This window comes from Hermetia illucens, chromosome 3, assembly GCF_905115235.1.
Source record: "Hermetia illucens chromosome 3, iHerIll2.2.curated.20191125, whole genome shotgun sequence".
In the NCBI taxonomy this organism is placed as follows: Eukaryota; Metazoa; Arthropoda; class Insecta; order Diptera; family Stratiomyidae; genus Hermetia; species Hermetia illucens.
In genome coordinates, this window is record NC_051851.1 from 102,118,560 (window position 1) to 102,347,966 (window position 229,407).

The window sequence follows — 229,407 nt, forward strand, 5'->3', positions numbered from 1 at the left end:
TTTTTTTGAAAATTTCAATGTATATATACACATCCATATTCCCCTTAACGAATATCATATTACCCACCCCCGAAACATAAAGCGTGAAAATTACGCATGTGGAAGTGTTCAATTATCTGAAGTTCCCGTGACTGCAGTATTACTGAGAACCTGCTGGATTATATTGACGATAGGCTTCGTGAAGCTCCTCTTTCGAGCAAAAAATACTTTATGGAACGTCTTGGCAAATAATGGAGAAAAATTCCAGCCGAATATATCCAATGTTTGGTCAAATCCATGCCACTGGCCATACAGAGTATTAACTAGTCAGTTTTAAGGCTTTGTGTAAAACAAAACCTTATTAAAATCGGTTTACTGTTTGTCTGTCTGTCTGTTCGCCTGTTTGTATGTCTGTCAACGCATTTTTCTCGGAGACGGTTATAGCGATTGACACCAAATTTGGTGGATCTTTTACGTAGAATTTAAGGGGGGTCCCCATATATGTAAAAGCGGGTGTACATTTTCTTTTTTTCATCAAATATAGTCATGTGGGGTATCAAATGCTAGGCTAGTACTTTCCGAAGCTCGTCTTAATTTTGACATTCATTGGAAATTGGAGGGGTCGAAAATGATCATCTCTTTAACGGAGCCATTCTCAGAAAACATAAAACCTTTTATACCTAAAGCGTCTAGCTTTCGGTTTCCCGGCTTGTTTCAGTTTTTAATGTCATTATTACGATTTTTAAGGTTTTGTTTAAACGCACAACCTTATTAAAATCGGTTTACTCTCTGTCTCACTGTCCGTCCATCTGTCTGTCTGTCCGTCACACGCATTTTGCTCGGAGACGGTTATAGCGATTGACACCAAATTTGGTAGAAAGGTGGGAACTGTGAACACTCATACATACAGTGAGTTACATCCTCTTACGTTGAATTTAAGGGGGAAATTCATCCTAGCACCACGAAATTTTGTAGTGATGTAGGCTATAATGTAGAGCATGATCTTTTCTAGTTTGGTGGAAATAGTGCTGTTACTAACAAAGCAAGTTATAATACGTCAAAGTTGTTGCTTCTTTGAAAATTGAAAGTGGATACTCTCACATAATATATGCATATATTACGTGCTACGTACTAAGAAATTCACACAAAACCTTTCGTAGCTGAAGCGTCCAGCTTCCGGTTTCCCGACTTGGTTAGCTCTGTTCAGGTTTCAACTTTGCCTACGAAAATAGAGTTTTTTTTTTGTCTTTTGCCCCCAGTAAGGGTATTATTTTATCTTTTTTCATTAATTCCCGTTGCATTGCATTCAGCAGACTGTACGTTACGTTCTTGGAAAAAAAACACAGACTCCCCCTTTCTGAACCCAAATATTTCGTACTACCGTGTCCAGATTTCAATTGTACTCACTGTGTATGTATATAGATACTAAGTATACATTTAATTTGAAAAATTAATCGTCATTAGCCGATTTGAAAGATTAATTTAGTGTTGCGAATCTGTAGTGTGTGCTTTGTTTCTTGAGAAATTATATAATAATAAGTGGCAGGTAACACATTTACCTCAAATATGGGGTTACGAACAAGCAAACATACATATAACCTCTGACTTTTTCTTTAGCGTTTGTTCCGTGCGGCAGTGGGATTGGCTCGCCTGAATTTACATAACCTTTAAGTAATTATTTTCATACAGCGATAGTTTTTTACATATTTGTTTATGAGCAATAAAACCTGAATTTGACGAGTTGACAGTTATTATGAAATTGGAGGTTAAAAGGAATCGCAAATCTCTTGAAGACACAAGAAAGGAGAATCTTGCTCCAATGCAGCTCTGCTAATCATGCAAATACAGCTGTGTGAAGTGTGTATTCGCACAGCATTATTTAAATTAAAGGATAGTGAGTGGAACAAATCGAAAAAGAGGTAACCTTGATGGATCTTTTTTTAACGTCGAAGAGTGTGATTTGCAACTAGATTCCACATTGATCGCCAAAACATTACCTGCGCTGAGCAATATTACTCTACTGGTTGCACTAATGCATAAGAAAGTAAAAAAGAAGAGCTTTGGGAAAAAGTGCAGAATACATGAACAACCGCAGAAGTAATCATAAAAGAGGATAAACAACTCTCACACTTATGAAAAGTTTTAGGTGTTTGTTATGTGAAGAATTTTCGATATATCATCGTTCCAGGTTTAGTTTAAGGAAGAGTTCCAATACATGCGAGATAGAGTTGTAATTTTTGTTTTCAGCAAATATAGTCATGTGGGGTATCAAATGAAAAATCTCGATTTGCACTCTCCAAATCTTATGTTTGATGCAGAATGGGAGTCGGGGCTCGAAAATTAACATTTCTTCCAAGAACTCATTCTCAGAAACTACCCAACCGAAAAATATGGAAAAATCGCGAGGCTGTCAATATACATTGATTAGGCCTCAAAATATCCTCCGTACCGAGACCTGCTTAAATAAAGTTATTAGACTATTATTTTTTTTTTGAAATTGGCTGGAACCCTCTTTATCAACTGGTTTCCGACTTGTTTCTATTTTCGTCAATTATTTTGGAAGAAAACAACGTTCCCAAGGTGATTTTCGCAATTTATCGTTGATTTATCATGTGTAGGAAAACAATTGCCTGAGTAGCTGAAGCCCCTTACCGTTAAGGTGGTACACAAAGGCTCTTGTTAGGGAATAATTGCTAACAAATTTGGCGTCTTGCAGTCCGATGCTGGGACACGAACTCCGTTGCAAGAAAAAAGAACATGTATGACTGAGACTGACAACTGAGCCCAAGACGCGCCCGCTTGTCCGTATTGTTGGAGATCATGACAAGTACATGCAGTACGAAATATTTTGCGGGGAAATATAAATTTTGTTGTTATGTCTCATTTCTGTTAGATTACGCTGAGGCTTGCAAAACTCAATGCTTTCGGATCGTCCCGTTGGCGATGGTAGAAATTTTAACGGAGGATAACACTACTCGTTTGAGGAGACTTGTGTCAGAGAATCTTCTACCGTAACAGTTGTACCGTTTTTCGTGAATGGGGTCAAGCATTTAATCTCAGAGTTGACACCATTTTCGAAAACAACATGAAAACCATATTTTCTCCAATTTAATGATTAATATTCGTAAATTTCCGATGATTAAAAGCTAAGTTTACCAACTTGTCAGCTTAAAATACGTATACAATGATGTATTTCGAAGTTTAGATGAATAACCGATTTTGAAATTGCCTCGAGTGGCGTATATACTTTCTTACGGCAAATACCAATAGTAAACAAAGTATATTATTCGGTTCCTTTCACGTTCAACCCTAAGGATGTCATTTATAAAACTCGAATTTTCATTAGGCATCCATTCCCATACAGACATAAACCCGGGGAAGAAAAACAATCTTCAGTCTCTTAATTGAAGAAGAAACCGAACGACGTCCTCAATATGCATACAACAAGGAGTTGCATGATATAATGTCATAAAAATGAGGAAACTAAACGGCCCAGTAGGTAATCGAACATTGAGAGGGTCTGGCAAGAAAAGTGCTGTCTGGGCAAACCTATATTGAAAACTAAGGCTTGATGTGGACTAATATTTCATTGATGATCATCAATGATGCATCAAAAGAATGTATTAAAGTATCAACGCAGAAACAAAGATTCAGTTTAAATTTAATATGTTTCTGCCTTATTTCCTGTTTTGTGGACTTTCTCGTTTTCTGACATTCCCCGTAAGCTCCATAATTTCATCCGGTCCACTTATCTCTTCATCTTTAATTGAACATTAATCTCTAAAATACATACCATTTGCAACACAAATTCACTATACGTCAAATTATATTAATGTCTAATAGTATTCAATTAAAAAAAAAACTATCACTTCAATAGATGAAATTAACTCTTTAACAAATGAAAATGAAGCTTCAATAAGCGAAATAAATTTTTTAATAAATGAACTTTACGCTTTAGCAAGTAAAATTTACGCTTTAACAAACGAAATTAACGCAGTAAAAATAACTATATTTTAAAAATTAACTATTTTGCAAGACTGTCAAATGCCACGTTCTTGTATACTAACAACAATACTTTTCCAAATTCAAAGTTATTCCAGCGGGTAGTATTTACAAGAATATTAATCTCATTTATGTAATTGTTAATTATCATTTTAATAGTATTATTTTTATTTGACAGACCCTAAGTTTCATTCAGCATTTTAATTTTTTAAGGGTTAATTTAAGCAAATTGATTTGCTAAAGAGTTAGTATCGTTTGTGAAAGCATTAATCTCATTTATCGTTAGTTTGATATGTTTAAACGTGATTATTTATTTACTATTTTCCTAATAGTGAATTTATCTTGCAAAGGGTGTAAATTGGAATTTTGAAATCTTGGGGGGATGGGGGGATGGTTGATTGTGCCTTCAGAAGATATATGTGGAAAGTGTCAAATTTTGGTAAATACACACATATGACATTATTTCTGAGCTTAAGGGGGGGGGGGCAATACATGTGAAACAGGAGTACAACATTTTTGTTCATTTTTGTTCGTTCATATAGCCGCGTAGGTATCAAATGAAAGGGTTCAGTTAGATCACGTTTACAGAACCCATTCAACCAAAAAACCTGGAAAAATTAAAATGATGCATCTATATGAAATCTGGGCCTTAAAATACATCTAATTCTGAAAATCTGCTCAATAATGTCTTACAATCTTACAATATTTCAGAAGTTTACCGGGAAATCCCACTAGGTTCATCATAGATGTACAAAATTTAGCATCAGCGTAAGGAGTAAGAATGGTCATCATTCGTTTTTATATTCGATTCAATGTTTGTCAGTCCATCTGTCTGACTGTCACACCCGATTTACTCGAAAACGGCTGAATCAATTGTCGCCAAATTTAGTGAGAGGTGTGTGAATCCATTTGCACTCAGCAGGTGGCATCATCTTGCACAAGATTTGAGTGAAGAAGTATTGTTAGCATGTGTTCGGAATAGAAACTCTACAAGGTGTTAACCTTAAGATGGGAAAGCAGAATTCATGGAACATTTCCTATTGTGAAGGATCTGTCTATGGAAGCATCCGAGATTAGATTTGCGGTGCTGATACACAGCAGCTGCAGTGAGAAGCATTATATCAACTAACAGGAATTCTGCGATACATATGTAAACGAATCTGAGATATTCAGCTAGAAGGCCGCGTCAAATAAGGTGGGCCACTACGGCCTTTGCCTATTTCTTCCTGTTGTCCATGATTTACGTAGATGTTGAATTCACCACTATTGGATACCTAACCAAACATTACAACTGCTCATATTTCACAATTTATCACATGTTAATAAAATGTTTTGTAGGAGTTAACCCTCTAAAGCTACCTTCTTAAGTCAAACTAGAATGAAAATCAAATAATTTCACGATTGTCGCAATTGCTTCATTACTGAAGTTAATGGATTTCTGGGGCAATGAAACTTTAGAAAACTGCTGCTTCAAATAATTTTCGGCATCAGTGTTTAAGCAAGTAGGAGGACAGCATAAAGTAGCACTCAATGAAGGAAGTTGCCCACTTCAGTTTTATTATATAATCAATCTGAAAATATTATGAAACTTTCATAAGTAGTTTTCAAATTGTTTCCTCCATTTTGTATAATAATATCTAGAAAATGTGCTATATTAATGCAGTTAATTTATTAGCCAGATATGTCTTTATATTAGGTTTTCCCGGAAAGTTTCAATAAAACTTTATATATGATAGCAAATGAACTGAGAGAATCTATCTATATTCTAGGAAATAGGATGGTCTAAAAAAGTTCAATTTACACACATTTTTGTTAAAACCAAGTAAATCCATGCGCGGATTATCGAACGTTTGTATTAAAGAAGTTTCAAATTCTTTATGTATTTTAACCTATTTATTTCGCAATTAAATTTAATATCACTAATAAGCTTCTTTTGTTTAACTTTACTTTCTAATCATAATTGGTCGATTTATAATCATTTCAGATATATTCGAGTTAACCTAATAAAACTTTAGCAATCAACTATAATCATCTATATTATCTCTAGTTAACATTCCAATTTCATCATTATCAGTAACATATATATTTCGAATTAGTCGTTATCGTTTAAAGTATTTCTAATTCCTCCATATTCGCTTTATTTTTAGCACAGAAAATCAATTACATATATTATTAGCAAGGCATTCATAATAGTGTTTCGTCCTATGTTGATTTAATTCTATTTCAGAACATTGTTATATATGTAGCAGTGGTTGAATACATGCGACCTAATTTATTTTTATCTGTTTCCGTTTTCATCAATACACAACCCTGAAGATGTATCGGGCCTAACGATGTCTGCTGTACTTCCCCTAATTCACGAGATTTGTTCGGATATGCTGTGTTTACATTTGAAATAAAATATATTTGTGTTTCGCTTGTTTTCCATTAAAAACTCCACTACATCACAATCGAGTACTTTACCCTAAAGTATACATATATCTGAGTGCGCATCCGAGATTATTAGGCGGCGTGATCTGAAAAAAGAAAAATATGCATTACCAAAATATACTATATGAAGCAAACGTTCATATGTAAATAGGAAACTTCTGGTGCACCCGAATACACAGCGAATCGCTCAAAACAATTAATTTGCGATTAGATCTTGGATTGGATGCTTAATGACACGTTCTCCGCTGCTAGTAGTAATTTTCATTCGGCATATATCGATATGTCGGGTTTATACACCCTGTACTGCAGAAGGAAACAAGTTCTTCATGAAATATCGATATACGCCGAATAAAAATTACTGCTAGCAACGGAGACGGTGTTGAGTTTTAATTCCTAAAATCTTTTTGCTAGAAATACCGCGAACACTCGTTGGTTAATGCTTAATGTATGTATTCGCACTATGTATTTAAATAGTTTTCATACTAGCGAACGGAACACTTTATGTATCAAGGATATCTCGGGAAGCCTTTAGAGGTTTTGTACCGAGTATTTGGAGGAAATTGATGTTAAATACTTCCGTACAGCGCTCCTATAACATGTTGCTTCCCGAGCGTGGAACGGTTATTCTTGAAAACCATAGCGACATCTAAAGATTTATGCAGTCTGCACTCTGGGAACGACACCCCACGACAGGTTTGCTAACACCCACTGGGAACGACATGATGGGACACTGCAGAATATTAGCCTGGTGTGTTCGCAAGATATATGTATAGGTATTGAGAACACTCTTCTCTACTTATAGCTGGCATGGGCAAATATCTCTGGCTTTTCAGATAGCAGACAAAACTGCCTGTTTCAAATATCAGACAGACAAATATATATGTATGCGTCAGAAAAATACCAGTTTCAAATAAATGTCTGTTTTAGACAAACATCTATGATCATATCAGACAAATGTCTACTTCAGACCGACAAATTTCTGTGTCTTGTTCTAAACAAACCGTGTCTGACAAACATATATGCATGAGTCAGACAAATGACTGCCTCAGCTAAATGTGGGTTTCTCGTCTTCTTTTTCTACCATATATATTGCCCTTATAAACTTTGCGGGCTGGATCATCCTCGCCCATACGGATTAAGTGGCCCGCTCACCGTAACCTATTGAGCCGGATTTCATTCACAACTTGACGGTCATGGTATCGCTCATAGGTTTCGTCGTTATGTAGGCTATAGAATAGTCCATCCTTATGTAGAGGGTCAACAATTCTTCAGAGGATTCTTCTCTCGAACGCGGGCAAGAGCTCGGAATGCTCCTTGCTAAGAACCCAAGTCTCCGAGGAATACATGACAACTGGCAGATCATTGTCTCGTACAGTAACAGCTTTGGCCCCATGGTAAGATGTTTCGAGCCGAACAGTTTTTGTAAGGTGTAATAGGCTCTGTTCGCTGACAACAACCGTGCGTGGATTTCATAATCGTAGCTGTTATCGGTTGTGATTTTCGACCCTAGATAGGAGAAATTATCAACGATCTCAAAGTTGTATTCCCCTATCCTTATTTTTCCTGTTTGACCAGTGCGGTTTGATGTTGTTGGTTGGTTGGTTTTCGATGCTGACGTTGTCACCATATACTTTGTCTTGCCTTCATTGATGTGTGGTCCAAGATCTCGCGCCGCCTGATCGGTCTGGATGAAGGCAGTATATACGTCTCTGGTAGTTCTTCCCTTGATGTCGATCTCGTCAGCATAAGCCAGTAGTTGAGTGGACTTAAAGAGGATCGTATCTCTTACATTTATCTCAGCATCACGGATCACTCTCTAGAGGGCCAGGTTAAAGAGGACGCATGATAGTGCACCCCCTTGTCCTAGACCGTTGTTGATGGTTTTGAGAGTGATCCTGCTGCTTTTATCTGGCCTCGCACATTGGTCAGGGTCAGCCTAGTCAGTCTTATCAATTTCGTCGGAATACCGAATTCTCTCATGGCCGTGTACAGTTTTACCCTGACTATGCTATCAAAGGCGGCTTTAAAGTCGATGAACAGATGGTGCAACTGTTGTCCATATTCCAACAGTTTTTCCATCGCTTGCCGCAGAGAGAAAATCTCATCTGTTGCTGATTTGCCTGGAGTGAAGCCTCTTTGGTATGGGCCAATGATGTTCTGGGCGTATGGGGCTATCCGGCCTAGCAAGATAGTGGAGAATATCTTATAGATGGTACTCAGCAACGTGATATCTCTATAATTGCTGCACTGTGTGATATCTCCCTTTTTATGTATGAGACAGATAATGCCTCGTTGCCAATCGTCAGGCATTGATTCGCTGTCCCATACCTTGAGCACAAGTTGATGAACCACTTGGTGTAATTGGTCACCTCCATATTTAACAAATTCGGCTGTAATTCTATCGACTCGTGGCGACTTATGATTTTTAAGCCGATGAATTGCACGGACTGATTCTCCTAAACTTGGTGGTGGCAGTATTTGTCCGTCGTCTTCAGTTTGCGGGACCTCCAACTCACCGATGTTCCGGTTGTTCAGTAGCTCATCAAAGTACTCAAGCCATCACTCCAATATGCCCATTCTGTCGGAAATCAGATTTCCCTCTTTGTCTTGGCAGGATGAGCATCGAGGTGTATAAGGCTTCATCCTGCTGACTTGTTGGTAAAACTTCCGCGACTGGTGCGGTTGCTCCCTGTACTTTTCTAGTTCACAGACTTGTTGGTTCTCCCAGGCTTCCTTTTTCCGTCTGTAAAGTAAGTCGCTTCTCCGCTCGACGGAGTTCCTGATAAGTCTCCGCGCGTGCTCGCGTTCTTTGAGAATGCAACATTACTCCGTATGCGGCATTCTTCCGTTCCGTTGCTAGCTTACATTCATCGTCAAACCAGCCGTTCCGACTCCTTTTGCGTTTGGGACCAAGTATATTTGTGGCCGTATTTATGATAACGTTCTTCAGGTGATTGTGAAGATCATTTATTGATGCTTCATCTCCAGGTCCTCTGTTGACTGCAGTTATTGCGGCATCCATTTGTGTCGTGGATGTCTTTAGTGTTTACTCTCACCTGATTGTCAGAGGGGATTCTAGGTGGTATTGTTATTCAAGCTCGGAGCACCATGCCAACGAGATAGTGATCCGAATCTATATCGGCGCCCCTATATGTTCTGACATTCATGAAGGCTGAGAGGTGACGGCGTTCGATCAACACGTGGTCAATTTGATTGAAAGTGGTCCTGTCTAGGGAGGCCCATGTATGTTTGTGGACCGGTTTCCGCGTAAACCAGGTATATATCGGATGCAATGCTGTGGTGATCTGCCGTTCCCAGTGGGGGCTAGCCAGTCTGCCGTGTCGTGCCGTATCGTTTCCAGTGGGCATCAGCAAACTTGTCGTGTCGCTCCCAGTGGATGCACTGGTTTATCGATCGCTAAACTTTCAGGGCCTGATCATTCCCTATTCGAGTGTAAAGCTTGTCGTAAGAGAAATTTGGCTTTTCAACAATCAATATCTTATCAGATTAATCGCGTCGTAATCGGCATGCTTAGAGTGGCTCACAGTTTAGTTTAACCAACGCTTACTCAACAGTTTAAGTAATTATAACTTTTAAACAGAGAAATTAACAAAATTCAGACGCAGGCTTATTTCAATAACAAACATCGGTTGATATGAAAAACTAAAATATATTTCTTCTAATTCAAAGTTTAATGTGACTCTTCTCTCGATGACAGCTTTCAGCGGATTCAAGCAATTTCCAAGTAGATTGTTATCCTCAAGAGCGGAGATTCTTCACTAGCTGTGAAGTGCCGTCCCGTCTCTCCATCGGAAATTAATAGATCAGGCAGACATGCACGGCATCTGCCAGCCAGTAGAGTTGTTGGGAAGCGAGGCTCGCGACTTAAAACAACGAATTGTTTGAGCTTGCACTTGAAGAGCTGTCAAAACATCTCGTCATCATAGGGTCCGAATTACAAGTTTTTAGCCAAAGCATCTACTTTCAAGATTACGAGATTACGTGGTATGTGTTGTTTCACTGGCGAGATCGATTTGCTAGATTCACTTCTAACTCACATTAGTGAAGCTACTAAGGAATCCAAACAATTTGTACGGTGTATTCAGTAATGCTTTCAAATGGCATCCTTTGGAGTGACGAATATTGTAAAATATGGTAATTTCACACTGATATTCGAGTTTTAAGGACATGAAGGTCGAGGAAGTTTAACGTAAATAACTGTCGTGTAGGTTTAATTCACTGGTCCTCTTCAGACACAGATTGATTTGGAGATCACAAGAGTCACGCCAAGATTGGCATAGCAGTACTGGTTTATACGGAGTGCATGAGGGGTCTATTCAATACCTCTACCGCAACCTAATTGGACAGTGTAACTTTACACTAGAACTCAAAAGGAGCTCTGCTCGCGATATGGGCACAACCACCATGAAACTCCCACAACGAGATCAACCCGAAATAATCGGGCAGCACATTGCTCGAGAATTTTTCTGAAGCAGCTTCAGACGGTCATCCCAGTTCTGATGGTACCAGATACTCTCCGGTAAACTTCGTGGCAAGAGCCACTTCAGATGAGTCTCCTTGCAGATTTGGGTTTGATTGCCTTCCTCAAATGCGTGAGAATGAAATGCAAGGGCAAGTGTATCACCTAATTTGTTTACTTCTTCCATCATAGGAAGAAAATCCGCAATTTTCGCGGATATACGCAGCAAAACAACGACTGTCGGGTTCAGCTAGTAGTGTGCATAAGTTATATAAACTCGATGTCTCGTAGGGAGTTACAATTTAGCACGAAAGAGACAACTTTGATCTGCTATAACTTTGGTAAAAAATTTTCCAGTGTGATGCTAAACTTATATTACTGAAAAATTTTACAAAAGATTGATGAACTTAAGAGGGGCATGCAGTAAATTTCCTAATTATAATAATATACTATTATTAACTTTATTTGAGCAGATATCGTATCGTAACTCAGGGCATTTTTAGGCCTAGATACCATGTGCGTAGACCATTATATTTTTGTCAGATTTTTTTGGTTGAGCACTTTCTGAAAACCAGCCTTTAAAGCAATTGACCCCGCACTTATCCCCTTTGAATCAATGTCAGAACTAACAAATGTTTAGAAAAGTACTAAATGAAAAGTACGCTAAATGTTGGTACCTTAACTAGAAAGATCGAGGAACGCATTGATATCTGCGCTCTGCAAGAAAGCCGATGGTCTGGTGCCAAAAGCTGCGACATTGAACGCGAACGCGGTAAAAATGGTTATAAACTGGTGTTGGCATTGCCATCTCAGAAGGTTTCCGTGATGCCATGCAAGAAGTCGAACGATTTGATGATCGGCTCATGAAGCTCACCAATATGTCAGCTGATCGCACTATTCACTTTTTCACCGCGTACGCACCACAGACAGGTTGACCTGATGCCGAGAAAGATGCCTTCTGGCAACTTCTCTATGAAAAGACTTGTCACGTGCCTGCTAACGACTATATTATCATTGCCGGCGACCTTAATGGTCATGTGGGTGAAAAGGCAGACGGTAACAGTTGCCATGGGGGAAAGGGGTTCGGAGCGCGCAATAAGGGTGGCGAGCGTATAATCGATTTTGCGGACGCCCATGACCTTGTACTTATGAATACATGGTTCATTAAACAATTGTCTCATCCTCCTACATTTTGTAGTGGGAATAATAAAACGCAAATCGACTATATTCTCATAAGACGCCAACATTTTACCACTGTCACTGATTGCAGCAAATGGTGGCGATTTGGTGAGAAGAAAGAAGAAACGATCTCACTCATACGATTGCCGACCATTACGAATGTGGAAGAATCATGGAACCAAATGAAAGACACGATCCACAAAGCGGCCTCTGCAACGCTCGGGGTCACCAAGTCGGGTAAGCGGTACATCAATCCAGATACTTGGCTTTGGAATCATGATGTTGAAATGAAGGTCAGTGAAAATAAACACCTCTACCAAAAATTTCGCGACATAAAATGTCTGCTAATTGGCAAATTTATAAGAATGCTAACCGATATCGAACACTTCTGTTGCGTTAATGACAAGAACGGTACTTTGCTTACCAACAGTCGAGGCAGCAGATTTCAACTGAAGAACTTGCTCATCCTCAACTTCCACAATCATTGGTGCTCAGAGGTGGCGGTGAGGAAGACGGGGCGGCAACCCTGTCGGTCAAACCAAAACCAAGTGGCTGAGGAGAACCTCCATAGTGGTGGCACGGGGAGACGATATACTCACTTTGGTTTGCCGGCCGTGATGCAGTAGTCGCATGCTCCAAAGGCCTAATCAGGGCGATCAAACCCGAGTCTGTACCCGGACTCATCTCAAGTGGCAAATTGGTCACGAAACCTTACCAGCGGTATACTAGTACCATGGGAACCGGAACTCTCATACTTCGGGTGAACTTCCATTGTATGTGAATACAGCTCGGTTGTTTGCGGTTGGCCCCTATAGTGGGAGTTCAATGGTGATTGTGGTTGTGCTCAAGCGAGAACAGACCTTCAGGCCTCGGCGTGGTGTTGCGTTTCAACACGGGTGCTGTACTCCTTAGTTCGGTAGAGATTTAGGTAATTCTTCCATCCACCAGTATGAATGCTAAGCCATGCACTTCGTATAGACTGGCACCGTTGTTGCTTGTCTCAGCCGGGCTCTGATTGTGGTCACAAAATCAATTCGTGTCTGAAGTGGACCGTAGGATTAAGTCTGCACGACAGGTACCTACGTTAAACTCTCAAGGGTTTAACTGTCAGTGCAACTGAAGTCGAGGAGGCAATAAAACGAATGAAATCGGGGAAAGCCACAGGACCTGACGACATCGCATCTGAGCTCTGGAAAGCGAAGAGCTGGGACCCAACACTGTGGCTCAGTGAATTCTTTAATCGGGTTATTTAGGAAAGAAGAACACCATTTGACTAGCAAGAAAGTACCACTGTTCCAATATGGAAAAAGAAAGGTAATCCAGCAGAATGTTCAAATTACCGTCTGATCCGATTACTTTCCCATACCATGAAGATTTTTGAACGCATTCTTGATAACCGTATTCGCGAAATCATTGAAATAACCGTGATTCAAGACGGATTTGTCAAAAACTGTGGAACTACTGATGAAATACACGCTACGCGGTTACTCATGGAGAAACACCGTGAGAAGCATCGCATTGCCTTACTGGATCTAGAGAAAGCATTTGACCGTGTGCCACACGATTTCGTCCAAAAATGGAATGATCGCCTCATGGTACACGGTTTCAGATTGAATTTAAACAAAACTGAATTTTTGACAACCGATCCCCATGAAGCAGGCACAATCACTGTCACCGGCAGTGATCTGCCCAGAACTGAGCGATTTAAATACCTCGAGTCAACGCTATCAGCCAATGGAGAATTGCGTTATGAAATTGCTTCACTCATTAACGCAACCTGGATGAAGTGGCGTTCCACAACTGGTGTTCTTTGTGATTGACGTATCAACGAACGTCCCAAATCGAAAATTTACCGCAATGTCGTCCGTCCTGTCGCTCTTTATGGTTCTCAGTATTGGCCAACTATAAAAGACAATGAACGGCGTCTTGCGGTAGTGGAGACGAAGATGTTGGACTAGTGCATGATACGTTTTGATCACATCCGAAATGCGGATATCCGCAACTGTTATTTGGTTGCACCGATCGTGGAAAAATTGCGGGAGAGGCGTCTTCGATGGTATGGTCATGTAATTCGTGCTAACGAGAATTCACTTGCCAAGATTGGCCTGAACATCAAAGTCAATTGTAAACGACCAAAAGGCAGGTCGAAACAATGGTGGCTTAACACGCTGGATGGGGATTTAAAAGCCTCAATCTTGAACCCAGAGCAATCGATAAAGCGAGATGGCGAAACCGACCACGACGGGCCGACCCCGCTTGTGAACGGGACGAAGGCTGAAGAAAAAGAAGAATATAAATTATAATAGTTGCAAGATAAATAACTTGAGTTAAAAGATTTTTGTTTTTATTTTCTTGCTATAAAACTTTATTTTTCACTAAAAGGAGGAAAATTTTGTCGGGTTTTTGTTACCATTTGCCGGCAAGTTATTGTAAAATTAGATTATTTGTTATTATTGTTTTTCTTCGTTTATTAATTCAAGTTTGCAAGCTTTTATCAAAAAATGTTGGGGGAGGGGTGCTCAATGGCCATTAGATTTAGTTTATTTTCGTTGATTGTTTTTTGTACAATTTTTCAATCAATATATTGTTATGTATTGGTCGAAAATAAAACTATTCTAAAAAGGCAAAAGAAGAGCGCGCTGACTCGTGAATCCTTAGGAATCAGGTTCGCTTCTAAAAATAAACGTTTATTGCTCCATAAATAACTTTTAATCTGAGTTTCTATGCTCAAAGCACAAACAAGTTGGAATACAGCAAGCTGGCATTTAGGGGCATTTAGACAGAGGAATTTGATATCGTGACTGGATGTCGGATACCAATGAGTACCTGCGTTAAATCAGGGTAATAATCCCGGGCGAGCGCAATGCTGACCACATTGCCTCCCACAGTGTACTGTGGTGTACCGTTACGGTCTTAAAAGAAGTGCTCTAACACACTTCAAGGCCCTGATCCAATATGGATTGTTGCCCCAACGATTATTGTTATTATTATGTGAGAAACTTTGTATGCACATTTTTCTATTCGTATATGGCTAAAAACCCAAAATATTCCTTATTATTTTTTTCAAACTACAGGAAACATATATACGTCACAGACGTAGACGCTAAACATACATTGCCTATTACCGAATACTGTATTTTATATGCATGTATATAAACTGATCGTACAACTATTTCCGATTTACTTCGTGCATGCAAGTATACATATGTACATATAAAATACGTATATTGAATACCGCTTGTTCAATATATATCTACTTGAATGAGCCAAAGCTTCATTTACATACACATATTAAAAAACATACATACGGCTGTCTCGAGTAATTGATATTTATATATAAATGATTAAAAAAATAAAACGAAATGTTTCCCTCCGACCTATTAATCACGTGAACTCACTTTATTGTGGTAAAAGGATATGTTATGATGACGTCATACACATACACAAAATGGAAAAGTTTCACCTTTCACCTGAGTGAAATAGGAGTAAATTGGAAATTGGCTGAATGCTAAATTGGACATTCAAGGTGCTCACACTGAATGAAAGTAGAAAGTGTATAACTACAAATTAATTTTAATTTCGAACAAGTCGGAAAAGGTTTTGTGTATTTCCTAATACGTAGCACGTAATATATAATAATAATAATCGTTAGCGCAACAATCCATGTTGGATCAGGGAAGTGTGTTAGAGCACTTCATTCAAGACCGTAACGGTACACTAGGAGGCAATGTGGTCAGCATTGCGCTCGCCCGAGATTATTACCCTGATTTGACTCAGGTACTCATTCACAGCTGAGTCGACTGGTATCCGACGTCAAATCACGATACAAATTCCACTGCCACCAGCGAGATTTGAACCGCGACCTTCCGTACGATAGCCTTGCGCTCTAACCACTCAGCTATCCGGACACGTAATATATGCATATATTTTATGAGAATATGCACTTTCGGATGATATTATATTCATAGTCTTCAATTTGCAAAGAAGCAACAATTTTGACGTATTATACCTTTCTTGGTAATGGTGCGATTTCCACCAAACTTGGTGAGATCATGCTCTATGTTATACCCTATATTGTAGCGTTCGTGGGTGGTGCTACCATGAACTCAAGCGGAGTTTTGCAGCCAATTACTAAACATTGTAGTATTATACTATTATTAACTTTATTTGTACAGATATCCGTATGAGAGGTATTTCGGAGCCCAGGCACCATATAGTGGCAGCATCCTGATTTTTTCAAATATTTCGGTTTCGCAGTTTCTGAGAATAGCCCCCTTAAAAGAATGATCACTTTCAACCCCCCGCACTCGCCACCTTTCCAATAAATGTCAAAACTAAGACCGGCTTTGGAAAATACTAAATGAGACCTTTAATTTGATACCCCACATAACTATATTTGATGAAAAAAAATGTACACCCCCCTTTTGCATGTATGGGGACCACGCCTTAAATTTGTCGTAAACGGATGTAACTCACTGTCTGCGTGAGCGTTCAAGGTTCCCAGCTTTCTACCAAATTTGGTGTCAATCGCTGTAACTGTCTCCGAGAAAAATGCGTGTGACGGACGGACAGACAGACTGACAGAGGACGAAATCCAAAGGTAATAGGCGGTGACTATAATGCGTGGGCTATCGAGTGGGGCAGCAAAGAGACTAACGTAAGGGGGCGGTGCTTATTAGAAGCATTCTCCCAGTTGCATGTGGTTCTGGCCATCGAAGGTGATATCAACACTTATCGGAAAGGGGGAACTGATCCAATTGTAGATCTGACTTTTGTCAGCCCTGCGCTGGCACGTGGCATGTCCTGGCAAGTTAGCGAGGACTTCACGTACAGCGACCACCAGGCAATCACCTTTGAACTAAGGACGGAGCCACAAGGCAGGAGACCCGCACCCAGGAAGCCGAAATCCAAAAGAACAGCAGGATGGTCTGCAAAAGCGATGAATGAGCAAACATTCATGGAAGTGTGGTTAGACCTGCCTAGCAAAGCAGGCACCTCCATGGATAGAACTTTCCATGTTACACAAAGCATCTCTAAGGCATGTGACGTGTCGATGCCTAGGAGATGCTCATTCCCCACTAGAAGTCCCAATTATTGGTGGAATAGTGAACTTGCCAGCCTTCGGTCGATTTGCCACAGAGCCAGACAAATGGCTCAGAAGTCAGTCGATCAGCTGCCTAAGGGGCATGCCTATAGAGAAGCTCGCAAGAACCTCAAGCTCGCCATCCAGCGGAGTAAGAGGGAATGTTTTAAGGAGCTCTGTTCGGAAGCGGACATAAATCCGTGGGGTAGCGCCTATAAAATCGTAACAGGACAATTTACAAGCCGATCGTCTCCACAGATCACGTGCCCTATATTCTTGTTGAAAATAATCCAGGGGCTATTTCCCCAACAAGAGGGGGGTACTGCCACTATGGGGAAAATGTTGGAGCGAGTCATTTATAATAGATTACTTCCAGTGGTCGAGAGCCAAGGGGGGGCCTTTCAGATAGGCAGTATGGGTTCCGTAAAGCCAGATCAACCATTGATGCCATCAAAATGGTTACTGGTTTGGCCGAAAATGCAATTGACGGAAGGGGTTGTACCAGCAAATATTGCGTGGTGGTCACCCCAGATGTGAGGAATGCATTCAACTTGGCCAATTGGAACCTTATACGAAAGTCTCTGGTGACGATTGGTGTTCCCACCTACATCGCCGCTATTATCGATAGCTACTTGAAAGAGCGGACACTCTGGTATGACACCGATAATGGGCCCACAGAGTACGTTGTCTCCGCGGACGTCCCACAGGGCTCTGTACTGGGCACACTACTGTGGAACATCATGTATAATTATGTACTCAACCTTCCGGTTCCGGTGGAGTGGGTTACGCCGATGATATAGCACTGGTTGTGGTTGCAAAGCATCTCGAGGATGCTGAGTTGTACTCAAGCAAAGCAATCAGTGTTGTTCAGGCTTGGTTAGAGAGTGCTGGACTGGCACTGGCGGAGGAAAAGACGGAAGCGGTCCTCATCACTAAGCGCCGCAAAAGAAATTACGCCCGCATTAGAATCGGGAATCGTATCATCTTCCAAGCCGGCCATCAAATACTTGGATTTGATGATAGACGGAGGACTTAATTTTAAGCAGCACATAGAGCATACTTGTAAAAGAGCATCCACCACGAGTATAACTCTCGCAAGAATGATGCCGAACGTAGAAAGCCCGCGGCATACTTGCAGGCTGCTCATAACCAGGGTGGTAAGCTCTATCATGCTGTATGCAGTCCCAGTTTGGGGAAAAGCACTGCAGGTTTTAGGCAGTACACATAAACTGAGTACGGTTTACAGGAGAACATCCCTAAGGGTGTATTCTACCGTCAGGACCGTCTCAGACAATACAGCGTCCGTCTTCTCGGGAATGGTGCCGATTGACATCCGGACGCGCTGATAATAACAACAACATAACCAGCGTATGCGGAAATCTTACGCAAGGTTACAACAGATGTCTCCTTGACCGATCTGAGTGCAAATGTCACGAAAATAATTTAGGTATCACTAGGTGAAGCTGCGGCGGTAAAAATCCCGTGGTGACCGAATACAAGGTCGAAGTCACCACAAAGTCAGAGATCTGCGAAACCTTGCAGACCCAATTACGATTACAATCGGTGAGTGAGTCTAATGTATTACAACTTAAGAAAGCGTACGATGACACGCAGATAGCGTTGATAAGTTTTCCTATAGCAGTAGCGAAAAAGGCAATTGCAGTGTGTAAAGTACGTACTGGATGGGCGGTCTGTTGGATACGGGAACACAGTCCAGTGCAAAAATGCTGGCAGTTTAGTTACATAGCGAAAGGTTGCACTAGTTCGCAAGACAGATCGAATCTGCCCCGCAAATGTGGAGAACAAAGCCATTTTGCAAACGACGGCAACGGAATGCCCAATTGCGTATTCTGCGTGGAAGCAAACAATAGCGACGGCGCCAACATTGCAGGAAGCGGTAAATGCCCAATGTTCAAAAAGGGGCTCATGAATAAGGTTAAATGAATGAAGTGAAATGAATCTTAATCAGCGTCGAGCAACCCAAGCCCTACTTTCTTAAAGCGTATTCGAAAACAACGTAGACATAGCGGAGTACCTCAAAATACAAGTTAAAAATTGTTGATTAGCATATTTTAAAAATTTAGTTGGGAACACCCCTTCAATTCATGCTAGAACTACAAAATTTGGCAGTGGCAGAAGGGATAATATAAGGCATAACTTTGGGAAGAGAAGGGCACACAGGCTGCTAAAAGGATACAGAGAATAATTGACGCCTCGATGATACGCATCACTGTCCTCAAGAAAGGAATGTCTAACTTTTGGTGAAATGTCGAAATTGAAGTACTTCACAAAGTTTGCTTTAAGGGGGTCATCCCGTGTGAAGGCCGTTTTTTTTGCCTTTCTTTGAAAAATTGTTTTGGAGGACTGGATAAAGATAGAAACGTGATTTTTTCACCATATGTTTATTGATATCTCTAGTATATGTGATAAATTGCTTGAAATCCTAGCTAGTTTTCGGAATACGTGTCAATTTATGCGCCCATCCCCAAAAGAAGGTGTTTTTCTGCTGCCACGCTGGAGGGCGCTGTGTTCATCTGATGAAAAAAAACTAAACGGGATTTTATTGTGGACAATATTTCACGGTCCGCAAACTAGGATAATTAGAAAATATTAGAAGGTAAATTTTTGGTGGGCTTTTAAACTTAATTTTTTGGATTTTGCTGTTTTTTTACGGCTTTTTCTATGAAAAAAAAAACGACCCGTCCAATTGAAATTATCCTAGTTTGCGGACCGTAGAAATATGTACAAAAGAAGTCGTGAAAATTTCAAAGAATTTGGTTGGACAGATTTTGAGCTATGGTGGCAGCCGATTTTCAAGATGCAGTTTCGAGAAAAACGCATTTGAAAATTTAAATGTGATTATCAACAGTAAAATTTTAACTCACCATTAATCTGCTATACCTATTCCATAGAGAGCACTCTCCGTTTCTTCAAAAAAGTCTTGTAAGCCCGATTGTTGCTCTCTGGTTTCAATTTTGGCTCTTTTAGCGAGTTCAGTCGATCGTCGTTCGGACCGCCAAATTCGCGCTTCCTTACGGCGGTCGACATGAACCTGAGATATGTGACCAACTTGACATCCCATTGTCACTAGGATTTTGAGAATGCCAATGAATGCTTCATTGAAAATAATTACAGCCAGAAAAGTGGCTATTTCTACGACCTTGGCCCCAGAATGAAGGTGCTTAGGAGCGAAAGTCTAGATCAATGCATTTAACGACTCATTGTTATTCTGGGTCTCTGCTCCTAAACATCTGTTCAAGAAATCATCTGGTGACAAATCTTCGTAGATTGGTTTGATGACTGTTTGAACTTCTTCAGTCAAAGGTGCCTTCTCCTGGTGGAAACTATCCAGTTCACCTTTAGCTTCCGCTTTGCGCCATTTCCACCAACTGTCCTCGCCTGCTGGACAATTTTGATGCTGAGGATTTTCGTTTCTAGAACATTTATGGAAGAAAGTTGCCCAAATTTCTTGCTTCATTTCTTCCATCGAATTTGCGTGTCGACTATTAGCTAGCCCAAAAATGTAGTGAGGTCGTTAATAACCTTATCAGTAAGTTTTCCAGCCTCCTTTTCCACCAATGTCTTTGTGATTCTTCTTTGCATTTCTAAGCTGCGTTCCCATTCTTTTCTCGACATGCCCTACGCATTCCTTTTTTACTACTACGTATATTTTATTATTTGCAGAAATTTGCAGAAATACCGGAGAAAACTCCAGCAAAATCCAATATACAATATACAAAACTTGACGCAATTGGAACATCCATATTCACGCTTGCTAAAAGTTTCTTTGCTGATGTTGATGCAAAGTCCTTTTTCTTCTCTGATAAGTATCGATTCCCATGAAATACTCGTTTTCTAGCGCAAGCATGACGTTGAACGTTAAAGCGATCTCCCTTCGTACGATCAATTTACAAAAATCACTGAAGACACAAACAGCACAATACTTACAACAAAATATTATATAACTGAGTATAACTTGAACGCCTTTCAGTGCTCACTCTAGACTGGATTATCCTTTTTATTCCAAACAGCAAATAAGTTTAGACACTTGATTTGTTTTCCATCTTTTTATATTTATACCTGTGTTCGAATTTATAAGGCTCAGGTAAAAAACTAACAGGAAAAAAAAGATTCGACGCTCTTTCTCACCGAGTACTCTAGCCGCGGCTGCAAATTCCTTACTTGTTTAACACTGTAATTTCTGAACGACACAGAATATCGGAAAATCCCTTTGCCCACATATTCTCCACTATATATAGAAACAATTCATGCAAAAAAAAATCGAATTCTCCAACCCGACACACGGGATGACCCCCTTAAAACCAGGAGCCACAGACCACGTAGTTGGAACCGATATGAGTCTGAAAACGATACAGAAAGGCGAAGAAAGAACTGCAGGTTCATTTATTCTTCATTGGCGCTGCTAAGTTAAGAATATTATCAATGCATGGCAAATTACTCTCATAATAAGTAATATTTGGTAATGTCGGCTGTCGTAATTATGATGATATAACATCATATGTAGGTTAGGGTAATAAAAGACGATATTACTTTGCAATATCACGTTTTTCAAAAAGAAAGAATCATGATATCACGTTACCTACTAAGGTGATGTTTCGCGCTTCTCTACTTCTTAATGCGATCTGAATGAAAACTGGACAGTTCGTATGATACAACCTAATATTTCCCCAGAACTTTTCAGTATAACAACCCCTATCGTTGTGTATACCATTGCATTATTTATTATTTTATGATTCTAGGTCGAACTTACGGACACTTTCCGAAAAATTACCAAAATTCTGTCATTAACTTTATTTGAGGAAATGAGGAGATTTTGAGGTCCAGATATCCGCTGCAGGTTCTAACTAAAGTTCTTCAATCGCGACACGCGTGCGCGGATTTCATCGTCGTAGCTCTTATCGGTTGTGATTTTCGACCCTAGGAGAAATTATCCACGGTCTCAAAGTTGTAGTCTCCTATCTTTATTTTTCTCGTTTGACCAGTGCGGTTTGATGTTGGTTAGTTGGTTTTCGGTGCTGACGTTGCCACCATATATTTTGTCTTGCCTTCATTGGTGTGCAGCCCAAGATCTCGCGCCGCCTGCTCGATCTGCATGAAGGCAGTTTTTACGTCTCGGGTCGCTCTTCCCATGATGTCGATATCGTCAGCATAGGTCAGTAGTTGGGTGGACTTAGACAGGATCGTACCCCTTGCTTTTATCTCAGCATCACGGATCACTTTCTCGAGGGCCAGATTAAAGAGGACGCATGATAGTGCATCCCCTTGTCGTAGACCGTTGTTGATGGTTTTGAGAGTGATCCTGCTACTTTTATCTGGCCTCGCACATTGGTCAGGGTCAGCCTAGTCAGTCTTATCAATTTCGTCGGGATACCGAATTCTCTCATGGCCGTGTACAGTTTTACCCTGGAGTGAAGCCTCTTTGATATGGGCCAATGATGTTCTGAGTCTTGGTAGTCAGTAAACGTGATACCTCTATAATTGCTGCACTGTGTGATATGTCCGCTTTTATTTTATGAGACAGATAATGGCCCTATGCCAGTCGTCAGACATTAATTCGCTGTCCCACACCTTGAACACAAGTTGATGAACCACATGGTGTAATTGATCGCCTCCATATTTAACCAATTCGGCTGTAACTCCATCGGCTCCTGCCGACTTATGATTTTTAAGCCGATAAATTGCATGGGCTGTTTCTTCTCTACTTGGTGTTGGCATTATTTGTCCGTCGTCTTCAGTTGGCGGATTCTGGTTGTTAAGTAGTTCATCAAAATACTCAACCCATCGCTCCAATATGCCCATTCTGTCCGAAATCAGATTTCCCTCTTTGTCTCGGCAGGATGAACATCGAGGTGTGTAAGGCTTCATCCTCCTGACTTGTTGTTCCGCGCCTGGTGCGGTTGTACTTTTCCAGTTCACAGACCTGTTGGTTCTCCCAGGCTTCCTTTTTCCGTCTGTGAAGTCGCTTCTTCGCTCGCCGCAGTTCGTGATAGGTCTTTGCGCGTGCCTGCGTTCTTTGAGAATGCAACATAACTCGGTATGTGGTATTCTTCCGTTCCGTTGCTAGCTTACATTCATCGTCAAACCAGCCGTTCCGACTCCTTTTGCGACTGGGGCCAAATATGTTTGTGGTCGTATCCATGATAACGTTCGTGAGGTAATGGTGAAGATCGTTTGTGGATGCTTTATCTCCAGGATCTCTGTTGACTGCGGTTATTGCGGCATCCATTTCCCTCTTACAGGTGTTGCGGAGGGCTGTGTTGTGGATGGCTTCAGTGTTAACTCTCATCTGATTATCACAGGGGATTCTGGGTGGTGTTGTTATTCGAGCTCGGAACACCATGCCAACGAGATAGTGATCCGAGTCTACATTGACCCCCCTATATGACCTGATATTCATCCACCTTTCAGGCGGCGTTCGATCAACACGTGGACAATTTGGTTGAAAGTGGTCCCGTCTGGAGAGGCCTACGTATGTTTGTGAACCCCTTTCCCCGCAAACCAGGTACTACCAACAACCATTTCGTGTGACACTGCTAATTGAATGATCCGCAGTTCGTTATCATTATTATATTGATAATTATTAAAAAATAAAATTTGGAATTGTTCAAATGAAATCCTCTTTCTGTTGGGAAAGCTAACCGTTGCAAAAAATGTAAGAAAAGGGAAAATATTACTTATTATTGAATGCATTCTCTTCTAGATTGTCCTTGGAAAAGGGAGATCAAATACCGCTCATGTCGCTTAGCCCCAGACAATACACAGTCCACCTTCATTGAGAAAAATATGTTTTCTCCTATGAATAGGAAAGGCAGCGGATGGGAACCCTTGGCGAATAAAAATTCCAGCAGAAAATTGACATTTGCAAAGACAAACCCCCTCACGAATATCGAAGCTTATAACACATGGTTAGGAAACAGACGCATTCCTTACTTGAACTCGGATGCTTCGCCCTCAATAAATATATAGTTTTTTCTTGTCGATTTTTCATGACTCGTCCTCCCTAACGCCGGTTGAAAATTATGCAACTGTGACAGGGGGACTATTGAGCAGTATTGAATACACATCCGTCAAAACTCTATCTGCAATACTTTTAATCTAAACCTTATTATTATAATCAAGGAGTGCACTGCAGGATAGACTTAGGAGTAATGTAGCTCCCTGGGGCCAACCTATCTCTATCTGAGAGTGAGCTGTCACTCTTCTACCTTGATGTGTGGCTTTCCAAGGGTCAAACCTCCCGTCTACTAAGACCGTTAGCCACACCCTGTACGAGGTACCCTACTATTAACAAAACCCTACGGATCTAGACTGGGGAGTTGAAAAATACCTCCCCCAATCCAGGATGCCATGCGAACCGTGTCCATTGTATAGTTTTGCAGTCGGAGGTAACTAATTCTATTCGAACGGAGTCTCGTTGATAGCTGGTCGCCTCAATGAGTAAGTTTGACCTTACCGTGCTACGCGGGAGTCAAATGATAGGGATACAAATGAGGATACGTATTAAAACAAAGAAAACTACAACCAAACAAGCGGGACCCGCACCGCACCCAAACCGGTCACCAACTGTGAGAACAACAACCAACAAAGCCCACTGCTCAAAGCAAACGCACGTCTGAGATCAATATATCAGACGTCAGGAAGGAGACAGGTCCCAGTAGCTCAGGTGCTAAATCGTGCCTACGTTATCGGAATGAAGGCTTGAAACCAGAAGAGGCCCTTAAGAAGGCTCAGGACAGACCTAAACCATCTTTATCCGAGCCAGTAAACCCGCGGAGATTATAAAAATATAAGGCGAACTAGAAACTAAAAAAAAAAATACGGAAACTAGAGTAAGGTGAGCAGTGGGAACTTTTTAACCAAGGAAATGACCCGGGGGAGATAGCATCTTCCTAGCATTAATGCAGAGAGGCCTAGAGATCATTTCAGAGTCTCTTTTAAGGGTGCTAAGGGCAGCAACGCCTTGAGATATATACCAATCGCATAGATATCAGAACTAATGTTCTAATGGGTCATTCCCTACATCAGTGTCAACAAGCTTACTGGGCACTGTTCTGTACCAGCTGACGGATGTATTACGGGAACCATAGGATCAAAAGAAATAGCACTGTGTTCCTTTTTGGATATCGAACGAGCTTCAGTTACACATCCCACACAGGTATACAAGATGTCCTGATCGGCAAGGGATTAGGAAACTCCCTGGCTTTCTGGATGGGTAAAATGTTAGAGAGCAGACAAAAAGGAGTACCCACAGATACAAATTCTACTGTCATGAATACTACTCAAAGTTATGTGGAGTATAGTAGCGGATGAACTCTTGGACGAGCTAATAAATACTGGAATACAAGTCCAAGGTTACGCTGAAGACATTGTTTTAATCTGTAGAGGCAAATATGAGAATAGCCTATCCGATGAAATCCAAACTGTTTTAAGGGTTACTAGTGCCTGGCGCAAGAAAGCGGAGCAGCATATCAATCCAGCCAAAACCACCATAGTACACGAGGCCCATAATGTTACATGACATAGAGGTGAAACGAGAAATAAAGATCAAATATTTGGGAATTATGCTAGATCAAAAATTACTCTGGGGGACGCATGTCGGAAACATTTGTAGGAAAACTACAAGGGTTCTGATGACTTGCAGATCCATGGCAGAAAAAATGGGGTCGCACCCCGAAGATACATTGCAATAGTAAGCCCAATGATTACGTATGGGGCGGTAATCTGGGCGGGAAGAACTGAACTCAGCATACAAGCCAGGGAGTAACATAAACTCCAAAGACTGAATTGCATCTGTATCAGTGGGGCAATGACGACATGGCCAACGGCATATCTGGAGGTCCTTCTGGGATTAACCCCTCTGCATCTGCACATACAGATGCAGGCAAGGAAATCAATATTCAGGATGGCCGGTAGTATGAGTGAGGCGGGGAGCTGCCTACATCGAAGGAAGATTGATTTTCTTTCTAGGCGGTATCCTGAATTATTGATACCAAGAGATAACAGTTTCACTTCGATAGGAAGTCTTAAACACGTTGGAGTAACAAGGTAAACTGGGTATGGCTTAAATTAGCAATTGATTACTTGGTGTTGCAGACGAATCTCTCACAGCAGAGGGAGCCGATGGCGGGTCCATTGGTCCAAGGAAAATGTGCTTGGAGCAAGCACAGTAGCATATTCCAGGCAGAAATATACGCAATAGGTAGATGTGCCTCCTTTAATCTCGAAAGGAACTACAGGGGGGGAAAACATTGCTATTCTGACTGACAGCTAAGCGACAATCCCGACAGTCCCACGAGATGAACTCTAAAGTGGTATGGGAATGCTTTGAAAGACTGAATTCGCTTGGTCCGCTCAAAAAGGTCTGAATAACTGGCTAAAAAGGGGAGCAGGGACGCCTTTACACGGGTAGAACACTTCTATGGAATGAAGAGAAACAGCTAAGGGAACTATACTGGGCAAGCCTACCAGGAATGAAGCAGTCCAGGGTGCTTATTGGGGGATACGAAACCAAGCATAAAAAGGACTGTTTAAACCTCACTAAGAAGAACCTACGAATCATAGTGGGAATTGTCTCTGGTTACTGCCGACGAAACTATCATCTAGGGAAGCTAGGGATATCTACGGACACTGCCTGCAAGTTTTGTGCTGAGGGTCTGAAAGCCTCTATAACCTGAGACAGTGTCCGGAACTTGTGCAAAATAGGTCGAGGTACCTGGGAGAACACTTAATAACAGATGCAAAATTGAATGATTTAGAATTAGAGAATATACTAAAATTCCTAATGGCTAAAGGCTTCCTTGAGATACTATAGTCCATAGGTACACTATAACCAGTAAAAGGAGCACAATAGTTCTTTAAGGACGCAGTGCGGCTTCTCCTTAACAGAACAATAATAATCTAAACCTTACATTCCAATATGTCTTGGTAGCAAGCAACCAACCACAACAACAAACCAAGTCTTATGAAAAAGTGGCAATCGCAAAAGAGGGGATGGGGTGTTGGTTTTGCGGCTGGCGCCTGTAGGCGATCGGGCGCATCCCCACACTTGCCAAACCTCAAGGAATGATGTGAAATGCAATTTTTGAACGATACGCGAGATTAAAAAGCAATACTTTGTTTATTCGCTTTAAAAATGAAACTTATGTTTCTTTCTATAATATGCTCGTCAAATATAATATTTCGACTTACCCACAACATTGTTGTACTTAAAACTTTTATTCGTTTCACTGCCTTTTAGTAATATATGCATATATTATGTGAGAATATCCACCTTCAGGTGATATTGACATTCAAGGTCTTGAATTTGCAATGAAGCGATAAATTTTACCTATTATAACTTTGCTAGTAATAGTGCAATTTCCGCCAGCATGGTAGGATCATGGCCTATATTGCTGCAAAATTTCGCGGCGCTAGGATGAACTTAAGGGGGTTTTGCAATCAATTGCTGAAAATTATGGTTATATACTATTATTAACTTTATTTGCACAGATATCGATATGAAGGTTATTTCGTAACCTAGGCAACATATAGTGGCAACTTGCTGATTTTTTCAGATTTTTCGGTTCGGTAGTTTCTTAGAATGGATCCGTTAAAGGAATGATCACTATCAACCCCTCGCACAAATGTCAAAGACAAAACCGCTTCGGGAAGTATTAATCGAGACCTTTTATTTGATACCCCATACGCTATATTTGGTGAAAAAAAATGTACACCCCCCTTTGCATGTATGCCCCCCCCCCCTTAAATTCGAGGTAAAAGGATGTAATTCACTGAATGCGTGAGGGTTTACGGTGCCCACCTTTCCACCAAATTTGGTGTCAATCGCTATAACCTTCTCCTAGAAAAATGCGTGTGACAGACAGTAAAGCGATTTTAATTAGGTTTTGTTTTACACAAAACCTTAAAAGTGCTTATGCGCCTGTACTTTCACCAAGCTTCCTATAAAGGAATTTTGAAGCATCATTCGCTCACAAATTCCGTTATTATCAACTGACATTAATCCAAAACGAATCTTTAAGGAGCAGACCCCATGCAATTATTATAAATGCATCGTCCATGCACGGCAGAAGTTAGTATTATGCGTAGAGCTGGTAAAGGTAGAGACGAAGCATGCAGAGGGATTTTTCATGTTCTTGCTCATGCACACCAAAATGAGCAAAACTACCATAATAAAATCTTTTATAACCTCTAGAGTTCCCTAATCAATTTTTTTCCTGCAATTCAAATACCACCTCGTTAAATTCGTTACATTGGAGACCGTCAGAAGCCTATGTACTACATATGTACAAACACATAAAATTTGAAGGATGGGATCATTCGGATCCACCCGTACTCGCCGAGCAATGAAACGCCATAATAAGGCAAAATAGCTGGAACTTATGTAGTAAATTACGTTTGTTGCGTGCCGGGGTTACAACGTTGCACTTAACTAGGGGAGAGTTGAATTTCTCTTTCGATAGAAGCCACCGCGAGTAAGTAGTTCATTAGCCAAGTTGATATTCATTTTATTTCAAACATGGCCAGTGCAGCGTCCTCAATTTCACAAGTTGTGTTTACATGAATGCATATGTACACGGATACAGGGTGTTTATTATTCTAGAAAGCCCACATGTAATCAAGTGCATAGAGCATAGCGAGTTCCAACGTACATAGCAGTATGCATAAGAGCGTGCCATAATTTTAAATTCATCAACATTTTTATGAAGTTGTACGAATACGAGTGTGAACTACAGAAGGAATTTACATGTTGCAGTGCAAATTAACTGTGCTGTTTTAAAACGGAATGACTCCAAGCGAAACCACTCGGTAGCAAATGGTGTCAAATGTAAGTAATTGTAAGTCGGTTCTGCCTACCTTCATTGAATTCGTAATTTGTATGATTGAAAGGAGAAGTCACCTCAATTGCAGTTACTCTGACAGCGTCACCAATTCACTGCAATTCCTGAAATGCCTAAATGCATCTCCACCCCTAGGGGTGCGTTAACTGGCTTTTTCTTGAAAACGATCAAATTTTAAAATTTGCCAACAACTCACTGAGAATATCACAATAATTTTGCATTTTCGGTGCTTTTTGATTCCTCGTCTAGAGTCCGTCGAAATACCACAGTTTAGCCATATCGTATTTTTCCAAATATTTAAACTTCGTTAAATATTTATAAAACTTTTAAATACTTATAATTGAATATATGGTTTATAGTGCGTTGTTCTTGCTGTGAGTTTCTGGAAATATGTTTCTGTTTCATCCAGAACTTCCCCAGGAATTTGGATTCCTCTACAGTTTTATGCAACGGATACTGGATATGCAAAGCCGGCAATGGAGATGTCGCACTTTAATAATAAATAGCAGGAATACACACAGAAAACATTGGTACTGAACCATCTCACCAGAAACAAAGCGGTTAAGATATATTCATTGGCGGATGCCTTCAGTGACCTGATCACTGATGCAGATATGAAGCATGCGAAAACCCATCAAAGCATGATATGGTTAAACCCAATCACAACTTCTTTGTTTCTGACTCTGCACTCGAGCAATGACTAGGTAGTCAATAAACTCCTAACCGATGATCTTCAAGACCATTTTCTCCCGTCAAATTCCCGAGCAAATTTTTACCTGATTTTGTTACCACCCAGCCAAATCTACGTTGTTTACCACAAGGGTACCCGTAATAATATACCGTAATTCAAAATGAGTTCATAAATTAGACAGATATTGACCAAATTGTGGTTCACGAAGGTATTTAAGCTGAATAAAACAATATATAATGACTTTTGTATAATATTATTGAATTACAAATTGTGGTTTATAATCCTAAATCAGCTATAATACCAGTGTATCTTTTTAATTCAGGTCAGAACGCAAATAATTTAACAAACTGGCTTTCCCCTCTCGTGGCGAGTTCGAATAAGCGACGAAGAGCGCCGGCGGCGTCATCTATCCGTTCGCATTAACAACCTGCTGCGCCACATCACTCCGCCTCCAGATGAAACCTAGGGGTTTCACCGACTGAACCCGGAACTGCGTTCTCCACAATTCCGCGAAGCGAACGCGACGTTGGTCCGGTCCAGCATTAAGTTGATGTGGACTTAGGACCCCATCATTCTCAAAAAAAAAAAAAATATTTTCAGCTCTGGCCAAGCTCTGGTCAATAAGGCGGATTTGCACTCCATATAATTCGTAGCCATGTCGTGTTCTACAAATTATATAAAGGAGCATTCAACATCTGTGAGCCGCTACGGTCACGCTGCTCCCAGGGCAGAGGTGAGGCAGCGTCTGACGATTTGCCTCTGCCCTGGTAAGACACCGTAAAGCCGTCATCGCTTGACATTTTTAACCAAAGTATTGTTTTTTGACCCAGCGCAGTAAAAATGTTTTTGATTCATCCTTTTCCTGCTGGGAAACTCCAAGCTCCCAGAAACGTACGGTGTGAACTACAACTGTAATGTACCATGAGCAATCCACGTCGGCGAAGTGTTCGCACACTGCATTTCACATCGCTCCTTCTTCTCACCCACATGCACGCACAAACCCTTCGATCTTTGCCAAAAGCCCGACACTCGATCGGATCCGCGGCGAATGATAGCGAACGCATACATACCAAGCAAAACACCCTGTCCACACGTTTGCGTTACGACTGTTTGTTGAAACTTGGCAACTGTGGGGACGCGCCAGATCGCTAACAAGCGCAAGCAACCATGTCCACACACTTGCGCTTGAGATTTTTCGTCAAGGCTTGGCATAAATGGGACGGCACTTAATAATAATATAATATAATACCACTTTATCAGTCCGTACATCTGAGGGTGCTAATACCTCAGAGCCCATCCGTATACGGCGGGGCATCTTCCAGGGGGATTCATTGAGTCCCCTTTGGTTTTGTATGGCACTGAACCCCCTTTCATGGCTACTGAATGATGCTAGAGGGCATGGTTTTGCAATAAAGTATGGCCTACGTGCTAAGTGCGAACTGACACACTTGATGTACCTAGATGACATCAAGCTGTATGCTGGTACTGACAACCATCTTAGAAGTCTGTTGCGAATAATAGACATGTTCAGCCGTGATATTCGGATGGAGTTTGGATTAGACAAATGTCGAATCCAAGCCATCCGCAAAGGTCATCACGAGCCACATGTCGGACATAGCATTGGTGACCTCCACATCGAAGCTATGACCGAGACAGACTTCTACAAGTACCACGGAATTCTGCAAGGAACCCGTACTCGAGTTGGTGATCTGAAAAAAGCTCTGCTGTCCGAATTCCTGCGACGTGTAAAGCTGGTGCTGAAATCGCATCTCTCGGGGAAGAATAAAATAAGCGTGTTGAATGTATTCGCCAACCCTTCACTGGCTTACGCATTCGGAATATTACCGTGGACGAAGACCGATCTGGAAAACGTCCAGCGGCGGATACGGACAACTATGTCCAAATTCCGAATGCATCACCCAAAGTCTGCCGTGGAGCGGATGAACCTGCCTCGTGACATTGGAGGTAGAGACGTGGTTGACGTGGCAGCACATCATCGCCAAGTCGACTCGCTGCGCGGTTATCTTTACAGCAAAGAGCAGGCGAATCCCTTGCATGCGGCTGTCTGTAAGGCAGACTGTGGACTGACTCCACTCAACTTGAAGGATCGATCTTTCAATCCTCTGAGTGGGGTGAAGTCGGACCAAGAGCGGATCGATGAATGGAAGTCGAAGGCAATGCACGGTAAACACATGAATTGTCTTTGGCAGCCATTTGTCGATTTGCATTTGTCGAACAGATGGCTGTGTGCTGGGGAGCTCTTTGCTGAGACGGAGGGGTTCATGTGTGCCATTCAGGATGGCGTGGTCGCCACCCGAGCTTATAAAAAGCTCATCATGAAAGAACGGGTGGAGAACGACCAGTGCAGAATGTGTCGTTCGGCGTTAGAGACGTTGGACCATCTCATTTCTGGCTGTACTGTTATGGCACCGGTGGAATACATCACCAGGCATAATGTTGTATGTAAGGTTATCCATCAAAACCTTGCATATAAGCATGGGCTGATCACGGGAACATGTCCAGTTTACCGATATGAGCCGCAAGCAATACTTGATAGTTCTGCTTACAGCATGTATTGGGACCGGCAAGTTTTGACTGATCGCCATACCGCACACAATAAGCCTGACGTACTGTTAGTTGACAAGACGGGTCGCTCCGCGTATATTATTGATGTTGCTATCCCCCATAATAGCAACATTGAACGGAAATACGTGGAGAAGAAGGTGAACTGTGAGCCATTGGCTCGGGAAATCAAAGAAATTTGCCGTCTCGAGCGGGTGGTTGTAGTTCCCATAATATTGTCAGCTACAGGTATTGTACCTAAATTCCTGACGGCTTCCCTTGATGTCCTAGGACTTTCGCACAGTCTGTTTCAAACCATGCAGAAGTACACCATTCTGCATACGTGCTCGATGTTGCGGGGAGTACTCGACGGATTCTCCCACTGACCTACCACCGGCCGCCACCACCAGTGCCCCTTTTAGTTTTTAAGTAGGTAGGATCGTCCGAGCCTAAATGCTTGGCACTTAGTGCTAGTATTAGGTAAAATCCGGCATCTGCCGAGATTGTGATAACTCGGAAATAATAATAATCGTTGGCGCAACAATCCATATTGGATCAGGGCCTTGGAGTGTGTTAGAGCACTTCATTCAAGACCGTAACGGTACACTAGGAGGCAATGTGGTCAGCATTGCGCTCGCCCGAGATTATTACCCTGATTTGACTCAGGTACTCATTCACAGCTGAGTCGACTGGTATCCGACGTCAAATCACGATACAAATTCCACTGCCACCAGTGAGATTTGAACCGCGCCCTTCCGTACGACAGCCTTCCGCTCTAACCACTCAGCTATCCGGACAACGGACAACGGACGGCACTTAAGAGTGCGAAAAATTTACGTGAACAATTGGTTCAGCCGTTTCCGGACTCGGAAGATACATCCTGGCTGAAAATCCTCCTGACCGAAGTCTATGATTTGTTAATCCGTAATGGTGGAATAAATTTTAGCACCATTGTTTAGGAACATTATATGCACATTTAGGTTGCTTAGGATTTATTTTCAAGTAGTAACTTATATCTAAACAAAACAATTCTTGTACTAGCGTGCATTTAGCTCTAATCTGATGCAGGATCTTCAACCAATTGTTGCAAAGTCTTAGATCTATCCAGGGTCCTCTTGCTAGTATAGGAAAAATGGTCGCTAATTTTGTCAAAATATCACAGCGGACATAATGATGAGCCACAAGTGCAATTACATACCAATACAGAAGTGCATCTCGATTTACTGTCTGATGGTTTTGAGGATTTGTAGTGTAAATCGTAATCTCAAACAACTTACATGTGTAGGAAATATATACATTAGCAAACTGACTGAAGACACTCATTAGCAACGAACGTATAATACAGGCGAACGTATAATCATGGGCAAATTACGCAAAGCTAGATTAGTATATTTACATTACTAATCGATCTTCAGTTTTTGCTTCAAGTTCATAATAATAAAAATGTTCCACGTAACAGAGCATTACCAAGGGTTCTATGTAAAAATATTAAAATTACTAAATTAAAATATATATGCATGTGCAAGTACTTGCATTAACAAACCACTCAATATCAGCAACATCAATGATGTTTGAATCGAATCGAGTTAGATGAGTAGCATGCTCATCGTGCTTGTCGCTTTAATTGAAGCCGTTCGGCAACTTTTGTGGCGGTTCGCCTTTTTATGATGGGTCGCATGACTCACATGAAAGAACTGATTGGAACATTTGAGTCGATTCATTCACGAATCCCTCTAGCTTCAATATCAAATCGTTCTAATTCCTAGGCTTCGAAGAAAAATTCGTTCAGGTTAACAGAATTCTTGAAGAGTCAGTGGTTTAATTCCGTGCTAATGCCGAATCTTAAGGCTTTGTGTAAACCTTATTCAATCGATTTATTTTCAGGCTGTCTGTCAAACTCAATTCCGAGCTTATTGACATGTAATTTTGTGACAATATGCGGCCTGTAAACCTTTTTACATGAAATGAATAGCATAATTTTGGGTTGAGTTTAAGGGGGCTCTCCATACATGCAAAGAGACTTAGAATATAAGTATAGTTATATAGCCGCAACAGGCCGACCAACTCAAAGTCGTTACCAAGATGCTCATGCCATTTAAAAAGTCTCGGCAAAATGCTAGGGCGTCCACCTCAGTCGACGCGGTAGGACGGTCCTCTCGAAAAATCAGCAGTGATTTTGACGCTTAAACAAATGGATGCCTGCAGAACCCTCCTTAAGTTCATCCTAGCAACACGAAATTGCAGTCATGTAGGCTATAAAATAGAGCTTGATCCTACCAAGTTTGTTAGAAATCGCACTATTACTAACAAAGTTATAATAGATCAAAGTTTCACTCCTTTGGAAATTCAAGATTTTGAAAGTCAATATCACCCGAAAGGGCATATTCTCACATAATATACGTACTAATAGGACAAATTCATACTCAAATGTCGTTATAAAAGAAATATACAAAACCTTTCATACCTGAAGCGTCCAGCTTCCGGGGTCCCGACTTGTTTTTTTCTTAGGCGCCTGCCTTATTTAGAGGATGCCCCTCTTTTTCATGTACTCGTTTATTTCGCCGTAATTCGATGGTAGTACGGTTAGGCGTCACTTGGGTCGCTTGTGACACTGTTGGCACAGCGGGTCTCGGCGTAGCCTTAGTATTCGTTTCCTCCATCTGCGATCTATTATAGAGGATTCTAATAGGCCTGACCATATTCTTTATGACTTAGTGCACCTTGTGCTTGTCCTTGATAAACTCGGACAGCTCAACTATTTTTGCCCCATGCTGGGTGAAGGGTAATTCCTCCAGATCGGGCCTCTGCTCTCTATAAGCCCTTACAGGGTTACTCCTTTTATACGCTCCTCTTTTTTGTCGTTTATTGACCTTGCCTGTACTTTATCTGTAACCGTCTGTGGCATTGGTGGAGATCTCATAGTTGACGAGCTTCTTTTGAATGTATCCCTTTCTTGGTCCTGGAGTACCTGCTGCTGTCGCGCATCTTCAACATATTCAGTGGGTGTTATCAGGGTTTTTGTCGACCAACGATCTGTCTTCAGCTTATCTTTGTTTGGCCTTGATACTGGTGTTCTCGGTAAGGTCGTACTTCGCTTGAACACGTCCTTTTCCAGATCCAAATCACTTCACCACCATCAAGGCACTGCGGTTGAGTGATATCGACGACCCGGAGCCCGCTTGCCCACTCACAAAAGCCGCCGGTACTGGGGTTCTGAGCCTCTGCACCGTAAGTTTACTCTTTCTCTCATCTTCCATGGTGGTTTTATGTTCTGGGTATCCTTTCCATAGCCATTTTGGTCTAAGCACCAGAGATGAGCAAACACTAGCCCATGCGCAGTCAGAAAAGAAAGCACATGAACACACATTTACACATCAACAGGTATGCCCCTCCGTCAACTGGGGTCGCGCTTCATGGGAGATCTGGGAACTCCTCACAGGCTGTCTGTGCATCTATTTGTCTGCCTGTCTGTCTGTCCATCACACGCATTTTCCTCAGAGAAGTTTATAGCGATTGACACCAAATTTTGGTGGAAAGGTGGCAACTGTGAACACTCACGCATACAGTGAGTTATATTCTTTTATGTCAAATGTAAGGCGGGTTCCACGTACATGCAAAACGGGGGTGTAATTTTTTCTGCCCAAATCTCGTCACGCATCAAATGACAGGTCTCGATAAGCACTTTCAGAAGCCGATCTTAGTATTGACCTTTGTTGGAAAGGTTCTGAGTGCGGGGGGTCGAAAGTGATAATTTCTTTAACGGACCCATTCTCGGAAACTACCCCACCGAAAAATCTAAAAAAATCAACAGGCTGCCACTATCTGTTACCTAGGTTCCGAAATAATAGAGACCACCTACCAAGTTTCGTGGAAATCGCACTATTACTAACAAAGTTATAATAGGACAAAATTGTCACTTCTCTGCAAATTCAAGATTTTGAATGTCTTTATAAAAGAAATACACAAAACATTTCATACCCGGTTTTCCGACTTGTTTATTTTTTCTAATGAATTTTCTTATCTTTGAACACATTGAGCAAAGTTCGGTGGCAATACTTTTGCTGTTTGTTATTTTTTTTTAATGGTCATTTTTTTAACAAAGTGATAACGCTCTTTTTTATATACCTGAATGTATCAACACATCAATACATTAAGCAAAGGTGTCACTTTCACCGCGCAACGAGGGTCTCTCTAGAAGAACATCGTCCAGTACAGTCAAGAAGGAGTGCATGCTCTTGGAGGAGCCCTTAGGAAATTGAAACAGATTCGTTCGTAGGCATTTAACTTTTCAAATTTCACAATTTCACATTATCGAGGCTGCAGGATTTCATTCAACTAATTAGAATCATTAAAAAGCCACTTTCCCCATGAAAATTACTTCCATTCTTGTAACCCTTCCGGCAACGATAACACATCCACAAAAATAACCCTCGCCATACATGAATGGAAGTCTTTTTTTCGGGAATGTAAACAAATCGAAGAATTGAATGAAATTCGGTAATTTTGATACATGAAGCATTACTTCACCATGAATCCACTTGATCGCTAATATACCACTTGTCCACAGGAAATGTGATTGTAGAAGCACCAGGAAAGCATTGTCCATTGAAGGAAAATTAAAATTATTCATGAAATAGATTTGATTTGCTTTATGAAGTAAACGAATTACGAACGAAAAAGATAGCTTGATGAACGCACAGACTGGGTACGAATTGAATTTCCTTGAAAGGCATTAACTTCCAGCTAAATTTGCTCTACTGCTGCATCATGTCCTGTAGATAGATTTTTCTCGGATATTTGCATTGCTAATTTGACAAGAACAAGTCACCCTTATAGTCTGTTACCTTTTGTGTTCTACCCTAAATCTTGAAAAGGCGTGCTCATACTAACAAGTTGAATAGCACCTTTCATGGCAGATTCAGCTTCAAATAAAGGGACTTTGAATATTTCACTGGAAAGCCTATTGCAGAATTAATTTAAGCAATTAAATGATTTAGGAAAATTTTTGATGCTAGAATTCTGAAAACAAATTCTTTTAACCTGTGATTGAAATTCTGGTGTTCAAGCAAATCGAATATACATAAAGTAGCCACAGTTCACCTTTAGGTCATTTGAGAATACTAATTAAATTAGGCAGCTTTTTACATTTGGCGAAGCCAACGGCAGGTAAATGTGCACAAAGTTGGTTCCTTCCCAGAAGTCCAATTTTTCACCCCCGAGTATCACAGATGCTTTATTATAATATGGCAAAGAAAAATTAAATATTTCCAGAATGTTTTTGGTTGGTTTTCTTGAAGATGTTTTCTTTTCCCCCCTTAAGAACAGTGTAAAGTATTTTTATATGTATATTATATGATATATAATATAAGTGAGACAGTAAATGAAACAGTAATACATACAAAAGTCATGTAGACATGATCGCGAAATTTTTTACTAAGTAAGAATGCTTTCATTCTCGATTTTGTTACTGAAGAAATAGCATTTCAGAAATTCCAAGCTTGGCACTTCAGGACGTTTTCCATACATGTGAATGGAGGGTGCAAATTTTCTTTTTTAACAGAATGTGGCCATGTGGGGTATCAAATTAATTAGCACTTTTCGAAACTGGTTCCGTATTTGATATCGGGTGAAACATAGGGGAGGGGGCTCAAAATATGACATCAAAAAGTGTAACAGGTCTCATTCTCAGAATCTATCTAACCGAAAAATCTGGAAAACATCACAGTGGTGCATCTCTACGAAATCTAGGCCTCAAAATATATCCGGTTCCGATATCTACACAAATAAAGTTAATAATAGTATATTTCCACAGTTTAGAAATTTACCCAGCGAGTATATGCGTGCTAATAAAGTTTGCGGGTAGTGTCTAATTCAGATAGATATATTTATACATTAAACCAGCCGTATTTAATATACGTACTATATATGTACATATGTATGCTTTTCCGAACGAAGTAAATTGGAAATACGGGTACCATCAATTTATATACGTGCATATATATGTACAGTATTGGGAAATAGGCAGTTTGTTTGTTTAGAGTGAGCGTAATATCTATGGCTGTAATATGTACGTATGTCTCGTAGTTTGTAAAAATATGAAGGATTATGCTGGATTTGTAGCTATATACGGATAGAAAAATGTGCGCTGAAATTTCTTACATAAGATGAACACAAAATCTTTATACCCGAAGTGCGAGCTTACGGTATTTCAACTTAGATTTTTTGATTGAATTTGCGTTGAGAGAGTTATATATGAAACGAAACCGATTGTAAACATCCAGGAGATCATAGTATATCTCACCATGCGTTCTCGGCGATGCAGCAAATCAATTTGTGGGTCCATCGACCCTTTTCGCCTGTTTCCAATGTTGCGGCCACCTGCTTAAGGATTCCTTCCTTTCGGCATTTTTCATTTGCCGATCAGAGGAAGAATCGGGTCCATCATAAATAGGTGCCATCTCATCGGTCAAAATGTCCATCGGCATCATTCCGGCTACTGCATAGGCTGCTTCGTCCGAGATAGTTCTATAACCGCAGCACACTCTCAGGGCAGTCTTTCTAAACACCTCGTTCATCTTTCGAGCATTACATGCGGTATGCAATGCAGTTGACCAAATTGGCGTTGCGTACAGTAGTATTGAGCTCACCACTCCAACTATAAGCAGTCTACCAGTGTATCGCGGGCACTTAACATTTGGCATCATCCTTGCTGAATCAACACCAACAGCTCTATTACCAAACACTATCTCCACTTCCACGTGTTGACCGCTGGGAGCTCTTTCTTAACGAAAACCTGCAGACGGAGAAGGATGAAGGCGAGTCTCCCGTGCCTAAAGCAATACCACCCAGAATCCTCTCTGACAATCAGGTGAGCGTTAACACTGAAGCCATCCACAGCACAGCCCTCCGCAAGACATATCAGGGAGAAATGGATACCGCAATAACCGCAGCCAACAGAGGTCTTGGAGGTGAACCATCAGCAAATAATTTTCACAATCACCTGAAGAACGTTATCATAAATACGGCCAGAAACATACTTGGCCCCAGCCGCAAAAAGAGTCGGAACGGCTTGACGATGAATGTAAGCTAGCAACGGAACGGAAGAATGCTGCATTCTCAAAGAACGCGGGCACGCACGGAGACTTATTACGAACTCCGGCGAGCGGAGAAGCGACTTCAGAGACGGAAGAAGCCTAGGAGAACCAACAGGTCTGTGAATTCAAAAATTACAGGGAGCAACCGCACCAGGCGGAAGTTTTACCAACAAGTCAGCAGGATGAAGCCTTACACACCTCGATGTTCATCCTGCCGAGACAAAGAGGGAAATCTGATTTCCGATGAACTACTGAACAATCAGACCACCAACTTAAGACGACGGGAGCCGATGGAATTACAGCCGAATAGGTTAAAAATGGAGACGACCAATTACACCAAGTGATTCATCAACTTGTATTCAAGGTGTGGGACAGCGAATCAATGCCTGACGATTGGCAAAGAGCCATTATCTGTCCCATACATACAAAAGGGAGATAGCATGCAGTGTAGCAATTATAGAGGTATCACGTTGCTGAGTACCATCTATAAGATATTCTTCATCCAGAACATCATTAGCCTATACCAAAGAGGCTTCACTCCAGGCAAATCAGCTACAGATCAGAATTCCCCTTTGCGACAAGCGATGGAAACATTTTCGGAATATGCACATCAGTTGCACCATCTATTCACCGACTTTAAAGCCGCCTATGATAGCATAGCCAGGGTAAAACTGTACACGGCCATGAGAGAATTCGGTATCCCGACGAAATTGATAAGACTGACTAGGCTGACCCTGACCAATGTGCGAGGCCAGATAAAAGCAGCAGGATCACTCTCAAGACCATTTGACATCGACAAAGGTCTACGACAAGGGGATACCCTATCATGCGTCCTCTTTAACCTGGCCCTCGAGAAAGTGATCCGTAGTGAAAGGTAAATGCAAGAGGTACAATACGGATACCGGTTGTTGCGCCGTTAATGATGATCATCAACATCCTTGCTATGGCCATGCTAACATTGGACGCCTTGGTGCGAACATTTTGTAAGTTCTGCTTGAAATTCAACCTCGAATCTATCATCACTCCAAGGTATTTAATTGCTGACTTTGAAGTGATGATGTACTTCCCCATTCTGATACGGACGACGGTTTGCTTACGCCGCTTCGGGAGTGCGAGTGCAACACCTGCATCTTTCAGCCACTTCTTTATAGCAGTGATTGCTTCCGATGAATATAATTCCACATCCGCCCGATCTTTTCCAGCAACCATATGTTATCGGCGTAATCCACTACTGTGGCCTCGCTAACAACTTGGACGTGGATGATATCATTATATATGATGTTCCACAATGGCAGTTCCAGCCCGGAGCCCTGTGAAACACCGGCGGGGACAATGTATTCTTTGGTTCCATTGTCCGTGACGTACCAAATCCTTCTATCCGTGAAGTAACTGTCGACTAGCGCAATTGAGTAACTGGGTACACTAATCACCGCCAATGACCTCCTGATAAGGTTCCAACTGGCAGAGTTGAACAGATTTTGCGCGTTAAGGGTAATCATAGCACATACTTGCTAGTGCCACCCCTTCCATGCATCGCATTTTCAACTAAACTATGGGCGATTTAATGGCGTCGACCGTTGAACTGGCCATACGAAAACCGAATTTTCGGTCTGATAAGCCTCTCAGACTTTCTACAGCCGGAAGCAATCTGTTGTCGATTATTCTCTCCAACAGTTTCCCCATAGTGTCCAATAGACACATAAGCCTGTAGGAAGATGGTTCACCAGGGGGCATGCTAGGTTTAGGCAACAACACACAGCAGTCCCCCTTGCTTCATTGTATCGCCAGCTTCACGTTTCTTCGGGCTTCCTTGTAAGCTCATTGACGTTCCACAACATATCGTGAGCTAGTAAAGGACTAACAAAAGTCACAACGAAACCGGACTCCCCTTTTCGGTCAGTATTAACCTCACTATCGATAGCCATATTTAATTGCGCGAAAGTCTCCGAGTGACAATGGTCTCTTGCATTCGTTAGTAAACCTTCCCAATTTGTGGCCCATAGATTGAAATCACCGGCGATAAATTTTGGTTTCCATCCTTTTGCATTCAGAACCAATCTGTCCACCATGTCCTCGAATTCGGCCAACGCCAGACTTGGATATGCTTAGCAGCTGCGGACGTATTTGCCGTCTACATTCCTGTACGGCTTGGTACCCGCATGCAGACAAGGTTGGATTGGCTACCGATACATTATTGTTAGGGTTTCTATAGGACTCGCTTATTATAGCCATTTGCACTCTGATTCATGGGTGGTCTGCGAGAGCAGATCTTGCGCGACCCTAAAGTGATTGAAGTTGATTTAGACCGACCTTATTTTCTCGCTGCGCTTAGTGTCATTTTGAACTCGGAACACTTATCGCTTCAGGCAATATGACCGTTAAACAGGCCCTAATTTCCATCACAAAAAATGCATTTGGGATCCTTGTTACAATCCCAAGCAATGTGAACTGGTTCACCACAACATCTGGGTCGCCTAGAGCGTTCAACCTCATTTGTGCACACTCTCGCTAGATGTCCGCGACGTGCGCGTTTGCTATGGGTGTTCTAGGGAGCGGTGTGCTTCGTTTAAAAACCTCCATGTCTAAGCTGCTTGTAACATTAGATGCCACGGTGGCCAAGTTTCTACCACGGAGGCACTGCAGTCGAGTGATATCGGCAACCGGGAGCCTGCTTGCCCACTTCCAAAAGCTGTCGGTACTGGGGTTCCGAGCCGCTGCATCCTAAGTTTATACACCTTCCCGTCGTCCATATTGGTTTATTATTCTGGGTAACCTTCCCATAGCCATTTTTACCCAGGGGTGGGCGTTTTTCTCCCACCTACCTGACCTGCACATAAACATGCCCATGTACGCACACCTTCGAATGCGCACAAGTATATATTCATACGCATCCGCCGAGCATTCCCGTATTCACACGAAGGGATGCGCTTGATGGGAGATCTGCAACTCCTCTGTCTGCCCGTCTGTCACACCCGATTTATTCGGAAACGGCTGGACTGGTTGCCACGAAAATTGGTGGAAGCGTGTGCTCTGATGTCCCCTCAGAAACAGCAAGGGGCGCCATTTAAGGGTTAATGTTAAGGGGGGCTCCCCATACATGTGGATGGAGGGTGGAAACTTTTTTTCACGGAATCTAGTCTTGGTTCTATATTTGATATCCGTTAAAAAGTAGGAGAGCGAAGGCTCAAAAAATGACAGTTAAAAAGTGTAACAGGTCTCGTTCTCCAAACCGATCCAACCGAAAAATCTGAAAAAATGTATCCAAACGAAATCTAGGCCCCAAAATACATCGCGGTCCAATATCTACATAAATAAAGTCAACAATAAAATATTAGCATATTTTAAAAATTTAGCGGAAACCCCCCTTAAGTTGCTAGAACTACAAAATTTTGCATTTGCAATACAACTGTTATTAAGAAAGTTATAGAGGGTGAAACTTTGCAGTTTGTTATGAATTTCATGCATTCTTCAACGTGTATGGCGTCATCATCCACTATTAGTTCGCCAATACCACAACAAAATGAGCTCACATTAACAGGGGGTCACAAAGAAACATTTTATTTTAGGTTTGTTGGTTATTTGTATGTCAATATTAATTATTCTAGACAGGCATACGTGTATGTGAGTATATACACGTGCTAATGAAGTTTGCGGGTAGGTAATGCAGATAGATATATTTGTACATACATAGGTAACTCATCATCCAAGTTAAAACCGCCAGTAGTTTGACCCTAAGCTAGATCAGTTCGCTTCGAATCTTCGTAGCGAGCAGACCTGTGAGAGAGCATCCGCTAATTTATAGTGAACGTAAAACGTACGAAAACGTAAAAGTGGAAAGTAAAGTGAATTCGAGTGTGGAGAAAACATCCAAGGAAGTATCGTTCCGTTGCCATACAGTGCATCTCAAATTATTGAGACACTGTATACTATAGTGCTAGTAAATATAACGTATTTTTAAATTTCAATTTCAGTGAATTCGACACCAACCGAGGACGGGCTTGGGGACGATAATGTCCGCCAAGAGGACCAAGCTAGTGCTACCGGACGAAATTTCGTCCGAAGAGGAGGGAGCCACGGGCCCTGCAACAATGATGGAGGGGAACTCGAGCCTCCTCATGCGAATTGCGGAGCTGGAACAAGAAAAGGCCGACATGGCGCAGCAGTTGGAGTGCCAGATGGCATTCATCAAGGAGCTGCAGCAGCAGATGGCTGAATTAAAAGCAGCTAACATGGCCGCGAAGCAGCCGGTCCAACAGCAAGAAGTGCAACAGCAGCAGCTAATTAAGCAACAGCGACAACAACAACAGGAGCAGAGGAAGCAGCAGCGACAACAGCAGCAGCAGCAGCAACGACAGGAGCAGCAAAGCGAAGAAGATGACGGCATGTGCCCGGAGGTCATCATCGAGGAGGAGGAAGGAGACCCCTTCAACTTCGTCGTCCGAAAAAAGAAGACATCAAATAAGACTAAGGTTAGTGCTATCACTGTAAGTGCCCCACCAACCACCCCAAAATCCTCTCCCCAAGCGGCCACCCCTAAGAAACTCAAAATTCCCCCGATAACTGGGTACAGACTAAATGTACCGCAGTTCCTGAAACTTCTGAAGGAAAAAGGGTTGAAAGCAACCCTGAAGAACACGAGGGCCGATAAGACCCTCATCTTCGCCGAGACGGTAGAAGACCATGCTGCAATTTTCGCTCTCATAAGAGAGAAAGGGCTTCACGCCACCACCAGCACCCCACCGACCCTTAGAACAAAGTCGCTGGTTATTCGCGGTCTCCACAGGGAGACAGACCCAGCAGACATATTGCGGGAACTCAATGAAGATTACCCGCAATTAAAAGTGAAAACTGTGGCCAATCTAATTACGCGTGCAGATAAGCTTCTGCACAGCCAGAACCCGGCACTCCCGATGAGGTCTCAATCGGGACTTTTCATAGCCACCTTCGAGCCCTCCCAAGAGCTCAGTGAAGTACAAAAAATAAAGTATATACTTCACCAGAAGATTTCGCTTGAGAAAGTCAAGCCAATTGAAGAAGTGCAGTGCTACAACTGCCAGAACTTCGGGCACATTGCCCCTAACTGCTCCATTGTGCACAGGTGCGTGAAGTGCGCAAAGAAACACGTTCGCGGGGAATGCCCCACACCATCGGCGGAGGTGCCGCATTGCTGCAATTGCGGCCAGACCGGACATCCTGCCAACTACCGCGGATGCCCGGCATACAAAGATATGGTTGCCAGAAGGGAAGCTGGCAGGGCGCGAAAAAATGCAGAAACGGCGAGGACCAAGCAAACGGTGACACAGATGTCACAAAGCTTGTCCCGGCCAGGTGTATCATACGCCCAAGCAGCTAGGAATACTCTTCCTAGAGCTGCACCTCAAGCTCCACAAGGCAACAAACTGGCCTTCAAGAACTTGGTCGAAAGCCTCGCTTCCGCCCAAACAAATGAGCAGCGGCAGATTGCCGCAATCCAACTACTCATGAACTTATGGAGCTAAATATAGTCACATTTAACTCCGCGTCCCTGGTCTCACACGCCCAACGTGCCACTGCCCAAGCGTTGGTTGATACTCTGAAAGCAGACATATTCTGCGTTTCGGAGACCCACCTAAACCACAGACATAATGTCAATTTCACCGGATATACCACTATTCGGCATAACAGCAACACGGGCGCTGCCCTTCTAGTAAAAAAAGACTACCATTTTGAAGAAGTCGTCATCGAGGGCTTACTAGTCTGTTCCGCTGCAGCGGCAATAGTTAAAACTACCGATAATAAACGGATTTTGGTAGTTTCCGTTTATTTCAAATACAATTCCCCAAGTGAGCAACTGGGCCATGACTTAAAAGTCTTGGGCGATCTCCAGTTAAAATCAAAATATCTTATCTTCGGTGGCGACTTTAACTCACGGCACAAATCCTGGGGCGATAAGGCAGAAAATTTAAATGGGAAAACCCTGTATAACTGGATCCACGACCCTTTCACGCCAGCCAACCTTGAGGTGGTCTCGCCGGATTCGCCGACAAGACCCGCTAGTCAATCCATCATTGACTTTTTCCTGCTGTCTGATGAAACCAAGCAAAGTTTTCAGGTAACTTCCTGTAAAACCTTGCCAGGTATGTCCGACCATTTTGCAGTTGAACTCAAAATGGCCTCAACTTCACAACTGCAGAAGCGAGTTAAGATAACCATCAGGTCATTCGCCCACACTGATTGGGACAAATTCAAGTCAGATTTAGCACCAAGGCTGAACTTGAAGAAACTCGCTACAGATCGCAATCTGTCGGACAAAGAAATCGACGAAGCAATCATTTTGGCCACGGACGCCATCAATACTGCTACACGCAGAAATACCAGGCTTATCAAAGTCGATGAGTTTGTATACAACAAACTCCCGCATGATATCATGCTACATATGAAGGTCAGATAGATTTGGCGCAGGAACCTCAAGCGCAACTTCCATAAAAATGGAAATAAAGTTAATGGTGAATACAAAGCATTGCTCTCTCGGATTAATTGCCTGAGTACAATTATCCGGGAAATGGTGGCGCAATTCCGCAATAAAGAATTAACCCGTAATCTCGCAGATATTAAACCCGGGCCAGATATGTTTCAACATATAAATAGGCTAGCGGGGAAAAATAAGTCCCGTAATTTCGTTCTTACCAGGAACAAGGAACCAATCTGCGGAGACGCCAGAAAGGCGCAAGTCCTTGCGGAATCATTTGAGTCTCAGCTCAATACCCCTCCGCCTCAAAGTAACCCGGCAATAGTGTCGATGGTTGAAACAACTATCGCCGACTTTGTCTCTAGGCATTCAAATAGATTAGTAACATTCTCCCAAACGAACTCCTCGGTAAAACCAACGGATTCGCAACAATTTCTGAGTTTATCACAACTCACCGCCTTGACCTCAAACCTAAACGGTAAAAAATCAGCCGGACCTGACGAAATTCCTAATTACGTAATTAGGCAACTTCCCCGAGTCTCCATCAAATTTTTGCTGGCAGTATTTAATAACTGCATAAATAATGGCTATTTTCCCACCACCTGGAAAGTAGCTAAAATAATTGCGATCCGGAAAAAAGGCTTCTCTACTGAGCCTAACAACTTTAGACCCGTTTCATTATTATCCAATTTAGGCAAACTCTTTGAGAGAGCATGGACAATCGGGCTAGTCCAATATTGCAACCTCAAAGAGATTATACCGAACCATCAGTTCGGGTTCCGCAGCAAGCACGGAACTCAACATGCACTTAGCTACCTTCACGACACCGTCGTAGCAAGACTTAACGTCAATAATAAACCGACCGTAGCATGTGCATTAGACTTAGAAAAGGCCTTTGACTCCGTATGGGTAAACGGACTAATCTACAAACTGATAGATCTTGAGTTCCCAATTCCGATCATTAGAATTGCACTAAGCTTCTTCGAAGATAGGTATTTCTACGTCAGTGTGGGGAATGAATTCTCCGATCTCTTGTCGGTAACATCGGGAGTACCGCAAGGATCCATTTCTGGACCCACCTTTTATAACATCTTCACGGCTGACGTCCCAACTCCTGAGACCGGCACCGAACTCATTCAATATGCCGATGATACACTCATCTTCGCTTCAAGCCTCCACCCCAACAGGGCAGCCAAAGCGGTCGAGAGGTATTTGAAAGACCTTGGCAAATATTACCTGGCATGGGGCATTAAGATTAATGAGGCCAAAACGCAATTCTGCACCTTCCGGAGGAAAGCTAGATACCTAGGTTCTAGAGGAATCCATAGAAAAGCTACACGCTTGAAAATGAAGATCGGAAACACTATAGTGAGCAATTCCCAGACCATCAAGTACTTAGGAGTTAAACTTCACGAACTCCTTAAGTTCAAGCCACATCTTGAGCTCGCGATCGGTAAGGCACGCGGTGCATTCAGTAGGCTCTACTTTCTTCTTCGAAAGAAGGTAGGACTCAGCACCAAGGCCAAACTGACTCTCTACAAGACCCTGATCAGACCCATTATCTGCTATGGAGCGCCCACGTGGATCACTTGCTCCACCCGAACCATGTCCAAATGTGAGGCATTCGAACGCCGGATATTAAGATACTGCACTGGTCTTTCCTATAATTGGAAAACTAAGAAGGTTGGAAAAAACGCCGAGGTATATCGGCGTATGTGTGCGGTATGTGTGTCCGGATAGCTGAGTGGTTAGAGCACAAGGCTGTCGTACGGAAGGTCGCGGTTCAAATCTCGCTGGCGGTAGTGGGATTTGTATCGTGATTTAACGTCGGATACCAGTCGACTCAGCTGCGAATGAGTACCTGAGTCAAATCAGGGTAATAATCTCGGGCGAGCGTAATGCTGACCACATTGCCTCCTACAGTATACTGTAGTGTACCGTTACGGTCTAGAATGAAGTGCTCTAACACACTTCAAGGCCCTGATCCAATATGGATTGTTGCGCCAACGATTATTATTATTATATCGGCGCGCCAAGGTACAACCTCTTCGAGAATTCGTTCTCAACTTGGTGGAACGGTTCTTCGAAAGAACGGAGAACCATCCAAATCCACTAATCCGGCAACTCTACCAACAGGGTAGCACCTTCCCATTGGCCAACTACCTAAGGCCCTGCCAAATAGTGAGCGAAGCTCTTAAACCCGCCATCCTTTCCCTATATGATTCTCCCTGCCTGGTAGGGGTACATCGAGGCTAAGCACAAGATATGTAATGTGCTATTGTATATAGTAGGTTAAGTATTTATTGTTAAGAGTAAGTTAGATTAAGTTAGATTAAGTTTAGGCTTAGTTAATTTAAGTAAGTAAGTAATGCCTTCTGGCGCTTTTAGTGCAAGCGCAGTCTTGAAATAATTCAGATCAGTTGAAAATAAATGTGAAGATCCATGTATTAAATCAATACAATTAACGTAAGAATTACACAGAAGGTCGGGTAGGCCAAACAATTGTAATAGCCACCCATTGAAATAAAGTTAAGTTAGTTAAGCTTAATAAGCTAGAATTAATCTATCATGTATTAGCGTAAGACACTATCATCAATAAAAAACTTAAACTTAAAAACTAGACCCTAAGCTAGGCCAAAGTGACATCCTTGTTTAGGACATAAGGAATCATCATCATAAATGACGCAACAACCGGTATCTGGTCTAGGCCTACCTTAATAAGGAACTTCAGACATCCCGGTTTTGCGCCGAGGTCCATCAATTCAATATCCCTAAAGGCTGTCTCGCGTCCTGACTTATGTCATCGCTCCCTCTCAGGCAGGGTCTGCCTCGTCTTCTTTTTCTACCATAAATATTCCTGTTATAGACTTTCCGGGCTGGATCATCCGCATCTATACGAATTAAGTGGCACGCCCACCGCAACCTGTTGAATCGGATTTTATCCACAACCTGACGGTCATAGTATCGCTCATAGATTTCGTCGTTACGTAGGCTACGGAATCGTCCATCCTCATATAAGAGGCCAAAAATTCTTCAGACGGTTCTTCTCTCGAACGCTGCGAAGACTTCGCAGTTGTTTTTTTGCTAAGAACCCAAGTCTCCGGAGAATACATAAGAACTGACCCTATGGTGAGATGTTTCGAGCGGAACAGTTTTTGTAAACTGAAATAGGCTCTGTTGGCTGACAACAACCGTGCGCGGATTTCATCGTCGTAGCTATTATCGGTTGTGATTTTGAACCCCAAATAGGAGAAATTTTCAACGGTTTCAAAGTTGTAGTCTCTCATCTTTATTGTTTCCGTTTGACCTGTGCAATTCGATGCTGTTCGTTCTTTTGTTTTCGGCGCTGACCTTCAGTCTTACCTTCATTGATGTGCAGCCTGCTCGATCTGGATGAAGGTAGACTGTACATCTCGGGTTGTTTTTCCCATAATGTCGATATCGTTGGCGTTGGACAGTAGTTGGGTGGCCTTGAAGAGGATGGTGCCTCTCGCATTTACTTCTGCATCACGAATCATTTTCTCGAGGGCCAGGTTGAAGAGGACACACGATAGGGCATCCCCTTGCCTTAGAGAGTTGTTGAATGGTCTTGAGAGTGATTCTGTTGCTTTTATCTGTCCTCACACATTGGTGTTCTGAGGTGGCGGGAGGAAGACGGGGCGGCAACCCTGTCGGCTGAACCAAAACCAAGTGGCCGAAGAGAACCTCCACGCGATGGCACCGGGAACCGCTGCATCGCATTGGCTTGCCGGCCGTGATGCAGTAGACGAATGCTCCAAGGTCTAATTAGGGCGATCAGACCTGAGTCTGCACGGGGACTCATCTGAAGTGGCTTCGGTCACGAAACCTTACCAGAGGTATACTGGTACCATGGGAACCGGGTAGCCCCTGGACTCTTATACTTCGGGAGAATTCCTGTCGTTTATGAGTACAGCTCGGTTGTTTGCGGTTGGCCCCCTAGTGAGAGCTTCATGGGGGCAGTTGGTGATGCTCAAGCGAGAAGACACCTTCGGGCCTCGGCGTGGTGTTGCGTTTCAACACAGGTGCCGTACTCCTTAGTTCGGTAGAGATTTAGGTAAAATAGGTCTTGCATCCACCAGTATGAATGTTAAGCCATGTACTTGCATAGACTGGTACCGTTGTTGCTTGTCACAGCGGGGCTCTGATTGTGGTCCCAAAATCAATCCGTGTCTTAAGAACACCGTAGGATTAAGTCTCCACGACAGGTACCTACGTTAAAACCCAAGGACTTAACTGTCCTCACACATTGATCAGGGTCAGCCTAGTCAGTCTTATCAATTTTGTCGGGATACTGGCTATACTGTAACATAATAGGCGGCTTTAAAGTCGATGAAAAGATGATGCAACTGATAGCCATATTCCAACAGTTTCTATATCGCTTGTCGCAGATAGAAAATCTGATTTGAGGCTGATTTGCATGGAGTGAAACCTCTTTGGTATGGGGCCAATGTTCGTTGTTCTGGGTGTATGGGACTATCCAACCTAGCAAGATAGTGGAGAATATCTTATAGATGGTACTCAACAACGTGGTACCTCCATAATTGCTGAACTGCGTAATATTCCCCTTTTTATGTATGCGACAGATAATGTCTAATTACCAGTCGTCAGGCATTGATTCGCTGTCCCACACCTTGAGCATCACTTGGTGAACAACTTGGTGTAATTGGTCGCCTCCATATTTAACCAATTCGGCTGTAATTTTATCGAATCCTGGCAACTTATGGTTTTTACGCCGGTGGATTGCACGGGCTGTTTCTTCCATGCTTGGTGGTGGCAGCATTTTTCCGTCGCCTTTATTTGGCGGCAACTCCAACTCGCCGTTATTACCGTTGTTGAACAGTTCATCAAAATTCTCAACCAATCGCTCCAACATACCCATTCTATTGAAAATCAGATTTCCCTTTTTGTCTCGGCAGGATGAGCATCGAGACGTACAAGGCTTCATCCTTTAACTTGTAGGTAAAACTTCCACACCTTTTGCGCTTGCTCCCTGTGCTTTTCTAGTTCACAGATCTTTTGGCTCTGCCAGCCTTCATTTTTCCGTCTGTGAAATCGCTTCTCTGCTCGACGGAGCTGTTGGTAGGGCTTTGCGCGTGCCCGCGTTCTTTGAGAATGCAACATTACTCGGTATGGAGCATTCTTCCGTTCCGTTGCTAGTTTACATTTAATCGTCGAACCAGCCGTTCTGAATTCTCTTACGGCTGGGGCCAAGTATATTTGTGGCCGTATCAATGATTGCTCTCTTCAGGTGGTTGTGAAGATCATTTCATCTCCAGGAGATCTATTCGCTGCGGTTATTGCAACATCCATTTCCGCCTTATAGGTGTTGCGGAGGGCTGTGTTGTGGATGGCGTCAGTTTTAACTCTCACCTGATTGTCAGAGAGGATTCTGGGTGGTGTTGTTATTCGAGCTCGGAGCACCATGCCAATGAGATAGTGATCCGAGTCTATATTGGACCCCCTATATGCTCTGATATTCGTCAAGGCTGAGAGGTGGCGGCGTTCAATCAACATGTGGTCAATTCAGTTGAAAGTGGTTCCGCCAAACCAGGTACTTCCAACAACCATTTCGTGCGATAATGCTAACTGAATAATCCGCAGTCCGTCATTGTTATCCCCATGTAAGCTATGGGAGCCGACGTATCGTCTGAATACGAGCTCCGTCCCTACTTGACTGTAGGAATCCCCAAGTGTAATTTTCCTATCATACTTGGGACAGGCTTCAAGGGTCCGCTCCACTGCCTCGTAGAAGGTATCCTTCTCCGACTCTGCAATCTCCTCTGTAGGACCGTGAACGTTTATAAGGCTTATACTTCTAAATTTGCCTCGCAAACGCAGAGAACATAGCCTTTCGCTTATGTTTTCAAAGTCGATAACAGCTGGTTTCATTTTTTAGCTTACTAAGGAACCTACTCCGAGTACATTGTTTACTGGATGGCCGCTATAATATATGGTGTAGTGGCTCTTCTCCAATAAACCGGTTCCTGTATAGCGTATCTAGAGCAACGCTGTTGCATGAGCCCTATATTGGGCCAGGGTATCGGCTACCTGCTCAGCAACATTCGGTCTATATGGAGAGTGCAGGTTCCATGAGAAAATGCGCAAATCGTTATTCCGTGGTCGTTACCAGGTTCGTCGTTTTATACTCCATCCTGTCCGAGGCTCCTTCTGTGGCTTCGTAACTTGGGTCTTCCAACCCCCCGCCTGGAGGACCAGTTGGTACAATTTGTCCCGCCTTTAGACGCGGGAGACTCGCCTTCATCTTCTTCGTCTTCAGTTTTCCATTAAGAAACCATTCCCAGCGATCACCACGTGGAGGTGGAAATAGTGTTTGGTAGTAGAACTTTTGGTGCTGGTTCAGCAGGCGTTTCCCAGGTTTTATGCTTTATATGGGTACCAATCCACATTTCGCCCTGGGACCTATAGTATCCTTTGACCGAATACTGGAAGTTGGACGCATCGGGTATAAAGATTTTAGGTTCATCTTGTATGAAAAATTTCCTATTCACATTTTTCCATTCCTACATAGCAAAAAATTTAAAATATTTCTTCAAGTATTCAATTCCTCCGTCATAAACGTCTTATATTGCGATAAATTTACATGAAATACAAAATTTTGACCTTCTATAATATTTTTAATAATGGTTGGATTTTCTTCAAGCCTGCACTATACTATTACTTATAATGGTGCAAATTTCGCACTTCTAGGTTGAACTTAAGGGGGATTTTCGGGTGAATTTTTAAAATATGGTTATATGTTATTATTAACTTTATTTGAGCAGATATCGGAATGGGATATATTTCGGGACCTAGATTTTGTATAAATGCACCATTGTGAATGTTTTTAAGATTTTTCAGTTTTGTTTCACACCAAATTTTACAGGGCTGGGGAGAAGTAAATTCTTTATAAATAGGCCGTATTATGCGCGTGTCCGGATAACTGAGTGGTTAGAGCACAAGGCTGTCGTACGGAAGGTCGCGGTTCAAATCTCACTGGTGGCAGTAGAATTTGTATCGTAATTTGACGTCGGATACCAGTCGACTCAGCTGTGAATGAGTACCTGAGTCAAATCAGAGTTATAATTTCGGGCGAGCGCAATCCTGACCATATTGCCTCCTACAGTGTACTGTAGTGTACTGTTACGGTCTTGAATGAAGTGCTCTAACACACTTCAAGGCCCTTATCCAATATGGATTGTTGGCCCAATGATTATTATTATTTCCGAGTTATCACAATCTCGGCAGATGCCCGATTTTACCTAATACTAGCACTGGGTGCCAAGCATTTAGGCTCGGACGATCCTACCTACTTAAAAACTAAAGGGGCACTGGTGGTGGTGGCCGGTGGTAGGTCAGTGGGAGAATCCGTCGAATACTCCCCACAACATCGAGCACGTATGCAGAATGGTGTACTTCTGCATGGTTTGAACCAGACTGTGCGAAAGTCCCAGGACATCAAGGGAAGCCGTGAGGGATTTAGGTACAATACATGTAGCTGACAATATTATGGGAACTACAACCACCCGCTCGAGACGCCAAATTTCTTTGATTTCCCGAGCCAATGGCTCACAGTTCACCTTCTTCTCCACGTATTTTCGTTCAATGTTGCTATTATTGGGGATAGCAACACCAATAATATACGCGGAGCGACTCGTCTTGTTAACTAACAGTACGTCAGGCTTGTTGTGTGCGGTATGGCGTTCAGTCAGAACTTGCCGGTCCCAATACATGCTGTAAGCAGAACTATCAAGTACTGCTTCCGGCTCATATCGGTAAACCGGACATGCTCCCGTGATCAGCCCATGCTTATATGCAATGTTTTGATGGATAACCTTACATACAACATTATGCCTGGTGATGTATTGCACCGGTGCCATAACAGTACAGCCGGAAATGAGATGGTCCAACGTCTCTAGCGCCGAACCACACATTCTGCACTGGTCGTTCTCCACCCGTTCTTTCATGATGAGCTTTTTATAAGCTCGGGTGGCGACCACGCCATCCTGAATGGCACACATGAACCCCTCCGTCTCAGCAAAGAGCTCCCCAGCACACAGCCATCTGTTCGACAGATGCAAATCGACAAATGGCTGCCAAAGACAATTCACGTGTTTACCGTGCATTGCCTTCGACTTCCATTCATCGATCCGCTCTTGGTCCGACTTCACTCCACTCAGAGGATTGAAAGATCGATCCTTCAAGTTAAGTGGAGTCAGTCCACAGTCTGCCTTACAGACAGCCGCATGCAAGGGGCCCGTCTGCTCTTTACTGTAAAAATAAAAGCGCAGCGAGTCGACTTGGCGATGATGCTGTGCCGCCACGTCAACCACGCCCCTACCTCCGATGTCACGAGGCAGGTTCATCCGCTCCACGGCAGACTTTGGGTGATGCATTCGGAATTTGGACATAGTTGTCCGTATCCGCCGCTGGACGTTTTCCAGATCGGTCTTCGTCCACGGCAATATTCCGAATGCAAAAGCCAGTGAAGGGATAGCAAATAGATTCAACGCGCTTATTTTATTCTTCCCCGAGAGATGCGATTTCAGCACCAGCTTTACACGTCGCAGGAATTCGGACAGCAGAGCTTCCTTCAGATCACCAACTTGAGCATAGGTTCCTTGCAGAAGTCTGTCTCGGTTATAGCTTCGATGTGGAGGTCACCAATGCTATGTCCGGCATGAGGCTCGTGATGACCTTTGCGGATGGCTTGGATTCGACAATTGTCTAATCCAAACTCCATCCGAATATCACGGCTGAACATGTCTATTATTCGCAACAGACTTCTAAGATGGTTATCAGTACCAGCATACAGCTTGATGTCATCTAGGTGCATCAAGTGTGTCAGTTCGCACTTAGCACGTAGGCATAATTTATTGCAAAACCATGCCCTCTAGCATCATTCAGTAGCCATGAAAGGGGGTTCAGTGCCATACAAAACCGTATACGGATGGGCTCTGAAGTATTAGCACCCCCAGATGTACGCACCGATAAGGTGGTATGCCACCCTTCCATGACTGTCGCCAAAAACTTTATTAGTTTCCGATCAATGCGATATAGATGTAGGATATCGATTAGCCAAGTATGCAGAACGCTATCAAAAGCCTTGGCATAATCGATATAGCAACTGAAGAGGTTTCTTTGGCCTCTAGTTGCTTGTCCTACAACTACCGAGTCGATAATAAGTTGCTCTTTGGAACCCCTTGACCCAACTCGGCAGCCCTTCTGCTCCTCGGACAGAATGTTGTTGGTCTCGAGGTGCGCATTGATCCTTCTACTAATAATGGACGTGATGAATTTGTAGAGGGTTGGTAAGCAAGTGATCGGTCTTGTGTCTGCGGGGTCCTGCACCGTGTCCTTCTTAAGGATAAGGTAGGTAATCCCCGCAGTGAGGAAAGGTGGAAATTCCTCCGGCCGACTCATGACCTCATTTATACTGCGTGCCAACCGACTGTATACGCTGGTAAATTTCTTACACCAGAAATTCTGCACCCGATCTAGACCTGGGCCCCTCCAGTTCTTCGAGATGTTTATGGCTCGTCGAACTTCCTCTTCGGTAACATCCGCAAAATTCATGCCAGGTGTATTGGCATGGCGGATGCCTTCGGCTATGATCCACTCAGCGTGCTGAGCATGCTGGGCAAGTAATCCCCAAAGTCCACCCCAATACTCTTTCGCTTCCGTCACCGAGAACTGTATTGTCTGGGCGCTCTGTTGGGATTCGTTGAGAGATCTGAAAAAGCTCCGCTAGTTCCTCGCGTATGTTGCATTCTGGACACGTCTGCAATAACTTTCGCCATACAGTCGTAACCGACTGCATATGACAGAAAGTTTCTGTTTTAGTGTGTCCAGAATTTCAACTACGGGTGTCTCACAGGGGATGGCATAGTTCCGGTAAATCCTCTGCACTTTTTCTCACCCGTCGGCTGGCATTGCCAGTGCTGATCTGAATCAGTCTAGCAATGTCCTGCCTTAGTGAGTCCCGCCGGCGTTCCTCCTCCGGTATACGTAGGATTTCATAGTTTCCGCATGTCCACCAAATTTCGTTTGGATCGATTCAGCCGTTTTGGAGAAAAGTTCGTTAAGTTGGTTTTGATAAGATTTTGATTTAGAAAAAACCTTAAGAACCACAAATCAATATGTTGTGTAATTTCTGACAAATCACAATTTTACAAGCATTACTGAATGCGCTCTGAGTGTAAATAATGCCCTTAAAGCACAATATCTACACATGTTATTATAATTATCCATATTAATAACAAGGAGGAATTAACTGCCTTTTGTAGTTATCAGAACCCATTACCAATCCCATCGCAAGGCAATACGATAATTCGACTACATTGCAAAACATATATAAAATATAATTAAAAATCGAATACCAATTAAAGGTAAAGGCACCATTGGGAAAACTAAAGCCCGAATTTGTTAATATTGCGAATGCAATATCTATCATGAAACGTCACATTTGAATAGGCGTATACCGATATTGGTAGGGAGAGAAATATTATTTTCTGGTTAGGAATATTTTCTGATATGTTATTGGTAGTGTTACCCATATTGACATTTAATGTAATAATAGTAACACTGTCAGTCATATACTACTCATAATCATATATTTTTTATTTGGATTGCGAATAAATTTGCTTGACTGCGTGAGTTATATTACTTGGGTGTAATATATCGAAAAGAAAATTGGTTTAAAGTCTCTTTCGCGAAACTGGTCTTTTAAACAATTCAGTCCTTTTTGTAACACTTTATTTATTATTATAATTACACTTGTATAACTCCCTTAATTATTAATAACTTTAATAACTGAATAACTTGATTAATAGAATGATTTTGACCACAGAAGACGGTCAATACTGTTTCGTAGAAAGACGTAAAAGACTTCTATACTGTAAGACTGCTTGGTGAAAAAGACAGGCTCTCGAACTATCACTCTATATTTATATATTCTAAGGCAAAGGATGCAAAATGCTGATAATGCATTTTGCATATTCAGTAATTTGATATCCATGTTTAATTCTGCTGACTATGCAGTTTTGTTTATTCTTCTGATTGATTTGGATTGATAATTCATACTAAGTTTGAGATAAAGTGATGAGTCATTCTATAATCTTAGCTTTCTAGTTGGAGGATGTTTACATTAATATGGAGGATGTTTACATTTGTATTATGTTTCAAGGTGATTCTAATAGTCTATGATTTTGATGAATACTAATTATTTAATATCTGCATTGTATGCTCTGTTATCGTTATTAGGAATGTTAACTTGCTCAAGGTCAGTATTAATATTGGGTGTAACTTATGTATAGCATCCCAAAAATTAAAGAACTTTTTTAGTAAATAGTACATATACCATAACCACACCCATTAACGAGTCTTCGAACCCTAATACTTTTCAAAAATTGTTTTTTTTTTTTAATATTTCGAGCTTTTCTAAAGTGTCCTTTTCCTGCGGTTTTAACTTCGTAAAAGAAGTAAGGCAACGTAGATGGGCTAGATTGGGTAAAAATTAAATTTCCGCAAATTAGCTGTAAACCCGTTTTTCTCAACATAACATTTTTCCACGTTGCTTTGTGAATTTCTGTAAAGCTAATCAACCGATTCCCTCGACATTTTAATTATCTGCAATATCTATCCATCGAATTATGAAAGATGAACTTTTTTGGAAAAATTTACTATATCACTAGGTTTCTGTTTGTGAGGAAAACTTAAAATAGAGTAGGATGTTAAAGTAGAATGATAATGGTATTTGCCTATCAGTCGCTTCATTCGGTTAAAAGTCGTAATTTTTGTGGTTTTTCTCGGTAAAGAATAGTTATTTGCTGCTGTGCGCTTAACGATACACGTGAGCAAAAAAAATGATTTTATTTTGCATATACACCTCAGCAAACTAACAGAAAATGGGCAAAGAGTAGATAAAATAGAAGATTCAAGTTGTGCCCATTTTGAAAGAGGGAATATCAAGCTATGTTACGATTGCCTTAAATGTCGGCGTTTCCAAGTCGTCAGCTGAAGTAGCGAGAAAATTCAGTATTGCTCGGGATAAACCAGAGGTTTTTCAGAGTATTCGAAAAAACGAAAGCTTCAACAAGCTCGAACTGCCAGGGTATTCTGGATGACACTAGAGACGCTGGCGTTGAAATATACCATCATACTCTACGTAGACATTGTATGAAAACGAATTAAAATGGAGGAGAACAGCTAAAAGCCGAAGTTAACAGAAACGATGCGACAACAGCGACTTTCATGGGTCCGCTTACACGAATATTACGATTCGAACTAACGGAGAAAGATAAATTGACTAAAAATATTTTTTTCTTGGTTTTATTTCGGATTTCCAATTTTCCCTTTTAAGGGTTTTGTGTAAAACAAAATATTAAAATCAGTTTACTGTCTGTCTGTCCGTGACAGGCATTTTTTTCGGAGACGGTAATAGCGATTAACACCAACTTTGGTGGAAAGGTGGGAACTGTGAACGCTCGCGCATAGAGTGAGTTATATACTTTTACGTCGAATTTAAGGGGGGTCCCCATACATGCAAAAGAGGGGTGTAATTTTGTTTCATCAAATATAGTCATGTGGAGTATCAAATGAAAGGTCTCGATTAGCACTTTTCGAAGGCGGTTTAGTTTTTTTCATTTGTTGGAAATGTAGGGAGTGCCAGGGGTCGAAACTGATCATCTCTTTAACGGACCTATTCCCAGAAACTACCCAATCCAAAAATCTGAAAAAAAAATCAGGAGGCTGCCTCTAAATGGTGCCTAGGCTCTGAAATACCCTCAATATTGATATTTGTTCAAATAAAGTTAATAATAGTATATTACTATAATTTTTGACAATTGGCTGCAAAACCTCCCTTAAGTTCATTCTAGCGCCATGATTTTTGCAATAAAATTTTGCAGTAATATAGGCTACAACATAGAGAATAATCCTACCAAGTTTGGTGGCACTATTACCCGCTTCTTTGCAAATTTAAAACTTTGAATGTCAATATCACTTGAATATGAATATTTTCACCTAATATATGCATATATTGTGCGTGCTATACTAATGGGACAAATGAACACTCAAATGTATTTATAAAAGGAATACACAAAACCCTTCATACCTGAAGCGTCCATCTTCCGGCTTCCCGACTAGTTTAATTTTTTTTTAATTTAATTTTAATATCTAGCAACATTAGTGCATTCCTGAAAAAGGCGCTGATACAACACAATTTGCTGAAGATACATAACGATGTGGACAGTGCATTAACCTAATACAAAGGCCTTTGTATCATATATCAACAATCTGCAGCTTCTGTGTACAGAATATGCGTTCATGCAGGATGTCAGACCTTGCCATACATCCATAACTAAAATGAATTATCTAAATTCACTGGATCTGGGTCCACTGCCTTAGACCCCACCCAAGAAAAAATTGTTCTGATTATCTGAAACCCATGGTAAATCAGCGCAGAAACACCACGCTTACAAATTTTGAAGAAAACATTATGGATATGTATGTTGTATAATGTCGTTGATTTAAAAACAATGATTAGAAATTGTATTAGCAGTACCTGATCGCGTGAAAGATGCAATTAAATATGAGAGCCGGATTACAAAGTATTAAATGCAAGGTGATGTTAAGCTTCAACAATATTACACACATAAGTCACTTAAATAATAAAGGCATGTTTTGTTAATGTAAATTGAAAACCTTGGTTTTTAACGCTGCTTAAAGTTGAAACTTTGTATATTTTCTTAGCCTTCATAATCGAATGCACAGATACTGTATATATGTGTAGTTATCGTCCTTACCCCAATCAAGTTAAGTTTGCATAAAAAAGTTTGACGGAAGGACAATAGCCACTTGTTTACTGATCATAAATCTTTTTGCTTTCTTTAGTTTTACATCATTGGAACTGGAGAGTTTCACAACGCAACTTTTGTTTTCAAGCATTTTTTTATAACATTATAATTAATTATTTACAGTGTAAAACTAATTGAAAATTTTCTTTTACTATATTTTATGAGTGTATTTATGTTACTCCAAAAGGAACTAAATCATTATATGCAATACAATTTCCTAAAAACAAAATTACAAAGATAAGCGTATTTTTCAGACCAGGGTGGGAAAATCTTATAATATTTTCCTCAAGTGGGCCAACATTACTTTTTTTCTAATGTATCAAAACGAAAGGTTTCATTTGGTACTTTCTTGAGCAGATTTGAAATTCGACGTGAATTGCAAAATAGAAAAGGAGGGGTAAAAATGTGAAAACTTAAAGTGAAGCAGCACTCATTATCCGAAACTATCCAACTCGAAAATCTGGTTTTAATATGGAGCATCATCTATCAGTGGCCGCTCCGAGGAGCCCAATTAGCGCTTCGGTGCGCCGTTTTGATGCCGCAAACTCCTAAAGCCGTGACTGTTGTTATGGGAGCAGGGAGGCAGAGTACAGCCGGCTCGGATCTTCAGAGCCAGCCCGTACCATTCACGAAGGAAAGCAGCTCTCCCACCCTGCAGCTGGAAATTTCTCTGAGGTCCCCAAGGAATGGTTTACCCAGTGTCCGCAGCCTGACTCTAGTCAAAGCTGGGCAATGCAGAGAAAGTGCATGAGGGTTTCCCTTCCTTCTCCACAGCTTCGGCAATGCGAATTGTAGGGTAAGCCGAGCCTAGCGGCATGGTCCCCTATGGGTCAGTGCCCCGTGCAGACCGCCGTAATCTTGAATGCATTTGCGCGAGTCTGGCACAGGAGCTCCCGTGATCGGGCTATGTTATAAGCGGGCCAAATTCTGCTTAACTTGGCACAGCTCGTAAACCTTCGCCATCTCAGGCCCGCGGCTGCTAGGTAGTGCGAGTAGACTCGGCTCCCGACAGCCGCCAGCGGAACACCGAATGTATTCACCGAGGGACTGCCAAGAGCAGAGCCTTGCCTAGCCAATTCGTCAGCCCGCTCATTCCCCTCTATGTTCCTACGCAGAGGAGAGTGACTTTAAGCGTGCCGCATACATAGTCCTGTAGAACTGGAAATATATGAGGGAATATTCTGAATTTTTAGAATGTAGATATGAATATGAAAACGTGCATAAAAAGTTTCTCACAAAAGATGAAACTAATAGGTTCCGGTATTCAGACTTGTTTGTATTTGTTTTAGATGAACTTATTCAGACTTACTAATAGTGTTGAATTTCTAGGGTGAGGGTTATGAAGTTGACCATTATCGATACAGTCTTTTCCAGCACCAATTTTTTGTAAACATGGCCCTTGAAAAATCCCCACCAAATATAGAGATGTGGGATATGAAATGAAAGGTCTTAATTACCACCTTCAGAAGCAGAAAATGTTCCATTGATCCCGCTTCATCATCACAGGATGGATAAATATATTGAAGAATGCCTATTCTGAATATATGTCCAGCTAGTGAATTATGGCCAGTCAGAATGCTCACAATATTATTGCATGCCTTCCTGCTTTTGACAGGATAAATTTTGCAGTATGTTTGTTTGGTTCTGATAGGAAAAGTTTGGTGTGTTTAGCAACATTAAGGCTCTGTGACCTACCATTATGGGAAGTTTGCTCTCAGTTTTTGATTGCAGCATTAGCCAATGCTTCTGAACCCTCTTTTGCCATAACGCCCGAGATTCCATTTTCCTCTACACCACAATGACCAGGTGACCAGAGCAGTTCCACCGTATTGAATTTAAAAATGGATTCAATCGGTTTTTTACATTTCTGAACGATTTGAAGTGATCAAAGGACTACTCGCCCGCCGTTCAACCACTCGTCAGTTACACAAATGTCCACCCTTAGCATCGCATGCACTTCAGCCTTAAAGATCGTTGTATATTGTCCTAAAGGAAAATCCCATTTCTCATTTGTTTTCGAGAGGTGGACTCCTGCTCCAGGATCCTCTTCTGTTTTTGAGTCATTGGTGTAGAAGACGTCAACGTCTTACAACGAACTCTTCTGGTTTGTTTTCTCTACGTTTCATGATAGCTTCATACCAGTCTATGGGCGGCCCCCATTGCAGTGCTCTAAATAAAACAATTCAAGGGCTGTAAATTGACTAATGCATTTATAACTGGCCGGATATCGTGCTCATGGCACCAGCAATACCCAGGCACACAGTTCTTTTCAGTGTGGCAAGTTTACAGTGAAAACATTTTTGTCTCACCTCAACCCACCACACTACGGTTAAATAAGCGAACATGGGCCTAACGATAGCATCTGTATACACATTACTACTTGAAGCGTAAGTTCGCATGTCGAAGCAAAGGTCGGCCTACACAGCCAGTAAGCTGTGAGAGTCGGTTGCATCTTTACCTCTACATATTTGTTCTAAAGAAGCTTCTTGTCAATAACTCAACTCAATAACTCAAAGATATTTCACTTCTTCGGAGAATTGAAAGGTTATACCCCTAATCTGGAAGGCGCAAACTAGTCAGTTTCCTCCTTTTTGCACTGGGGTTTTATTTAGATTTACTAAAATTCCATGCCTGAGGCATCAACTATCAATCAAATCAACGGCTCGGTTATATTACTACACACCAAGATCTCAACCAACAACTACAAGAGCCACGTTATCAGCATAAGCTTGAGCAAGACACATAGTAGTCGATCAACATACTCCACCGAAGCGCTGGTAACACACCTTCTTGGAAGTAGCCTTCCGTCACTTCTGCTATTAGGTAGCGATCAGCGAAAATGATGTTAATCTGATTTGTCCGAAGTTCTTTGAATTTTAAAAATCATCTTTCCCAACCCTAGCTTAACCTTCTGCCAAGAGGCAGGCACGTAGCTCAAAGCAAAAAATATCTCTTTGAAATTGCTCTAAATGCTCTATACCATCCTTTAGCTTCGCTGGGCAGATGCGATCCACGCTAGGTTCTTTGAAGTGTTCAAAGGATATTTTGGCAGCTCTCGCCGTTTCATTGGTAACAACTGCTCTCGCAGTATTCTAATTCCGCCTGAAAAACTTTCTTGTTATTCTCCCGGGTAGCGTACTTCCAAGAAATGTTTACAGACTCAATTCAGGAGTTCGTGAAAGTTACATCCGGCTTTCTAGGAGAGTCCAACTTGGTCGACTCATCCCTTTTAAGGGAGTTTAAGTTTGCCTTTCTCCTTCCAGTATGCTCTAAAAGATTCTCGCTTCGAATGTCTCACGAGCCTCTTATATTTACCCTGTGAGTTCCGAAAGTTTAACTGGTCTTCATTCTTTTTGCTTTTACAAGTACGATTCAGAAGTCGTTCATTCATTCATTTGGTTTATTTCCTCAGTCTTTGCAGTTCTCGGTTCCGTCGGCGGACCATATTTTGGCTTAGGCCTCGGGAAATAGGACAAGCCTCTCCAAATCACTTTAAAAGTGTGCTTCCTAGGGTTCCATTTTTTTATTATAGATTCTTCGCCTGCAATAGTGACACTAAATTCTATATAACGGTGATCTAATAGTGACACTTCATATAACACTTGTCAGTCTCTAATCAACTCTAGCAACTTTGTAATGCAAAAAAAAAAATTATAAGACAAACGGTTTCGCGTAGGGCAGAGGCAACTCGTCAGACGTTGCCTCACCTCTGCCCTGGAAGCAGCGTGACCGTGAGTGGCATCAAATGGAAAACGCTTCTTTATATATTTGGAATAACACGCCAAGGGTGCGAATTATATCCAATAGAAACCGAAAGTTTGAGCCTGAGCTGGCTAAAGCTAAATTAATTGTTTAGGATAAATGAAGGATCCTAAGTCCACAACCACTTATTGTTGGACTGGACCAAAAGGAGAGCAACTTTTTCCCACATCTCTTTCGTCCGCGCCCTGGACGAAACCGTTTGTCCTATAATTTTTTTTTGCATTACAAAGTTGCTAGGGTGTCATGCGCCAAACGAGGGATCCGCGGACCAAAGAGACGTGGGAGTAAGTTGCTCTCCATTTGGTCCGGTCCAACAACAAGTGGTTGTGAACTTAGGATCCCCTCACTTATTCTAAACCATTTGTAATGCATATTGTTAGGTCAATTACTTCACTTCTTCTTGTCCCATGGAACGGAGCGATACACCTTCGCGGTCATTAGAAGTGATAAAATTTGAAACCAAAGTGATAAAATCAAAGCTACTCTCCACTAGGGATAGCATTTGCCACTGCCCCAACAAATATGATGAGCGTTACGCATTACAACCTACTAATAGTTCAAGGCTACTTGATTCTGCATTCATTACCAGATCCCTTATTCCTTGCATCGGCGGAGGACATAAAAGGGGTAAGTAGGTGGAGGCAACTATGACGTTTCTTCTCTTGCCATTAACTTGGTATTGTAAGTTTCAATGGTCGATTGGAAGACGTCTAAAAGCTTACTGCCACATACGAAGCATGTTTGCTTGGAAATGTGACTATCATCATTATCATCATCAACGGCGAAACAACCGGTATCTGGTCTAGGCCTGTCTCAATAAAGAACTCCCCACCAATTCAATATTCCTAAAAGCTGTCTGGCGTCCTCACCTACTAAACAATTCCTCGTCATCAGAGAATTAGCCTGGAACCGTTTGACACATTACTTGGCCCTCTCGTTCTTCCGACTAGGAAACCTTCAAATCAGAAGATTCCTTCAATCAACGGGGGGGAGGGGGGGAGAATAAGTTGTTATTTCAAGGAACCCTTTGCCATCCGGTCGGGCTCAATCTTCTTCGCAACAAGAAGAACCCGAACGTAATGTAAAACACGGCTCCATCTTCCAGCGCTCCTCAGCATCCCTTTGGCAACGTTGTCTGGAGAGAACTCCACTTTGTGAAGTTGCAAACGAAAACCGCACCACCTTTCACAAGAAAAAAAGGTGTGTTCGGTGTCGTTCACAACTCCATTTCAGAACACACAATCAGGAGATCGTTCTTTTTTAATCTTGTGCAGGTAAGAATGGAAACCTCCATGCTCACTTAGAAGTTGGGTAAAGAATCCCACCATATTTTCGGTTCAGGTACGGATGGTGGATCACTTTGCCAAGAAATTTGACATTCTTCACGGTAAACCACATCCCTCAAATTAGATTAGATTAAATTATAGATGACTTTATGTTCCTTGCCTTTGTGAAAGGAAATGCTATAAAATTCTTTTGGTTGGTATTCAGTTTTGCGGCCCGGTAAAAGTAAATACAAAATTTTTGGGCTTGATAGAAATCAGTATGTCTGTCAGTAAACCAATTCGGAACTTAGAACCTGCGAGATACATGCAATCGTCAAGCATGGTGTGGGAAATCAGTTAGCTTGGGGCTTCATGGCGGCCAGAGTGAGTGGACTGATGTTTATTGATTAGAACATGAAAAAGAAGTCTACTTTCATTAATTTTACTTTAATTGTGTTTGGTTTCAAGCAGGACAACGACTCCAACTACAATTCTTTCTTCTTTTTGCATGAACCCAGATACGCTCATATTAAGGTAACATTTGGTACCTTTTTGTCACATTTTACGCTACCATAATTGTTTCACCTCCAACAACACTGCACCCGATTCACTTCCAATTCTGTGTGCTGTTTATTGTTCGTATAACCTCCTTTTCGGTAAGATCTGCAAAATGCATGCCCGCCATAGTAACATGGCGGATGCATTCGGAGACAATACGCTCAGCATGCTGATCGAATAATCCCCATTGTCCACCCCAATATTCTTTCCCTCCTGTTACCGATAGTTCCACTGTACGTCCACTGTCGTCAATGACCGTATACAACAGAAAGTTTCCACTTGAGCGGATCCAAAATTTTAACTACGGTTGCCCCGCTGGTGATGTCAGGGTCCCTGCACCTGGAGATGCATAGAGGTTGGTAATAGCTGGTCAATGCAAAGTATCTGCCTTCGAAAATCTTATACAAGCCTGTTGGAATACGTGCTGCACCTCATCGTAGGCTTCGGCCGGACGATGAAGAAGAGTGCTTCTGGGAGTACTGAAACTATTGCTTATAGTGCGGCTTGATGTTGTTAGTGCCGCCGCCTCTGCCCTCATCGTCTATTGATCACCAATCATAGTGGTTCCTAGACGTCAAACCGCCCCATGATTGGCGGTTTCGGTGCCTAGATGCCCATTACGGGTACTCGACCCAGTCACCACTCACTCCCGCCTTTATCCGTACCGTAACGAACATTTTTCTTCTACCCATTTTCGGTGGCGCATTTTATACCTAACTGCTTGGTGTGATGATAGCTTTCTCTGCAAGACCCGCAAAGTCCTTGCTCTTTCACCCCTTGGAGTGCTGCAGTGGCCTACAGCTATTTGGACTGAACCTTGGGAACGACTACGGATTCCCTTTTAATGTGCTATTTTTATTTATTATTTAAACTAAAAGTACAGAGAGGGCTGACACGCTAATTAGCAAACCCTGGTACGTGCGCCCGAAGAAGTCCAAAACAGTTTAAATATATGCAGCAAATATTTATTGATTTTGTTGAAAATTTGTACATTTTTAAGGTTTTGTGTAAAATAAAACCTTGTCGGTTTACTGTCTGTCTTTCTGTTTGTCCACAACACGCATGTTTCTCGGAGATGGTTGCAGCAATTCACACCAAATTTGGTAGAAAATTGGAAACTGTGAACGCTCACTTTAAGGGGGGGGGGGCGGCCGGATTGCAAGTAAATATCAATATCACACTCTGACATTAGTTCTGTACTCGAAAATACTCACAGAGGAAGCAAACAAAACCTTTCATACCTGAAGCGCCGAGCTTCCGGTTTCCTGTACAAATCGAGACTAATGATATGGTGCTTTGTCTTGCTGGACAGTTGCATTTGAATAAACCAACAACGGGACGTTTTCCAGGAATGGTAAATGATGCTCTAACTGCAAATTCCGGCAAGCTAAACCTTTAAGTTTCACTTGACCTTGACAATAAGCCCGGCTCTATCTTTGCGGAAACAACTCCACATCATACCACTAGCGCCACTAAATTTCACCGACTTCCTGGTGTCCCTAGTAACCAAAACCTTATTGGAACGAGGTCGCACATAAGTTCTGCTATCAGGACCGCATAAGTAAGACTTTGGTTCTTCATTGCAAATCACTGAATTCCGAAAGGAAAGAGGAGAGTCAATATGGCTCCTGACGAAGGCTAGCCGTTTTTTTCGGTTATCATTGGTAACTTTTGGTTTTTTCAGTCTTTGATATCCGCTGAGGTTGTTCTTCAAAAGTCGTTGTTTGATAGTTGTGGAAGAAATATTTTAAGCATGGCATCTTGCATTGTGGCTCTTATTTGCGTTGACGTAGCGAAAGGGTCGTATAATGATTGTCGAACAATTAGAGAATATTCACTTTCTTGAATTGGCAAAACTTTTATTTTCCTAGCTGTGTTTATTCGCGTTTAGAAACTTTTTTGCGCGAACACCATCTGGACCGAACAATTTTGTTAATGTTCCATATTATTCGCCTTTCATCATCACCTCTTCTTGCGTTGATGCGTTTTGATTCTTTTATATGACTTTTCACACAAATTATGTTTTTCTAACTTTCAATAAAAACAGAACACTTTTAAAACTTTCACACCCGGCAAAATTTTTACAATCAACAGGGTGTGCTAATTAAAATGCCAGACAAAAAGAGAGCTCATGCCGCTATTATTTCTTATCAAATAAACGAGAACCGAAAATGAGAAATTTTTTAGTGGTTGCAGCAACTTTGCTTAAGAGTGTGACTTCTGTATGTGTCGGCGCTGTATATTCCAATTTTAAAAGGAACTCAATGTCATAATTTTAAGTACTCGAGTTTATCAGTGATGCAGGATTTTTTCCATGACTTCTATCTGGATCTCCATACTCCACTTCCGCACCCACTACCAATATTATTCCTAATCGGCCTATATTAAAGCAATGAGTATAGAAGTGGTTTCTACTCTCGTATTTCTGTTGCACAGTGGAATAAAATAAAGTTTTAGACTCAAGAAAAAGTGACACCTAGAGTGCTTTTTGATGAAGACCGGCGCCTCACCGACGACGAAACTACTTCTTCAGTACAAAGTACATTCGATCATCAGACAGGAACTTGGATACGCAAAAAACTCAGCAGGATAGGTTCCTCGGTTTGTTTCTACTGAAAAAAAAATCGCCCGTTTCGAAATTTGCCAGAGGTTATTGGCCCATTATGTGGAAGAAGGAGGAGGTTTTCCCAGTCTTTAGTCCCCTATGATACCATATGAGTTCAGCACTAACTACATGCTTGAATTAAAACAGACTGTCATCTGTTTAGTCCGTTTGAAAAAGTTGTTGGGGACCAGCGGTTCAATCCCGATGGAAAGGTTAAACTTTTTGTGCACAAATGTTTAATAACTCAACTTTCTACTTTTTATGACGATGGAATTAGGAAACTTCCAGGGCCTTGGTAAAAAATAAATTTCAGTATAAGAACACTAAGTAGAAAAATAAAAACAAGTCGGGAAACCGGAAGCTGGACGCTTCAGGTACGAAAGGTTTTGTGTATTTCTTAATACGTAGCACGTAATATATCCATATATTATGTGAGAGTATCCACTTTCGGGTGATATTTACATTCATAGTCTTCAATTTTCAAAGAAGCAACAAATTTGAGATATTACAACTTTGTTAGTAATAGTGCAATTTCCACCAAACTTGATAAGATCATGCTCTATATTATAGCCTATATCACTGCGTCATGGTACTTGGATGAACTTAAGGGGGGTTTCTAACCAATTATAAAAAATTGCAGTAATATACTATTATTAACTTTATCTAAACAGATATCGGCATAGAAGGTATTTCGCAGCCCAGGCACCATATAGTGGCAGCGTCCTGACTTTTTTCAGATTTTTCGGTTTGGTAGTTTCTGAGGATGGTCCCCTTAAAGAAGTGATCACTTTCAACCACCCGCGCTCCACCCTTCCAACGAATGTCTAAACTAAGATCGGCTTTGAGAAGTACTAATCGAGGCCTTTAATTTGATACCCCACATGACTATATTTGATGAAAAAAAATTTTACACCCCCCTTTTGCATGTATGGGGACCCCCCCTTAAATTCGACGTAAAAGGATGTAATTAACTGTATGCGTGAGCGTTCACAGTTCCCACCTTTCTACCAAATTTGGTGCCAATCGCTATAACCGTCTCCGAGAAAAATGCGTGTGACGGACAGACAGACAGACAGACGGACAGGCAGACAGACATTCAGACAGACAGTAAACCGATTTTAATAAAAATGCTTTGAAGTTATTTGGTTTTCAGGAACATCATCAAAAAACACCCGTTTTGTATTTGCCTGAACGTCGTACATTGAATTAGACTGTCAATAATGCGAACAGAAACGAATTTATTTTTCCTTACTCGCAAAACAACATTAAGTCTTCATCCAAATACACTCTCTGTTGAGGCTTTCGAAAAGTCGCACGAAATCTCACACAGAAAGGTAAACGATCGATTATTTACAAGCCCATATCCCGTTACTGTATTCAAGAATTTTCTACTTATTATATTTAATATCCCAAAGTACCAGACCCCTTAAACTTGAAAACAAACTGCCTGGAATAATGTTGGCAGAGATATCACCGTTTCTGTTAAAAACTGCAATCAATAACCCTTTCCAAACAATAACAAAGTCTAACTCCATCACGCAGTCACCACTGGTAGCGTTTAGCTTCTGGTTTCCATCAACAAAGAAAAGATTTTACATTCTTTCTTCATATGCTTCCTTACAAAACCATGACATTGATTGTATATTATGTTACATACGTTGGTCAAATTTCATGTTAGTAAGTGCAGTCGTGTTTAATGAAAGTGTGTGGCAGACAGACAAACAGTAGAAAAATTCTGTTTTACACAAAACCTTAAAAAGTCACCCAAGAAAGTTTCCTGTAAATCAATGTTGACAATGCGCTTTCTTATTCAGGTTAGATTTATATGTTAAGTAATGCCTTTTTTAAAGTAATGATTGTTCGTTCACAAACTCCACAAACACAAAACATTTCAACTAGGGAATCCCCACTTCCGTGGTAAGCATTACACAAGACCAAACACTTCACAGGCAAAGGTGGGGGACTCTAAAAATTTCCTTGTGCTTCTGTTTCGTATGCTGAATTTTTAATGTCCATTTACAAACATGATGTAACGCTCTTTCTTGCGAGACCAGAATCTAGAATCGGGAAAATATTCCCCTGGACTGAAAAGAGACTCTGAAAGGAAGACTGAAAACACTTTGCTCATAGCCAAGGAATTACGGTGGAAATAACAGGCAGGTGCACAATCGTATAAGGCAAAATGGCTCACTGATGTGTCAAAGGATACAAAAGTACTCTCGATGCAAGTTGCTTACCGTACCCAATTGTTAATAATGTAAACATATAATTAACTCTTGGAGGAAATGTTGCTTGTCTATTCAACTAATCGCTGAAGAATGTTGTATATGAGCCACACCAAAAAATAAAGCACAGGGGGTCGGAGAACCTGAAAGCCCTTCGGAACGGCGCCATTTGTTCCATTTCGATTTTCTTCCCAAATCAAGCCATACATATATTCAAAGTAGAATTTCAAACTCTCAGAAGTTTCTTCGCAGATTTTTTATCGCTCCCCCTCCCTTTTGTTGTTTTCCTGTTTCATCGTCCTTCCAGTTTCTGATTCAGGACAATTTTATTCAATTCCTAATTCCGTTTGGTATTGGCTTTCCAAGTGAAAAGGGAAAAAGTTCTTTTCTGTGTTCACATCGAAGCTGCAACGAGATCGTAGAGAATTGCCAAGAAATGTAAAAGAAGGATATCCCCAGTCTACTTTGCGATCAACCCATATCGCACAATTGCCTCCCCGTGTTGAAGATTTACACGAGTCATTGTTCTGTAAGAGAACATGTTTGCCGAAGAGAATTCATTTAAACTTTAATGTAGGTTAAGGGGTGATGTAGTGGGTAATTGTTGCTTTTCCAATTTTATAGTATGTGTGTAGGTGAACATCGCAAGTTTCATGCGAATGTTTTTCTGCGAGCGGTATAATGTAAAACTCGTGTTCGTCCTTATTCTTCTACGAGGAGTCTCGAATGGGAATTCATGAGAAATTCTCACTTGTTATTAATTGGACAAATCAAAAAAGTTTTGATTAACGTAAGCAATAAATTTCAGTATATCTATATAGTATATACATCAGTAACAAAAGCAATGTAGGGTTTCTTAAGGTTTTGTTTGCAAAAGTGATGATTTCTTCAGCGAACCCATTCTCAGAAACTACCCAACCGAAAAATCTGAAAAAAAAAATGACGAAGCTGCCTCTATATCGATACATATCGATATCTGCCCAAATTAAGTTAATAATAGTATATTTCTATATTTTTGGAGAAATCGACTAGAAACTCCCCTTATGTTTACCCTAGGGTTATGAAAATTTGCAGCAATATAGATTATAGTATGAAGCGTATTTTGATCAAAGTCCCTTACTTGGTAAATTTACTGCAGCCTAAACTGCTAAATATAAATATCACACCAAAGTGAGTAGTCTGACATGTCACATCCATATACATTACGAGCTACGTACAAATGGGGTAGTTTTGCACGCAAACATACTCATACAAGAAACAAACAAAACCTTTCATACCCGAGCTTCCGGTTTTCCGGCTTGGCTTATGGGGGGCTTGAAAGGCACAAAATGTTTAAGGAAAGCGTCCCATGCCCGGCGACCGTCCGAATCGATGCCCAGGTGACCAAAGTGAAAAAGTTTTCGACTGTGACAGCCATTTAAATATCTCCAATATCAGTAACGAGACTGACCTTTCAGTCGAAACTGTCCACACCATTGTAACAGAGGATCTTGCGATGAGAAAAGTGTGCATGAAATCTTATACCACGGTGCGATTATTATGTGGCAGTTGCTGGCGAAATTCGGGGTGCCAACGTTGCCTCACCCCCCTAGAACCAAGAGGGGGGTACAATATCTTACCGCTCCTTCTTGCACCAGAGATTCGTCGAGCGTTTCTCCCAATTCGCGCCCGTCACTGTCCAGCGAGTCGCAAGCCAATACCGCTTTGTTACTCGCAGCGACAAATCCCGGCCATCATCAGGGAGCGTATTCGACTTGAGGTCATCGCGGAAACTATTGATCAAAAGTCGATGAGGACAGAGTCGACCGCGTCAACAACACCATGCCGCACTGCAACAGTTTCAGTACTCGCCGAAGCACTTTTCTCCACCATCCGACTGAAGTCTCCACTGAAATTCGGGGCGAATTTCAAAAAGCGTGTGTAGAATTCTCAGAAATGGATCCTTTGCATAGACCAGGTATTCCCAGGCTCTATGCATCTCAAGCAACTCTGAGAATTCTATCTCAAATCAATGATCAGACTGCATCTCAGCTGTGTGCTGATATGCTGACTTGTGTATTGTAGTGCAGTTATGGCTATCAGATTTCACGGTCAGGAGATCCATTTTCGTGTTATTGCAAAGTTCGTCTGGAACGTCGACGGGATTTACTAAGGCAGGACATTGCTAGGCTGATTCAAATCAGCGCTGACGTTCCCTGTAGACGGGTGATATATAAGGTGCAGAGGGTTTATCGAAACTGCCATCCCCAGTAAGACACCCGTACTTGGTATTCTGGAGACACTCAAGCAGAATCTTTCTGTCGTATGCAGCCGGTTACGACGGTATGGCGAAAATCACTTCAGACGTATCTAGAATGCAACATACGTGAGCAACCAGCGGAGTTTTTCAGATCTCCCAACGAATGCCAAGATAGCGTTCAGGCAGAACAGTTTTCGGTTATGGAAACAAAAGAGTATTGGGAATTTGGGGGCTACCCGCTCGTGATGCTGAGTGGATTATCGCCAAAGAGGCCTACCATGCCACTATGTCGGCCATGAATTTTGTGAATATTACCGAAGAGGAGGTTCGACGAACCATAAGCAGCTCGAAGGACTGTGGCCATGCTCTGGATCAGGGCTGAATTAATGCTATAAAAAGTTCACCAGTATATGTACATTGTCGGTTGGCACATAGCATAAGCCAGGTCAGTAATCGAGCGGAGAAATTTTCCCCCTTCCTCACAGCAGGAGTTACCTGCCTTGTCCCTAAAAAGAACACGGTTCATAACCAAACATATACAAGACCGATTATCTACTTACCAGCCCTCTACAGATCCGAAACTTCCGTTATTATTGGAAGACTCAGTGCATACCTGAAGCTTGACAACATTCTGCCCGAGAAGCAGGACGGCTGCCAAGTTGGATCAAGGAGCTGCAAAGAGCAACTGATTTTCGATTCGGTAGCTGTAGGGCGGTCAACTATAGGCCAAAGAGGTATCGCTGGTTGCTATATCGATTACCCCAAGGCTTTTCACTCACTTGTCAATGATGATGATGATGTCCTACATCTGTACCAGATTGACCCCAAAATTATAACGTTTTTTGGCAACAGTCGTGGAAAGGTGGCATACTACCTTGTCAATGCATTCATCCTAGGGTAACCATACCTCGGAGCCATTCTCGTGTTCTTCGGATGACTTTTCTCTCGAAAGCAAGCCAAGAGTTCGCAGTTCTTTTTATTAAGAACCCAGGTCTCCGAGGAATACATAAGGACTGACAATATCATAGCCTTGTACAGCTTTGAATCTTGGGTGAGATGTTTCGGGCGGAACATTTTTTTTAAGCTGAAATAGGCTCTCTTAGCAGCCAACAACCGTGCGCCGATTTCATCGTCAGAGCTATTATCGGTTGTGATTTTCGATCTTCGATAGGGAGACATTTTTAACGGTCACAAAGTTGATGCCACCTGCATTGTGAACCACTTTCTCCAGGACCAGGTTAAAGAGGACACTCGATAGGGCATCCTCTTATCTGCGACCGTCGTTGATGTTTAATGGTTTCGAGAGTGATCCTGTTGCTTTTATCTGGCCTCGCACATTGGTCAGGGTCAGCCTAGTCAGTCTCATCAATTTCGTCTGGATACCGAATTCTCTCATGGTCTTGTACAGTTTTACCCTGGCTATGCTGTCTTATGCGACCCTAAAGTTGACGAAAAGACGGTGGAACTGATGGCCATATTCAAGTAGTTTTTCTATCGCTTGTCGCACAGAGAAAATCTGATCTGTTGCTGATTTGCCTGGAGTGAAGCTTCTTTGGTATGAGATAATGATGTTCTGGGCGTATGGGGATATCTTACCTAGCAAGAGAGAGGAGAATATTTTATAGATGGTTCTCAGCAACCTGTGGACAGATAATGCCTGGTTACCAATCGTCAGGCATTGACTTGCTGTCCCACACCTTGAGCATCGGTTGATGAACCCCTTGGTGTAATTGATCGCCTCCATATTTAACCAATTCGGCTGTAATTCCATCGGCTCCTGGTGCTTTATGGTTTTTAAGCCAGTGGATTGCACGGACTGTTTCTTCTACGCTTTGTGGTGGTAGCATATGTCGGTTGTCTTCAATGGACGGGAACTCCAACTCGCCGATATTTCCATTGTTGAGCGGTTCATCAAAATACTCAACCCATCGCTCCAATATGCCCATTCTATCGGAAATCAGATTTACCTTTTTGTCTCGGCAGGATGACCATTGAAGTGAATAAGGTTTCATCCTGTTGTCTTGTTGGTAAAACTTCCGCGCCTGGGGCATTGCTCCCTGTACTTTTCGAGTTCACAGATCTTTTGATTCTCTCAGACTTCCTTTCTCCGTCTGTTTCTTCTCCGCTCGACGGAGTGCGTGATCAGTCTCTTCGCGTGCCGGCGTTCTTTGAGAATACTACATTACTCAGTATGCAGCATTCTTGCATTCCGTTGCTAGTTTAAATTCATCGTCGAATCAGCCGTTTCGACTTTTCTTTCGGCTGGGACCAAGTATGTTTGTGGCCGAATGAATGACAACGCTCTTCAAGTGGTTATGTAGATCAATTGTTGATGTGAATGCATCATCTATAATAAATTCAACCGTAGAGCAGATGAACCAGCCTCTTGATATCGGGGGGTTTATGTTGGAATAGAACTTCACCGCCAAGTTGACTCACTACGTGCTTTTCTTACAGTAAGGAGCACCTCAATCTCTTGCATGCGGTTGTTTGTAAAGCAAATTACATGTTGAATCCACATAACTTGAAGAATCAACCCTTAAATCCTCTGAACGGGGTAAAGCGGAAGGCAATGGACAGTCAACACGTGAATTATCTATGCTAGCCATTTGTCGAACAGATGGCTGTGTGCTGGGGAGCTCTTTGCTGAGACGGACGGTTTGTGTTATTCCGATAAACCATCTGAGTAACTTTTCTATCTTGTCGAGCTATTTCAAATGTTTAATTTCAGCTCAGAAAGCACTTAAGGTTCTTGTACATTTCGTACTTAATGTCTAAATAGCTATCATTTCTGACAACCGAGCCCCACCCTGAGTGTTGACCGACTAAAAAAAGGCAATGAACGGCATCCCGCAGTAATGAAGTCAGAGATGTTTCGTTAACCAAGTGACGTAACACGCCTTGGTCACATCAGGAAAGAGGACATCCGTGCTCGATAGGGAGGTGCATCGATCGTGGAAAAATTGCGAGAGAGCCGTCTTCGATGTTATGGACATATAATTGACGCCGCTGAAAATTGACTCGCAAAGATTGGTCGGAACATCGAAATGAATGCGAAACGACAAAAATGCGAGCGACTTGATACGCCAGATTCTCCTCCTTCCCATCCCGATCAGTTAAATGACGGACAAAATGACGCAATCGATGAAGGCAAGCCGGTTCAGCATCTGAACGGGAAAAAGGCTGAAGGGGAAGAACCTCATAGTTTTCAATAATATAATGAGTCGGGAAGAAAAGCTTTTCCCATTCTCCGATTTTTTTATTTTAATTTTAGAGCTACTTACCCTTTTCTTCCGTGCTTATTTTCTTAATTTTCTGTTAAAAGGAAAAGCTGCCTGTTTTTAAGGTTTTATGTAAAACCGAATTTTATTAAAATCGCTTCACAGTCCGTCTGTCCGTCTGTTGCAAGCACGGCTACACTATTTCAAACGAAATCCCACATATACAGTGAGTGACATAAATAGTCATGCTTGATACCGTGCAACGTCTTTTGTTTCGCACAGAACCTTAAAGAAAGTGTTGGGCGAAACATACAGTTTTTGGATCTCAAAGAATTCTCCCTTGTGCAATTTATAGAGAATATCTCGATATTACACCTTATTGAACGGTTGGGCGACATCGAGCAAAATTAGTGAGTACACCTTTTTCAATAAACATGTGGTCTTATATGTTATTTGGAACAAGTAATACGGAAACCTAAAGTTCGGTGCTTCAGATATGAACGGTTCTGTGTAAATATTTCGTTACACGCGGATTCCGTTTGCACGTAGCTAGAAGGCCATAGGATATATGGGCAGCCTTGTACGAAGTTGCATAATTAAGCAAACCCCCACACGACCTTCCCGCGGTAAAGGTTGAAAATTGTCTTTGGATGAGGCGAAATTGTGCAGGGTCGGGCTGAGTGTCGGTTCATCTAACCGAAGAAAATCTATCTGTCTGCCGTTCGTGTCTTCTGGGGCAAGCGGGCTTGGCGTAGAAAGAAAAAGACAGGGCCGACCTCCCTGTACTGAAAAAGTGTTAATAGGACTCCAAACCAAACCGAAATAGCATACACCGAGAGCTGCGTGTCTAAGGCGAAGCTTGGTCTCTAGTATACGGACTCAGCACTCCTTAAGGGGGTCATCCCGTGTGAAGGCCGTTTTTTTGCCTTTTTTGAAAAATTATTTTGAAGGACTGGATAAAGATAGAAACGTGATTTTTTCACCATATGTTTATTGATATCTCTAGTATATGTGATAAATTTTTCAGCTTGATTTCGTAGCTAATTTTCGGAATAGGTGTTAATTTATGCACCCATCTCCAAAAAAAAGGTGTTTTTCTGCTGCCACGCTGGAGGGCGCTGTGTTCATCTGAGGAAAAAAAGCTAAACGGCATTTTAATGTGGACAATATTCCACGGTCCGCAAACTAGGATAATTGGAAAATATTAAAAGGTAAATTTTTAGTGGGCTTTTAAACTTAATTTTTTGGATTTTTGTTTTTTTTTACGGTTTTTTTTTTTTGAACAAAAAAAAAAACGACCCGTCCGATTGCAATTATCCTAGTTTGCGGACCGTAGGAATATGTACTAAAGAAGCTGTGAAAATTTCAAAGAATTTGGTTAGATAGATTTTGAGCTATGGTGGCAGCCGATTTTCAAGATGCAGTTTCGAGAAAAACGCATTTGAAAATTTAAATGTGATTATCAACAGTAAAATTTTAGCCCACCATTAATCTGCTATACCTGGTCCATAGAGAGCACCCTCCGTTTCTTTAAAAAAGTTTTGTAAGGCCGATTGTTGCTCTCTGTCAATTGTGGCTCTGTTAGCGAGGTCAGTCGATGGTCGTTCGGGCCGCCAAATTCGCAATTCAGTACGGCGGTCGGCATAAACCTGACATATCTGATCAACTTGACATCCCATTGTCACTAGGATTTTGAGAATGTCATTGAATCCTTCATTGAAAATAATTACAACCAGAAAAGTGGCTATTTCTACGACCTTGGCCCCAGAATGAAGGTGTTTAGGAGCGAAAGTTCAGTTCAATGCATTTAACGGCTCATTGTTATTCTGGGTCTCTGCTCCTAAACATCTGTTCAAGAGATCATCTCGTGACAAATCCTCATAGATTGGTTTGATGACTGTTTGAACTCCTTCAGTCAAAGGTGCCTTCTCCTGGTGGAAACTATCCAGTTCACCTTTAGCTTCCGCTTTGCGCCATTTCCACCAACTGTCCTCGCCTGCTGGACAATTTTGATGCTGAGGATTTTCGTCTGTAGAACAATTATGGAAGAAAGTTTCCCAAATTTCTTGCTTCATTCCTTCTATCGAATTTGCGTGTCGACGAATAGCTAGCCCAGAAAATGTAGTGAGGTCCTTATCAGTAAGTTTTCCAGCCCCTATTCCACCAATGCCTTTGTGATTCTTTTTCGCATTTCTAAGCCGCGTTCCCATTCTTTTCTCGACATGTCTTACGTATTTCTTTTTTACTACTACGTACATTTAATTATTTGCAGAAATTTGCAGAAATACCGGAGACAACTGCAGTAAAATCCAATATACAATATACAAAACTTGTCGGAATTGGAACATCCATGTTCATGCTTGCTAAAAGTTTCTTTGCTGATGTTGATGCGAAGTCCTTTTTCTTCTCTGATAACTATCGATTCCCATGAAATACTCGTTTTTTAGTGCAAGCATGACGTTGAACGTTAAAGGGATCTCCCTTCGTACGATCCATTTAAAAAAATCACTGAACACAAAAACAGCACAATACTTACAACAAAATATAACTGAGTATAACTTGAACGCCTTTCAGTGCTCACTCTAGACTGGATTATCCTTTTTATTCCTAACAACAAATAAGTTTAGACAATTGATTGGTTTTTCATCTTTTTATATTTATACCTGTGTTCGAATTTATAAGGCTCAGGTAAAAAACTAACAGGTAAAAAAAGATTCGATGCTCTTTCTCATCGAGTACTCTAGCTGCGGCTGCAAACTCCTTACCTGTTTAACCCTGTAATTTCTGAAGGACTCGGAATATCGGAAAATCCCTTTGCCCACATATTCTCCACTATATATAGATACAATTCATGCAAAAAAAAAAATCGATTTCTCCAACCCGACACACGGGATGACCCCCTTAAACACCTTAAGTTTCAAGTGTAGTATTGATATAATTGTTTGTTGTCATCACTCAGAGGAGCAGCACTCGTAAGCGCTATGCAGACTTCAAGAGCAGCGTTAACCGCTCTATCAGTCTGACAGATTGCAGAAGATACCATAAACAATTGAGTTCAGATCAGAACTGACTATATTTTGGCAAGAAATATGTTGATCATACAAAATATGTAAAAATGGGGCAGATATCAATCCTTAAATTGATATCTAGTCAACAATCCTTAAATTGTTGATGGCTGCCGGGATAGGTGCAATAATCCTCAATATTGTGGTTTCACTTTACTTTGGCTAGTCGCCTGGTTTATTACTATCACTTCGTTTTTATAAAAGAAATCTTATAACTAAGCAATTTACAATTTACACACTTTTGTTTACATGACCTATTGAATTCGTTTCTGGCACAAGCGCATGTTCAGCATTTTTTCTTTGAACTGCTATTATGTTGACGTAATTACTCATGACTTGTGCGAAAGTAGACCAATGTGTCGATGCACTTATTAATTTTAGCTGAACTGCTATTATGTTATTTTGTATGATTCGAACAAAATACGTCAGTTTGTTCTAAACTTTTTCTCGTATCTTTTCCACATTTGAATTTACGTATTACGTGTTTATACAATTAATGTTTTTATAATGTGGCCTTCTTTTATACGATATAAACAAATACAACTTTTTTTGGGGAAAAGTAGTTTCATATAGTCTCATATTTGAGACTGGAATTTCATCCCTATGTGGTGTAGTTCCCATAATATTCTCAGCTACAGGTATTGTACCTAAATCGCTCACGACTTCCCTTGATGTCCTGGGACTTTCGCACAGTCTGGTTCAAACCATGCAGAAGTACACCATTCTGCATACGTGCTCGATGTTGCGGGGGGTACTCGACGGATTCTCCCACTGACCTACCACCGGCCACCACCACCAGTGCCCCTTTAGTTTTTAAGTAGGTAGGATCGTCCGAACCTAAATGCTTGGCACTTAGTGCTAGTATTAGGTAAAATCCGGCATCTGCCGAGATTGTGATAACTCGGAAATACATCCCTATGTCAATTATTTTCGTTTATTATTACGTCGGCATTTTATTTGCATAAGTTTGAACTATAATACTATAATTTGGCACTAATGGGTGGATTTCCACGAAATTTTACAGTATTATGCACCATACTATTCTCTATGCTCCTAGCACAACTACTACTACGATGATCTTAAGGGAGTTTTAATGTCAATTTCGGAAAGTATGAGCGCAACTCCTTTTTTCAGATTTTGTAATGTGTAGTTTCCGAAAATGAATCCTTTCTAACTTTAAGTTTGCGATTTACGTAGAAACTGAACCCTGGCTGCGAAAGTACTAACTAAAACGTTTCATTTGATACCATTCACGAATACAATAATAATAATCGTTGGCGAAACAATCCATGTTGGATCAGGGCCTTCAAGTGTGTTAGACCACTTCATTCAAGACCGTAACGGTACACTAGGAGGCAATGTGGTGAACATTGCGTTCGCCCGAGATTACTACCACGAATACAATAGGTGGGAAAAATTTTTACATCCCCCATTTGCATGTATGGGGAGCCCAACCCATTTTTAAATGTATTTCCATATGTCCAGCAAATTTGGTTTGAATCGGTGTAGCCGTTTTGGAGTAAAACGTGGGGGACAGACAGACAGACAGTAAACGGACTTTAATAAGGTGACTAGTAACTGAGCTTAGAAGGAGAAGAGGGTTTAATGCAAGGTGCAATGACGAGGCACGAGCTACTAGCATCCAGCCAGGAGACAATAGCGAAGAAGCGGAAGTCCGCAGGAGTTTTTCTCACGAGCCAATGCCCGAAGGTCATCCATATTCTGAGCAAGATTGCAAAGAATAAAGAGGCCAGAACTTTCGCCATTGATTCGCAATTGATCTCAGGGTAAGGTCGAATAAGAAAACAAAAGGAGCAGAGTGTGTATATGATCGAAACACACACTACGACACCCTTCAGGGATGTATCCAACCATCATTTGCCGTTGGCACTTGCAGATGGTCATTCCGTGGTCGGTGGGTACTGGCGTGTCCGTCATAGCATGTGAAGATCCCTTCTCGGGTTGTACAACGTATGTATATATGGGCTTCATCGTCTTGCTGCGTCTGGATCTGAGTTCCAACAACCAAACCGCGGAGCATGCGGAAGATTAACCCCGCCAGAGGAATTACAACATCAAACAGACACACACGGCCATGATTCTTCCTAACCTAAATTACGGTTTGTTTTTGGTGGCTGTTGAGCAAGGAATATGATAGAGCCAAGCTAAAGAGCGGCGTGTGTATGTACTATTGTGCTGTAGTTTCAACCGACGAATGCCCTCAATGTACTCCTGCCCCTCCTCTCCTGAACGTCCACATTAAGTACGCTGTAATGTGCAGTGCTGTCAGACTACGAGAATTCGGATGATGAACAGTGAAGTCCTTCGGGTATTGTAATACCCAAGACAAAATATCTCAGGAAGTCTGGGCATTCCCAAAGGATTACGCCACACACGTCTGTGGACTTTCCAATCAAGCAAAGTGGAAGTGCTACAATTTTCTCTGATAGGTACAGCGGAGGTGAGTCTCCTGAGGAGGTACTGAGGATACTGAAAACCTATCAATGACTGGTTCATGGGCTGCGTAAAGTCGAGGGAGATTTGGCCCTTCTAAAACAAGACCAGATTCATGAGAGCTTTTGAGCCTGACATATAGGATTATGTCGGTTTGGACGGTCTACTAACCTATAGCGGACCATGCTGCCTAAATATAACATACATATAGGAACTTTCGTCACTTTTAATTGAGAAGCTTTTGAAAACGAGTCCTATCTCACGTTAAGCTTGTGTTTTTTGCCCTTCCACTTCCCCCGTATGCAAACGTTTTATGAAGTATTAATCCAGCCGTTTCGTTTGACATCCTTTACGGTTGTATGGGGATTCTTCACCTAAACTCCACACATAGTTTTCATTCTAGAGAAAGATTCCTACCTTAAAGCATGTTTTCTTTTAAGTTTCATTACAAGAAAAAAGAATGTTACATGCTGTTGTAACATTGTTTGAATTGTTATCTAATAGGTTAAGTCTATTGTAGTTAAGTCTAAAATTGATAGACCAGTAGCTTTCTCCAAACTACAATTTTATTTTTATTTACACTATAAAATAAATTTGTAGTTTGGAGTAAGCTACTGGTATGTATTAGAATGTATGTATCAGAAGTGGCTCTGGCACCTTATTCCGTGAAGGCAAAATGACTTTGCCAGTGGAACAATACCAGGCATTTCTCACTAAAACTTCAAAACCCGACAATGAACATTCCAATGCATGCAATCTTCATTATAATTCATTGGCATCGATTCTCCGCCTTAATCAAGCGTGTTGTAAGCATTTTTTAAAGTAGATACTTCTGCTCGAAGGTTTGTAATTCGTACACCATACTGTTGAGATGTTTCGACAGCTCTTGATGTGGAAGCTCAAACTCCAAAGCGTGTTTCCCACTATTATGATATTTTAGCAGCTCTTGAAACATACGTTTTGATCCAGTCAAATTTTCGCCTGGGTTTTCCATGTTTCAGCAGCTTTTGAAGTAGAGCTGATTCGTTTTGTTTTCAGCCGCAAGTCTCGTTCTTCAGATATTTCCGCAGATCTACTGGCTGGCAGTTACTACGCATATCTGGGTGACCTTCCAATGTTCGACCTCTTGAGTAGCATTTTCAAAATTTAATGTCTCACCAATCACAATTATTATTTGCCATGCCAGATATATATATATGGCGTACCAGGTTTATCCTCACCTGAGTTGCAAACGCAGAGCTGCATGCGACCAGGCGCGTGTCATGGGTTGCGGATAATGACATGACCCACCGGGTCAGCTACGAATATCGCAAGTTAATCTTGTAAATAAGTAGCCGCGGACAAGCAGAACGTTTCCCTTTGTGTTCGTCCTCCCTTACCGATTCTTCCCGTTCAGGGGGAGTAAACCTCCTTAACAAATCCGTAATCCGGGGTGAAGGGATCGACGCGCCTATCGGATGAATTGCAGTGACATTACACTGTATTTCAGCGGCTCCCCTCCAAATACTTTCCCTACCTTTGGAGGTAACCATGGGGCATTGCAACATTGGGGCTCTGTTTCAGGGTTGACTTCTTCCCCAATACTCGTGGGAATAAAATTGGGGAAAACAATTTAAATTCTCTTAATGGGACCTCAGGGACACGAAGACAGTACCCAACACGGTTAAGGGTCGTTCAACAACATCAGAGCGGCTCTTCGCACTTGGATGTTTTGGCGGTTATGCCGTCAACCACCAGGGACGGGAGACCTAGGCGTCGTATGGTTTGGACGAACCAACTCAACGAATTTATCGTCCGCGCCTATTACCGTGTCACGGATTTGGAACGGAATCCATCAGGGTACAGACATCGACTACATGACGCGTTCATAACCCGATTTCCGGAGCTAAGTCATGTTCCGGAACAGAACGTCGTCAACCAGTACCGGGTGATAGTGAATAACAACCGAGTTGCCTTACCAACTAGGCAACAAATCTTCCAAGAGGTTTCACTTGAGCTCGGGCTGGAGTCATCAAATTACCGGACTAGTCAAAGGAGTAACACAAGTACTCCACTTGTAAGGCACTCCATGAATCCAGTAGTCAGGAGAAGCTTAGTAACTGGGGATGTCGACCCAATTTATAATGAGGCTTTGACCGCATTCCAGGTCGCATTCACAGAGTATGCTGAGATTCTCCCAGACGCTAGGCCAAAGATCCCAAAACTGAAGTTTACTTCGGCAACTACTAACATCATTGCTGCCGTTGACAGAATTTTGGCTGATCGTTTGGCTAGCGAGATTACTGTTATAGAGGTTCACAGCCTGATCTACGTTGCAGTTGCCACGGTTATTCGTCTCCATAACCAACACCTTAGAGCGAATAACATAAGTATGCGCAGAAGGACTTTAATGTTCTGGGTGTTTCGACTCAACAGAAGAGTCGAAAAATTGAGAAAGGAGATTGGTCGTGTGACGCAAGCACTCCTTGAAAATCTATCACCAAGAGTGCACAGATGCGTTGGAAACTACCATTTGTCCAATGATATGCCAATCGAAGAAATCCTCGAGGTGTTGAAGCAGAAACTTGCGGTATGCTCCAATCGCATCCGTAGGTATCAGAAAAGCTTTCAGCGAAGGACAGACAACACCTTGTTCTTCCAGAACCAACGGGGATTCTACAAAAATCTCACCAGCTCAGATAGGGAAAGTAACCTCAATCTGGATCAGGCAGAAGACTTCTGGAGAAGTGTTGGAAGCGAATCCAGTCGTTGCAATTTAGAAGCAGCGTGGCTCCCACACCTTATGCGTTCATGCGAGGCCCTCCCCGAAATGACCATGCCTCACGTAACTGAAGTCGATGTAGAAACAGCCCTTGACAAGCCAGGTAACTGGAAGGCGCCAGGAGTTGACAAGATTCACAACTTCTGGCTAAAGCGGTTCAAGAGCACTCACAGGATATTGGCAAATCAATTTAATCAGATGATTGCCGATCCTGATTTAGTTCCACCATTTTTCACCAAGGGGATAACTTTCCTCATCCCCAAGGAACAGGGTGTCTCTTGCCCTTCAAAATGTCGACCAATTACTTGTCTTCCCACCATCTACAAGGTCTTCACTTCAGTTCTGTGCGCGAACATCTCAAAACATCTTGATGTTCATAAATTGATAGCTGAGGAGCAAAAAGGATGCGCAAAAGGCTCCCGAGGCTGCAAAGAACAGCTTATAATCGATACGGTAGCTGTAAAGCAGGCTGTCCACCAAAAACGAAACATCTCGACAGCCTACATCGATTATAAATCAGCCTTTGACTCCATATCACATTCGTGGTTACTACAAGTGTTACGCTTGTATAAAATCAACCCGAATGTCGTTCTTCTACTGAGAACAGTAATGAAGAATTGGAGCACGAAGCTATCGGTGTCTTCGCAAACATCAGGAGAGATACCAATCACGCGTGGCATTTTCCAAGGCGACTCTCTAAGCCCACTGTGGTTTTGTTTGGCTTTGAATCCGCTATCCCATCTTTTGCATGAAAGCAAATACGGGTTCCAAGTCAAGCATGGCATATTGTCGAAATGTACATTAAGCCATTTGATGTACATTGACGACATCAAATTGTATGCCAAAGACGAGAACCAACTTCGCTCCTTGCTGGACATCACCATCCAGTTCAGCAGGGATATCGGAATGCAGTTGGGTTTGGAGAAATGTCGCATAAAAACAATTGTTCGGGGAAAACACACCGACAACGAAGGATACAGCCAAAATAACATCCGAATTGAGGGCATGGATTCGGTCGACGTCTACAAATACCTCGGCATATTGCAAGCAACAACACCTGCTGTGGCAATAATTAAATCTAAGTTGCTGGGGGAATTTGAGCGGCGTCTGGATCTTGTCCTTAAAACTGAGCTGTACGGGAAAAATAAAATCATGGCAATCAACACCTTTGCCATTTCCGTCCTTCTATACACTTTCGGTGTAATACAGTGGAGTAATACTGATTTAGAATCTGTCAATAGACGGGTAAGGGTAGTTCTTGCAAACAACAACATGCACAATAGAGCTGCCGAAAAATTGAGGATCACTATCCCACGTCATCAGGGAGGAAGGGGGGTACTTGATTTAAAAACGTTGCACTACAATCAAGTGCATTCTCTTCGTGAGATTTTCTATGAGAAACAATCCTCTAGCCAAATACATCAGGCTACCGTCATGGCAGATAATAAATTATCTCCTTTGAACTTGAGAAGCAGAGAATGAGATCCCATGTCGAATGTTATTATACTTCAGTTCAACAGAAGATCGACATGTGGAAAGAGAAACTCATTCACGGAGGTCATATAAAAAATTTGTTGTTGTCAGGCATTGACATCGAAGCCTCCAACAAATGGTTGACAAATGGTGTACTTTTCTATGAGACCGAAGCATTCCTAACTTCAATTCAGGATGCTTCGCTCCCAACAAAAAATTATAAACGGGACATTCTTCACGACTCCTCAATCACCAACTCCAGTTGTAGGTTATGCAACTGTGAAGAGGAGACCATCCAGCACATAACATCCGCGTGCAGGATGTTGAGCGGTACCGAGTACACCAATCGTCATAACTCCGTCTGCAAGATTCTCCATCAAAACCTTGCGTTGAAGTATAACTTAGTCGCACCCTACCATCCTTACCATAAGTATACTCCGCAGAGAATCTTGGAAAATGATCGGGTCAAACTACTGTGGGATCACACTATTGCCACCGACCACAGTGTTAATCATAACAGACCCGATCTAGTTCTGCTTCTGAAGGAAGAACGAGCGTGCTTTATAATCGATGTAGCCGTACCGTTGGACCGGAACACTGTTGAAAAACAGCACGAAAAAATCCGGAACTACGGCCCCTTGGCAGACGATATGAAGCAGACTTGGAGACTACAAAAGATCGAAGTAGTCCCAGTAATAATTTCAGCGACGGGATTAGTCCCGCAGAACTTACATAAAGCGCTGAAAACGCTCGATCTTAGGGTTGGACTATACATGGAGATGCTAAAAGCGGTTATCCTTGCAACCTGTGCTATAGTCCGAAGAGTCCTGTTCTGTAACAATCTGACCTAATGGGTTTCAGTCTTGATCCGCACTGTCTTCAATATAAGATCCATGTCTCTGTAGTGTAGAACCTCCGCGTCATTGGCTGAAGTGTTTGCGACAATCGGGATGTAGTAACACATTTTCGCATGGTCGCACACACTTTGCGTTAAAACGCATCATCGCTGTGATGCGGGCCTTTGGATGTTGCCTTCAGCCCATCCTTAGGTTGGTCGCCCCTCGGTCCGGTTGGGCGGGAAGAGGGTCCGTGGGCTTTTTGAACCATAAAAAAAAAAGTTAAAAAAAAAAAGCCCACGGACCCTCTTCCCGCCCAACCGGACTGAGGGGTGACCAACCTAAAGATGGGCTGAAGGCAACGTCCAAAGGCCCGCATCACAGCGATGATGCGTTTTAACGCAAAGTGTGTGCGACCATGCGAAAATGTATTCCTACATCCCGATTGTCGCAAACACTTCAGCCAATGACGCGGTGGTTCTACACTACAGAGACATGGATTTTAAATCGAAGACAGTGCGGATCAAGACTGAAACCCATTAGGTCAGATTGTTACCGGACAGGACTCTTCGGACTATAGCACAGGTTGCAAGGATAACCGCTTTTAGCATCTCCATGTATAGTTCAGCCCTAAGATCGAGCGTTTTCAGCGCTTTATGTTAGTTCTGCGGGATCCCGTCGCTGAAATTACTACTGGGACTACTTCGATCTTTTGTAGTATCCAAGTCTGCTTCATATCGTCTGCCAAGGGACCGTAGTTCCGGATTTTTTCGTGCTGTTTTTCAACAGTGTTCCGATCCAACGGTACGGCTACATCGATTATAAAGCACGCTCGTTCTTCCTTCAGAAGCAGAACTAAATCGGGTCTGTTATGATTAACACTGTGTTCGGTGGCAATAGTGTGATCCCACAGTAGTTTGACCCGATCATTTTCCAAGATTCTCTGCGGAGTATACTTATGGTAAGGACGGTAGGGTGCGACTAAGTTATAATTCAACGCAAGGTTTTGATGGAGAATCTGGCAGACGGAGTTATGACGATTGGTGTACTCGGTACTGCTCAGCATCCTGCACGCAGATGTTATGTGCTGGATCGTCTCCTCTTCGCAGTTGCATATATAGGTTGCCTGCGCTACGTTATTTGTGGTAATAAATAATACTTTCCAGAAAGGGGAAATCTGTAAATACACAGGTATTTATTTAACCAACGCCTTGGATGGAGAAAATGCTTGAAGTACCTAATCTGAGTAGCAAGTTACGGGACATCGTGCAAAGTATATAACTAAATTTTCCTGCCCCGAATTCATTACAAGCCCAAGATGAACTTGACGCAAATTAAAAAAGTGAGGAAACTGGAGGCTTTAAGTATGAAAGTTCAGACATTTGAGTATTCGTTTGTTCCATTAGCACGAAGCACGTAATATATGCATATATTATGTGGGAGTATCAACTTTCGGGTGATATTGATATTCATAGTCTTGAATTTGTAAAAAAACGACAATTTTGACCTATCGCAACCTTGTTAGTAATAGTATGATTTCCACCAAATATGTTATAGCCTACATTACTGAAATTTCGTGGTACTAGGATAAAATTAAAAGGAGTTATGCAGCTAATTACTGAAAATTATAGTAATATACTATTATTAACTTTATTTGAAGGGATATCGGTATGGAAGTTATTTCGAAGCCTAGGCACCATATAGTGACAGCTTCTTGATTTTTTCGGATTTTTCGGTTGGCCAGTTTCTGAGAATGGGTCCATTAAATAAATGATCACTTTCGACCCCCGCGCTCCCCACCTTTCCCATAAATGTCAAAACTAAGACCAGCTTCGGAAAGTATTAACCGAAACCTTTCATTTGATACCCCACATTGCTCCACAGTTGGTGCAAAAAAAAATACGCACCCCTTTTGCATGTAATGGGAACCCCCCTTAACTTTGACGTAAAAGGATGTAACTCACTGTATGCGTGAGCGTTCATAGTTTCCACCCTTCCACCAAATTTGGTGTCCATCGCTACAACCGTCTTCAAAAAAATGTGTGTTGTTTTACACAAAACCTTAAGAAAGACTCAGGAGAAAGTATAAAAACCCTGTCTGTGAAAATCACAAAAACTTGTAAGCTGTTCATATTTACAAACTAATATGTTAATTTTAGATTATTTTATGCTTGAAGTTATTTAAGTCTTGAAACAAAAAATAATGATTTGCTACTAGACAACGGGGTTTTACCCATAGAAAAGCAATTTTGGACAAATAAACATAATATAATACTAGACATAACATATCATAATAATACTAGATTAAAATATCAAATAACAATAAGGCAATCAGGTAGAAACCTGACAGGAGTCAGATTGGCCTCGAGGTGTGCTATTAGGGGTAGTAAAAACCTTTATGTATCGAGGGTTAATTTAAATGACATTGAACAAGCACAGTAGCCCGCTTAACCACCGGATTTATATCCAATTGAACATTTGTGGGTCATTTTAGATGTTAAAGTTTTATTTAGTTCTTGCGTGTACCTAAAATTTTTCCGGAGAAGCATGTAGGAAGGGTGGGTTACAACACCCAGAGATAACTGTGAAGACCGTTTTTTGCTTTTTGTGGATTTTTCTTTAAAGAACTCAATAAAGATATTAATGTGAATTTTTCGCCTTATATTTATTAATATTTTCACCATATGTAACAGTTTTTCATTCCAATATCATCGCCTGACGTACAGGGGCAACTTATCGACACATCTCTGAAAAAAAGTGTTTTCCGGGTGTCAGACTCTCTGCGCTTCTTAAAAAAAATAATCGGCATTTTAACCTGTGGAGTATATCACGGTTCACAAGTTAGGATTATTAACAAGTCGGGAAACCGGAAACTAGACGCTTCAGGTATGAAAGGTTTTGTGTATTTCTTTTATAAAGAGATTTGAGTGGGCATTTGTCCCATTAGTATGTAGCACCTAATATATGGATATATTATGTGAGAATATCCACTTGCAAGTGATATTACATTACTATTGCTACTAAAAATTATAGTAATGTACTATTATTAATTCTATTAGAACAGATATCAGTATGGACGGATGGAGCCTAGGCACCATATAGTGGCAGTCTCTCTTTCAGATTTTTCCGTTAAGTATTTTCTGAGAATGGGTCTCTTAAAGAAATGATCACTTTCAACTCCCCGCACCTTTCTAACAAATGTCAAAAGCTTCGAAAAGTACTAACCGAGACCTTTAATTTGGTACCCCACAAATATAGTCATTTGATGAAAACAAAATGTACACCTCCCTTTTGCATGCAAGAGACCCCCCTTAAATTCGACGTAAAAGGATGTAATTTACTATATGCGTGAGCGTTCACAATTCCCACCTTGCTACCAAATTTGGTACCAATCGCTACAGTCGTCTCCGAGAAAAATGCGTGTGACGGATAGACAGACAAACAGTAAACCGATTTTAATAAGGTTTCGTGTTTACACAAAACCTTAAAAAACGTGAACGAAAACTAAAATTTTGGTATCTATTTTACACATTATAGCTGACATTATTATTATAGAAACGTATTATCATTGTTTTTTGTTAATTCTAGTTAATTTTCGTAAATAATTAACCTAAAAACTTTTATCTGCCGTAAAATTCGTAATCCTCTGTGTTCAAATCTTCTTCTTTTACCTTCTTGACTCTATGACAGCTGAGAGAAGACTGAACAGGCCAGCCCAGCGACATAAACCTGACATATGACACCTTCTCTTCACGTTTCCTCTACGTGTCTGTATAATTAAACCTTTAAATGGAATCTTGAACTATACAAAAGGGTATTCTTTCACTTAATTTGCCATTAATTTATTTACATTTTTTATGATCAAAATAGACCCATTGAAAAGAGAATGACGTAACCCGGGGAGGCACAAAGCCTCCTCTGGAGGTGCGAATTAAAAAAATCTTTCTACTCTGTACACTTGCCCCAATATGTGAAAGCTCGAATATGTAAATTAAATGTCAAATAGTTAAGAAAAAATATTCATTATTATAAAATAGGTTATTTTTGAGATTACAGATGTCGGCATGTATAGAATAGATATAGAATAAGGGATTCAAATTTTTTGTTTTGCGAATGCTTCCCAGAAACTTTGAAAAGTAGTAAAACGCGTTCCAAGTCTTGACAATAGATTTTTCATGATTTCTCACTGATGAGTTCTTCCGAAATTCTTCCTAATATACTGCGTCAAGTTCTTATTTTCTAACAGAATATATTTTCACCAAATACCATACCATAGCCAGCTGACTAAAACCATATAGGGAGCTTCTGCCAACTAATTTCCATTCCAACTACGGCGCGTTCCATTCCTAAGTTATAACTTTAGAAATATTTGAAATTTCAATCTGAGATTTTGACAGTACATTGTCAATATGCTACACTTTCAACAAATGTAGCGAAAATCCGTTTTTTTTTTCAAACCGTCACACTGTAATACTATCTTCAAAAATTGAATAAACAATATCCCAAAAGGATTAGTAGAAGCGATAAAAAATTAGATGGCACGTACAAAATATGTGCGCAGCACCTCTCAATTTAGATCCATACAACCTTGGACTTCTGTTACACGTCAAAATCTGAAGATCCGATGATCATTGACGAAACGGGTACTCCCGAAAAAGGATTTAATCGAACAAGCTATTCAAAATCATTTGCAAAATATTTGCACAAAGAATGAACGACCTAGAATATATTTTTTGTGTATATCATTAAGGGAATTGGTTTTTGTTCTCATTGTTATTCAAATAGAATTTAAATGTATTTTTACGTTAAGAGAACAGACATAAATATAAGAAAAGAACGCAACAAGAGACGGCCCAGGACCATTTTCATTCTCCTCCGCTGTTTTTTTTTCTGCTCGTTTCTGCACTCGTGGCGCTCGCCTTTTTCCTCTTGTGGGTTGTTCCCTTCCGCTCGCGGTGTCCACCGGAATAGAGGCAAGTCCCTCGGTAACTGCCATTGCTACACGGGGGTCGTCGTTTTAGCGTAGGGGTTAGATCCACGTTCGACCCATGGTAGTAGGTGAGGTGTCTCGCGACAACTCAAGTCAGGTGGCTCAGCTGCAGCAGATAGTAATAGCATTACCAGCTCCCATCTCTGAGGCTGTCGGCGCTCTACGACAATACCTAGTACCAGAGAAACTTGTGCTCTGGGTTAAATTGAAACACTACGATCCGAAAAATAAAGTTCGAAGTGTTACGGATATATCAAAACCGCTTCGTGCCTCTTTTGGTTTTCGTCAAGAACGCACCTTTTCACAACTCCTCTTTGTTTTTGTTGTGGACACTGTCTAACGGGGCATCCAACGTGCAGCGCCATATACACTGCTTTAGGTAGATGATGATTTTCTAGCGTCAAATAGCAAAAAGGATCTCGAACAACAACAATGGAATGATCGCCTCATGCAACACGGTCTCAAATTGAATCTGAATAAAACCGAATTTTTGACGACTGAACCCCATGAAACAGGCACAATTACTGTCAGCGGCAGTGACCTGTCCAGAATGGAGACGAAGATGCTACGTTGAACTAGTAGCGTGACAAGCTTTGAACACATCCGAAATGAGGATATCCGTGTTCGATATGGGGTTGCGCTGATAGTGAAAAATTTTTTGGAGAGGCATCTTCAATGGTATGATCACATAATTCGCGCTAACAAAAATTCACTAGCAAATATTGGTCTAAACATCCATGATGGTAAGCGACCGAAAAGCCGGCCGAAACCACGGTGACTTGATACGCTGGATTGTGATTTGAGGGCTTCGCGATTGCATCCAGATGCAGGCCTTTGATAGAAAAAAATGGCACAATCGGTCATGATGAGCCGCCCCCGCTTGTGAACGAAAGAAAGACTAAAGAAAAAGATGTATTTCAGGAGATAATTACTCCCTTCCCGAAATACCTATACATGAAATAAATATTTATGTAGAGAGATAGGCTACGGTTTTTTATTAAAGTGAATCTTGTAGTAGAATGTAAGTAACAAGTAGACCTAAGCCTAAGGAACTAACTCACCAATTTAAAGTATTCCAGTTCAACCAAGTCAAAATCATTCATATTGATGATAATGGTCTGCAATAGTAGTGCTAGGTATTACAAAGGTCGTTCCTCACACTTCATCAACAATGTTACCAAGAGAAGCAGAAATATATGCTCATAAGGTTTTCCGGTGATATTTCAATTCTATATTCGCAACCGCAAGAATAGAATATCCTCTCCTGTGGGAATTTTTCGTTAGCATTTTCTCCCCCATGACTGTTAGACTCATTTTAACCTGAATATCCATTAAAGTCTGATTATACCTGGATAATATGTTTAGCAGCAACGGTTTAATGGCATAGCGGAGCCGAAGAAAACCCTAAATGACTTTCAAGTTGATAAAGTATCGGTTGCTGATGAAGCAATCAGCTATCACAAACATAGGATATACCGACACATCAACCATTAAATAGGTGAAATCAGTTGCAATGGATACAGCCTTAGTAGGGATAATTCCGACATTTCATCGGAGCATTACGTAAGGCAATAGCATAGCTCTTTATAATGGGTGCTTTCCACTGCAGCCGATTGCCTCCTAAAAAGAAACGCACCGTTACGCTCATCAAATCCCATAAAGCGCAACCCATTTACCTATTCAAATTCCAAATACTATAACCAGAAGAAGAACTAGCAATAAATCTCGAAAGGGTAACCTAATCGAACAACCCATTAAGCAAAACTGCTTCCGCCTTGTACGCGCCGATTCACCGGAACAGGAAGAGGATAACTGGAAAGGACTCTCATCGGGTGGAATATAGAGCAACTAACGAGCGATGCTCTTTTCACTTGAAAAATTGATGAAAACGTGCGTTGCTAACGCAGATAAATGGAAATAATCGTGAGAACAGGAAATTGATAGACAAGTAGCTTTCTCCAACCTATAATTTCTAGTTTTAAATGTAAATATATATTTCGGGAGCAACTTACCCCCCTTACAAAGCTACTAGCTTTGTACCGATGAAGGGAGTAAGTTGCTTCCGAAATATATATTTACATAGAAAACTAAAAATTGTAGTTTGGCGGAAACTACTTGTCTATCAATTTTAGGCTAGTCTATAAATAGTAGACAAAAATCTAATACCTTAGTGAGAACAGGGTTTTTGTTATACATATGTACGTATCGACATATGTATATAGAAAATAAGTTACAGCCTGTGTGATTCCTGAAGGCAAGCTAACACGAAACCAGTAACTTCTGGTGGAAATTGATCTAGACCGCTTTTAAAGTGCTTAAAAAGACCTCTAAAATAAGGTATAATAGAAGCCAGTTGGATAAATAATAACGGAGCTATGAATTTTTGATATAAAAATCAATAAAAACCAGGCACCACAAAGTGGCAGCCTCTTGATTCTTTTTCAGATTTTTCGGTTGGGTAGTTTCTGAGAATAGGTCTGTTAAAGAGATGATCACTTTCGATCTTCCCTAATTCAAACATGCGGGCATGTAAACGAAAGACATTGTTTTGGTAAGCGGCCATATCGGGATCAGTAGTAGATTTAGAAATTGTCTTCTGAATGTGTGTAAAAGAAAACGTCGTGCGCTGGGTTCAATTGTTCTACCACGATCCGAAAAAGTAAAATTCGAAGTGTGGCGGGTGTATCAAAACCGCTTCGTTTTTCTGTTGGTGTTCATCAAGGAAGCGCTCTCTCACAAATCCTCTTTGTTCTTGTTATAGATACTATTACAAGGGACATCCAACGTCCAGCGCCATATACACTGCTTTGTATAGATGATGTTTTCCTGGCGTGTTATAGCAAAAATGATCTCGAACAACTTGTCCAAAAATGAAATGATCGACTCATGCAACACGGTCTCAAATTAAAATTGAATAAAACCGAATTTTTGAAAATCGATCCACACGAAACAGGCACAATCTCTGCCAGCGACAGTGACCTGAGGGAATCGAACGATTTAAATGTCTCGGGTCAAGGCTCCTAGCCAATGGAGAACTGCGTTATAAAATTGCTTCACGCATTAACGCAACCTGGATGAAGTGGCGTTCCACAACTAGTATTCTTTGTGATCGACGTATCAACGAACGTCTCAAATCTGAAAGTCCGTCCTGTCGCTCTTTATGGTTCTAACTGTTGGCCGACTAAAAAACAATGAAGGGCGTCTTGCGGTAATAGAGACGAAGATGTTGCGTTGGACTAATGGCGTGACACGTTTTGATCACATTCGAAATGAGGATATCCACAATCGATATGGGGTTGCAGCGATAGTGGAAAAACTGTGAGAAAGGCTTTTTCGATGCTATGGTCACGTAATTCGCGTTAATGAGAATTCACTCATCAAGATTGGTTTGAACATCCAAGTCCATGGTAAACGACCAAATGGCCGGCTGATACTCAAGATGGCTGGCTTGATACAGTAGATGGGGATTTAAAAGCCTCGCGATTACATCCAGATCAGGCATTTGATAAATCTGGTCGGTTGAGTGTGGGTACTACTTATTAGATATACTGTGGACGAACCGATCGCGCTTATAAACGCGACACAGGTTGAAGTGTTCATTCAAATATTTTTATATAAGGAATACACAGAACTTTTCCACATTGATGTTAAAACGGCATAATAACATGAACTTTTGAGTTATAGCATTCACAAGCAATACCACCAAAAGTTCTTTTATCCTTCGGAGTAGGCCAGTTAATTACAGCGAGCGTTTTTTCCTCAGCTTCATCCACTTGCCAGTAGGGTATGGAACCATTCTGCATTCGGCAAAGTGTCCATGACGTCATAAATTGTTGGTAGTGGATAACTGTCATTTTTACTCACTTTATTTAATCGTGGGTGATCTGGTCTATCTTGTTGTTCATCGCCAATCCTTGTTACTGCAGAAATCGGTTCACAGTTTCCAATGTTACCCTTTTTACGCTCAAAATGCTCTCAGAAACATTGAGCACTCTTACCGGAATTTTGTACTTCCATTAATTTCCACTAGTAATCTAGTCAATATTAGTTTTCGTAATGCGAGTGTCGCCTCTGGTTCAAACAGGTAGAAACGGTGGTTCCCGGCATCGCCATCAAATTTTGCCCATATCAAATTTTTTGAGGATTTAGGGATATCAACCTCGTCGCACAGAACAACCCTTAGTTTGACTTGGGTTGGATTGGGAGTTACCTTAATAGAGATTTCGCCATATTAGCATTCGTGAACCTAGATCTAATTTGCAGTCATATGTAGCAAGGAAATCCATTCCAAGTATGAATTCATGGGTGACATCGGCAACTATTTTCGTGTACTATTTTGCCATACACTTTGGCTGTTTCCCCTGTCACTGTTCGGGCGGCATACCGTTACCTTCTACCAGGTTGCTGCTTAGTATCAATCTGGTCGCACCAGTATCATTTTTAAGGTTTTGTGTAAACACGAATTAAAATCGGTTTACTGTCTGTCTGTCTGTCTGTCCGTCACACGCATTTTTCTCGGAGACGGTTATAGCGAATGACACAAAATTTGGCAGGAACTGTGAACGCTCACGCATATAATGATTTACATCCTTTTACGTCAATTTACATGCAAAGAGTAGTGTAAATTTTTTTTCAGCAAATATAGTCATTTGGGGTATCAAATTAAAGGTCTCGGTTGGTACTTTTCGAAGCCGGTCTTGGTTTTGACATTTGTTGGTAAGGTGGGGAGTGCGGGGGGTTCAAAGTGATCATTTTTTTAACGAACCCATTCTCAGAAACTACCCAACCGAAAAATCTGAAAAGAAATCAGGGGGCTGCCACTATATGGTGCCTAGGCTCCGAAATACCCTCCATACCGATACCTCTTCAAATAAAGTTAATAATAGTACATTACTATAATTTTTAGTAATTGGCAGGAAACCCCCCTTAAGTTCACCCTACAATCACAATAATGTAGCCTACATCATGGAGCATAATCTTACCAAATTTTGTGAAAATCGAACTATTACTAACAAAGTTATAATAGGTCAAAGCTGTCGCTTCAGTGCAAATTCAAGACTTTGAATGTCAATATCACTTGAAAGTGGATATATGCATATATTACATACTACATACTAATGGGACAAATGCACACTCAAATCTCTATATAAAAGAAATACACAAAACTTTTCATACCGGTTTTCCGACTTGTTTATAATACAGTTCAATCCTTCACTAAGTCGGTTCATGCAAAGACCGTATTCGCCACGGTGAAGTCGAGAGACTGTAATAACGGTTCCGAAGCCGGCGATTTTACCAGCCAACTTTTGCCTCACGAAGTTAGCACTTACTCGTTTAGCACTCTTAAACGAGGTGCGGTGTTTCGAATCCTCACCTCTTCATTCCACATCTTTCCCCTCATATATTGGATAACGATTTCTTCTTACCTTCCTGCAGTCACATGTCAGATGTCCAGTTTGATCGCAAAGGCGCACATTCCTCGTCATTCATATTCGTCCGTTAGTTCTTGAACTCTAAAGTGGTTCCTTGGTGCGTATTTTTCGGCCTCGAATTGGACATTGTATGTGAAGGATTCCTTCAAAGTTTCCTTGTCAGTCAGTTTGAATGCCTGCTTGCAGAGTCTCCCCGCTCTTCTAAACTCTATTTCGAAGCCTCGTTTTGTAGATGTTCTTCATGTGTTCTCGAGGATCGAGCACTTGCAACAGTATAGTGGCATCACTCTGCTGTGTGCATGGTCGTCTACAATATCTCAGCTGCTGGTCCCCTTAGAGCCAAAATTAATGGAATGGTCCTTTGTTGCTGGCTCCATCCATTGCTTATCGTAGCGTTTTGTAAATATTCCAGGAAATTTTTCCATTAAACACTGATAGTTTTAGGTTTTTCTGACACACCATTTCCATTTTGATGATGCCGGTTGTTTTAAAATTACACAAGTCAATTTTTAAAAATTCGATTTCCTGGCTTTGTTTCTCAATTTTCTTGTAAACCTCCTTCACTTAACGATCCATTTTCAGATGGACATCTCTTATCTTCAAGTTAATTTCACTTGAAAGTTGTCTAAACTCACTTGCTTGTTGATTCATTTTGGTGTTAAGTCATAAGTCACAAGTCATCCTTCAGCTCACTTAGGTCACTTTTTAATCCACTTAGGTCAGTTTTAGCCCACTTGACTGATAATTTGAAATCTTTCTCATCATTTTCAATAACATATTTGGCATTCCACCAGCTTCCTCTGTCTCCCCAGGATCGCCTTCAAAGACTCACATGTCCGGATCGTCTTCCTCCACTTACATAGACTGTCTCAAACGGTTGACAAGCCCAGCCTTACCTCTGCCAGTTAATAGCGCTCTTTTCGCCAGGTCCGCCTTCATTTCTTCACATAACGCGTCATTTTCCAGGTTTCACGCTCTACATTCTCTGTCCTTACACTCGTCATAAATTTTTCATTTTTCACTTTCTTACATTTTACTTCTAACACCAACTGTTGTTGGGCAAGGAAAGTTCTTGAAAAACAAAACCAAAACTTGCACTCCTTTATGATATTCTATACCAGAACTTGATATATTTTGACATTCTCATCTAGGTTTACTTTGATCGTTGTTCTCCAATCAGGGGAAATTTGCGACAATATATGAATATACTCGATAGGTTGAATTCGACGTGGTACTGACATTTTATCTCCTAGGCAGCAGTAATTCGATGCGAAAAAGGTTACTTTGACCCACTATAACTTTGTTAATAATAGTAGGATATCCAACAAACTTTCCAGTATGCTGCTTCATGGAGCCGAAAGGCTCACAAAGTGACAATTTTTTGATTTTCTGGGTCAATGGTTCAAAACGCAAAGACAATGTAATGTATCAGTTAAAAGTTGCCGCCTTAAGGAAGCAAACCTATCGAGTATAACGGTTACCTTTCAGTAAAAGGTCCATCCATTAATTATACCGGGGTTACTGAAGTGCAGCCAAAGGTTGTATGATCTACCATTTTTAATGCCAAACCAATGCATAATAATAGCCTTTTCATAATAAATTTCCTATAAACGTCGAAAACGACGCACTGAATAGCATACATGAATCCTTTGGGATAAAACCATCTGATTGCATCATCAATGACGGCCGACAGAGACAATTCACATCCCTATTTTGCGTTAATTTCGACTTCGATTCATTGATTTATTTCTAATCAAACTTCATTCCAATCCAAAGATTAGTTACTTAGAGTGTGGTATTCCGCAAGAAACTCAACCGCCCCCTACCACTGCTGTCATGAGGTAAGTTTATCCGCCGTACTGAAGATGTTGATGCTAAATTCGAGATTTGTCCACGTTACCACTATTGTACATTACAATATACAAGTGACTGCTCCTGCCTCGATTGATGCTTAATCGTTGACTTTCTCGGTGATCTGAAATTCTATACACCGACTGGTAGGAGCCAGTATTGTATTGGGACAAGTGATAAAGCAATAATAGTCTGAAATATTCGGCAGACATTCCGGAAAAACAACGGCAGCCGAATTATATGTAGCAGTACGCAGCGATCGCACCGCTCCACAATTAGAAATTTCAAAGCCATTCAAAACGTTACGAAACTTTGACTTATTCTCTATAACATAAGATGGTGGTGTATTCTACCTACTGCCAAGTAAGACGTTAACTTTCTCAGTTATTGCAGCTAGACCCCATTCCTTCTAAAAAATTGTAATAATATTCACTCATTTAGAATGAAGTTACTTATCGTTATGTAAGGCAAAACCTTATTAAAATCGGTTTTTCTCTGAAACAGTTATAGCGATTGACATGAAATTTGGTGGAAAGGTAGGAACTGTGACCGCTCATGAATACAGTGAGTTACATCATTCGACGTCGAATTTTGTCTAATACACACAAAAGGGGAATATCCACCAAATAGGGTCATATGGGGTATCAAATGAACAGTCTCGGTTAGTACTTTCCGAAGCCGGTATTAGTTTTGACATTTGTTTGGTGGGAGTGGAGGTCGAAAGTGATCATTTTTTTCACGAACCCATTCTCAGAAACTACCCAACCGAAATATCTGAAAAAAATCAAGAGGTTGTCACTATATGGTGCCTAGGCTCCGCAATACCCTCCATACCGATATCTGTTCAAACAGAGTTAATAATAAAATATTACTATAATTTTCTATAATTGACAGCAAATCCGCCGCTTAAGTTCATCCTAGAAAAACGAAAGCAAGCAAGCTTATAGCATCTACCTAAATTCGGTGGAGATCACACTATTATTAACAAAGTGTAATACGTCAAAGTTGTCGCTTCAGTGCAAATTCAGGACTTTGAACGTCAGTATCACGCGAAAGTAAATATTCATACATAATATATGCAGATATTACGTGCTAGGTACAAATGGGACAAATGTCAAATTAAATGTTTTTGTAAAAAACATACACACAACTTTTCATACCTGAAACGCCCAGCTTCCGGCTTTAGGTCTTGTTATTTTTTATTGACTTATATCTGTTTTTTTCTTCTACTGCTTGCATTACAGGGAATTTATTTAACTGATTTTTTTTTAATGTAAGCACCGCACCCAATCTTTCGTAGGGGAAAGAATATCTCAAGTATTTTGTCTGAGATAGGCAAGGATAGATGAGCACCTCAAGTCCGCTCCTAATTTGATCCCAGAGGATAAATCTGTGAGGTATCAAATGAAATGCTTTGGTTTTCCCTTCTGGAAATGTGTTTGTTCTGTCATTAGTTGAAGAGGAGGGTGTGTAGCGATTTAAGGGTGTCTACCCTCATAGTTATACATTTGTTCTGATCTGAGGACGTGATCCGTTACAACCACACACCAATAAAATAGAGAAATTCGTTTGAAAAAGTACTAAGTCAAACTAGCGACTAGAAAAAGACATTTTCACTATTTCCACCATCTCAAACCACAACGCTCGCTACATGTTGAGAGCTTCCAATTCCACAGATCCCCACAAGATTTCGCCGCAATAGACAGCCGTTTCTGAAATTCCATTTAATATATAACTTCCATGTTACCTTTCATCCTAAAAATCCGTCATAATTTTTTTTAGTCTGCTTCAGTAGATTTTGTGACGACGATGTCAATCGACAGAAATTTAAAAACGCACACAACATGACTTCTTTCTCGAAAAAGTGTCACTACATACATAATAACACAAATGGCCTGGGAGGAAATATAGGTCAGCTTAGGTTGTAGTGATTCTTCAAGTTGAAATATCCATAAAAGTTCAAATTTCATTCTGACAGAAATAGGCAGTTCCTATGCAAATTAAAATTGCCTGGTGTCATGTGCTGCAAAATGTATTACGAAGCGTTTCGTATACATAATTGCACTTTATTATCCAACAAACATTCCTTTAGTAAATTAGTTCAAATTACAAAAATGTTCAAACTTCACTCCCTCGACCAACAGAATTAAATGTCGTGCGGCACTCTCCACCCAAATTGTTATAACCACACTTACCGACATGAGACAAATGTACATATATTTTCAATACAATAAATTCAGCGTGACACGCTTCCACTGAACAAGTTCAAGTGAACAGTTGTGAATGGTCATAGTGTGCCGTGTCAGCTCCCCACTGTTTTATAGCCAAAGCAAATTGGATGGGGGCGACCAAACCCAAGGCCCATGAAACCACCACATAACATTCACGTTGATTTAGGGAAAAGAAGGTGAATAAATTCGACCGCGACCTAATGCCACATACCCGGATTTCAGAATATCAAGTCATTACTGTCTGAAAATATTGAGTCACGGGACAGACCCTGTTCTGGAGCAGGCAAGTTTTATTAAATCCATTTCAGTGGCGCACACATCCTTTATTCATATATTACCTTCATGTAAACCACAAATATCTGCAAAGATACCCAGAGGAGGAGCCGAGTTGAATCTTTTCCTTGTCTCCTGTCAATGTTAGGCTTCCTTATTCAAAGCTCGAACAAGCAACATGAATGCGAAATGAGATATTTATTTATAGGACGAGGTCTCCTAAGCACGACATAATATCAAGAAGACGAACCGATTGTGTGGAGTGCGGCATTGCTATTATTTGATGGGTATTCCCTTATCCTTCACTTGGCCTAATCTTCCCAGCAGCGTAGGCTTTCTGACCTAAGCGATAGAAATTACCAAGGTTATTTCCTTACAAGCAAGTCTGTGTATATCCCGTCTTCCATTGTATCCTGCCAACACTCCCATTCCGTCTCCTCTTTGGCCTTGCCTATAATCTCCCAACAATCGATTATATACAGAAACAACAATTTTTCGATTTTTCCTGCATATTTCATGCTTTGCTATCGAACTGCGGGAAATGGGAGGATGAGAAAAATACAATACAACCGTAAGGGAATCAATCAGTCACATGGATTAGAATAATCGTAAGCATATAAACTGATAGCTTTGAGTAAGCCTCCACCTAGGTAGTATTTTCAGATTTGCATTTACCAAAAAAACACTTCAACAGTCCTTGATTTGATTTCGGCCAGTAGCGGTTTGACTATAACATATGGTCCTCATCCAAATCTTCGATTTCGACGGAACTAACCCATTTATTTTTTTTTAAAGTGAAGATATATTTTTACATGTGTCCAAATTGTCTCTAACTTCTTCTTTTGATCAGTTCTAATTAATAGATGAAAGCATCATCAGTCTACGAAATACGAAAACAAAATTTAGCCTTTTTCTTTTTAGTTTTTTCCCCCACTATAAAATAAGCCGAAACAGGTCGGGAAACCGGAAGCTGGACGCTTCAGATACGAAAGATTTTGTGTATTTTTTAGTACGTGGCACGTAACATATGCATATATTATGTGAGAGTATCCATTCACATTCATCGTCTTGAATTTGCAAAGAAGCAACCACTTTGACGTATTATAACTTTGTTAGTAGTAGTGCGATTTCCACCACACTTGGTAAGTTCATGCTCTACATTATAGCCTACATCATCATCATGCAAAATTTCGTGGTGCTAGGATGAACCCCACTTAATAGTTTCGCAGCCAATTACTAAAAATTATAGTAAAATACTATAATTATATGAGCAGATGTTGGTATGGAAGGTATTTCGGAGCTCAGGCACCATCCAGTGGCAGCCTCCTGATTTTTTTCAGATTTTTCGGTTGGATAGTTTCTGAGAATGGCCCCCTTAAAGAAATGATCACTTTCAAATCCCTGCGCCCCCCCCCCCCTTTCCAACAAAAGTCAAAACTAAGACCGGCTTCGAAAAGTACTAACCGGGACTTTTAATTTGATATCCCACATGACTATGTTTGATGAAAAAAAAAAATATTCACCCCCCTTTTGCATGTATGGGGACCCCCCTTAAAAAAGGGGACTTAAAAGAGTGTAACTCACTGTATGCGTGAGGGTTCACAGTTCCCACCTTTCTGCCAAATTTGGTGGCAATCGCTGTAACAGTCTCCGAGAAAAATGTGTGTGACGGACAAACGGACGGGCAGACAGACAGTAAACCGATTTTAATAAGGTTTTATTTTACACAAATCCTTAAAAATGACATACAACACAGACGATATTTCGTTCCGGATAGCACTATATCAAGAATAGTCCACATGTGCTGTTATCAGCCTTCACGGTGAGAATTGAGCATTACTTGCATTGCATTGCACCGTTCAACTCCGACCAAATTACCACACTTCGAATCATTTTCGAACAATGCACCGAGTTTAGATTACTCCTCAACCTTGTCTACCATTTTATGATGACGAGGTAGACTGTAGTTTACTAGTACACTAAAACTTTCCAAAATAATTTAAGGTAGAAACCACAGTAGATCTACTATAGGCAGTACCCTTACAAAAATGACCCCACTTGCAAATGTGCTTGCAGAAGCTTATCTGTACACATCAGAGACGCTAAACAAGGAAAAGGCATAATCTTCGTCAAATCGTATTGGTAAGAGAGAGATCGGTGAGCTTTTACTATTCTGGTACTACGGCGTGCTCACCCATATAGCAAAAAGTTGTTTCACGTATTCACTTATATGATACATAAGCAAAAACTTGCCAATCTCACCAATACATTGGCAAGTCCGGGCGGTATGTCAAACACAGCTGATCGCGTTTTCGGTACATCTCGCTCATGCTCAAGGGCAAAACAATTTGAAATCGTGTGTACTCGCACTGATTCCCCCCCTTGAGGGGCAAGGGGGAGTGAGGTAGCTGTCTAGTATCTAACTGTGGTAGAAACAACGCATTTTAACTTTCCAAGCGGTAAGAAGTCCCAGACTTCGAATCCACCCGTAACTTTCAGCAATCAAATAGCCACCGAGACACGAAACGTGGAGGCTTCGCCAGATTCACATTTCCTTACGGAGAAATCGGACAAATGCTCTCCAGTTTATTGGAAACCGTGCATTCAGTGTCGCCAACGCGATCAGTCAGAAAGGAGAGTATTAAATGTATATACAACGCGCCGTTGATTTGATGGACAACTGATGCCTCAGACATGGCTTTTCAGTAAATCGAAATAAAACCACAATGGCATTATTTTCAAAAACGAGGAAACTGAATGGTCTTTGCCTTTCAGACACGAGGGATACAACCCTTCAATTCTCCAATGAAGTGAAATATCTAGGAATTGATCTAGATAAGAAAGTTCTTTGGAATAGACATGTAGAGGTAAAGATGAAACGAGCATGCAGTACTGTGGATATCGATTCGTTTATTTATCCGCAGTGTGGTGGGTTAAAATGAAACAAAAATATTTTCACTGTAAGCTAGACTCACTACAGAGAAATACATATACATATATGTGTGGATATTACTATTCCCATGCGCACGACATCCGGTGCAGTTCTAATGCATTGTTTAATTTACAAGCCTGAGATTGATATATTCAGGGCACTGCAATGAGAGCAGCTTATAGCCTAATACGTTTAGATCTATAGGAAACTTACTTGACAGGCGAAGAGTATTGGTAGAGTTATTGGTTGAACTGAAACCAGTGTTTGTAATGCCTTCTGATTCTCAGATCCCCATATATGTTTGACAGATGAAGAAGATATGAAGTTAACCTGAAACGTAGAGGAAACTGGGGCGAAACTGAAGGATGCATGACAGGGTATGATAAAAATATAACACAGTTCTGGAGCAGGAATCTACTTTTGAGTAGTAACGTAAATTGCACTTTTTTTTCACGACAATATGCAAAGCTGTGTATGCGATCCTAACGGCAGTAACCAGGGTGATTAATAATAAGATCTTTGGCGCGAAAATCCAATTGGCTCTAGGCCTTGAAATATATTAGAGCACTTCTTTCAAGACCCTAACGGTACTCTACAGGATTACAGTGCTCTGTAGGAGGCCATATGGTCAGCACTGTCAGCACGTACTTATTCAAAGGCTGAGTAATCGACGTCGAGTCGCGATGCAATTCCACTACCGCCTGTGAGATTTCAACCGCGACCTTCCCTACGATAGACTATTGTAGTGCTCTAACCACTGCGCTATCTGAACTCCTTTTATGACTGCAAAAATCAGCTAGCGATTCTGTTTTTGAAAGAAGTGAAATCTCGGATACTTTAACGAAAGACGGTTCAATTTCCCCACGCCGGAACTGGATACAGGAATTGGAGTATCAATCCAATTAGCTAATGCTGCTATAAAAAAACTTGGAAAAAACTCCCCATAATGACAGGAGGCAAAGCCTTAATGTTGTTAGACATACCAAACATTTTTTGTCAGAAACAAAGTTCGTCAGAAGTATTTAGGAATTCTGGCTGGTCATAATTCACTAGCTGCACTTATATTTAGAATAATGGTTCCCCAAGATGATACGTATTCATTCTGTAATGAGGAAACAGAATCCACGGAGCTTTCTCCATGTGGGTCACCTGCCTATGTATGCATTAGACATCAGGATGCAACACATAAACAAATCCGGGATACTTCGTTAGACAGAGAATCAAATTTAGACATTATATTAGTCATGATTTGAGCAACTTTAGAAACAATTTGAGCTAAAAGTAACAAGGTTCGCGGCCTTAGCCGGCTGAAAATCATATCTAGAGTTTTCCAACTGCAAGACGTGTAGCGACTACAATTTTTATCTGAAAGCAAAAAGATTTTAATTTTGCATCTTCAGCTTATTCTTTAAGAGAACCTCAATGTAGGTGACAATAATCAAAATTAAAAATTTTGCAGCTGTTAAAAAATGAAATTTTTCGCATTTTTTCATTAATTTTGCAAACAAAACACCTCTGAAAATGTCATATCATTCCAAACTTTGGTAGATAACTGTTTATAATTTTATAAAAATTTATACCTCCAAATTTCATAATTATCGATCGATTCATTACTTTTTTAGTGAGAAATGCCGCAATTGTGAAACAAGTTGAGAAACCGGAAGCCGGACGCTTCAGGTATGAAAGGTTTTGTGTATTTCTTTTATAAAGACATTTGAGTGTGAATTTGTCCAATTAGCACGTAACACGTAATGTAATATACGCATATTTTATGTGATTTTATGTCTCCGGATAGCTGAGTGGTTCGAGCGCAAGGCTGTCGTACGGAGGGTCACGGTTCAAATCTCACTGGTGACAGTGGGATTTGTATCGTGATTTGCCGTCGGATACCAGTCGATTCAGCTGTGAATGAGTACCTGAGTCAAATCAGGGTAATAATCTCGGGCGAGCGCAATGCTGACCACATTGCCTCCTAGTATACCGTTACGGTCTTGAATGAAGTGCTCTAACACACTTCAAGGCCCTGATCCAACATGGATTGTTGCGCCAACGATTATTATTATTATTTATGTGAGAATATTCACTTTCGGGTGATATTAACATTCAAAATCTTCAATTTGCAAAGAAGTGACAACTTTGACCTATTATAACTTTGTTAGTAATATTGAGAAGAGAAGTAGAATCAAGCTCTATATTATAGCCTACATTGCTGCATTTCATGGTGGTAGGATGAACTTAAGGGGGGTCCTGCGGCCAATTACCGGAAATTATAGTAATATACTATTATTTACTTTATTTGAAGGGATGTCGGTATGGAAGATATTTCGGAGCCTAGTCGCCATATATTGGCAGCCTCTTGATTTTTATCAGATTTTTTTGGTGGGGCAGTTTCTGAGAATGGCCCCGTTAAATAAATGATCATTTTCGACCGACTCTCCGCCTTTCAAACAAATGTTAAAACTAAGACCGGCTTTGGAAAGAACTCACCGAGACCTTTCATTTGATACCCCACATGATTACATTTGGTGAAAAAACAAATTTACACCCCCCTTTTGGATATATGGGAACCCCCTCCCCCCTTAAATTCGATGTAAAAGAATATAACTATCTGTATGGGTGAGCCTTCACAGTTCCCACCTTTCCACCTAATTTAGTGTCAATCACTGTAAACGTCTCCGAGAAAAGCGCGTGTAACGGACAGACAGTCAGACAGTAAACCAATTTTAATAAAGTTTTGTTTTACACAAAAAAAAATTGTATTTCAAGTTAATAAAATTTTACATCCCACAAATACCTGAAACTTGGAAAACGTTTATGTCGAAAACATGTCTTTGAAAACTTCTCATTTTTTTCAGGAACTATTAGATCGATTTCAAACATTTTTTAATCAAAATGATCGCAGCACTCGTCATTATAGCCCGAACTAAAATTTCCGAGATTCGTTGACATTAAGTCCCTTTTTTCAATGATCAAGGTAAACAAGTCGAGAAATCGGACGCTTGACCCTTCAGGTATAAACGGTTTTGTGTTTTAGCATTGACTCGAGATATTTAGATCGCTCAGTTCTGTTGGCGGCAGTGACCTGTCCAGATATATCTCGGGTCAATACTATCAGCCAATGGAGAACTGCGTAATGAAATTGTTTCACGCATTAACCCAACCTGGATGAAGTAGCGTTCCACAACTGGTGTTCTTTGTGATCGACGTATCAGCGAACGTCTCAAATCTAAAATTTATCACAAAGTCGTCCGTTCTGTCGCTCTCTATGGTTCTGAGTGTTGGCGGACTATAAAAGACAATCAACAGCGTCTTGCGGTAATGGAGACGAAGATGTTCCGTGGGACTAGTGGCGTGACACGTTTTGATCACATCTGATACGAGGATATCCGCGATCGTTATGGGGTTCCACCGATCGTGGAAAAACTGCCAGAGATGCGTCTTCGATGGTATAGTCACGTAATTCGCGTTAACAAGAATTCACATGCCAAGGTTTGTCCGCACGTCAAAGTCCATGGGAAACAACCAAAAGGCCGGCCGAAACAACGGTGCTTTGATACGCTGGATGGGAATTTAAAAATCTCGCGATTACATCCAGATCAGGCAATTGATAAAATAAAATGGCAAAACCGATCACGAGGAGCCGACCTCGCTTGTGAACGAAACAAAGGCTGAAGAAAAAGATGTGAGGAGCGATGAGTACATGACAGTTCCGTGCGTACATAGTTAAAAATTCCATTGCCCTCTATTTTTTAGAAAGCTATTTAAATTAATACTTTAATGGAAAGCACTTTATTGATAATACCCAACCCCATACGCTTCAGACTCACAGTTTAATATTATTAGAAAAAGTGAACTTCAATTACAACAGATGCAACAAGTCGGGAAACCGGAAGCTTGCCGATTCAGGTATAAAAGGTTTTGTGTTTCCCTTTATGAGGAGCATACCGCAGTTCTCCATTGGCTGATAGCATTGACTCGAGATATTTAAATTGTTCAGCGCCGTCAGCTGCAGTAACCTGCCAGAACTAAGCAAATTAAATATCTCGGGGCATTTAAAAGCGTCGAAATTGTATCCAGATCAGGCATTTGATAAAAAAAAATGACGAAAGCGATCACGACGAGCCGACAAAGGCTGAAGAAAAACAACAGATGTGAGGAGCGACGAGCGCATGAGAGCTCCGTGTCACATAGTTAAAAATTCCATTGGCCTCGAGTTTTTAGAAAGCTATTTAAATAAATCATTTAATGAAAAGCCCTGTATTGATAATAGTCAACCTCATACGCTTCAGACTCTGAGTTTAATATTATTAGCAAATGCGAAGAATTTAACCTACAACAGATACAAACAAGTCGGAATACCGGAAGCTCGCGCTTCAGGTATAAGTTTAAGTTTAAGTTTTTTATTTACCATAGTGACTTACTTCTAATACATTATTAATTACTTTCTAGCTTAGATATTAAGCTTAACTAACTTAACTTTATTTCAATGGGTGGCTATTACAATTGTTTGGCCTACCCGACCTTCTGTGTAAATTATTACTTTACTTGTATTAATTTTAATACATATATCTTCACAATTATTTGTATTCAACTGAACTATTTAAAAGACTGCGCTTGCACTAAAAGCGCCAGAAGGCATTACTTACTTACTTAAAATACTTAAAACTAACTAAGTCTAAACTTAATCTAACTTAATCTAACAATAAATACTTAACCTACTATATACAATAGCACATTACATGTCTTGTGCTTAGCCTCGATGTACCCCTACCAGGCAGGGAGAATCATATAGGGAAAGGATGGCGGGTTTAAGAGCTTCGCTCACTATTTGGCAGGGCCTTAGGTAGTTGGCCAATGGGAAGGTGCTACCCTGTTGGTAGAGTTGCCGGATTAGTGGATTTGGATGGTTCTCCGTTCTTTCGAAGAACCGTTCCACCAAGTTGAGAACGAATTCTCGAAGAGGTTGTACCTTGGCGCGCCGATATACCTCGGCGTTTTTTCCAACCTTCTTAGTTTTCCAATTATAGGAAAGACCAGTGCAGTATCTTAATATCCGGCGTTCGAATGCCTCACATTTGGACATGGTTCGGGTGGAGCAAGTGATCCACGTGGGCGCTCCATAGCAGATAATGGGTCTGATCAGGGTCTTGTAGAGAGTCAGTTTGGCCTTGGTGCTGAGTCCTACCTTCTTTCGAAGAAGAAAGTAGATCCTACTGAATGCACCGCGTGCCTTACCGATAGCGAGCTCAAGATGTGGCTTGAACTTAAGGAGTTCGTGAAGTTTAACTCCTAAGTACTTGATGGTCTGGGAATTGCTCACTATAGTGTTTCCGATCTTCATTTTCAAGCGTGTAGCTTTTCTATGGATTCCTCTAGAACCTAGGTATCTAGCTTTCCTCCGGAAGGTGCAGAATTGCGTTTTGGCCTCATTAATCTTAATGCCCCATGTCAGGTAATATTTGCCAAGGTCTTTCAAATACCTCTCGACCGCTTTGGCTGCCCTATTGGGGTGGAGGCTTGAAGCGAAGATGAGTGTATCATCGGCATATTGAATGAGTTCGGTGCCGGTCTCAGGAGTTGGGACGTCAGCCGTGAAGATATTATAAAAGGTGGGTCCAGAAATGGATCCTTGCGGTACTCCCGATGTTACCGACAAGAGATCGGAGAATTCATTCCCCACACTGACGTAGAAATACCTATCTTCGAAGAAGCTTAGTGCAATTCTAATGATCGGAATTGGGAACTCAAGATCTATCAGTTTGTAGATTAGTCCGTTTACCCATACGGAGTCAAAGGCCTTTTCTAAGTCTAATGCACATGCTACGGTCGGTTTATTATTGACGTTAAGTCTTGCTACGACGGTGTCGTGAAGGTAGCTAAGTGCATGTTGAGTTCCGTGCTTGCTGCGGAACCCGAACTGATGGTTCGGTATAATCTCTTTGAGGTTGCAATATTGGACTAGCCCGATTGTCCATGCTCTCTCAAAGAGTTTGCCTAAATTGGATAATAATGAAACGGGTCTAAAGTTGTTAGGCTCAGTAGAGAAGCCTTTTTTCCGGATCGCAATTATTTTAGCTACTTTCCAGGTGGTGGGAAAATAGCCATTATTTATGCAGTTATTAAATACTGCCAGCAAAAATTTGATGGAGACTCGGGGAAGCTGCCTAATTACGTAATTAGGAATTTCATCAGGTCCGGCTGATTTTTTACCGTTTAGGTTTGAGGTCAAGGCGGTGAGCTGTGATAAACTCAGAAATTGTTGCGAATCCGTTGGTTTTACGGAGGAGTTCGTTTGGGAAAATGTTACTAATCTATTTGAATGCCTAGAGACAAAGTCGGCGATAGTTGTTTCAACCATCGACACTATTGCCGGGTTACTTTGAGGCGGAGGGGTATTGAGCTGAGACTCAAATGATTCCGCAAGGACTTGCGCCTTTCTGGCGTCTCCGCAGATTGGTTCCTTGTTCCTGGTAAGAACGAAATTACGGGACTTATTTTTCCCCGCTAGCCTATTTATATGTTGAAACATATCTGGCCCGGGTTTAATATCTGCGAGATTACGGGTTAATTCTTTATTGCGGAATTGCGCCACCATTTCCCGGATAATTGTACTCAGGCAATTAATCCGGGAGAGCAATGCTTTGTATTCAGCATTAACTTTATTTCCATTTTTATGGAAGTTGCGCTTGAGGTTCCTGCGCCAAATCTGTCTGACCTTCATATGTAGCATGATATCATGCGGGAGTTTGTTGTATACAAACTCATCGACTTTGATAAGCCTGGTATTTCTGCGTGTAGCAGTATTGATGGCGTCCGTGGCCAAAATGATTGCTTCGTCGATTTCTTTGTCCGACAGATTGCGATCTGTAGCGAGTTTCTTCAAGTTCAGCCTTGGTGCTAAATCTGACTTGAATTTGTCCCAATCGGTGTGGGCGAATGACCTGATGGTTATCTTAACTCGCTTCTGCAGTTGTGAAGTTGAGGCCATTTTGAGTTCAACTGCAAAATGGTCGGACATGCCTGGCAAGGTTTTACAGGAAGTTACCTGAAAACTTTGCTTGGTTTCATCAGACAGCAGGAAAAAGTCAATGATGGATTGACTAGCGGGTCTTGTCGGCGAATACGGCGAGACCACCTGAAGGTTGGCTGGCGTGAAGGGGTCGTGGATCCAGTTATACAGGGTTTTCCCATTTAAATTTTCTGCCTTATCGCCCCAGGATTTGTGCCGTGAGTTAAAGTCGCCACCGAAGATAAGATATTTGGATTTTAACTGGAGATCGCCCAAGACTTTTAAGTCATGGCCCAGTTGCTCACTTGGGGAATTGCATTTGAAATAAACGGAAACTACCAAAATCCGTTTATTATCGGTAGTTTTAACTATTGCCGCTGCAGCGGAACAGACTAGTAAGCCCTCGATGACGACTTCTTCAAAATGGTAGTCTTTTTTGACTAGAAGGGCAGCGCCCGTGTTGCTGTTATGCCGAATAGTGGTATATCCGGTGAAATTGACATTATGTCTGTGGTTTAGGTGGGTCTCCGAAACGCAGAATATGTCTGCTTTCAGAGTATCAACCAACGCTTGGGCAGTGGCACGTTGGGCGTGTGAGACCAGGGACGCGGAGTTAAATGTGACTATATTTAACTCCATAAGTTCATTAATAATTGGATTGCGGCAATCTGCCGTTGCTCATTCGTTTGGGCGGAAGCGAGGCTTTCGACCAAGTTCTTGAAGGCCAGTTTGTTGCCTTGTGGAGCTTGAGGTGCAGCTCTAGGAAGAGTATTCCTAGCTGCTTGGGCGTACGATACACCTGGCTGGGACAAGCTTTGTGACATCTGTGTCACCGTTTGCTTGGTCCTCGCCGTTTCAGCATTTTTTCGCGCCCTGCCAGCTTCCCTTCTGGCAACCATATCTTTGTATGCCGGGCATCCGCGGTAGTCAGGTATAAAGATTTTGTGTTCATCTTATGTAAGAAACTTCAACACACATTTTTCTATCCGTATATAGCTACAAATCCAACCTATTCCTTCATTGTTTAGGATAATTACGCTTAAGGTTTAGGATAATTTAGCTTTAGCTTAGCTTAGGCTCAAACTATTGGTGGTTTCACTTGGATATAAAATGCACCCTTGGCGTGTTCTTCCGAATATATAAAAGAGCGTTTTCCATCTGTTGCCACTCACGGTCACGCTGCTCCCAGGGCAGAGGTGAGGCAGTATCTGACGCGTTGCCTCTGCCCTGGAACGAACCGTTTTTCCTATATTTTTTTCTATTCCTTCATATTTTTCCAAACTACAAAGCATACGTACATATTACAGCCATAGATATTATACTCACCCTAAACAAACAAACTGCCAATTTCCGAATACTTCACGTATATAAACTCGTACCCATATTTCCGATTTACTCCCTGCACAAAAGCATACATACGTACATATATAGTACGTATATTAAATACGGTTGGTTTAATGTACAAACATCATCATCATCAACCGCGCAACAACCGGTATTTGGTCTAGGCCTGCCTTAATAAGGAACTCCAGACATCCGGTTTGGCGCCGAGGTCCACCAATTTGATATCCCTAAAACCGGTTTGGTGTCCTGGCTTACGCTATCGCTACATCTCAGGCAGGGTCTTCCTCATCTTCTTTTTCTATCATAGGTATTGTCCTTATAAACTTTTCGTGGTGGATCATCCTCATCCATACTGATTAAGTGGCCCGGGTACCGCAACCTATAGAGCCAGATTTTATCCACAACCGTCAACCGTCATGGTATCGCTCATAGATTTCGTCATTATGTAGGCTTCAGAATCGTCCACCCTCATGTAAGGGGCCAAAAATTCTTCGGAGGATTCTTCTCTCGAACGCGGCCAAGAGTTCGCAATTCTTCTTGCTAAGAACCCAAGTCTCCGAGGAATACATGAGGACTGGCAAGATCATTGTCTTGTACAGTAAGAGCTTTGACCCTATGGTGAGACGTTTCGGGCGGAACAGTTTACAGTATATCTATCTGAATTAGACACTACCCGCAAACTTCATTAGCACGCATATAATATATACCTATATACACACATGTGTGGTTGGAGTAATTGATACACAAATGACTAAAAAACTAAAACAAAATAATTCTTTGCGACCCCATTCGTAAGAACTCATTTCGTTGTGGTATTGATGAATTGATATGTGATGACGACGTCATACAGGTTGTAGAACGCACGAAATTCACAAAAAAATGTCGAAGTTTCACCCCCTATAACTTTGTTAATAATAGTTGCATCTTTTTCAAACCCAAATTGTGCATTGTGTTTTTCGCTACACCCATGCCAAATTTTGTACTTCTAGGATGAACATAAGGGGGGTTGCCAGGTAAATTTCTAAAATGTGGAAATATACTATTATTAACTCTATTTGTGCAGATATTGGAACCGGATATATTTTGAGGCCTAGATTTCGTAGGGATGCACCGCTGTGATTTTTTTCTGATTTTTCGGTTGGGTAGGCTCTGAGAACGAGACCTGTTACACTTTTTGTGGGTCATATTTTGAGCCGTCACTCCCCTATGTTTTACCCAATATCAAATATAGAACCAGTTTTGAAAAGTACAAATTGAGGCCTTTCATTTGATGCCCCACATAGTCACATTTTATGTTTTGTTTCATACAAAACCATAAAAAGGGCTAGGAAGAAGTAGATTCTTCATGAATGGAATTTTAGTATTTCATTCGAATGTCAATTATTCTCGTTAATTATGACGTCAGCATCTTATTTGTATGGCTTAGGATGCGATAATTTGCAGGAAATTGATAAGTTTGAATTGCTATAACTTTGACACTAATAGTCGGATTTCCATAAGATGTTGCATGTGAATGCACATCGGTGCAAAATTTAGTACTCCTAGGATGAACTTAAGGAGGTTTTTCAGTCAATTTCTAAAAGTTGGTAATATGCTACTACTAAGTTTATTTGAGCAGATATCGGAATGGGACATATTTTGAGGCCTAGATTTCATTCAAGGGCACCATCCAGATTTTTTTCATATTTTTGGGTTGGGAAAATGAATGCCGTCTCACCTTAAGTGCGTACATTTTGACTCCTTACTCGTGTACTTTCCAATTCACGCCAAAACTAATGTCAGTCAGTGTCAGTACTAATCGAGACGTTTCATTTGATACCCTACACGACCATATCCGATGAATTTTTTATTAAATCCTCCTTTGCATGTATGGGGGCCCCCTTTAAACTCCACCTAAATTTATGTCACTCACTGTATGCCTGGAATTTCATAGTTCCCATCTATCCATCAAATTTCGTTCGGCTTAGCCGTTTTGGAGAAAAGTGCCACAGACAGACAGACAGTGAACTGATTTTAATAAGGTTTTGTTTTTCACAAAACCTTAAAAAGGGAATTTCGACATCAAATACAACCCTGTGTTGTAGACACCGGATACATTTTTCATTTTGATTTCACTCTCTATCTTCAAAATTAAAAAAAAAGCCAATCAATATATAATATTATTTCATTTCTGAGAAATCACAACACACTATCTGTGCTCTGAATGTGAAAAGTTTCCTTAATAATCTGCTACAATGGACCTACGTGAAGAATTTTAATCAAATCCCTTCGTTAATTGGCACTTCGCTTTCTCTTCGCGCGAGACACAACACTTTTAAATTTATTTGCCAGTCTAACAGGCTCAGGATTACTAGTTGCTTAGTTATTTGATTTTTCATCGATTCATTTTGTGTATTTGAAATTGTGGATTGTAGGTATGTGGAGTCAAATTCGAAATATTTATCACTTGGCTATTATTTCGACGATACAATTTTATGCAAAAGTATTGAAAAGAGTTTTAGGAGCTCGTGTACATAATTAGAAAGCGCACCATATACATATGCATGTATGTAGTCTAATATTTGAGACAATTTCTACAAACTCCACTTAGAAGTCTGAGCTATACGTAACTGCCGCTCAAATAAGCAATTATTGGATACAAAATATCTCCCGAAAAGCTCTTCTAACATTCACTAAATCAGTAATATTATTACCTAAAACGGTAATATTCCAAAAGCAAGCAAAGCGGGAATGAAACCATTTTAATAAGCAAGTGCATTTTATCGCAAAAAGCAATCAAAGCTTGATTAAGTATCCTTAGGGGAACGACTGCAAACGTCAAGAAGCAGACTAGAAGCGAACTCCTCCAGGGAAGGGTTGTCTATGGTCATGACGCACAATTTCGATGATGTCACATCCTAAAAAACCAGAAATCCTAAGTAAAAATCCCGCTGCTTAACTAAAAGACTAAATTCCTGATCCAGGCAATCCGGAAATCTACCCCCACACACAAGCACTGGAACTTTCATCCAGTTTCCGATCGATAATCCAAACTCTCATATACTTGGACGACAACGCGACCAATTCCCATTCTCCTACGATTTTCCGGAGGGCTTGTTATTTTTCAGTCCGGCTCGTAATTATTTCCTACCAGACACGAATAACATACAAAAGCCTGACAGCATTTCAGCCGTGATTTCAAATTTTCCAGGAATTTTACCACTTTTAAGGTTTTGTAGGAAACTGTGAAATGATTTCACCTAGACATCAAGAGGGCTCCACATGTATTCTAAGTAGGATGTCGATTTTTTCTGTAAATGTACCCTTTGGGATATCATGTGAAAAGTCACAATTGTACTTTCTCAAACTCAAACTTGAATAGCCTCATTGTCAGAAAGAGTCCAATCCAACCTACCAAAAAGTTTGGAGTTCGGAAGGTTTATTATTTGAGCGCAGCTTGTAAATTGTGCCTGAGCGAAAAAAAATTCCGACGAAATTGATCAGACTGTTGATAACTTCCTTATAAACCTTATATATTCCTCGGAGACCTGAGGTCTTAGCAAGAAAAGAAAAAGGCTGCGTTCGAGAGAAGATCCTCGGAAGAATTTTTGGCCCCTTACATGAGGGTGGACGATTCCGAAGCCTACACAATGACGAAATCTATGAGCGATACCATGACCGTCTGGTTGCGGATAAAATCCGGCTCAATAGGTTGTGGTACCCGGGCCACTTAATCAGTATAGATCAGGATGATCCACTACGAAAAGTCTATAAGGACAATATCTATCGTAGAAAAAGAAGACGAGGTAGACCCTGCCTGCGATGTAGCGATAGCGTAAGCCAGGACGCCAAACAGTTTTTAGGGATATCGAATTGGTGGACCTCGGCGCAAAACCGGGATGTCTTGAGTTCCATATTAAGGTAGGCCTAGACCGGATATCGATTGTTGCGCTGTTCATGATGGTGGTGAAAAAAAAACAAGTGGGAATACTGGAAGCTGGACGCTTCGACTATGCAGTTTTTGTGTTCATCTTATATGAGAAACTCTCTATGCACCTTTTTCCATTGATATATAACTAAGAATACAAGAGATTTCGTCATATTTTGCCAAACTCCAAGATACACATATTAGATATCAATGACATAAATAATGTGTTCATCCTAAATAAACAAACATTGTCTTTTACCGCATTGACAAGTTGATCTAATGCATTTTCACGCATTTCCACTTTACTCCGTGCACAACAGCACGTACGTAAATTAAAAACCGCTGGAAACCAGGTACATACATGGCTATTATATTGACGTCTACCCGCAAGCTTTATTACACATGAATATTCATTTAGAAGTCTCCCTCCAGTAATTGACACTGATATGCAAATAACTAGTAACAAGTCGGGAAACCGGAAGCTGGACGCTTCAGATACGAAAGGGTTTGTGATATTTCTTAGTACGTAGCACGTAATATATCCATATATTATGTGAGAGTATCCACTTTCGGGTGATATTGACATTCATAGTCTTCAATTTTCAAAGAAGCAACAAATTTGAGGTATTATAACTTTGTTAGTAATAGTGCGATTTCAGCCAAACTTGGTAAGATCATGCTCTATATTATAGCCTATATCACTGCCATATTTCATGGTACTAAGATGAACTTAAGGGGGTTTCTAACCAATTACAGAAAATTGTAGTGATATACTATTATTAACTTTATTTAAACAGATATCGGCATGGAAGGTATTTCGGAGCCCAGACACCATATAGTGGCAGCCTCCTGATTTTTTTCAAATTTTTCGGTTTAGTAGTTTCTGAGAATGGCCCCCTTAAAGAAGTGATCAATTTCAACCCCCCGCGTTCCCCACCCTTCCAAAGAATGTCAAAACTAAGATCGACTTTGAAAAGTACTAATCGAGACCTTTAATTTGATACCCCACATGACAATATTTGATAAAAAAAAATGTACACCCCCCTTTTGCATGTATGAGGACCTCCCCTTAAATTCATGTATGCGTGAGCGTTCACAGTTCCCACCTTTCTATTAAATTTGGTGTCAATCGCTATAACCGTCTCCGAGAAAAATGCGTGTGAGGGACAGACAGACAGTAAACCGATTTTAATAGTAATAAAGCTTTGTGTAAACACAAAACCTGAAAAAGCAAAGAAAGAAAAACTAAAACGTCCCCATGGACCTGACCGTTCATATGAGTTCACTTTATATGATGATGACATCATACATATCTTAGGGTACAATAAATTTGCCTAAAATGCGATACTTTCCCCTTCTATAATTTTGTTAGTAATAGTTGGATTGCCTTCAAACTTTAGAATTACATCCTATGTTATCGCTTATGCGGATGCCAAATTTTGTACACCTGGGGTGAACTTAAGGGGGCTTTTCCGGTAAATTTCAAAAAGATCGTAATATACTATTATTAACTTTGTTTGTGCAAGGGGGGATGTATTTTGAGGCTTAGATTTCATATAGGCACATCACTTATATTTTTTCCAAATCTTTCGGTTGGATAGCTTCCCGGAAGGAGCCCTGTTTCACTTTTTGGGCCACACCTTTTAAACCATATTTCACCCAATATCGGAAATAAGATCAGTTCCAGAAAGTACTAGCCGATCCATTTCATTTGATACCCCGCATGTCCATATTCTATGAAAAAATGCACACCCCCGCCCCCTTTCGCATATCTGAAGAGCCTCCTTCAAACTGAAGACAAAATGGGGCACACAGGTCACATGTTCCCACTGAATTTCGTGACAATCGGTTCAGCCGTTTCAGAGTAAATCGGGTGTGACAGACGGACAAAGAGACATTGAACCGATTTTAATAAGATTTGAATCGCTGTAAGCCACCTCAGTGTCTCAGGGGGTAGGCGAGAAAAGTCCAGCAATTTTTTGGTCTTACAGGTTATTCAATGCGAAAGCTATCATCACACTACGCCACAATCTGTAGCGACATTTCCGCAGGTTCGGAAATGAACCTGTTTATCATCCGCTCCTACTATGAAATAACGGTGGGACAGGTACAACATCTTACAGCCTCTTGTTGCTCCAGAAATCCGTTTCCCGCAATACGTGCACGAAACTGCGCAGCGAATCGAGGACCAGTACCTCTTCATAACTCGCAGTGACACAATCTCTGCCATTATCAGGCAACGTGTTCGACTGGAGGACATCAATAACACCACGCCAACCTGCGGGCAACAGTTTTAGTACACGCCAATGCACTCTTCTTCACCGTCCAACTAAAGTCTCCGCTGAGGTTCGGGACGAATTCAAAAGAGCGTGTATGGGATTTTCGGAATAGAATCCTTTGCATAAATCAGGTATTCTCAGGGTCTACATATCTCCAGCAACTCTGAGATTGCGTCTCGACTGTGTGCTCATATGTCGCTGCTGCAACAGCAATCACTTATGTATTGTGGCGTAGTTACTGCTGCCAGTTTGTATAATCAGAAAATCCGCTTTCGATTTTGGTTTGAGTGACCGAAGAGATGGAAAATTTGTCTGGAACGTCAACGATACTAACCAAGACAGGGCATGATTCAAATCAGCATTGGCAATACCAGGAGACGGGTGAAAAATAAAGTGCATAGGGTTTACAGGAACACACGTTTACAACGATTACCAACAATGCGTCCAGACAATACAGTTTTCTGTGACGGAAATGAGAGAATATTGGTGTGAAGTTTGAGGAATGCTGAGTGGATCACCGCTGAAGGTACCCCCCATGTTACTACACCAGGCATGTCTTTTGCGTATGTTACCGAATAGGAAGTTCAACGAGCCATTAACAGCTCAAAAAACTCGGGGGTCCTGGTCTGGATCGGGTGCAGGATTTCTGGTATACAAAAATTACCAGTATACACAGTCGATTGGCACATAGCATGAATCAGGCCATTCATCTCCGAAAGAATTTCCACCATTCCTCAATGCGGAAATTACCTACTTTGTCCCTAAAAAGAACACTGTGGACCCCGCAAACTCAAGGCCGTGTATCGTGATTTGACGTCGGATACCAGTCGACTCAGCTGTGGATGAGTATCTGAGTCAAATCAGGGTAATAATCTCGGGCGAGCGCTGACCACATTGCCTCCTATAGTACTGTACTGTACCGTTATGGTCTTAAATGAAGTGCTCTAACACACTTCAAGGCCCTATTTCAACATGAATTGTTGCGATTATTATTATTATAAAATACATGAACGTAATTTCGTACATTAGTAGAAATTCCCAAGACGAGAGCCATTTATTTAAACTAATTTTGCCCACATAATGTATCTGTGATTCCAGTTCGGGTTGTCATTTTTGAGATCATCTTAAGTCATTCAATACATGGAGCAGTCATATGTCAAATTAAAAGCTTCGACGTGTACAAGTTATTATACGTCTGCCAAGTAAAAATTTGGCAACAAACTCCCGCCATCGCCTTATGAAAGGTTCTTTCTACTGGTCATCCTGATACATCGAATTCATCTATAACTTTTTTCTTCGCTGGGTTACAACGATAATTTTTTCTTTAACACGAAACCTGGAATGTACATTATTGAAAAAAAGATAATACCGCCTCTGCGTTCATCCCACCCGCAATAGGGTGGCACACCTCGACGGAATTTATCTTTTATTTTATTTTATTTTTCCCCGGGTCCTCCTCAGACAACGCACCGGCAAGTGGTTTCCCAAGCTGCATTGAAGCCGTTAATTCGTCCTTTGATCAATCTCAAAAATCATTCAGGAATGTAGAAACCGATTGTACTTTCGATGACGATGGTCAATGCCGTATAGAGAAAAAATAAAATCATGGACATCTTAGCTAAAGGGGATTCAATTTACCCCTTTCCGGGATTAAAATCAAATTTCGAGTCTCAGTAGCATTAGCTAATCCTGCTAGTAAAACCTAGAACAAACGTCCCCAAGGACAAAGGACAGAGCCTGAATGGTACCAGATATATCAAACTTTTGCTATCAAAACCAAACAAATATACTGCCAAATTAAACCTGTCAAAAAGAAGGAAAAAACGCAGAAGTATTGCTAGCATTATGTTTACAGTAGGAATTCTACCAAGTTACGTGTCCGTCCTGTAATAACGAAGCAAGTGAGAAGTAAACTCGTAACGTCCTTTACTAGACCGTTGAAAAATTTGCGACAACAGGCAAATTGCTGCTTCCCTGACTACCCCAATAGCATTTTTCCTTTTGTGATGACGCAGATTACGCTGAACTTCCCGGAATTTCGTTCGGTATCGAAGTTCCAGCGCATCACGCCCGCTACCACATCCAGCAGTGAATAGAACCTTCAAACGTGCCTTGAAAAGTGAAGCATGAGGAAAACATCCCAGAATAGCAACATCCAAACGACAGAAGAACAGAAGCGACAGAGTTTACTTCAAGAACTATATAACTGGAGAATGCAGGAATTGAAATAAAAAAACTGAAGGTACATCTTGGAGATCAAGGACCGTTTCGACAAATGGAGCATTTAAAGAACAAAAGAACCGACATTCATATATATGACGAGAGTATTCTTGCCAAATTAAACTGCAAGCATTCTTGAATCCTGTTCAAGTAAAAATATCAAAATTACCAAAAGTTGCACACATAAGTTAACATTACATTATAGTTTGTTTCATAATATTATGTTACATTAACATGGTATGTGCGCCTAAAGGCCATTACATCGCATAAAACCCTGTATATCTGAAGAGTGAAGTTCACGGTATTGACCTTGTGTAAAATGTTGTTGAGTCTTACTCAATACTCTATCAGAACCCGGCATGTAATTTACATAACATGCTAGTCCCAAGCCTAGAAAAAAAAATGTTTCATCATTCTTTGTACTACCTTCAAAAATAAAATGCTGAAAACAAATAAGTAGTGGGAGTTACTCCATCATGCTGAACCGCACCTGACCTTTATTGGCGACAGGTCCCACAACAAGCTCACCAAAAGTACGTATTCAATGTCGTTGAAAGCAAAGATGCTCGTGTTGAATTTAACAACTTAGAGAAGTGCTAGGGCGTTCACATCAGTCGCCGCAGCAGGACGGGCCCTGGTTCTATCGAGAAATCAGGGAAGATTCTTAACGCATGGACGGCGTCAGGACGTAAGTAAATTGGTTCGAACAAAAGAACGTACGCTAAATATTCGTATCCTCACTGGAAAAACAGAGAAACTCGCAAAAGCCTTCAGAAGAGCGGCCTCCTTGCGCTTTACAAGAAACACGATGGTGTAACGCCAAAGTTGTGACATAGATAGAGATGGGCAACTCATGAGTGACTCGATTGTGCTACTCAGTTCATTGATGTAATTGAGTCAACGGCATCGAACCGGCTCAATTGAAGCGACAGCACATCGACACAGTCTCAACGGCACAAATGAGCACGCTACATATCCGACTCAGCGAGATGCGAGTTGAATCAATTAGTGAGGCGATTTTGGATGGCTTGTTAATACGGTGTGGGTCCGTGTGTATAGTGGATACATTTCTGTTTTGCAACTGCCGCCAATATGAGTATTGTACGCATGTACGTAGGTAGGTATGTTTACAGAGCAATTTTGCACAATTTTAAGGTTTCGCGTAAAAACAGTTATAAAGTCAGAAAATGTGTACAAATTTCAAGATTGAAGAGTCACGAATGAAACAACTTGAATTCCGGAATTGAATCTGTTTTTATTCACGCTATGAGTGCAACTAATTACAATTTCGGGTGTTAATTAAAATGTTACCTTACAGCGGAAATGCACAGGTGTGAATTTAATTACTTCGTTTCTCAAATGAATGTTGGGTTTTGCCCTAGACATTATTCGATCGCCGGAAAAGATCTCTAGGCAAATTCACTTGAATTTTATAGTCTTTGGAATATGGATGGGATTGTATGTCGGTAGAATTGGAAAAAATATTCTGGGAATTAAAGACTGCGCTTCTTGAGTTTATGGTGCAAGTCGCAGGTAAGTGCCGACTTGAGGGCTGTTTTTAATTTGGGGCACAGATAGGAACGTGTTAACTTGTATATAACCCCAGCGCACCAGACTTTTGTATATTTATTCCAAGAATAAATCTAATGTTTTCCCAAATTTCTTTCTACTTTCTGAATGTCAAATACAAGGAAACATAAATCACAATATATTAGCCAAACTGTTTATTCTGAAATTAATAATGATGTGTTTTATTGTTTTAAGCTGATCTTTACGTTTTCGATACGAAATTTTCCTTATAGTGCTATAAGCGAAGCGACAATAATACTGACTCTTTTGAGTCTACTCAGATAAGTAAGTGAGTCGAAAAGGGTCGACTCAGCGAAAAGAGTCATATTTTCTATCATTAGGCATAGAACGGGAACGTGCTAAATTTTTCTAATTTGGTAGTCCACGCACTCAATATGGTCTTGTCATCCTGAGGATTTCTGTGATGATATTAAAGAAATTTACCAATAGAGCTCAACATTATACCAACAGACATAGACAGGTTGGCCACATGCCGAGAAAAATTCCTTCTGACAACTATTTCATACAGAGACCTGTTACGCTCCTACCGATGACTATATCGCAATTGCAGATGAACTTAATGGAACAACAGATGGAATGAGGGAATAGAGTTTGGAGCAGATAAGGAAGGTTTCGAGCGAACACTCACGACCTTATACCTGTGAATACATGGTTTATCTAACGATTGTCTGATCGTTCTACACTTTATAATGGGAATAGTAAAACGCAAATTTACGATCTCCTCATAAGGCGGCATTTTATTACCATCACTCACTGCAAAACGGTTTCCGATAAGATAATCACACCTCACCACCAGTAGTTGATTGCTGTCTTGCAAGACAAGCCACCGATGAAACAACGTGAGGAACACACTGATGCGCCGCGCATTAAATGGTAGCGATTTCGTGGAAAAAGAGAAGAAATGATCTAACTTAGGTGATTGCCAACTATTACATTACATGTCGAGGAGCGGCCTACGCAACCCTCGAAGTGGCCAAGCCTGGTAAGCGATTCATCAACTGAGACACTTGACTTAGGAATGACCAGGCACGGTTATATTCGGCTGGGATCCTAGTGGGAGTTTCGTGGGGATTGTGGTTACAGCCGCCTCACGGACAGAGCCCTTCGGGACCCAATCCTGGAATTGTGCTGTAGAACAAGGGTGCCATACTTCTTAGTTGGATGAAAACTTCAAGTAGGTCTCGCATCATCAGTATTTACTCTGAGCCTGTACCGGGCTTTGATTGTGCTCACGAAATCAATCCGTGTATTGAGAAGATCGTGAGGTTACGCCGACACCACCGGTACTCACTTTAAACCACCAGGATGTAACTGCCAGCGCCACTAAAGACGAGGAAGCAATAAAACGAATGAAATTTGGGGAAAGCAACGGGACAGGACGATATCGCATTTAGGTTCTGGAATAAGAGGTTAATGCGGAGCGTAGATCGCCATCTGACATTATGGGAAAAAAGTGGGTCTAGCAGAATGTTCAAATTACCGTTCGAACCGATTAGTTTTCCATATTATGAAAATTTCTGAATGCATTCTTGACAACCATATTCGCGAAATCGTTGAAATAACCGTAAATCAAGTCGGGTATGTTAAAAACTCCGGAACTACTGATGCAATGCACGCCGCGCGGTTACTCATGGAAGAACACCGTGAGAGCATCACCCCCTTTACGTTACCATTTCCGGATTTAGAGAAGGCGTTTGATCGTGTGCCACATAAATTCATCTAGCATGCTCTGTGCCAACACATAGTGCCAGAAAAACCCGTGCACTGGGTTAAATTGCTTTACTACGATCCATAAAGTAAAGTTAACAGTGTATCGGGTATGTCGAAGCCGCTTTGTGTCTCTTCCACTTTGTTCTTGTTAATGAACACTGTCACATGGGAAATCCAACGCTTTCCTGGCGTTTCGTAGCAAAGCTAATCTTGAGCAACTTGTTCAAAAATGAAATGGTTGTCTCATGCAACACGGTCTCAGACTGAATCTTATTAATATACCGATCCCAATGAAATGGGCACTAACGAACGTCTCAAATCCAAAATTTACCGCAGTGTCGTTTCCCTATCACCCTCTATGATTCTGGGTATTTTAGCGGACTATAAAAGACAATGAACGGAGCCTTGCGGTAATCAAGATGCAAATGTTGCATTGGACTGCCATGCGCAACACGTCATGATCACATCCAAAGTGGGGACATCAACGACGGATATGAAAACTAACTAGCCAAAATTGGTCTCGAAATTGAAGTCGATGATAAACGAAAAAAAGACCGAAAAAGGCCGAAATAACGCTGGATGGGTCTTTGAGAGTCTTGCGACTCCATTCAGATCAGGCCGATCAAGACGAGCCGACTCCAAAGGGAACTAAATAAAAAGAAGACTCAACATTTTATAAACCTACCGCAGCAGGACGAACACTACCACAGTGACAACACCACAAACAAGCCGAATGTGAACCCGAAATCATTAGCCTTAATTTAAACCAATCCAGGAATCACAGAACCAATTAGTTCTGTTTGTTTGAAATCCAAAGCAATAGTTTTCAATTTCATCATTTGATTATTTAAAACAAATGACGGAGGCTTGACATACAAATATATGTATAAATCGGGATGTAGGATATTTATGGTATTAGTTAACAGAAGAATATTTACACTAACTACGATGTGAGCCATCTTCGCAGTAAAACATAAAATGAGAGAACATTCAAACGACGGCCAGTGTACATCAGATAAATCAAATAAACAGAAATAACAAAATATGTATCAACTGCACGTAACAGGCCGAGAGCCATTATCCCTAATGGTCATATATGGTATATGACACACACATCAATTAACTACTGATTTCCAGTTGACTTCAATTCCCGTGGAAAAAGAGTCGGTTATAATTCACCCCAGCTTAGGTGGGATATAGTAAATAAGAAACTTATTGATACAGGAATCCCGCACCTACTATGGAAAATGGTTGAGCAATAACACAAGAAACTGTGGGTCTTGGGATTCGTTATAATATTTGATATAAGCAATTCCATTCCTCTAGATGGAGCACTACTAAGTCCATGAAAATCGAGAAAATCATCGGGAAGAATAGCTATTAAAGTGAGGAAACACACAACGGCAACTATTAGAAAGCACTCTGGCCGTCATTTCGCCTATGCTTCAAAAAGCTTTGAGTAAGTTTGCGCATATTTCAAATGATCTTTAAGGGAGTAACACCACCGTAGACGCTTAAAATGAAGAGAACACCATTATCATCTGATAATGTTATTGATAGGTTATTGTTAATATCTTAAATTAAACAATTTTTTATAGCTATGCCCTGAAGATTCTCCAGCGATGCGTTTACTAAGAGGTGCCTTCGGAACACAGTCACGATTAGCTACTATTGGATATACTGTGACACAGTTTAAATATATGCCTTGAAAAAACAACAAAATTTACAAAAAAAAAAGTTTAACAAGGCCCCGAAAATTTAGCTTTTACAATATTTTTTAATAATCCTAGTTTGGATATTGCGGTTAATTACGCACGTTAAAATGCCGTTTACATTTTTCCTTTAAGATGATCACAGCGCCCTCTAGCGTGGCAACAAAAAAACATCTTTTAGGAAATGGGTAAATAAGTTGCTCTCTTTTTCAATAATGAACAATGCTATCGGCTGGAAATATATACAATAAATACATGGTAAAAAGTTCGAATTTGTACCTTTATCCAGTTCTTCACAAAAAAATTCTAATTAAAGCGAAATCAAGTCGGAAAACCGGAAGCAGAACGCTTCAAATGCGAAAGGTTTTGTATATTTCTTAGTACGTAGCACGTAATATATGCATATATTATGTGAGAATATCCACTTTCGGGTGATATTAACATTCATAGTCTTCAATTTTCAAAAAAGCAACAACTTTGACGTACTATAACTTTGTTAGTAAGTTCCACCAAACTTGGTACATCATGCTCTATATTATAGCCTACATCACTGCAAAATTTCGTGATGCTAGGATGAACTTAAGGGGGGCTTTGCAGCGAATTACTAACAATTACAGTAATATAATATTATTAACTTTATTTGAACAAATATCGGTATGGAAGGTATTTCGGAGCCCAGGCACCATATAGTGGCAGCCTCCTGATTTTTCGGTTGGGTAGTTTCTGAGAATGGTCCCCTTAAAGAAATGATCACTTTCAACCCCCCGCACTCCCCACCTTTCCAACAAATGTCAAAACTAAGACCGGATTTGAAAAGTACTGACCGAGACCTTCAACTTGATACGTCACATGACTATATTTGATGAAAAAAAATGTACACCCCGCTTTTGCATGTACCTTAAATTCGACGAAACAGGATGTAACTCACTGGATGCGTGAGCGTTCACAGTTTCCACCTTTCTACCAAATTTGGTTGCAATCGCTATAACCGTCTCCGAAAAAAATGCGTGTGACGGGTAGACAAACAGTAAACCGATTTTAATAAGATTTTGTGTTTACACAAAAAAAAGCGGTCTTCGCACGGGATGACCCCTTTAAGTATAGTTAGGGAAATACAAAGGAGATTTGCATTTTTGTGGAGTTGACAATTATTTGAAAGAAACACATATAAGTTCGATTCCCCCATTGCCAGTTTTGTAGCCCTTAGGAACGTTCCGAGAACTTGCTTCGAGAAATTCTACATTTGAGTGGCGCATTTTAGAATAAGAGAAAACCAACCGGGAAATCGGGAGCTAAAGCTCCAGGTATGAAAGGTTTTGTGTATTCTTGTGAAAGGAACTTTTGGACCACAATAATTGACAGTTCCACTTTTAAAATAGTAATTAAAATTTCAATTGTACACCATCTTTTACAGAAGGTATTCGTTTTGGAAAGCACTGTACCGATAGTGAATGGCCCACTTTCAATATTTGGTACCGTTACAATACTTTGAACTTACAAACTTTTCTCCATATTAAGACCACGCCTTCTACCATTTAATAGGTCGTATTCCTAAATTTTGCATAATTACGCCCATTATTTTTACATGTCGTTTGAAAGCTAACATAATGAGGCAAGGTTTATCAACTTTGCAGGTTTGTAAGTTTAAAGTATCATTACAATAATGCGTATTGAAATTTAGATAAAAAATCGATTTTTAAATTTCTTTAAATTTAAACAGTTATATCTTCGAAGGGACTATGACTTCTGCAATTGGAAAAATACCTATTTATAAAAAATTTTATGTAGTGTCCAAAAATAGTATCAAATCTGCGATTAAATGATTAAGGGGGTGGGAAATTTTGGGTCGAGCTTTTCGACATTATTTACGAAAAACGCTATAACTCAACGGAAAAAGATAGAGTGCCCACTTCTTGGACTACTTTTCCTCAAGCAAGTGGTACTATCCACCACTAACATTTGTACTATCATAAACGGGACGGACAAACAGGCAGACAGTAAACTGATTTTAATAAAGTTGTCTTTTTCCATAAAACTTTAAAAAAGATTTTAAATCAACATAAAATAAATAAGTTTAACCTGCCAGAAAATTGTTCATAATAACAGGACTTCCATGAAACTATCCAGGACAAAACGCCATACTATTCTTTATGCTGCTGAAAATACTGCTTCGATGAATTTAGTGGTGGTTTTATGATCAAGTTAAAAAACAATCATTAATATGCAAAGCTTCAACTTTATCATTATCTTTTATTTTCTTGGCAGAAAGTCACTCCGACATAATTTCGTTACATACTCCAGTGCCAGAGAGTGTGAACATTCTAGACCTGGCAGCTGCACATGAAGGACAGGGGCATCTCCTCCTCCTCACATCATGACCACCCCTATTTTATTTCATATGGTTATTCAAAGAGCAGTACCTCGTTTTCACCCGTCAGAGTGAGAACCTTAATTTTGTTGGTTCTTATTTTCAGTCAAACTCCACCTGTCTCTTTTTCCAAATCCAGGGCCATTTGGCCAAGGTTCGTGACCTGGTGAGAGAACAAACAGATATCATCAACGGAAAGACGAAACTTCACCAGATATAACGTTCCACCTCTTCAGTTGTTCGTCATCGTCGGTGAGTAGTCCACTGTTAACGTCCCTTAGGAGATCATTGAAGGATTTATGACCACATTAACTTCTTTCGTAATGCAATACACAATTTTGAAATCATTGCGTGCTCGGCTCTTTGCCTCCTTCCTCGAGTACGTGAGAAAAACACCCTGACCAGAACAATAAAAAAATCACTTCATTCACCGTCCACACCACGTTGAACTTCTCCAAATTTCGAATGGATTCGGAGCTCGAGCGCTTCACGCTCGGCACCACACGCAGCGATCAATAGAGCCTTCCATTCCTTCCGCTAACGAATCCGCTCCCGCGATTCGGCAATCGATCAGATCAACCAGATGTGGTCTACGACCTGCGTAGTATCCGAGAAAAAAGTATTTTTGATGACGGCTGAATACCCCACATTATGCTCTTCTTTGAAGCTTTCTGAGCTTTTTGTAAAGGTTCCAGCCAACGGCTGATTCAGACTTTAGAGCTCGGTTGTGGAGTAGCTTTGTCGCTCTTCTCTGTTTTGCCAAATACGAATTCCAATGTGGTGTTTTACCCTCTATTTTGTACGTCACCGGATCGTCTATCTTCCTTAGATACCGAAATCGTTTAGTTGAAGATGGATCCATGCCCATTACGAAATCAACGCCTAAGATATTGTCCACTCTCCGACCAGAGCGGTAACTATAACACCGCCTCTGATTGGAATAGTTTAACCTTTCCTTGTAATCCAAGTTAAATGATTTTTTTAATTTTGTCAATACCACAACATGAAATGAAAGCTTGACGCTTCAGGTTTTAAAGGTTTTGAGTTTTCCTACTGGGGCTGAGGAGAATTAGATTCTTCTTGAATAGAATTTTAATATTTCACTCGAATGTCAATTATTCTCGTTAATTATGACGTCAGCATCTTATTTGTATGGCTTAGGATGTTGTTAATTCGCACGAAATTGATAAATTTGAACTGCTACAACTTTGACACTAATAGTTGGATTTTCATAAAACTATCGGTGCAAAAAATTAGTAACCCTGGAATGAGCTTAAGGGGGCTTTTTCAATAAATTTCTAAAAGTTGGTAATATACTATTACTAAGTTTATTTGAGCAGATATCGGAATAGGCCATCTCTCGAGGCTTAAATTTCACATAAGTTTTTTACACAAAACCTTAAAAAGGGCTGAGGAGAAGTAGATTCTTCATAAATGCGGCTTTAGTATTTCACGCGAATGTCAATTATTCTCGTTAATTATGACGTTAGCATCTTATTTGGCTGGCTTTGGAGACACTAAATTCGCGCGAAATTGTTGCTTGAACTTCACTCAGGCAAATCAGCAACAGATCAGATTTTCTCTGTGCGGCAAGCGATAGAAAAACTGTTGGAATATGGACAACAGTTACACCATCTGTTCATCGACTTTAAAGTCGCCTATGATAGCATAGCCAGAGTAAAACTGTACACGGCCATGGGAGAATTCGGTATCCCGACGAAATTAATAAGACTGACTAGGCTGACCCTGACCAATGTGCGAGGCCAGACAAAAGCAGCAGGATCACTCTCAAGACCATTCGACATCAACAACGGTCTACGACAAGGGGATGCGCTATCATGCGTCCTCTTTAACCTGGCCCTCGAGAAAGTGATCCGTGATGCCGAGGTAAATGCAGGAGGTACGATCCTCTTCAAGTCCACCCAACTACTGGCCTATGCTGACGATATCGACATCATGGGAAGGACCACCCGAGATGTACAAACTGCCTTCATCCAGATCGAGCAGGCGGCGTGAGATCTTGGGCTGCACATCAATGAAGACAAGACAAAATATATGGTGGCAACGTCAGCACCGAAGAAGAATCAACCAACAGCATCAAACTGCACTGGTCAAACACAAACACGAAGGAGAATAAGGATAGGAGAATACAACTTTGAGACCGTTGACAATTTCTCCTATCTAGAGTCGAAAATCACAACCGATAACAACTACGATGATGAAATCCGCGCACGGTTGTTGTCAGCCAACAGAGCCTATTTCAGCTTACAAAGACTGTTCCGCTCGAAACGTCTCACTATAGGGTCAAACCTCTTCCTGTACAAGACTATGATCTTGCCAGTCCTCATGTATTCCTCGGAAACTTGGGTTCTTAGCAATAAAAATTGCGAACTCTTGGCCGCGTTCAAGAGAAGAATTCTCTGAAGAATTTTTGGCCCCCTACATGAGGATGGACGATTCCGTAGCCTACACAATGACGAAATCTATGAGCGATACCATGACCGTCCGGTTGTGGATAAAATCCGGCTCAATAGGTTACGGTGGGCGGGTCACTTAATCCGTATGGATGAGGATGATCCCACCCGGAAAGTCTATAAGGGCAATATCTATGGTAGAAAAAGAAGACGAGGCAGACCCTGCCTAAGATGGAGCGATGGCGTGGGTCCGGACGCCAGACAGCTTTTAGGGATATCGAATTGGTGGACCTCGGCGCAAAACCGGGATGTCTGGAGTTCCTTATTAAGGCAGGCCTAGACCGGATACCGGTTGTTGCGCCGTTGATGATGATGATGATGATGTCAAATCCCCATCCAGCGTATTTGGCCGCTTACCATCGGCTTCGATGTCCACACTAATCATCGTAAGTGAATTCTCGTTGGCGCGAATTACGTGACCATAACATCGAAAGCGCCTCTGGTAGTTTTTCCACGATCGTTGCAACCCCATATCGCTCGCGGTTATCCTAATTTCGGATGTAATGGAAACGTGTCACGCCACTAGTCCAACGCAACATCATCGTCTTCATTACCGCAAGACGCCGTTCATTGTCTTTTATAGTCGGCCAACACGCGGTAAATTTTAGATTTGAGACGTTCGTATGTATAAAGTGAACTTATATGAACAGCGGAGACATTTTCGCTTTTCTTTTTTAGCTGTTTTTAGTTATTTGAATATCAATATTAATTATTGGAGAAATGTATGTGTGTATATACGTATATGCTAATGAAATTTGTGGGTAGTAAAGTAAAATGGAAATGCGTGAATATGCGGTAGATCAATTTTCCGCACAATATTTATGCCGTTAATTTGTATGTACATACATATATTTTGTTTGCCAATATATGATGGAATATGATGCTAGTTCACAAACTTATACCCCTTTCAGTCGCCTGAGACTCTCTCATCTTTTCGTGCTTTTTACCTCACTATGCAACAACAACTTTCCTTATGAATGATTTATTTCAATCGAAGTAGTAAATAACTCATATTCACATCATATCCTGCAGATGGACTTACCCTGTCATTATATTTGAAATATGCACACGTACATTGCCCTGTTGTTAATATTGTCCTATTTTAATTCTTTTTAATTTACCGCAAAATTCATTCTGTTTATGTGCAGTTTTCGGACTAGATTCTTTATAAAAACCGTGAAATTTGAATTAAATGTCCACAAATATCGATGATTTGCCACTGAAAGAAAGGATTGTTGAGGATGTTCATGTATATATCAGAGCATTTTATTTAATCGTTACATAACAAGACAGACTGCAGCTAGTTGCTAAAAATAAAGTTGCTGCAAATCGTTACACTTTCCGACACCAGGGTTAACAGTGATCAAGTTTCAATATTCCATTGAGTGAGAGCATGGGTGTAATGGTGACTCTGCTTATTTTAGAAATATTTGCCAAAATTAAGATATCCACACATTTATTGGACTAAAGGAAGTGAAAAGTTCAAGAGCATTAGTTGCTCGGCAAGAAAATCAGCAGTTTAATGAACAAATGTTTACCATTTGCCATTTGATGCAGTTGTATTAATTTTTCCCAGCTGTTATTCCAATCGGTGAATAACTTTCATTGAACAAGAAATTATTTTATGATATTTTCAAAACCGCATTATCACGGTTAAAAATAAGTGGACTATATCGTCATCACCGGTAACCCTTATGGTCATAAGGATAGAAAGCAGACAACAGCGGTTGCCATGGTGGAGGAGGGTTTGAATTACGCAAAGAGGGTGGCCATCATATTGACGACGTCATTCAGACAATGACACGTCCTTCATTGAACGGTTTTCTGAACGGTTTTTCTGACCAGTACAGCGCAAATCGGCTATATCTTCGTAAGACGCCATTATTTCACCATCAGTAACTGCGAGTGTATATCGACTTGTCAAGAGGCGATATCCACGCACACAGGATGTCCAATACTTATGTTGTGTTAAGGACAAAGCCGGTATTTTGCTTACCGACTGACGAGCCGCGACGGACAGATAATGCAAATATTTAGGCCACATTTCAACGGAACTTGCTCATCATCCACTTATACAAGCACTGCCGACATTTGGAGCTGTCCCTCGTATCAGCATTATAGAAGTTGAAGAGAGATTCAAACAAACAAAATCGAAGAAAGCAACAGAAACTGACAACATCCCATTTGAGCACTGGAAAGCAAAGAGGTGGGACCCAAAATTCAGGATTCATGAGGTCTTGCATTGCAGTATTGAAGAAGGAAGAACAACATCTGATGGGACGGACTTGTCTAGAACTGCAGAGCTAATAACGCAATACACGCTCTGGCAAGAAAGCCTAACCGTTCCAATATGGAAAAAGAAAGGCATTTCAACAGAATGTTCAAACTATTGTCCAATCTGGTTGTTAGCTCATACCATGAAGATTGAGAGAATACGCTAACTCTTAACAAGCGCAATCACGACATCGTTCAAATAAACGTGGACCAGGTCGAGTTCTTCATCAAAGGGGAACTACTCATACAATGTACGTTTCGCAGTTACACCGTGAGAAACATTGTATCATACAAACTAATCTGGTATGCTTTGCGGACACCTAGTCCTCAAGGAATTTGTGTGCTGGTTTAAATTGATCTACCGCGATCCAAACAGGAAAGTTCAAAATATGGCAGGTTTACTAAAACCACTTCGTGCCTCTATCAATCTTAATCAAGGAAGCGCCCACTCGCCACTCCACACTATCACACGAAATATCCAATGTCCTAGAGTCTCATAACAAAACTGATTTCGAACAACTTGTCCTAGGGTGGAATGACCGCCTCGTGCAACACGATCTGAGACTACTAGCGGTTTTTGTGGTCGACCCATAAACGAACATTTTAAATCCAAAATTTATTGTTTTGCATTTATGTCAAGAATTAAGGACCGTTATCCACTTCCAGAGAGATAATAACTTTCTTTAGATTTCTGTCTTCATATTTCTCTGCGATACAAATGTTTTTGAGTTTGTCGTTAAAACTCATTTTTTTTTTACTAGAATTTTATAGTTTATCTTCTTCAACACCCTTGAAGTACGCTGTATGTACTTCAAAAAGGTATTCGACATGTGACCACTGTTGCAAATATCCTACAAAATATTAACAAACCGGGAAACCGGAAGCTCGACGCTTCAGGTATGAAAGGTTTTATTTGCTTCTACTGTGAGTTTATTTGAGTGCAAAACTACCCCATTTGTACATAGCCCGTTATGTATATGCATTTAGCATGTCAGACTACTAAATTTAGTGTGATATTGATATTTACTTGCAGTAAATTTACACGATAAAGTCAACTTTGAGCTACTGTAAGTTTAACTTTTAACTTTAATAGTATGATTTTGATCAAACTTGTGGATAATATGCTACATATTATATTCTATACTACTACCACTACTACTTTTATAGCAGATATGGACACCATAGAGGCAGCTTCAGGATTTTTTAAAGATTTTTCGGTTGGGTAGTTTCTGAGAATGAGTCCGTTAAAGAAATCATCAGTTTCCGACCCTCCCACTCCCCGCCTTTCTAACAAATCTGAAAACTAAGACCAGCTTCGAAAAGTGCTAATCGAGATCTTTTATTTAATACCCAAAGTGAATATATTTGGTGAAAAAAATTTTAGACCCACCCCCTCTTTTTGCATGTATGGGGACCCCCCCCCCCTAAATCTCACCGTAGAAGGATATTCCTCACTGCATGTCTGGGTGTTCACAGTTCCCACCTTCTGACCAAATTTCGTGTCAATCAGTATGGCCGTTTCTGAGAAAAGTGCATGTGACGGACAGACAGACAGACGGACTGTGAGGGGTTGCCAGCTCTCCCATCAAACGCGACCCCAGTTGGCGGATAGGGGCATACCTATTGATGTGTAAATATGTGTTCAAGCACTTTTCTTTTCTGACTGTGCATGCAAAATGGCTATGGAAAGGTCACCCAAAAAATAAAACCAACATGGACGAATTGAGAAGGAGTAAACTTACGGTGCAGGGGCTCGGAACCCCAGTACCGGCGGCTTTTGGGAGTGAGTAAGCAGGCTCCCGGCCGTCGATATCCCTCGACCGCAGTGCCTCGGTGGTGGACAACTTGGCCACTTGGTGGTTTTGGATTTGGAGAAGGAGTTGTTTCAAAGCACAACTCTGTCAAGAACATCAACTGCAAAGGCAAAGAATGATGGGCTAAAAGGAGATAGCTGGCCAAAAAAGGCGATTTAGACACCCATCGGATCTGATCAAGAGGTACTCCAGCAGCAGCAAATAGATCCATTCAGGAGAAGCTCATCAATTTTACGATCTCCTCCAATACCAAAGCCGGCAAAAGAGAAAGCTCATGGAAGCTCAGTAATTGAAAAAGGCGAGGGAGTCAGTAAAAAGAGTAATCTGGCCAAGACTCACCGATAACAGAGCCCTGATCCAGAAGAACTAACTTTTATGCAGCTTGGGACTGAAATAGTTGAGCTGTAGGAATTCATCGAGGACAAGCACAACATGCACGAAGCCATTAAGAACATGGTGAAAGTCATCAGGGTGCTTCACCATAGATTCCAGGAAGAAGTAAGAAAGCTTAAGGAAAAGGTGGACATCCCAGCTCCAATAGTGTCACAGGCGACCCAAGTGACACCAAAGCACAAGGTCATCGATATTCGATCAGGTAAGTGAGGGCGAGATAAAGAAGGGGAAGCTCTGGGGAATCAACACGCATCAAAAAGGAAAAAAGGGGTCTTGACCAGTCCAACAAACGGAACTAAAAGTTCAGAAGTGCCTAAAATGCCCAAAGTAGAAATGCCGGCCAGCGAAGCGAAACCGAAAGAAAATAAGAGCGGTGGTTGGACTAAGGTCGTGAACAAAAAAGGAACAAGAAACCAAAGGTGCGAATTCGCTCGGAACCAGTTGTAATCTCCAGCAGAGGACATCTAATGTATAAAAGGGGGTCTTATGTTTGGGCTGAAAAGATCCAGCGTGACGGCTTTCGTAACTAAGTTTTAAACTCACTTGGGGAGAATGTCGCGGTTCGTTCCCAAAAACATGAGATCTATATCCAGTGCAAGGTAACATCCAGAGAAGAGATCTGCACTACCTTGCCAAGGAGTCCAATAGAGACCCTAAACGCATTTTGTGCGAAGGAAGGGAGGGATGGGATAACCGGAATATTGCCGGAAGTGGTTGATGCCTGGAATTTAGGAAGGCGTTTACTGCAGGGAAAAAATGAGGTTCTTCTTTTTCTTCAGCCTTTGTCGCGTTCACAAGCGGGGTCGGCTCGTCGTGATCGGTTTCGCCATTTGGCTCTATCGAATGCCTGATCTGGGTGCAATCTCGAGGCTTTCAAATCCCCATCCAGTGTATCAAGCCACCGTTGCTTAGGTCTGCCTTTTGGTCGTTTACCATCGATGTTCAGACCAATCTTTGCAAGTGAATTCTCGTTTGCACGAATTGCGTGACCATACCATCGAAGACGCCCCTCACGCAACTTTTCCACGATCGGTGCAACCCCATAACGATCGCGGATATCCTCATTTCGAACGTGATCTAAACGTGTGACGCCACTAGTCCAACGTAGCATCTTTTTTTTTTTTTTTGCAGGGAAAAAATGAGGTTAATACGAATAAACCTTAATCATTGCAGGGTCGCACAAGATTTGCTTGCGCAGACTACTTACGAATCCGCGATGGAGGATGGAGGATTAGTGAACTGTATAGAAATCTCTACGGTGGTGTATGGGTCATAGATTCGACTGGTGGAACGGCGATATGGGCGTGCAGTCGTCAAACCATACAATATAGCATAAGTCAAGCGACTAGTGTCTTTGTGTGGGCAAAAATAAGCGGTATATTCATATACAGCTGCTACGCTCCGCCAAGCCTCACACTCCCTGAGTATGAAAACCTGTTAGATGATCTTGTTCATGACGCAAGGTGATAGCCGGTCACTTTAATGCGTGGGCTATCGAGTGGGGCAGCAAAGAGACTAACGCAAGGTGATGTAAACACTTATCGGAAATTGGGAACTGGTTCAATTGTAGATCTGACTTATGTCAGCCCTGCACTAGCAAGTGGCATGTCCTGGCAAGTTAGCGAGGACTTCACGTACAGCGCCCACCAGGCAATCACCTTTGAACTAACGACGGAGACACAAGGCAATAGACCCGCACCCCGGAAGCCGAAAGCCAAAACAACACCAGGATGGTCTGCAAAAGCTAGGCCTGCCTAGCAAAGCAGGCACTCCATGGATAGAGCTCTTCATGTTACACAAAGCATCTCTAAAGCATGTGACGAGTCGATGCCTAGGATATGCTCATTCCCCACTAGAAGACCCAATTATTGGTGGAATAGGGAACTTGCCAGCCTTCGATCGATTTGCCACAGAGCCAGACGAACGGCTCACAGGGCAATAGGTAGGATCAATCAAGGGCCTCAGGAGCATGCCTATAGTGAAGCTCGCAGGAACCTCAAGCTCGCCATCCAGCGGATTAAGAGGGAATGTTTTAAAGAGCTCTGTTTGGAAGCGAACATAAATCCGTGGGATAGCGCCTGTAAAATCGTGACAGGACGATTCAGAGGCCGATCATCTTCGCAGATCACGTGCCCGATGCTCTTGTGGAAAATAATCCAGGGGTTATTTCCCCAACAAGAGGGGGTACTGACACCTTCCAGCGCCCTCTGAATATGACGCCGATTCCACCAGTTACCAGGGGCGAGCTACTGGAGATCTGCAATTGAATAGGCGACAACAAAGCCCTGGGTCTGGACGGCATATCGAAAAAGGGCCTTAAATGTAGACCGGATATGTTCGCGGAGCTGTTCGAAACGTGCATGTCCGAAGGTACCTTTCCTTCACCGCAGAAGCGGCAGGAGCTGATGCTGCTACCTAAAGTTGACAAACCACCAGGGGAACCGTCCTCCTATAGACCCATTTGTCTTCTAGACATTATGGGGAAAATATTGAAGCGGATTATTCATAATAGATTACTCTCAGTCGTTGAGAGCCAAGGGGGCCTTTCAGATAGGCAATATAGGTTCCGTAAAGCTAGATCAACCATTGATGCCATCAAAATGGTTACTGGTTTGGTGGAAAATGCAATTCACGGAAGGGGTTGTACCAACAAATATTGTGTGGTGGTGACCCTGGATGTGAGGAATGCATTCAACTCGACCAATTGGAATCTTAAACAAAAGTCTTAGTGGGTAAAAATCCCACACTTTGCCCAGGCAAGAGTCTTTTGAAGATTTCCACCTCCTTAAAAAAAAAGATAGACAGACAGACATTGAACCAATTTTAACAAGGTTTTGTTTGCAAACAAAACCTTAAAAACTAAATTCAACAAAGAAATAATGTTTGATGTTTTGATATTTTGAAACATAAAATACTTCAGTTTTTATTAAAACACTTTTTTTAATTACAAAAACAAAGTAAATTAACAAAAAGGAGCCATTTTTATCTTCATAGGCCATTTCAAAGCAAAAAAAGTATTCGACATAAAACAAAAGTACAATAATCTAATTCAATAAAAAAAAAATTAATATTTTGTTGCTCTTCCCTTACGACGAATAACTTCTCGCAATCGTCGTGGCATCGATTGCCCCAAACTTTTTGTCGTTTCTGCGTCGATTTTCAGTCACTCTTCCTTCAGAATCTCCTCCATCTAGTTAACATTAGTGAAGTGATAATCTCTTAGCCTTTTTTCAAAATACTCCATATATGCTCAATTGGGTTGAGATCGAGTTTTGGGCTGGTGTTTTAATGACATTTGGGCAATTGTAAAGAAGCCAAAGTTTTGTGTTGTAAGCAGTGTGCTTTGGGTCGATATCCTGATAAAATTTATAGCTTCGTTCCATTCCGAGTTTCATGTCACTGGCACGCAAATTTTCTTTGAAAATGTTAATATAGTATCGGTGGTCCATAGTGCCTTTCATTAGCACTATATTTCCCATCCCCGACGCCGCCAAACACCCCCAAACCATAAAACCACCTCTGCCATGCTTCACAGTGGAAACCATATTTCGCTCTTCCAACTCAGTGTATGGCTTTCTGTACACAACCACTCTTCCACCGCATGCAAAGAAGTTGTATTTTCTTTCGTCTGCAAAAATGATATCAAACCCTGCGGGCCTGTTTACGTATTCCCGAGCAATTGAACCCTATTCTTACGGCTCTTTTTGGATATATACATATGGCTTTTTTCGAGCTGACCTGGCTTCATAGCTATTTGAAAATAGATAATTTCTAATGGTTTGGGGTATAACCTCTATGTATAAATATTCCTTGGTAGCTTTTGCCAATTTTGCGGCATTCGTCTTTGGTCCTATTTTAATTTCCCCTAAACAGCCAACACTCTGCAGTCTCAGTCAATTTGCTTGATCGACCAGATCTGGGTTTGTTGCCAACTGAATTTCCTTGAAAAGAGGGACAAAGACGGCTGCGGCTTTGTACCAGGGCAGAGGAAACTCATCAGACGCTGCCTCACCTGTGCCCTGGGAACAACGTGATCGAAGCGGCTCGCAGCAAATGTTTGCGCTCCCTTTTATAATTCGTAAAACAAACAAGGGTACGAATTACATTCAGCGTAAATCCGTCCATAGTTCGGACTAAAGCTTGTCTCTCCAACATGAGCGAAACTCATGACTTTCCCACTCAAAATCTGATGTCACTGGGAAAGAATGCCACAGTGCCTACCCAAAAACGTGAGATCTATATGCAATGTAAGGATCTTTAGGAATCGACATCCAAAGGAGAAATTTACCCTATTTTGAAGGAATAATTCAAGTTGGACAAACTTGCGGAGGAATTTACTGCAAATTTGCGAAAAGCTTGTGTCCATATTCAAACGGCAACAATGCAGTGGGAGTAGCGCAGAAGTTGTTGGCGACCGCAAAAGTTCGGATTGGATAGGTATTTTACCGTTTAAGAAAACACGTCTCCCTAAAGAGATGCTTGAAATACCTCGTGTTTGAACAATTCGCGAAGGTATGCACTAGTGGGATTATCGTACTGATGCAGGTGTGAGAAGAAAAGCCATATTGTCAGGGAGTGCAATAGGAATCCCAATTCCTAGTGCATAAAGAAAAGGAGGAACGGGATAATCGGCTTATTGCGGTATGTGATGAATACCCCGAATTTAGGAATGGACTGACTACAATGGAAAAATTAAATTAATTCAAATTACCGTTAATCATTCTAACCGTCTCGATGACGTCTGGATCACACAATCGATTGGTGGAGCGGCGACATGGCCTCACGGTAACTAAGCCATACATTTTACCATGAGTCAGCTGCTATGCCCTCCAAGTTTGACAATCTTGTTATTTGCACAAGGAGACGAAATCAAAGGGTAATTGCTAGTACCTAGCCCCTAGAAGGGGACAGCAGAGGAGTAAATGCAAGGGGAGTCTGAGTAGGTTGTAGACGTGGCTTTTGTCAACCTTACATTGGTGCATGGTACGTTCTGGCGCGACATCGAGGACCATTTCTATGACGATCACCAGGCACTTTTCTTTGAACTATGGGAGAGGCACATGACTGGGAACCAGCATGTCCGTAACCAAGAAAGACTTTAAGCTGGTCTACAAAAGCTTCGAAAGAGCAGACTTAGAGATCAAATGACGGTAGGGAGGAGCGATCAAAGGCAAAGAAAGCACACCTATAAAGAAGCCCGTAAAAACCGCCTCGCCATCCTGCTCGGACAAGGGCGTAAATCTCGCCTTACTCTCTCTTGGAAATTATCGTTGGGTTTTTCGAAGCGTGCATATCCAAGAGGATATTTCTAGCAGAAGCTGGTACTGCTTACTAAGACTCATTTACCTCCAAGTCCTTGTGGACACTATGGCGAAAATGGCCGAGCAGTTAACTTAGGATGGCCAAAGACACAATTCCCGGAAAGAGTAGTTCCGGCGAATATTAGGTAGTAACGAGCCTGGACGTGAAATCAACATTTGTTTAAACTAGACTCCTCACCCGATTGTCCAAACTGCCATAGACTCCCAGAGAACCTGAAGCACGCCTTCTTATTCTGTCCAAGATTTATAAACGAAAGGAGGACCATAGATACAACGTTTAGTGGGGAAAAAACACACACGGACGTGTTCGAGCCAGTATCTTTTGAAGATCTCCACCCCCCTGAAAAAAAACAGACAAATAATCGATTTTAGTAACGTTTTGTTTTACACAAAACCTTAGAAGTTTGTATTGTCTTAAAGGATTGGGGAATGGATAAAAGACCATTCTAGCTGACCAAAGGTCACTAGAGGGCAGACCTATCTCAAAATTGGCCATCAAGGTTGCCCACAAATATTGAAATTGCACTCAAATGCCCAGTCTACAAAGGCTTGTGCGCCTCTATGTGCTTGTACGCATTTGAACATTCCCGTTTTACTCAAGGCGCCAAATGTTGGCAATAACGCACATGTATATCCACCTGAATTGGACATTACCCCCAAACCTCATTACCATATACATATACCTACATATATCTGTCTCGAGTAAACAGGAAGTTAGGTATGAAAGATTTTGTTGATTTTTTATATGAAAGTATTTGGCTACACGATAGTTCCACTCGCTGGTAATGACTATACAACGAATGTCCCCGATATTTAATTCGACTTAGTACTGACATTTTATTTCGTGGGGAGCAATAATTTGACGCGGAAGGGGCAACTTTGACCTAATATAACTTTGTTAATAATAGTAGTATTTCCACCAAACTTTCCAGTATGAAGCTGCCTATCAAAGTCTATCTTACTATAGGATGAAATTAAGGGGGATTTGTACATTTGTACACATTTGTGTAAATTTTCAAAATATAATAATATACTGGTATTAACTTAATGTTAGCAGATATCTTAAGGGGGAGTTTTTGAGGCCTAGATACCATGTGCGCGGATATAATATGATAATATGATAATTTGCCCTTTTTGGATCTCCGCACTTCTCACATGCTAGCTTCTAAAACATCTTGTGGGGCAGTGGAAAAACTAATGAAGGCAAACTACAATACACTAACGGAAGAGAAACTTCAGGGGAAGATGATAATTACCAATACGAGCCGCAGTTCTTAACTGATCTTACCACGTGAAGTAATACCAATGGGTTATGGAAGGGGAAGGTGATTTTAGTGAGAAAAAGTATCACATAACGGTATGGCAAGAGCAAACGGAAGGTTTTGAACCCTTTCACCTTCCAACGCCAAAAAGACTGACGGACAAAAAATAGTAAACCGATTTTAATAGGGTTTTGTTTTCAACAACAAAACAATGTCCCAGTCCCATAGAGAGCATAGAGAGTTTCTCACATAAGACGAACACAAAACCTTTAAACCAACTCTTCGCTTTCCAGGGTTCAGCGGCGATATTTTCAGGCCCTATTGCCTCCCACAATGTCATTCGTTTAGTTACTTCCTCGATTTTTGTGTCATTAGCAGATGGAATTGGTCCAAATGTCAGAAGCACAGGTAGATACCAGAAAGCTACCACACTCCCCTTGCCCCTCAAAGAATGGTAATGAGTGCGAGTACGCATGATTTCAAATTGCTCTGCCCTTGAACATAAAGGAGATACAACGAAAACCGGATCAGCTGTGTTTGACATGCCGCCCGGACTTGCTAATGTGTTGGTGAGATTGGTACGTTTTTGTCTATTTATAAGTGAATACGTGAAACTACTTTTGGCTAGATGGGTGAGCACGCATTAGTAACATGACTGACATATTCTTTTCATATCTCTCTTACCAATACGATTGGACGAAGGTTATCGTTTGTCCTTCTTTAGCGTCAATCATGTATATGGATAAGTTTCCGCAATACATTTGCAAGTCGGGACATTTTAGTGTGGGTACTGGCTAATATTCGCAGTATCTGTCCATCGGTAAGCAAGTTATCATTAATACAACAGAAATGCGTGCGTGCGTCGCAGCTTTTGACAAGGCAATACAAATCTTTCCTGCGTCCCCACTTTCTAGTTTATCATAAATCTCTCTGTATTGGACCGTTCGGGCAACAGCGATCGCTTTCTTTGTTTCCGGGTTCGCATTTTATTAAAATTTCTCAATTGTCCAGTGTTTTATCGACAATATGCTTGATTCCACGATTCTTCAATAGTCGTAATGAATGGCAAATGAGATCACTTCTAGTTTCTCGCTCCTCGTTCCTACATTGTTTTATCGGTGGCTTGATTGGTAAGATAGCAATCAACGGTCGACTTCGGGATGCGATATGCGGGAAGCGCAGCAAATTCGTACTTCGCTGCTTGCAACATGCGAGAGCTGTCAAATGAAGTTCATTACAAAATTGTATGCAGAAATGCACAATAATATAACGACCCTTGCCGATGTGGAGCGAACTTTGCCGACTTGAAATGTTCATTGCATAGTTAGATACTATACAGCTAACAAACTCCTCCTTGTCCCTTAAAAAAGGGAAATCAGTGAGAGTACACACGAATTCTAATTATTCTAACCTTGAGCATGAGCGGGATATAACGAAAACCGGAACAGCAGTATTTGATATGCCGCAAGGACTTGTCAATGAATTGGTAAGATTCGTAGGTTTTTGGCTATGGAAAAGTGAATACGTAAAGCTACTTTTGGCCATATGGGTGAGCACGGCATTAGTGCCAGAATAGCAGAAGCTCATCGATGGGTAAGTATTGTCAAAATGTCCGGTGTCAAATTGAAAGTACCATTATTTGGACGGTCCGGCATTTTCAATGAAATGAAGTGTATAGTAAATTAATTACATAATTAATTAATTAATTGATTCTATAAACTGCAAACTATCTATCTTAAATTGTTATCCAATTATATTCTGCACATCGGTTATAAATCTAGTAAAGGCATAAATGACTTCATTCAGTCGTCGATTGACTTTATACCTCATTTCCGGCAATGAACACTTTATTGGGAAATTGACGGATAGAGACGTTATGTATGAAAGTTTTTTTTTATTTCACTGACCATGATTATTGATACTAGCAGAATAGATTAACAATTACAAATTTTCAACATGGTACTTATTTCTTGTTCTATTTTTTTTTTATTTATGAAATTAAAATGATTGTATAAAGACAAAAATGAAAACCTTAATTTAATATGCTCTTACTGTTTTTACGAAAAGTTATTTTCCTCACTGTATCGTTGGGTTCTTTTTCCTACTATCGCCATCACTTTCAAGTAAAGGGGAAACTTTGATGGCAAACACATATAAATGATACATATCTGTTAGAATTCGAGCCATTACATTCAAACTTTGCCATAAAAACGCTTTTTATACACAAACTGATCCCATTTCTGTTAATTTTCCAATAAAAGCGCAATTACTTCAAGATAAACTAACCCTTTTCAAATAAAATTCCCACTTCCATTGCTTCTCAAAATTAACGTTTCCTTGTATTACCTTTGTTTACTTTTTATTTGCACTGGAGTAAACAACGAAAAGTACACTTTACATTTTCAACTTTTAGAATAAAATTCTCGCGGTGCATCCATTTCATGAATGAAACTATCACATCGGCAGCTTCCAAACAGAGTTCGCCTGAGACTATGCAAGATAGATGCCATTTAAATGCTTTTTTTCATTCAGAAATTTCTCTTTTTACGATTCAAAATACAAAATATACAAATTTGACAGCGGCCATGACACATAATTTTTCGTTCAATCAAATATGACTGACATGTTCTTTTAATCTCTCTCTTACCAGTACGATTTGACGAAGATTATGCTTTGTCTTTTTTAGGGCGAATCATGTGTACGGATAGACTTCCGCAATACATTTTCAAGTCGGGCCATTTTAGTGTGGGTACTGTCTATTAGATATACTGTGGTTCATTGTACATTGTATTGGTGCTACCTACAAATTGGAGGTTTCGTCGAGCGCATGCGCCCACACTATCGTTAGCTTTCTCGCAATAAGCTTATAGGGAGCGCAGTCAGTGATAGGGATAAAACGCCGACGATTTGTTAAGATATAGTCGACCTGCGTTTTACTGTTCTCACTATAAAATGTGGAAAGATGAGAGAATCATTTGATAAACCATGTGTTGACAAATACAAGGTCTTCAATGTCACCTATGCGATCACTACCCTCATTACGCCCTCCAAACGCTTTTCCCCACGGCACCTGTTGATTTTCGCATTTTCGCTCACATAACCATTAAGATCGCGCACAATGACGATGCATCTAGTCATTCGTCGAGCATGATACCGTTCTTTGCGTCAAGTATGTAGTTGCCAAAAGACGACTTTTGTCGACATCAGGCCCACTTGTCTGTGTTGCGTATGTGGTGAAGAAGTAAATGGTGCAATCAGCTGATATAATAGTGACCTGCATCAAGAGGTTTTCAAATCCCTGGACTTCCTAAATGGTGTCACGAAAATCCTGCTCCGAATTTTACAACCATTTTCACCGCGCCCGCGTTATATAATATGTCGCAGCTTTTGATACCGCACAATCGAGTTTCTCGTAAAACACAAATATCAGTTCAGAGTTCATCCATCTTTCCAGTGAGGGAACCAATATATATCACAGAAACATCGATTTGTTTGGCCCGAACTAATTTGCTGTCGTCCTGATTGCATCCATGCGTTAAGAATTCTTGCTCGTTTCTAAAAAAAACCGGTGCCCGTCCTTCCTTATCGACTTTGCTAAATGCCCTAGCATTTCTCGAGGCTTTTTATTCAATGCGATTATCTTTCAACGACACTGAATGCGTTTTCTTAGTGGATTTGTCGCGAGACGTGTCACCAAGTGAAATCAGGTTCTTTACTTTATATAACTCTTCATAGGATCTCAGCATTTTATTTTTACTGAGGTAAGCATAAAACAACCATTACGTCCGAGCAACAGGATCGAGTGGCTAACACCCAAGCCACTCGGTCACCGTCGTCGTTAAATCGCTTTAAAACAGCTACAATATAAAAGCTAAAATCTCTTCCATATTTTAACGAAGGAATATATATAAAAGCTAATTGATAATTGTCAGTTGTAAGTAATAACACATTCATAAAGAATAAACCCATACTTTTCTGCAAAAGTTTGATTAATACCTTTTTCACCAAAAATTATACTTTCAGGACAGTTATATGCTTTACTATCTCCATGCTTGATGACAACAAACCAAGTAAGTGATCGTCTGCCCCCTCTATTGTGTTCATAGAAAATAGATTTAATTAATTTTCCGATTTCTATCAAACCATGAAATTATTACTACTATCCATTCATGTAGGAAAATATCAAAATATTCTAGATGAACATAAATATAGTTACTGAGGTCCAAATGCCAGTGAAGCTATTATAATTAAATATGCCATTTAAACGGTATCAGATATACTCAAATTATACGCTTCGATCGAAATGATAATCGCAATTAGATTGAAAATGTTGAAATATCGAGTAGACCGCAGTAAAAAGGCAATTTTGAAAAAGCCATGACAAATTCCATCAACTTAAGATTTGGACATAGATATTTTGCCAGGCGAGATAGCCCTTCGCCACTAAATGGGACATAACGTGTCAACAACGCCCACGTGTCATGTGTATTGAATTTATTCATAGTATTTGGACGCGCTTCTTTTGATTGCAACTCTTATACGCTCAATGTTTGTAGGAGTACGCCCTGTCGCAGGTGTTCATATCGTCACTAAAAAAATCTATTCGTATCACTCAATCTTTCCAAAGTTCTAAAATCATTTTAGTCCCACAAACAAGCGACGCCGACGATGATTAACATCAAGAGCATGTGCCTCACATCGATTTTGAGATTCGACACTGTATTCCAGGACGAAAATCTAAGTAATGCGCATAGTAGCTGAGCGTAACGATTCTATAGGTCAGAAGCTGTGCCAAATGCCAAAGAAACCTCTTCACAAAATGATTAGAATCGTTTTCCATTCGAATCCTGCTAAAGTTACTTCTTTCCTTTCTAAACGATTCAGTAGATTTTCTCCAACTGACTTCCGATGCTTTTCGTATGGAATTAATTCAGAGAGTTACTAAGAGTTGCAAGTTTCATATTTCATTCTCGACAACTACTTACCTAAAAATTTGCGAGAAAAACGTCTTTGATGATAAGGACACGTACTTTACTAAGATTGGTCTATGCATTGAAATCCAAAGGGTCTACCGAAACAACGATGGCTTAATGCGCCAGATGCCTCTCAACTTCATCTAAATCAGGCCGCTGAATGAGGCTAATGTCGCAACAATAGAGACGAACTACAGCTACAACTACAGGAGTTATATGGAGGCCTATGGTTTAGACAATCTTCAAAGGCAACACCATTTGTAAATTAGGTGATTTAAAAATCATTGATTTTTTTTAACTACAACGATGTCGTCACAACCTTCATGGAAGAAACGTTAAAGCTTATAGGAAAATAACAAATTGTTTCTATGTAGGAAAAGGCTATACTGCTACACCATCCTAACGAATCCTTTAATGTTAATGATAAAAACAGTTTTTGTTTTCCTGGGACAAAAGATTGAACGTCACTTGACGAAATGCTGGTCAACCGCAGTTTTTGCAATTCCAGTGGATCTAAAGCTAAAAGCTGACGACCAAGATCCTCCTGTATTGACAACATCAACACCATCTAGATAATTTTCAAACAGTCTGTGGTCTCCGCATTCAGGGTTATTCCGAGGACACTAATAGTTACTATTAGAGTAACATATGATGCCCAAAATGTCACGTGCGGCACCACTCAAGCAAGAACCTGAAGTTCAAAGCAAAGTCCACAACGAGTGTACCTTGCAAGAGATATTATTTCCTCTAGTTATCGATTCGATTCTAAAGAGTGCGTTGTCCGGGGAACGTGGAGGGCTTTAATGGACTTTCCTCAAACACCTCATCTACGATAAAAACATCTACTTGCTCTCTCGCCGAATCATGGACCATGGTCGAATAGCTCTAGGTTTAGAGAAAGAGGCAAGAAGAGTAGCACTATAGATAAACACCAAAAAAACCCAAGTTCCGTCTGACTAGTTATCGCACTCGTCCTACATGTATGAATTGGTGAACATTGGAGGAGTTGATCAATATATATACCCCGGTAATGTTGTTTCTGTCGGTGGTAACACCGAGCTTACTGTCGCCCGGACAGCAGCGGCACTGAATTAGCCTTTGCTGTTTTGCTCCAAATCTAGAAATGCAATTATTTCAACACCAACATATATGGGAGTAGCACACGTAAAATGACTGCTATTATTATTCGGAAATTCCAATACTTCGTCAGCACTTGCCTGCGTTATATTATCGGAATACTGTAGCCTAACACATTTTCGAAGGAATAGCTTGATCGTTGTAAAAGCCAGATGCCAGTGGACGTGTTGACCAAAAGGCGGAAGTAGCAGTAGGTCACTCGTTGAGGAAGAGCCAGAGGGTCATCTCGAAGACCAATGGCGCAGAACAACGACAACGGCGTTGCATTTAGTGGCAAACATCTATGTATATAACTTGCTCAACAAATACAAATGAACGTTTGAACTAAGCACTGATTGAGAAGGAAAGTGGAAAACACAAACGTTTTATGTTATGATATATGACGGGCTTTCAGAAACAGCACTATTTTTTGTAGATAGGTGTTTAACCATGCAACTAACATATATCGAAACCAACCGAAAAAAATAGGATAATTATGCTAAAGAGTCCGCTACATATAAAGTAATATTATCAGAGACTGCATATTATGTAGATATATTACGCATTGCCATGTTCCGTTTATTAATCATCATCAAGTCCTGCCTTAATAAGGAACACCAGACATCCCGGTTTTGCGCCGAGGTCCACTAATTCGATATCCCTAAAAGCTGTCTGGCGTCCTGACCTACGTCATCGCTCCATATTAGGCAGGGTCTGCCTCGTTTTCTTTTTCTACCATTGATATTGCCCTTATAGACTTTCCGGGCTGTATAACCTATTGAGCCGAATTTTATCCACAACCTGACGGTCACAGTATCGCTCATAGATTTCATCGTTATGTAGGCTACGGAATCGTCCATCCTCATGTAGGGGGCCAAAAATTCTTCGGAGGATTCTTCTCTCGAAAGCGGCCAAGAGTTCGCAATTTTTTTGCTAAGAACCGAAATCTCCGAGGAATACATGAGGACCGGCAAGATCATAGTCTTGTACAGTAAGAGCTTTGAGACGTTTCGAGCGGAACAGTTTTTGTAAGCTGAAATAGGCTCTGTTGACTGACAACGGTGCGCGGATTTCATCATCGTAGCTGTTATCGGTTGTGATTTTCGACCCTAGATAGGAGAAATTATCAACGGTCTTAAAGTTGTATTCTCATTCTTCCCGTTTGACCAGTGCGTTTTGATGTTATTGGTTGGTTGGTTTTTGGTGCTGACGTTGCCACCATATACTTTGTCTTGCCTTCATTAATGTGCAGCCCAAGATCTCGCGCCGCCTGCTCGATCTGGATGAAGGCAGTTTGTACGTCTCGGGTGGTTCTTCCCATGATGTCGATATCGTCAGCATAGGTCAGTAGTTGGGTGGACTTAAAGAGGATCGTCCCTTTTGCATTTACCTTAGCATCACGGATCACTTTCTCGAGGGCCAGGTTAAAGAAGACGCATGATAGGACATTCCCTTGTCGTAGACCATTGTTGATGTCGTATCGTCTTGAGAGGGATCGTGATGCTTTTATCTGCATCGCACATTTGTTAGGGTCAGTCTAGTCAGTCTTACCAATTTCGTTGGAATACCGAATCCCCTCATGGCCGTGTACAGTTTACTCTGGCTATGCTATCCTAGTCGATTAAAAGATGGTGCAACTGTTGTCCATATTCCAATAGTTTTTCCATCGCTTGCCGCAAAAAGAAAATCTGATCTGTTGCTGATTTGCCTGGAGTGAAGCCTCTTTGGAATGGATCAATGATGTTCTGAGCGTATGGGGCTATCCAGCCTAGCAAGATAACGGAGAATATCTTATAGATGGTACTCAGCAACGTGACACCTCGATAATTACTGCACTGTATGATATCTCCCTTTTTATGTATGAGGCAGATAATGCAGTCCGTCGTCTTTAGTTGGCGGGACCTCCAACTCGCCGATGTTCTGGTTGTTCATCAAAGTACTCAACCCATCGCTCTAATATGCTCATTCTTTCGGAAAATCAGATTTCCCTCTTTGTATCTCCCAGGCTTCCTGTTTCCATCTGTGAAGTCGCTTCTCCGCTCGCCGGAGTTCGTGATAAGTCTCCGCGCGTGCCCGCGTCCTTTGAGAACGCAACATTACTCGGTATACAGCATCCCTCCGTTCCGTTGCTAGCTTACATTCATCGTCAAACCAGCGGTTCCGACTCTTTTTGCGGCTGGGGCCAAGTATGTGCTGCTCTGAAATTACAATAAGTTTGAATATTTCTGAGCTTAGAAATTCGTTTTCTGTTTTTACGGTATTTTTTATACAGGGTGCGGCAGCATAACTTCCTTTTTTAAAATGCGCGCCACTCAGTTAGTTGATGTCATAGCGGAGCGCTAGTGGTCTCGTTCAAGAAGGGATACTGTAAAGTTTTGTCCCGACATGGTTCAGTCGCCATCAGCCGTTGGAATAGTGAGGAGCGTGCCTTTGCCGTTGAGGTTTACTTTTCAAGCGGATGTTCGGTTATTGCAACACAGCGTGCATCGCGGAATCGCTTTAATTTAGCCCCGTTGGCTCCCGTCCCAGACCGCAAATCAATTGTTACATGGGTCATTACATTCAGACAAACTGCAAGTGCGACAAAAGGAAGAACTGGAGTCCCTCGGCCCGTTAGATCACCTGAGAACATTGAAGCAGTGAGAGCGTCAATGTTGCGATCGCCACGGCGTTCTGCGCGCAAACACGCATCTGCCCTTGGACTATCCGATCATTCTGTGAGAAGAATTCTTCGTGATGATCTTCATTTTCATCCCTATAAGATGGCGATAGTGCAGGAACTTTCAGAACGTGACTTCAATTCTCGGATGAACGCGTGTGAGCTTCTTCTTGATGTGTTCCCGAGAGTGCTATTGTTTTTTTTAGCGATCAAGCCCATTTTCATTTGTGTGGGTCGGTTAACAAACAAAACATGCGCTACTGGGCTGACACCAACCCTCGAGAATTGCATCAAAAGCCTTTGCATTCACCCAAAGTCACAGTGTGGTGTACAATTTCCTCAGCTGGAATTATTGGTCCCTGGTTTTTTGAGGAAAATGAGGTTACAGTGACAGTGAATTCGGACCGGTATGTAAACATGCTACAGAATTTTTTTTCCCACGGCTAGAAAATTTGGATTTGGGGGACACTTGGTTCCAACAAGACGTTGCAACAGCACGCACTTCAAGAGCATCGAAGGCTGTTTTGAGGGAACTCTTTCCAGAGCGCTTTATCTCAATTAGAGGCGATTTGGAATGGCCGGCGCGCTCTCCCGATTTGTCCCCTTGTGATTTTTTTCTATGGGGTTTTTTGAAACAAGAGTCATGACAAACGCCAGAAATCGGTTTACGCAATGTATGGAGAATGGGGGACGTCACCTAACAGATTTGATCTTCAAAACAATATAAATAAAAACTTTAGACATGTACCTACATTATAAAAAATAAATAAATATTTTCCGATGCATACAATAGTTTTTATTGAGTTTTGAAAAAAGGAAGTAATGATGCCGCACCCTGTATTTTACTCCTCCTTCCGACTGCGCTCCAAAGTGTTCTCCAGCGCGGCTCAGCTTGATCCGAGAACTTTGACACCGGCCGTAAGATAGCGTCAATCACTTTGGACGCCATGTATTGATTAACGTTCGCCGGGAAGTCTTCTAGAATTGACCACCCTTCATCGACGACATCAGTGAATCCGACGGAAAAGTTCTGTCGGGTATGCTGCCTTTGCAGTCTGGGCATCTGAACTTTGGTGTAGATCCAAAGCTTAAAACGACCTCCATTCCATAAGATTTCTTAAAATTTCTTGATCTACCTTAATGAGTTTTTTGAATGGCACAACAGACAACGTAAGGATCCCTGATTCTTGTAGGAAGGAACGGGAGCTCTGGTCGAAGAGTGGAATGACGACGTTATTGATAAAAGTTGAATTCAAGGACTGGTTGCAATTCTAAAGAGAATCAACTTTGCTAACGATCTGCTTAGCTGGACTAAGACTAATCAGCACCCGAAATCCATATGTATAATTAATTTTCTGTGAAATTTTTTTGAAATGTGATCGCGAACATCATGTTTATCATTATTAAAAACGCTTAATAATTATAGGAATTTAGAGTCGGAAAAAACTTTTTGTTTCTATTTTTTCGGGCTGTTATTGCAATACTGTCCTCCATAATTATCCTTTATGTTATACCTACATTTTGGTTCAAGTACAGTAAAACCTCTCTAAGTCGAATTCTCATTTAATAATAATAATTGTGGGCGCAGTAATCTGTATTGGATCAAGGCCTTGAAGTGTGTTGACCGTAACGGTACACCACAGAATTATTGTACCTTAAGGGGGGAATGTGGTCAGCATTGCGTTCGCCCGAATTTATTACCCGGATTTGACTCAGGTACTCATTCACAGCTGAGTCGACTGGTATCCGACGTCAAATCACGATATAAATCCCACTGCCACCAGTGCGATTTGAACCGCGACCTTCCCTACGACAGCCTTGTGCTCTAACCGACACCGAACACGAATTTTCATTTAACAGCGAATATTCTTCGAGTTGTAGAAATTAAAATTCGAAGCAAGTAGACTATACATAGGAGGTGAAACTTGTCAAAAAAAGGACAAAAAATGAATTATCCGGTTTGAGGTCGAATCGAGATCGCAGTGCACTTCTGTGTGTGCGAATTCATGTAACTAAGCAACCAGCTGTAAACAACCAATTATTACGAGTACATACATAAATACAATAGGAAATTGATAAAGTGTCATCCCAATATTATTCGGATCGCCGCCTGCTACGATTGGATTTGGCACCAAGCTAAAAAAATTTTATATCAAACCCGGCCAGATGCACTAACATCACCACACAAATTGGAATCAATATCAACAATGATGCGCGGAAGGGAACTGCGATCCTGACTGAAAAGCCCTAGCCATCGGACGCTATATTTTCTATCCCGCACAACTTCAAGGTTTGCCTACGCAGTTTCACCTCTCGTGTATAGTCTTCTTGATTCCAAATAAAAAATTAAAATTCACAACCACATCTACGAACTCCACATATATTTAGATGTATACATATTAATTATAGAAGCATCCCAAAACATTCAAATTTGCATCGACATAAAATTTAATTCGAAGACGTTCTCACTCGAAGAGTTAAATGAAACAAAACAAAACATTTATAAATAATGAAACAATTGTAATCATTAAGAAAATCTGTAAATTTTTAAGGTAATCTGTTATTTTTGCCTGAGCGGGTTGTTTCTGCCTTTTGGAAAAAAATGTCTATTCTATTCTAAAGAATATTGTACACCACCCAGTATATTAGGCATTGACAAAGTTGCTGCTGCAAATTAACAATTGTTTGGTTGATTTCTTCTCTATCGGGTATTTTTATTGTAACGTCATTATCATCATAACTATTCTCAACGTACACCCGTTTCTTGCAATTCTTCTAGAATTCGATGTTCAACAAGAATATCAGCAATTAGTGCATCGACGTCGATTTGGACATGGTCCAGCAGCTGTAGACAATCACCATATATAGTTTCTAAAAGACTGCCAAATTTCTCCTGCTCTATTGTCGTTGCTTTCTGCCAAGCATTTAAAAAACACAATGGCAAATAGTGGACTTCATCATCATCATCAACGGGGCAACAACCGGTATCCGGTCTAGGCCTTAATAAGGAACTCCAGACATCCCGGTTTTGCGCCGAGGTCTACCAATTTGGTATCCCTAAAAGCTGTCTGGCGTCCTGACCCACGCCATCGCTCCATGTTAGGCAGGGTTTGCCTCGTTTTCTTTTTCTACCATAGATATTGCCCTTATAGACTTTCCGGGTGGGATCATCCTCATCCATACGGATTAAGTGACCCGCCCACCGTAACCTATTGAGCCGGATTTTATCCACAACCGGACGGTCATGGTATCGCTCATAGATTTCGTCATTGTGTAGGCTACGGAATCGTCCATCCGCATGGAGTGGACTTCATTCCGCTTAAATTTCTGGAAGACTTCGAAACAATTCGGACTGAATTCTTTTTTATTTTCCGAAAGTAGCAGAACTTTTATTAAATTAGGTATCCAGTAATGCGTTTTGAAGTTCTGAATAATTCCCACCTCTCTTGGTTTAACTTTGCCCATCATATTCTTGTCCTCGTCGATCAACTACCGTAGAAATATCCCCAGTTACCCCCGCATGTTAATTAACTTAACTTGCTTAGCTCAACCGCGTTGGCATGAGCAACAAGGATACTCTTTCTTTGAAATTCTTTCTGGCTTTATTTAGCACTAAAGTGCCATTTGGTAAACACTTCTAAAAAATACGGCTTTCGTTTATATTTTCAAAAGCTGAATTATAGGATAACATTGAAGGAAGTCTTTCCGCTAATCATCCTCGGCTTTGTATATTGTTCTCTAATTTTTATCATAGAGCCCTATCTATTTATTAATTGGTGTAGCTAACCCTCACACTCTGAAAGTAGTACAATAGACTCCGCGCCTTATTTTCACTAATGACGGAAATAATTTCTATAGTGCAATCTAACAAAACTCTCAAAGACCGTTTTCGAAAAAATACTGTACTTCTTAAATTAGCAGAATTTTATATTTCAACTAAATTCAAACGAACTAAAAATCCCGCGCCATTGTGTGTGGCGTCACAAATTGCGCCAAGAAACTTCCGTAGACCGGCAACTAGCAGTTGCTCTGTTTTAGCTGTCCCGAAACGAAATATTCGTAAGAAGGGGTGAAGTCGGGTTAAAATTTTGGGGATCATTTCATTGTGAGTTAACATTTTTTAAACTTTAACTTAAATCTCAATTGATAACATATGATACGTTGGAATTTGTGCCACTATTATTCAAAATCAAATAAAGTCACTAGAGAAGAGATACCACATAATATTCAACCGGCCCAAGGTTCGAACCCACTCAGTGCAAATTTATTTTTTACGGCTTGTGAATCTTTCAGAAACGTACATTTTATCGCCGGTCAAGTAAAAATCTCAGAATTTGCTATATAGCTTGTTACTATTACTGCCGTAACGTAATTAAGGATTGTCCTTTCACACAACAATAACCCACTATTCTGTTAAAAACTGATTGATTACTTTAAAAATAAAAAATAACAAATTCAAATTGCTCGCTTCGTGACGTCACATGAAATGACAGCCAATCACCATGTTTTCTTTTCCGTCTTGCGGGAATTAAATTTTTAAACCATTATAATTAATTAATGAGCGTTCCGAACTGGTTTTTGCAACAGATATAGTAATTGGGCAGGTGAAACTACTATTTCGACATAAAAAAACATATAGTTATTTTCTAAGGCAGGGAATCTATTCAACATTTTGCTAATTCTAGTACCTTTCCCTCCAGTATTGGTCAGCTTATGGGGAGATTACTTTCTCTCGATAAACTGAACCGTTCGAAAACTGATTATTAGTCGATTTAGTGTGAGCAAGCTCTGTTCCTTTTAATACTTCATTAAAGCTAAAATTTAACAGTAACACCTTTCTCAATCCGTAGTATTCTGGTAGAAAATGCCAAAGTGTGTAAATCCGAAGAAACTAAAATGCCGATCGTGAATGTAGGTATTCTGGATGAACCACTCTCAATAGACACTTTATGTACAAATTTACATGCACATCGAAATCTGAGCCAGGGTTGAAAATCTAGCACAAAAACCCTAAGGTGTAAATTGTGCGGGCCCGACAATTACACTCATTTTCCGTTGAAATTTGTATGCCCTAATGTAGACTACATAATGAATATAGTTAAATATGTGATTTGTACCCTAGAATCTACCATTCCATTTTAACTTAAAAGAATCTATGAAATATTTCCCCAAAGTTGTAAGAAAATGTACGCAGCAAACGGTGATGATAGCCCATAAAGTTCGAGTTAGAGTAGCAAGATTCCATTTTTCTTATATCCCATATGAGCATATTACCTCCCCCTCCTCACCCTAGCCTTAAAATCATCACACTCGCTTCATTCAAATGGAATCAACGAGCACATGATCTTCCCTAATTTTATTACACTAGGTTCAACCATTTTGGAGTAAATCACTACTGACAGGCAGACTGACAGAGGGACAGATAGGCATTGAATCCAAATCATTAAGTTTTTGTTTAACAGAAAACCTTAAAAGGGCACTCCTGGAAAAAAATCGCCATTGTACACTTAAAAGTAAAAAATCACATAGTGCCATTGTTTACTTAAATTACACAAAATTCAAATTTGTTTTTCTCAGCTATTTTATTCTTCTTCCTCTTTTTCTTCAGCCTTTGTCCCGTTCACAAGCGGGGTCGGCTCGTCGTGATCGGTTTCGCCATTTGGCTCTATCGAATGCCTGATCTGGTTGCAATCTCGAGGCTTTTAAATCCCCATCTAGCGTATCAAGCCACCGTTGTTTAGGTTTGGGTTTTGGTCGTTTACCATCGACTTCGATGTTCAGACCAATCTTCGCAAGACAATTCTCGTTTGCACGAATTGCGTGACCGTACCATCGAAGACGCCTCTCTCGCAACTTTTCCACGATCGGTGCAACCCCATAACGATCGCGGATATCCTCATTTCGGATGTGATCTAAACGTGTGACGCCACTAGTCCAACGTAGCATCTTCGTCTCCATTACCGTAAGACGCTGTTGATTGTTTTTTATAGTCGGCCAACACTCAGAACCATAGAGAGCGACATAAATTTTAAATTTGGGACGTTCGCTGATACGTCGATCACAAAGAACACCAGTTGTGGAACGCCACTTCATCCAGGTTGCGTTAATGCGTGAAGCAATTTCATAACGCAGTTCTCCATTGGCTGATAGCGTTGACCCGAGGTATTTAAATCGCTCAGTTCTGAGCAGATCACTGCCACTGACAGTGATTGTGCCTGTTTCATGGGGATCGGTCGTCAAAAATTCAGTTTTGTTTAAATTCAATCTGAGACCGTGTTGCATGAGGCGTTCATTCCATTTTTAAACAAATTGCTCGAGATCATTTTTGCTGTCAGATGCTAGGAAAAAATTATCTGCATAAAGCATTGTGTAGGGCGCTGGACGTTGGATATCCCTTGTGACAGTGTCCATAACAAGAACAGAGAGGAGTGGTGAGAGGGCGCTTCCTTGATGAACACCAACAGAGACACGAAGCGGTTTTGATACACCCGCCATACTTCGAACTTTACTTTTCGGATCGTGGTAGAGCAATTTAATCCAGCGCACGAGTTCTTCAGGCACGAAGTGTTGTCGTAAAGCATACCAGATGAGTTCGTGTGGTACACGGTCAAATGCTTTCTCCAGATCCAGAAAGGCAATGTAAAGAGGGCGATGCTTCTCACGGTGTTTCTCCATGAGTAACCGCGCAGCGTATATTGCGTCAGTAGTTTCGCAGTTCTTGACAAATCCGGCTTGATTCACGGTTATTTCAACGATTTCGCGAATACGGTTGTCAAGAATGCGTTCAAAAATCTTCATGGTATGGGAAAGTAACCGGATCGGACGGTAATTTGAACATTCTGCTGGACTACCTTTCTTTTTCCATATTGGAACAGTGGTACTTCCTTGCCAGTCAGATGGTGTTCTTCCTTCCTGAATAACCCGGTTAAAGCCGATAAAATTCATTAGCACCAGTCGAGTGAATTCTGAGAATAACTCTCCGCAATTTGGAAAAAATGTGAATTCGAGAAAAACGCGTTTAAAGTTTTTCCACTACTTATTTACGTAATATTTACAAGCAGATAAGTTTTAACATTTTCAATTGATCAATTTGCTATCCCTGGATCATACAAAAGTACTCCTGAGTCGATATACTCCTGATCCTCTTATTGCTGCGCTACTTTTTTGGACGTACCCGCTTCTTTCGTAGTAGCTTTGTGGGCCATTGCGCACCTGCATCTTTTTGTACGGCGTATTCGAAGGATGTAAAGCCAAATGGGCAGGCTTTTCATCCTTCGAATAATCCATACAAAAAGATGCAGATGCAGAATACAGAATACATCTAGAACTTTTAACAGCGTTATCCATTTTTGATTGAACACGGCCAGTAAATGTTTGTTTAGGAATGATTGCCCAAAGCGTTTTGTTACAGCATCGCTGTTGTTTTGACTGTTCTTTCCCAAACAACAAGGTATGTCATTAGAAGCGAAAACGGACCTTGTCTTCATCACATTGCCATATAGCGGCCGCAAATCATCTAGAACTACTAACTAACACATTATGTCTTTTCCAAAAATCATCAATACAATTTTTGTTTTTATAGATGATAACGCAAAACCACATACCGCTGCTTTCGTAGGAGGTGAATCTACCGGTATTGCCATGGCCAGCTCGTCGCCCACACCTTAATCCAATCGAGCATTCACGAGTTGGAGAAAAGGGAATACGGGGTAGAAACACCACTCCCTCGAACGTATAGGAGTTGGAGGGAATTTCTTTTACAACAAATCGTAGTTTCCTCCATTTTCATACCCTAACTGGTTTACCTCGTGAGGCAATAACCAATGGACCAAAACTCAGAACTGCTGTCATGTCAGGAAAACAAAACGCTGCTTATATTAAACTACGGGATCCCGGCGAAAAATCGAAGTCAGATTAAGTAACATAGCTATTCTCACCGATAACCAAGCAGCGATCAAGGCACTTAGATCCAACCAGGTGAACTCTAAATTGGTGTGGGAATGCCTTGGAAGACTGAATACACTCGGCTCGTCCAACAAGGTCTGGATACTTTGGGTTCCAGGCCATGCTGGGTTGGAAGGCACCGAGGCAGCGAACGAACTAGCCAAGAAGACGCCTTTACACGGGCCAGAACGGTTTTATGGCTGTGACTCTAAGCAATGAAGAGGAACAGTTGAGGGAACCATACTGGGCGGGCCTACCAGGGACACTTCAAAAAAAGAACCTCCGAATCATAGCGAGAATTCTCACTGGTTATTGTCGGCTGAACTATCACCTAGAGAAGGTAAGGATATCTACGGACACTGCCTGCAGGTTTTATGAGTATGACGAAACCTCTATACATGTCCTGGGACAATGTCCGGCACTTACGCAAAGTAGGTCGAGGCATCTGGGAGAACACTTAATCCAGATGCAGATCGGAAGTAGAGAACATACTAATGTTCCTGACGCTTATAGGCCTGCTTGAGATACTATGATCAATAGGTACACTATAACCAGTAAAAGGGACACAATAGTTCTTTAAGGACCTTAACAGAATAATAATAATAAATTAACTTTTACCAGATTGTGTACTGATGGCACAACCAGGCGCCATGTCACGAAACGAGAAAAATTCGTTAAATGTAATGCTCTCGTCTAAGGCCTGCCGAAAGAGGGGTGAGGGTATTGCCCCCTTTTCGGTGTTTAGTCGGGCGGACCGGGGAAATATAATAATAGGAGACGCGCGTAGTTTTCACCCCAGAACCCTTGAATTCTTACGCCGGGCCCGTTTTTCCACATAATTGGGCCCGGATTTTCTCTCTGGGTCACGCCTAATTTCCAACTTGTAACAAACGAATCATTGAGCATACCTTCAATTACTTAGCAGCTCTCACGACACTTACCACGAATACATTATAGAACAACCTTATCCTGAAGACTGCAGAAAACATTCTTGCAGTAGAGTTTAAGCCACCAGATCTCGATCGTCGGTGAATGAAAAAAGGACGCACCATTACGAAAACATCCATTGCCGAATATCTACAACGATCAGCAGTGAAAAAAGGCAGAGGAGGAACAAAAGGAAATCATAAATGAAAGCACAATTTCAGAAAATGAAGTATATTTTTGATATCACTTCCCTCTCTTCTCGCATAGTTTCTTCACAAAAAGCGCTAAGCGAATTCTATGCAGAAATGCATGCACTTAACAGTAACATATTCTTGGAACTATTAAACAAGGTACAAGTTTCTTGAGGCTTACAGACTAGGGGGTGGATGATATGTTAGACAACTTACCACTACCACTCGTCCACTAACGACTACGAGCTGGGCGAGTCAGCCGGTGTTGCTATGTTATTATCCGACATCGAGAGTGGCCTACACAATCCGATCTTGGTTAATCCCAGAGGCATTCCTTTCAATATACTGACAGCTTCGTCCAACGTAAGCCCTTGCAAGTTGTGCTCAGCCACGGAAATTAGCCGATCTCCAGGGAATATCGCATTCGTCGCCTCCGCCGAACCAGCAGGTATGAGTCCTCGAATCACAATCACTGTTCCCTCCGGATCCAACGGGTCCTGATAATCGAGTATCGAGAAACCGAAGCCACGTTCGGTTTTTTCAATTTCTATATATATCACTTCCGAGCTCCAGAGCGCCAATCCCGACACTTGTTCCACCGACTTTGACCGCTGCTGGTCCGTTAATGTCGCTGTGCTGGACGTGTATAAAGAGCTCTCCGATTGCGCTTTGGTCAGAAGTCCTTTGAGGCACTCGTGGCCACCAGGAAGCAAACTACGCGATTCAAAGGCTTCCGGATCTTGAGAGGTGTTTATCACGGATGGCGGTTTGGGCCCGCGTGCACATACCAATTTCACTTGTGCTGGAAGTTCCTTGAGGATTTTAACAACCTCAGTGTGGGTCAGTCCTTGGAGCTTATGTTCATTGACCTGGAGGAGCTCGTCGCCGGGTTTCAATTTCCCATCCTTCCCCACAGGCCCATCTTCCAGGATAGATCGGATGAAGTGATGCGGTCGCTTCTCCACGCCGCATTCAACATCCACAGTGCCTTCCAAGCTGATCCCCAGCCCGGAGAGCTTGTTTATGTCAGTCATGATGATCTCGCTCTCCGGATACTCAGAACGCCACAGAGCGTTCGTGGAATTGACGCTGGGCGTCGGAGTTGGAGTATTTGGTTTCGAGCTATCGGGGCTCGCCAGGTTTTCGCTATCACAGTTAATTGACGCGCCGTCTTCACTCGCTTCTGCAGCGTCTGGATCTGAGTCATGCACTCCATTTCCGATTGGTACTCCGTTATCGTTGCTCCCATTGGGAGTACTATCTTCATCGTTTATATGATTGTTCTCGCAGTTGTCCAGGACCATAGACATATTCGAATCAAACGTGGCATGCGAGGCCAATTCGCACTCTATCTGGCATTCCGCTCCGTCTTCGGTATCAGCGGAATCTGCATCGGATTTCGGGGGCGCCCAAGACAGGGTCGCGATCGACGGAGAAGGCGGCAATGATGGCTGTGACTGGGTTTCACTTTTGATTTCAGTCAGTGCTACCTGCAAATGTTCGTATTTCCGCCCTCTCAAAAACCGCTCTAAAGTAAGGTTCACGATAATCCCCGTGTTTCGCAAGATTTCCACCGCTTGATGGTTCGTTACGCCCGCCAATGACTTCCCATCCACCGCCACTATCCGGTCGTTCACTTGCACTTTCTTGCTCATCTCGGCCGCACTGCCCTCGATGATGCTTTTTACAAATATGCCTGATAAGTCCTCCTCCTCGCAAACATATCCCGCGACGGTGATACCTAGCCCGTAAACATTCTTTCGAAGCTCCACTTCGTACGTTTCAGTCTCAGGAAGTTCAATGAAATTGGTGACAATCGATGGAACGAGCGGGGAACCTGGCGAAAGAACTTGGGAGACGTTTGCAATTTCCACCGATGACGGAATCGGGGGTAGACCCATCAGTTCTAGATGCGCCGAGCAAAGCGGTTGGATTTCGTTCTCCTGGGCGTTGAGAAAACCCGCGCCGGTTGCAAACGAAGGGTTCTGGTACAACTGCCTGCTCAGTTCATCCGGGTCCGAGAGCAGCTTTGTCGGGATAATGGGTGCGTGGCTAGCCAACGCCTGGTACTCGGGGACGGAAGGCTCCACAGGCCTGGCAACAACCAGCCTAACTTGAGACCCTGTCTGCCGCAGGACCGTAGCCACCTGTTCAGAACTGAAGCCGCGCAGGTTCACATCGCCAATTTGCAAAACGTGGTCGCCGCTTTGTAGGCGGCCGTCGCGCTCGGCCACCCCGCCCGGGATCAGCGCCTTGATCACGACACCCGTACTGCGCCCGCCGACCAGCATAAACCCAAGTCCATTCCCGTCGTTTATTAAATCGATCACCTCGACTTGGGACCATTCCGTAGTTAGAACCATTTCGAAGAGGCCGCGACGAGACCACGCATCGCACTTACATCAACACAGGATCCCGCAAGGACGACCGAGGCACTCTACAAGGAGGCGCCCACCGAGAAACAAATGGCCATTGTCCAGCCCTCGGCGAGCCACCGAACTACAATTGGAACGACGGGTCCCACGCCTTTTCTCGCCAGCGAGTCTTGTTTATTCAAAACACGGCGCTAAATCAATAACGACTGTCCTTTGCACGATACGGCAACTGTTCTATTCCGAATCTGTTCACTTTGGGCACTTATCGAAGCCTCTCAAAAACTAAACCCGCGGAAGATGCAAAACGGCAGAGCAAGCCGAGCAGAACCCGTTGAAATGTTTGCGAAATCTCGCGCGCGCTCCTCAGCCCGAGCAGCATCCACATCCGACGAGGATTCTTTGGCGTTTGACAGCTCCGCTGAAGTTCTGACAGCCGTCGTCCCCACAGAATTTATTTTGACTACGAAAATGATATTTGGTTGTGTGAGGCGGTTGTCAACGCGACGTTCGCGCCGTGCACATTTTGAGCAATGGGCGTCCTTCAGGTGTGAATATCCGCTAGAATACGGTTCGCATCTAAAAATTTGGTGACTGCCGGTAAATGGGGAATTCCCCGTTTCGCACAACTCAGTGCAATCACTGCTGTGTGGAAATGTTAATTAAACGGAAACGATTTAAGGGCAAATGAAACTTAATTCCACTACCAAATATTCCAGAGGGAGGATCCTTTTGTACCACAACCTGCTTCAAACAGATAGCACACTTGAACATTTTGAGTTACGAGTTGAGTACATTCACTACAGTGTATTTTATGGTTTTGTGTGAAACAAAACTTCATTAGAATCGAGTCGGTGTCTGTCTGTCCGTCTGTCTGTCACACCCGGTTTATTCGGAAATGGCTGAAATCTGTTGTTCCCTTTACATACAGTTAGTGCCGCTATTTTGTGTTAAGTTTAAGGAGGGGCTCCCCATACATGTGAATAAAAGGTGCAACATTTTTTTTTCATAAAATGTGGTCATGTGGGGTAACAAATGAAAGGGCCCAATCAGTACTTTTCGAAACTGGTTCCATATTTGATATTGGGTGAGACATAGGAGAGTGAGGTCTCAAAACATGACCACCAAAAAGTGTAAGTGTGTGTTTGTAGGTATATAGTGTATGTGTGCTATTGTAGTTTGCGAGTAGTGGCTAATTGAGATAGATATATTTGTACATTAAAACAGCCGTATTTAATATACGTACTATATATGCATATGTATGCTTTTGTGCACGAAGTAAATCAGAAATATGGCGACGGTCAATTTATTTACGTGCATGTGTATGTACGATATTCGGAAATAGGCAGCTTGTTTGTTTAGGGGGAGCGTAATATCTATGGCTGTAATATGTACGTACGTCTTGTTGTTTGCAAAAATATGAAGGAATATATTAGATTTGTAGCTTTATATGGATAGAAAAATTTGCGTTGAAGTTTCTTACATAAGATGAACACAAAACCTATATACCCGAAGCGCGGGCTTCCGGTATTCCGACTTGTTTTAGATGAAAACAGTTAGGCTTTCCTGAAAGTTGAAATTCTGGAGAATTAGATAGCAGCTAATCCATTCCCCTTCAATTAGTTCAGATTTCTATATCAGGTCATTTCGGATTCAGCGTTCAGAAAACCAATATAACAATATGGACATTCGGGAAAGAACATAGGCAGCTTTAGGAACAAAGAGTTTTGATATTTTGATATTGGGATGGGATGGGTAAATGGATATGATTGTAGAATTACGGCGAGGGAAAGTTTGGCAAAAGTTATGCGAACTGTTAAGGGAAATAGAAACGTCATCATGAATTTGATTACGGATCAGAAGAATTACGGGAAAAAATCCCCAGTGCAACCACAAACGATATTGCCACGCGAGAAGCATAAAATTTCGAAGAGACGATTTGCCATTGAAATGAAGGATACACATTGTGAAATGTTATTAAGTAAGTGGTTCCCGAAATATGTTCAGTGAGAAAAATTGTAATCCGAGCATTATCGTTCAAAATAGATAAGTGTTCAGAGAGGGAGTAAAAAGTGTTGCATGTATTTTTTTTCTACAAGAACGTAAGTGCGTCCTTTGGATACAATGCACAGACTTCAAAGAAAAAGGATAAAATAAAAGACTTGTTGAGGGCGAAAAAAAAAGAAACTCAATTTTCGTAAGCAAAATTGAAATCCGGCCAGAGCTAAAAAATTGTAATAATGACATTAACAATTCAAAAAATGACTAGTTAGTAATCCGTATGGAGACTTTTAGCTAATATACATCATTCGCTGGCCAGTGGCATGGATTCGGGCAAACGCCGGATATATTCGGCTCCATTATTGGAGAAGAAGCCTATCGTCGAAATAATCGCACCTTCTCAATAATGTGAAGAGGCTTTGAGTAGCTTCGGACAATTGAACACTACCCCATGCGTATTTTCCACGCTTTATGTTTTGGATCAATGTCTTGGCATAACTTGAATGTTTGACAAATACATACCCAACCGGCTAACGACTCTTCACAAGAAACAGCGTTTGATGTCCGTTACGTTATGGGGCGCTATCGGTTTTAACGATCGATCATACACCTTGGCCAACACCCGTACAAAATGTTGATAACTTGAAAAGTACAAATTACTTTTCCAAATGCTTTGAACACTAACTAGGACAACCTCATCAGATGTAAAATTCCATAACATAAAACTTTTTATGATGATAAGTTTAACATCTCGGACGTAAAGCTCAAAACACGAAAAACAAAGTCGCAGGTTGAAATATCAAAATTAGGATGGTAAACACGTCGGTAAACCGGAAGCTTGACACTTCAGGTATAATAAATTTTGTGTTTCCCTATGTGAGGAGCATAACGTAGTTCTCCATTGGAAATCGCTCAGTTCTGGGGAGGTTACTGCCATTGCCAGAACTGAGCGATTTAAATATCTCGAGTCAATGCTATCTGCCATTGGAGAATTGTTTCACGCATTAATGCAACCTGGATGAAGTCGCATTCCCCACCTGATGTTCTTTGTGATCCTTTTTTTGCCTTTCTTTGAAAAATTATTTTGGAGGACTGAATAAAGATAGAAATGTGATTTTTTCACCATATGTTCATTGATATCTCTAGTATATGTGATAAATTTCTCAGCTTGATATCGTAGCTAGTTTTCGGAATACGTGTCAATTTATGCAGCCATCTAAAAAAAAAGGTGTTTTTCTGCTGCCACGCTGGAAGGCGCTTTTTTCATCTGAGGAAAAAAAACTAAACGGCATTTTAATGTGGACAATATTCCACGGTCCGCAAACTAGGATAATTAGAAAACATTAAAAGGTAAAATTTTGGTGGGCTTTTAAACTTAATTTTTTGGATTTTGGTGTTTTTTACAACTTTTTTTATGAATAAAAAAAACGACCCATCCGATTGCAATTATCTTAGTTTGCGGACCGTAGAAATATGTACTAAAGAAGCCGTGAAAATTTCAAAGATTTTGGTTGGATAGATTTTGAGCTATGGTGGCAGCCTATTTTCAAGATGCAGTTTCGAGAAAAATTTGAAAATTTAAATGTGATTATTAACAGTAAAATTTTAACTCACCATTAATCTGCTATACCTGGTCCATAGAGAACACCCTCCGTTTCTTCAAAAAAGGTCGATTGTTGCTCTCTGGTTTCAATTCTGGCTCTTTTAGCGAGGTCAATCGATCGTCGTTCGGACCGCCAAATTCGTGCTTCATTACGGCGGTCGGCATAAACCTGACATATGTCACCAACTTGACATCCCATTGTCACTAGGATTTTGAGAATGCCATTGAATCCTTCATTGAAAATAATTACAGCCAGAAAAGTGGCTATTTCTGCAACCTTGGCCCCAGAATGAAGGTGTTTAGGAGCGAAAGTCCAGATCAATGCATTTAACGACTAATTGTTATTCTAGGTCTCTGCTCCTAAACATCGGTTCAAGAGATCATCTCGTGACAAATCTTCGCAGATTGGTTTGATGACTGTTTGAACTTCTTCAGTCAAAGATGCCTTCTCGTGGTGGAAACTATCCAGTTCTCCTTTAGCTTCCGCTTTGCGCCATTTGCACCAACTGTCCTCGCCTGCTGGACAATTTTGATGCTGAGGATTTTCGTCTGTAGAATATTTATGGAAGAAAGTTGCCCAAATTTCTTGCTTCATTCCTTCTATCGAATTTGCGTGTCGACGAATAGCTAGCCCAAAAAATGTAGCGAGGTCGTTAATAACCTTATCAGTAAGTTTTCCAGCCTCTTTTCCACCAATGCCTTTGTGATCCTTCTTTGCATTTCTAAGCCGCGTTCCCATTCTTTTCTCGAAAACCTTATTAAAATCTGTTTACTGTCTGTCTGTCCGTCTGTCTGTCTGTCTGTCCGTCACACGCATTTTTCTCAAAGACGGTTATAGCGATTGACACCAAATTTGGTAGAAAGGTGGGAACTGTGAACGCTCACGCATACAGTGAATTACATCCTTTTACGTCGAATTTAAGGGGGGGGGGGGGGGGTCCCCATACATGCAAAAGGGGGGTGTAAAATTTTTTTTCATCAAATATAGTCATATGGGGTATCAAATTAAAGGTCTCGATTAGTACCGATCTTAGTTTTGACATTCGTTGGAAGGGTGGGGAGCGCGGGGGGTTGAAAGTGATCACTTCTTTAAGGGGGGCATTCTCAGAAACTATCAAACCAAAAAGTCTGAAAAAAATCAGGAGGCTGCCACTATTTGGACCCTGGGCTCCGAAATACCTTCCATGCCGATATCTGTTTAAATAAAGTTAATAATAGTATATTACTACAATTTTTTGTAATTGGTTAGAAACCCCCCTCAAGTTCATCCTAGTACCATGAAATTTTGCAGTGATATAGGCTATAATATAGAGCATGATCTTAGCAAGTTTGGTGGAAATCGCACTATTACTAACAAAGTTATAATACCTCAAATTTGTTGCTTCTTTGAAAATTGAAGACTATGAATGTCAATATCACCCGAAAGTGGATACTCTCACATAATATGTGGATATATTACGTGCTACGTACTAAGAAATACACAAAACCTTTCGTACCTGAAGCGTCCAGCTTCCTATTTCCCGACTTGTTTACTACTACGTATATTTTATTATTTGCAGAAATTTGCAGAAATACCGGAGAAAACTCCAGCAAAATCCAATACACAATATACAAAACTTGTCGGAATTGGAACATCCATGTCCATGCTTGCTAAAAGTTTCTTTGCTGATGTTGATGCGAAGTCCTTTTTCTTCTCTGATAAGTATCGATTCCCATGAAATACTCGTTTTTTAGTGCGAGCATGACGTTGAACGTTAAAACGATCTCCTTTCGTACGATCTATTTAAAAAAAATCACTGAAAACACAAACAGCACAATACTTACAACAAAATATAACTGAGTATAGCTTGAAAGCCTTTCAGTGCTCACTCTAGACTGGATTATCCTGTTTATTCCAAACAGCAAATAAGTTCAGACAATTGATTGATTTTCCATTTTTTTAGATTTATACCTGTGTTCGAATTTATAAGGCTCAGGTAAAAAACTAACAGGTAAAAAAAGATTGGATGCTCTTTCTCATCGAGTACTCTATCTGCGGCTGCAAACTCCTTACCTGTTTAACACTGTTATTTCTGAACGACTCGGAATTTCGGAAAATCGCTTTGCCTACATATTCTCCACTATATATAGATACAATTCATGCAAAAAAAAAATCTATTTCTTCAACCCGACACACGGGATGACCCCCTTAAACTTGGCATGTGTATGCACGAGACTGTCCTCTATGCCGGTGCAAAATTTAGTACATCTAGGATGAACTTAAGGGGAGTTTTTAGTCAATTTCTAAAAGTTAATAATATACTATTAGTAAATTTATTTGAGCAGATACCGGAATGGGACATTGTCGAAGATCAGATTTCACATAAGTGTTTTACACAAAACCTTAAAAAGGACTGCAGATAAATAGATTCTTCATAAATCCGACTTTAATATTTCACGCGAATGTCAATTATTCCGGGTAATTATGACGCCAGCATCTGATTTGCATGGCTTTGGAAGCAGTAAATTCACGCGAAATTGCTAAGTTTGAACTGCTATAACTTTGGCGTTAAATTTAGCACGTATATACGAAATATTGTCCTCTATACTGGTACGTATTCGGAAGTCCTAGGATGAATTTAAGAGGGTTTTTTCAGTAAATTTCTAAAAAGTAGTAATATACTATTAGTAAGTTTATTTGAGCAAATATCCGAATGGGACATATTTTGAGGTCTAGATTTCATCTAGGTGCACCACCCTGATTTTTTTCGGATTTTTAGGTTGGGTAGTTTCCGAAAATGAGTCCTGTTTCACTTTAAGTGCTTACATTTTGAGTTCTTACTCATGCACTTTGCAATTCATGCCAAAACTAATGTCAGTTTCGGAAAGTGCAAATCGATACCTTTCATTTGATACCCTACACGACTATATCCGGTGAAAAAAAATTTTGAATCCCCCCTTTGCATGTACGGGGAGCCCCCCTTTAAACTCACCCGAAATTTATGTCACTCGCTGTATGAACGCTCCTATATACGTTCTACTTGTCTGCAGCCCTTTTTAAGGGTTTGTGTAAAACACTTATGTGAAATCTAATCTTCGAGAGATGTCCCATTCCGGTATCTGCTCAAATAAATTTACTAATACTATATTATCAACTTTTAGAAATTGATTCCTTCGTTCTTTTTAGCTCTCGTTTCATTTGCGTTTCATTGGTCTTTGTGGGTTATTCCACTTCTGTTCATCATCCCCACTGATAAAATGGAGGCAAGTTCCTCAAGAATTTCCATGGCAGTACGGGTGCTGCCATTTTGGCGAAGGAATCTGACAGCGTGGTTCCGCCAACTCGATGGTCACTTTGGCGGTGTCATATTTTAATGGACGCCCTATGCTTCAACCACAGGCTAGAAGGGAAGACAATTGACTGTCACTACCGAGCTTAATGTCGCTAAGCCCCTTAAGCATGACGTTGAGCATCACATCAACACTAGTGGCCTTCCTACCTTTTCTAAGTTGCGTCCTTTACCACCGCACAAGCTCGCAGCTGCACAGAAAGAGTTCGAAGTACTCCTTATGCAGTAAGCTTAGACAAGGCGTATCATCAAATTTTTTGAACCTCTCGAAGACTTTCCAAAAGCGGCAATATGCACAACTTTTGGACCCTTTGAGTTCACTAGGATGACTTTTGCACTGTGCAATGGGGGTCAAACCTCCCAGAGATTCATTCATTCTGTGCTGCGAAACCTCCATTTCTGTTTCATTTATTCGGGTAGTATTCTGCTCGCATCTTCCTCTAAGTCCGAGTATTTAGAACACCTTTAGTGAATTTTTCAACGTCTCCAAAAAGCCAGCCTCGTTCTTAATTGGCCACTTGATTACCCCTCAGGCATGCAGCCGGAACCAGTCAAAGTGCATGTGATTCCGAGCTTCTCGATTTCAAAAACTATTAAGGATCTGTGAAAGTTTTTGGGCATGTTAATCTATCCATCCATCCATGCTTAATACCTACTTGTTTGTGCTAAAGACACGCTAATTGTGTGGTCCCTAGAGGCTGCCCAAGCGTTGGTGGATGCTACACTTCTGGCGTTCCCTTAGCAAGTTGCACTCCTGTCCGTATTGGTCGATGCCTCAGACATTGCGTAGGTGCTACTTTAACTAAATTTGGCGATTGTTAGCTTTTTCCAAGGGACTGAAACCCGCTCAACGGAACTACAACACTTACCATTAGCCGTCTATTTCCCAATTAAATACTATCGCTATTCCCTTGGAGGCAGACCATTCAATCGAGTCCTCTTTGCTTTGAAAAAAAAACCGGGAAAGCGTTCCCTCGCCAATTCCGGCACTAACTTTATCAGTCAGTTCATTTTCGACATTCAACGTTTCATCCCCCGTAACAATTCGCATCGTATCATTCGCAAAATCGACAATTGAATATATCCAACATGAAATCAACGGATATTTTCTCGGGCGAGGTTAAAGCGAAAAGTTATTATGAACTTCCCCACAGGAACAACAGTTAAATATATTACCGCCGGTAATGCCACTTTACAGGAGCAAGTACCACCCAACACCTAGATTCAATTATATACTACAGAACAATATAAAAGGTTTCCCGTTGACGACGGTAGAAATTTTAATGGCTGATAACACAACTCGTTTTAGGAAATTTGTTCCCTGAAATGGACACTCTATCTTTTATCGTTGCAGAATTATAGCGGCTTTCGTGAATACTGTCATAAAGCTTGACCTGCCCAAGAAAAAACGCCATTTTCCACTTTCTCAATCATTTAATCCCAAATTTGATGCCATTCTCGAAAAGTACATAACATTTCTTATAACGTCAATTGCAAAAGTCTCCATCACTTCGAACTTTAAAGAAATTTCAAAGTCGACTTTCCATCTAAATTTCAATATGCAATATTTACACGGTACGGTACTTTAAACTTACGAACTTGCAAAGTTGATAAAAGTTGTCTAATTATGTTAGCTTTTAAATGACATGTAAAAATGATGGACTTAACTCTATGAAATTTACGAATATTGCGCATGGGAGCAAACGTGGTATTGATGAAAGAAAGATTTGGAAACTTCGTAAACAAAGCAATGATGGCTACTTTACTGATACCTCTATTTGATTGTCTTCTGAGTTGATTTTCGATATTCCCATGACGTTCAAACCTACTAATCGAAATGTATTTTGGTCTCTAACTATCCGGACTAGGCTCATTTTTAGTCCTTTTTATAACAGGGGAGAAATACCTCTTCGTAACATTTCCTCAAACTTATTCTGAATTTGATGCGGACTAAAAATGCAATTGCGCCCTTGCTTTTACGCTAAACGATTAAAATCCTGATTGCTTGAGCTCTAAAACTGAGGAAATAATGGCGCACACGTTCTTACTGAACATACTGCACATCACTTTGCCACATTTCTAAATTGCACATTCATCTCAAAAGGGCCATTATTATAAATGTAGTATAAATGTACATACATATGTATACACTGCAATATGTCCATATACATTTGTATTTATACATACAATACACCGACATACTGTGCACATGATCCTATATTAAAATCAATAGAAAGTGAATTCTCTTTACTATGTAACTGACGGAACTGTTGAACACAATTTAAACGAAGTGGTCAAGCCGGTGTACGTAATGAGCATGTCTGCCCATAAAGAAGGAATGAGCAAGTGAATTGAGTGTTTTGCAGGGAGATCCTGTATCCAATAAGTCATTCAGAACCTCTTGGAAGGCAAGTGGCGTTGAAATGAATACCGCATACATTTAGCTCTGCACACCTGTCTGAGGTTTCCAAGGCGCGCCCGCAAACTAAACAAACGCTCGTTGCCTTTAGCGCCCAAACAAAATTGGTCTATGGCAGTTGTTTCCTTGAAATTAGGAAGAAAGGTAGAAAGATATAAAGTAGTCCGTTCGAACATTTTTCTCCGCGTCAAGTAGGCGCAGAGCATTTCATAGTGACAAAAACTAGTTCATACAATCTGGAAGCGTCAAGTCCACGAGAACTCCACTTGCACGTTGGGGAATTCAGAACGCTCGACACAAACTAGGTATTCTAAGGAACACAGAACTGCTAGCGATTCTACATTAAGTTAATGAATGAAGGTTAATGGTGAGAAATCCTTTAATGCGCTTGACCCTACATTTGTATTGCAGAACAGATTTTGACAGCAAAAATATGAGTGACTCCAGCGAGAAAACAATCAGTGAGTACGAAAAGGATGCTTTTGAGGAAGAACCGATTGAAGAATATGTCGAAGAAGAGGGACTTTTGATCGCAAGTGATAACATGTCAGAGGTATGTAAAATGCATCCCATTGCCTTGAGCGTCGTAATAAACATTGGGTGTTCGAATATAATTTCGTAACGGACTTTTAGTTTCGTATCTGTGAATGCAATGTAAACTTGCAGAAGTTTTGTAAATGTTTGGCCTGTCGTTAACTGACTTCCCCTCTCTCTTTTTTTGGTTGCTATCCTGACCTTCCTTATGATGGAACATTTTGTTACATTACCACCGCTCCTTTTACAATGGGTGCAGCTATATATACGCAGATAAAAGCAGACGTGGTATCTCAGGTGCCAAGTGCATAAGTCTGGTATCTCCGGTGCCAGGTGTATTTATTTGAGAAAATATTATTTCAATTATTTATTCCCAGACTACCAAAAAATAGGTGTTAAAATCGCTCCCAAACCCTATTGAAAACTGCGGACAACTCACTATGTTCTAAATGGCCGAGGAAAATTAAAGTGTCTAGGAGTTAAACTAGTAGTGAAAGCGGTTTAAAAGGTTTCCCCTATTACTTTTGAATGAATTATAAACCCACTAAAGGCAGAAGAGAAGAGGATGAGAATCAGATTAATACTCATATTTCATTATTCATTCAATCATTCATTCATTATTCGTTCAATAACTTGCAAATTTCTTAAAAAAATTGTTTAAACCCTGCTTGCCCACAAACAGGTGCGAAGTGCTTTTCTTTATAAACGACAGCAAATCCTCACGTCCATATGATGGCCACTAGGCATTCTTCCCTAATGGAAAACTGCCAACTGATAGGGATGAAGAGAGTCTCCGGATCTTTGACTACCGACGTGAATATCGACCGCATGCCAACAAGCGGGTATCATGAATTCCCGATAAAGACTTTACCCACCGGATCAGCTACGAATTTCGCAGGTTAATCCTGCAAATAAGTAACCGCGGACAAACAGAATTGTTCCATTTGTGTTCGATTTCCTGTATCCATTTTTGTTTTTGTGGGAGTAAATCCTCTTAGAAAAACGTAATCTGGGAGAAATAAATTGATGCGCCTATAGGCAAATTGCAGCGACCTTACTCTGTATTTCAGCAACTTCCCTTATAATAGCTTCCTTACCTTCGCGGGTCACCATGGAACATTGCAATATTGTGACTCTATTGTAAAGCTGACTGCTTTCCCAATATTCGTGGGAAGAGATTGGAAACAATAACTTAAATTCTAATAATGGGACCTGAGAGATACGTAGATAGTACCCAATAAGTTGAGAGCTGCTCGATAACATCAGAGCGGCTCTTCGCATTTGGATGTTCTGGCGGTTATGCCAACAACCAAAAGGACCGAAAAACCTAGGCGTCGTATGGTTTGGACGAACCAGCTCAATGAATTTATCGTCCGCGGTTATTAACGTGACGCGGATTTTTAACGGAATCCGTGAAGATACAGACACCGACTACATGTTGCGCTCATAACCCGATTTCCGGAACTAAGTCACGCTAGATTTCGGGCTAAAAAAGCTGTTGACAGGATTTCTGTTGGTTTTTGGCTAGCAAAATTACTGCGGCAGAGGTCCACAGCTTAATCTGCATTGCAGCCGCCACAGTTATTGTTGTCTCCACAATCAACTTCCTGGAGTGAATTACAAAGCTATTGTCCCGGGGGTTTCGACTCACCAAAAGAGTCAAAAAGGTCAGTAGGATATTGGCCGCTTGTGTAAGCACATCTTAAAAATCTGTCACCAAGAGTGCATACAGTGGCGGAAAAAATGTGCTTAATGTTTTTAAAGAAGTTTTCCCTTAAAAAACGCATGTATTTTTAATCTTTATATTATATATTATATGATTTTGTAGCATATGGAATATAAAATTAGATATGTGCTTTCGATTTTTGAAAAAAGTGTGTTAAAGCATTTTCATTATTGCCATTTTCGTTAAGTTTTTGGTCGGAAAAAAACGAGCTCAAAATAGTTTTTGGTCCATTTATTGGGAAAAAACGTGCTCAAAGTAATTTTCTCAGTTTATTATTGACTTATTATGTTGTCCGAAAACAATTGCCCTAGTAGTGGCTAAGGAACTCAGCATCTCGCGATTGCGTAATACGAACCCCGTTGCAAGAAAAAGGGGTAGCGGACATCCCAGAAAATCAACTTAGACCTAAGACCGTCTGCATGTCCATATTGTGTAGAAAGATCCGTTTAAAATTCATGTCTCAGATAAGGACGACAACTCATGAAAGTTAATCACGGCAGGTTTGGCTCAAATTATTTTGCGGTAGACAATGAAATTTGTTTTTTATGATTTATTTATGTTATATGTTGCCCTGATTATAACATTACATTGTCATAGGTCTAGGCATGCAAAACCAAATGCTTTCCCATCCTTTCGATTGCTTTCCTCGGTTTCCCAGTAATAACTACACAACAATTGTTTTCTAACACAATAAGTCAAAAATAAACAAAGAAAATTACTTTGAACACCTTTTTTCTAATAAAATAAATTGGAAAAATTATTTTGAGCTTTTTTTCCGCCCGAAAAAAATGACGAAAATAGCAATAATAAAAATAGTTACACGATGACAACTTCGTTCAAGATATGCTACAAAAGCATATAAAATATATAATATATAAATTAAAAATAATTATAATAATAATCGTCGGCGCAACAATTCAATTGGATCAGGTCCTTGAAGTGTGTTAGAGCACTTTATTCAAGGCCGTAACGATATACCACAGGATTACAGTACCCTGTAGGAGGCAATGTGGTCTGCATTGCGCTCGCCCGAGATTATTACTCCGGTACTCATTCATAGCTGAGTCAACTGGTATCTGACGTCAAATCACGATACAAATTCCACTGCCAACAGGGGAGATTTGAACCGCGACCTTCCGCACGACAGCCTTGTGCACTAACCGCTCAGCTATTCGGACACAAAATTAAAAATACATTCTTTTTTTACCGGAAAACATCTCGAAAACCTTTGATCGCGTTTTTCCTTCGTCACTTTAGATTTATTACAAATATCGTTGAAAACTAACTTCTCCTGGTGCTGAAGCAGAAACTTTACTCGCATCCAAGGATATCAAAAACGATTTCAGCGAAGGACATACGACACTTTTTTTTACAAAATCAGGATTTTACAAAAATCTCAAAACCTTGGTCGGGAAAGTAACGGAATCAGGCAGAAAACTGGTGGAAAAGTATTTGAAGCGAAACCAGCCGTTGCAATCTAGAAGCTGCGTGAATTCCACATCTTATGCGTTCATGCGAAGCCTTCCCCGAAATGACCATTCCTGATATTGGAATAGTCCAAGAAAAGGCAGGTAATTGGAAGGCGCCAGGAGTTAATAAGATTCACAACTTCGAGCGAAAGCGGCTCAAGAACACTTACCGAGTGTTGCCACATCACTTTAATTAGATGATTGCCGATCCGAGAATAGTTCCACCGCTTCTCCCTTCAGCTCTCTGAGCGAACATCATAAATTGATAGCTAAGGAGCAAAAGAGAGGCTATAAAGAACAGTTTAAAATCGATACAGTAGCTGCAAAGCAGGCTGCCCATCAAAAACGAAATATCTCGACAACCTTCATTCATGTTATTATACATCAGATTTCGACTCCATATTACATTTGTTGTTACTAGAAGTATCGCGCTTGTACAAAATCAGCCAGAATATAGTTTTGTTTCTAAAAACAATGATGAAGAATTGGAGCATGTACCAAGGTGACTTTCTCTTGTTTGACTTTGAATTTGTTATCCCAATGTTTTGCATTAACCAACTGCGGGTTTCAAATGGAACATGGGCGGGATTACTCCGGCTATTTACGAAAAGCTGCCTTCCTTTCCACTTCTGCTATAGTCCGAAACGTGCTATCCGTCATTAGTTTGACCCAGGTTTATCCTCACTTGAGTTGCAAACGCAGAGCTGCATGCGACCAGGCACGTGTCATGGGTTGCGGATAATGACATGACCCACCGGGTCAGTTACGAATATCGCAAGTTAATCTTGTAAATAAGTAGCCGCGGACAAGTAGAACGTTCCCTTTGTGTTTGTCCTCCCTTACCGATTCTTCCCTTTCAGGGGGAGTAAACTTCCTTAACAAATCCGTAATCCGGGGTGAAGGGATCGACGCGCCTATCGGATGAATTGTAGTGACGTTACACTGTATTTCAGCGGCTCCCCTCCAAATACCTTCCCTACCTTTGGTGGTAACCATGGGGCATTGCAACATTGGGGCTCTGTTGCAGGGTTGACTTCTTCCCCAATACTCGTGGGAATAAAATTGGGGAAAACAATTTAAATTCTCTTAATGGGACCTCAGGGACACGAAGACAGTACCCAACACGGTTAAGGGTCGTTCAACAACATCAGAGCGGCTCTTCGCCCCTGGATGTTTTGGCGGTTATGCCGTCAACCACCAGGAACGGGAGACCTAGGCGTCGTATGGTTTGGACGAACCAACTCAACGAATTTATCGTCCGCGCCTATTACCGTGTCATGGATTTGGAACGGAATCCATCAGGGTACAGACATCGACTACATGACGCGTTCATAACCCGATTTCCGGAGCTAAGTCATGTTCCGGAACAGAACGTCGTCAACCAGTACCGGGTGATCGTGAATAACAACCGAGTTGCCTTACCAACTAGGCAACAAATCTTCCAAGAGGTTTCACTTGAGCTCGGGCTGGAGTCATCAAATTACCGGACTAGTCAAAGGAGTAACACAAGTACTCCACCTGTAAGGCACTCCATGAATCCAGTAGTCAGGAGAAGCTTAGTTACTGGGGATGTCGACCCAATTTATAATGAGGCTTTGACCGCATTCCAGGTCGCATTCACAGAGTATGCTGAGATTCTCCCAGACGCTAGGCCAAAGATCCCAAAACTGAAGTTTACTTCGGCAACTACTAACATCATTGCTGCCGTTGACAGAATTTTGGCTGATCCTTTGGCTAGCGAGATTACTGTTATAGAGGTTCACAGCCTGATCTACGTTGCAGCTGCCACGGTTATTCGTCTCCATAACCAACACCTTAGAGCGAATAACAGAAGTATGCGCAGAAGGACTTTAATGTTCTGGGTGTTTCGACGCAAGCACTCCTTGGAAATCCATCACCAAGAGTGCACAGATGCGTTGCGAACATCATTGGAAACTACCATTTGTCCAATGATATGCCAATCGAAGAAATCCTCGAGGTGCTGAAGCAGAAACTTGCGGTATGCTCCAATCGTATCCGTAGGTATCAGAAAAGCTATCAGCGAAGGACAGACAACACCTTGTTCTTCCAGAACCAACGGGGATTCTACAAAAATCTCACCAGCTCAGATAGGGAAAGTAACCTCGATCTGGATCAGGCAGAAGACTTCTGGAGAAGTGTTTGGAGCGAATCCAGCTATTGCAATTTAGAAGCAGCGTGGCTCCCACACCTTATGCGTTCATGCGAGGCCCTCCCCGAAATGACCATGTCGGACGTAACTCAAGTCGACGTTGAAGCAGCCCTTGACAAGGCAGGTAACTGGAAGGCGCCAGGAGTTGACAAGATTCACAACTTCTGGCTAAAGCGGTTCAAGAGCACTCACAGGATATTGGCAAATCAATTTAATCAGATGATTGCCGATCCTGATTTAGTTCCACCATTTTTCACCAAGGGGATAACTTTCCTCATCCCCAAGGAACAGGGTGTCTCTTGCCCTTCAAAATGTCGACCAATTACTTGTCTTCCCACCATCTACAAGGTCTTCACTTCAGTTCTGTGCGCAAACATCTCAAAACATCTTGATGTTCATAAATTGATAGCTGAGGAGCAAAAAGGATGCGCAAAAGGCTCCCGAGACTGCAAAGAACAACTTATAATCGATACGGTAGCTGTAAAGCAGGCTGTCCACCAAAAACGAAAAATCTCGACAGCCTACATCGATTATAAATCAGCCTTTGACTCCATATCACATTCGTGGTTACTACAAGTGTTACGCTTGTATAAAATCAACCCGAATGTCCTTCTTCTTCTGAGAACAGTAATGAAGAATTGGAGCACGAAGCTATCGGTATCCTCACAAACATCAGGAGAGATACCAATCAGGCGTGGCATTTACCAAGGCGACTCTCTAAGCCCACTGTGGTTTTGTTTGGCTTTGAATCCGCTATCCCATCTTTTGCATGAAAGCAAATACGGGTTCCAAGTCAAGCATGGCATATTGTCGAAATGTACATTAAGCCATTTAATGTACATTGACGACATCAAATTGTATGCCGAAGACGAGAACCAACTTCGCTCCCTGCTGGGCATCATCATCCAGTTCAGCAGGGATATCGGCATGCAGTTGGGTTTGGAGAAATGTCGCATAAAAACAATTGTTCGGGGAAAATACACCGACAACGAAGGATACAGCCAAAATAACATCCGAATTGAGGGCATGGATTCGGACGACGTCTACAAATACCTCGGCATATTGCAAGCAACAACACCTGCTGTGGCAATAATGAAATCTAAGTTGCTGGGGGAATTTGAACGGTGTCTGGATCTTGTCCTTAAAACTGAGCTGCACGGGGAAAAATAAAATCATGGCAATCAACACCTTCGCCATTCCCGTCCTTCTATACACTTTCGGTGTGATACAGTGGATTAATACTGATTTAGAAGCTGTCAATAGATGGGTAAGGGTAGTTCTTGCAAACAACAACATGCATAATAGAGCTGCCGAAAAATTGAGGATCACTATCCCACGTCATCAGGAAGGAAGGGGGGTACTTGATTTAAAAACGTTGCGCTACAATCAACTGCATACTTTTCGTGAGTTTTTCTATGAGAAACAATCCTCTAGCCAAATACATCAGGCTACCGTCATGGCAGATAATAAATTATCTCCTTTGAACTTGAGAAGCAGAGAATGGGATCCCATGTCGAATGTTACTTCAGTCCAACAGAAGATCGACATGTGGAAAGAGAAACCCATTCACGGAAGTCATATCAAAAACTTGTTGTTGTCAGGCATTGACATCGAAGCCTCCAACAAATGGTTGACAAATGGTGTACTTTTCTATGAGACCGAAGCATTCCTAACTTCAATTCAGGATGCTTCGCTCCCAACAAAAAATTATAAACGGTACATTCTTCACGACTCCTCCTCTTCGTGTGAAGAGGAGACCATCCAGCACATAACATCTGCGTGCAGGATGTTGAGCGGTACCGAGTACACCAATCGTCATAACTCCGTCAGCCAGATTCTCCATCAAAACCTTGCGTTGAAGTATAACTTAGTGGCACCCTACCATCCTTACTATAAGTATACTCCGCAGAGAATCTTGGAAAATGATCGGGTCAAACTACTGTGGGATCACACTATTGCCGCCGACCACAGTGTTAATCATAACAGACCCGATCTAGTTCTGTTTCTGAAGGAAAAACGAGCGTGCTTTATAATCGATGTAGCCGTACCGTTGGACCGGAACACTGTTGAAAAACAGCACGAAAAAATCCAGAACTACGGCCCCTTGGCAGACGATATGAAGCAGACCTGGAGACTACAAAAGATCGAAGTAGTCCCAGTAGTAATTTCAGCGACGGGATTAGTCCCGCAGAACTTACATAAAGCGCTGAAAACGCTCGATCTTAGGGCTGGACTATACCTGGAGATGCAAAAAACGGTTATCCTTGCAACCTGTGCTATAGTCCGAAGAGTCCTGTTCGGTAACAATCTGACCTAATGGGTTTCAGTCTTGATCCGCACTGTCTTCGACATAAGATCCATGTCTCTGTAGTGTAGAACCTCCGCGTCATTGGCTGAAGTGTTTGCGACAATCGGGATGTAGTAATACATTTTCGCATGGTCGCACACACTTTGCGTTAGAACGCATCATCGCTGTGATGCGGGCCTTTGGATGTTGCCTTCAGCCCATCCTTAGGTTGGTCGCCCCTCGGTCCGGTTGGGCGGGAAGAGGGTCCGTGGGCTTTTTTAACTATATTGAGACAGTTCAGATCAGTCGAGTGCCGGATCGAGAAATTTTAGGAGAACGCCCTTTATAGCATGATTATGATTATCATGATTCTTCTTCTTTTTCCTTCAGTCTTTGTCCCGTTCACAAGAGGGGTCAGCTCGTCGCCATTTAGCTCTATCGAATGCCTGATCTGGGTGCTATCTCGAGGCTTTTAAATCCCCATTCAGCGCACCAAGCCACCGTTGTTTAGACCTGCCTTTTGGTCGTTTACCATCGACTTCGATGTTCAGACCAATCTTGGCAAGTGAATTCTCGTTAGCACGAATTCCATGACCATACCATCGAAGACGCCTCTCTCACAATTTTTCCACGATCGGTGCAACCCCATAACAATCGCGGATATCCTTATTTCGGATGTGATCAAAACGTGTCATGCACTAGTCCAACGTAATATCTTCGTCTCCATTACCGTAAGACGCTGTTGATTGTCTTTTATAGTCGGCCAACACTCAGAACCATAGAGAGCGATATAAATTTTAAATTTGGGACGTTCGCTGATACTTCGATCACAAAGAAAACCAGTTGTGGAACGCCACTTCATCCAGGTTGCGTTAATGCGTGAAAAAATTTCATAACGCAATTCTCCATTGGCTGATAGCGTTGACCCAAGGTATTTAAATCGCTCAGTTCTGAGCAGATCACTGCCACTGACAGTGATTATGCCTGTTTCATGGAGATCGATTGTCAAAAATTCAGTTTTGTTTAAATTCAATCTGAGACTGTGTTCCATGAGGCGATCATTCTTGTTATCAGATGCTAGGAAAACATCATCTGCATAAAGCAGTGTGTAGGGCGCTGGTTTTGATACACCCGCCATACTTCGAACTTTACTTTTCGGATCGTGGTAGAGCAATTGAATCCAGCGCACGAGTTCTTCTGGTACTAAGTGTTGTCGCGAATACGGTTGCCAAGAATGCGTTCAAAAATCTTCATGGTATGGGAAAGTATCGGATCGGACAGTAATTTGAACATTCTGCTGGACTACCTTTCTTTTTCCATATTGGAGCAGTGGTACTTACTTGCCAGTCCGATGGTCTTATTCCTTTCTGAAGAACCCGATTAAAGACTTCACTGAGCCACAGTGTCGTGAGACTTAATCCTACGGTCCTCACACGGTCAGACACGGATTGATTTTGTGACCACAATCAGAGCCCCGCTGAGACAAGCAACAACGGTACCAGTCTATACCAAGTGCATGGCTTAGCATTCATACTGGTGGATGCAAGAATTACCTAAATCTCTACCGAACTATGGAGTACGGTACCCGTGTACGCAACACCACGTCGAGGCCCGAAGGTCTCTTCTCGCTTGGGCACAACCACAACCACCATGAAACTCCCACTAGGGGGGGGGGGGGCAACCGCAAATAACCGAGCTGTCCTCACATACAGCAGGAGTTCACCCGAAGTATGTGAGTCCAGGGGCAAGGGGGGGTAAGGTTTCGTGACCAATTTGCCACTTCAGATGAGTCCCCATGCAGACTCGGGTCTGATCGCCCTAATTAGGTCTTTGGAGCATTCGCCTACTGAATCACGGCCGGCAAACCAAAGTAATTACAGCGTCTCCCGGTGCCACCACTATGGAGGTTCTCCTCGGCCACTTGGCTTTGGTTTGGCCGATAGGGTTGCCGCCCCATCTTCCTCGCCGCCACCTCTGAGCACCAGTTGCGCTGACAGGTGGAATTAGTCCAATTGTCGGCAATGATTGTGGAAGTGGAGGATGAGCAAATTCTTCAGTTGAAATCTGCTCGAAGTATTCTCGCCATCTATCCTTTGCGGCTCGACGGTTGGTAAGCAAAGTACCGTTCTTGTCATTAACGCAACAGAAGTGTTCGATATCCTATGTACGTTCGTTACGGCTTTTAGCAAATCGATACAGATCTCTCTCGCCATCCCGAGTGTCCAGTTTATCGTAAAGATTTTTGTAATGGTTTGCTCGGGTGATAGCGACTGCTTTCTTTGCTTCACGATTGGCATTCTTATAAATTTGCCAATTAGCAAGTGTTTTATCGTCGAGAAATTTGTGGTAGAGGCGTTTCTTTTCATGGGCCTTCATTTCAAAATCATCATTCCAAAGCCAAGTATGCCGATTGATGTACCGCTTATCCGACTTGGTCACCCCGAAGGTTGCAGAGGCCGCTTTGTAGATCGTGTCTTTCATTTGGTTCCATGATTCTTCCATATTCGTAATGGTCGGCAATCGTATGAGTGAGATCGTTTATTCTTTCTTTTCACCGAATCGCCACCATTTAATGCTCCGCGGGCCAGTGCGTTCCCCACGCTGTTTTATCGGTGGCTTAATTCGTATGGCAGCAATCAACAGCCGTTCTTGAGGTGCTATGGTCTCATAGGGAACGACTTTGCAATCAGTGACAGTGGTAAAATGTTGGCGTCTTATGAGAATATAGTCGATTTGCGTTTTACTGCTCCCATTATAAAATTTAGGAAGATGAGACAATCGTTTGATGAACCATGTATTCATAAGTACAAGGTCATGGGTGTCCGCAAAATCGATTATACGCTCGCCACCCTCATTGCACGCTCCGAACCCCTTTCCCCATGGCACCTGTTACCGTCTGCCTTTTCACCCACATGACTATTAAGGTCGCCGGCAATAATAATATAGTCGTTAGCAGGCATGTGACAAGTCTTTTCATCGAGAAGTTGCCAGAAGGCATCTTTCTCGGCATCAGGTCGACCTGTCTGTGGTGCGTACGCGATGAAGAAGTGAATAGTGCGATCAGCTGATATAATGGTAAGCTTCATCAGCCGATCATCAAATCGTTCGACTTCTTTAATGGCGGAAACCCTCTGAGATGGCAATGCCAACACCATATTGAGTGTGTGGGTTACCAAAATAGAGAAGTTTAAACCCATTTTTACCGCGTTCGCGTTCAATGTCGCAGTAAGAGCGCAGATATCAATGCGCCTTTTCCGAAGGGCTCTTGCGAGTTCCTCCGTCTTTCCAGTTAGGATACCAACGTATTTGTTTTGTTTGTTTTGTTCGGACTAACTTGCTTACGTACTGACACCATCCATGCATCAAGAACCCTTGCCCATTTCTCGACAGAACCGGAGCCCGTCCTGCCGCGTCGACTGAGGTGGACGCCCTAGCATTTCTCCGAGGCTTGTGACTCAATCCGATCATCATGTTTGTAACGACATTGTATGCATTTTCTTGGTCGGCCTGTCGCGCTACCTGTCACCAAGAGAGATCAGGTAGTTTTTAGCATAGTGGAATAACTCCAACTATACTCTATTTATCTCTTTCCCTGATCTCAGCACTAATTATAACTTGATATACTAGATGTCGATTAATAAACGACCCGACTCGACTCGGACCATATTCATAATCGAAAGAAGTGGGCAATTTACGGAATTTTACCGGACTTCTACATCAAGGCACAAAGTTATTTTCCTTATGGGTGCACCCTTTTTGCCCCTTCCTACCTACCGTCCGCTGAGCCGTTCTTCTGGCTCAGTGGCAGGTTGATCGAAAGTTGGCCAGTTCATTATTCCGCCAGTAGTTTGGCCTTTTGCTGAGAAATGGGCATAGACGCGTCACATTCTTTGGCGATGCATTGTGCTACATGGACAGCGCTTTCCGAAGAGGCGTTTGCTTTATTAGGTTGGTCTAACCACACTTTTATGAAGGTTTATTTTAAGCTCAGGATATTATCCTCATTTAACCTTCTCCCCATCTCCCAATCACCCCCTCACATACACACACACAGATGTCACAACAGACTCCCCACATCCAGCAATTCGCAAATCTAGTGCCATTCTCCAGTATCACCACCCATATCTTAATGCTCCATTCTAATCTTTTCCATCTAGCAAATTGCACCACACACCTCTTTTAGGAACGCTTGATGAGGTCCTTGAGGGACTAGTTAAATGTATACAGAATTCCTCTCGGAAAGGAACACTGCATTGGACATTGAGGTTTAAAACCTCATCTAACTCAACCCAAAAATAGCCTAGACGGCAAAAAACTTGGAAAGTTATTTCGCCCTCTTATTTCTATAGCTCCCTTACGCCCGAGCAATAATGGACAAGTCACGATCGCCTCTTCCCCCAACCATCAGCACATGTGACATCCACATCTCTCTTTTCTTTTCTGTTCCAACTCGACTACACCTTAGCAAAACTGAATAGGAAGAACCCCACACACCACAAATCCAAGATGGTTTTGCTCTCAGAACCCTCTTATCCTCACGAAAAAGACCAACCCTTTGTTTTTATAACAACTTCTCTTCACAAAAATAGAAGAATATCAGCCAGTTCACCGACCAGCAAGTGCGGCCATGAGATAAAGCCGGGTATAGAATCGCTCCAAGATTTTTTAAATTTTTTCAAATTTTTTTTAAAATCTTTTCATCTAAAGCTTTTCTTGGCCAGCCTAAAATCTTTCTCGTTCTAGAGCATGCTGGTGCTCTGGCCCGTAGTTCCACTCATAGCTCAAAGAAGACGGTCTGATAATAGCCATTAGTGTAGTCCTCGGTGCTGTACCAGGACATACCAACGGTTAGGGCTACTATACTAACTATATCTAGCTGCACAAAAGCATCCAGTAGATGGCGCCCCCTTGCATTTGCTTCTCTACTACTCCACTCAAGGGCCCAAGCATTGAAGCCACTGGCAATCAACCTTCAGACTGCGTTCTCCATCTCTCGACTGTGAACTGAGTGCTTGTGATTTTGCTTTCTTCCGAATTAATTTAATTTTATTCCGAATTATTTACTGATTGCATTTGATATTATCATTTACATTTTTCCATATTCGTTACTTTCCCCGTGGTATTAACTACTAGTGCAGCAAGCCTACCAGATTCACAATTTATGTATAACTCGTTGTGAGAGCGTCTGCCTTTCGGTCGCGGAGCCGTCGGTTCGAAGTTGTGGAAGTCCGCCCTGGACTTTTTTATTTTTATTTTTTCAAACAATCTCGCAGTGTGTAATTCCGTCATCCAAATTACTCTTTCCTGCCCCCTTCGGCGTGCTATTCCGTTTACATTTTCATTTTAATTGACACAACTTTTTGTCTGTGCATAATAGTTGACCTGCGATTTGCATATTTGTAGGCAATTATTTTATATTTTATTTTATTGAATAATGGCGTCACCCCCAATTTACGACATCCGATGCGCACAGTGTAACGAGCCTGAATCCGCGCGCTCTAAGTTCCTCGATTGCGACGGTTACTGCGGGAAATCTTACCACATCAAATGTCTAGGTATTCCTGCAGTATTCGTAGAGATTCGAGCAAAGTTCGCTAAAAACATATCTTATCGCTGCAACACTTGCCATGGCTCCACGCTGTCTGATGCAATACAGTTGCTCAATAAACAGTCCTCGACCTTGGCCGCCATTCAGCGCGCCGTTGAGACTTCCGCTTTGGTACCGAAGTCAAATGGATTCCCTCTACCGGCGGCTTCTACTGTATCTACTGTACCTCCAGCTGTGTCTACATCTCCTTCTGCCAAGGACGACCATACCAAGCCCCCCGATTCAGCCCAATCACTGAATTCCGCCGAAAACGTGAACCGCAACACTGGTGCAGTGCCAAAAATGCAGCGATCGACGTCGTCACCTGCATGTTCTCGACGGCTCAGGAATCCGTTAGACGAGACTGTGACTTCCGAAAAGGCACTTTCTACTGTGCATAACAATGTAGCCTCAACATCATCTCAGGAGTCTATGCACCAGGCCTCTCATTCTGTATTGAATTCGCCTGCAATGCCCTCCAACATCAGGGTTGCTTCCACTGGCTCTACACCCCTAATCCAGCGGCCCCCATGCGACGAGTTACGGTCCACCGAGCCTCCGATCCTGTCTCGCTCCATCGCGCCTACGAGGGGACAATATCCGCAGCCTCCTCAGCAAGTTTTGAATCGGAACACAGCCGCCCCACTTTCTGACATCGTTCCTGTCGCCAACGAAGCTCCGCTTCCCGCTACCGCCATATATCCTGGCACTTCAACCATCCATACCAGTGGCCCCAAGTTAAAGGTGGCGTCCCCACCTAAACAGCTCTTCATCTCCAGGCTAGCGTTCACAACGTCTACGGACGATGTTCTGGAGTATATACGAAGCAAAGTTGGTTTACTCTCTCCTCTGTCCTGCATTAAACTCACAAAAGACGACAACACCGACCGGGTCATTGTATCTTTCAAGGTTACTTATCCACACGAAGTTGATGTCCTTGGCAACCCGGCTATATAACTGGGTCCATGTTCACTGTCCGTCTGTTTTATCAGAACGTCAGGGGTTTAAGAACCAAGCTGGGGGCCTTCAATTTATCCGCGCTGGCTCAGCAACACCATGCCATCTGTACCTCCGAAACCTGGCTAGACGATGCCATATTATACTCCGAGCTCCCCGAAGGGTACTCCACTTTCCGTTATGACAGTGACCGGGATGCTTCTCGTAAGTCCACTGGCGGTGGAGTCTTAATTGCTATAAAAGATTCACTCCCCGCTGAACTCGTCTTCTCCTCCTCTGGCTTTCCTTTTGATTGCGTTGCTCTTCGTGTCTCCCCGCCCAACTTCTTCCCGTTCATTGTTTCTTGTGTATATGTCCCCTGTGCTAGCCCTTCTCACCTGTATGAAGAATTGTTTGACAGTTTGTCTGAACTCCTTACCGTCAGATTCCCTTCCCTCCCTTTCTTCCTTTGTGGAGATTTCAACCTCCCCATGCTCAACTGGCCTAATCATCCTAGTCTTCCAATTCCTTCCAACAACCTCTCCCATTCTTCCCTCCCACTTTCTTCCTTTATGTATACTTGCTCTGCCCTGAATTTCAATACCACCAAAAACTCCTTGGGCCGCACTCTCGATCTCTTCCTATCCAACCTCCCCGAGCGCCACCTCTCTTTATTTCCTGGCACATCCCCGTATGTAAAAACCGACGCTCACCATCCCGCGATTGAATTTGAAGCGGAGCTCCCTCGTTCAAAACCCAAAACCAAGCGTAAACCCAGTAAGTTCAACTTCCGAAAAGCCAATTTTGATGGTCTGAACGTGTGATCAAGCTCTTAACACCTTCTACAATATCCTCTCTGATCTCCTCTCCTGATATGTCCCTTCTTCCCCTCCCTGCCTACGTTCTTACCCAACTTGGTTCACAACGGAACTTCATATTAACATTCGCTTGAAACATACACTGCGGAAGAAGTTTCGGGCTTCTAAAAATGACGCCGACCTTGCTCACTTTAAAGCTATACGATCTACTGTGAAGTCAATGGTCAGAAAGGCGCGTAAAAGGTACCTATTGAGCGTCGAAGCCGCCCTTGCCCGCGGTAACTTAAAACCCTTTTAGTCTCACGCTCGCAACTCTCTAAATCCAACTCAATCTGTCCCTTCTTCTATCAGCTTCGCTGACTCCACTGCCAACTCCCCACAACAATCCTGCGACCTTCGCTGCACCTACTTCTCTTCAGTGTTTTCTCCCTCGAGCCCTTCACCCTCTACACCTTTCATAATCACAGACTCCTCCGAATCACTAGCCATTCCTCTCCTTACGCCTTCCTTGGTTGAGTTCCTCATTAGTAACCTTGACCCCAATGTCGGACCTGGCCCCGATGGGCTTCCTAATCTCTTCCTCCTTAACTGTAGAAAACACATTTCCCTCCCCCTGTGTATAATCTACAACAAAAGTCTAGACGAATGCTACTTTCCCCGTCTCTGGAAAGAGGCCCTTATCATTCCTATCCTCAAGAGTGGAGACCCTTCCCTTGCTGCGAACTACCGCCCCATTTTCCTTCTCTCCTCTTGCTCCAAAATCCTAGAAAGATACGTCAACGACTGCCACCGGGTGCGCTATTCCCTGAAACCCTCCCCATCATCCTTTTCCTATTCTCTCAGTGGTCAACCCCTTTCACTACTGACCTCCTTCAAAGACCTGGGTGTAATATTCGACGATAAACTTCGTTTCAATTCCCACTTCGTTGACATCATCAATAGAGCTTCCAAAATGTCTGGTTTTATCCTACGTCCCTCGTCCGACTTTACCTCAATCCAGCACACAATGCGGACATTTTTGATGTACCCTTCGCCGAGCTCGAGATTTACTTTCACTCTCCGATCCCGAGGTTTTGCCGGTCCTACAATGCCCTACAGCTTGGTTCCTTTGACTCTATGTCCCTCTCTAGCTTTGAGCGCAAAATATGCTATTTACTTGCTCCTCCCTCTGAGGACAATATGTAATAAGAAATTTGCTTTCTGTGTATTGTCCTCATTAAATAAATAAATAAACGTGAGACTGAGTGGGGCATACCATTTGTACCAGTACACGCCGCTTATTTTTCCCCCCACAAACCTCCACTGGTAATCGTAGTATGGCTGTTTGAGTATTGCCATAGGTTTTCGCAAATTCACAATAGACTCCTGCTCAAGTTCCTTTAAGCTGTACAAGGCAGTGCTCTCGTTTAGACGCCACTTCATCAAGATACTTGCACTATATATAGATTTCATATTTTTGGGCCCGTACTGTAACATTTTGAATACTTGTCTGCAAAAGCCATCAATTTTGACCAAACTGGATTTGTTCAGCTGAAAATGTTGGTGAGATTTTTTGCCTAAGTCTTTTAGGTCGCGGTTAGCTTTGAGCTGTTTCAATACCTCCGCGTAGCACAAATGCGTTGCTGGAGATCAGAATTTTCTCTGGACAAATTCGCACGTTTTCTTCCCCTAGATTTCGTCGATTCGATTGCCGAAGTTTGCACTTGGAGACCTGTTTTCTCCCATCCGTACTTTTAGGTCCATCTTTCGAAAATGTTAGTATGCCTTTTTGCCTCTTAGGCATCTGCTGATTTACCTGAGATCTATATCTTTTTCCTGCACTCTTTTGTTTAGTGGCCGGTTGATGACAATACAATTAGGTGTGACTTGGGTAGTCTTTCTTCGTTTTTTAAGGTTTTGTGTAAAACAAAACCTTATTAAAATCGATTCAATGTCTGTCTGTCTGTCTGTCTGTCTGTCTGTCTGTCACACGCATTTTTCTCCAAAACGGCTAAACCGATCCGAACGAAATTTGGTGGACAGATGGGAACTATGGATTCCCACGCATACAGCGAGTGGTATAAATTTAGGTGGAGTTTAAAGGGGGGCTCCCCATACATGCAAAAGGGGGATTCAAAAATTTTTTTCACCGGATATAGTTGTGTAGGGTATCAAATGAAAGGTCTCGATTTTTACTTTCCGAAACTGACATTAGTTTTGGCATAAATTGCAAAGTGCGTGAGTAAGGAGTCAAAATGTACGCATTTGAAGTGAGACAGGACTCATTTTCGGAAACTACCCAACCTAAAAATCCGAAAAAAATCGGGATGGTGCGCCTAGATGAAATCTAGGCCTCAAAATATGTCCTATTCCGATATCTGCTCAAATAAACTTACTAATAGTATATTACTACTTTTTAGAAATTTACTGAAAAACCCCCCTTAAATTCATCCTAAGACTTCCGAATTACCAGCATAGGGGACAATATTTTGTATATATTTGCTAAATTTCATGGAAATCAGGCAACTAACGCCAAAGTTATAGCAGTTCAAACTTAGCAATTTCACGCGAGTTTACTGTTTCCAAAGCCATGCAAATCAGATGCTGACGTCATAATTACCCGGAATAATTGACATTCGCGTGGAATATTAAAGTCACATTTATGAAGAATCTATTTATCTGCAGCCCTTTTTAAGGTTTTTTGTAAAACACTTATGTGAAATCTAATCTTCGAGAGATGTCCCATTCCGGTATCTGCTCAAAAAATTTACTAATAGTATATTATCAACTTTTAGAAATAGACTAAAAAACTCCCCTTAAGTTCATCCTAAGTGTACTAAATTTTGCACCGACATAGAGGACAGCCTCGTGCATACACATGCCAGGTTTCATGAAAATCCAACTATTAGTGGGAAAGTTATAGCAGTTCAAACTTATCAATTTCGTGCTAATTAACAGCATTCTAAGCCATACAAATAAGATGCTGACGTCATAATTAACGAGAATAATTGAAATTCGAGTGAAATATTAAAATTCCATTCAAGAAGAATCTAATTCTCCGTAGCCCTTTTTTATATTTGATGTTGGTTAAATTGTTTTCATTCGCTAATAATATTAACCTGAGGGCGTGAAGCGTATGAGGTTGACCATTATCAACACAGGGCTTTCCATCAAATGATTTATTTAAATCACTTTCCAGAAAATAGAGGGCAATGGAATTTTTAGCTATAATATATTACACGGAGCTGTTGTGCACTCGTCGCTCCTCACATCTTTTTCTTTTTCTTCAGCCTTCAGTTCGCAAGCGGGGTCGGCTCGTGATGATCGGTTTCGTCATTTTATTTTATCAAATGCCTGATCAGGATGTAATCGTGAGACCTTTAAATCCCCATCCAGCGTATCAAGCCACCATTGTTTAGGCCGGCTTTTTGGTTGCTTACCATTGCTTTCGATGTTCTGATCAATACTGGTTGTTGAATTCTCGTTAGCGTGAATTACGTGACCACCCCATCGAAAACGCCTCTCTTGCAGTTTTTCCACGATCGATGCAAACCCATATCGATCGCGGATATTCTCATTTCAGACGTAATCAAAACGTGTCACGCCACCAGTGCAATGCAACATCTTCGTCCCCATTACCGCAAGACGCCGTTCATTGTCCTTTATAGTCGGCCAACACTCAGAACTATAGAGAGCGGCAGACGGACGACATTGCAGTCAATTTTAGATTTGGGACGTGCGCTGATACGTCGATCACAAAGAACACCAGTTGGGGAATGCCACTTCATCCAGGTTGCATTAATGCGTGAAACAATTTCATTATGCAGTTCTCCACTGGCTGATAGCGTTGACTCGAGATTTTTAAATCGCTTAGTTCTGGGAATGGCAGTAACCTGCCCTTCGAGATGCTTAAATCGCTCAATTCTGGCAATGGCAGTAACCTGCCCAGAACTGAACGATTTCAATATCTCGGGTCAATGCTATAAGCCAATGGAGAACTACGTTATGCTCCTCACATAGGGAAGCACAAAACCTTTTATACCTGAAGCGTCAAGCTTCCGGTTTCCCGACTTGTATTACTGGTGTTCTCGGTAATGTGGTGCTTCGCTTGAACACTTCCTTCCCCAAATCTGTAACACTTGCAGCATGCGACGATGGCCAAGTTGTCCACGATCATGGCACTGTGTTCAAGCCACCGGTCTGGGGCTCCGAGCCCCTGCATCGTAAGTTTCCTCCTTTTCATAGTGCTTTTATGTTCTAGGTATCCTTCCCATGGTTATTTTAGTCCACCGACCAGAGATGAGGAAACACTTGCCCATCCATAGTCTGAAAATAAAGTGCCTGAACGCAAATTTACACGTCAATAGGTATGCCCTATCCGCCAACTGGGGTCGCGGCTGATGGGAGATCTGGCTACTCCCCACAAGATCTGTTAGTTCATCTGTCCGTCGATCTGTCTGTCTATCTCACTCATTTTTCTCGATTAGCAGTAGTTGAATTAAATGTTAAAGAGTTGATTACGTTAAGGAAGGTTCTCGGGAGCTACCCAACCGGAAAATTTGGAAAAATACGGTGTCCCATGCACATTCGCCACGATAACCTCTCAAATAATAGTATATTATTATATTATAAAAAATTACTGCACACCCCCTTAGTTTCATCTTGTAAAATTGCAGTAATATATGTTCTAATATAAAACATCATACCGGAAGGTTTGCTGGAAATCTTACTATACAAAGTTGCCTCCTTCGCGTTAAATTACTGCTCCCTAAGAGATAAATTGTCACGTCGAATTGAATATCAGGTATATTCAATGCAATGTATAAATGGGACCTCGTCCAGTCCAATATTCTTACATCAAAAATTAAATACGTAAAGCACTGAGCTTCCGATTTCCGGCTTGTTATTTTATAACTGCATAAATTACCAATCTATCAGCAATTACTAATTCATAGTCAAACTTTATCAATTCCAGTTAAAAGGCATGACTTCGCTTCCCATAATCTAAAATTGCCAGTAGCAACGCAACATCGCCAAATCGATTTGCTAAAACTGTCAGCATAAATGCATTAAACGACTTTATTTATTTTCAATAATAAATTAGCCTGAGGCTGGGACCTTTCATTTTTACGTTCCCAAGTGAATATGCGGTACCTCTTTCGCGACACAAAAACATAAAACCTTATTCAAATCGGTTCAATGTCAGTCTGTCTGTCTGTCTGTCTGTCACACCCGATTTACTCAGAAACGGCTGGACCAATTTTTACGAAATTTGGGGAGAACATGTGGTCTGTGCATCTCTTTACATGCAGTGAGTGGTACCATTTTGTATTGAATTTTAAGGAGGATTCCCCAATCATGCGAAAGGAGGCTGTAAATTTTCTTTTCACAGAACATGGTCATGTGGGATATGAAATGAAAGGGCTGGATTAATGCTTTTCGAAATTGGTCTTTTCTCTAATATTGGGCGAAACATAGGGGAGATAGGGCACAAAATGCGTTCCCTAAAAAGGTGTCGTTCTCATATTCTGAAAAGATTGAAGGTAATCTAACTATTATTGACAAAATTATAGAAAGTAAAAATTTCGCATTTCAGGGAAATTTGTTGCACGCTGAGACATATATGACGTCATCATCATATAAAGTGAACTTATATGAACGGCAGGGTCCATGGGGACGTTTTAGTTTTCATTTTTTGTTTTTTTTTTTAGTTATTTGCACATTAGTGCCAATTACTCGAGGGAGACATGGGCGGGTAATAGCCAATATAATAGACATGTATGTACCGTGTTACCAGCGGTTTATAATTGCTTTTGTGCGCAGAGTAAAGTGGAAATACGTGCAGATGTATTAGATCAGTTTATCAATGTGGCAATAGACAAGGTTTGTTGTTGTTGATGATATGTATATACATGTGTGTATCTTAGAGTTTGGAAAAATATTGCGGAATGTTTTATATTCTAAGCTACATATGTACGAATGGAAAATCGCACATAAAAAGTTTCTCAAATAAGATGAACACAAAATCTTTATACCCGAAATGCCCAGCTTCCGCTATCTCAACTTGTTTTAATATTGACTTTGGTTAACCATATAGCCTTCAGGATGGAAACCTGTAACTGGGTTTTTCCAGACGTTCACAATTTGATTATCGAAGGAAGGACCCTTTCTACTGTGTTTGTGTGCTAGGGAAGCATAATATATATTCAATTAAAATACAAAAGGTTTCATGTTTGAGATTGTTGGTGCGAAGTAGAAATTTATGAAAATTCGCCAAATGCTTCTGTATCTTTATTATAATCAATATATCCCTTTTCAATCACTACATCCAATGCTTTTTGAACCACTTCCCACGCAGGAACTTTTTTTTAGATCCGCCCAATAAAATATCTCTAATTCTTTAATAAAAAAAACAGTTCACTCTTCCAAATATTCACGACTTGTTTTATAAAATTCTGCAACTCTACTTGTAATAAACTCTTCGTCAATACCACTGTTTTCCAATATCACAATTAAACTACGCACGGTAAATGGCAGAAACTGATTTGTCTGTTTTTGAGCCAAATTATCTTTTAGTTGACGAAAGAAATTAAAGAAGGCACAATTCTGATGTCGGGTCTTCAAAAAGGTTTGTTAAAATTTAGGGACGTCAAGAAGGAGTTCTTTAATGGTTGACACCTAGTTTTGCTATAGCCCAGCACTCCTGATATTTTGTTTCAATTTCGGTGCTTCAGAACTTCAAATCGAACCATGTATGTATATATTTGCAAACTGCAAAATATACACATGTAAATATTAACCTCATAAATACAGCTCATGCACCGATCGTTATGGGGTTGTACCAATCGTGGAAAAGTTGCGAAAAATATGGTCACGCAATTCGTGCTAACGACAATTCACTTGCCAAGATTGGTCTAAACATTGAAGTTGAAGGTAAACGACCAAAAGGCAGACCGAAACAACGGGGGCTTGATACGCTTGATGGGGATTTAAAAGCCTCGAGATTGCACCCAGATCAGGCATTCGATAGAGCCAAATGGCGAAACCGATCACGACGAGCCGACCCCGCTTGTGCAGGGGACAGAGGCTGAAGAAAAAGAAGAAGATGCAAGACCGTAACGGTACACTACAGTACACTGTAGGAGGCAATATGTTCAGGATTGCGCTCGCCCGAGATTATTACTCTGGTTTGACTCAGGTACTCATTCACAGCTGAGTCGACTGGTATCCGGCGTCAAATCACAATAAAAATCCCACTACCACCAGTGAGATTTGAAGATTTGAACCGCGACCTTCCGTATGACGGCCTTTTGCTCTAACCACTCAACTATCCGGACATATAAATGATCCAAAAACTTAAAATAAAATGTTTCTTTGCAACCCCCCCCACTCAGCTCACTTTGTTGTGGTATTGACGAATTGATATATTTGAGAATGCACGAAATTCACAACAAATGGCAAATTTTCACCCTCTATAACTTATTTAATAATGGTTGTTGGTTTTCTTCAAATTTGACAAAATTGTGTTTTATGTCGTCCCTTATGCAAATGCAATTTTGCAATTCTAACATGAACTTAAGGGGGGTTTCCGGAAAAATTTCTAAAATATGCCAATATACTATTATTAACTTTATTTATGAAGATAGCGGAACAGGATGTATTTTGAGGCCCAGATTTTGTTTAGATACACCACTGTGATTTTTTTCAGGTTTTTCAGTTGAATGGGTTCTGAGAAAGAGACTGTTGCACTTTTTGTGGGTCATACTTTGAGCCCCCACTCCCCTACGTTTCACCCGATATCAAATATGGGTCCAGTTTCGAAAAATACTAATTGGGCCCTTTGATTTAGATTTCAGAAGAACCTGATATTGGAAGCGTAGACGACTTCAAGGGAAGCATTGAGGACCTAACGGCTTCAACAGCAGATATGCAGATCTCTAGTAACACCCCAAGTGATTTTAATTCTGACGATCACGCTCTACATTTAGATTTTATCCGGGCGTCAACACCGAAGCTAGCTCAAAGTGGCAAAAAGTAAGAATCATCCTGTAAACTATATATACTGAATTATCAATTACCTTATTTTATTCGAAGAACTAAAAATGGGACACGTTACAACTTCAGCTTTAGCAACGATCGAATGCGTGAAATCGAGAGACATAATCGTATACTTTTACAAAAAATTCTCTCGAAAGGCCAAAGTTGTATACCATCGACTAATCAGCGTTACAAATTAAATGTAAGTAGAAGCCGCCAATTTATTCAGCTGTATTTAAAGCGTCCACTGTGGTTGATTATACTGATTTAATATTTCTGCTCCTCAGACCCCAGCACCACCGCCACCACGATTATCGAGTGCGGCAATTAATCGGAAGAAACAACAACGCCAAATCGATTTAGATAACCAAATTCTAAAATGCAAAATAGAGCAAATCGCTGCAAGACGACCTAGGAAGCAGCTCAGTTAACTTACTAACTTCTGTGTGATATTTATTTGTGAGTAAATTGTATTTTATAGTAAACTAAATAAACGGATTTCTACTTTTCTATGGCAATTGCCTTTTAACACTGCTTTGTAATATCCGTGGTTTCGCATTTCGTTTCTGTGAAGCACTATTCCTTTTCCTTTTTTTAAAATTCCTAAATCCCCCTCCGATTCCACAATACACAAAAAACAATAACGTATTTTAAATATTCATTTATAAATTTTTCACCCTTTATTCTATAAATTTATAAACACCAAAATTATCATTATCATTGCGTCCGGACAGCTGAGTGGTTAAAGCCAAGGCTGTCGTACGGAAGGTCGCGGTTCAAATCTCACTGGTGGCATTTGTATCGTGATTCGACGTCTGATACCAGTCGACTCAGCTGTGAATGAGTATTTGAGTCCAATCACGGTAATAATCTCGGGCGAGCGCAATGTTAACCACATTGCCTCCTATATAGGGTCCTGTAATGCTGTGGTATACGGTTATAGTCTTGAATGAAGTTCTTTAACACACTTCGAGGCCTCGATTCGATTGGATTTTTGCGACAACGATTATTATTATTATTTTCCGAGTTATCACAATCTCCACAGATGCCTCGACATTTTACCTAATGTAAGCACTAAGCGCCAAGCATTTAGGCTCGGACGGTCCTACCTACTTAAAAGATAAAGAGGCGCTGGTGATGGTGGCCGGTGGTAGGCCAGTGATCTCTCGAGAATTCCCGGCAAAATCGAGCACGTATCCAGAATTGTATAGTTCTGCATGATTTGAATCAAACTGTGTGAGAGTCCCAGGACATCAAGGGAATCCGTGAGGGATTTAGATACAATACCTGGAGCTGGCAATACTATGGGAACTACAACCGCCCGCTCGAGATGCCAAATTTCTTTGATTTCCCGAGCAGTGGCTCATAGTTCACCTTCTTCTGCACGTATTTCTGTTCAATGATGCTATTATGGGCGATAGCCTAGCAGCAATAATATACGCGGAGCAAGCCGTCTTGTCAACTAACAGAACTTCAGGCTTGTTGTGTGCAATGTGGCGATCAGTTGGAACTTGCCGGTCCCAATACACGCTCTAAACAGAGCTATCAAATACTGCTTGCGACTCATATCGGTAAACCGGATATGTTCCCGTGATCAGCCTATGCTTGTATGCAAGGTGTTGATGGATCACCTTACATATAGCATTATGCCTGCTCCTGTATTGCACCAGTGCCATAACAGTGCAGCCAGAAATGAGATGAATTGGTCATTCTCCACCCGCTCTTTCATTATGAGCTTTTTATAAGCTCAGGTGGCGACATGCCGCCCTGAATGGAACAAATAAAACTATCCGTCTCGGCAAAGAACTTCCCAACATATAGCCACCTGTACGACAAATGCAAATCGACAGATGGTTGCCAAAGATAATTCACGTGTTTACCGTGCATTGCCTTCGGCTTCCATTCATAGATCCGCTCTTGGTCCGACTTCACTCCACTCAGAGGATTGAAAGATCGATCCTTCAAGTTAAGTGGAGTCAGTCCACAGTCTGCCTTACAAATAGCCGCATGCAAGGAACTCGCCTGCCCTTCGCTGTAAAAATAAGCGCGTTGCGAGTTGACTTGATGATGTTGTGTCGCCACGTAAACCACGCACCCGCCTCCGCTGTCACGGGGCAGAGTTTAGATGATGCATTCAGAATTTGGGCATAGTAGTCTGTATCCGCCGGTGGACGTTTTCCAGATCGGTCTTCGTCCACGGCAATATTCCGAATGCATATGCCAGTGAAAGGATAGCGTATACATTCAATGCACTTACCTTATTCTTCCCCGAGAGATGCGATTTCAGCACCAGCTTTACACGTCGCAGGAATTCGGACAGCAGAGTATCTTTCAGATCACCAACTCGAGCATGGGTTCCTTCCAGAATTCCTAGGTACTTGTAGAACTCTTTCTCGGGCATAGCTTGGATGTAGAGGTCGCCAATGCTATGTCCGGCATGCGCCTCATGATGACCTTTGCGAATGGTTTAGATTTAACACTTGTCTAATCCAAATTCCATCCGAATATCACGGCTTCTGAGATTGTCATCAGTACCAGCATACAGCTTGATGTCATCTAAGTACACCAAGTGTCTCAGCTCACACTTAGCACTTAGGCCATATTTAATTGCAAAACCATGCTCTCTAGCATCATTCAGTAGCCATGAAAGAGGGTGTAATGCCATCCGTAATCAGAGGGGACTCAAGGAATCCCTCTGGAAGACGCCTCTCCGTATATGGATAGGTTCTGATATATTGGCATCCTCAAATGAACTTTATTAGTTTGGGATCAATGCGATATACCTAGGATATCGGTTAGCCAGGTATGCAGTACCCTGTAGAAAGCCTTGACATAATCGATATAGCCACTAAAGACGTTTCTTTGGCCTCTAGTAGCTTGTCCTACAACTACTGAGTCGATAATGAGTTGCTCTTTGCAATCGACTCGGCAGCCCTTCTGCTCCTCGGAAAGTATGTTGTTGGTCTCGAGGTGCGCATTGACCCTTCCACTAATAATGAATGTTATGAATTTGTAGATAGTTAGTAAGGAAGTGGTCGGTCTTGCGTCCCCGGGGTCCTACACCATGTCCTTTTTCGGGACAAGGTAGGTAATTCCCGCTATAAGGAGTGGCAGAAATTCCTCCGGCCGATTGATAACCTGATTTGTCTTATGTACCTACTGACTGTGTACACTGGTAAATTTCTTGTACCAGAAATTCTGCACCCGATCCAAAACAGGGCCTAGCCAGTTCTTTGAGCTTTTTAACATCCATAATATTCCCCTCAGCGTGCTCAGCATGCTGAGCGGGTAACCGGCAAAGTCCACCCAAAAATTCTCTCGTTTCCGTCGCCGAAAACTGTATTGTCTGGGCGCTCTGTTGGGAATCGTTGAGAGATTTGAAAAAAGTCCGCTGGTTCCTTGCGTATTTTGCATTCTGCAAACGTCTGGATTGACTTTCGTCATACCGTCGTAATCGACTACATACGACCGAAAGTTTCTGCTTTAGTGTGTCCAGAATTTCAATTACGGGTGTCTCACTGGGAATGGCATAATTCCTGTAAACCTGTAATCTGAATCAGTCTAGCAATGTCCTGGCTTAGTGAATTTTCTGACCGTACAATCTGATAGTCGCAATTGCACCACAATTCACAAGTGATTGTTGTTACAGCAACGACATATCAGCACACAGTCGAGATGCAAACTCATCATTGGTTTGAGATAGAATTCTTGGAGTTGCTGGAGATACATACGTCTATGCAAAGGATCCATTTCCAAGAATTCTATACACGCTTTTTCGAATTTGTCCCGAACCGCAGCGGAAACCTCAACTAGACGGTGGAGATGAGTGCCTCAGCGAGTACTGAAACTGTTGCCTGCAGTGCGGCGTGTTGTTGTTGATGCCGCCGCCTCTGCCACTATCGGCTCTTGGTCACCAGTTTCCACGATGACTTCAAGTTGAACCACTCCCTGATGATGGCCGGGATTGTGTCGCTGCGAATTATAAAGCGGTACTGGTTTGCGACTCACTGCACAGTCACGTGCGCAAGTTGCGGGAAACGCTCGGCGAATCTCTGGTGCAACAAGGTGACGTACGATGTTGTACCCACCCCCGCCGTTATTTTGTAGCAGGAGCATCTGCTTCCTTTCTTCAGTCCACTTCATTCGCTGCCTACGCGAACCTGCTAAAGTGGTCGCCATAGATTGTGGCTAAACGGCTGCAGCAGGGGGAGCAATGCTCCTGGTTGTCGTGGCGTCTAGACGTCGAATTCCCTCCACGACTAGCGATTTCGACGCTGTGCTGTCCATTACGGGAACCCGACCCAGTCACCAAGTCAGACGACTCCCGCCGATTATCCGTACCGGACCTCAAATTTCTTTTTCTTCTCATTTTTGGTGGTGCATTTATCCCTAGGTGCCAGACGTGGGGATAGCTTCCTCAATTAGTAATCTGCAAGACTGCAAAGTTCCTGCGCTTTCCACATCTGCCCCCTGAGGGTCATTCAGATTGAAGCTATCTATCCCTCCTCTTTTCATAACTGGGCCTGAAACCGACTATCACGTAGTTTATCAAAATTATCATTAACCTCTTTCTTTGTTTTCCCCATTAATTGAATGGCCAGGCCATGTACTTGCCCACGCTAAATGCTGGCAAATACATGTTGGCCAAGCGGATCGGTTCAGGTAATCGCCTGATTATTAACGCATCGCTGTGAAACATTTATTGATTTATATATAACTGGGTAACAACCGAACACATGCGGCATGGAATTGTGAGTACATGCTTGTTCTAGAGCAATTCCGCTGACGCTGAGCTAAATCTCTTCTAGACGACTGGCAAAGATGGCTGGAAGAAGAGGAAGAAATTTTGAAGAAATCAAGTGTGTGTCGGGAAAACGCGATTTGAGAATTAATTTGAAGAAGAGAGAATTAATTTGAAGAAGAAGAGAAACAAATTTTGTGAAGTGGAGAAATCAAGTATGTGTCGGGAAAACGCGATTTGAGAATTAATTTTTGGGCGAAGGATAGACATTGACCAAGATTGTGCAACTTTTGTGCTCACTTGGAAACTTGAGAATCCTGCTTACGTGATCCAAAGGAGTTTAGGGGAGTTTAGCATTCAATGTTTACGAGTCCTTTACGTCGGACAAACAAAAAGATTGGTGACCACAATCTTCACAGAACACTTTAGGGAGGCAGAAACAAAGAGAAGAAATAATAGAAAGGACAGATATTAACAATGCCACGGTGCTTAAGCATTGCAGAAATCATCTATTTACAATTAACAGTTAGGATCGCAATATTCTCCTCCTTGAGGTTTCTTTGAAGATTAAAGTAAGTACACCTATTGATGACATATATTACCACCTGAAATATGTTGGTGCCAGATAATCAGTTACTAGTTTAAACAGGAGGTCATTGCTATACTCTCCCAACCCGCCCTATCCTTCATTGATTGCCGAATTTCTTATCAAAATGAAACCTAATTGTCAGTGATTCGGGATACCGCCTTGAAAGAAGTGGATTTTTTTTCAGAAAAAGGTTTCGTTGACCTTTTCCCAGCGTATCTGTTTAGCAATGGTCCAGTTCTTTTATCTTTCTATCTGCTATTGGGGTGACAAATAGAATGTTACTACCCTCCACCTTACCCGTAAAATGAGTTTTGAAAAATAGGTGCCCAACCTTCCTTTTCGCCTGTATGCCCCCGTGGTTTGTTCAATCCTTTCAAGAAATTTCCTGAAGTTATTTCCCTTGCTTCTCTGTTCGTCCTGCTATACGCCATCAATGTTTTTTTTTTTGTATTTTGGTCAACCCGGGTTTGTTTTACCCAGTTGAAAATTGTTCGGATCTTTGTTCACACCCACGGTCGGTTTGTTGACAAACACCTGATCATCATCATCATTCACGGCGCAACAACTGGTATCCGATCTAGGCCTGCCTTAATAAGGAACTCCAGACATCCCGGTTTTGCGCCGAGGTCCACCAATTCGATATCCCTAAAAGCTGTCTGGCGTCCTGACCTACGCCATCGCTCCATCTTTGGCATCATCCTCATCCATACGGATTAAGTGACCCGCCCACCGTAACCTATTTAGCCGGATTTTATCCACAAGCGGACGGTAATGGTATCGCTCATAGATTTCGTCATTGTGTAGGCTACGGAATCGTCCATCCTCATGTAGGGGGCCAAAAATTCTTCGGATGATTCTTCTCTCGAACGCGGCCAAGAGTTCGCAATTCTTCTTGCTAAGACTGGCAAGATCATTGTCTTGTACAGTAAGAGCTTTGACCCTACGGTGAGACGTTTCGAACGAAACAGTTTTTGTAAGCTGAAATAGGCTCTGTTGGCTGACAACAACCGTGCGCGGATTTCATCATCGTAACTGTTATCGGTTGTGATTTTCGACCCTAGATAGGAGAAAATATCAACGGTCTCAAAGTTGTATTCTCCTATCCTTATCCTTCCTATTTGACCAGTGTGGTTTGATGTTGTTGGTTGGTTCGTCTTCGGTGCTGACGTTACCACCATATACTTTGTCTTGCCTTCATTGATGCGCCACCTGCTCGATCTGGATGAAGTCAGTTTGTACGCCTCGGGTGGTTCTTCCCATGATGTCGACATCGTCTGCATAGGCCAGTAATTGGGTGGACTTAAAGAGGATCGTACCTCTTGCATTTACCTCAGCAGCACGGATCACTTTCTCGAGGGCCAGGTTAAAGAGGACGCATGATAGGGCATCCCTTTGTCGTATACCGTTGTTGATATCGAAAGGTCTTGAGAGTGATCCTGCTGCTTTTATCTGGCCTCGCACATTGGTCAAGGTCGACCCAGTCAGCTTTACCAATTTTGTCGGGATACCGAATTCCGTGTACAGTTTTACCCTGGCTATGCAATCATACGCGACTTCAAAGTCGAGGAATAGATGGTGCAACTGGTGCCCATATTCCAACAGTTTTTCCATCGCGTGCCGCAGAGACAAATCTGATCTGTTGCTGATTTGCCTGGAGTGAAGTTTCTTTGGTATGGGTCAATGATGTTCTGGGCGTATGGGGCTATCCGGCCTAGCAAGATAGAGGAGAATATCTTCTAGATAATTGCTTCACTATGTAATATCTCCATTTCTATGTATGAGACAGATAATGCCTCGTTGCCAATCGTCAGGCATTGATTCGCTGTCCCATACCTTGAGCACAAGTTAATGAACCACTTGGTGTAACTGGTCGCCTCCATATTTACTCAATTCGACTGTAATTCCTTCGGCTCCTGACGACTTATGATTTTTCTGGTTGTTCAGTAGTTCAGCAAAATATTCAACCCATCGCTCCAATATGTCCATTCTGTCGAAAATCAGATTTCCCTTTTTGTCTCGGCAGGATGAGCATCGAGGTATGGTTGCTCCTTGTACTTTTCGAGTTCGCAGACTTGTTAGTTCTCCCAGGCTTCTTTTTTCCGTTTGTGAAGTCGCTTCTCCGCTCGCCGGAGTTCGTGATAAGTCTCCGCGTGCCCGCGTTCTTTGAGAACATTACTCGGTATGCGGCATTCCTCCGTTCCGTTGCTAGCTTACATTCATCGTCCAACCAGTCGTTCCGACTTCTTTTGTGGCTGGGGCCAAGTATGTTTGTGGCCGTATCAATGATAACGTTCTTCTGGTAGTTGTGAAGATCATTTATTAATGCCTCATCTCCAGGTCCTCTGTTGACTGCGGTTATTGTGGCATCCATTTCCCTCTTATAGGTATCGCGGAGAGTTGTGTTGCGGATGGCTTCAGCGTTAACTCTCACCTGATTGTCAGAGGGGATTTTGGGGGGTGTTGTTATTCGAGCTCGGAGCACCATGCCAACGAGATATTGATCCGGGTCAATATTGGCCCCCTTATATGCTTTAACATTCATCAATGCTGAGAGGTGGCGACGTTCGATCAACACGTGGTCAATTTGGTTGAAAGTGGTCCCGTCTGGAGAGGCCCATGTATGTTTGTGGACCGCTTTCAGCGCAAACCACATACTTCCAACAACCATTTCGTGTGACACTGCTAATTGAATAATCTGCAATCCGTTATCATTTGTACTTTGATCTAAGCTATGGGAGCCGACGTATGGCCTGAATACGGGCTCCGTCCCTACGTGGCTGTTAAAATCCCCAAGTATGATTTCGATATCATATCTGGGATAGGCTTCAATGGTTCGTTTTACTGCCTCGTAGAAGGTACCCTTCTCCGACTTATATTTCCAAACTTGCCTCGCAAGCGAAGAGTGCATAGCCGCTCGCTTATGTTTTCAAAGCCGATACAGCAGCTTTCATTTTTTGGCTGACTAAGAAACCTACTCCGAGCACATGGTTTACTGGTTGGCCACTATAATATATGGTGTAACGACTCTTCTCCAGGAAACCGGTCCCTGTCTAGCGTACATCTGTTACATCAGCCCTATATTGGGACAGGGTATCGGCTAGCTGCTCAGCAGCTTCATCTCTGTGCAGGGAGCGCACGTTCCATGAGAAAATGCGGAAATCCTTATTCTTTTATCGTTGTCGGGTTCGTCGTTATGCAATCCGTCCAGTCCGAGGCTCCTGTTGTGACTTCGTAACAAATTGTTTTCCGTGTAGGGTTGTCTGAGGCTCCCAGGGAGTACGTCAGAACCCCTGCAGTGAAATGTGTTGTACGCCACAGAGAAGCCTACAGTTAAAGATTCTGCGGGTGCCTTGGCCACGATTGTTACTGCCAAGAACACAGAGAGCGTATGAACTTCTAGTTGAATTGAACCTGGCCAATGAGAAGTCGAAAGCGATCTTGAATACGAACCTCAACGAGAAGAACACTATCAAAGTAAAACTCGTTAGACACACGTCAACGTAGGTTTTGAGGCACACCTAGATTTGCAAGACTGTTGTATAGAAAAACGTGTTTATGAAGCCGTTTATGACCGTTGTTGCCGTTGAATGGTCTCGAGAGTGATCCTGCTGCTTTTATTTTGCCTTGCACACTGGTCACGGTCAGCCTAGTCAGTCTTATCAATTTCATCGGGATACCGAATTCTTTCATGGCCATGTACAGTTTTACCCTGGCAACGCTGCCACAGTTGGTCTTGAAGTCGATGAAAAGATGACGCAACTGATGGCCATATTCCAACAGTTTTTCCTGAGAGAGAGCAGATCTGATCTGTTGCTGATTTGCCTGGAGTGAAGCCTCTTTGGTATGGGCCAATGATGTTCTGGGCGTATGGGGCTATCCGGCCTAGCAAGAGAGCGGAGAATATTTTATAGATGGTACTCAACAACGTGATGCCTCTATAATGCTGCACTGTGTAATATCTTCCTTTTTATGAATGGAATAGAAAATTTCACTGTTCCACATCTTGAGCATCAGTTGATGAAGCGCTTGGTGTAATTGGTCACCTCCATATTTAGTCAATTCCAACTCGGCAATATGAAACATTTCGAGTGAGCCAAAACAGCAGCGGAGAAAGCTGCAGTTAGAGTTTCGGCTTAAGCCGGCTAATGGCAAAATTGAGAATTCCTATATCTAGCAGGGGATGTCTTCTAATGAGCGCATGCAACGAGTGGGATCACTTAGCCTTGGGATATAGGAAGAACCCCATACATTCGAAAGGGGTTGTAAAGCTTTTTCACCACCTTTTTCATTTGGGGTATCAAATGCAAGCGCTCGATTAGTGCATTTCCAAATTGATCTTATTTTTTATATTGGCTGAAACACAAGGGAGTGTGTGCTCTGAAAAATGAAATAGATCTCGTTCTCAGAACATAGTCAACCGAAAAATTCAAAATGGTGCACCTATATGAAATCTGGGCCTGAAAATGCATCCCATACCGACATCAGCACACATCAAGTCAATAATAGCATATTACCACGATTTAGGAATTTTCACCAAGCCTTAAATTCTCCTAAAAATTCATAAGTGATAATATAAGATACAATTCTGGAAAGTTTGAAGGCAATCCAACTATTCCTAACAAAGTTAAAGAAGGTCAAAATGTTGTTTTCCATGTGAATTCATTATACTCCAAGTCGTGTCTGACGTCATCATCATATAAAGTGAACTCACATCATCACATTATATATGTATGATATTATTATATCAATCAATCTAGATAAATAGGTGAGTGCATACATATGTATACATCAGTATGCGGTAACAACAAACAAACATTGCCGTTTGTTTAGGATGAACAAAAATACATATTTATGTCTGCAATATGTACATACATACATATATTAGAATGTTTTATAATATTTTGAATTATTAGCTATTTTCCAAAAGAAAAACATATATAGAAATTTCTAAATCTAAGATGAACACAAATTCTTTACACTTGAAGCACCCATGCTCCGGTAATCCTGTTTGTTTACAGGAGATACTGAAATTGAAATGAAAAGTGTTCCATGAACCGACAAACGAAATCAAATCAAAAACTTTTACTTCACATCCTCAAGCAAAAATTAGCGACTCTATTTAAGTTGGATTAAGTATACGCTTTTGCTTCCTGGTCGCTTGTTCAAAAATTTCGATATTTACTGTTATAGGTGATACGGTCGGCAGTATATAGTTATATTCCGTTATATTGCGAAAAGAGACCTAACCACGTCCCTAATGACTTTGCTGAATGTCACCAAAGGGCCCAAAGTATTACTATTATATTAGTTCACTATTTATGCGCACTTCTGTGTCGATGGTTGGCTAATGCAATAAGGAGCACTGTATCGGTTCAACTAATACAAAGTTGTAGCGCAATATTTCTTTTCGAGCAAATATTGTAAAAATGAAAATTAACTCAACTTCAAATAACCAATATTTTTCCATAATCGCGAATTTTGAAGGAAAAACTTAACACTAGGCCAAGAAGCAACAATTCATATCAAGTTATCTGTTTCCAGTCAAACCACGACAGGGATTCGAGTGTTCAAAGGATCCCCCCCCCTCCCCACCCCCCACATTTCCGAGCCTGGGTAGGCGTGAAAGTAGGTATCGACGGAACACTTCGATCGATGGAGCTTCAGTTTTTCCGGGTCAACCTTCACCGTTAATCTCACCATTTTTGTCGATCAATTTCGTCATCTTTTTAGATTTTTGGTATAACTATTCCCTGCTGATTGCCTCCAGCCACCAAAGATGGTCTGTTGACCATCCCCAATTCCAACTAGCTATTACATGATGGTGCCAGGAGCGAGCTTGGAAGGGGATACATTTTTATTGGGGGGTAGATACATAGATATCAGTGACCGAGGAGCCCAATTAGCGCTGTGATGCGCCGTTTTTATGCCGCAAGCTTCTAAGATCATGACTGCTTTGATAAGAGCAGGGAGGGAGACACCATTCGGCTCTGATCTTCAGATCGGCCCGTAACATTCATGAAGGAAAACCGACCTCCCACCATGTAGCTAGAGACTTCTCTGAGGTCCTAGTGTTCGCAGCCTAGCTCAAGCTAGCAGCAGGATATAGACTACGCCCACCGATGGACTACCAGCCTATCAATGTCGCCGCTAAGTACACCGCCACAATGTGTCGCTGTGTATACTACTAAAAATAGAAAGCAATTTAACTTCTAGCTACCTACAGTTACGAACAAAAGTACTCGTATACCCCATTTTCTTCAGAAATTTAATGATTTTTATCAATATTTATTGATAAATAGTAGGATATATTAAGTCTCCTGTGATTTTTTGCGCTGGAAACGTTGAATATGCGTGCTCGTAAAGAAATCAATATAAAAATGGAGCTGGGCGCTTCAGGTTTTGTTTTGTTTGTTTCTCGTGTGAGTATATTTGAGTGTAGAACTATCCCATTTGTACGTAGCCCGTTAAGAATATGCATTTAGCATATCAGATTTAGTACTTCGGGTTGTAAATTTACACGGTAAAGACAACTTTAAGCTACTGTAACTTTGTTACTAATAGTATGATTTTGATCAAGCTTAGAGATAATATGCTTCATATTATATTTAATACTACTACCAACTTTTATAGCTCTGAGATAAACTTAAGGGGGGTTTTACTCAATTTCCCCAAAAATATGGTAATATACTATTATTACCTTAATTTGAGCTGATATCAATATGGAGAGTATTTTGAAGCCTGGGTACGATATAGAATTCATGATTCATGATTCATGATTTTTTTCAGATTTTTGGGTTGAGTAGTTTCTGAGAATGGCTCCGTTAAAGAAATCTTCACTTTGGACCCCTCCCACTCCCCGCCTTTTTAACAAATCTCAAAACTAAGATCGGCTTTGAAAAGTACTAATCGAGACCTTTAATTTGATACCCCACATGACTATATTTGGTGAAGAAAAATTTTACATCCCCCTTTTATATGTATGGGGACCCCCCCTAAATCTAAACGTAAGAGGCTATAGCTCACTGCATGTCTGGGGCTCCACAGGTCCCGCCTATTCACCAAATTTCGTGTCAATCGGTATTGCCGTTTCTGATAAAAGTGCCTGTGACAGACAGACTGATCGCCGAAAGGGAGAGATCGCTAAATAGATGGCAAGAGCGTTGGGAATGTTCGGGAAAGGGTGGTTGGACACACAGGCTCATCTCTGCCATCAAGGAGTGGTTGGAGAGACGGCATGGTGAGATTAATTATAATCTTACTCAGTTTCTCACGGGGCATGGAGGATATCGCCAGTACCTGTTCAGGTTTAAACTAGATACCTCATCCCATTGTCCAAACTGCGATGGAGTCCCAGAGAACCCAGAGCATGTATTCTTCCACTGTTCAAGGTTTGTGGAAGAAAAGAAGAACCTAGAGGAGACTTTAGGAGAGGTGCTTGTACCAGAGAATCTGGTGCGAAGAATGCTAACATGTCAGGAAGACTGGGATGCCATCAACTCCGTGGTCGTATCTATCCAGAGCAAACTGCGAAAGGCAGAGGAGACCAGAAAAACGCGGTTACGTACGCCGCGTAGAGAAGAAAAGGGACCAAGCTAAAATGAGCTGACTCCGCCCCGTGATGTAATACCGTACGGTGGTTCCACGGGGCTTGGAGGGAGTCGGGGGTGGTTTTAGTGGGTAAGAATCCCACACGCTGGCGTGTCCAGGCCAGTGTCTTTTGAAAATTTCCACCTCCTCAAAAAAAAAGACAGACAGACAGACGGACAGACGGAGAGACAAACAGACGGACAAACAAGCCGGAAGCTGGGCGCTTCAGGTATGAAAGGTTTTGTTTGTTTCTCGTGTGAGTATATTTGAGTGTAGAACTATCCCATTTGTACGTAGCCCGTTAAGAATATGCATTTAGCATATCAGATTTAGTACTTCGGGTTGTAAATTTACACGGTAAGGAAAATTTGAGCTACTGCAACTTTGGTACTAATAGTATGATTTTCATCAAACTTAGAGATAATATGCTTCCTATTATATTTTATACTACTACCAACTTTTATAACTTTGACATAAACTTCAGGGGGGTTTTACTCAATTTTCCCAAAATTACGGTAATATACTATTATTAACTTAATTTGAACAGATATCGATATGGAGAGTATTTTGAGGCCTGGGTACCGTATCGAGGCACCTTCATGAATTTTTTTCAGATTTTTCGGTTGAGTAGTTTCTGAGAACGGCTCCGTTAAAGAAATCATCACTTTGAACCCCTCCCACTCCCCGCCTTTTTAACAAATCTCAAAACTAGGACCAGCTTCGAAAACCGAGACCTTTCATTTGACTATATTTGGTGAAAAAAATTTGTACACCCCCCTTTTACATGTATGGGGACCCTCCTAAATCTCAACGTAGGAGGATATTACTGAATGCATGTCTGGGGTCCACAGTTCCCACCTTCTCACCAAATTTCGTGTCAATCGGTATAGCCGTTTCTGATAAAAGTGACAGACAGACAGACACGCAGACGGACAGAAGTTGAAGCCATTAAAACGAATAACGATGAACTGGGTAACTAAGAAATTCGACGCAGAAATGTTCAAGGAGGTACTTCTGGAAGATGCGTTGCTATCGGGAAGCGCACAAAACCAAGTTTGACAGGTCGGTGAAAAATTGCAGCGGGCATGCGATGCCGCTATGCCTCGACGTAGCACTTTCCGAAGACGAAATCCTATTTTTTGGTGGAATTCCGAAATTGAGGAATACCGGAAAAAGTGCCTCAAAGCTAGGAGACGCTCCCAGCGCAGAAGGAACCGACCTGAGTTCTTGGAGCTACACGTGCAATATAAAAATGCGAGGAAAAATTGCAAGTAGCTATCACAAAGCGCAAATCCGAAATTTCAAGCGGATGTGTACTGAAGCTGACTCTGACCCATGGGGTGGCACATATAGGTCGGTGATGTCATCACTAAAAGGCGAGCGCTCCCCACCGATTACTTGCCCAGAGTTGTTGCAGAATATAGTCAGCACTCTATTCCCAGTGGATGTGAACGGTACAAGTCCGCCTGCAGTACATTTAAATCCTGACGAAGTTCCGATAGTTGTAAATGAGGAGGTTCTAGACCCAGCAAAAAATTGACTGAGAAAAAGACTCCAGGACCGGATGGAATCCCTAACATTACCCTGAAAGTAGCCGCCAAGACAGCGCCAGATATGTTTGCCCAAGTTTTCATGCATGTTAGGGAAGGAGAATTCCCCGAGCAATGGAAGGTACAAAAGCTAATACTCATTGCGAAGGCAGGTAAACCATTGGGTGACCCCTCCTCATATAGACCGATATGTCTAGTCGATACCATTGGCAAACTATTTGAACGAGTAATATATAACAGACTGTTCGCTGTTGCGGAAAAGATAGGAGGCCTTTCCGACAAACAATTCGGATTTCGTAAGGCAAAATCAACTACCGACGCAATCAGCATGCTGACTGGCTTAGCTCAGGCTGCAATAGAAGAAGGAAAATGCTGCGCAGTAATAACCCTCGACGTAAAAAATGCGTTCAATAGTGCAAAATGGAAAAAAATCATCGAGGCACTCGACAAGGTACAGGACCCGAAGTACATTGTACGCATTGTGGTCGAGTTTCTCCTTGGGAGAAGACTTTACTGCGACTCGGACAATGGACTAAAAATATTCCCGACAACTTGCGGAGTGCCACAGGGTTCTGTCCTGGGTCCTTTGTTGTGGTTAGTTATGTACGATGGAGTGTTGACACTATGCCTACCGGACAACGTGACAACTATTGGCTTCGCCGATGATATCGGAATAACAGTGGTTGCAAAGCACCAAGACGAGATCGAGATCTACGCAAATGAAGCGATATGGGAGATCAATTCCTGGTTGAGAAATTCTGGTCTTTCACTTGCCGAACATAAAACAGAAGTAGTTCTCATTAGCAAGAGAATAAAGAGCACAACTGTGAAAATCAAAGTTGGCGAAAAAACAATTTACTCCCAACCATCGCTCAAATACTTGGGAGTAATTATTGATAGAAGACTCAACTTCAAAAGACACATTGAGTACGCCGCAACTAAAGCGTCTTCCATCGCTGCAACGATCTCGAGGATACTGCCGAACATTGGTGGGCCAAGACAAAGTCGACGTCTTCTGCTCTCCAGGGTAGTCAGCTCCGTGCTAATCTACGCAGCTCCAGTTTGGGCAACTACTCTGAATAACAAAGTGAACTGCCGAAAATTGGGAATGGCGCATCGGCTAAGTGCACTTCGGCTATGCAGTGCATATCGCACAACATCAGGAGAAGCAGCATATGTACTAGCAGGGATGCTCTCCATAGACATCTTGACGACGGAAAGTCAGCGACTCTACGACAAAACGTATGCAGCTGGAGAGTCTAGCGCATTTCGACGGCAGCTGGCACGGTGGGAATCTATCGAACGGTGGCAAAAGCGATGGGACGAGTCCCAAACTGGTCGTTGGACATACCGCATAATTTCGGATATTCGGAGATGGCTTGAACGAAGCCATGGGGAATTAAGCTAGGAGTTAACACAATTCTTAAGTGGACATGCAGGTTATCGTGCTTATTTACATCGATTTGGTCACGACGAATCACCATGCTGCCCAAGATGTGGTAACGTGTCTGAGAATGCGGAGCATGTCATATTTGATTGCCCCAGGTTCACCGCGCACAGAACAAGAATGGAAGCGGTCGCAGACAGGCGTTTAACACCCGAAAACAATGTGGAGTTTATGCTGGAGTCAACGGATGCCTGGAACCAGATTGTAACGGAACTGCAAGCTATTCGCCAACAGCTTAGGCAGGAAGAACTACGAGGAAAACAGAGAAGAGAGAGAACCATAATGAGCCGCAGGTAAAAGCTGATCCAGCCCCGCGACGCAATACTTTATAGAAGTTCCGTGGGGAGAGTGGAATGAGAAGGAGGTGGTTTTAGTGAGTAGAAGTCTCACATATCTGCGTGGCAGGAGCCAGCAGTAGGTTTTGAACCTTCCCACCTTCCAACGCGGAAGAAAAAAAAAAGACGGACAGACAGACAGACATTGAACCGATTTTAATCAGGTTTTGTTTTACAAACAAAACTTGTGGATTTGTGGGATTGAAGCGAAAAGCGGTCAATTAAGAAACATTCTAGTCGAGAATGTAGAGTCATTTTGGGTAAAGTGAACGAAAATCAGAGAATTGTTGAATAAAAGCTGCAATACGTACCAAATACTTCGCATAAAGCTGTTTATCCGAAAACAATTCATGGAGCTATCCATTCTGGTAATTATAATAGTAAAATACCTTGCACCAAATCATTTATTAATGGAAATTAATGGAAAAGGAGCAGGAAGCCCCGCCAATTTTTTTTGGAAATGATAATCAAGAAAATATCTGGCAAACACTGAGCACAGCAATGCAATCGAAAACCTTTTCTCCAACAGTAAAGCATTACAAAGGACATGTTATGGTTTGGAGGCCTCTAGCAGCCAGTTAATTGTTTCGTGTCGCTTTTATTGAGGGTATAATGAATGGGCATCAAGATAATTCCTGTGTGGAGAATTCTGATCCTGGAAAACAGTGTATTATCAAAGAAGACGATTATCCGAGGCATACCGCACATTGTGAAGGGTATGTACTGAGACATCTTTACATACCCCCGCAATCGCCTGATCCTATTCCAGTTAATCACTCTTAGGAACTTTTGAATCATTAAATTGCAAAATGAAAAGTAAGCCACAGGTAATCTTTAAAAGATACTTATGTGAATAATGGGCAGAAATTCCATCAGAAAAAAATGAAAATCTCTCAGTAATATAGCGTTATTTTTGAATTTTCGGGTCAATAGGAATAAACAAGTGGGGAAACCGGCAGCTAAACGCTTCAGGTATGAAGAGTTTTGTGTATTTCTTTTATAAAGACATTTGAGTGTGCATTTGTCCCATTTATTCGTAGCACGACATATATTGCATATATTATGTGAGAATATCCATATTCAGGTGATATTGACAATCAATGTCTTGAATTTGCAAAGAAGCCACAATTTGGACCCATTATAACTTTGCTAGTAATAGTGCAATTTCTAGCAAACTCGATAGGATCATGCTCTATGTTATACCCTACAATTTCGTGTCGAATGAACTGAAGGGGGGTTTTGCAACCAATTACTAAAAATTGCAGTAATATAATATTATTAACTTTATTTGAATAGATATCGGTATGGAGGGATATTTCGGAGTCTATACACCATATAGTGGCAGCCTCTTGATTTTTTTCATATATTTCGGTTGGGTAGTTTCTGAGAATGGCTCCGTTAAAGGAATGATCATTTTCGACTCCCCGCACTCCTCACCTTTCTAAAAAGTGTCAAAACTTCTTCGGAAAGTATTAATCGAGACCTTTCATTTGATACTCCACATGAATATAATTGATGAAAAAAATGTACACCCCTCTTTTGCATGTGTGAAGACCCCTCCTTAAATTCGACGTAGAACTATGTAACTGGATGCGTGAGCGTTCACAGTTCCCACCTTTCCACCAAATTTGGTGTGAATCGCTGCAAGCGTCTCCAAGAAAAATGCGTGTGGCAGACAGACAGACAGTAAACCGATTTCTATAAGGTTTTGTTTTACACGAAGCCTCAAAAATGGGTACTGTTTTATACTTTTCCAGTGAAAGTAGGTTTGAAATATGAATATACGCGAATTTTCTGGTTCACACTATTTTTTTTAAATTAAAAAAAATTGAATCTACGAACACTTTTGTCTTTAATTGTAGATAATAGTTGTGCGCTGAATTAAGAAAACCACGAAACCGCTCATATCTGAATAGCCCAACTTTCGATTCATTCATTAATATCTTCATTTGACTTCAACAAAGAATTGCGTATTCGGCGTCAGGAGATTCCTCCTCACTTGTGCGTCACGATAAGGTCCCATCTCGACAGAGAACTTATGGATATGTACATACATATATCTAAATATACATATATTCAAGTGACCTCCAAAATAGCAGCTGATCGTGACTGAATCTTGGAAATATAATTAAATAGTTTATTGCTACGGTGCATGTCCATCAAGACTCATTGAACAGCCAGACACAGCAACAAGCTCCATGCCGTCATGAAGACTTTAGCAGTCCCATACCATTTTCCGCTACCACCGCTATTACTACTGCTCATTACTTACTATCCGTCTACGATCCATGCCAAGGTAGCAACCTGCTACAATTCCAAACCCAGTTTGGCATTCAACTTGACTACCAACACTCAATTAATTCGTGCCGAATCTTACGGTGAGTGCGTATAGTGAAATGATTCAGTGAGATTTCAACTACTCCAAGTTTATGAACTCTGAACGTTACCTACTCGTTTTAAACAGAAGCGAATACAGTAGTGTTAACTGGTCTAGTGTGGGAAAAGTGCTGGTGAAACGGACAGTGTTTTTTCAGAATAGTGTGCCGGAAAGGATCGATACTCCCTCCGGAGCTTTGGCGCGCAAAGGATTTTTATCTATGTGAGTTAATACTAAAGATAATATGTATCTACATTTCGCCTTGGACTTCCTAGTGCATTCAGGCTTATGTTGAAACTTGTAGTTGGTTGCACTCACCTTGAACATTCGCACACTCATTTGCCTATGGTTTTTTCAAGTTGAAATGCTGCAATTGTAAATACAAATTTTGTAAACATTATTTGGCCGAGTGTTTTCCTTGAGCTCAGAAAGTGAATGTTGTTTGACGAGTTCTAGAACTATTTCAAATCCACCTTGAGTGCATTCTACATCCAATAAATCCAATAGAATCTACAAAGTGAAAAGTTCCTCTTTTTGTCACCCCCACGTATGTATGTATGCGTACGTTTCACTCAGAACCTTCGTTAAATTACCTTATTTCCGGATTTCCAGGCCTAGACCCTTCTTTTAGAGTTTACGCCAAAATTACTCGAACGGTTTACATCTACCTGCAAAATTTTTAAGTTTTGGAATTGAAACAACCGAACAATTTTTTGTATGAATCAAATGCAATCAATCTAGTTATAACGGGGAAAATTCTTCACTAGGAAATCTTTTCAAAGGACAATTTGATTCACAGCCAATCATATGTACTGTAATAATTGTCGATTATCTGTATTTACTTGTATCGAGGACCTCATATCAAATGGAACACCTTGAACATGTTGCTTTCGTTTTATTCTATTTTATTGATTTCATATATATGTACATAGCACAGTCATTGTAAACGAACTGTTGCTGAGTTCTTATGCAAGAACGAAAATTTTACATCCTGACAAATTCAACACAATACATATATAAAATATTGGCTAGTTCCACTGGGAGTTTCGGCTTTTTCCGTGATCAATAAACTGGCCATTAAAGCCACAGCGAATGTTAGACTTCTTTTATTCAAGAGCAATTGGGGTAATTATGGAAGGAGTTATTTATGATGACACCCTAAATACATTTTTGATTACCGATTGGAGTGTTTGATATCGATGAGCATGTGATGAATCGTAGTAAAAATAGCTAAACCTGCATTTAGGAATATGTATTTATCGATAATTCAAAACTGCTATGCTAATTAATCACCAATGCAACCAATAGCTGAAAGATATGTTTCTTCGAAGTTGACCCTTCCCATATTTCATTTCAAATGAAACTTTTGCAAAATAAAAAGTAATTAACACTAGCCAACTGATTCGTAAATATGCGACATATAGTTTGCTCTTCTGGGGATTTATCGAATCCGCTCCCTTTCCACATATGTCTTGACCCCTCATGTTCAGACTTTTGCCTTTCTCATGAACGGTGCGGTCAGAGGTTGTTGCAAAAATAATTAATACCGGAGCAATTGGAAAACAATCTTTTAATAACTTGCTACAAATCAAAAGAAAACATTGGTGTCTACAACATTACAAAACAAGTCGGAATACCAGGAGCTGGGTGCTTTGGGTATAGATGTTTTCTGTTCATGCGTGAGAAGTTTCCTATGCACGTATTCTTTGATATATCCAACTCCATGAACTAACGTCCTAGATTGCGATAAATTCACGTAAAATACAAAAGTTTGATCTTCTATAGCTCTGTTTAATCATGGTTGGATTTAGTTCTTTTCCACAAATTGTGTATTATATTACTACTTGTAATGGTACCAAATTTTCTACTTCTAGGATCTTAAGGGGGTTAAATTTCTAAAATATGGTATTATGCTATTATTAACTTTATTTGGGCAGATATGGGAATGAGAAGTATTTTGAGGCCTAGATTTTCTATAGGTGCACCACTCTGAATTTTTTCAAGATTTTTTGATTGGATAGGTTCTGAAAACGAGACCTGTTACCTGTCACCAAGGGGCAAGTATTTGAGAAATATCCCTTTCGAAAAGTACTAACCAAACCTTTTCATTTCATATCGCACATGAGCATATTCTGTGCAAAAAATGTACGTCCTCCTCTTTCGCATGTAGGAGGAGCCCCTGTTAAATTCAATAGAAAATGGCCCCACTTCCTGTATATAAAGGAATTCACAGATCACATCTTCTCATTGTTTGACACAAAACCTTAAAAAGCGGCACTAATACAGATTCTCGCAGTACTCTTATTGCCCACCTTCCCTCAAACTGCATTCTCCCGAATGTAGGACGAATTTGTTTTGGTTCCAGACATATTGCTGTCCCAAAAATTTTTGCCAGTCGTCTATGAAATCTATTGAATATTAACTTCTGCAGAATATTTTCCAATGTTTTGAAAGCCCATCCGAAAGAAATTTTAAAAAACCTTCTTATGTGTTTACAAAACACAGGTTGATTTCTTACTTAGGGCTTGGTATAAAACGAAGCCGGATTAAAATGGGCTTACTGTATACCTGCCTATCAGAAAACTAATCACACACTATTATCACGAAATTTGGTAGTAAGCTTTGAAATCCCACGCGTTCAGTGAATGGAATGATTCCTTCCTTCAAGCTGACAGAGCCAGAGGAGAGATAAGTAAGGGGAGGAGTCACGATAAGGAGACTATATAGAACTTTTTTCCTCTAAAGTAACCCTATCTCGTTCACTATTTTCTGCAACAGGTCTTAATTTTGATATTGGTACCAAAACAGTAGCGAGTAAGGGGTCAAAAAAATTAAATTTAAAGTGAAACATAACCCACTCCCGGAAACTACTGGCGAAAAATCTGAAAAGAAAAAAAATTTAGCCAGTGCATGATCTACTTTTACCAACATTTAATCTCCAATTTGAGTCTGGCTACTAAACTAAACTAAATTTGAAATACCGCATTTAGAATCCATACTTATGAAAATGCGTTTTACTATTCCCACTAGAACATGTAAAACGATGCGACAACCATTAATAACCCATGTGTTGACGAGCACAAAACTCTGAGTGTCGACAAACTCGACAATACACCACCCTCATTGCGGCTGCCAAAGTCTCTATCCCACGACTCCTTTTGCCGTCTGCCTTTTCGCTCACATGGCCATTAAGACCTCACGCAATGACTATATATGTAGTATCAACAGGCGCATCGCAGGTCTTCATATCTAATAATTGCCAAAAGGAATCCATTTCGCGCATACGATGAAGTCGCTCGACTTATTTAGGAAGGGATAGAAATGGCAACACCACATTGAGTGCGTGGACTACCAAAATAGAGAAGTTTTTTTTAGCCATTTTAGCACAACAACATCGAATTTTTCTGACATCGTTGATACATGCTGCTTATTCCTTGATAGGACCGGGAGGCCTATTCTGTCAAGTCGACTGAAGACGCCCTAGCATTTTTCCATAGCTTGTTTAGAGCAATGACAATCTTTTGTAGCGACAATTACTGCGCTTACTGGGTTGGCGTGACGCGGGGCCTGTTACGAAGAGATATCAAGTGGAAATTAGCATAAAGAAATAACTCCAACTATACTTTATCCGCGTCTTTCCCTGATCTCAGCAGTCTATTTTTATTTTACTGAGAATATCAATCAAGCCCTTCCCAGCTCTTTACCCAGCCCTGAGATCAGTATTTTATGTTAATAGTATAGTGGAACTGGACCAATTTTCAAAAACAGCGCAACTGAATAATCTGTAAAAATTCTTGGGCAGAACCTATTCAACCAAAAATCTGGAAAAAATAACAATCATGTACCACAATAACAGCATATTACTATATTTTAGTAATTCCCCAAAAAACCCTCTTAAGCTCTTCCGATAAGTGCAGGATTTGTCTTGAATCTGAGTAATTGTAGAAAGTTTGAACGACATTCTATTATTACTAACAAAGTTATATCCTTTTTCTGCAAATGTCCCAGGCAGAGGGACAAACACTGCCTCACCTCTGCCCTGGAAGCAGTATGACCGAAGTGGTTACGAGGTCGTATTTGCTCCCTTTTATTAATTCAAAATCACATTATGTGTATGAATTATAACGAATACAAATCCGACCTGTAAAATTTAGATTTACAGTAGCTCAAAAATTTACTGCTACCCAAAACACTCAATATTAATATCACTCTCAGGCGTGCAAAATGGATATCCATTATGAGCTATGTACAAATTGAACAGTTTTGTACTGAAATTTATTCCGGCTCCCGGGCCTTGGCTTGTTTAAATTGAAAGCCGCGATTGCACTACAATACATTAGAGATTGTAGTTGCAGCAGCGATATATCAGCACACAACCGAGATGCAATCTCAGCATTGATTTGAGATAGAATTGTCGGAATTGCTGGAGATGCATAGAGCCTGGGAAGCCTGGTCAACGTAACGGATCCATTTCCGAAAACTCCAATACGCTCTTTGGAATTCGTCCCGAACCTCAGCCGAGACCTAGGTAGATGACCTCAAATCGAACACGTTGATGGCCGGGAAGGTGTTGCTGCGAGTAATAAAGCAGTACTTGTCTACGACTTGCTGCGCAGTCACGTCCGCGAATTGCGGAAAACGCTCGACGAATCTCTGGTGCAAGAAGAGGCTGTAAAATGTTGTACCCACCCCGTCGTTATTTCATAGTAGAAGCGGATAATGAAGAGGTTCATTTCTTCAGTCCACTTCATCCACTGCCTACGCGAATCTGCTGAAATGGTCGCCATAGATTGTGGCGAAACAGCTGCAGCAAGCGGAGCAATGTTCCTGGCCGTCGTGGCACCTAGACGTCGAACTACCCTACGACTAGCGGTTTTGACGTCATGCTGTCCATTACGGGAACCCGACCCAGTCACCAAGTCAGACGAATCCCTTGTTGAAATCATAGTGATATTATTCTGTTAAGGGGAAGTCGCACTGCGTCCTTAAAGAACTGTTGTGCCCCTTTTACTGGTTATAGTGTACCTATTATCTACAGTGTGTCAAACAAGCCTATAACCGTTAGGAATTTTAGAATATTCTCTACTTTCAAGTCTTTCAACTTTGCATCAGATGCCTCGACTCAGAACGTGTATAGAGGTTCCGATACATTCCGCACAGAACGTGGAAGCAGTGTCCGTAGATACCCCTAGCTTCGCTAAGTGATAACTTAGTCGGCAGTGCCCAGTGAAAATTCCCACATGGCCTGCAACCCAAAGTATCCAGACCTTATTGTTCAAGCCGAGGGTATTCAGTCTCTCATAGCATTGCCATACCGGTTGGACCAGAATCTGGTTGGACTTAACTACCTTGATCGCCGCTTGGCTGTCAGTCAGAAAAGCAACGTTCTGTCCCCTGTAGTTCCTTTGAGGATTCAATGAGGAATATCTGTCTATTGATTGTTGATAGAAATGTGGTGCTAGTGAAGGCTGAAATAAACGAAGATCCTAGATTGACCCAAGAAATCGTTGCTAATTAACTGGGCTTGACTGCCATGGTTGTGTAAAAAATATTTAATCATCTCCTGTGGTGCACAAAAAAATGTTCTCGGTTGATCCCACGCTTTTGAAATTCGCTAAATAGCTAGCTTCTTCCACAAAATCGTTACAGACAACGAAACATGGTTTGTATTCCCTTCTCGGTGATTATAATTACCGGTACCGGCATGGAATCCATTCTCAAAAGAGGACCTCTGCACTGGATTTTGGAGTAATGTGGGGATCTTAAACTCTGCAACAAGTGACAAAGCATCAGCAACCTCGTTGAACAGACATGTATTGAATGTCGCAAGTAAATTGACTGATAAAGCTGAAGTGCCGAAGTTAGCAAGGAGATGCTTTGTCGGGCATTTGTTTAAACAAAAGTGAGTGGCTTATGGTCCGTGAATAATGTGAACTAACTGGCTTCAAGGAAAAAAACAGAAGTATTTAATTACGAGGTACGCGACGAGTAACTCATGATCATGGGTACTGTAGTTCCGTTGAGCGAGATTGAGCTGAAGAAGAAGCGCAACGGCTGCCAGATTTTATTCACTTTTTGGTGAAGACAGCCTCTGGCAACTACACAATCAGACGGGAGTTTTTGGTTTTTAGCCCACACACGAAGGCGTTAAGAATCGATTGATGATGGGCGATAGAAGTTTAACATGCCCAAGAACCTTCTCAGATCCTTAATAGTTTTCGGAAGATCGAAATCGCTTGAAATTTGACTAGGTCCAGTTGGATGCCTTCAAGGGATTGTAGAAATTTGCAAATTTTCAACGTTGAGTTCTAGACCAGCCTTAAAGAAACTTTGAAAAATACACCCGAGGTGTTTTAAATGCTCGGACGCGACTAGATCGTCATCCAAATACAATAATAATAATAATCGTTGACGCAACAATCCAACTGGATCAGGGCCTTGAAAGGTGTGAAATCATTTATTTTTATTTATGGTACACTACCATACACTTGCATTGCGCTCGCCGAGATTATTACCTAAATTTGACTCAAATACTCCTTTACAGCTGAGTCGGCTGATATTCAACGTCAAATCAAGATACAAATGCCACCAGTGAAATTCGACCTTTCGTACAACAGCCTTGTGCTCTAACCACTCAGCTATCCGGACACACCATCCAAATATATGAAACAGAAGTTGATGTTTCGCAGCACAGAGGGAATGAATCTTTGAAAGGCCTACGCCACATTGCACAGTCCAAAAGTCATCCTAGGCAACTCCAAGTGTCCGAAAGTTATGCATATTTCCGTTTTCCGTATGCCTTGACTAAGTCCAAGGTCGAGAAAATGCACCAATTTGCGATATAGGGTGCAAAGTCGTTTATGAGTGGTATGGAATAACGGTCTGAAATGGTCTGAGCATTCTCTTCCGCGAACTTCTGCGGTGGTAACGGACACGGAATACTGAGTGAGGAAGATGAGATTTTTCCTGATGACCTAAAAGTTGTGGGGTCAATGAAGACCTATTATGGATATACACTAGTATACCATAGTGGTACAGGAAATCCGCCTCTAAGGGGGTATAATGATGTCCGCGAATATGAAACGCCAAGAAAACGTTCGTCGAAGTCCTAAACTTAAGTGCACTTGCCTGTAGCCATACGTGCGGGTCGACGAAGAATTTGAAGCCGCGAGTTTCAATGATTGTGATATTAAATTGTTATGCCAGGACATGGGAAAAACCAAGACTTCGGCGCTTGTATCCATCAGGTAATTGCGCAGGCTCAAAGGGGTCGTAGATTGTGAGGCGACGTGGTGCTACATTTCGGATAGCAGTCGCCAGAACTCCCGGCGAGTCTGATTTATTTGGTGAGAAATTGCAGTTGCTGGTACACTTTGTAGTTTTTTAAGCGAACCTACGATTGTACCAGCATGGCTTACTTGCGGTACTTGCCGAAGGTCCGACAACCTACTGACCGATCGCCATTTCAGGAGGTTGATCTGGACCTTGATCTAGTCCTACTCCGTAAACGCAAAGCACCGATGGCCTCTGCCAACTCAAGTTAATGCTGCCAACATCCGCTGCAGCTAAATTTCGAATGTTGTTGATACGACCCAGTGGATGACACCGCCGATTAATCTTGATATGAACAAACAATTTTAAAAGAAAGAAATTACCCAGAAAAGGAATTTCCGTTACATTTACCCGAAAATGGGATTTACTTTAAAAGTATAAAGTGCACATTGAAACCTCACCAACCATGGGTCGCACGTGGACCTCATGGATTTTGTTCGCGATGACGGCTAACGTATCCCGAAACCAAATTAGTTCTTAGTCTATCTCAATGTAGGACGTTTTCTTACCTTTACCACAATCAAACTTCGTATACTTTTTAGGTCGCATTTGCAAATTACAAGAACGTTCCTCAACCTCGTCCTGCCTTCCGTGCGCCTCGTATAATGTAACATTACGTGGACAGGATTTTCGGGTATATAGACTTAACCAAACCAAGCAATACACATTTATCACTAGCAGAACTATACACAGTGATCATTCCCGCGATGGCACACAATATCTGACTGATGTTGTTTCATATGCAATACACATACCTAGCGAAATTAGGCAGGGTGTCGAATACACCTTTCATTAAAATCTGTGTAATTAACCAAAACAAGCGTTTTAATGTCCAGATCGCCACCACACAACATATTTCTAGAAACCGTCGTATCTGCAACTAGTCCTGCAGCTTTTACATATTCACCACAGGCTGGGCTGACCGAAATTCATATTGCCAGTCGAATAGGCCATCGTGCAATAACTTTCCTATAATGTCTAAATAACAGATAGAGAAAAAGATAGCAGTAGAAAGGTTCGTCGCATAATTTTTTTTTCATTAGTAAGACCAGCTTTTGCCAGTTCAACTAAATGGAAAATAATCCTTCCACGGGGCAAAAGTGCTAATCAAGCAATTAGACCCGACTTTAATAATCAGCTTGAGAGCTCTGTATGGAATTCTATCCAAGAACAAAGATTGTCTCCAATACATCGGCAGATCTCCCGTAGTTCCTCAGTAGGTATCAGGAAAACGTTCCGTTGAATTAGTAGCTGACTTGTATGAAACTGCGAGATACACAAGACAACTGTTCTGTATTCTTTACCGTGAGGAATGTAACCTCCCTCAAAAGTTTGAGCTAGTGAATTATGACACGTTAGACTGCCTAAAATTCTGAAAACGTTCCTGCTTTCTAGGGCAACGCACTTGTCGACCAATCTAGGAAAGTGGGATTTATTGCATGCCGTACCCAGCAACCCATTCATCGCTCGTCAGCAGTAATCAGATAACGAATGCCTGCTTACTTCCGGCAGATTTGCCAGAATGCGAAGGTATGGTGCCACAGGAGAGGTTAGGAGTGCTGCCCAAAGTCAAATCATCGTACCTCATCAACCACAGAGTGTACAGCCTATATAACTGGAAGTATCCACGTTGGACCAAGAGAGCACTACCTTCGATGATGTCGTCGAAAAACGTTCGCCCATATCAAAATCCCGAATGATCAGTCCGATTTCGAATCGTTCTAGCTATTTCTGTGGTCGAGTATTCAAAGTAGATCCACTGTATTAAAACGATTTCTACATTCCTAAACGATTTTTGATGAAATCAAAGAACTGTCCAACACTTTCATAGCAACTCGGCTGCAGATACCGATATCTCTGTCTTTCAATCGCTCGTTAATCACACAGGCGCTCTTAGGATCGCATTCACTTTAGCTTGAAACACTGTTGTCTTCTTTTTGAGCCATCGGTTTAGAAGACTTCAGTATATCCGCCACAAATTTTCATTTCCAGTACTTTTTATATTGAATAGGTACTTTTCAGTAATTTGCAATAAAAACCACGAGGAAGTGAATATCACGTTTTGGTGAATGACAAGATAACCGAAAAGTTGAACTGGTAATGTTACGTTGCCTGTCGTAAAAATATAATAGGTAAATTATAGGTTTGGCGGTATGATAAAAGGTATAAAATATGATAACACACATCATCATCATCATCAACGGCGCAACAACCGGTATCCGGTCTAGGCCTGCCTTAATAAGGAACTCCATAAATCCCAGTTTTGCGCCGAGGCCCACCAATTCGATATCTCTAAAAGCTGTCTGGCGTCCTGGCCTACGCCATCGCTCCATCTTAGGCAGGGTCTGCCTTGTCTTCTTTTTCTACCATAGATATTGCCCATATAGACTTTCCGGGTGGGATCATCCTCATCCATACGGATTAAGTGACCTATTAAGCCGGATTTTATCCACAACCGGACGGTCATGGTATCGCTCATAGATTTCGTCATTGTGTAGGCTACGGAATCGTCCATCCTCATGTAGGGGGCCAACAATTCTTCTCTCGAACGCAGTCAAGAGTTCGCAATTCTTCTTCAATAATACGCAGTTGGACATAAAGTGAAAAGACCCACTGCGAAAGCTGGCAGTTTGAAAACAACACGCCATCATTCGCAATTCACATAAAAACCTATTCAAAAGCGCCACGATATTAGAAGACGATGTTGCAAAATCCACGAGTGGTCAGGTTCACATTTAGAACATACTCCGAGTATTGTTGGGTAGCGAAATTTCATAGCCCAGCCATTTCATACCGACATTTGGAGGATTTCCACATATCAGCGCAACTGAAATCGAGGAAGCAATAGACCGAATGAATTTGGGTAAAGCCGCAGGACCTGACGACCTCGCATCTGAGCTCTGGAACCCAACACTGTAGCTCAGTGAATTCTTTGATCGGGTTATTTAGGAAGGTAGAGGAGGTAAAGGTTGGTTGCAATGTGGAAAAAGAAAGGTAGTCCAGCAGAATTTTTGAAAGTATTCTTGACAACCGTGTTCGCGAAATCTTTGAAATAACCGTGAATCAAGCCGGATTTGTCAAGAACTGCGGAACTCCCAATGCAACACACGCTGCGCGGTTACTCATGGAGAAATACCGTGCGAAACATCGCTCTCTTTGCATTGAATTTCTGGATCTAAAGAAAGTATTTGTTCGTGTGTCACACGAACTAATCTGATATGCTCTACGACAACTAGGACACTGCATTGTCGTCCGTCGTATCGCTCTCTATGATTCTCAGTGTTGGCCGAATATAAAAGCCAATGAACGGCGTCTTGCGTCTTGTGGCATAACACTTTTAGAACCCATGGGAAATGAGGATCGAGGATTCCAGATTTAGTCAATATAACTACTTCGGTTTTCTGTGCAGCGCAACGTTGAAATCATAAGTACTCATCCATCCGGTTACCCGCCGCATTACTATATACTATATAATATATATGTACTGATTTGCGCCTGTTCAAGAATACGACAATGCAATGCAGCATCATTTGCATAACCAACCAGGCGCGACTCTTCAGGCATGTCCAGTCACACCAGACAGTCACGCTGGATCCTTACGATCACTCCTAGGTGATCCCCATCTTTCTCTCTCAGATAGTCCCTCAATATCCGCTGCGAGAGGTAGCCCGGCACGTGGAACAAATATTCCTGTGTCATGAGGAGTATTATTCATTGAGATTGGCGGCTGTGTCCTTCAGTTTGATGAACCATATCCAAAACCTCCATGACAACATGAATCATGAAAATTCCTACTCTACAACAAAATCGTCTTTAAGGCAAGTTCCCGGCAGCACATACAGATTCAGCAAATCTAGTCCTGATGAGCTGTTCGAGCGTGATGTATACAAACCACAATTCTTTCCTTTTGCCATTGTCCTCCTTCAGGCAAGCATTGAATGTATCGAGCAGTAGGCGGGGCCGATGGTGAAACACCGGTTTATATACCTCTCTTGGGTTGCCATCGGATCACGGTATTTTCTTAAATGTTAGATATTGCCTTCTGTTTGTAGTTAAGTCTAAAATTGATAGACCAGTAGCTTACTCCAAACTACAATTTTATTTTATTATGTATATACTCCTTTGTACTGATGAAGGGAGTAAGTCGCTCCCGAAATATATATATACATAATAAAATAAAATTGTAGTTTGGAGTAAGCTACTGGTCTATCAATTTTGGTGTCTTCTTATTTTCATAGAGGGAACTACCTCCTCCAGCTCTTTCAGTGGCGCAAACTGGGCAAACTTCGGCGCCTTCCACGATATCATCAACCTGTACGGGATACGCAAGGAATAATGTCTGTACAATGCAATCCACCTGTTCAGCATTTAGTGAAAATGGCATTTAGCACCGCTGTCACCATCCGAAGCCTTCGCCTGCGTGGCTCTACTTGTTCCAAAAGCTTCAATAAAATTCCCAATGTTCACCTTCGCAACATTCCACGCGCAGAGAAAGCGATGAGCTGGCGCACGCCGAGCAATAGCACCCATCCACCAACGACACCAGTGATTGCAGCGCGTAGGTTACGTCGTTAATGCTTCCTTCCCAGCCCAGGCACCAGACGTGTTCCCACTGCTATTTCGAGAATCCATTTCCCTTTGAATTCTGGGTGAGACAAGCCCCATTCAAGTAAACTGGGTTTGAAGCCAAAAATCCAGGCAAAACCATTCCCTTGGCCTTGGCTGAAATAAAACGGGGTCCTTCCTCCCGTACTGTTCATTGATTAACACTAGATGCGGTTTTATCTTCGCTGTGAACACCGCTACTAACTCAAGAGTGGTTGCACTCCGGTGCATATTAATCTACAGGATGCCGATTATGTAAACGCTTTTCTAAAATATGGTAATATACTATTATTAACTTTATTTGTCCAGATATCGACGGGATGTATTTTGAGGCCTAGATTTCATATAGATGCATCACAGTGATTTTTTTCCGAGTTTTCAGTTGGATAGGCTCTGAGAAGGAGACCTGTTTCCCTTTTTGGGGCAAACATTTTGAGCGCTCACTCCTCTATATTTCACCGAAAAACAAAAATACGGTTTTCGAAAAGTACGAATCGCACCCTCTCATTTGTTACACCAGACTATATTCTGTGGAAAAAAATGTACACCACCGCTTCGCATATATGGAGAGCCCTCTCTTAATCCCAATGCAAAATGATGCCCTCGCTGCATGTAAAGGGACAAACAGAAAACATGTTCTCACCAAATTTCCTAACAATCTCAGCCATTTCCGAGTAAATCGAGTGTGACATACAGACAGATGTACAGTCATACATTAAATCGATTTTGTTTTACACGAAACCTTAAACAAGTCGGAATACCGGAAGCTGGCGCTTCAGGTATAAAGGTTTTGTGTTCATCTTATGTGAGAAAGTTTTTACGTACATTTTTCCATTCGTATATCACTAAAAACCTAAAATATTCCTTCATATTTTTTTTAAACTACAAGAAATACGTACAAAAAAAATTGCCTATTACCGAATACTATGCTTATATATGCACGTATATAAATAGATCGTACTCATGTTTCCGATTTACTTCGTGCACAAAAGCGCACATATATACATATGAAGTACTTATATTGAATACCGCTGGTTTAATGTATCTATCTGAATTAGGCGCTCTCCAAAGCTTCATTTACATATACATACCATACAAATGTATATATATCCTGTGACTTTCTTAATAATAGTTGGGTTTTCTTCAAACCTTCCAAAGTTATGCCTTATGTTATCCCTTATGCAAGTACCAAATTTTATAGTTCTATCGTAAACTTAAGGGGGCATCCGGCAAGTTTTCTATCATATGCTAATATATTATTATTAACTTTATTTGTGCAGATATCGGAACAGAATGTATTTTGACCTGTTACCCTTTTTTGGGGTAATATTCTGAGCAATCGCTCTCCTATGCTTCACCCGAGATCAGATTCGAAAAGTACTAATTAACCCATTTCATTAGAAACCCCGTTTGGCCACATTCTGTAAAAAAAATTTGCACCCTCCATTCACATGTAGCCCCCCTTAAACTTAACACAAAATGGCGCCACTGGAACAACAGACTGCACACTCTCACCAATTTTGTGGCAATCGGTCTAGCCGTTGCCGAATAAATCGAGTGTGACAGACAGACGGACGGACAGACATTGACCCGATTCTAATAAGATTTTCTTTCATACATAAACCTTATTACATAGCAATTTGCCCAGATTTTTCTTCGGTGGAAAAAAATTGCAGGTATATAGGTATATACTGGTATGGCAGCGAAGAGAGACAATGAGAACAAAAAAGGTTTGATACAAATCCCAAACAAATCGGAATCTGGATGTTCCAGATCTGGAAGGCTTTGTGGGTTTTTTTATAAGAATATTTAGATGCTCGTTGGGCCCATTTATACAAAGCACCTAGTGTATAAGCATTAAGAAAGTCAAACTTTTCAGTGCCAGTTAATTTTTCACGAAGCGGACAATTTTAAGGTACTATAACTTTATTAGTAATAGTAGGATATCCACCAAGTTTTTCAATATAAAGCTCTATATTGAGATCTCAGTTACTGCAAGATTTTGTACTTCTACTTCTACACTAACGTGACAGTGGTTTGAAGTGGATTCCTGAAATATAATAAATAAATATTCCTTTATTTGAAGAGATATCGGTCTTCATCTCCATTTTGTGACTGAAATATGATACCTCTCCCCACTTTGCAACTGCCAAAGCTAAGGGTTCATATACACTTGTGGTAAATCGCCCCGTCTTCCCGGGGTAGGATTAAAATAGACACTTTACCGTGATGATACCAAAACCCCACTTTGAGTGGGTGTGTACAATCAAAGGCTAGTATAGGTCCAACGGCGAAACGTGGATTGGTACCCACGATGGAGCATAAAACCTGGGAAACGCCTGCTGAACCAACAGCAACAGCTCTACTACCAAACCCTATCTCCACCTCCACGTGGTGACCGCTGGGAGCTCTTCCTTAATGAAAAGCTACAGACGGAGAAGGATTAAAGCGAATCTTCTCCACCAAAAACAGAACAAATTGTACCACCTGGTCCTGCAGGTTGGGGGGTGGGTAGGGCTGACAACCCTACACGGAAAACAACTTGTTACGAAGCCACAACAGGACTGGACGGATTACACAACGGCAACGGAATAACGATTTGCGTGGAACGTGCGCTTCCTGTACAGCGATGGAGCTGCCAAACAGCTAGTCGATACTATTCACTCTGCGCTTGTGAAGCAAGTTTAGAAACATAAACCTCATTAAAGATCACGCCCCTACAGAGGAGACTGCAGAATAAAAGAAGGATACCTTCTACGAGGCAATAGAACGAACCCTCGAAGCCTCACCCAGATACGATATCAAAATCATAATTGGGAATTTTAGCAGTCAAGTAGGGAAGGAGCCCGGCAATACGTTGGCTCCCAAAGCTTACGTCAAAATACAAATGATAACGTACTGCGGAGTATTCAATTAGCATTGTCACAAGAAATGGTTGTTGGAAATACCTGGTTTGCACGGAAAGCGATCCACAGACATACGTAGACCTCTCCAGATGGGACCACTTTCAACCAAATTGACCAGCGGCGGCAATCGATCAACACCGCCACCTCTCAGCTTTGATGAATGTCAGAACATATAGGGGGGCCAATATAGACTCGGATCACTATCTCGTTGGCATGATGCTCCGAGCTCCAATAACAACATTGCCCAGAATCCCCTCTGACAATCACTGAAACCATCCACAGCATAGACTTCCGCAACACCTATCAGAGGGACATGGATGCCACAGTAACCGCAGTCAACAGAGACCCTGGAGATGAAGAATCAACAAATGATCTTCACAATCGCCTGAAAAACGTTATCACAAATACGGCCACAAACATAATTGGCCCTAACCGTAAAAAGAATCGGAACGACTGCTTTGACGATGAATGTAAGCTAGCTACGGAACGGAAAAACGCTACATACCGAGTAAAGTTGCATTCTCAAAGAACGCGGGCACGCGCAGAGACTTATCATGAACTCCGTCGAGCGGAGAAGCGACTTCACAGACGGGAAAAAAAGCCTGGGAGAACCAACAGGTCTGCGAACTCAAAAAGCACAGGGAGTAACCGCACCAGGAATGGGCATATTGGAGCGATGGGTTGAGTACTTTGATGAACTGCTGAATAATCAGAACATCGGCAAGTTGGAGGTCCCGCCAACTGAAGACGACGGACAAATACTGCCACCACCAAGTGTAGAAGAAACAGTACGCGCAATTCATGGGCTAAAAAATCATAAGTCGCCAGAAGCCCATGGAATTACAGCCGAATTTATTAAACATGAAGGCGACCAATTACACCAACTGGTTCATCAACTTCTCTGCCTCATGCATAAAAAGGAAGATAGCCAAATCAGCAACAGATCAGATTTTCTCTCTGCGGCAAGCGATGGAAAAAGTGTTGGAGTAGGGAAATTATATAGTTGCACTATCTTTTCATCGACTTTAGAGCCGCCTATGATAACATAGCCAGGGTAAAATTGTACACAGCCAGAATTCGGTATCCCGACGAAATTGATACTAGGCTACTAGGCTGACTCTGGCTAGCTAGGATTAGAGCAGTAGGATCACTCTCACTCTACAACGGGCAACGACAAGGGAATCACACGTCCTCCTTAACCTGGCCCTAGAGAAAGTAATCTGTGATGCTGAGGTAAATGCGAGGGGTACGATCATCTTTAAGTCCACCCAACTATTGGTCTATGCTGACGATATCGACATCATGGGAAGAACCACCCGAGATGTACAAAC

At 41.5% G+C, this 229,407-nt stretch overlaps 3 protein-coding genes across 5 annotated transcripts; 2 read left to right on the top strand and 1 right to left on the bottom strand.

The window, feature by feature from the left end:
• Positions 1-4,012: 4,012 nt before the first annotated feature.
• LOC119651407 (patj homolog) lies at positions 4,013-162,200 on the bottom strand. The gene is made up of 2 exons (XM_038054997.1): positions 159,557-162,200; positions 4,013-6,497 (listed from the first exon to the last, which is right to left on the bottom strand). Exon 1 carries the CDS (start codon positions 161,701-161,703, stop codon positions 159,580-159,582), a length of 2,124 nt encoding a protein of 707 aa, XP_037910925.1. The 5' UTR covers positions 161,704-162,200; the 3' UTR covers positions 4,013-6,497; positions 159,557-159,579.
• On the top strand, positions 43,369-59,089 carry LOC119652077 (putative uncharacterized protein DDB_G0274435). Its single transcript, XM_038056015.1, has 2 exons — positions 43,369-43,922; positions 59,005-59,089. Exons 1-2 carry the CDS (start codon positions 43,369-43,371, stop codon positions 59,087-59,089), a joined length of 639 nt encoding a protein of 212 aa, XP_037911943.1.
• Positions 162,201-171,202: 9,002 nt separating the features above from the next.
• Positions 171,203-195,121, top strand: LOC119651408 (protein hemingway). 3 transcript variants are annotated; one of them, XM_038054998.1, is made up of 5 exons: positions 171,203-171,424; positions 171,481-171,617; positions 194,420-194,604; positions 194,665-194,809; positions 194,895-195,121. In XM_038054998.1, exons 1-5 carry the CDS (start codon positions 171,415-171,417, stop codon positions 195,036-195,038), a joined length of 621 nt encoding a protein of 206 aa, XP_037910926.1. In that variant the 5' UTR covers positions 171,203-171,414; the 3' UTR covers positions 195,039-195,121. The 3 variants fall into 3 exon arrangements, with proteins under 3 accessions (XP_037910926.1, XP_037910928.1, XP_037910927.1); XM_038055000.1 differs by having other exon boundaries at positions 171,203-171,369; positions 171,476-171,617; XM_038054999.1 differs by having other exon boundaries at positions 171,206-171,424; positions 171,476-171,617.
• The last annotated feature ends 34,286 nt before the right edge of the window (positions 195,122-229,407 follow it).

What these genes read in the sequence shown, in the direction of transcription:
- LOC119652077 (XM_038056015.1), top strand. Translation starts at nt 43,369, where the DNA reads ATGTCCGCCAAGAGGACCAAGCTAGTGCTACCGGACGAAATTTCGTCC. An exon ending in AAAATTCCCCCGATAACTGG is followed by an intron (nt 43,923 to 59,004) that starts GTACAGACTAAA and finishes TTTAATATCTAG; the next exon opens with CAACATTAGTGCATTCCTGA.
- LOC119651407 (XM_038054997.1), bottom strand. Translation starts at nt 161,703, where the DNA reads ATGGTTCTAACTACGGAATGGTCCCAAGTCGAGGTGATCGATTTAATA.
- LOC119651408 (XM_038054998.1), top strand. An exon ending in CTAGCTCAAAGTGGCAAAAA is followed by an intron (nt 194,605 to 194,664) that starts GTAAGAATCATC and finishes TTTTATTCGAAG; the next exon opens with AACTAAAAATGGGACACGTT. An exon ending in ATCAGCGTTACAAATTAAAT is followed by an intron (nt 194,810 to 194,894) that starts GTAAGTAGAAGC and finishes TCTGCTCCTCAG; the next exon opens with ACCCCAGCACCACCGCCACC.